The sequence below is a fragment of the Mesocricetus auratus genome, unplaced genomic scaffold (assembly GCF_017639785.1).
Source record: "Mesocricetus auratus isolate SY011 unplaced genomic scaffold, BCM_Maur_2.0 Super-Scaffold_100014, whole genome shotgun sequence".
NCBI classification, from domain to species: Eukaryota; Metazoa; Chordata; class Mammalia; order Rodentia; family Cricetidae; genus Mesocricetus; species Mesocricetus auratus.
The window spans coordinates 51203101-51469537 of NW_024429197.1; the positions used below are offsets into that span (position 1 = coordinate 51203101).

The 266437-nt window shown below is 43.1% G+C and overlaps 1 protein-coding gene and 3 long non-coding RNA genes across 7 annotated transcripts; 2 read left to right on the forward strand and 2 right to left on the reverse strand.

Moving 5' to 3' along the window:
* The first annotated feature begins 2923 nt into the window (after positions 1–2923).
* On the forward strand, positions 2924–243171 carry Slc24a2 (solute carrier family 24 member 2). 3 transcript variants are annotated; one of them, XM_040757185.1, is made up of 11 exons: positions 2924–3129; positions 5514–6599; positions 142689–142727; positions 145249–145357; positions 181965–182015; positions 199924–200022; positions 203808–203926; positions 218485–218628; positions 227483–227572; positions 230490–230656; positions 234618–243171. In XM_040757185.1, the coding sequence occupies exons 2-11, from the start codon at positions 5667–5669 to the stop codon at positions 234865–234867; spliced, it is 2001 nt and encodes a 666-aa protein (XP_040613119.1). In that variant the 5' UTR covers positions 2924–3129; positions 5514–5666; the 3' UTR covers positions 234868–243171. The 3 variants fall into 3 exon arrangements, with proteins under 3 accessions (XP_040613119.1, XP_040613120.1, XP_040613121.1); XM_040757186.1 differs by having other exon boundaries at positions 5519–6599; XM_040757187.1 differs by lacking the exon at positions 181965–182015.
* Positions 180142–184089, reverse strand: LOC106021485. The gene is made up of 2 exons (XR_005881371.1): positions 183978–184089; positions 180142–180412 (listed from the first exon to the last, which is right to left on the reverse strand). It is a non-coding gene; the product is annotated as an uncharacterized LOC106021485 (long non-coding RNA).
* Positions 209678–212410, reverse strand: LOC110341679. 2 transcript variants are annotated; one of them, XR_005881370.1, is made up of 4 exons: positions 212298–212410; positions 212132–212217; positions 211520–211689; positions 209678–209965 (listed from the first exon to the last, which is right to left on the reverse strand). It is a non-coding gene; the product is annotated as an uncharacterized LOC110341679 (long non-coding RNA). The 2 variants fall into 2 exon arrangements; XR_002383647.2 differs by lacking the exon at positions 212298–212410 and having other exon boundaries at positions 212132–212243.
* Positions 243172–251251: 8080 nt separating the features above from the next.
* On the forward strand, positions 251252–259730 carry LOC110341678. The gene is made up of 3 exons (XR_002383646.2): positions 251252–251547; positions 254983–255112; positions 255719–259730. It is a non-coding gene; the product is annotated as an uncharacterized LOC110341678 (long non-coding RNA).
* Positions 259731–266437: the final 6707 nt, after the last annotated feature.

The window sequence follows — 266437 nt, forward strand, 5'->3', positions numbered from 1 at the left end:
GCCAATGGATCAGGTAGAATTTAGTTAGGCGGGAATTCCAAACAAAGAGGCAGGGAGAAGGAAGACGGGGGAGGATGCCATGTAGCTGCCAGCAGTCAAGATACTAGGACATCAGCACTGGTAAGTCAAGGCCACGTGGTGACACACAGATTAATAGAAATGGGTTATTAATTAAGAGACAGCTAGCCAGTAAGAAGCCTAAGCCATTGGCTAAATGATTAACAGATGTTAAGACTCAGAGTGGTAATTTTATTAGGCAGCTGTAGGGACCCAGTGTGCAGAGAGAAACTGGCACAGTGGAGCAGAGATAGATGGAAAAACGCCTCCCTCTACAAGTGACGGCTTACAGTTTCAGAGCTTTAGTCCATTATCATCATGGTGGAGAGAACAGTGGCGGGCAGACGGATATGGTGCTGGAGAAGGAGCTCCTACAGGTTGATATGCAGGAAACAGGAAGTAGACTGAGTGTCATGTCACACTGAGTGAAGCTAGAGCAAAAGAAACATGAAAGCCTACCCCCGCAGTAACAAACTTCCTTCAGCAAAGCCATGCCTACTTCAACAAGGCCATATCTCCTAAAGGTGTCACTCCCTCTGGGGGCCATTTTATTTCAAATTACCACAAGCACTAAAGTCCAACTTGGTGAACCAGTAAGGTTTATTGGAGATACTTACATGAATATGGATGGTGGGTTAATTGCAGGAATAGAAATAACTTAAACACAGCTACATCACCAAAATCCCACACTTTTCCAGGGTGACAGTTCACAAAAGCTCAATACCTGGACCATACTCCACAGCTCAATAAATTGGAGGATGTGTGTCACTCATTCCATCCAAGCTTCTTTTGGGCAACTTGCCTGCTCTTTGTGTTTTCAAGGCACTTCAACAGATATCTGGTTTTTCCAGGTGATTGGTCTGGTCTAGGCCTCTTTCTAGGCAGCTAAGCTTGTCTGGGAGACTTTGTTGGACCTTGTCTTATCTGTGAGTTTTCCCTTAGTTGGTCTGAGAATACCCCTCAGTACTTAGTAGTCTTTACTGCTTATGTACTCTTCAGGGTAGGGTAGTGAATTTGGTCTGTTTCAGGGGCTTCCTGAAGTTATCTTAGATTGTTTATTTCCGGCCTTATGGCCCTTAGCTGCTTCTCTGTAGGATGGAGTGTTCCACTTCCCCTTAGAACACCAGTTGTTTCACTTTCCTCTAAACTTCCTGTCTTAAACTATCCTGTTGTTTTGCCTCCTTCTTTTACATTCCATGTTTTAAATTTCCAACTAACATGAAAGATTTGAATGTCAGAGGAAACTGCTACACAGCTAGTGTCTTCTTCCTAGTGTCTGCTGCCTGGGGAGAAGGGGGATTGCTCAGTCAAAAAAGGAAAAAACAAGGCCAGGGAAAGCTGAAAGGGTTCCATTTGTACAGAAAAGTAGAATAAATGCATGATTGTTTTCTTCTTCCTAAAGTGTTTTTGCAGTATGAATTGGTTCTGTCTCTGCTATCAACAGCTACCAATCTGTTGGGTTGTTTTGGAAACATTATGAACTTCTATTGGTGGGCATCAAGCAACTTCCCACCATGACCTCCTGATGTTGAAGCTGACTCATGATCAATATGAGCCTGTCTGGGTCATTTCTGGAGTATTGGTTAACTCCTTCCTTCTCCTAAGTGTTTGTGAATAAAATGAAGTGTCTGAGATTTGCTTCATGGTGAAGGCACTAGGAAAGGGGGCAGGTATAAATAAAACACAACTGTCCAGGTAGTCAATAATTTTGCAAGGCAATGATGGCCCCAGAAAGACTTTTTGTATTCTTTTCTTACATCTGTGCATGTTTGAAATCTCCCAGAACAAAAAGTAAAAGTTTGTTTTTTTTTTTGTTTTTCTGGGGTTTTTTTGTTTTGTTTTGTTTTTCGAGACAGGGTTTCTCTGTATTGTTTTGGAGCCTGTCCTAGAACTAGCTCTTATAGACCACGCTGGCCTCGAACTCACAGAAATCCGCCTGCCTCTGCCTCCCTAGTGCGGGGATTAAAGGCATGCGCCACCAACACCCGGCTTGTTTGTTTTCTTTTTAGTTCAGTCCATGACTTTCAAAACAAAAATTTTAACTTCTCGGTAAGACAATAGTCTTGATCATCTGGTTCGGCTGCAAAACGAGGGACTCTAGGTTCCCGAGGCTTCCCTTGACTTGGCAAGACAACCATGGACGTCTGGGTAAACCTCTGATGGGTTGCAGAGACAGAAAGATGGAGATCAAGAAGGATACCCAGTGTATAGAAAACCTCCAAGGTTTTCCCAGGATCCCCATCCATCATGTTAAAAAATGTTTCCCTCCACAACTAGTTTGTTCCACCTCCTACTCATTGGCCCAGACTCTTGACTTGATCTCCAGTGAGCTGGACTCAGTTTCTCCTGGTTAAGAGGATCTTTGCAAACAAGGCAGGAAGAAGCACTGAGTTGGAAATCCGAGGCAAAGCATGAGTCTTGTCAGGTACAAAGTGACCCAGTGTCTTGGGTAGTGTCATCATAAAGGTAACAAAAGGTTAGCTTGCCAGACAAAAGACCCTTTAGTGTCTCATCCCTGTAAACCTGAGGCTTCAATTCCCCCCCCCCCCCGGGGCCAAGAACGTGCCTTAGGCCTGTACCTTTCTAATGACCATCTTTCCCACCTTTGTATAGTAAAGAGAGATCACTATCCCAGCAGATGATTGGAGAGGAGGTGGCCACCATAGCGACCCCAAACTTGACAGCACTTTCGAGCTTTGGGAACCGGGTGTTGCAGGGACCTGTACGATTTCTCCTTTGTGCCCTTGCCTGCTTGCACACCGTGACCCGGTCCCCACTGCAGAGAAATCTGACAAGCGGCAACGGCGGGCGTGGCCCGCGCAGGAGGCGCGCAGGGCGGGAGGGCGCGGAGCTGCGGCTACTCCCGCGCCGCGGAGAGGGAGGGGCCCAACGCAGTCCGCCTGTCCGCCTGCCCAGCTCACCACCGCTCGCCGCTGCCCAGTGTCCTCGCGAGCCCAGCTCCGACCGGCGAAGGCGACGGCCAGCACGAGCCCGGGCCCGGGCGCTGGAGGCAGAGGCCGGCGGAGGCGCAGCCTGAGCGACCCGGCGTGTGAGCCCTGCTCACCGGTGCGGGTAAGTGTGGGTCTCCGGCTCTGCAGCCACCTAGCTGCTGGTCCCCAGGCGGGTCGTGCGCATCGCGCTGCTGCGCCGCAGCCTCACAGGTGGCCCCGCAGCGGCTGTGGCGCCCCAGGCCCAGCTCCTAGTTAGCCAACTCTCTCCGCTCGGGAGCGCGGGTTGTCAGCCCCTGCGTGGCCCACCCCGCCTGGTCTCGGATCCAGAGCACCGGCTAGAGCCGGACTTGGAGGAGATGCGCAAAGGCGCTCCCCCACCACTAGCTATCCCGGAAGGAGCAGTGGAGCAAGCATCACAGAGGCATCACAGCTCCAGGCTCGCAGATGTGGTCCGGCTACCCTTTCGTTTTATTTTCTTATTGACCCTGCATGGAAAAAGTTTAAGATCATTCAAGGCAAAGTTGGGGCGCAGCTGGGGGCACATCCCAGAGAGCGAGGCAGTGGGTTTTCAGAGCTCACCCTGGAGCTGATCTTGTGCCCCAGGAGTCAAACCCTGCCGCTAGCCCTGACCCTGCACTGTGACAGTCCCTAGAGTTGCTTAATCACGGGTGCTAAGCATAGACATCTGCAGCCTGCATGGCATCCGATGGGCTTGGGTTATCTGAAGAGCAGTGACAACTCAGCCTGCACTGACTGCTAGTCTTTCTCTGCTCCAGCTAATCCCAGTGTGTGAGTGGCGTGTGTTTAATTAGCTTATTTTACACCTGAAGTGATCTCGGCGAATGCTCCTAAAATGAAATCATTGGCAACGAAAAACAAAACAAAAACAGGGAAATTAAAGGTTTGTTTAGAGAGAGAATCTTGACTGTAGGGGCAGTCGTGTGGGGTACTTTACCCATCTCTTCTGTGGAATAGCGAATCAAAACTGTGCTTTGCATGTCTGGCATAAAGGATAGGTGTTGGAGCTACTGGGGGAAGATTTGACGGACAGAGGTGTTGCTGCAACTTGCATGTTGTTTACGATATACACACTTGGTCTCTCCAAACAGCCTCCTGGTCATTGCGCTGAGCTTTGGTTAAGCTATTGAAAATAAGACCAAAATGTTTGGGTTGTTGCTGTTCTGAAGCTCCAGCTGAAAACAGTGTTTAGATGTTTTGAGAAAACAGCCTTTTCTGTCCCCGGGGTATTCTTTGTAAGCTTAAATATTTAAAGAGCAGGTTTTCTGTATCTGATAAGAGACACCTTCATGAAAAATAACATCTTGGGATTATTACGTGAACCGGAAAGCAGTATTACCTCCTCCCCAAACCACCCTGTCCAAATGATAGGTTCAATCAGAAAATGCACCGAATTACATAATTGCTCTAGAAGAAAGCATAATGGATAATGGTCAGTTGTCAAGAACTTAGTTCTGAAAGAAGTGGGACCATTTTAGGACTGAAAAATGTTACATGGCTTCAAATGGATAAATTGACTTTCACCAATAAAATTTTTATACTTACACACATCTCAGCTGTCTAAACCTAACATCAGATTTGTTGAAATATTTACTTGGTTTTATACATATGTGATTATGAGTTCATTCTAGATACCACCACTTCTTCCAAGTGCTACTTATGTTTTAACTCATTCTAAAGCAATATGTGAGGGTGTAGTTCAGTGGCAGAGTTATTGTCTGGAGCATTTGAGACTCTGAATGTAATCCTTAGCCCCTCCCCCCAGTACACAGAGAGAGAGAGAGAGAGAGAGAGAGAGAGAGAGAGAGAGAGAGAGAGAGAGAGAGAGAGAGAGAGAGAGAGAGAATTGCAATAAAAGCAATTCTAATTGGCAAGGAATTTAATTGTCTATAACTGTTCCCCCTTCTTCCCTCTCTCTCTCTCTCTCTCTCTCTCTCTCTCTCTCTCTCTCTCTGTCTCTCTCTCTCTCTCTCTCCCTCCCTCCCTCCCCTCTCTCTGTCTCGTGTGTGTGTGTGTGTGTGTGTGTGTGTGTGTGTGTGTGTGTGTGTGTGTACCCAGGGATCAAATTCATGGCCCCACACATGCTAAGTAAGTTCTTCACCCTAGCTCTGTTGCCCAGTTTTAAAATAAGGAAACCCAGGGCTGGAGGGATGGCTTAGAAGTTAAGAGCACTTCTTAACTTGCAAAGAACCCAAGTTTGGTTCCCAAAACCCGTGTTGGATGGATCCCAACTGCCTGTACCTCCAACTCCAGGAAATTCTAAGGCCTCTTCTGGACCCCTAAAGACACATGCATTCACATGCGGACATACTCACACAGAGACATAATTAAAATTAAAAGAAATCTTTAGAAAATAAAATAGGGAAACTGAAGCACAGAGAAGTTAAGTAACATGCTATATATAGGACAAGACTTATCTGCAAAGTTATTTTATGAAAAGATAAGATTTTGGTGACCTACTTACCTTCCTTGTTGTTTTTATTTAAGCATAGTTGGTGAAATCTTCCTGTGAAGAATAAGGATCCCTAATTGTAAGAAGGGCCCCACAAGCACCATTAACTAGAAAGCAAGGAGCAGTATGACAGAACCATCTAGCCAAGTCTGAAGTGTGAAGACGACCATATCACCAGAAGACCCAGGATGGATCTGCACCAAAGTACCACAGTCCGGCTCCTGGAGAAACGGTGGTCCGGTGAGTCACCATCTGGCTGCAGGAGACATTGTAACGCCAGGAAAAAACTGAAGCTAATTCGAGTCATTGGCCTTGTCATGGGCCTGGTAGCTATGAGCACTGTCTCTTTTTCAATCAGTGCCTTTACTGAGACAGACACTCAGAGCAACACAGGAGAAGCCAGTGAGGTGAGTGGCCCCAGAGTAGCACAGGGCCATCGTCAAAGAACTCTCTTAGATTTGAATGACAGGGTTCAAGATAACACTCCACAGCCACCGGCTTCTCAGGAGGACAAAGCTGAGAACAGCACCGATCATGCCCAGGGAGACTACCCAAAGGACATCTTTTCCCTGGAGGAGCGCAGGAAAGGCGCCGTCATCCTCCATGTCTGTGGGATGGTCTACATGTTCGTCGCCTTAGCCATCGTCTGTGATGAGTTCTTTGTTCCTTCCTTGACTGTCATCACTGAAAAACTGGGTATCTCCGATGACGTGGCTGGAGCCACCTTCATGGCTGCAGGCGGGTCAGCCCCAGAGCTTTTCACATCTCTGATAGGGGTCTTCATTGCTCACAGCAATGTTGGCATAGGCACCATCGTAGGCTCGGCAGTGTTCAATATCCTCTTTGTTATTGGCATGTGTGCTCTGTTTTCTAGAGAAATCTTAAATCTGACATGGTGGCCACTCTTTCGGGATGTGTCCTTCTACATCATTGATTTGATCATGTTGATCATATTTTTCCTGGATAACGTTATCATGTGGTGGGAAAGCTTACTCCTCTTAACAGCCTATTTTGTCTATGTGGTTTTCATGAAGTTCAACGTCCAAGTGGAAAGATGGGTGAAGCAAATGATAAGTCGCAATAAAGTTGTCAAGGTGACAGCCCCAGAAGCCCAGGCAAAGGTTGGTGGAAGTAATCTTTACTTAACTGTTTTCCTAGCCATCATTCTGATAGCAGATAGTTTGGCAATTGGCAGCTTGGTTTTGTTTTTGTGTATTTTTTTAAACTATAATGATCTTTGGCCTATAGTGGTAACAGATTGCATTTTTGTGAGAGCCAATGAAAACGACAGTAGAAAATAGAAATTTGGGGGACATTATTTGACAAGTCTACCAAGTTTCCAAGCTACTACAGAGTTAAAAAGAACAATGTAAATGCAGGTTACATAAGTACCCCAGGGCAGACTCAGTGTTGACATGTTTTTAGGAAAACTGACCCAGTGATTTTTGTGAGCAATTTAGTTCTTCTGGGCATATTCTTAGTAAGTGACGGGTTTTGTTTTTTAGATGAACATATGATGGACGCCAAGAACCATCTCTTTAAAGATGCTTAGGGGAGAAGTTAGTTTTATAAGACCTATACCCTCCAGCAGCATCTTGGGCTTAACAGCAACTTGGCTTCATCACAGTGGCTGCAACTATTGGTCCTTTCTCTTTAAGTCACTTTTATTTCATGGTGATAAGCAAGCACTCTGAGGCTGAGTGACACTGCAGACCTGTGCCTACTTTTCATGAGCTAGGTGGTCTTACTTGAAACAGATCAGCATCCTCTGTGAAGGAAATCACTGGCACCCGCCTCTGTACTGCAGTAGCCCATTTTACACACCATAATACACATGACCCCATGTACTTTCACAGGAGAATTTGAGGTAGTATCGCCTAATTAGGAAGCAGGTTTGTAAAAAGCTTAAAACAAATTGACCTGACAAAATATAACTTTGAAAGGAAAACAATAAGATGAACAGCACCAAAGAATTTTTATGTAGTTTCATAACTACACAGCATTCTGATTTATATCCTAGCTATAAAAATGTCATCTTTGAATGTGGTTTTAAACAGAAAATCCAGGTTCACAACAGAGACTTTTCATGTTTGCATATGGGAAAATTTTCACACGCATAAAAATGTTTGAGTAGCAGTAGGAGATTTGATCATAAAGAAAAATGATACTATTTAGTTAAATTTGCATAATTCCTTTATAGATTAGGTTTATGGTCATAATTTTGTAATAATCACAGAATAAAAGCACAGTGGGAAAGAAAATAACTAGCAATACCAACATAGACAATAGACAGAGTATACATTAAAACAAAGAGAAATGTCTTAATCATTTTCATCATGCCCATGTGAACGATGTGTGAATGGGATTACTGGCCACACCATATGTGTTAGTCAGAGGACAACTTCTCGCACTTTGTGGACTCAGGGAATCAAACTCTGGTCACCAGATTTTTGCTACAAGCGCCTTACCCTGTTGAGATTTCTCTCTGGCCCAAGACATGTTTACATAGTATATAATATATGTATATATAGTATAAACATATTTCTCCTAACATTTATTTCCGTGTGTGCTCATTGAGAACTTTAGTTTATAAAGTTGTTTAGCACAGTATATAGCAAGCATGCATTCACTTGTGACAGCTGAGGACATGTCCTTCATGGCATTTGGCAAGGACATGTTTTTATGCTCTGTGCTCTACCTTAATAGCAAAAAGGCTGTCCCGCAACTCCTCCTCAAGCGTGTTTGAGTGATTTGCTTAGTAGTTAGTGGTCTACTTCAAACAGAGTACTGGACAGTTCTCAAGAACAGTCATATTTTTGAGAAGCAAGGAAGTTCTCTGGCACCATAGAAATACCCCAGGCACATCAACAGTAAAATATCTTTTGAGAAACTATGCCTCAGGATTTTTTAATGCTCTATTGGACCTTTTGTACTTAGACACATGCTTGGTTGAAAATTGCGTTGGCCACTTTTGAAAATGTTGTTGGAACTCAGAGTTTGTATTCTAATTTCAGTCAGCATAAGAATGCAACTGGCTTCATGCACGTGGGAATTAACTTTTTAAACACAAGCCACAGAGTACACTCAGGCAATTATAACCTGTTCACTAAAGTAGACCTGGTAGAGTTTTTATCTGCTTAATTAGATGATTGTCATGTCATGTCTCTCATCATTTGTAAGTCAGCAATTCAAGCTGACATTCCTTACTGGATGTTTTTTTGTATCCATAATTTTATTCTTAAGTCTGTTTTCTTTTTAATTTGGAAATTCTGAGTGTAGCTTAATTTTATTATAAAGATAGTGGTTAGAATCTTAAATATTTCCACGTGTTGATTCTCTTATTGGCCTTTCACACTACGCTATTGCTCTGTTCAATCATCATCATTTTTTTTGGCATTTGATAACTAATTGGAGTAGATAGGGCTTCTCTCAACAGAGCTATGTCTTGCTTGAGCACAGTCATACATTTTCAAGTGGGATGGTTCATAAGAAGCTGATTTCCTTCAAGAAACTGTACCTTGTCAATTTCTCTTTGGAACCACTGCTGGAACTTTGAAATAATTGCAGCCCTATCACCTTCCAGGTTTCAGAATCCTATGGAGCTCGCTCCCCAGCTCTGAGCACAGATGTCTCAAGAGGGCTGGTTTGAGGATAGTTGTTTGCCTTCTGTTGTGCTGAGCTCACTTTGGCCAGAATAGCTCATTTATCTGACAGGAGTCAGCGCTCTGTTGTCATCTGGACCCTTAGAAAGTCCCAGTGTAGCTCACCTCCTTGAGAAGTGCACTATATAGGTATCATAGAGAGCAAATGCAACATTTTTTGTAAGCTCGATTTGTTGCTTTGTTTTTGCATTTACGGGACAAGAGAGTTTGAGAGAAATGGGGAAAACACATTTTTAGATAACCTCACACAGCTAATCAACTCTTCTGGGCTCAACACAGTGAAATAGCTTTCAAATGACTCACTTCAATAAGGGAGCTCGAAATCGTAATTTGGTTCCATGATGGATGATCTGATCTGTGCCAGGAAGCAATCGGCTGTGAACATGGAGAAATTGGGAATTCTTTTCATAAAGTGTTGCTGCCCCGTGTGTGCCTTTCAGGTTTTGGGCTTGTTTGTTTGTTTTTGAAGTTCCTTTGGTGATACCACTACCCTCTTTAAAAAGTTGCATAGTGTCATGACATGATATAGAGGCCAGACAGGAAAGGTTTTGCTGTTGTTATGTTTAAGTAGTTCTTTGGGGATTTAATAGAGTATATTTTGATCATATTTATCCCTCCCCAACTTTTCTCAGATGTGACCCCTCTTCATTACCTACCCAACTTTGTGTCCTTATTTTTAATCCTTAAGGACCAATTTGTGCTGCCCAATATTCTTGGATGTGTGGTCTTCCACTGAAAGGGATATAGTACGTACATTCCCTTTAGGGCTGGGCATTCTTCAGTCGCTTACTCTCTGCTCCACAGCCAGCTGTGGGCCTCTGTGTTAGTCACCATCTGCTGCAAATTGAAGCTTCTCAGGTGGGAACTGAGAGATCATTGATCTATATGTATAATAATGAGTCATTAAGGGCTGGTTTAATACTCTGCCCATTTAGCAAAATAATAAGTACTCTGGGGCCTTTCACTTATCTAGGAATAGGTTCTTGACTGGATATTGGTGCCAGGTATAGGTTTCATCTTGGGGAGGGAGAATAAAATCCAATTTAAAGGGGGGTTGGTTACTCCCATGATATTGGTGCCATTATTATACCAGTACATATGTCTTGCCAGTTCGCTCATTATTGTAGCCTCATAGCTGAGAATAGTTACTGGTTAGTTTTCTCCTCTGGTAGCAGGTCTGGTGCTTTTCAGCACTATGAAAACTAGCTTGTAGAGATAAATAAAGCCTTCAGGTCAGTAGCAGTTTGATTTCTCTGTGTTCTGTGACTCAATTAGATGGCATCTTCAGAAATAGGATCGTATGGTCAAGCTGTGGTGGATAACCAAGAGCATAAGAAATAGCATGTAGTTTGGGCGGTTTATGAGACATCTCTGGCCAATGACTCCAAAACAAATAATCCTGGTACTGGGCTTTCTATTTGATAGCCTGTGGTATCTAGTGGAGGTATTGTTGCCCTGCTATGGGGTAACTCCATCTTATCTCTCAATGTTTGTGTATTTATAATAGGTACCTTCTTCTGCAGTAGGTTTCTGTGTGTCTTTTTAAGGGTCTTCAGTGTTGCTTATCCATCTCTACACTTCCTCCTCTACCCTGTTCACTGACCCCATGCCCCAGTTTAACCCTTCCTGCTCCTTTACTCCCCTCTAACCCTTTATACCACTGCATTCTATCTCCCCTCCCATGAAACCTATCCTACAAGTACCCTGAGTAGTTTCCTGACTTCCCTGAATATCAGGAAAGTATTTCATACCCTTCTATGTAACAAGCATCAAGTATAGTCCTTGGCAGATGTGGCAAATGTGGCTTGGTCAGTGTACATTGGTTTCATTCTTTTACTGTTCCATTCTTAAATGAAAAGTGAATCAGAATGAGTGATTCCAGGTTGGATTTATAAAAGCATTCCTTGAAGGTCGAATTTACTTTAGTGGCTCACTGGGTTAAGCAGCAGGTTGCTGCGTCTCTGGGTGGAATGTATTTGCCATGTTATAACACACATAAATCTTGTTGGTGTACACTGAATATCTGTGCTTCACATGTTATCACAAACTCCAGTGAAACCTCTTTTTTTGTCTTGAAACTTTGCTGCCTAGAATTTTGCTTGAAATCAGGAGAGCATTTAGAAGAGGCTCAGAAATGCCTGTACTAAGTGTGCCTTCTATTTAAGCCATTTTTGGTTATAATGATAGAGACCCTGGCCCCTTCCTATCTGGTCAGTAATTTGAACGGTGCAGAGCTGTCTCCTTTCAGGACATGCAGACTTTTGGGGGAGCATCTGGCTTGGCTCCTAAGATCTGGTTTTGATGTGTCACTGTACTAGGCTGTCACTGGCCCAGAAAGCAGCCGTCCATGGTATTTAACTTCTTAGACTTGGCACGCTAATCTGACAGCAAGTCAGCTGAGTTCTAATCAAGGGAGTGATACAAATAAGGCCGCTGAGAGCAGCTGGGCTCTAGTCATCCGGGCACACCTTGCTTTATCCAATGTGAGTGCTGCTGGAAGTTGACAACAGCTTTTGCAGTTTAAGCTGTTATATTCCTGAGAAAATTAGAATTAAAACACTATAAATATCCCTTACATAGTATTTCTTTCATTAAATCATAAATAATTTTATAAACACCAGTGTGTAACCCAAAGCTTGCTTAAGACTCAGAATGTGTTAGAAAACTTAAGCCCTTCCAGCCCTGGCATATAAATTAGTAAAGCTGATGTACAAACTTCAAGTAAGTCAAGATCATTATTATATAAATAAAAGGATTTTAACTTTCCTCTGTCCTCTCCCTGGCTCCCTCCCTTCCTATCTTCCTGGTCTGGTTGTGTTGCTCAGCTGAACTGGCAACCTCAATCCTGGTCAGTTGCTGGGGTGCTGGGTTATAGGTGTGCACTAACAAGCTAGGCAGGGTATATTTCTAAACAGATGCGAAAACTGCTCATCGTTTTTTTAACAGAAAGAAAATGTAGGGTCACAAATCTTTAACCAACTAGAATTGTTTGAGTGTTGTGTATTCGTTTACATAGGGATGAAACATGCTGTTTTCCTTGCTTTGTTTTCTACTATTAACCAGTCAGTAACTAGTAGTGATTCACACATCCGAGGCCTTTGGGGGACCCCCAAAGCCAAAAATATTGTAATCTGGTTTCAACCCTGAGTCCACTGGCAATGCAGAAGAGCAATTCTCTTGCCCCTCTCTTCCACCCCTCCGCCCTCCCTCCTTCCTCCTTCCTGCCCCTCTCCTGTTCCTTTTTGGTGGAACCATTCGGGTACAAGTCTGCATTTTAACTTTCACAAAACCACTACAAGTTTGGAGGTGAAGAGACAACTCAAAAGTTTAGAGCTCTTGCGGCGTAAGCCCAGGAGTTCAGATCACAGCACCCAAGTAAGAAGCTCAGTGTCCAGCACACATCTTCAGCCCCAGCCCCCAGCAGACAGGGCAGGAGGATTGGGGGGGTAGGGGATGGGTGGGTTTGCAAACACCTTCAGCCTCAGCCCCCAGTAGGTGGGAGTGGTGGGGATTACAGGGTTTTTCTGACTTCCAGCCTAGTGGGTAAAATGCAACCGGGGATCAAGAAGAGACCCTCAAAAGGAATAGGTAGGGAGTGATAGAGTTGCTCTCCTCTGGCTTCTGTGTGTGTGTGTGTGTGTGTGTGTGTGTGTGTGTGTGTGTGTGTGTGTGTGTGTGTGTGTGTGTATAGGCACACACACACACATGCACTTATACACACAGACACACACACACACACAAGAACTAAATAAATTTCTTTTGAAGAAGAATGGGCTTGTTATATTCATTTCTTTCCTAGAGGCATTTGGCAGGTTTAATTTTCCCAATCTTTGATTTCCCATCTTCTTTCGTTTGAAATATGTCTATCATATGCAGAATGCAATTACATTATTTTACAAGCCGACAGCCATTTTCTTTGTACTGGAGGCTCAGTTTGTTTGACTGTGAGTCCTAGATCCTGGACTCTTTCTGTTATGCTCTTATACTTTCTGTTGTCTAATCTTGCATTTTTTCATATCTTTTTCTTGCCCATTTTTTCTAAGTTTGTTTTTCCATATACTATTTCTGAATTTATTCAACATGCTTCTATATTTGTTGTTATTGTCTTGTTTTGAGGAATTTGTTTGTTTGGGGAAGTTATCCAGGATTTGGGGGTAAAATATATTTAGAAGAGATTTTTCTGAATATTTAATCTGCTATATTGTCAGAAGTGCATTTCATCCTGTGGGTTTGCTAAAAGATAGTGCATGTAGCAAGTAATAGTGACACAAAACATTAATGTACCCCCAGAGTGTTTAATGCAGCTTGACTGTGAAAGAAAGGACCCTCATCCACAGGCATCCTACCAACAGCAATTTTTTTAGTCAAATCCATTTTAAGAGGCAATTCTAATAGGAACTCATATGTGACACGTTAAATATTAGACTTGCCTTTTTAAATTGTAGTTTTACAAGAAACTAAAATAACATTTATTTTACAAGGCTATAAAATATGAAAACACTAAAAATGGAAAATCTAGTCTCTTCATTGTACCATCCAAACATAACTTTTGCTTCTAGGCCTCCAGACTTCTCATACATATGTATTTGCACATGTACAGATTTGTATATGTGTATACCTACATATTTGCACAAATAGAAAAGATATTAGGCATGCACTATTTAAAAATTATATTGACTATAGATGATTTAACATGGTGTTAAAAGGTCTTAGCCTATTGAGAGTTTGTCCTCCTCCTGTAATATGTTAGACACTGTTTAGTTTTATTATCTTGTGTTATTTATTGCTATAAAAAAGGCTACAACAGATTACATATGGGTTTCTGTACAAGCAGTACCTCAACGTAGAAGAGTCTTGTGGCTTTTTAAAGTTTCTACTGCATTGTTTCCTCTTCAGTTTTGAATATTAAAAGTTCCAATGGTTTCCAATTCCACAGGTGAAATCAAGAATTTTGATTAGTTTTCATTTTCATTTCTCTGATTAATTGGGAGGTTCTGCTTTGAAACATATGTTTATAACAAATTGCGGTTCTCCTGTGTAGATTGCCAGTTTCCTATGTCTTTTGTGTCATCTTTAAAGTTCACTCTGATGACTAACATGGAGATTTCTTACAAATATATGCTGAGAATCCCAACTTTAGCTTTCTCATCTTTCCCATTTCCATACCTAAATACCATCAGGAAGTGTTTGCTTTTGTTGAATGGGTGGTTTATTCTGAAGAGGAAGTGTTGAGATGGAGATTCTAGGTCTGCCATGTATTCCCTGGCCATGAGACGTTGGGGAATTTTCTACCAGTCAAGATTTCTGTTTCTCTATAGAGAAACAGATCTGTGACTTGGATGGTCTAATATATTAAGAAGATCTAGTATGTTTGAGATAACCTAGTATATCAGTGTTTTAGCATATTACTTCTGTACTTAGAAGCTCTAATACACTGTTGCGTATGCTAACTGGGCCAACTAGCAATTTCATGTTTACACTAACAGAAGACTGGGTATTAACCATATCCATACCACCTAGCTCTGCTCACTAACTACATGTGATGTTTCACTTCAATGTTTTAATCAACTTAATTAAGCTGTGATTTAACTTGAGCATGCATTGGGAGATAGCTCTTCTGGACAGATGGGGAACAGTGGGCATGCCAGAAAGTCATTTAAAGTTTACTGCAGGACACTAGGCTTCCTTGGCACTCTCAGCTTCTGGCAGTGAACACCTTTGCTGGCAGCTGCATCTGCCTCCCTCTGCTGCTGGAGACTGCTGAGCCCTGCTGGCCTTCTAGAGTCAAGGGCAGAGAGGATCTGAAACTAGGCAGCACTTCCCAGCAGGTGCTCGCCCATCTCAACATTCTGAAATAGGCATCATTTCCATCTGCAGATCCAAGGGATCTGGAAATCTAGATGATTTTCAGTTTAGATTTAAACTGAATTTGAACTTGTGTTCGTCTGTCTCCAAAGTGCATCCTGATTCTTAGACCTTAGTGTTTCTGGGGACAATTAGGAACAAAGATGAATCACACCTCCAAATTAGAGTCACTTTTCTTATTAGACTCTATTAAGTCAGCACCTTTCAAATATTTTTTACCATGATTCATGTTTTTAAAAAATAGTTTGTTTTTGAGGTCCTGGGACTGGAACTCAGGGACTTTCACATGCTAAACCACTGAGATATATCCTCAGCCCTTAAGAATACAGCTCAGTATAAAGTCCATAGTGACACAGAGTCAGGTTTAACAACTCAGTATATATGCATGTGCACATATACACAGGTGTACGCACATTTACATATAAAATAAACCAAATGAGGAAAGGCACATACTTAGCTCTCACTTTCACACTGCTTGCATCTTCCATTCACTAAAAAGATCATCTTCCACCTTTTGACTTATGAGTTGTGACTTGAGCTTTTACGTGTGTTAGAAAGTTTCTTTGGCATATTCTCTTCTCCTCAGCAGGACTGTGTTAGTTGTGTAGTGCTCAAGGACATCTGCCTGACCAAAGGGACAAATAAGGGCAGATCTGGAAGTCACCTCACTGATCTAGTTCTGTGGCTTCGCAGGGAATGGGTGATTCACTCACTCATTCTCTCTCTCTCTCTCTCTCTCTCTCTCTCTCTCTCTCTCTCTCTCTCTCTCTCTCTCTGTGTGTGTGTGTGTGTGTGTGTGTGTGTGTGTGTGTGTGCACGCATGTATAGATCAGAGGACAACTTGTAAGAGTCACTTCTCTCCCAGTACGTGGGTCCCAGAGCTGATAGAATGCAGCTCACCAAGCTTGGGAGCAAGCACCTTTACCTTAGATGGAGTCATCTTGCCAGCTCTTTGCTCTTTGGGCTAGTGGATCCCTTGCACCTTGCCACTAATTTCCCTTATTGTGACTTTAGTTTCAGAGCCACAATTCCAAAGAGATCATTAAGTACAAGTAAAACCATGCTGATTTTAACAATAGGGACTCCTAAAACTGTTGAGACGTGTCCATGTGTAGTGTTCTTCCCTCGCATCCATGCAGACTGCATCCAGTGGGGTAACTGGTGATCTAACTGATGTTGACATGTGTAGAGCCCTAAGAAAGCAGTGTTCAGCAAACTGTGTGCTCTTTTGTGGCTCTGACATGGTTAGGAGGGTGGTGGTTAGTTTTGTTTGTCAACTTGACACAAGATAGAGTCATCTGGGAAGAGGGAACATCAATTGAGAAAATGCCTATATCGGATTGGCACATAGACCAGTCTGTGGGACATTTTCCTGGTTAGTTATTGATGGAGCGGGGTGCAGTCCACTAGGGGTGGTGCCATCCCTGGACGGGTGGGCCTGGGCTGTATAAGAAGGCAAGCTCAGCAAGTCATAGGGAGCAGGTCAGAAAGCAGCATTCCTGCATGGTCGCTGCATCAGTCCTTCCTCTGGGTCCCGTTTGATTTCCCGCCCTCACTTCCTTTCCTGATGGACTGACTGTCCGCCGTAAGGTAAAAAACACAATTTTCCTCCCCAGCTTGCTTTTGCTCATGATGTTCCATGGGAGGAAGTGGACTAGGACAAAGGGTGATGGTTTTATCCTGAGCTTACCTCAACTCATGCTTTCATGCATCCGTCAGGAGGTGGAAAAGAAACACGAGTGCCGTAAGGGGGTTATGCAGTCAGGAGAGCTGAGGCTGTGATTCTGTTAGGTTGGCTTCCTTTCTGTGAAGTATTCTGTGTGTGAACCAAGTAATGCAGACATGGTTTTTATAAAGGTAAAATCGGTGGTTTGGGAGGAGTCTGGGCATCAGGCCACATCTAATGCCATGTTCACAGCGTTATCGGACGCACTCAGAACCATGTGTTGGCAGGGAGCAAGCCTAGAGTGACAGAGTGCCTTTTAGCCCACACCCTGGCTGTGTAAGACTGTACCAGCCACTTTGCACCAAGGCTCCATTCTCTGGAAATGAAAGGCTGGGTTATCTCTGATGTCCCCAGCAGCTCACATAACTGTGCTTCTCTGTTAATGGGAAATTATAAGGACAGTCACATAAAATGGCCTAGTATTTGCATAGAAACTGCATAAGTTGCTGCTATATTCCCAATTGTCTCTCAGTTACATCTACCTAATACAAGTTGTTGTATAAGTGGTTGTTGGACTGTACGGTTTAGAAAATAATGACAAGAAAAATATGTGTCCAATACAGACACAGTTTATTTTCCAAGTATTTTTAATCTACTGTTGGTTGAATTCATGGATGAAGACTTGTTTATAATCATGGATTGACCAGCAGCAGAGATGGGCAGGTAGGGAAGCCCTGAATTTACCTCCCTTGGAGCAGTTTTTCCATTGAGAAACCTGATTAAGGTGGATTAATTCCTATGGAATGAGTATAAAGGGCTTCTTTACCTTTCCACAAGACGTTGGAAAGGGCCAGGTGAGCCTGTGATGCTCTGGAATGTTCTCTGTTTGTATTTGGTGGAACTGGGCATGAGCACTGCAGGGAGAAAAAAGTGTTTCATCTGGGTGTGCTGTCACCTGTAACCCCAACATTCTGGGGTGCTGAGGCAGTAAAATACAGAGTTACAGGCCAACCTGGACTGCAGAGAGAGTTGTAGGCTAGCCTGAGCTTCCCAGTGAGAACCTGTTTCATGAGAGAGGGGGCGAAAGAGAAAGGGAGGGAGGGAGAGAGAGAGAGAGAGAGAGAGAGAGAGAGAGAGAGAGAGAACAAATGAACAAGATTTCTATTTCAGTAGGCCTAGAATCAGCACTGAACACAATATTTTCCTGAAATCCATCACTTTATTTTCTGAGTATGACGATTTAGAACCAGTACATTTAGGACTAAGATGGCAGTGTGATCATGGATGTCCTGTTTAAACCTCTTGGGGTTATGTTTGCTTATCCACATGTTTAAAACATGGGACAGTTTGCTTCACAGAGGAGCTGAAACTGAATGAGACTGAATAGAGTAGGTATTTAGCTGAGCCCAGTTGCAGGCCCTGCCACTAATAAGCCACATGTGCTAGGCGTTGGTGGTGCACACCTTTAATCCCAGCACTCGGGAGGCTGAGGCAGGAGGATCTCTGTGAGTTCAAGGCCAGATTGTTCTACAAGAGCTAGTTCCAGGACAGCCTCCAAAGCCACAGAGAAACCCTGTCTCAACCGCCCCCCCAAAAAGCAAGCCACATGGGACTCCAGGTGTCTCTCTCTGAGTCCGTGTGCCATCCTCCTCTCCCAAAGTTCTCTCTTGCTTGCATTGCTTGCCCCCTGCTATTTCAGGCCTTTGTTTGACACCCGGGGCTTCCTCTCTGTGTCTCCTTTGCAGCCATATAAATATGCATTTGCCCAACAAATCCTTAACAGTCATATCTTCGTGTCTGGACATAATCCTGCCCTCCCTTTATGTTTGCAGAGGATAAAGGAAGTGTGTCTCCTTATCTACAAAACCGAGCCTCTGTCAACCATGAAATTATCCCAAGCTCTCCTATGTCTGCCCCTGAAATTGTATTTACTTTTGCTTGTATACAGCATCAATATTTAATCCTAGTGTCTCCTTTGTTCATCTCCTTGGGCTTGTTCCTGTGTTGGTTTCTGGAATCTATCTGTTTTTTGCCTTAGATTAGGCCTTCCCTTATTAACTATTGAGTTGCATTTGCAGAGTTGATGCCTGGCCCAGGGCCATGGAAGTTTATATTGGTAGTAATGAAAACTTGTTCATAATGAACATTCTTGTCCTGATAAGTCCTAAAATGCAGTGGTCCACATGCTAAGGCTGGCCTGGTAAGTGACAGTTTTCCCAAGTAGGAAACAGAATTCATTAGAAGTAATTTATTCCCCCATCAGAGTCCAGATATGAAGACAGGCCCCTTTATATGAAGAAGGAGCCTCAGTTCTCCAAGCTGCATTGTTCCAGCTATGGCCCAAAGTATTTTGTTGTGTTTCTCTGTTGACTTTTAAGTAACAGCTCCTTTAAAATAAAATTAACTTGCCACAATATACACCCTGAGCGTGCACTGTAGAGGTTTTTAGGATGTTTTGATTTGTAACATCATCACTTCTAATTTCAGAACATTTTAAGTACCCCAGAAAGAAGCCCTTAAGACAATAGTATTACTTTATAATCAATGGCTCCTTATCCCCCCAGTAACTACAATCTATTTTGCCTGTAAAGACTTGTCCATGTTGGACATTTCACATAAATGGAAGCATGTAATATGTAGCTTGTGTGTTTGGTTTCTTTCACATAGAATAATGTTTTCACAGGACTATATCTTTAATGGCAAAATTATATCCCATTACATGAATTTAACATATCTTGTATATTCAACAGTTTGTGGGCATTTGGGTTGTTTCTCCTTTTAGGTTATTAGAAATAATGCAGCAATGAACATTTGTTCACAGGCTTTGTGGAAAGATGCTATGGATATTCTATGGAATTGCTGGCCAGCTGCTACCATGATCTGTCTAACATTTTGAGGAACTGCCAGACTTCGTTCTCTTTTGCATTCTTACCAGCGGTGCATGAGGATCCTAATTTCTCTTTATCATCTCCTCCTGCTATATGTCAAGCTTGCAGCAGTCAAGCTGACCCTGACCCCCCATGCTGTGTTTACAGATGGAAGCCACCACATCCCACTCCAGTTTCTCTGTATCATTTTTTTAAAATCCTTCTTGTCATGCCAGTGCTCATAAGCGTGAAGTTGTACCCCTGGGTGATTCTACCTGCATTTTCTTGATGGATGATGATGTTAAGCTTTTTTAAGATAGAGATTTGAGACCTTTTAAATATCTTCTTTGAGGAAATGTCTGTAAATGTCTCATGTTTCTTTTTAAATTGGGTTATTTGCTTTAGTGGTTTTGGCTACTAGATATAGATATAGATATCCTAATCAGATAAATCGCTGACAAATATTTTCTACAATTGTATGGGTTTATGTGCTTTATAAAGTCTACTGCTAGCCTGGGATCCCCTGAAGATATAACATGTGCCATACTGTTCTTGAGGCAAGCTTGTATGGAAAGCAGTTGGGATCCTCAGGTCAACCCTGAAGCTGTTATCCTGCCTGGGAACTTTGAAAAAAGTCGGTCATTGGGAGAAGACTGATTCCCTTGAATCTGAAGTCTTCATCAGATACAGAACTTGTTTGGGGTCCCTACTTCCTGACTATGGAGAGCCTGGGGGGGTGTCCATGAACGTGAGGCCCGCATGATTAGCATCTGGCGGATTAATCACTCATCACACTGCTTTGCTTCCAGAGTATCCTCTGTCTCATCTAAGAGAGATGTTCCTAGCCTCCAGGCCCCTTCTTTTCTTCTTCCAGTGATACACCCAGGCCATAATTCTCTTCACTACCTAACACGGGCATTTTGTTTGTTGGCTGGTTTTAAAGTGTATGGATGTTTTGCCTGAATGTGTGTCTATGTACCACATGTATGCTTGCTGCCTGTGGAGACCAGAAGAAAGCGCTGGATCTCCTGGAACTAGGGTTACAGACCATGGTGGGTGATGTGGGTGCTGAGAGCTGAACTCTGATCCCCTGTTAGGAGCAGCAAGTGCTCTTAACTGCTGAGCCATTTCTCCAGGCCCTGTGGTGTGAGCTTTTGCCTCATCTGCTGTCTGGCATTAGCCCTTAGGTTTATTCGTTTTAGCTGTGGACCAATCAGACCTACCCACCTGCTTCCCCCAGTATATACAGCCCTGCCCATTCCAGGCCCTAGCAACCTTTTCATCTTCCTGAACACAGCTTTGACACTAATGGTACTTTATACAGTAAATAATAATACCGGAAATGATCTATTTTGGCATTGTCCAGCATGCCCGGTAACTCCACCAACCTGACAGCTTAGCCATGTGACTATGCTTTTAATGCACAATTGGTTCAAAGCTCTAGTGGTTTCCTAGGGGCCCAGGAAACATCTTCTCCCTGGAGTCTTGCTTGCATCAGCTACATAGTAACTGGTGGCCTGGTAGATGGAGTTCTGTAGCCTTGAGCAAGAAGCTGACTTATTTAAATGGCATTCGGATGAGCCAGGCTGCTCTTTTTACACTGACTACAAAGGACCATTACAAATCTACTATTTTTGCTGCCTTTTATTTTAAGTTCAGTTATACAGACAGCCATAAATAGCTCTGACCTTGAAAGTCTAAGTGAAGGTGAGATGTGGTAACTGGCTTAGGAAACATATGTTTTGATGTATTAATGCTCTGCAAGTCACAGACCCTTAACAGAAATAAACAGAACAGGACCAGATAGTGTTGTGCTGTAGGGGGAAGAATTTAAAAGCTGGAGGAAAGAGCAGCGCATACTTCACTGGCAGAGAACCACAAACCAGGATAACATTTCACCCAGTATCTCTGGGTGACTCTGAGAGGCTAGCCCCAAGTGTGTGGGATTTCCAGTGATGCTCATTGTGTGATTATATTAGACCAGTGCCTCTGTCACATGCCACAACCAGGAAATACTCCCTTCCTCTACGCAGTCCCACTGTGGGCTTTGGTTCTTTATTTTCAGTAAAACAGTACCAAGAGTGCCAAACCACCATTTCAGTTCAGCTTCTTACAAATGTGGATTACAAGATGAATCTTTTGTAGTTGAATAGCTTGTTTAAAAAATATTGTCATCATGGAGCCTCTTATTAAGATGCTCAAAGTCCTCGAGTTGGGTTATAGAAATTCTAAGAGCTATTTTTGTCATCCTTAAAAAAATACTAAGTATTTGCAATGCCCCCTGAATGGATCTCTGTTTAATCTGCTCAGTCGTGGGAAACAAATGTGGGTCTGAGCATCTTCCTGACACACTGAGTGGTCAGTGGTAAATTTCAGTTCCTGTGCCCTATTCCCTATTTCTAAATGCAGTGATGCTCTTGCTATCTCAAGGCTCCAACACTGCATGAATTACATATGCATTTATCTGTCCCCAGCTTTCTACATCAAACAAATGGGAGCAGATGGCCTTCCTCTTGCTTTGCAGGATAGTGTGAATATTAATGAGGTAATGGGATGCTTCACGATCTGAGCTCATGTCAAAATGAAACTGTAGTCAGGAAGAGACAGTAAGGGGTGCTAAGTGGGTCTGCTAGGAAGCAAGTCTAGGATAGTTGCATGAACATTTTAGTATTGAGTCCAAATGGCCTTTTAGGAAGGCTTGTTCTAGTATGACTGTCTTTGTTAAATGCTCAATAGCAATCTCAAGATGCTAATGTATGTGTACATTATTTTAATCCCAGAAACTTAAGTTCATCCTTGGGGTCCTTATTCTAATGTTCAGCACATAAACAAGGCATAAAGCCATGACCAGATCAGTTCTCCATGATTCACATAGCAACTTCTTGAGGCCTCTCCTTACAATATGTTTGCTTTTGCCATATTCAGAATTCAAACGAGTTAGCCTGCTTTGTTCCCCATCACATAAAGAAATAGAAGTAGGAAATGTTCCCTGTAAGTCTTGGTGGAGAGGATGTTGAGCCCATGTGCACAGTGGCAACCAGGTCGACTACTGGTCTCTTCAGAGTCTTTAAATAGATTTTAAAAGATTTCTAGCCTGTACAGTTCAACTTAGAGAAGATTGTACACAAGTAAGTACAAACAGATACATATATCTGGATAGGCAGTAGGCATCTTTGCCAAGAGCAAAAGGTACCTTCTCTAGGTGGCCAGATACAGTGTGCACCAAGGTTCACAGCCTAGAGTATATCACACAACTTTCACTCCATCCTTAGTTATGCCTTCTGGGCAGTGAACTGGTGATTACAGCAATAAAACATCCCTGGCAACAGAATCACAGGAACTTTAGAAACATACAAGAATCCATCTGGGGCCAGAAGGTGTAGAGTCAAATTACCATACTTTACCTTCTCATGATACCTGTGAACACGACAGTGGTGTACAGTGATCAATGTTAAACATTGAGAATGTTCATGCTCATTCTGGCTTTCTTAGAAGGAGTAGGGCTGTTGAGATAGGCTGTGCAGTCAAGGGTGAGAACATAGTGTCACATGGGTAGCCACTTGGTGCCATCATCCACATAAGTGGCCATGGCCTGGCCAGGAGGATAGGAAGCAAACCGGTAGAAAGAGGTGTTCAGATTTGAGACATATATTGGAGGTAGAACTAATACCATATTCTGATGGGTTCACTGCAAATTAAGAGAGAGGAAGGAGATAAAGGATGATAAAGTTTTTTTTGTTCCTGTGATAGGAAGAATTGCCTTAGTTGAGATAAATATCACCAGAGAAGCAGGTGTCCAATGTATGTTACAAATTTAATTTTAGATTGAAGTTGTGCATCTACATGGCTAAATTAAATATCTAAGGGAATGCAAAGTAGGCATTTGGATATGAATCTGAAATTTAGATTATAAATACAATTTCAGAAAGTTAAATAAACGTAGAGATCACAGATAGTCCATAATGTTGTGAAACATTGTATTCACTGTCTTGAATAAAATAATTCAAGAAGGATTATAGATAGGGTTTGAAGAATGGGGCATGAGGTCGTCACAGCACTGAGGAAAGAAAAGGAGGACCCATCAAAGGAACCTGGAAACAGCAGTAAATGGAAGGAAAGCAACCTGGGAAATGAGGAAGCTGATGAAGAAAGTATCTCAAGAAGGGGGTGATTGTATGATGAGGTGGAGGATAAGGACAGGGGTTTGAACATTGGAGTTAGCAGCGTGACAGGCAATAGTGCCTTGATAGAAGCAATTTTGATAAAGTGATGTAGTGAAAGTTGGAAATCACGTTTAAGAAATGAAGGAATAGACTAGAGAGATGACTCAGTGTTAAAAGCATTTACTGGTCTTTGTAGGGGAAACTGTGTTCAGTTCCCAGCATGCATGTGGGGCAGCTCACAAGTGCCTGTCACTGCAGCTCCGGGGGATCCAGTATCTTCTTCTGGACTCTGCAAGCACATATATTCATGTGTGTATACCCATACACATATATTTATAGTTTAAAATACATCTTAAAAGGAAATGAGGGAATAAAAATTGGCAGTGTTTACAGTGGGGAACAAACAAGTAGAAACTAGAGGAAGATGTAAGTTTGGGAAGTTTTGCTGTTGATGATTTGCTTATTATTTTATGTTGTGACAGGGACTTAAGTTTGTAGTACCAACTAGCCTGGAATTCACCATAGCCCTCTTAGCCTTCTGAATGTTGGGATTACAGGTATGAACCACCACACATAGCTTATATTTTAAGTAGAAAAATAATAGCACATTTGGATGGGAGTGACACGTCACAGGGAAGATTCGGTGACGTGTTGAAAGAGAAGATTGCTGGCTCAGTGTGCTTGAATAAATGGGGAGGGGAGCAGATCCTAAACAGGAGGGCTGGGCTGATGAGCATCACACATGGAGAAAGGAAGGCTGGTACCCCAGCAGTGCTTGCTTTACGCGATGGACGTCTTGATGGGTTTACGGGAGTTATCTTTTTTTGCTTCTGTTTAATCAGTAAAATAGCAGGCAACATATTTCCAAAATTTGATTGAAAATAATAGAAATCATCTGTCATTCAAACCAACACTGACCAGAATAAAGTTCCATGGTTCCGATTGAATTATAAAAAGTCTGTTTTGCTTGTGAAGCCAAGTTTTAAAAAAATGTTCAATTATCGTGTTGAAACAAAGGCCACAGGCTATATGGAAGGGCATTTGTAGGCAAGTTGATGGGGCTCCAGAGTAGTTTTCTCAACCCCCACTCCACCCCAGGGATCTCAGGGATTATAGTAAAAACACGGAAGATAGTGAAGTATGCACTTCTTTGAGGCAAAAGTCTGTTTTGTTCACACATGTCCATCTGTAGCAAACCCTAGGTGCTCAGTAAAAATTATCGAATAATTGACAAGCATCAAAGCAAAATCCAACCAGACTGTGCTCTATTTAAAAGGGGCTGAAAAAATCTCTTCCATTCTCAGTATTCCGTCCTGTAATAAAAGGGTCCATCTGGCTGCAACAATGGCATTTTCCTTCCATCATTCTTTGTCCCATGGAATGACTAAGGAATATTGCTTATAGTTCTGCTTATGGGATCATTTCAGAGGTGGAAACCCTTGGCAACTGAAAACCTGGAGGTTCTCCATCAGGAATGTGAACCTTCTCTTTGATGTCGTCTGGTCCAATCTCATTATTAAATGTTGACAGTGATCACAATGTTTAGTGGCTAATGCATCAAGCACTTCTTGTTGGCAGTTCTAACACTGGAGACCAGAAAGTCTCCTGGCATTCCAGTTATGCCGACCAGTCACCATACCGCAGGGACAGTAAGAATCAGAAGTAAGACGGAGGCATTAAGTTTTATATTCCTGGTCTGATTACCAGTTTGCTGTTGTTTTTTGTTTGCTTTTCTTTGTAAGTGACAGAATTGCAGAGTAAGCCAGCTGTACTTTGTTTCCTTTTGCTTGGCAAGAGTATCTTCACATAGATCAATAGGCAGCATACTGATAGTTATGCCATCCCCACATGAAACAGGACTGCAAAGCAAGCACTTTTGTGGGTCATTGCAAATGCCCCAGGAAAGGTGCATTGCAGGTTGGGGTGAGCTGGTGAGCCAAGGAGGACAAATGACTTTTGTTATTCTCAGAAGAAAAATATGGTAGGCTTTACTTCCAGCTTCCGGGAGCTACTGACAGACATAAGCGAGAAATAGGAAGTAACATAACTGTCTTAATTCAAGTACTGGTTTTTATCACAGCTTAAAATAGCTTGCCTCCATTTTTAAGGGCAAGAAAATCTGACAAGTCCCTGTCCTCTTGGGTCCTCACTTGTATAACTCAACCTCATTGAACTCCATTCCCTTGAGACCTTCCGGTTCTATAACCTAACAAGAAAAACACCATCTAGTGCTCCTTGACAGCATGAGGAATTTATTTTCTGAGTCACATTGTATTCTAACTCCTGATTTATTCTTTTGCACTGAAGACCCAATAGAAACAAATAAGGAGGGAAGGGCAGGATTGCGTATGGGACAGTCCCAGTTTAAAGGGCAGCACGTCGTGCTCACCCCACGAATAGGTCACTTAAGGTTATTCCAGAGGAAGTCTGAGATCCTTCTTTGCATAAAGAAGCAAAAACAGTGGGTTTGGGTAACTGGAGTTACAGGGTCTATTCTCCACCAGTGTGGTATAGACCATTGGCCAGACTTCATGGCTATTGGTAAATCACAAATGATTTACTTCAATATTCCACAAAGTTCCTGTTCCACATTATAGTTACCCTAACATGGGCTCAGGGATGCAGTCTCTTCACTTCTGTTCTTGTGCCTTGAACTTTGTCAAGATTTTTGCTGGGCTGTCCGTGGCTTTAAAAGTCTAGAAAATCTCATTTAGCTTACTGGGTTTATTTTTATGTTTCTTAGTTTCAGTTCTTGGGATGGCCTTTTCCTCGAGCTAGTTTTTCAATTGTTGCAGTCATATTTCTACTTTCTGTTTGCTAGAAAAGGAAAATGTAGCCTCATGGAAATTTAAGTTTACTTAAAGGAAGAAAGGGAAGAAGAGAAGGCAAAATACACTGTTTTAAATGTTTCCCTTCTTTTTGCAAGTGATATATGGATGAATGAACACCCTAAATTATCAGTATTTATTTTCACTCAGTTATATGTTGTGCTGCTATGCTTGGTTTCATTGGCAACTGAAATTTATCATCCTGTGTATGAAAATACATGACATAGACAGTAGTAGGGGCTCAGCATACTGAAATAAATAGACATGTTCCTGCTTTCCAGGGTGGTGTACCCTATTATTCAGCAACTCAGTTGTTTAGATAGGGAATTGGATGGCTCTAGAATCTTTAGGCAGGTATTTGCATTTTTAGGAAGCTATAGTGGAAGGCCACGGCACAGATTCTGTGTCCTGGGTTTAGACATTTCTGGTACTGTCTTTCTTATCTCCCAGGGTCTTCGTTAAATTGGAGCAATTGTAAGAAGAAATACAGAAATGCTATGCTTTTCTGAGAAAACAGACTCAAGTCAAAGTTTTAAGGCTCTAGTTTAAAATTAAAGCAGATAAAACAGTTTTTTTCAGTTCCAGAATAATCTTGACATCTTAAATAATCATTAATGCCTCCCAGTTGTCAGATAATACTGTTATTGCCCCAGGAGAGAATCCTGGCTTGCCATGTAGGGCCTGGACTTCTGACCCATGGCATCTCTGACACTAAGTAGGTGATGATGTAAGCTTCTAAGTTTGCCGTGATTTTTTTCCAGTTTAAAGTACAGGATGCCGTTATGAAAAAGCTATTCAGTGTTAGACTATAAACAGTTAAGCTTTGAGCATGCTCAGAGATCACTGTAGAATGATTCACCCCTACTTAGAGTCCCCTTGGAATTGTTTTCTTATTATGTTTGTTTGTCTAGCTTTTTAAAACAACTCTGAAGGACACATCCATGTTTTGATGGATTCCCTCATCAAATATTTATTATATATCAACTATGTGTGTGCCTGGCACTCAGCTGCGTATGTTGGAGGTACAATCAGACTAGAAATGATCATTGTACTTCAGGAACTCACAGTTATGAAACAGATTATGGTTTTTGAATGCTCAGGTTTCAAGGTTATCACAGGCACTGGGGACAGGGACCATGTAGCTTGGTAAGTATGCCATGCTCAAGAATCTAGTGTGCAGCCCAGTACTGTAAGCCTGATTGTGCAAGTCGCTGCAAACATATAAACTTGCATTGACATGCTCATTATAACTGCTCTTTATAGTACACAAATCCAATTAGAGCCCCTAAAACAATCATAGCTACATCTCCAATACTGAGTGAACTCTGTTTTATTGGCCTGTAGGCAAGTACATGGAAAGCAAATTATAATAATCACGGTGACCTATTAATTTACAATGAGAAATTGAGCTGTCAAGTTGACTGGTCTATCCAACACATTCATTCATAGATAACCAAATGGGGAGCCAGATGATTCCATCACGATGTCTTCAAATGTGTTACTTTGCTAAAATACCTTGACAGACTCACCCGCAGCAGGGGTGACCTTGTTGAGGAAAATGGAGCAGTTTCTCAGCCAAGGTTTCCTCTATCCTTGAGTGGCCTAGGGCACACCTGGCCAGCTCCACCTCTTGCAGCATTCTGTATCGTTCACGTGTTTCGCACTCTGTTTTTATAGTGCAGCACAACAAAACTATGCTTTGTTGAATTATATTCATTTTTACTTCTCCTTCAAAGTTTTGCCTGCATCTCTTTTGTTGAGGTTTGTGATATCCCTGTACCCTTTATTGACACTTAATAGGCATCCTCTAGGTTTGTAGTCAAGAGGATTAATCAATGCAGTGTGATAAATATAATTCTATCAGAACTCAGTACAAGAAGAAACTGACATCCATTCAATATTGTGGACCAAGTATTACAGTAAGGATTCTACATATATGATCTCACATAATCCTATAATAACCATATTATGTAGTAACTGGGGATTAAGGCCCTTGCCTAGGGTTATAAAGCAAGCAAGAGGCAGGACTATGATTTAAACCCACGCCATCTGAGCTCAGAGCTTATGTTCTTAACTGCCGACTCCGCTGCCTTCCTCGAGTCTTTTGGTCCTTATATATCCACACTGAAGGATGGCGAGATGATTTGTATCATTCTGCACTTAATCAAAGAAGATGCAAAACGCTCTGTTATTTTAAAGAGAGTAATGCTTAATGAAGGATCCGAGTGCTTTCAAATGCAATGGGAAGGCTGGAGTGGCAGGCTGCAGCTCTGACAAAAATTCCCAGACTGTTCTCTAAGACTGGCCTCCCAGAACAGCTGCTGTGTCTGCCGCAGTCAGGAAGGTAAGGCATCAGGAAACTGGAACAGAGGAATCTGGGGAGACTCGTTTTCTCTCCCATCCAGTCTGTCTAGGTGATGTGGGATGCCCATCTGGTCCTTGTGTGCATGCTCTCACTACTGCATACCTTTGGTGAGGCAGTGGTTTTGATGCAATAATTTACTCTAAAGAGGTGGCTTCAGTAAGCAAACGCTGGCAGAAAGGATGAGAAATTCTAAACTCCAAGGAAGTACTGAAAGATGCTGATGCATCAGAAGTTGAGATGCCACTGTAACAGCACCTAATTACTACCCTGACAAGCCAAAGGTGAGCCGGCCCCACATCGTAGAAATACGGTGTTTTAGAGTAAACACTGTCCTGTGCCATTTCGAAGGCCAGGTACTACTATTTAGAAACTGTTTATGTGAGCGATGGTAATCATTTAAGAGTTTCTTCTCCCTTCGTTCTTAGATCTCCTCTCCTGCCCTTAGGACTCCCTAGCATAGGAGCCAAATCTATTTTTAAAAGACTTATTGATTGTTGACATAGATAAAATCCAGGGTTCTAAAATACTGGGACTCAGGAATCTGAGAAACTGGAGGCACTGTCCTTGCGGGCAAAGTTGGGAGTGTTGAAGGAATGATTCAGCTGTTGTCCCTGTCCTCTGTTGGTGCAGAGGATCCCTTGGTGGTCTGAGGGTTTCAAAAGGTGCCCTCAGTGTCTTCATACAAGGCTTTTGTTTGCCAGCCCACAGCTTGAAGAAAACGCAGGAGGTGAAGGTGAATGTAAGTCTAAATTCTGCTGACATCTGAGAGAACAGGAACCTCCTTTAAACGATGCATCTTAAAGATTCTGGCGATTCCATCTCTCTTGCATCTGCCATTGTCCTCATTTTGTCTTCTAATCCCCAGAGAGAATCTCAAGCATCAAGCACTCTCAGCACATACTCAGAGACTCTGAGTTCAAATTATCCTAGCTCAAAATCCAGCCTGACCACTAGTTATTTATCTAACTTTAGGGAAAATCATCCAGTTTCTTCCACTTCAGTGTCCTAATCTGCAATGTGTGGTAATAGTTCTTACTGCCTAGAGTCACTGGGAGAGTAACTGAACTGACTACACACATATACAAATACCCTTGATTTTAGTGAGGGCTTATTGCAGTGATAACCAAAAGAAAGAATTTATTTTATTTTATCTTAAACTTGTACATCACAATCCATGGGCAAGGGAAGTTAGGGCAGGAACTGATGCAAAGGCCTGGAAGAGGGCTGTTTGATGGTTTGTTCTCCAGGGTTTGCTCAGTCTTAGAGCAGTCAGGACTATCAGCCCACGGATGGAACCACCGGCAGTGGGCTGGGTCCTTCCACACCGATGACTAATTAAGAAAATGCACTACAGGTTTGCCCACAGGCCATTCTGGTGGGGATATTTTCTCAGTTGAAGTTCCCTCTTCCCAAATATTCTAGCCTGTGTCAAGTTAACATAACACTAATCAGAACACCCTTTATAAGTGATAACTATGGTCGAAGTGAGTTTTTCATTTCTTTCTCCTCATAACATGTGGTGGAAGTGTTTATTGAGAGTATTTGTATGTGGATAAAGTTAGAGTTAGTGAGGTTATAAAGCTATCCCATGGAGACACTGCTTATAAAGGAGCTGAGCCAGGGGCTGAGTCCCAGGATTGATTGACTACGTATCCTATGACAAATGACATTTTGCTTCCTATGGCAGTTCTGTTGACAGTGTACATTTGAAAGAAACAGCAAATTCTTGGCACAGCCATTCGGAAATCCTTGCCTTTTCTCATTGGGATCCTACTGTAATCCATCAACTTCTGGGTCAGAATTGATCTTGCCATTGCTTCATGAGCCTCATCATTCTCCCGCATTGGATTCTTTTGGTACTTACTGGTTCATCTTTCCTAGGTCTTTCATATATGACAAGGAAAGCCAGCCCTCTTACCATGGTCTCTCCATTCTGAATCAAGTCTTTCTGCCTAGTTTCCAGTTCTTTTCTCTTTCCTCCCTGACAGGCAGCCCACTCTGCTGCCGTATAACCAGATACCTGTCACACTCTCATCAAATGAACATTTTTTAAGGTCTGATTCTACCAATTGACAACCTTTGACTACATGGAAAGTGGTTCTCATCTGTGGGCGAATCAGCTCTTTGCAAAGCAGCAGCTGGTATACAGAGAGGAGCAGGGCCTGACCTGTCTATAGAGATTAGGTGGGAATACATTGCATGGGCTCTGAAATGTTGGATACACCCTGAGCCTGACTCTGTCTCCCAGATTGGAAAGGAGCCATCTCCACCTTCCCACTTACCTTCAATTCCCAGGGTGCATTGACTAGGGAAAGAAGCATGGCCCCTTCTGCAGCATTCAGGAAGGGCTTGGAGTGATGTGTCAGGTGGAACTGACATCACATCCATCTTCAAGGTCCATGTGCTGATGGTACTGATGGGACCATGAATATAGAGCTTGAGTTTCCCCCACCCCATAAAAAAATGTTCTTCAGCTCTTGTTCTGTTTTCTTAGTACTAAGATTTGCAAGAAGCACGTGAATCCCTGGTTCTCATCTCTAGCAGTACATGAAAACCACCTGCATGTTTCCATAAGATTGTCCAGGTCCCAGCCCTCAGGTTCTTGGTAGTAGTTCCCAAGTAAGATTGAGCATCAACGTTTATAAAAATATTCACCATTGAAACTGAATGTAAACCTCCAGGTTCCTACTGAAATACTTTGACCAGCCCTCTTCAGCTTTGCTTATATTTTTTGCCCTGTCAAATAGAGATAATGAAACTGTTGTTGTCAGCACTAGAAATTTAAAATAGAAGTGGGTCTAGAAAATAGCCCAGCACAGGAACGCTTACCAGCATTTGCTAAAGTGTTATCTACTGCTGTAATTACTGTGGTCAATGCTTGTGAGGAGTCCCAGGGGCTGAAAGGTGAGAAAAGAATGGTCCTTGCACTCGAGCTCATAATACTAAGTGGAATATAAACTCAGCATGAGGTGGCAAGCCCCGTTGTTGCAGAGGCCCATGCTGTGTACTGTGGAATAGGAAACAGGCAAGAACTTGTATATCAAAGAAGGAAACACACCTCCAGGATGCATGGCTAACACCCACACAAGGTCTGGGTCTTCCAAAGACAGCATAGGTGGAGGTTATCAGGTAATGGAGCAATTTATGCAAAGCTTTCTTGGCATCAAAGCATCAGATGATGGCTGATCATTTTGACATGATCTGTTGTTAGGAAACGTGATGGTCAAAGACATAAAGACCAAAGCTGAAGCTTGGAGGACTTGTGCATTTGCCTGGAGGCAATTTAGGTTGTTTTCTCTAGGCGAACCACTTTAGTTTAGTTAATAAGTGAAGCCTTCTCACACTTGCATTTCAGAAGGATAGCTCACCTAGCAAGGAGAGTCAATTTAGAAAAGAAAATGGCTGTGCAGGAACAGCTTAGTCCAGACCCCCTTGCTGTTAAGGTGATTCAGTGGTTAACATCTTAAGCTGAAAGACAGCAGCCTTATGAGGAACGGCATCTGGTTGTCTGCTGTGTAAAATGGTGTCTGGGATGACTATGGCCTTTTGTCCAGGATTGTTGGAGTCTTTCTATGGCATCTGTAGTTGAACAGGATCATAGGAGAACAAGGGTGTTGGAAAAAAAAGAGTAAATTAAGCAATGAACTCTGTTGAATTTGGAGATGTGATTGAATGTACAAGAAAGTATTTAAGTAAAGGTGTTCTTTAGATGGCTAGAACGGACACAGAAATCACTGTTTCCTTAGATCTCTCCAGTCTCCTCAATGAAAATTCATAAATTCTGGAATCCAGTGAAACATCACGCTCCAACTAGCCTCAAAAGCTATTAGTTAGAATTGTTAATGTCTGTGTCATTCCTTGGTGACATTGCTCTTATTAAACGTTGGTCTACTTGGCAGCACCCAGTGGTCATGGATAACTAGAATTCTCTTGCCTTGCCTTGAGTTCCTAAGGGGTCTGGAAACTACATACATAAGTCATTCTCCAAATTGGCATATTCCACTGAACTTTCTCAAGAACAGTGATCCCAGGTTGGAAAATTGGGTTATGGTTCCATTAGCATACTTGCCCAAGTGTAAAGTGTACACTGGGAAAGAAGACTAATGTTACCGGCTCCCCCAAATGGTCATACGCATACTGCTGCCGTGTGGCCTATAAGTCTATAGGGCCTGTCCTAATAGGTTGTTAGAAAAAAATACAGGAAGCTCAAGAAAGTTTGGATTTCCACAAATACTGGATAATTTGTTCATATATGTAATATTCAATGTCCTGGGGCAAACAATACATAATAAAAATGGCCTGTTGTTTTTCTACCATGCAAATTCACTTGAGAACCTTGGGTTTTTATTTGCTAGTTCTGGCTAACCCTAGACCTAATCTATGCTGTGTGTTCCCATTCCTTGCTGTTTGGAGACAGAGTCTCACAGTGCCACACCAGCTGACCTTCAACTTATCATGTAGCTGCCCAAGCTAGATGAAGACCTGCGGCAGTCCTCCTGTATAAGTGCATAAGCCTCCCAGGTGCTAGGATCACAAGCATGTGCCAACATGCCCAACTTCTTGTTCCATTCTTGGAAAGCCTGTGTTATCTCCTAATGAGAAAAGAATGACTCCCTTTGACTTTAGCACAGGGAGAGCAGCTGAATGTGTGCTTCTCCACCTCTGTCTTATCCACAAGCAGTAGACCCCACTTTGGTGATCTCTTTAGTGCACACGTCATCTTTTAAAAAGATGAATCTGTGTCAGTCGGTCTTCCGTGTATGATGACAAATACCAGAGACAGGGGAGCCAAAGGAGGAAAGGTTGACTTGGAGTTTGGTTTCAGTGGTTCCAGCCCACAGTCATTTGACTTCAGTTGCCTTTGGGCCTGTGGCAGCACAGTCCATCATGGCAGGAGCACATGGGGGAGGCCACCTCCCTCACAGAAACCATGAAGCAAACTGAGAGACAAGAAGGGGTCAAGGTCCCAGTTCCCCCTTTGGAAGTGTTCCCCCAGTGGCCCAATATCCCTCTGCTAAGAAAACCTGTGTTTTGTCCTGTTTTTGTTTGTTTTTGGATAGGATTTCACTATAAAAGTCTTTGCTGGATTGGAACTCACTATGTAGACCATGTTAGTCTCCAACTCACAGAGAGGCACCTACCTAAAGGCTCCACCAGATCCCAATGGTACTACAGGCTTGGAACTGAGTCTTTTAATACATGGGCATTTGGTCGGCACGTCCACACCATAGCAGGATATCAAAAGTGATACAAAACACAGCCAGCACCCGATTTGAGTTGGTTTATTATCATTCACACAGGGAAAGAGGCCTAAAGAAATGTGCTTTTTGTGTCTTTTGGAAACAAATAGTGAATCTGACTGCAGATGAAACCCTTCCTCACCTAAGCAACTGGAGCTGAGAGTGAGAGAGAGGTGAGCTGTGTCAATAGTTGGAACACACACATTGATTTTGCTGATTCATGGAAATCTTAGGGGCATATTGATGGTGTCTGGAAATAGCCCTGGGAGCTGATTGTGCTGATCAAATGTGTCTCCACCCTTAATCCAAGATCCTCAGAGAGACAGATGCTGCAGAGTTGGTAAGGGTTCTTGTTTCTTACTTGTACAGTGCTGTTTCCTCCTGTGTTCTCCCCATTTGGAAAGGAAGAAGCATGCTGGGTGGTCCTCTATTGAGGTTGAACTAGTCCCCTTCCCTTCTTCACCTGGAGATTTCCTCCTTCTGGTCAACCCAGCAGTATCAGGAAGCTGGGGAGTTCTTGAGCTATATTATAAAACAAAGGAACAACAAAAAAGTAATCAGGCCTGGTTTGCCTAGATGAAAAGACTGCCAAATCCTGCCAAAAGTTGATTATCAGGTTAAACTGGGAAGACCCTAATTCTGTCTCTACCTATCCACATCTGGCACCTGTATGGCACCTATTTCTGCTTCCTATGACTACACAGAATCTTAGTTAATCATTCTTAATTACTGTGAGGAGACACCATGACCAAAGCGACTTTCAAAAGAAAGTATTTAATTGGAGCTTGCTTACAGTTTGAGAGGATAAGTCCATGATCATCAGGGCAGGAAGCATGGCAGCAGGCAGGCGGGTATGATGCTACAGCAGTAACTGAGAGCTCACATCTAATCCACAAAAGGAGAGAGAGAGAGAGAGAGAGAGAGAGAGAGAGAGAGAGAGAGAGAGAGAGAGAGAGAGAGAGAGAGAGAAACTTACTTGGCCTGGCAAAGCCCACTTACTTGGCCTGGCAAAGCCCACCCCTAGTGACACACTTCCTCCAAAAAGGTCACGCCTCCTAATCCTTCCCAAAAAGTTCCACTAACTGGGAACTAAGTATTGAACAATACAAGCTTCTGGGAGCCATTCTCATTCAAACCGCCACAGGTATCTCAATGGTTTTTAGCATGCCTTACTTGACAATATCAATGGGGTAAAAGTTTTAAAACTGTGTGGTAAATGTTCAGAGACTCTTTGGTCATTTTGCTAAGCTTTTGTTTTTAATTCCAGCCTGATGGTAAAGAGAAAAACATGACTTCTGTGGTGCTTGCATGTTCAGGTAGGACCCAGACAAAAGATCCACTCTCCTGCAAAAAAAAATTCTCTCTACTCCAGCTGGACCGAGTGTGCACTATTTCCAATGCAAATAGTTCTGGGGATTTATTTTTAGTAAATAGCCCATCAGATAGCCTCTGCAGCAGACATGACATTCACTGTCATATGTCTCTCCTGTGAGCTTGTAGCCTTTGGAAAATCATAAAACAGAGGAATCTGCATAGGGAAAGAGGTTGCAGGTGGCAAGTGTCAGCAGTCAGAGACTCATGAGAAAAGCTGTGCTTGGGGCATCCTGCTGTGGCACCTCTTATCAGCCCTGTGATCTCAGACAGTTAAACTCCGTGTGCCTCGGTTTAGTCATCTATAAGATGAATGTGATGAAGGAGCCCGCCTCATAGTGTTATGTGCATCAAATGGTTTGATATAGAGCAGTTCTCATGAATTCTGACACAATGCCTCTGTGTGAGGTGTGTGTGTGTGTGTGTGTGTGTGCATTTGTATCAGCACCATCCATGTGTAACATCAGTCCATGATGCTATCTTTATGCTTCGCCTGTTTTTTGTCACACGAAGAAGGTAGAAATATTGACATTTACTAAAGACAGAATTAAACTGAATTTTCAGATAAGGTAAGAATTGGCTTTAGCTAATCTCTAGAAAGGCAGAGTGCTGTGTCAGATAAGAACATTCTGTAATTAACTTCTCCCAAATGCTTATTACCTGCTGAACACTATGCTAAACATTTTACTCTTGTAGGTAGGGTTATTTTCCTTGTTTTTACATAGGAGGAATTTGAGATTTAGAGAAGCTAAATGTGTATGTAAGAACATGCACAATGGAATAAAGGAGCAAACGGGGTAAATTGTATATGGATATTATGTAACTATTGATTGAGACAAATTGTACATGTGTACCCATATATGTATATAATGAAAAGAAAGTAATGCTATAAACAGTGCACTAGGTAGAGGCTTGTGACGTGGTTTAGTGAATGAGTGCTTTCTGTGCAAGCAAGACAACTTAAGTTTGAATGCCCAACATCAGTATAAAACCACGCATAACCGGCTAGGCATGATCATGCCTCAAATGCTAGCTTTGAGAGAAAGATACAGGAAAATCCATGGCTAGCCATCCTAGCCATTGCAAGCCTCAGAGTCAATGAGAGACCCTGTTTCAACAAGTAGATGGAGAAGCAAAGCCTGGTGACTCTGGCCTGTAATCCCAGCACTCAGGAGGCAGAGACAGTCAAATATCTGTGAGTTTGAGATCAGTCTGGTCTACATGGTGAATTCCAAGACATGCAGATCTACAAAGTGAGACCCTGCCTCAAAAAACAAACAAGCAAAAGTAGATGGATGGAGAGTGATAGAGGAAAACACCTAATCCTCTCTCTCCTCCATATATGTACAGATGGGTTCATATTCCCATACACCCACCCACAGACACACAGACACACACACACACACATACACACACGGAGACATGCGTGAGGGTGATAAATATCAAACTCAGGGTACTAATGAAGAGAGATGATTGAAGATTGATTTAGGGAGGAACACAGAGGTTCTTCAACCTTATCTGTGAAATTTTATTCCTTGTAAATAACTGAATATGAAGTAATACTAAAATTTAAAACAATAATTCAATGATTAAATGTTAAAATATTTTGTTATTTTATGAAGTGTTCATTTCTTAGTTACTTGGAAAGGCTCAACATACATTACTGACACACAAAAGACATTCACATTCAACAGTTCTTGTTAATTAATAGGAACCAAAAAAAAACTGGGCCATGAAGTAATATTGTTGATTTCAGTATTAGAATTACATTACAGGAAAAGATAAAGGAAGTTACCTCAACTGCTCACATGGAACTGAGAATGCCTTGGGAAACAGCCTTGTTCACAGTCAGGCAAACCAGCCAGATGAAAAGGACAGCTGAAATGAAGACCTGCAAATGAGCTCCATAAATCAGAAATAGCACCGCCTTGGTCTTCCATGGGTTCTCAGGAGCACTTCAGCCTCGGCTTCAGAATATGAACTTCAGGAAAAACAGGAAGTTAGAGAAATGCCAGAATCCACGATAAACAATTCTCTGGATCAATAGCTAAAAATCAAAAGCTTCCTGTTGCCTATCCTTGAGTACTGTTTTCTTTTATTTTAAAAGCAATATCAATTCTGCTTGACACAGTACAGTAATGGTAATGGAGGATTATTATTGAAGTCTATTACAGTTAGTCACACTGAGTCTATGCATGTTATTTACAGTTAGAATTGCCTCAGCTGCCCCCAGTTGTAAAAGGTGTACTAAATATTTTCATATAAGGATTATCAATTTCCTCTGTTATAGCACTGGAAAAGTCAGCTGGTTTATTTTATTTATATGTGCATCTATTTTAAAGTTCCTCAGAAGTCTGGTGAACAAAGACACATGCAATTTATTCCTCACAGGTGACCTCATGAAGGTTGGGATCACCACAGGTTGAGAACCAAGGAACCCTGTATCTCCTTGGCCTTGTAAAAGGCCATCCCTTGTAAAAGGGATGGTAGTTAAACACTGTGCACTCCTGTGTTCAAAAGGAAAAAGGCTAGAAGGAAAGCATATTATGGACAGTAGGAATGTGGCCTTGTGGTTGATTTCTTCTCTAGTGTTTTCTGTATTTTCTAGATTTCCTGCACCAAATATATCCGATTATTACAAGTGTGCTTTTTATTTTATTAATTTTAAGAGTTTCATATTCATTCTCCTTCCCCCACTCTTCCCAGGTCCACCCTTCCCCACACACCCAATTTCATGTCCAATAAAATAAAAAATAAAAGCCAATTTGTACTGACCAAATATCCTTGGATATGTAAAACACAAGAGGATGGTCAACTTGTCAGAGGCTACACCCTTAGAGAGAACCATCTCTCTCTCCACATAGCTAACAATGGCCAATCGCTCCCTGGCTGGGGGTGAGACTCAGTGCCCAACTTCATGATGGATTTACTCTGGCTTGGACAAATACAGGTCTTGCATATGCAGTCACAACTGCTGTGAGTCCTTGTGTGAGCCACCCTGCTGTGTCCAGAAGACACTTTCCTTGTAGTCATTCACCACCTCAGGCTTCTATACTCCCATACATACTCCTGAAATGACTCTTAAGAATTGGGAGCAAGGGGTTCATTATAAATGTTTGATTTGGCGCTGAGCATTCCCAAGTCTCATTCTCTGTGTCTTGACCGGTGTGTGGGTCTCTGTGTTAAGCACTATCAGCTGAAAATAAAAGCTTTTCAGATGAAAGCTGAGAGATACTTTGCCCTATGGGTATAACAGTAAGTCATTAGGAGTCCAATACTAACCTGGAAGCTTCATCCCTACTGGCTAGCTTGTGTAGTGCTGGAAGGAACTCTGCACACAGCTAGAGGAGAAAAGTAACCATCAATCATACCCAGTTGTGAATCCTCTGAACTCCAATACTGACTGGTTTGGCAAAACATGCCCACTTATGCAATCGTGGCATGAACATCATGATAGTAACCAACCACTTTTTTAAAACTGAATTTAAGTCCCATAAGATGGAACTCATACAAGGCACCGTTATCTGGCCAAGAACACATGGCTGGATAAGCCCTAGGCCCTAGAGGAGAACCTCCTATCATTATTCTGCTAAATGGGTACAAGTGTTTTTAAAATACTATTGCTAAAATACTGAAGAAAAGAAAAGGCTATTATTTGTGTCAGGAAACCAGACTGATACTAACTCTGACACATCTCTTACTACTGATTTTCACATTTCTAAGATTGTTAGAATGAGGAAAATGATCTGACTTACTTTCCTAACAGGCAAGGTTCTTATATGTAAAAGTTAGCCGATAAAATATGAAAATCGAAAAATTAAAAAAGTGTTTCATCTACAAAAAGCCTTTCCCTAGGAAGTAGAAGAGGGGATTGAGGTTGAGCAGCAAGATCCAAGGGATAGATTAACTTTCCTTCCTATTTATCTTTAGGCAGGTACAGAGGGCAGCAAAGCTCAGACTTATGGTCATCAGAAATACTGGGAGAGCTTGTCAGTGCGCGGTCAACCCCCAGAGTTAGACTTAATAGATCTTGGAAAGGGCATGAGACTATGAGTTTCTAACAAGTTTCAAGCTTGTATACAAGAACCATTGTTTGAAAGATGTATAAAAGTGTATGCATAGGTATTCCAAAACGTTGTGTCTTTAGCCCCTTACTGATGAATGACCTTGGAAAGTACATGTCCAGTGACTGGAAGATGTGTTAAAATTGGCTGAGGAGAGAACTCTAGCTGTGGGGAAGATGTCAACAGTCCCAGGCTGGATGCTTGGCAAATGTGAGTAAAATCACATGGCACTTCAGTGGGAAGCTGAGATAAGTGAATTTTTAGGCAAAAGATGAAATGCTTGATGGGAGCCCATGAGGTATTCATTTCACCCACGCACCTTATTGCTCAAACTTGCCAACACTAAAAGATTATCAGTTTTCATATGGAAATCCAGGTTTCTTTTTGGTTTGGGGAAATCTATCATGGCAACTTGAAATCTGAATGCCCATGTGACAGAAAGTTGGCAGAGAAAAGACTGCCTGTTCCCATTACCTAGAGCATTTATTCTTGGGCTAACCAGCCCCACCTGGTCCTTCCGTCCTAGACATTCCAACAGATCTGTCTGTCTGAGTGTCTTCACAAAATCCAGCACTGTTTGGGGATCTACAAGAACTGAAGGTGCTGGAGAGCTGTAGCCACATCATGAGACAGGCAGGAAGAGCAGGAAGAGAGGGACTCAGAAACACAAGTGAAAGAGTTGACTTGGGGCAGAAGCAAGAACAGTTATTTCCACCATGTGCCAAGGAAGTAAAAAGACAGACGTAAAGGATAGACTGTCTTGGACTAAGATGGTAACTTCCAGTTTCTCAGTAACACAAGTTCTTGTGGCTTTGGTCCTAGGAAATAGACAGGGAATTTGGTCTGAATGCTGAAGAATGTATTGAGAAATTAACAGGTGTATTTAAACATCACAAATCAGGTCTGTCAGCCCATCTGCAGTAAGAGTATGAGATTCTCTGCACCGGCAGCCACATGCATAGGTGGAAGCTGTAAACTGAGACTGGGAACTCCCCAAATCAAGATATCCATACGTGTGTGCCGTTGGTCCATCCACCTTGGTACTATAAAGAATTCCATCCAAATGTCTATGCTTTTTTGAATCAGGAAAGTAATGTGTTTTGGGGTAAACAGACCGTGAACAGACTATATAATTTTAACGATTGAGATCGATTCTCTCTCTCTCTCTCTCTCTCTCTCTCTCTCTCTCTCTCTCTCTCTCTCTCTCTCTCTCTCTCTCTCTCTCTCTCTCTCTCTCTCTCTCTCTCTCTGTGTGTGTGTGTGTGTGTGTGTGTTTGTGTGTGTGTGTGTGTCTGTGTATGTATGTGTGTGTGGCCAAGGCTGTTGTCTCTGTTGCTTTTCTACCGTACTCACTTAGGTAGGATTTCAAATCCAAACTCCATGACATGCTAGTGTTTCCGTGCATCTTGCCCTGGGATCCCGTCTCCACCTTCTGGGGCTGGAAATGCAGATGGATTACTCTGCCCACCTGGAGCTTACATGATCTAAGCTCAGGCCCTCACTCTTGGATGGCAAAGCTTCACCACCGAACAGCTCCCCAGCCCCATATTGGTGGATTCTTTAAAAGAGGGCCACCGTTAAACAGTTTCCCTAACAGATAGTTTAGCAAAATCGTGATGGATGTGGGATCCCTCTGTCTTTTTTATTGCAACATCAGTTTCAGATAACTTTATCTACACAGCTCTGCTGAGCCCCCATGGCTAACACACTTTGTCTTCTGTCCTGTGACGATAGCAAAGCTTGAGAAATGCCACTGAAGGAAGGAAAACATTTCATTCTTCATAGTTAAACTTGCAGCGCAGTGAAAGATGATTGTTTTAAAAAATTCAAGAAATTAGGCCTGCAGTGTTTTAAATAGTTTCCCTAAAAAGCAGCCTACTAAAATCCTGTATAATTTATCAGGTGAATTACAAATGAGAGTGTGATCAAGCTTGCTTTGAACAGAAGTGATGAGCGGATTGACCTCGTGATAGATTTGAACAGAGCGGATTGACCTCGTGATATAACCTCCACAGTAATTGTCCAGCTCAACCCTAACTGCTTCCTCGGCAGATTCTTTCAGTGCTGATCCTGCATGTGGAATGTGATTTTTGTAGGTTATTACTTTGTGAAAGTACAGAATACGGACAAAGGATTTTTTTTTAGAAAAAAAAAGGGGGTAGCAGTAATGCCTGCTTATTCTGTAGGAGTGCGGTGAGAATTCACCAGGACCACACTAGTGAATCTACTCTTTGGAGATGCATTTCGGTATGCAGATACCATCTGTTGTTAAATAGCGTCGGGAGTGGGTGCCTATCCAATTCTGCTCAGAAAGTTTTTTTTCTGAACAACTGAAAATGTGTCTATCTATGACCTGATGAAAGCAAAACAAACAAAACAAAATGAGGTCTTCCCCCAGGTTCCTAGCTGAGGACTGTGCATTAGGTGAAGAAGACTCCATGAGAATCCCTCATTCAAGGACCTCATTTCCCGTCTTGAAGCCCACAGAAAAGATGGAACGCTGAAGACAGACTGTCAATATGAAAGAGCTGAGCTGCCAATCTCTTGTCTTTCATTCCCAGTTAGTCTAATCCAGGTGAATTCATTATCATTTATTGAATTTTTCCCCGAGGATAATACCTGTCCGTCTTTGCACAACGATCTGTGACTGAATTCCCAGCATGGAGTTTTTTGCTTTGGGCAGTATTCAGTCATTCACTGTGCAACTTTCTGCTCGCCCACTTATAAATTCGACAGCTCCCTGATAAAGTCCATATACCAAATGGTACCTGAACTTTAATGGAAATTGATTCAAGGTGGAAGAAAATCTCTAAATCTCAAGCAATACCCAATCATTTTCACTGACAGTGGCAAGCTTTATGACCAGTGTAAACATGCGAGAGATAATGTGGTTTATAGCTCCTGTTATCCCATTTTACATACTAAGCTAACAACACTATTGTTTAATGGCTTGGTTTCCAGTAGTCATGTTTTAAAATGCTAATTGAGATAACTGAATTTTCAAACAGATAAAATTGTTCCATGTACCTAGAAGGTAACAGGGGTGCAGTTGACTTTTTTATTCAATCGTATGCCCAATGTAAGAAGATAATCGATAATTACCTTGAGAGCAGCAAGCAAGAGCAGAGTGAAACTCTGGAAGCTCTGTCGGTCTAGATCCAATTAAGAGGCAGAAATCATGCCTGCTGTTTAAGCAAAGCAGGCTTCCCATAAAGAATGGTTAACTAGGTAGAGCGCTGTGAATTATCTCAAGTGAAAGGTACGAGTGAGATAAAATGGCAGGAATGGACTGCCACTCTAGGGACTGAGGAAACAAAAGGAAAATACTGAAATTATTACAACTGAAAGACCCAGAGGAGGTAGTGGCTCAGCCTGTGTTTGGAGCACAAAGCGACAAAACCCCTGAGAGTTAGAAACTCTGCACTGGATCCCTGCTGTCACGGGGGTGACACACAAAGGATCAGGAAACAGGAAGTAAAAAGCCCAGAACAAACAGCATCTTCCTGCATCCTCTTAGAGGAGTCGCTCCCCCTTTAGCATCCTGTATTTAGAAGGACAAGAGGGCCAGGTGGGAAAAGTAAAGGAAATTTGCAGAGCCCCCTCTCCCTTGTCACAAATCAAGAATGCAGGGCAGGTTGAGGGGAGAGAGGTACTTATGGGCACAGCAGGGAAGCCTTGAGGCAGCCAGTGACCTGGGAGCTCCCACCAGGGAAGGCTGAGGCATAGTCTACCTGTCAGGAAAAACCTATACAATGCAGCATCTCCTTAATTCTTGCCCTTTGTGACAGTTTTAACAGTGTTTATTTGCTTTCAAATACAGCCAGTAAAACGGGTTTGAAAGAGGGCTGTAAAATCCATGTACAGCTTTGTAGGACTCAACAAATTAGCTGCTGCTGCTGTCCCTTTTGTAATGGAAAGTTTCAAATGTATAGAAAACAGATAAAGGAACACTCTGAACCCCCATGTCCAGCTGTAACAGTCACCACACCACTTCCATGCCCCTCCCAGCTTCCTACTGAACTGTCTTACATAAACAGTCCATTGTGTTTAACTCCCACTTCATGAATTTTCACAAAGCTGCTCAGGTTAATCTCACTTTGATAGAAATATAAAGTATTGCAAATACTCAGAGCCTCCTTTAGAAAGCTCTCTGGGGTCCCCCTGTTTTCCAGAGAAGAGGCCCCTTTTGCCAATTTTGAAATTTGTGTGTACACAACACGTGCTTTTTAAAAGTCCTTCATATGTTATTTTTTGTGATTTTTTATTTAGATTAGAAACAACTTTATTTTACATATCAGTCCCAGTTCCCTCTTCCTCCCATCCTCCCATGGCTCCCCACCAACCCCCCACCCTATCCCCTCTCTGCTCCCCAAGGAGGGTGAGGCCTTCCATGGGGGGGATCATCAAAGTCTGTTACATCATTTGGGACAGGGCCTAGGCCCTCCCCCATGTACTAGGCTGAAAAAGTATCCCTCTATGTGGAATGGACTCCCAAAGTCCATTCAAACACTAGGGATAAATACTGATCCACTACCAGAGGCCCCATAGACTATCCAGACCTCCTAACTGACACCCACGCTCAGGGGGCCTGGTTTGGTCCTATGCTGGTTTCACAGCTGTCAGTCTGGGGACCATAAGCTCCCCCTTGTTCAGGTCAGCTGTTTTTGTGGGTTTCTCCAGCCTGGCCTTGACCCTTTTGCTCATCACACCTCTCTCTCTGCAATTGGATTCCAGGAGTTCATTCACTGCTTAACTGTGGGTGTCTGTTTCTGCTTCCATCAGCTCCTGGATGAAGGATCTAGGATGGCATATGAGGTCACCAGTCTCATTACAGAGGAAGGGCATTTAAGGTAGCCCCTCCACTACTGCTTAGATTCTTAGTTGGGGTCATCCTTGTGGATCTCTGGACATTTCCCTAGTGCCAGATTTCTCTTTAAACCTATAATAATTAGGATATCTCTTTTCTCGCTCCCTTCTATTCTCCCTGCCCCCCAATTCAATCTTCCTGCTCCCACCTGTCCTCCTCCCCCTTCCTCTTCTCCCCTTCTCTTTCTCCTAACTCCCTCTCCCCTTCCCCCCACCATGCTCCCAATTTGCTCAGGGCTTCTTGTCCCTTTCCCCTTCTTCGGGAGACCATGTATTTTTCTCTTAGGGTCTTCCTTGTTTCCTAGTTTCTCTGGTGGTATGGATTGTAGGTTGGTACTCCTTTGCTCTATGTCTAAAATCCATACATGAGTGAGTACATACCATGTTTGTCTTTTTGTGACTGGGTTACCTCACTCAGGATGGTTTCTTCTAGTTCCATCTATTTGCCTACACATTTCAAGATTCCATTGGTTTTTTTTTCCACTGAGTAGTACTCCATTGTGTAAATGTACCACATTTTCTTTATCCTTTCTTCAGTCGAGGGGCGTCTAGGTTGCTTCCAGGCTCTGGCTATTACAAATAATGCTGCTATGAACATGGATGAACAGATGTCCTTGTTGTATGAATGTGCACCCTTTGGGTATGTGCCTAAGAGTGGAATTGCTGGATCTTGAGGTTAAACTGGTTCCCATTTTCCTGAGAAACCGCCATACTGATTTGCAAAATGACTGTGCGAGTTTGCACTCCTACCAGCAGTAGAGGAGTGTTCCCCTTTCTCCACATCTTCTCCAGCATGAACCGTCATGGGTGTTTCTGATTATAGCCAATCTGACAGGAGCAAGATGGTATCTCAGAGTTGCTTTGATTTGCATTTCCTGGTTTTTATTCTTGATTGTTCTGCTTTATTGTTTTTCATTGTACGTGGCACCGGATTACATGAGTACATTTTCCTGCAAGGATGCAATATTCTTACAGCAAATCCCTCCTCCGCGCCCTGCTCCCCCCTTCCCTGCTCCCTTTCCCAGTAGTTCCATTTGTTCCCCGTGACATTTTCTCCCATGACACTTTTACCTCCGCTTTCACCTATCTATACGCATATGGTTTTTAATGTATCTGTATAAGGTTTAGGACCCACCATGAGAGAATATCACAGTTTCTGTCTTCCTCAGACTGAGTTAACTTGTTTACTATGACTCTCCCCAGTTCTACAGATTTTTCTGAAAGTAACATAACTTTGATTTTTTTGTGTGACTAAAAAAAAAATCCATCGTGTCTATCACATTTTCCTCGTGCATCCCTCTGTTGATGATTCTGAGCTAGCTATTGTGGACAGTACTGGAATAAACATTGATGTGCAAGGATCTCTGCAATGTTGGAATCCCTCTTGCCCTTTGAGGAGCATGATATCCACCCTGTAGTTGTTTAGTTTACATTCCCACCAGCAGTGTTTAAGGGTATTTCTGTCTGCATACTCACAAGTATTTGTTGTTTTCTTAATGACCACCGTTCTGACTGGGGTGGAATAGAATCCCAATGTAGTTTTAATTTGCATTTCCATGATGGCTAGTGAGGTTGAACATTTTTTTTCATGTTTATTGACCACTTGAAGATTTTATCTTTTTAGAACTTTCTGCTGTTTTCATTATTTGTTGGCTGGATGTTTGATTTCTCGTTATGTAATATTTTTAGTCTTTTATGTATTCTAAATGTTGGTCTTCTGTCAGATATATGTGTGGCTGGCAAGCTGCCCATTCCATTGGCTATCTCTTCACTCATTTCTTGTATTGTGCAGCAGCTTTTTAACTTTTTAAGATACCTCTCTGTTCGGGCAGACCCTCTGGACACAGTCGCATTTTCTCACAGAGGCTGTGAAGAACTGACAGGCCACACACAGCCAAGCCTTTTTCTCCTACAGCTCTTCAAGAGTCAAGTTCTTTCCTGTCCCCCAATCTGAGAATTGACCTTCCTAGTACCAAAGCCCCAAACAGAAAAACACTACAGACAGGACAAGCAACCATTGTCGCATTGCATACTAACTAGATCTACCCCCTTGTCCAGGAATGCCCTTGAGGCTATAAGAAGATAGAATATCTCTGTCTAATTTAGGTGCTGTCAGCTGACCAAGGACCCCTTTCCTCTACCAAAACACACATCCTCCTCCCAAGGCTGGCTGAGGCTTTCCTTCCAACTCCTCCTTGTCAGTTCTAGTAAATCTGACAGAGGGTTCAGCTTTGTCCCTCTTTTGAATCTCATCTTTTGAGCTGGAGAACCTCACACATTTGTCGGCTGTTGCTATTATTTCTTGACTTCCTTGAGTTTTAGTCAAAAAGTCCTTACCTATATTGATATCTTGAAGTATTTTCCCTATTTTTTCCTGTAACAGATTCAGAGTCTTGGGTCTTACATTAAAGTCTTTGATCCATTTTGAGTTAGTTTTCACACGGGGTGAGAGAGGGGAGTCTAGTTTCATTTCTTCTGCATGTTCTTATCTAAATTCAACTTCAACATTATTGCTGAGGTCTACTCATGTTTCATTTCTCTTCATTTGTCCTATAGTAGTGAATCATAGGGATATCCCTGTTTCTCCACTCTTTGTTCCTTTGATACCTAACTGTGTTGTTTCCAGCCTTTGGCTATTAGAAACAATACAACTATAAACATTCTGAACACAAAATGTCCTCTAGGATACATCTGTCTACATTTCTGTCAAGAATGTGTCAAAAATAGGTTCTAGGGTATGGACAAGTTAAACTTCAATAAATACTGTCTAACAGTTTCTGAAAGTAGTTAAATCAGTTTATCTTTCATTAACTCTACTTGCTTCATATGTCAATATTTGATGTTGTCTATACTTTAAATTCTAACTGTTCTATGAGCTATATCATATTTCATTCTCACTTTAATTTGCATTTACTTAATGAATACATTTTCTGATGCTTAACTTGGTAACTGGATATATTTTGTAAAGTGTTCAAATCAAGTAATATTTTCTTTCTGATATGTGTTTGCATATTCAGAATGCAATTTCTTTTTTGGTTGGACAAGAACTCTGCAGGTATTTTCTTCCACTGTAACTTACCCTTTCATTCTTGATGGTACTTTTTATAATAAAATCCTTAATATATCAGACTTCTTTGTAGTTAGTTCTTACTGACTGTTATTTGGAGTGAGACTCTTGCCTCTCTGATTTGTGTCTGTTGTCTACCAGCAACTGAACTTTGTGAAGTGAGATAGATTGACCTACCATCATGTAGTGGGAAAACTAGCATTTTTCCCGCTATGAATTTCCCTTCAGTCATAAATTGACAGTGTGGACAGGACTGTCTGTGGTTTCCCTAGCTATATATCCTTGTGTGGATACTAGACTATTTTAATTGTAATAGGAATGGGGATATCCGGTAGGGTAAATCCTTTTTTAAGAAATGTTTTACTATTTGCATTTTATGTATGTAAATGTTTTGCCTGAATGTATGTGTTTGTACTACATGCAAGCAATGTCCTTGGAGTCCAGAAGGCATCGGATCTTACTCCTGCCCCGTTATCTCTCCACCCCCAGTGCACATTCATAAACTTTTTCCTTCCAGAACATGTTTTGCCCTTCTAAATTTTTACATATATTTTAAGTTAGTTTAATTCTCAGATTATCTGACAGAGTTTTAATTAGGATTAGATTCAGCCTACAGCTTGTAGAAATGACTTCTTTACAACATAGACTGATTCTGTTCATAACAATCCTATGCCGTTTCATTGAATCGAACAGCTTTATTTTCTCTAATAAGACAAATACTCTCTGAATAAGCCATGTGAATTATTATGCTTACTTCTAAACAAACATTTCTTAATGTTGTGAATAGAATCATTTATTTTTATGCTTTGTTAGTATATGACAATTGATTTGCTCATTCATGTAGTAGCTTATTTGGAGATAAGCGTGTTTTTTTTTCCTCTGTACATGTAATCATATTGCTGCCAATTTTGACAGTGTCTTCATTTGTGTCTTTCCAGCTCATGCCTGCCACTCCTTTTTCTTGCTTTATTGCATTGGTGAAAATCGCTATTGCTTTTAGACCATCACAAGTGCACACTGGATGCGGACACTCTCACTTGAGGTCTGTTGCTCTAAGTGTGCATGTTTACCCTGACATCAGCAAACTCCGAAAAAGTTCTCCACATACCTCATCCTACATCTCTGGAACAAAAGCATTGGCAACTTGATTCTGTGATGGTCTGTGAATCGTGTTCATGTTGATAGTGGTAACAAACACAAGTGAAGGATTGGAATGACTGAAGCATTTAAGTGGATGACAAATTATCATGATATGTCTCTTCTCAAAATAGCATAAGTATATAGATTGTGTCCGTTGTGTTTGTTACAATGTATGACAGCTTTATTTTTGCCTTCCTAATCCTTATTTCTTACTATTCTTTTTAATGTTTTATTGGGCTGATTAGAACCAATTGTTTCCCAAATGATCAGAGGTTCTATTTGCTTTCTTTTTTTTTTTTTTTTTTTTTTTTGGTTTTTCGAGACAGGGTTTCTCTGTGGCTTTGGAGGCTGTCCTGGAACTAGCTCTTGTAGACCAGGCTGGCCTCGAACTCACAGAGATCTGCCTGCCTCTGCCTCCCAAGTGCTGGGATTAAAGGCGTGCGCCACCAACGCCCGGCTCTATTTGCTTTCTTAACCTTTTAAATACTTTTAATTCTTGGAACCAGAAAATTATTCCTTTCTAAAGCATTCCTTTCTAAATTTCTAAATAGTTTGTAGTGACTGTACGTGACAGCTGAAGAACATTTTTCACAATGAAGCAATTTATATTATTTCTAATTTCGCACGTATTTACTAGCTCTACATGCAATGAGTCATGTTATAATTGAAAAAGTTTAATTTTTACAAAACTGTCAAGTAAAATATTCAAAAATCAAATTTAAATTGACAAATTCACCTAAGAATTTTTTATTTGAAACTAGCTGATTTGTATTGTTCTTTTTATTTTAGTTGTAGTAATGAAACTCTTTGAAGAAAAATTACATTTTTAAACGATCAAAAATAGTTTTTATATCTTCTAATGAAATATATCAAAACTTATTCATCTCGAGTACATTACTCTTATCCTTTAAATCATTAATATCAAAAAGTATCAACTAAAAGAATGTCTCTTTAATAAGTGATGGCAAGTTTACTAATAAAGGACATTAAAATTATAAAATTCATATCTAATCCTCAATGGCTTATTCTTGTTTTAATTATATAAGTTCCTCAAACATGCCCAGTCAAACAACAGGATATCTAGATATGTAGCATAATATAAATGTAATCATCTTTGATAATCCGCTGTCTTTGATATTTTTAGTCGTGTGTTAATGACGTTTTGTATTTTATTCACCCAGATCTATTCATCAATGTAGGAAGGAAGAGAGTATCTTGACAGAGTCTTAGGTTGATTTATTTTGTTAACATATTTAGGTATGTAGAACACAGAACTCCATTTGTCTTCCTGTTCTCACAAATGAGCCTTGGTGAATCTGACAAAGACCTTGGTGCAAAGTTGCAAAGAAGAAAAGGCATTGGGCATCCTTGTTCATCATAGGATTCAGATAAATGTTCAGTCAGTTCAGCTCTGGCTTTTTTTATGCTTTTCCTGTCACCTTCTAGAAGGCCTCACTAAGTCTGTAGATGACCTTATTTCTCCATTTAGTTGTTTATTTCTGTATATATGTTGTCAAATGCATTAGTTGGGAATTGTGTTATCACACTAGGCTAACCCTGGCATTGTTATGCAATGGCCCTCCTGATGATAATAATTACTCTAACTTTAAAGTCTACTGTGTTCATTTTTAATATTGCTAATCTGAGCTTCTTTTCATTGTTTATTTTTGATACTGTGTTATAATTATGTTTCTCCCTTCCCCCTCCAGCATAATCTCCCCACTTGCCTTCATGTCATATATAACCTGTTGAGTTCGTATAATATTTCTTGTATGTATGTTTTTAAGGGTTGACCGCTGAGTGCTGGACAACAGTTGGTGTGCTCTCCTTTGCGGGGGAAACCACCTCTCAGCCCCCAGCTTTACCCAGTTGCCAGTAGTTCTTCGTGTAGGGTTGAGGCCTCCTGGGATTTTCTCTGTCCGATTTGGCATGTTTGTTGGTGTCCTCCTTGTTCAGCTCACATTTAGGCTGTCACAATGTTGAGGTTTTACTGATGCTATTAGAGACACAATCAGCAAACTCCCTGATCCCCTGGCTCTTACCATCTTTCCACACTGTCTTCTGCAATGTTCCCTGAGCTTTAGATGTGGGAGTGTTTTGTAGATGTATCCATTGGGACTGAGCTCGACAACTCTGCATTTTGATTGTGGTTTTCCTTGATGAGAGGTGAAGACTACACTTATCTAAGGTTATAACGAAAATGTTCATACATTACTATTAGGGATTATCCCTGGTTTAGTCAATTAGTGGGTGTACCTTCTCCTCCAATATCCATGATTTCACTAGTACTGACTAGCTAGCTAGGTTTCCTGTATCAGGCATGGTATTTCTCTTTTTAAGTAGGACTTAAATCCAATTAGAGATCTATTGGCTACCACCAAGTTATGTGTGCCACCACTGAACCTGTAGGGTTTGTGTGTCATGCTATGCTGATCATTGATGTGGTTCATAATGATCAAGGCTATTTTTGTCTTTAATGCTTATATGGAATTTTCTGCTGTTTACTCTCCACTTTTTCATATTTAAAAATGTCGCCTGTAAGCTGTTTTCAACCTGTTGCTTAAAATCTTTTTCTTTAAGCAAAACATTTAGTCTACTCCAATCTGATGTAATTATAGGTACATTTGGGGTTTAAATCCATTATCTGATTTTCTGTCTCTGTTCTCTTTCTCGTGCTTGCTATTTTTTTTGCATTGACCAAATGTTATATTTTGTTTCTTTATACTAAAACTGTGGAAAAGGGTTGGGGGTGATTGCTCCGTGGTTTAAGTGCTTGTCACATATATGACAATCTATGTTCAAATCCTTATGTAAAATTCAAGCACAGTGATGAACACCTGTAATCTCAGTGCTCCTAAAGCAAAATGGGAGTCAGACACCTGATCCAACCACCCTGGCATACATACTGCAGTGGTAACCATGAAACAAGATGGAGGTGAGGACCAGTATCTAAGACCCTCCTACTTCTGCACTTGGCAGTGGTTCATGCTACGGTAATGTTTCTGTCCCGGCAGGTCCCACCGCACTTCTCTGCCCTAAAGAAGCACACAAACGCTATATTAGTTATGAAACTGTTGGCTGGTGACTATCGCTTCTTATTGGCTAGGTCTGTTTTAATTATTGACCAGTAACTACTAATCTATGTATTTCCATGTGGTCTTGGCTTACTGGGAATGCCAGACCTGCACCTCCTTTGCCTGCAACATCATGACTGCTCAGCGTCTTTTGCAGAGAAGAGAGCTGTATCCTCTTTGTCCCTGCTTATATCCTGATTCTGCCCAGCTATGTCACTTCCTGCCTGTCTGTACAGACCTTTATTGTTAGCTAGTGGCATTTTCTGGGAAGACATGACAACTCCTCTTTGCCTACACTTTCCAGAATCCTCCTTGTCTCCTTGTCTTCTGGTCCTGTCTATCATCCTGCCTGACCAATCATCAACCAATAAGACAAACATATACACAAGAACATTCCCCAGAAGGTTCACTCACACATAAACACACACATGAAATACATAATACAATTCAGTTTAATAGATAAATTGTTACCACTTTCTTGGTAGCAAGTAATAAAAACTCTAGACTATTCTGATCCCATATAGTTCTTCTATTTTTCATAATACTATTGTGATATTTCAATTCTATGGCACCCTGGGATAGCTTAAACTATTCTGTCAAAATTAACCCAAGATATATAAGATATTTAAGGATAGAAGGGAAAAGGAGTGATGGTTTAAAACACTGCTCACTGTGAACTTAAATGTACTCATACTGGCCAAGGAATCCATCAAATAGCACTTTTAAGTATTTTTAAAGCCTTTAATTCAAATGTAGGGTATTTCTATTTTAATCAATTTGAACAAGAGAAGATGCAACAAACCTAGGATCAATACACACCTGTGTATTTGTATGGGGAAACTCTCAGGCATTAGATTCCACAATTAATATGTGAGTTTGGTATTTTGTCATGTTGTCGCTAAATAGATCAGCTGTGTTCTATGAAGCAGCATCCTGGGTGTTAGAAGGCAGTTGTTTTACCTTTTGATTTATAAACAGCAAAGCTCATTTCTGGTGTAAATCTTTACTATTTTAGCCTAAGTCCCAAGTCAAACAAATAAAAACAGTTTTTGGTTCTGAATGCCCTTCATCCCTTCAGTGAACACACTCAGCGAAGATGGAGTTCACTGGATGCATAAAACTCTAAGCATCTTCTAATATCTGGAGCTTCCTAACCCTAAATTTTCCAGCTGAACTTCTTGTGCAAACAAGGTAAAAATATATTAACAACCTTTTACATTTTTGAACACGGTCTTTGAAAATTGAGCCTACCTGTTTGACCTATTTTCCTCTACAGTGGAGAATCTTCTGCAACTACATGTGTGGCAACTTAGATATTTTCACTGTAATAAAGCATAAGAAAAATAAGTAAATAAATAAATAAGTTATACTTCCTGGGCTGGAGCCCTGAGAGATGCCAATGTGTTGTATTCACCCACAACAAGCTTATCCCCCTTAATGCCTATTTGCCTGGATTTATGAGATACTATTCTGCTGGATTCGGCATTTCTGAAATGATTCAGGCTGGGAGTGAGTCCATTTAATTTTTCTGTCTCTAATTCATGAGAAATGTCAGTCACACAAAGCAACTCAAGAGAGACCATCTGCTTTTCTAAAAACCTTAAATACACAAAGAACAGAATGATGTACTCACCAAGGTCTGGGCCGGAATGGCTGTCCCTAGTATGGGTGTAGCCTCCACACACATGCCCTCACCCTGATAGCAGTAGGGTCGTGCTGAGTCTCAGCTACCTCACCTGCTTCCCAGAGCTGGCTAGACCTTCTGGGCGAGCCGCCCCTCTCCCCGTGGTGAGAGTATGCCATGAACACTGCAAACAGCCACTTCACCCATAGAGAGATGGTAATTGTCTCCATTTATGATTTATGCTTTTTAATAGTAGTAATTAGTCATACTTTTAAATAAGGGTATTTTTCCAGAAAAAAAATTTGCCTCTTAGCCGGGCGGTGGTGGCGCATGCCTTTAATCCCAGCACTCGGGAGGCAGAGGCAGGCGGATCTCTGTGAGTTCGAGGCTGGGCTGGACCGATAGCCTCCAAAACAATACAGAGAAACCCTGTCTCGAAAAAACAAACAAACAAAAAATTGCCTCTTTTTAAGGTATGTGTATTGTTTCTAAAATTATTCTCTCTAGCAAAGGATTTGCAACAAAGTTACTTGAATGCCTTTTAAAAATTGGAGCATGAGTGTGACATGTAGAATCCAGTCAGTAGATACAAGTGCCCACTCATGCTAGCGTTTGCTCTGCTTACGCCGGCTCCCCCAGGAAGACATGCAAGGTACAAACCACCTCCGTCTTGGAGCTTCCACACTTTAGAGAAGATAGACAATGCAAACTAAGTAAGTAAACCATAAAGTATAGAGAACGTCTTACAGCGGGAGATAAAGACAAAGAATTTGAGAATCGCGGCCAGGCTCTCCTGTGAAATGACTGTGCCTAATACCACACGTAGGGAAGTTGTTCTTCACCATGAAGATAATGATAATGCCGGCACCTCCTTTGCATTTTATTTTGTGAGGGCAACAAAACGTCCCTCCATAAAAGTTCCCATTCATTGCTTCTGTCCACATAGGAATGTCTTAATTTTTATGGCAACTTAAAAAGTAGAGACGACAGCATTTAAAGCTGAGCAGCTCTTCCTGACGAAAACACAGAGGTGCTGAGGCCTCTGGATACACAAAATAACTCTTTCTACTTGCCTCATACTCAGTCTTAGCTCCTTCACTCTTGACCAAGTTCCATCCCAAAATATTTAGGAGGCTCGGTGAAATAGAAAAGAGCAATAACTCTGGCACTGACTGCAGGGAAGCTTGGAGCTGCATGATGATCTGCCATGCACCAAGCAATAAACAAAAGTCTACCAGGCACCAAGCCTTCCTTCTTACAAGAAAAGGAGACAGAATGTGCCCAAGTGCATTTATTAGAACTTCAAAGCTAGTCCAGAAACGTTCCTTGTCTTTTCCTTTTATATAAGAAAATATATATCACATTGACTTGCCTTGAGGTAAACAGATCAATTCTACAGGGTGCAAAATAATTCTGTAGAACAGTTGGCAAACTGAAGATGAATTCGGCTATGTTAAGCATATGTGAAGAAGGAGTCCTGCGATGATTTGAAGTGAGTCATCTGCACGACAAGCAGAAGATGTTTAATGCCAAACGGGTGTGTCAGCCAGCCTCGTATCCACTTCCTGCTCAGTCTGGAGACAGTCACTCAGGTCTCCAGGCACAAGCACCTCTGTCCTTTCTCTGGTTTCAGGAGGGGTTCTAGGGCTTCTTACTGCTGTTTGGAGACACATGCCAGTTTAATTTGAGTTTTGTAAATACAAAACAAGAGGGACAACAAAATCAGTATTCATTAGACTAACACTAACTCTTCTAAACCATGAGGAAGATAGCACATTGGTTTCAGGACTAGATTTTGCCATCGTTTATTTGGTTACATTCTTGAAGTTCCAGTATTTCTCTGGCAATTAAAATATTTCATTGAGAGGAAGTATGAGCCTGTGTAACTTTTTGGTTGACTTCTGTCATGAGATGGGTGATTACAGCAAGAAGCATTTGGGGGTGCTATAGAGCTCAAAGCAGAAATTTTGATGAAGACACGTGGTTCTTGGTTTGGGTTTGTTTTTGTTGTTCCTTGGCGAGGTTGTTTTCCTTGGAGTTATGCTTGAATCAAAAGTCCAGCAATCACCACATTCACAAGCCCACCTAGTAAAGAAGCAGATGTCGCTCATGTGGTACCAACTCTGTGAAGCTGAGGGAGCAGGGTTGCCATGGGTGTAAAGGTGATAGGCTGGCCTACGTGATGAGACCAGGATCTTACAAAGGGGGAAGGGATCAGGGGAGGGTGAGGAGGACAGCAGTAACTTGTGCACTAGGAGCATAAGGGCTTTCTTTTTTCTTTTTTGGGGTTTGTGTTTTGTTGGTTTGGCTTGCCCCATGCTATCCAAATCTGTACATAAAGGGCCAGGAAACAGGGATAGGTAGACTTTTCTTTCAAGTCTTACCTTACACTAGAAGCATCTTCAGCTTGAGCTATGTGTCTGGCTAAGGAGGACTAGGTGCTGTGACGGGCTGTCCATGTGTGCATTCTAGTTCCTCTGGTTCAGGTAAGAAGCGTTTAAAAGTGTGGAGGGCACAAGGAGTCTATCCCCTTCAAACACTCACCCCAGAAATACTGCGGTTATGGCTCCTTCTTTATATTGTTAATGCATCAGTCTTTATTCATATGCCATCTCCTCATGCTTGTTGGCATTTCCTTTAAAACAGAAGAAAATACTGTGCACATAAAAAAGTGCCCTGAATAAAATGAAATAAAATGTTATGGTGTGTGTAAATGAAACTGTGGAAACGGCTTATTTGTAGACAGTTTACCTCCAAATCTGAGAATTTTATCAAAACATGGAACAGAGATTGTACACATTCCATCCTAAGCCAAAATACAGTAAAAATAAAATGTCGAGCCAAACTCTTTTACCTAAACTCTTCACTCATTCTGAAGGAGGCGTGTGCAGATTAACATGGGCTCTTTTAACTGTGTGCCATGGTTGTTGGGGGGCGGGAGGCTGAGTGGACAACACCTGACTGAGTTATATGTAATTAAACTGTGCAGTGTAAAATTAACTACTTATCAGATGTTTAGTCACACGGGGGTTTCTCAACCTAGGTGTCATTTCTTTGTCATGAGGCACTGTCACAAGCACCCTGAGGCATTCAACAGCATTCCCATCCTCACACTCATCCTCCAATTGGAATAGCCAAAAATATCCCCAGACATTGCACAATGCCCCTGTGGGGAGGAGGGAGCAAAATTACCCCACTGGGATATAACATAGTGGATAGACATAACTGCAGTGTAAGACAGAGGTGTTGGGTATAGACCAGGACTGAAGGGTGTTGAGGGTGGAGGACTGCCCACAGGGAATGGCATGTTGGAGAGACAAGAGAAAGGGAAAAAGGTAGGCTAGGCAGGTCCTTGAAGTTGTTAAAAGATGTTAAATCAAACTGGCTTGCTGACTGGTCTTGTTAGTGTTGCATGATCTAGCTGGTTTGGGGTTCTAAAGTATGCCCTCTTAATTTCAAAGATGCTTAAATTTCTAAATATACAAAAAAATTAGAATGTGTTCACAAGTGAGAAAGTGGAAAAAACTTAATTCATTTTTATTTCCCAATTTAAATGAAGACTGAATGATTTCTGAACTTAATAATGAGCAAAGTAAAGGCATATAGAAGTAATTAGATTGGGTGTGAGTGCCGTGTCCCCCATTTATAGATGCCATAGGGACATTTACTGAAAGGAGAAAGACATATATGTCAATGATGTTACCATGTGAAAGTACTTTTTCCTCATCCTTCCATCCCCCACAGAAAGAAAAAAATAACCAAGCGCCAACCACACTGTTTAAACATTTTATACTGTTCCCCAACTCATCTTTTGGGGAGCAAATTTGTGCAAGTTGTTTTTCAAATGCTCTATTGAATCTTCCCTTTAATCTTAACTTTGAAGTCATCCTTTCTCAAAGGAAGTGACTTGATAAATTTTATCATGTTGGAAAATCAAGACATTATCACATGTTGCTGTGTGGGAGTGCCATTCTCTTCCTTCCAGTGCCACCCCCAGAATCTGATCGGGCAACTCAAAGCTATGCACTTAACCACATTTGAAGTTGGTTCTGATCCTGTGGTCACCAAATGTTGTGACTCTGGATCATTCCTAGAAGTCTTCTAAGAAGGCTTCCCTTTAGTTCCCCTTCAGTGAGTTTTCATTCTCTTTAAGGGTTACAAATTGTGTGTGTACCAATATGGCTGCTTGGAAATTAAAATAGAGGAATGCAGCAGATACTAAACTTAACTATAGATGAACCGCAAATCAGATTACATCATGAGCTAGGTTGCATTCCAGACATCTAAATATCAAATGCTTTCAAGTAAAAAAAAAAATCAGTAATGATCTGAGTGGGGAAAATGCTGATATCACTAAAGATATCTGCCAGGGCTAGTGTCTAGTACACTATTAATCAGTACTTGTTGAATTAAGTAAGCAATGTATGCCATTTCTCTCCTAGCAACAATAGATGGAAGGCTTTTCAAAATTAACTTTGCCATGTGTTTTATTTTCTTTCTTTGGCTGTGACTCTGAACTTCTATTATTAATTATTCACAGAAATTCCCTTCCACTTAAGCTTCAGTGAGAGTCCCATGAATAGGACAATAAAAAGCCTGTCTCTCTAATCCATCTTTAGAGGGAAATAGGATAATATTTCTCCGGGGTCCCTGGTGGTATTGCAGCAGATCCTAAAGGCGTATGGCAAAAACGTCTTATTTCAGAGAGACTATGTTGAAGTCACTTTGAGTTGGTGAAAGAAGAAGCTATTTGTGACAGAGGATGAGGGAAAAGCCTGGATTGTAAATTAAGTGAAAGGTGATAGAATATTTAGAATAAAAACACCTACATTAAATGTTATTTTTAAAATGAGGAAAGTATACCAGATGTTCCGTGGGCTTGCTCTTTTGGATGCATCTTATTTTTCTTTGTTTTTGAGTAGAAATATGAAATAAAACTCCTTCACAACTGTGCAACAGAAATAGAGCAAACACAATGCTAGATAAAGCATTACTGAAAATAATTGTCACAAACTATTTGCAGCTTCATTGTGAATTAGATTGTAGGAATGTACATGATAAAAGTGGCATCTGCCATTTAAAAAGCAATATAATTGATTTAAAAATGAATCCGTGTGCACTGCTTAGATTGACAGGTGTTTAAATTTTGATGATAATTTTACCACTACCACCCCCAAGCCCTGGTATTTTATGTGCTTTTTGCTTTGGGATTTTCCTTGAGTTAAAAATTGAGCAATCTTATTGCACTGCAGAAAAGGTTTTATTACTTTTTGAGGTGACCTTCCAGATTCTATTAGGACAGGAAACTAACCCTTAACAACATCACTTAAAACCTGTCTTCCCATCCTGCCTTCACCTGATTCTAGCACCTCCAAATGTTCTAGAAACTCTATCTTTGACATTTCTCATCTCCTTGATTTTCCCAGCCAGAGTCAGTAATAAGAATGTGTGAAGGATCTTTGGAAGTCATTCTCTCCACGATTCTGCCTGCGTCTGTGATTCTGAAACTCACACTATATTGTCATGAAGGCTTTTTAAAGATGAGTGCTAGAGCCTAGAAGATGCAACTGAAATATCCTTATTTCTTTGATAATTTAACAGACAGCACAGTTCACATTTCTGTACTTGATGGCCACCTGGTCACAGTGGCTTCTTCCTTATGAAACACTCCATGATTCCTTTTGTGCCTATCTTGATTTGTCATTCGGTTTTAGATGCTGCTTGAGAACTGCAAACGAAATATTAATCGCCTGTTTTCACCTTTTCTGTTACAGAGGCAATGGTGCCAAAGAAAGCAAAATGTTTCTATAGCAAGTCACAATACATATTTTTATTTTAAAGAGATCCCAAAATATGTATTGAACCCAGTATTCACAGCTAAGTTAACTCCTGTGAAGATTTATATTTTATATTATTTCAATAGCCCTGAATCTGAGACATTATAAACATCAGTGTCTGAGTTCATCTGCTCCAGGATTACTTAATCCACAGGTTTGTGCCTCATACTACGTGTGAAATGACCTAAAACCACTCTCCACAATTTCCATTTGGCTTAAGCACAACTGTAAAAGTAACAAGCACACAAAGCACAAGAACAGTTGATGGTTTCTATAATGCTTTCTCCTCTCGAGAAAGACTGTAGCCATTGAGGTGTGAAGAATTCGAAAAGATGTTATGGGACATTATCTTATATTAGAAGATGAAGAATGAAGGGGGCCCTGGAGTGAGGTTGAAGAGCAAAGCCTATTTGTCTGAAGAAGAGGAGGAAGAGAGGGAGAGAAGGAGGGAGGGAGGAAGGAAATGTCAGTAATTCGGTAATTATTTCAACCAAACAGTTCTGTGAAGATGGTGATCAATGTTTTCTCTATAAATATACAGACTTAGAGTTTTATAAAAAATAAAATAAGCCCTAGAATGTAAGGTTCATCTTAGACAAAATGAAAATATCCTAAAAATGAAGATGTTACCTAGTAGAAATGATTATTTTGTGGTGGTAGAGTGCTTCATTGGGAAGTAATAGGAATACGGGGACATGAGTGTCTGACACATGGAAGTCAAATGCACATTTGTAGGCCTCTTGTTTCAGTGCTGCTTAAGATTTCTTTCCATTTATTACTTAATCTCTTTATTAACCTCTTTGATTTCATCATATTTACCATCATCTCATGAGTGAAGCTTTTAAACTTCATTTTCAAAACAGGGAGACGACATTAATGTGTGCTTATTTTATCAAGAATATTTTTGTCTCCTTGTTTTCCTTCTTTTGCTGTTGGTACTCCAATTAAGTCAAAACATTAGCTCCAAAATGAAAAACAATTCCAGATGCATACAAAAGCTCCTCTAGCCAGTGTCAACAGAGATCAGCCTTCAGAATATTTATACTATAAAGGATGCACGCCTGGGATCCAGCTGGGGTCGCCACACTGAGTCTTTATGAATATGTAGGATTGGTGTTTGTTTTCAAAATAACCCACATGAGTGTATATTTAGAGTGAAATTTTAAGAGTTGGAAATTATCTGAATTAGTTACTATTTTTAACTCTTTTTTCTTTCCTTTTCCTTTGTTTCTTTCTTTCCTTTTTTAGTTTGCATTGAAACACTTGAAATTCCCTTCGCTTTGAGACAAGTGATTTTTCTAAGATTTACAAAGGGAAATGAAATAGTTGCCATGGAATATAACAGGCAAGGAGAAAGGTCTGAAATGAGTGTTTCTTGTATACATGCCAGAGCAGAATTGTGGTAGGTGCTTGTATTGAGCACTGTGTTTGGAAAATAAAAGACAATCACACCATGATTATACTAGCAATGGGGAAATGTGTTCAGTGTTCAGAGATACAACACACACACATGCACACCAGTCCTCACACACACACGCGTGCATGCTCACACACACCACTGTGTACATACATATACATCACTTTACATACACGCACGTCTCTATAAACACATACACCACTTTACACATACTATTAGTCTACACATACACAACACTTTATACACACACACACGCCACTCTACACCCAAAAACCAAAGAGAAAACTGCTTCAGAACTACAGAGATGAAATAAGGATGAGCTCTGTTTAAGTGTTTTCTGTAGAGTCAGAAATGCGCTGTCTTAAACTATACCAAGGTAATATGATGGAGGTTTTTCTTGTTAGTTTCTCCATTTTTGTGCACAAAACATGTTCAGTGTGAAACATTCCTCCACACAAAAGCTCTGAGAAGAAGCTCCAGGTGTCAAGAATATGACTTGTAGATGGATGTGAGCCACAGCCCTCTTCCAACAGGTCTGTAGCCCAGCAGCACTCAAGGGCGAGTTAAGAGTTCATTCGGATCTCCTATCTGTTCACTGTGTAGTTCCCGCATTAGAGTTTTTAGACAAGGCTGTCTCAAGTCAGTACTTGCATCTTTACTCATTTGCTGAGATTTGGGTACCATCTTCTGTGGTTCTTTTCATAGTACCTGATACCTTGACGAGAGTAAGTCCACTCAAAAGCCTTCAAATCAGACTTTTGTTTTCCACACCCAGAGGTTTCTAAAATACAATGGAATACTCCTTGCATTTCTTGGCCACAATACTTTCTTATTAATTTATTTTTTACATCCCAATCCCGTTTCCCCCTCCCTCCTTTCCTCCTTCTCCTCCCTCCCCTGCCCTGCCTCCCTTCTGCTGCTTGGAGAGGTCCTAGCAATGTGACACTAGCAACATGGCGTTTACATGCTTTGGACTACTCCTCCACTTGTTTTCTCCCTGGCCTCACAGAGCTCCAGTGGGACCTACGAGAACTTTAGGGCTGTCTTGCATGAAGACCATGACCCAGAAATCTTGCTCGACCACACAGAACAATGCGTGCATCAGCATGTATTCTAAACAGTTTCTAAAGTATACACTAAAGAGAGCCTGCTCTAGTTTGACTTCAGTTGCTGTGGTAAAACACTCAGGCAAAATGCAGCTTATGGGAGGAAAAGGTTTAGTTGGCTTGCACTTCCAGGTCAGAGTCCATCGTTGATGGAGATCAGGGTAGAAACTCAAGCAGCATCTTGAAGCAGAAGCCACGGAGAATCACTGCTTGCTGGCTTGCTTACAGCCCCACTCTTTGAAAACTTTCTTATACACCTCAAGACTAACTGCCCAGGGAATTGCGCCACCCACAATCAACTATGTAAATCAGTTAACAATCAAGACAGTCTCCCACAGACACGTCTGCAGGCCAATCTAATTTGGGCTGCCCTCGTTTTAGATTCCCTCCTTAGGTGACTCTAGGCCAGTGGTTCTTAACCTGTAGGTTTTGACCCCTTTGGGATCAATATCAGATATCCTGCATATCAGATATTTTCATTATGATTCATAACAGTAGCAAAATTACAGTTACAAAGTAACAACGAAATAATTTTATGCTTGGGGGTCAGGACTACATGAAGAACTAACATCAAAGGGTCTTAGCATCAGGAAGGTTGAGAACTACTGCTCTAGGCTGTCGTCAGGTTGACAGCTAAAGCAGTAGGACAGAGCCCAGATAGAACCCAAAAGCATATCATCCAAATAACAAATGATAATATGTGATGAAGTCTTTGGAGACATCAAAGAGTTTATGTGAGTTTGCCTGGGTCTGAAGTCCATTTAACTTCATACCTAAAGTTGCTGAACTTTTTTTTTTTAATACTGAAGCTAGTAATGGTGGCACATACCTTTGATTCCAGAATGCAGGAAGCAGAGGAAGTTGGATTTCTGTGAATTCAAAGCCTGGTTTATATAGCAAGTAATGGTCCAATCAGTGATACATAGTGAGACCGTATCTTAAAATGCTGCAATAAAATAAGAATAAATACAAGTATTCAGGATTTTACCTTAATTGCAAAATGAAGTAAAGTCCTCAGCATTTGGTAAGATAAGGTTTGCTGAAAATTCAATTTCAAGACCAGCCTGGGCTATATAGCAAGACCCTGTCTTGGGAAGAGATCGAGGCAGAGAGACAAGAGGACAAGAGGAAATTTTCCTGGGGCGGGGGAGGGAAAGAGAAAGGGGGGGACTTTCTATAAACTCCTAAGCCTTTACAGCTTGCCCTTCTTTCTCTAGCTGCCTGGAGACCATCTTGATTCCCCTTAACGGGAATTTTAATGTGAGTCCTCAAGGAATCCAGTTTCTCTATGTCTCAGCCTCAGCTATCATTATCAACAAAGGTCTAGGAAGCAAGATGACCAATGGCAGAACAAAGTGAACTAGTAGTGAGATGACCTTAAACACATACCATGACCTGTGACAGACATATATACATAGCACAAATGACTTTAAAATATTCTAAATGACTGATTTGACAGATGTGACAGTGATGTATCATCTTAAATGTGAAATCTCCCCTTTATCATACAAACCAAAATCATTATCAAGTTCCTGGAACCTTCTTACTAGACAGCCACAAAAAAAATGTAAGAAGTAGAATTTTTACAAACCACAATGCAATAAATTAAAAGTTTGGTTAAAAAAAAAGATGGTCAAAGGCTACCCTCCTCTTACATGGGAGGCCTGTAAAGCACTCACATGTGAGCCAGTGAAGAAGCTAAGGGTACTTGCTGCCAAGACTAGTGAACTGAATTCGGTTCTCAGAACCCACCTGGTGCAGAGGAGCATTCCCAAAAGTTACCCTCTGACCTCCACACACGTGCTTCATCACATGCCTTCCACCTTTGAATAAAGTAAATAAATAAAATGTCTTAGAAAGAACCCGTAAAACAAATAGTAACAGGGAACGGTGTAGTTCAGATGTGAATTAGACTGATACTAAAGTAATAGAACAGGGTAGTTCATTGTCCTAATGGTCTTAAGAAGTTAGCTGCACTTCCTCATCCATTAATTTGGTGATAAGACTGTTGCAGTAAGCACACTGAACAATAGTGAGCCCCTCCCTCCCGAAGCACAGTGCCAGAAACCAAGGCAGAAAGTGTCTTGTGACTGTAAACAAACACAAGACCCGCAAACCATACCCCTGGATGTCCCAGCAATCAGTCGTTTCTTAGAGCTCCATGTCCGGAAGGAGGATGCATCATGAGCCTTCGCATTTGGGGTGTTATGTGAAGTGTGGGTGGAGGAGAGTTGGGTAAGATCCACTCTGCGGAGGACTTGATTGCTTTCTGCCAATATTCAGTTTAACGGCTTATTGCAGATGGGTCTTTGCTTCTCATATAGCTTGAAATATGTCAAGGGAAATGTGTCCCACTTTCTCAGACCAGCTCTAAAATTTCAAAAGGCAAAAAGCCAGTATAAATTCGGAAAGAGTCATGGGGGAAATAAGTTGACATCATACTCCAAAGTTCCCCAAGTTGAAGAGAAATGAAAATGGGTCACCTTTCATAATATTTATTTTGAAATTATAATATAAGTAGATTGTTTCCCTCTTTCCTTTCTTCCCTCCAACCCCTCCCATGAACCCCCCTTGCTCACTCTCAAGTTCTTGGCCTCTTTTTCTTTGGTGTACAGATAGAAAGGCATTCTCCCAGTGGATACTGCAGATCCAAGTTGTTTAGACACTACTTTTCAGTGTGGTCTTGCAGTGTCCTTAATATAATGTCAAACCTGGTTGACAAGGGTCACAGGTGCCTATCCAAGTGACACAGTGGTGCTATAACCATGTGAGATACCCCCAGATCTGTTCAACTGATACCCAATTCACACTGACCTTTACATTTGATCTTACAACACACATGCATTTTCTTCTTGCAACTAAATTTTGACAGAACTTTGATTTAGTTAAAATCATTGAAAAACTAAGCCTTTGATGACTCTTGTGTGGAAAGACTTAGTATGGTGTGTTCACTGCAAGAGGTTTCAGAGTTCTTAGTCATAAAAAAAGAGAGAAAGAAGGTCTCCCGAGCAATTAAGAAAATAATAAAAGGAAGTCCTGAATCTCATGCAAGATGCCGAGCTATTCATCACAGCCATATTGCTGAACAGTTGAGAGTTCAAATGGAGAGTTTGTGCTTATTCATTTTTCTAGAATCCTAAAAACATAATCATACAAATAGGCTTCTTAAAATTGCTACAATATCCTTACTGATCTCCAAAGCAAACATTTTGACAGCAGCCTTTTAGCAATAAATACATTTCTCCCTAGTTGAGTAATATGTAGGTATTTTCTGCTAGGTTCCTTCTAAATTGGAGTCCAGCTAGGCAATTTCAGTGCTGGACTTGAAGGGCAGGGTTGCCCTATCTGATCATCTTCCTGCCCACCAGTGCACCACGGAAGAGCAAAATGCAAGAGTAATTTGATGTGTCCCTAAAATGCTATACAAAATACCCAACTCACTACCCATTAAAGGTCACTTCGTAGGTATCTGGAATTCTGTTCAAAACTAGATTTGGGACTTTCAGAATAATACAGACTTGTGACAAATGTCAAGAAATGTTCATTTCCTGATGACAGTAATGTACTGGCAGTTGTAAAGGAGGAATTGAACAGAGAACTTGGGGTCACCTTGGGACTGGGTTTTCTACACCTCTTTTCATGTGTTTTTGCCTTTTAACCTACAGCTCTTCTTTGTTTCCTCCCCATATTTCCTATAACCAATCACTGCTTCTTCTTTGTCTCTGTCCAAAGCAGCAGATATGTGGGATAAACAAGCTTAGAAACCTAATTTTCAACATAAAAATTATAGTTAATGATAGTGTATTAACAATCGGCTGTGGCAAAGCATTCCTAAAACCCTAGTTCTCAGGAGACTGAAGCAGGAGTGTTGAGGTCTGAATCCATCGTAGGCTACAGTGAGACACACCATGTCTTAGTTTCTTCTCCTGTTACAGTGATAAAGTATACTCTGTCTAAAGCTATACAAGGAGAAAGTCTTCTGGCTCGGGGCACAAGGCTACCATCCATCATATCAGGGAAGTCAAGGCTGTAGGATCCTGAAATAGCTGCTCACATTGCATCCAGTCAGGAAGCAGAGAAGGATGAATGTTCACTGCTGCTTACATTGCATCAGTTGGGAAGCAGAAAGGGATAAATGTGTGCTCTGCTCACATTGCATCCATTCAGCACCCAGAGAGGGGTGAATGCATACTGCTGCTCACATTGTATTAGCCAGGAAGCAGAGAGGGATTAATGTGCACTGCTGCTCACATTGTATTAGCCAGGAAGCAGAGAGGGATGAATGCGCACTGCTGCTCACATTGTATTAGCCAGGAAGCAGAGAGGGGTGAATGCACCCTGCTGCTCATCTCCCTTTCTCCACTTATGCAGTCCAGGATCCCAGTCAAGGAAAGGAACCACCCACAGTGGGTGGACCTTCCCACATCACTAAACAAATTCAAAATAATCCCTCACAGGCATGGTTCCCCTGTGATTATAGGTTCTCTCAGGTAGACAATTAGCAATAATCATCACAGCCCATCTGCAAAAGGAGAAATAACACTAGTGGAGCCAAAGAGGTGATTCAATTGATAAGAAGACTGTTCTTGTAGAGGACCCAGGTTTAATTTCTAATATCCAAATGGTGGCTCAAAATTATCCATACATAACTCCAGTTCCAGAGAATCTTATGTCTCTGAACTCTGAGGGTACCAGGCACACTGTTTGTACACATACATGCATGCATGGTTGCAAAGCACTTGTGTACATAAAATAGATAAATCTAACACAGTTTTTAAAAAATAGTGTAGTAGTGTCTAGCTGTTCTTGCCACAAGAGGTAAAGTGAGTAATTATTCAAGATAATATATGTTAACTTGTTCCATTATCTAAAAGCATTTTAGTTGATATGTATATGCATAATAGCATCACATGATATACCTTAGGTATACACAATAAATTTATACATAAAACTTATTCAAGTAATGATGAATATTCCCTCCATTCAAACACTGAAACAAGATGAGTGATGAATCCCCAAAATAACCAGTGGTGAAACCACTGACAAGACTAAAAGGAATAAAGAAGAAGCTGATGACCCCAGAAGCCAAAGGGTCTTGTCAGCCTTTGACTAGGTGGTCAGTTTTTTAAAGAGCAGGCTGCTACTTTACCTTCATGTCTCTTGGTGTCCTGCACAAGCCCTTGAAGGAGAAAGCAAGCCTTTGGGCCACTTAGGATCCCAAATTCTGAAACTCACACCCACCTTTGGTTGTGCTCATAGAACACTTTGCTGAAAGATGAGCATATGTCACTAGTACACTTATAATGTGTGTGCACACACACACCAGATTTCTATTATTGTCTTAAAAAAAGTTACCAAAGCACTTCCATCCTCTTACATTTGGAAAATGTGAGTATGGAATTACTTAATGTTAAAAAGTTATATTTAATGTGTGTGGAAGACCTCATTCCCTGGGGATTCTCAGGAGCTGAGCTTCAATAAAACATCTTTTAATAGCTGACTAGACCCAAGTCTTAAAGGGATGGCTACTCTGTAAGATCTGCCAGGATTTCTTATCAGGGATGGGCATTTAAGGTAGTCTCTTCACTATTGCTTAGTTTGCCAGTTGGTGTCATCCTTGTAGGTCTCTGGAAATCTCAGTAGTGCCAGATATCTCCTTAAACCTATAATGACTACCTCTATTACGGTATCTCTCCTCCAGCTCTCCGACTGATGGCTAGGAGGCTAACATGGAACTGATCCAAACCCCCAAATGTGGGTGTCAGTAAGGAGACCTGGACAATCTATGGGGCCTTGGGCAGTAGATCAGTATTTATCCCTGGCATACGAATGGATTTTGGGTGCCCCTCCCACAATGAGGGATGCTCTCTCAGCCTGGACTCTTGGGGGAGGGCCTAGGCCCTGCCCTGAATAAAATGACAGACTCTGGCTATTGCCCATGGAAGGCCTCACCCTCCCTGAGGAATGAAGTGGAGTCTGGGTGGGGGAAGGCTTGAGAGCCTGGTGGGGGGGCAGGGGAAGGAGGGGAGGGAGAGATAGCTGGGATTGACATGTGAAGCAAGCTTGTTGCTAATTTAAATTTAAATAATGTATAAAGTCCCAGCCCCCTCCTCCAAAAAGATCTGCCTGGAGACAGAGAGAGAGAGCTGCCCTTGGCTTCTCCAAAATGTGAAATTTACTTAGCACCTATATTTCTCTTCAATACTTGGAAGTTCCTTCCAGAAGAAAGTCAGTGTCTTAGAATTGGGTCCAGTGTGCCTGCAGGAATTCAGGAAGAGAGCAGTGAGTCTTTGTGGAGGACCTCGCTCTTGCTCTTAGTAAAGACCTTGGAACATGATTGAATATACCTCGCCCAGAGTCAGCCCAATTGTTATTGACCTGCTGTGATTGTATGATGATGCAACTTAAAACTAGAAACACACTTCCAAATTAGTAATGAGTAAAAGCGACCAACCCTTAATCAGATACTTCCCTAACTGTCAACATGAGTTTCACTCTGAGACTAGCAGACATCCGTGGACAATGACCACTGCCATGTTTAACCGGTTACGTTGAAGCCTTTTTTTTTCCATTGTGGCAAGTCCTCATTTCCCCCAAGAGAACTTGCCATCCCTCTTTGGAGTCTCCAAACAGTACTGGTACCTCATTCCTTCCTTTTCTCTCCAAAACATCTCTCAGTTCTCTGAGCACTAGGTATTAGGGGTACGGTAGCAATTAAAACAAGTGGCTACCCAGCAGAGTATTATGGAACATTAGGTTGTGATAAATAGTAGGAAGAAACTAAGATAGAAGGTGGGGCAGATGGAGTGAGGGCTTCTGTTTCAGTCCGTGTTTTGACTAAGTTTCCCTAGAGGTGAAATCTGAGTGCAGACCTAAATTAAGTGACAGAGTGAACCAGGCAGATATCTAGGGCAGTGATCCTTAACCAGGGGTAACTGCCTCTCAAGGGACATTTGGCATCTGGAATGTTTTAATTGTGACAGCCAAGGATGGGGTTCCTACTGACCTTTGCTGTACAGGGTGGGGCCAGAAATGATTTTAAACATCTTTGTGTGTGTGTGTGTATGTGTGTGTGTGTGTTTGTAAGGTGCATATGTCACACTGCAGAGAGTTCAGAGGGTAACTTTGGGTTTCTGTCCTCATCTTTCATTTAGTATGAGGCAGTCTCTTTGCTGATTTTCCACTGTGTATGCCAGATTGAGTGGCCCACAGGCTTCCAGGGACTCTGGTTTCCATTTCCCATCTTTCTGTAGGAATGACTGATACTTGTACTGTAAGCTTGGCTTTTACATGGATGGGTGTCAGGGATTCCAACTCAGGTCCTTATACTTGCACAGCAAGTGTTCTTACTGACAGAGCCATCTCTCCACCCACCTTAAACATATTAGCATGCACAAGACAGGCTTTGGTGACAAAGAATCATCCAGCCTAAAATGCCAGGGACTGGAAAAGAACATTTTAGGCTAAGAAGACAGTAAATACAGGACCATGTCCCAAGACAGGAACTTGCTTGAATGTTCAGGAAGGCCTAGAAGGCTTATGTGAAGACTTATATACGACAGAAAACGTATTTGAAAGACAGTTCAGGGCCAAATCCTATGGTAATACACAAGGCCTCTGTCACTTCCTTCTCCAGTTCTGCTTCTCATTTGGGATCTTCACACACCTCTCCTAGGAGACCATGCTGGTTTTGTTAATAGATGTTCTAGGTAGCCGACTTCGAGATTTTTATACGGAAACAGGGGTTTCACATACTCACCTACAGAAAGAGTGAGTTCATGTTCCTCTTGCCCATTGGGGGATCTTAGAGTTGACTCTCTGAAAATCATTCCACTCAAACAGTGGGATAGCATTCACTGCTAAGGTAGTTACTCCTCTTGTGAATTTTTGAATTTAAGTTATCGGAGTCAAATAAGACACAAAATTCATTCCTCTCCGTCCTGGGAGTCCTAGTGTTAAGCCTTGATCCTGACCTTCATCTCCTGGGTCATTCATTCCCTGTAGATCCATTTAGTTTTCTTCTGGCTGCCCCTTGGGCTTTTCACACTGAGATTCCCTGTGGCTTCTGGAAAGGGGGGGCACACTAGGACTGTTCAGGACACAAAGCAGCTTGCTATACTTTCTTCTGGCCTCTGTAGATGGAGTATGGGTGACTGCTGGGATGTACTTGCTTAGCTAGTACATTGCTCTCAATTTTTAAACAGAATGTTCAAAACGTAACAATACTGAAAGGAAAGACAGGTCCACAGGGGATGCTGACGTCCCTCTGGGTGGGCACTTGGGCTCAGAGCTTCTGGGTGTCCTCTGCGTCACTTCTCATCCTGTGTTATTTTCCGCCTGCCCACATCACAGCCTCCTGCTTTCCTGCCCACATAACAAATCTTGTTCTGATCTCTGGGTATTACTCACTTTCTCTGTTTTCTCACTTTGTTTAATGGACATGGAGTCCTCAGAATTGCAGATACAGATTTCATATTTTCACTTTGAGGCATCACGCTTGTGCTGTGCATACAGTGGCTCTGATCTGAAGACACAGCAAGGTTAAGTTAGAGGTCAGCTTCCTCGGTCAGCGCTATTTAAGCCTTCTCTCAGTTTTCCACTCTTGGTAGTAGTTGGCCTCTAAATGTTTTTTGATGATGACTTTCATTCTTAGAACACCTTAAACGTCACTGAGGATCCCAAAGAGCTTTTGTTGGTGGGATTTTATCTTTCTGCATTTCCCATGCTCCAAATTAAAACTCAGTACATTTGGAGCCTAGCACAGAGCATCGGCCATCAAGAACCATGACGTAATCACGTGTTTCACAGCCTCTCAAAAGCTCTGAGTGTTCCTGAAGAAATAAAAACATACAGAAAAAAATGTAGTGGTCCCTTGGTATCTGGGAGAGATTTGATGATGCCAGGAGTCCCAAGAAAACATAAATCTTGAAATATGCAAGTCTCTTACATATCATGATGTTTGCATATAATGTACACAGCTCCCCCATATACTCTAAATCCTCTCTGCATTACTTATAATACTCAACACAATGTAAATTATACATTTGCCATATTGTTTTAAGAAATGAAAACAGGACTAGAGAGATGACTCAGCAGTTAGGGCACTGACTGTTCTTCCAGAGGACCTGGGTTCAATTCCCAACACCCACATGGCATCTTATAACTGTCTGTAACTACAATTCCAGGAGACCTGAGACCTTCAAACCAAATGCACATAAAATTAAGTTCAGTAAATTATTTAAAATACATGAAAAAAGAATTTTAAAAAAAGAAAAAAATCTGCACATTTTATCAAAATACATTTTTTCACTAAATAGTTTGCCTATTTGGTTGATGCTACAAAGGGCCAAATGTAGCATCTTAATCTTATAAACATAGTTTAATGGAAAAAAATTCCCAGATCTTACTTTGAGAAATGCTAAGAAGAGACAGGTGTTTTTAAATACAGCTAAGTTAATCTTACCCTTGGCCTGGAGTGGCTAAGAGATCTATCTCCAGAGAATGGGATGGAAGATCCCAAAGAGCTTTTATTTATAGTATTTATTTTTTTGTTATTTTTAACTAACACTCATCCAGTCACACACTCTTCGAGTCAAATGCTGGTCTCAGTCCGTTTGCAGTTGTCCATCTCCAGTGACCTACTTCAGGATGGAATCAGCTTTCCCTGCATCTTGCAGGAGCCTCCTAGCCAGTGGCCATCTGCAGTCCACAGCCTCCAATCCACAACCCCCCAGCTTGACTCCTTCCTAAGCAACCTTCCTAAGCCCTCAAGCTGCTCATGTTTACCTTGACCTTTCCCACTGCTCTTTGGATAAAGTTTATAGTTTACCCATGTGGCTCACAAGGTTCATGTATGGCCAAGCTCTGTTCACACCTCCATTGCTGTTTCCTTCTCTCCACTGCCTAGACCCTCTACCTCAAGCTCATCTCCTACCCAGCTTTGTGTGCTCTCTCTCTCTCTCTCTCTCTCTCTCTCTCTCTCTCTCTCTCTCTCTCTCTCTCTCTCTCTCTCTTCTCTCTCTCTCTTTCTCTCTCTCTCTCTCTCAACAAAACAACATCAAACTAACAAACCAAAGAGAGACAGAGAGAGAGAGAGAGAGAGAGAGAGAGAGAGAGAGAGAGAGAGAGAGAAATAAAAAACAAAACAAAAAAAACCATGGAGTTTGTTTTGTGTTGACTGACTGTCTTGAGCTTGAGGTCTCAGGTCTCCTGAAACTGTAGTTACAGACAGTTATAAGATGCCATGTGGATGTTGAGAATTGAACCCAGGTCTTCTGGAAGAACAGTCAGTGCCCTAACTGCTGAGTCATCTCTCTAGTCCTGTTTTCATTTCTTAAAACAATATGGCAAATGTATAATTTACATTGTGTTGGGTATTATAAGTAATGCAGAGAGGATTTAAAGTATATGGGGGAGCTCTGAGCCCATCTCCCCTTCAGAATGAGGGCCTCTTTCTAGAAATCTTCTAGAAAAAAAAACAGAGATTTGCAGTGGGGAGAAGGAAATTTTGCAGAACTTTACTGCTCCCTGATGACCCAGCACCCAAAACTGCCAGCAGATGTTATCAACCTATAGCCACATGTTCCTTCCAACCTTTATGGTGAATATGGTTGTTTTAAGGTTGTTGGCTTTTTTTAGCAAATGATTACAACACATTATTCTGAGTCGGAGTTTGTAAAATATATAACTTAAGATTAAGGCCGTGCATTTAGCTTGGGTTATAAAAGCTAGTTGCATGGGAAATTCAAGACTTGGTAAAGTTGGTGACATTGCTCTCTTGTGGGCCAATTAAACCTAAATAGACTAAGTATGCAGTAGGGCAGCAGGTTAAGGACATTAAGTGACCTCAAAGCATTTTATTAACTTGGCTGCAAAAATCCAGGAAAAGTTAAGTATCTGGGGATTCAAGAGACATTTTTATGAAAATATATCACTGCAGTCACCCTGGTAAGACCTGGCCTTTATATCACTTGTACCATTCAGGGTGCTTCAAAATATCCCAGATAAGGGAATATGGCTGATAGTTATGTCCTCTGCGTGAATAGATGGTACAGAGTTGTTAAAGAGTAAATTAATGACTGGATCTGCCAACTTTTAAATCTCCTTTATGTTCTATGTTAATTATTTTACTTAATACTCTTGATTAAAGTACACCCCCCCACACACACATATATGAAAGAGTATGGAATGTTTGCTTCCATTGCCTAAACACTCCAACAGCTAGGAAATATGGAAGCTGGGATTTCCAGTCTCTTTCCTGTTATTGTGAGCTGACATGGGGAGTCACCAGAGTGAGGGTGAACTGCCAGAAACGTGTAGGATAGATTTTCCAAGTGAGCATGCAGGTGAAGAGTTGTTCCAAAAGCAGCTGGGGCCTCTTTCAACCTGAGTGACACTGCTGAGATTGTCCCAGCCAGAGCTTAAAATAAAGCCACTGAAAATAATTGTTCAGAAAAGAGATCTGGTTCATCATAAAAGTATTGTCTCAGCTGGAAGTCTTGAAAATGTCTATTCCTATATCTTTGTGGCCTTGTTGAAAGAGAAAAAGAAAGGTCGGCTGATGGATACACATGCACAGATCACACACACACACACATACACACACACACACACACACACTTCTCACAAGGACTTTAGGGTCATGAAAGTCACACTGACTTACTTACTTCTCACTTAGGTAAAATTCTTGTCTTTGTCTTGTTCAACAGTTCCTTAGTTTCTTATTTCCAAATGACTTGTTGGCTCATGTTTATTTTTTCCAGAAAGAATTAAATGGAATTCTGAAGACAGAAGAGGAATTTAGAATATAGGTTCATTACCTTTATTTTAAAGGATTTATTTTTTCTTATTATTTTTTACACACACACACACTCACACACACACACTCACACACACACTCACACACACACACACACACACACACACACACTCACAGTATGCAGTGCCTGTGAAGGCTGGAAAAGGACTTGGCTCTTTTGATAGCTGTGAGCTACTTTATGGGTACTAGAAACTGAACCTGAGTTCATTCCAAGCATTCTTAACCTCCAAACCATCTCTCTAAGACCCACTTTTTTTTTTTTTTTTGGTTTTTCGAGACACAGTTTCTCTGTATTGTTTTGGAGGCTGTCCTGGAACTCACTCTGTAGATCAGAGCTGGCCTCGAACTCACAGAGATCCACCTGCCTCTGCCTCCCGAGTGCTGGGATTAAAGGTGCACCACCAACGCCCGGCTCACTTTTATTTTTTTAAGGCAAGTTACTAATAGAAAGTACAAATCAGCAAAAAAAAAAAATGTGTACATCATTTCTTATAGTTCACCATTATTTGGGTCTAAATTCTCATGTCTGTCTTTTGTTTCGTCTCTGTGTGATCTCAATTCATACATTTTTGTTTTTGTTTGTTTGTTTGTTTTACGAGACAGGGTTTCTCAATTCATACATTTTTAAACCTTTCTTTCTTCTTGTGAATGCAGCCTCTTTCTTGCCATTACTGATGTCTTTCTGTGCCTCAATCCCCTACTTCAGACTTCAATGCTGTGAGTCACTAGGGCACTGTAGAGGCTGTGTCTCAGAGCCCCTCAGACCTCCTGCCCTGGAAACTGCATTTTAACAAGCTCCAGCTTAGAGCACAGTATGGTTCAAGGACCATATTTCAGCAACAGAGGCTGACATGTTTTATGAACACAGCACAGAATCTCAGTGTCAACACAGTTAAGTTGCCAGACATTCGAGTGATTTATGATATCCCAGTAAAGATGAAGGACTTCCTTTAAATATAAGTGCACACACCCCAGCATTCTCCTAGAGCACAAACACTGTAAACCAGATGCTATACGTGTTTAAAGGAAATAATTCATTTTTAAAGACACAAGAGGAGTAGCTAATTCCACTGAGAAGCACATAGGTCTGCCTGTCAAAGTGGCCTTGACACTTTCTAATAATTCTTCCCCAATCTGCCTTGAACCAAGGCCAGAGTGTCTTTAATTTTTTTTGCTAAATGTCAGCAGGATGTTACTTGGAATGCCTTTCCCTCTGTCTGTTCTTCAGGTTATCTGATTCCATTCATCTTCATCATGCAGTTGTAATCTCACTTCCATACCAGCAAAGTTGTTCAACCCACACTGCGGTGAGCTCACTGGCCAAGGACTCACCATTATTCTCTGAGTCAATTATCTCACAGCACACCTACATACTTCCTCCTAAGGCCATTTAGACACGTCACTTTGTGCTTCTCACCTCTTTGACCTGATTATAAGAGACTGAGGAGGATCTTCAGCGTTTGGTTCAGGTCCCCTGGCATGCTCCTTCCTCCAGGCAAGGAAATGGGTGCCAGGGAAGAGCTTATGGTTTGAGTCCCTGTGATAAGGTTCACCACCTCATAATTATGGAGCAATTCATTTGAGCTCCCAGAGCCATGGCCTCGTCATCTATAGAATAGCAACAATATCTTCAAGGCTTACTTCACTTGTTGATTAAGTTTTCATGCAAATTGGGATTACAGTCTGTTTTAACATGTCCCTCACCTACATGTTTTACTAAAGCATTCATACTATAGCTTATCTTTAAATTCTCACTGATATATGTGTGTCTTCTCCCTCTCCACAGGCACCTACCTAATCAATGAAGAGATGCCTTAGACTTTCTTCATTCTATTTGTTTACATCCTAAAAGTTTATATATATATATATATATTAAAATAGATAAGAAAAATGTGTCTGTGTATGTTTCACAATATTATGCTTTTGGTTGTGAGCCTACCCTTTAATGGCTGAGCTATCCCTCTAGTCCATATTTTGCTTTTAATATAGCATTTTGATCACTGAGAGTTTCATGCAATGTATTCTAATCATAGTCACTCCCCACTCCTTCCCCTGATTCCTTCTAGGTCCATATCACACATGCTCACATAACATGTTGTTAAATGTTATATGTATAATTTGTGGAATAACTAAATCAGTGTGTTTATTTACTTTCTACTTATGGCAAAAAAGTTATATAGTGATATAAAGTTTACTTTTTTAAAGATTGTTTTTATTTGTGTGTGTGTGTGTGTGTGTGTATGTGTACAAATGCCTGCACGGGTGCCAGTGGAGAACAGAAGAGGCATGAAATCCCTTGGGGCTGGAGTTACAAATGTTTGCCAGCCTCTTGATGTGGATGGATAGGAGGCATCAAAACTCTGGTCCTCTGGGAGAGCCATAGATAGTAAATGCTTTGAACCACTGTGCCATCTCCCCAGCCCCAAAGTTTACTTTTTAAATAAACTTATTTAGGTAACACAAATAAAACTAAAGCAGAAGTCTTTGTAAATTATAAAAAATATAGCAACCCCTCATGCTAATGTTAAAATGACTGAAGTTTGAGACGTATACCTATAGGCAAAGCAACTTGCAGACATCGGTTGTTATCTTAGCTGTTATGATGTAAACTACAGAGATAGTCCCACACAGACATGTCCACAGTGGAATCTAATCTAGGCAAACCCTCAAGGCTCCCTTCCCAAGCAATTCTAGATTGTGTCAAGTTGACAATTAAAACCATCACATTACCCATTGTTTACCTTTCAGAATTATCCAAAAAGCAGAGACAAATTCACCAGTTTCTGATGAAGAGATTAGATATAAATGTAGAAAATGGGTTCATTAAAGTAACTAGGGTAGATAGCTCAACATACACTGGTGCCAATCGAGGGAAAGTGAATAGAATGCTTGGCAACAAGATAGTTTTTCTCATTTTCTAGAACAACCAAGCTTTAAGGAACACCAAACCTTCACTAGGAAAAGTTTGACTCAAATCTGCATTCATTAGAAAAACAAGCTCACTAGGCTATGAGTCACCATGATTACTACCATTAAATTAGAAATCAAAGCAAATTCATGTAGAGCTTTTCTTTTAACCTTACAAAGTCTCTCAAAGAAAACAGTTTTTATGAAGAATAAAATGAAATGTTGGGGGAAAGAATGGGTGCAATGGGAGTGGGAATAGAATACAAAAAGTTAAGAGGGGTGAATTAGATCAAAATGCATTATATGTGTATGGAACTATCAAATAATAAGTCAAAGGACAAAAAATGAAGTAATAGAGATTATGGAATTAGTCTAATGTCATATGGCTATTTATAGGTGGAATAAGAAATAAGAGATGCTTACTCTCGTAACCAGACAATTTGTCATTGGTTTCTATCCAGCATAGGTTTCTGAAATATTTTTCTTTCTTTGCTTATCTGAGGCTATTAGATGATTTGACCCAAGGGTTCCAGATCTGAGTTGTATAAAAGTGGGATTAAATTATATGAATTAGATTAAGTTGGGAGAATGAAATGAATTAAATGGGACTGAAACGGTGTCTGGTGTTGTCTGAAGAGTGTACAAGGGAATGAGACTTCACCGTGAAGGCTGATGAGAGAGCATCTAGTAAACTAAACCAAAGTGTGGACAGCTCGTTTTCAGGAGACTTGGAGCTTCCCCATCCTTTCTTCTTGTGATCAGAACTAAAGCAAGAGAATGTGAGGATAAGAATTTAAGCAACTCCGTTTAAACCCTGCTGCTGCCATTGTCTGTGTTATATAATTCCTCTGGTTTCTAGTTCAACTACAGATTGAGAATAGATTGAAGTGTTTGCTTCAGGTGGTGGTGATGGGATTTAATGTGTAAACACAGAGTACATTTCCAAGACATCTCTGTCTACAAGATAGAAAGTACACACTGTGAGATGATGATTTTAAGAAGGAAAGTGTGAACTAGTATTTTAGACATTTCAGGCTCCTCTGGACTTCCAGGCCCGCCCCTGAGGTGGAAATGATTCTCTTTCTTTGAACGATGGCAGTGCCTTTTGGATCTTTTGTTTACTCATTAACCAATATTCTCCAGCATGACTCGGAACTGTGCCTTCGAGGAGGTACTCTACACTACTCACTACCGTTTCTACTCTGCTGACCTAACGTTTCAACCACTAACTTGGAAGTTGGTATCATCTTGTCTAAGTCAAATTGCCATCTGGCTTCCCACTGTTTTCTTCTGCCATAATGATCCAGGCCACATTCCTTGATTCACCCCTCTAGCTCCCTCGGATTTTCTTCCCATCATGTCCTTACTAAGGGCTGTCCAGGAGCAGAACCCCAAGACAAGGCTTCCAGTATAAGGGGCTTACTCAACAGCTCTAAAAAACACCAACAATGAAAGTGGGGAAATAAGGAAGGGTGAGGAAGCAGGCCACTGAAGTACATTGTAGAGCCACTGAAGGCGATGAGACCTTATTTCCCAGGTAAAGGTGATGGTCCCTGTCCGTGGTCTAATCCCAAAACTTGGAAATACGTTGCCTTATATGATGGACTTCACATGTACTAAGTTAGGGTCTTGAATTGAGGCTAGAGAGATGGCTGAAGAGGTTAAGAGCCCTGGCTGCTCTTCCAGGGATCAAGAGTTCAATTCACAGCAACCACATGGTGGCTCACAACCATCTACAATGAAATCTGGTGTCCTCTTTGGCATGCAAGCAAGCAGACAGACAAAACACTCTATACAAAAGAAATAAATCAATCCATCTTTATTTTAAAAAGGATATCTTAAATTATCCAGGTAGACCCAAAAAATTCAAGGTCTTTTTAAGAGAGAGGCATCAGGTCAGAGTCGCAGGGAAAGTTGAAGTTATTACCCTGCTACTTTTGAAGATGAAGGCAGGGCCAAGGAATCGGAAAGGAAGGAAGGGTGGTGATGTATACCTGTAACCCCCCAAATTTGGGAGGTTGAGGCAACTAGATTCATAGTTCCAGGGTAGCCTTGGCTACAAAGAGAGTTCAAGGCCAAATTGGGTTACATGATATCCTGTCTCAAAAAGAAAAAGAAATAAAACACAAATCCAAGGGATACAAACAGCATCCAGATGCCACCAGGGAGGCAAGAGCCCCCCAAAGTGGATCAGTTTCACCAACACCTTAATATTAATCCAACAAGAACCACTTCAAAATGTCTGATCTTCAAAGCTCTTAAATAATACAGTTATGGTCGGGCGGTGGTGGCGCACGCCTTTAATCCCAGCACTTGGGAGGCAGAGGCAGGCGGATCTCTGTGAGTTCGAGGCCAGGCTGGACCGACAGCCTCGAAAACAATACAGAGAAACCCTGTCTCGAAAAACCAAAAAAAAATAATAATAATAATACAGTTATGTTTCTTTCATCGTTGAGGGTATTTGGTCATATTTTTAGAGCAACAGTAAGAAATACTGCCAGAGCTCTTTGCTTCAAAGGCAAGCGTTTATGGATTGACTTCTGTCAATCATTGGCCAAGGGCTGCTGGGTGTGCAAAGTTAAGTCCTTGTCACTTCACTGGCAGTTACAAGTCAGAGCACACCAAAGGACCAGGGAGTGGACCAGGCACCATCTGCTGCAATGGACCCTTCATTGGCCTCTTCCTTTCCAATGTGTCTTCCCAGTGGATGCTTACAGACCATGCATCCCAGTCAGTCCTCCGGTACCTGTCAAGCTTACCTTACCACAACAGGGAGATCCTCCAATAGGCTGATCTATTTCTCAGAATTCTCCCAGTGCTCCTGTGGTAAAGACCCTTACAAAAGGAAGCCCCAGTGTCAGTGGGCCCAGACCTCCTGACAATTCAGTCTTGGTCTTTAAGTTTCTATGTTTGGTTGTGCAGAAGGGGAAGTCAGTGTGCTTGGGTGTCTGTTTGTGTGCAAAGTTCCAAGCTTAGTGTGCAAAACTTGATAAGCCTGAACTGTTGATCTCTACGGTCTGCTTCCTGAGAATAGCAGCAGCACCGTGGGCAAGTGAGAAAATACATATGAAAAAGGAGAAGGTTAATTAAAGGAAAATGTTTAAGACGTGTGGCTGTCAATTGGCACTAAAGAACCCAAACCTGTGTATGGCACGAATATACTCAGATAAGCCCAGCCTCTTGGGATCTTAATGACCCATCCACCCACCACAGCAAGCACACGCACCCGTCCTCCTCAGCCATTCCTAATGCTCAGTGCTTCCAGTACCAGAAGCTTTGTGACGAAGGATTCAGATTCAAATGACCCCTTGAAATCTGACTGAACCCTTAACATGAATCTTCTCAAACCGAGACAACTCTGTATGTGCTGTCTGTCTAAACCATACAAGGGTAGTGGGATTATAAAGAGGGTCTGTACATTCTTAACATGTCAAAAATCGAAATAAATACGATTCAAAATTCCCACAGGTGGTGCTGAAGCTGGAACACTTCTATCCTTACTTCAGAGTAAGGGGGGTGGGCGTGAGAAGCAGCACCTGGGAAAGGAAGGACACTGATGTTTTCACTGCATGGAATGTTTGGTTAGGCAGTGACAGTAGCATGAGACCCCCCCAATAAGCAACCTTATTATCACTCCAACAGTTATGAGTGGAGCTTCTCAGGTAATGTAACTTGTCTGACCACATAAAACTAGGAAGTGAGTGACTGAGTGCTTGACCATTTTTCTTAGGCTATTTTCATTTCATCTGTGAGGAGCTATCAGTGGCCACATTTTGAAGGTACAATTACATAGGCTCAGCCAGGAAACAGCAAGTTCTGGCTATGGACTCGGGTCTCATGACCTTTCTTGTCCATTGTGTTCAAATCAGAAGTGTTGAGTCATTTGGTGGGCTGAAGCCAGTGGGTGGACAGCAATTCGTTTCAGAGCATCGTCCTGGTCAGGAACAGTTCACTAGCATAGTTATTAGGTTAAAGGAGTCTCTGTGTAGAAAATTTGGAGACTGAGATGGAGAGATGACTCCGCCAGTAAAGCTCTTGCCTCACAAGCCAGAGGATCTGAGTTCAGATCACAGAGCCCACAGAAAAAGCCAGAAATGTGGTCAGGCCTGTAATATCAGGATGATGAGGAGGAAGACGGAAATAACAGATCCCCAGAAGCCTACCCAAAATGCTGGCCTACTTGCCAAAGTTCCAGGCTGTGTGCAGACCCTATCTCAAACAAACAAACAAAAATGGAAATCACATGAAAACTGACACCAGAAGTTGTCCTTTGAACTCTGTGCACACACACACACACACACACACATACACACACGCGCGTGCACACAGAGAGAGAGAGAGAGAGAGAGAGACAGACAGACAGACAGACAGACAGATTAGGAACTCTAGAAATTGGAACAATGAAGATCAAGTATATCTACAAATAATCTCAGGCATGCATTTACTACGTTGCCTTCTGGTGCTTGTCACACACACTCCTATGCACATTGCATTTTTATAAAAGAAGGCATCGTGCCATGCATATAGTGGTTTTATAATATTGTTGGGTGTGGTGAGGGTTCTTTTGCAGGTGTTTTAGCAGACTGTTTCACGTACCATGATGCTTTGGGAATGAAGCCTTAGTTTGTGGCACCATTTGCTTGCTGTGACCATAGGTATCTCCATTAAAGCCATTGCATGTGACGTTCCAGTTTTACATCTAAATCTGAACCTTAGATCTCCAAAAGCAGTAGATGATGGGACCAGTTTCCCCATATTGAATGTTGTTTTAAAGGCTTTGTAAGATTGATAGGTGAACACAAATTCTCCTACAAATGTGCTTTTCTTTCCATACTTCAGCTTAGCAGTTTCTCCTTATTTACTTTACCAGGTGTTCTGGTCTCCACATAGTGCCTAGCTTGTTTGTGTAACGCTGCAGTCCTCAGAGACACCACAGTTGGTAGTAAGATGATTAAGCATTACAGAAATCCCCAGAGCTCCCCAGCTCAGCCACCACCAACACCAGAGCACAAATACCTCCTGGAACAAACTGGGTCTTATTCTCCATTCTAGTGCCCATCTTGGCTTCAGGTCAGATAGCTGGCAGACTCCCAACACAGGTCTTGAAAATAGTATGATAATCTGCATGTTCTTCCTCAAGTCTTCTAAACTGCTCTGTGACTTCAACAATCCAGCCACCTCTCTGACCTCAGGATCTTCTACATGAGTAGAAACTCGATGCCAGTGAAACTGGATAAGTTCCATGCACATCTACCTTGCATGTGTGTATTACCTGGGCAGTAATTGTTTTCCTTCATGCAGATTCCCATGTCTCATGAATCTAGCATCCATTCCCGCCTCTAGGCTTGGTGTGCTATAGGTCCAGCACATTTCCTTTTCTTTCTTCTTCTCTGGAGTCTCATGGCTGACTGGAAGTCCGGGGAAGTGAGGGGAGGAAGTAAGGGTTGGTGTCATCACCAATGATTACAGGATGAGTACATGACCTTAGAAAGCTGAAGCAACTCTCAAAAGAACTCATTCCAGAATCTCAGTTTCCATTTAATTTTTGTAAACATCTGTATTAGCATTTTTACCTTATAAGCACTTATATGAAAAACCCTTATTTATTTCAATAAAATGTATTTCAGTAACGAGCATGGAAATGCAATAAGCATTTTAGTTAAAAGAAAACATTTCGACCAATTTTGTTTTGCTTTATTACTTGTTATGTTCTTAATATTTATTTACAGATTTCGGAAGTATAATGCTTCGCTCTGAGAGGATTCATGCCATACTGGGACAATTATGTTAGACATCAACTTTTTCCTGATGAAATTTGCAGCCCTATCTTTAAAAAAATTGTGAAATTATTTCTGTTCCCACAGTGTGTCTCTCTGAATGAGGACTTGAGACTGTCAATTTGGGGCCCTTTTGAATAAAATAATGAGAAAGTGTGCATATTTCAACTAGTAACGTATATTTTTTAATATCACTACTTGGGAAAACAATACAGCATTTGCAACCAAATGAATAAAATGATAATTTTAGATAAACTGATATGACAAGACTAAGATATTTACCCACCTAGCTCTCAACTTTGTTTTTATCATTTAAATCGTAAGTGACAATTTTTATACTTTTCTCAAGTCCCGACTGAATTCTGTAGTGCCAAAGAAAAGGTATTTATTAAATGCTTACGGAAGTTGTTATAATTTCTAAAGCACTGATATAGCCACTTGTCTCCAGGCTGAGTTCATCCAAATCACTAATAAGCATGTTTGTCTTGATTTACCTCATTTATAGAAAATACCATAACTGCTAAATGTCTCAAAAAAAGTAATGTTCATCTTTTATAGCAATGGAAAATTTATCTCAACTCATAGTTGGTGTAAGAATATAACTGGACATGTCACACTTCTTAGCGTGTAGCTGTGTAACTTTCAAAGGCACAGGGCCAAATTAGTTCATATACTTAGCTATGGAAAAGAAATTTCACTTCTGAAATTATGCCACTGAGATTAAATTTAACTTTGCATTTGAAATTAAATTAGACATTTTAAAGGAAAACATTGAATTCCATTTATAATTTGTTTTTATATATTCACATACACACACATTGCTTTTTTCTTTATTTTTATTTTATATGTATGGGTGTTATGCCTACATCTACGTAGTGCCCATGGAGGCCAGGGAGGGCATCAGATCCTCTATGTCTGGAGTTACAGATGGTTTTGAGCTACCCTGTGGGTGTTGGGAATCAAATCCAGCTTCTCTGGAAGAGGAGCCAGAGCTCTTACCTACTGCACCTTCTCTCCCGTCGAATATGTTATATTTTGAGGCATTTAATGAGTACTATACATGTTGGGTTTGGGTTTTTTTGTAACTATTACATTTTTTAAGTTATATTCCTATTTCTTTAACGAGATCACAGCATTTACTGGATACAATATTCTCTTTTATCTTCTGAAGATACTATTTAATGTAATCTAAAGCATACTAAAAATACTAAAAATATATAACAAGCACTAGGAAGCTGAAAATGCATGAAAAGAATAAAATATGACAAGTTGAAGGTCTCTGCATCCCTCCCAGTCATGTTGGCTGCTCTGCCTCCCAGGGGAGCTTTCCTCCTGAGTCTGATAGAGCAAGAAGGATCTGGTGTGTAGATAAGGAACGACTCCTTAAAGGATATAAAGTTTCTACCCCCTCTTTAGCTTTAAATCAATGATATATATTCCTGAGTGAAGGATTCTGAATTTTTAATTGGCATATAATTGTCCATATTAATAAGGTACAGTGTGACATTTCAGTACATTACCATTATCGTATTTGTGAAGCTTATATGTATTTAAATACTTCTGTATCATTCCCTTTGAGTGACTGGTGGTATTCATTATGTGACTAGACTACAATTAATCTATCCATCCTTTATTTGGTAAACCATTACATTGATTTTAGGTATTTGTGTCTGATCAGTAATGCTAAGAATAATAATCTGGGCATTGTCCAGTGACAAGTGAGAGTTTTTCTGAGATAAGTCCCTGAAAGGAGAATGTCTGGAATGCTCTTTGTTCCAGTTCTAGCTTGCTGAGTGTGGCCAAATTATATTTTGGGTTGATTCTACCTATCATAATTTCTCTTTGTATGTGTTTTTTATGATCTCTAGTGCCTCTTATTTTTTAAATTCCATTGTTTTTATTGTTATATTGGTGTTTGTCTCTTTTTTACTCTGACCTGCATTATGAGGGCTTTATTTAAATGTCTGCTGAAAGGCTAGCCTTCTATAATTGAGCATTTTGAAAGGATGTATGAGTGTCAGGGGCATGAACAAATTAGCTATAGGCTTCACTCTATGACAGTTGGTCTCTGGGGTGGTGTAATTCTGTTGGGAAAGCCAAGCTGTGCTCTGAAGAACTGAGCAACTTCCCTGGGTCTCCACCCATTGGATTCAATAGCATCCCTCCAGTTGTGGCAATCAAAATGTTCCTAAATGGGCTCTTACGTATTCCCCAACTTGCACTCAGGAATGGCCACTCTTGAATAAATACCTGGAGGAATAAATAACCACTTACATTCCCCCAAAAAAGTCCTTCAAAGTACTTTTCTCTGGTTTCACTTGCTTTCCTTAGGTAAGCTCCTACATCTTTTCCTTAATGGAGGAAAGGCAGCTTGATGAGGACCAGGTGGGGCGTTCTCCTAGTCCTTCCATTCTCTTTCAGCACTCCACACGCTACTGAACTGTTTCTGGCATCCTTGACCCCAAGGCCTCCAACATCATACACCCTCAGCCGTTGATAGGGTGTCCTCATCAACTGCATATAGATCCCTATATCTAACCAACACTGGCATGACCTTTATAGTGTATCTCTACACATGTCTGAATTCTTTCATCATACATGCCTAAAAATGGCATTTGTATACATGCTAGGCTGTAAAGGTAGCCAAGCATGTAACTGGAAGCTTTTCTGTTCCACCCAGTCCTGCAGCCATTTCTAAATAATCACTCAGAGACTTAATAGTAATCATAAATATTTGGCCGATGGCTTGGGATTATTACTAGCTAGCTCTTGCATTTAAATGAATGAATTTCTATTAATCTGTGTATCACCATGTGGCCCCTGACTTTCCAGTGGTGCTCTGGCTTGTTGTTCCTTGGACAGCTGCTGGCTTCTCTCAGCCTCCACAGTTCTTCTCCTGTATCTCTACTTGGGTTTCTCACCTGGCTCTATCCTGCCTTGCCATGGGCCAAAGCAGCTTTATTTATCAATCTGTGACAGCAACCATGTTCACAGTATACAGAAAGACATCCCACACCACCAGCAGGTAAAGGCTCTTGCTGCCAAGCCTGACCATCTGAATTAGACCCCCAGAACCCACATGGGAAAATGCAAGACCAGATTCAACAAATCGTGTGCCACATGCAATAAATAAATAATGAAAAATATTGAAAAAATTGTAATACTCAGTTTCCATCCCTTTCTCAATATGTACATTCCAAGCTTTGCTCTGTGAAGGGCACAGCCACCTGCCCAAAGTTCTTTCCTTTGGTCAGCCTTTATCTTAAGGAACACTTTACCATGTTAGTTTACTGTGTGTCTCTCTCTTCCTCAGTAGAATAAGCTGTCAGTCCTTTAAAGAACAGGTGTTAGAAAATGGATTTCCCCAAAACAAATGCAGTAGATATTAAAGTGAAAAATACATCCCCAGTTAGAGAAGAACCTGCTCTGTTCTCAGTGGAATCTGCAAAACTTCAATGTAGACCTTCTGGCCCTACAAGGTTTTTTGTTTGTTTTGGAGGGTTTATTTGTTTGTTTAGAGCAACCTGATTAACCATATTTAAATGGAAATTATAATTCACCAAGTTTGTTTTTCCTTACTGGTAAGATTTTAAAAATTCCAGATTTGAAAATGGCTTGATACATATTCATCTTTGTGTTTGTTTGTTTGTTTGTTTGTTTGTTTGTTGAGACTGGGTTTCTCTGTGTAGCTCTGGCTGTCCTGGAACTCTCTATGTAGACCAGGCTACCCTGGAACTCACAGAGATCTGCCTGCCTCTGCCTCCCAAGTTCTGGGATTAAAGGTGTATGCCACCACCACCCGGCTCATATTTATCTTTTAAGAAAGATTGTCATTGACCATTTTTTAAACCTCCAACCAAGCTGGGTTTTTTTAGATACTAACCTTAGGTGAAAAAATAACCCAAACTTAATTTAATTCTAGTTGACGAATGATACCATGAGAGAGGTGGGGAGATGACGGAGAGGGGAAGTTGACCTTAAAAAGAGAAAGAGCAGCGAGGAAAACACCTCTCTGAGAAGCCAGTCCCCTTTCCCAGTGCTCCTTTATGTGTTTGAGAGGAAACCAAGAAACAAAACTGACCTTTCAGGAGGGACAGAAGGACGACTTCGGTTCCTCCCTGCCTTGCCAATGTCCTGTTCTTATTTTGTCCTCCAAATGCACTTGACTGTAGAGAACACTGTGTTTTTAAGCCTGCGATGTTTCAAGGGTAAGAGTCTGACAACACAAAGCCAGTGTTTCTTTGTCTGTGGCTTTAGGCAGAGCCAGCAACAGCCAGAGAAGAAATAAATATGTTCTGTAGTGGTGAACAACAACGAAACATAGTGATCGCTACCCACTGCATATCTACTATGAGGCAGATAAAGGTCCCAGTCATACACAGGTCCACAGATCCAGTCACACAGAGGCCAGCACCTTCATGGATATCACCCCATTTTATTCTCATTAATACCCTAAAACTTGATAGTGTCCCCACATTTACAGACATTTTTTTCTGAATAAACGCCCTCACAAAAACTCAAGGCCATAGTGATTAACTCATTCTCTGTTTATCAGTTATTTCAGTTTTGACATATTAAATGAATAAACACTAAGAGGTCCTCCAAGAATTTTGAGGCACTGTTCCAAGGGGAAGAGGTGTAGATACTGGGTAGAAGGAAGTGTCAGAGCAGTGGAGGGAGGACCTTTCACATATGCACGGCCAGAAATGCAAGCCTTTGTCTATATGAAGATTATATTAGCTATGCCACATTTGTAAGCCCCCCTCCATCATTCCAACTGACCTGTGGTGCTTATCCACCCCAAACTAGGATGAGCATGGAGTCATATGTCACACTGCACTTCCTTCTAATAGAATTGATAATCTCAGCATTGTTCTGGTGCATTGCAAGGAGAGTCCACTACCCTGGTTTGGGACTCTTTGACTTGCTCCTCTTATCAGAGTTGTGTCAGTCACATTAAGACTAAACTAAATAAACTAAAAGACTTACCTTTTGGGAGGAAAAACACCACGGCAGGAGATGCTCTCTTCATTCTCTCATCTTCTTTGGCATATCCTGGTCTAAGTACTACATAAAGAGCACTGGCTTCGGGGCCAGGATGCTGGTCCCCTTGTGACTTAGTCTACTTGATTTAGGCTTCTCTGGGCCAACTACATCATAAGGAGATAATGATTTTTTGTGAACAATTAATAAAATAGCTGGTATTGACAAGGTATGTTAGTTCTTTTTCTCTTAATAGAGTGCCTCCTGTTAAGAAATTTTAGTTTTGATGAACATTCCGAAAACTTTGAATGGGATGTATTCCTCTGGCTTAGAGAGAGATAGAAAAATGAGAAAGCCAGAGTAGTGAGATCATAAAAGATCTGTAGATGTATCTCTTCTATATTTATGAAAGGGAGGCGCTTCTCCAGGAACACATCCTGGTCTGTGTCCTTGAAATGAGAATGAAAATGAAGCGCATTGTAAGATTTTTCTTGGCTTAATTGAAATCCAACTTTTTTACAGAAGTCCTCAGAGCCTCTTCATAGCACCCACTCGCTACTTAGATTCACTTTTTTGGGTTAAGACAAGGTTCTGCTATGTAGCCAAGGCTGGTTTCAACCTTGTAATATTCCTGCTTCAACCCCCTGAGTGCTGGGATAATAGATGTATACTATTGTAACTAGTACTTTAATATTTCTTTCAAGTATTGCTTTCAAATATGTATTCACAAAGGTCCAATGAGCCTACCCAGCAGTCTGTTGGCAGCATTTTCATGTGCTTCTCATTTCTGCTTTTGCCACAGTACAGTGAGAGAGATGTCATTCCCTTGTTTTGCAACCGAGGAATCAGAGATTCCAAAGAGGTTTTCTGATTTTACCTAAAACCACACAGTCAGTAATCTGTGAAGCCAGGATTACTCAGTCCCACACCTGCTTACTCACCTGAACCAGGGGCTTCTGCACAGAATATTAGTAGTGTGCTTCAAACTGAAAAGGGCTTTTTTTCATTCCACACATTTAATAGCACCTTTCTTTATCAGGACTTCTACAAGCTGAACAAATTGATTTGCAAGTTATTTTTAGAAATCATTTCACCCATCACTGAAAGCAGCCTCTTTCAATAACATACAAAAATATTTCCTGACAGTCTAATGAAATGGAAAAGGCGGAGAGAAACTACGGGGAACTACAGATTGTTTGTGTATAAACAGTAGAAGTCAAACAAGTGGTCAGAGGTTGGCTCCCCACTGGCCTGCCTTGGCTGAATTCATATTTATGTAGTCTGAGCTTTGTTAGATATTGCCTGGGTCCTCTAGGGAGATAACACCCAGTTGAAACATTTATTACTTAAGCTGTAGGGCCCCAATCAACTCTTTATTGCCAATCAAAATAGCCAAAAGTACTAAGTGATAGAACAATGAACCAGACTTGGTGAGAAGAATGCAAGGCAGAGATCAGGTGCCATGCCAAAGCAAAACCCCAAACAGGAACACAAATGGAAGATCCATGTTGCAGAGTTTTCTTGTCCTCCTGGGTCTCGCCACCCTTCTCAGTTCCAAATAAACACACAGCTGCCATATTAATTATGAAACTGTTGGCCAGTGATTAGGTCTCCTTGTTGGCTAGCTCTGTCTAAACTATTAACCAATTTCTATTCATCTGTGTATTGTCATGTGTTCTTGACTTACTGGAGAATGCCTGACTCGACCTCTCTTCCTGGGCTCACATGGTGACCCCGTCTGCCTTCTCTCCCCAGAATTCTCCTCATCTCCTAGCTCTGCCTATATTTCCTGCCTGGCCAATAGACCAACCAGTGTTTTATTCATCAACCAGTAAGAGAAACATATACACAGAAGGACATCCCCATCAGATCCAAAACTTAGAAGCTCAGAAACAAGTTAAGAAACATGACCTAAGCTGGGCAGTGGTGGTGCTCACCTTTATCCCAGCACTCGGGAGGCAGAGGCATGCAAATCCCTGTGAGTCTGAGGTCAGCCTGCTCTGCAGACTGAGTTCAAGGACAGCAAGAGTTACACAGAGAGAAACCTTGTCTGGAAAAACAAGACAAAAGAAGAAGAGGAAGGGGAGGAAGAAGAACAGGAGAAAAGAAAGGAAAAGATGACGTGGGACACACCAGATGTAAAGAATGCGGGCCAGATGTGGTTGTGCCTGTTGCTCAAAGCATGTGGCCACCCAAGTGAGCCAAAAGATTTATATTTCCATTTCTCCCTCACTATTTCACCTCCAAGTGGGTGGCATACGTTCTTAGAATATTTCAAAATTCCTTATGTAGTTCAGGTCAATGCTTGCAAGAACAAATAGCATGCCATTTCATATATTCTGTCCCAAAGCACAGTGAATCTGCTTCACCAACCGCTTTCTAGAATATTAACCCTCCAAGGTAGAAAGACTGTATTGTAAGACTTGGCTTTCTTAAATGGCTTCCTCTGGTCAGACCAAGTACCATTCACTTGTCTCAAGTCTTGTCAGTTCCAGACAGTCAACCCTCAACATGCTTTAAGATACGGCTTTGCATCCATGCCATTCCTCTTAAACCTGTGCCAGGACGATCTTCCTTGCCCTTTGCTCCGGGGCCTGTCTTCAAATGTCTCCATATTTCTTAGTACCACACTTGTAATTGATCCTGTTCACCTGAGTGTCTCTCCTGCCAAACCCTGATCTCCCTTCCTGGGGGCCTTTGCCTATACTGTTTCAATGAAGCACGTAGGTACATGTTTGCCATATGTGGTGAGTACTCGGTAATTAATTCACTGCCCTTTAAAAAGGCTTGATAGTGTATCTTACTCTCTACTCTCTTTAGTAAATGCCTGGTACCACGTCTTATATCAGCATAATGCTAGAAAGGAGTTTTGGATTGAATTTTCATTATGGATTCATAGCCTTCCTGCAATCTTAATGAGTTTTTGGGTTTTGTTGTTGTTGTGTGCTGTCATTTGCTGTTGTGGGTATTTTCCAGTAAGTAAACCTTTTGGGAACATCTGCTTTTAGCTTTGTTTTGATTTTTAGTCTAACTCACTCCAAGACAGACAATATCTAAAGTAAGAGAAGGAAGCAGTGACTTTTCTGGGGTTTCCCTGTGACCTACCTTCAAAACTTTGCCACATCTTCAGACACCTGCTTAGAATCGTATGAATTAGTTCTGACAGTCACGTTCTGAGGTCACCTACAAGTGTGTATTTGATCCCTTTTTGAGAGGATGCTTCCTCCAATGTACTCTGTGCTTAGGGAGAACTAGCCCTCCCTACTATATGTGTCTCCTTCCGAGGAAATTGTTGTGTCAGCACAACAGCGTGATTATTTCTACTATGGCGTGGAAATGGCAATTTCTTTGTTGCTTTCTCTGTACCATGGATACGGAGGCTGAGACTGAAAACTTCTAGTTTTCTGGTGAAGGTGTTCCTTTTTACCATTTTAAGGAAAACTTTCAAGGGGACAAAGACAGCAGCAAGGGAGATGGCTATTGCTGTGCAGAGCTGGCATCTTTATTCACACACAGTGTGACTTCTGGTGCTGCGCCCAGACAGACTTCCAGAATGCTGAAAATCTTGTGCCATCTTATCTCCAGTCCACAGGCTACTGCTCTCAGTACCAGGGGGAGCATTAGACATGATTGCACGTGTGTGGTTTTAGACATTGAGAAACCAGTCCTGGTCAGGGGAGACCTCTAGATGTTCATCACTGAAGGACTGAAGGCAGCATTGTTATAATTAGACCCTTACCTCTGGTAAAGCACATCCCTGATGCCAGATAATGAGTTTCAGAGGCCCCTAGCTAAGTCCCAAGTCCAATTAACCTGTGGCAGAGAGGGGCACAGGAAATGCCAACAGCGAAATCAAGCTGGTAGATCTGGGCAGAAGCAATGAAGATAAATCACCCTCCTGGAACTGGACCAGTGTTTCTTTCCTTTATACAAAGAAGCTGTTTGTATAAACTCATGCTGCCCTCTCCTTTCTCAAGCGTCCAGCAAATGTCCAGTTTTCTGGATAAAGATTGACACGACAAGTCTCTAGAAAATAAAATCAAACAATCTCCCCCACTCAGTGATGGGGAGATCCTTGTTACATGTCTGAAATGTTCATGGTTAGTGAGAAAACAAAAGAACAACCAAAGCTACAGTACCAGTGAGCTCTGCTTTGTGCACGACTTCATTGTATTTTGTTTGTGCTGCCCAGAGAGTGCCTCCAGAGCAGTTTGGACCAGGGAAAATGAGAAAGGATGACACCAACATCCCAGAGAGACCGGGTTCTGCAGGAGCACAGGTGACTGGCTCTCCTAAGTCAAGCTGGAGGTGGCAGCTGACAAAAAAAGACAGTAACCTTTCCCTTAGAGAGATCACATTCTGGAAAAGCAACTCAAAAAGTAAAGTGAACAAGTTGAACAACTGTTTAAAGATGAGGCAGGTTACAGAGAAGCATAAGGCAGAGAAGTTGCGTGGGAAACCATGAGGAATGGGAGGCTGGTCATGAAAAGCCATCCCGGAAAAAAAAATAAATTCTCTGTGTTTTACAAATAGGCAACTATGGTGAAAAGACCTGGATATCAGGGAGGGAAACATGTGAGGTCTGTGCGGATACCTTAGTAAAAAGTATCTTAGAGCAGAATATCAAAGTCAAGATCCGGAGGTATCACCGGACAACTGTTGAACATGGCAGGTGACACAACAAAAAGACCCATAGTGCTTATTAAATAGAAACGAAGTATAGCGTGTGATTGATTGGTAAAAGAGAAGAAGGCAAAAGGTAAGTGCTAGATTTGCCTGTACACTCCACAGATCTGAAGTGCTGATGTCTGCATCCTAATACCAGTGGGGTGCACACTTCAATTTTGAGGTCCTCCTACCAGTGAGGCAGCAGAAGAATGAGGGACAATGGCTATCACAGGGCAAGCTATGTGAACTCTAGCCTTGGATAGTGGAGCAAAAAAAATATGAAATTTAAAATCAGAGTAACATGGGTATGGCTCAGTCCCTGTAGGCTGTTATTGTTGAGTGCCTACTATGTGCTAGGCTTACTACCTACATACAACCTCTCATCTAATTCAGACTCCTATCATTAGCCTGGGTTGGTCTGAGGAAGACATTCAGAGACAAGACATCTCTCTAAGGTCACAAATCTTCTATGACTAGAAATGAGCATTGTCTTCTTAAAGCCCATGTCCTTACTATGGCACTCTTGTGACCAGTGACCTGCTTCTGTTACTCTTCATTGTTTAATGTGTTTGTCTGCATTCATAATACATATGCTCAAGCATATGTCCATGAGCATATATAAAAACACATAAAAATGTGATCTTTTAAGAACTGAGGAGGCAACAGTGAATTAAAGGTAGTGTCCACATCCAATGAGCTTCCAGTGTGCCAAAGAGATAGAGGTGTAGACTAGAACTTTAAATTAAAAAATTCTGCATGAAACATATAAGCATGTATTTATGTACAAAAATATGTATGCCTTGATACAAAAACTATTTAAATTAGAATAAGTAAATTAATAATGTATAATAATATATAAAGTGCAATGTATGTTACATACTAAATGTATTTCTATGCCCTTAGAATACAATAAAAAGGTTTTTTTGAGACAGAGTCTGACTATGGCTAGCCTAGAATTTGCTAAATAGATCAGGCTGTCCTTGAACTCACAAATATCCACCTGCCTGTGTATCCTAAGTCCTGAGATTAAAGGCATGCAGCAACATGCCAAGCTACTATTTGAATTGCCAAAGTACATGAAGATTTTAATCACTTTAATTTAGATTTTTCTGATTTAAAACATTTTAGTATTGATAATGCTTACAAAAAAGTCTCCTGGTTTGATAAATCAACTGTTAAAAAAATAGAATTATTTATTTTCAAAGTCAAACTGGTTCTTCTTACTAGGTAATTTAATAGTAGCCAAAATTTTATCTGTCTTCTGTGATTTTTAGTTTTTATGGGAATGCAAGGTAGTAAAAATTCATGAGTTGAGAGTTAATTTATCTTGTTGTATTTGCTTTTTCTTCATCATAATCTTAGCTGACCTTTAGTAAGAACTCTTTTTAAAAATATGTCCCACCCTTTGAGATAAACATATAAAGATGAGTGGCTTCATTAAAAACATACAGAGATAAACATATAGAAAGGGGTGCCTTCACTGTGCATAAAAATAGAAGATCCCAATAGACAGCAGTGCGTGTTCTGTTGGTGCAACTGGATAAACAGACAAACAGCCAGCAAAAGTGGCTATAATTATATCACCCAGAGACAGTGACTGTTGATTTAAACTGTACAGACTTGCAGATTTTTTTAAAGCATCTAATTTTTAGATGCTATTTTCACATTTAACAAATCATTACATACTCAGTCTGTAAGTACCACTGTTTGGAAAAGGCTTCGTTTTTATTAGTAGTAGTATCCTTGTCCACAAACCAGCAAATAACCTTCAGTGAGCATAGCGCTAACTCCATGTTCATCTAATGGCTTCAGGCCAATTAGCTGGAGATGTTGGAACTCGTGGCTGAACTAACAGCTTTTACCGGAGAAGTCAGAAATATTCTTTGGAAAGCCACAAGTCTCCCCCTTGCTGCCTGGGTAGTGAAGTGAAGACGGCTCACAGAGAACAGTTACCCCAGATCTCCCTCCTCCTCTCCTCAGCCCGTGTTTATGGGTCTGGGTTTGAAGCAACCTCAAATCAGAAGCCGTTTCTACATCCAAGGAACTTCCAATGCAGCCAGAGAGGCAGATGTGTAAACCAGCGTATTAAAAGTGCATCATGAAATAAGTAAGATGGAAAAAAGGTCAAGACTCAGGGGACGCTGAGAGGCGAGTGGGAGAGGAAGGCTTCCTGGAGGATCAGCCATCAGAACTGACAGCAAGTTTAAACCCTGGGTCAGCAACGTGCAGAAAAACATTTGGGCGGGGGAGAGGGAGAAAAAAAGGGAGATGGAGAGGGAGAGGGAGAGGGAGAGAAGGAGGGAGGGGGGTGAGAGAGAGAGAGAGAGAGAGAGAGAGAGAGAGAGAGAGAGAGAGAGAGAGAGAGAGAGAGAGAGAGAGAGAGAGAGAGAGAGAGAGAGAACAATAAGATGCAGAGCTTCGAGAATGCAGGAAGAGTTTAACAGGGACCAGCTAAACCTGGGGCTCCACCGTGGGAGACCATTCTCATGAGTTCTGGGGCCACCCCGGTTCAGAAAGCCTTGGTCTACAGTGGAGACTCGCGTGCACGAACAGCAAGGCCTGCAGCAAGAAGGCCGCTGGAGGCCATGGCGGGCATCCCCGGGCACTCGGTGCAGAGACAAGCACGGAGGAAGTGCAAAGGACGGTGGGAGCAGAGTGCTATGGCAGCTATCAACTCAGGCTGTGACAATGACCTTGTTCGAGACACCAGGCTGCTGGGTCCGTGGTGAGGGAGCTCATTAGTTTTTTGTCAGCTTGACCCAAACAAGGGTCACCTGGGAAAAGACACCCTCAGTGGAGAAAATGTCCCCATAAGATTGGCCTATAGGCAAGCCTGTAGGGCATTGTCTTGACTAGTGATTGATGTAGGAGGGCCCAGCCCATTGTGGGTGGAGCCACCCACAATGAGAGGAACAAACCAATGAGCGGCAGCCCTCCACGGCCTCTGCCCTCCACGGTCTCTGCTTCAGTTCCTGCCTCCAGGTTCCTGCCCTGGGCTCCTGCCTTGGCTTCCCCTGGTGATGGACCATAACCTAAAATCCTAATAAGTCCTTTCCTCCTCAGATTGCTTTTGATCATGTTGGTTTTTGGTTTTTGTTTTGTTTTGTTTTTAACCACAGTAATACAAAGCAGACTCAGACAGTGGGGTCATTAACGAAGACGAGAAATGTGGGGGACACAGCAGATCTTAGTCAGACAGAGTGAATAAGGAACAGGCCATTCACTTCTGAATAATTTATTTTTAAAAATCTCTAAGGGGGAAAACACAGGTTGGAGCGGAAAAGCTTCAACAAGATCTCTATCACTGAGTTAGCAATTTTCTCCTTTCACTATAAGGCTTAACTCAAGAGTTTATTTTCATTTCATAGAATAAACCACATAAGTAGTGTTTTTAAAGGAGAAGGAAGTCAAATTTCTCATCACGGTGGCATGCAGACTCGCCGGTACCTCAGCTGAAAGAAACAGACCCAGTTATATTAACTAAAAAGTGCCTGATCTTTAGCACTGTGTGCTAAGTGTTTTACCTTCAATATTTCAAGAAAAGAGTGAGAATTATTGCTTGTGTAGTTCTGAGAGTGTGCACAAAGTTAGCATCTGCCATGGTGGACACTGTGTTTTGGAAGTGGTAAAATACCCAAGAAGAAGGAAGGGAGGGAGGGAGGGAGGGAGGGAGGGAGGGAGGGAGGGAGGGAGGGAGGGAGGGAGGGAAAGAGAACAGAGTCCCTCTTAGGGAGTGTTCACTCTTTGAAGCCCTAAAAAGTACCACACACTGTCACCTTGGGAAAAGGACAAAATGTCCAGCAGCAAGCAGAACCTGATGGTCTCTGCCACCCTGGGTTGGGGGAGGGGGGGCGTCTGTTAGGAGAGAGAGGGTGTTGTTTCATTACTGGTACATGCTGTTCTCATTAATCTTTGCAAATAAGGAAACTTTGGATCCTCTGTACTCCCCAGCTTTCGCTCGTCTGCATCTTAATCAAAATTGCAAAGCTACACGAAATATGACAGGTGATGTGTGGTTCCTTGTCAGCTAGACAACACTTTTTATTTCCTGCAGTATGCTTTCACTCGTCCTTACCAACAATATGCCAGGCAATTTCTCCCGTGATTTTCTTAAATCCACTTCAGAGAATTAACAAGGACCTAGATATCTGGTGATTAACAAGACACATCATTGGAAGGTACGAGGCAGAAGGGCTGAAGAGAGGGCAGTTAAGAACACTGGTTGCTCTTCCAAAGGGCTCAGGTTAGACTCCACCATCCCCATGGTAGCTCACTCCATTCCCTGGGACCCCAATTCCTCTTCCATCCTCTGTATGCACGAGGAATACATGTGCTACACAGAGAAATGTGCAGGCAAAACAGTCGTACATATGAAATGAAAGGGTCCCAGGGAAAAAAATATGTTAGTTATAACATGATTTCTAAAATCTTAAAACCTTTGGGATGTTTTCTTACCATGAGCTTTTCACATAATGTAAGTCCACACTACACGTGTAAAGGTTCGTGTTAGCTCCACTTTAACAGGTGAAGCTCTGTGAGTTCAGAGATCTGCCCAGCTAGAGAGCTGCCACACCCCAGACCATAACTCCTTTCCCTGACTCCAGAGCTTGCCCTCTTGCAGAACTCTGTAGGTAGCCCCTTTCAGCTAATGTCTGTCTAGCCTGTGGTGCTGAGATCCACCGCCACAAAGTGTTCCTGTCTCGCACTGTGACTAAATACCATTTGCCCTAGCCAGAAACCTGACCCTCGTAGACAGCACCCCCTCACTCACAGCCCTCGTCCGCTGTGAGCAGTTCTCAGCTCCACCTTCCCAGCACCTCCAAAGTCATGCATTGCTTCCCAACCTCCATTGCCTCCTGGTGAGTATGGGCCACCCAAGCTACTCCTCGGACACCTAAGCTACTCCTGCTACACACTGTCCCCTGTATCTATCTTTCCTCCTTCTCCTCTTCCTCTTCCTCTTCCTCATCATTGTCATTGTCACCATGGGAAATCAAACCCAGAGGCTTGTACATTCTAGGCAAGGCCATGTTCCCCCTCAGGCCTTCGGGAGATGTCTTCTTTGCTTTCTCCCAGCTTCTAGCTGCTGGCAGTCCGTAGCATCCTTTAGCTTTGCAGCTAAGCAGTTCTGATCTGCCTCTGTCATCCTGTGGCCTTCTTTCGTGCGTGTGTCTTCTGTGCTTAAACCTTTCTATTCTTTAGGGAACTTGTAATCAAATGTAGGGGCCACCCAGATGCAGGATGACCTCATCTTTTCTTGACTCCATCTGCGAGGGCCCTGCATCAAATAAGGTAACATCCACCAAGAGTTAGGCCTTCAGTGCATCGTGGATAGAGGGGGCAATTCTACCCATGCACTGGGTTTGCCCCCATGATTCCAAACGCCTTTGAAACTTGGTTTCATGTTTCACAGAAGATACTCTGATGCCCATGTTCAGGGCTACTGTGAAAGGTAGTTGAGTCGATTCCTGTAATGTGTTTGTCACAGCTGTGTATCTCAAAGATCTGGTAAATAGCAATTTTGATTTATTGCCAAAAAACAAAACAAACAAGCAAAAAATCCTTTGTCTGTAAGCTTACCTTTTATCTAAGAAAGCCTGCATCAAACCCCTTGTGAAACAAAGCCAGGCGCCTCTAGTTTTTCATTGTTTTCCATATGCTGAGCCTCCTTATAAACCACTACAAGACACAGACATAAACCTGAACTTGGAAGTAGATTTACCCACATCAGGGAACAGCGGCCACTCACCTCTATGTGTGTTTGCCAGAGCATGAAGAATGGAGACAGAAGAGGCATGGGGTTGTAGCTTGTGCTTCTTCATGCTCTAGATAGTCAACACCTACAAGCACACTTTATTTGCAGCAATCCAAGGCTACTGGTTCAGAGCTTTGCTGGAATTGAGGCCTGTACACAAACAGCATCATCAGAAACAGACCTGAACTCAATCCTCCTATGGCCCTCACTAGCTATACCACCTTGAACAAATCACTTAGCCTATATGAGCCCTTTTCTTTGGCACTATTAGTAAAGGTAATAATATCTCCTCTTCAGAGTGGGCATGGAGCTTAATGAGATGTCACAGGTATAGATCATTTTTCCTTCTTTCATCCAAAGAGTGGTATACATTGACTACCTAGCAATTCACTTACTTGGCAGATGATGGGTGTAGAATTCATTTTAAGTCAGAAGCTTTTTCATTCACTAATGTAAAGATCAATCCATAGTTTATCTCTAGTATATACTATTTCCTGTTCCTGTATTATTTTTGCAGTATGGCACTTATTACTTATTAGTGATCAATGACCACTAAGATGTAAACTGCACATACATACACACACTTGCACAAAACCACTCAACCATCAATGAATGAGATAAATGAGCACATTAATTATGAGAGTATATCATAAATTTAATAAGAATGTTCAGAAAATGGGCGTTAAATCAAATTGAGAGGTGGCAGAGGACAGAATGGTATTTGAGAACAGGTGATCTTTTTAAAAAAAATGTAGAAAGAGCATCCTGGTTGGAAGTAACACCATGTCCAGAGACAGGAGACTGGGGTGGTACTCTAGGCTCAGAGGCAACAAGTATCATGTATACTATGGGAGAATAAAAGTATACCCTGAGTCTCTGTTAAAGTTTTCAAATTCCACGCCTTGGAGTGTGACTGGAACAGGGCATGAGGATGGTTGCATCCCACAGCAGAGATGAGAATAATTAGAGAAGACAGGTTGGGAAGCAGCAATCTTTGAGTCCAACTTTGTGTCAGCTGCTATTCCTGCCTTCTAAATACGTGTACTCTAATACTGCAGTGTCTAATATAAGGGCCTACTGGGCAGTGTCTTAGGGTTTTTATTTCATTGAAACAGACACCATGACCATTGCAACTCTTTTTTTTAATCATTTTTTATTTTAATTTTAAATAGCTTGTTTTACATGTCAATCCCAGTTCCCTCTCCCTCCCCTCCTCCCTCACTCCCCTTCCCCCCCCACCCTCCCACCCTATTGCCAAATCCTTCCACATAGGGGATATCTAGAGTCTGTCACTTCACTCTGGGTAGGGTCCAGGCACTCCCCTATGAGTCCAGGCTGAGAGAGCATCCCTCTTTGTGCTATAGGCACACGAAGACTGTTTGTATTCCAGGGATAGACACTGCTCCACAACTCAGGGCCCCATAGGTTGCCCAGGCCTTCTCGATGACACTCACATTTGGGGGGTCCAGATCAGTCCCATGCTGGCCTCCCCACTGTCGGTCTGGGGTCCAAGAGCTCTCCCCTGTTCAGATCAGCTGTCTCTGCTGGTTTTGCCAGCCCAATCTTTGCCAATTTGCTCATCACTCCTCTCTCTCTGTCACTGGGTTCCGTGGGTTCTGTTCAGTGATTAATTGTGTGTTTGCCTCTGCTTCCATCAGTCACAGGATGAAGGCTCCAGGATGGTTATAGACATCAAGTTCATTATCAGGAATGGGCATTCGAGGTGGTCTCTCCACTATTGCTTAGCTTGGACCATGGCAACTCTTACAAAGGAAAACATTTAACTGGGGCTGGCTTACAGTTAAGAGGTTTAGTCCATTATCATCGTGGTGGGAAGCATGGCAGCACACAGGTAGACATGGTGCTGGAGAGGAACTGAGAGTTCTACATCCAGATCCACAGGCAGCAGGAAGTGGCTGTCACACTGGACATGGCTTGAGCATCTGATACCTCAAAGCCTGTCCTCAGTGATCACGTCCTCCAACAAGGCCACACCTCCTAATAGTGCTACTCCCTATGGGCCTATGGGAGCCATTTTCTTTCAAACCACCTCATCCAGCTCATCCAAATGGAGATAGACTTTGATAAAATGTACTTTGTCATCTAAGGAGCTGGTATTACAAAGTATCTCACCTGTTGTTACTAACTTACATACGGATTAGATCCTAAAATTGCAATAATGTACATATATTTTATCAAGTAAAATGTAAGGTGAAAACTAGATTTGCCTTTTTCTTGTCACTTTCTAAAATAAACATGGACAGTGACACATATGGCCCAGATTGCATTTCTATTGGGTATTGTTGGTATGGTAAGAGGCGTTAGCCTGAAATGACTAGGACCAATGGACATGGAGTTTGAACAGTGCGGTGAATAATGTGGAGGGGAAAGGGGAAAAGGAAGGAATTTCAGGGGACACAGAATGGTAAGCATCAGCCCTAGCATGGGACTGTCAAGGTCTAGTTAGGAATCACACATGGACCATCTGGAGAAGTAGGTGAAAACCCTCAGCAGTGTTTTGATAGAACACACTCTCAGGAATCCATGTCAGATATAATGATAAGCTTCAAATCAGCAGACGACAGTAATGTCTGTCACTGACAAAAACAATGGATGATTGCAAAGAGAGGCTCTAACCTTTCAGTGTTGTTGACTTTGTAGTCAAGGAGTCCCTTACAGAAAATCAAAATGAGATGTCATGAGGGCTAAGACATACACCTCTAATCTACTCTTCAGCTGAATTGATCCAATATGGATTTTTTAAAATCTTGCTTTTAAAGTAGTTAATTTTATAATTAATTCTGCCTTTTAAAGATTGATAATGTAAGATTTTCCCAGTACTGTGTCTGTCGCATTGTAGAACAAGTTTATATGGAACTGTCCATGGTATTTATACAGTTGTCTAAATGGTTGTTAGGAGGACATGTCAGCTGAATAAGAAATATGCAAAATACGCCAATATGAAATATGTGATTTTGATTAGTTGAATTGTGTTCATATGAAAGGTCAATTCTAAGCCCCAGAAACGGCAGGGTTTCTAGGATACTTCTTTCATCTAGCAAACCCACAAAATACATAGATAGGGGAGGGGTGGTGCATCCGGTTGTCCCGGGAGTCCAGTGCAACTTTTCCTTTGAGAAGGGAAAGGCAGAGCCTCCGAATCAGGAAATGACTCTCCCAGAGCTTCCATACTTTTTCCTTTTGAAATTCTTCCTCATTTTACGTACCAACCACAGCTCCCTCTCCTCTCCTCTTTCTGCTCCCACCACCACCACCCCCCACTCTCTATCCAATACTCAGAGAGGGTAAGGCCTCCCATGGGGAGTAAACTAAGCCTGGCATATTCAGTTGAGGCCTGACCAACTACTCTCCCACCCTCTTGCATCAGGGCTGAGCAAGGCATCCATCCCATAGTAGGGAATGTCTCCCAGAACGCCCTAGTCTGTGGTGCCTAGTCGGGTGTGTTCACTGCTCTCCAGGGGAAAGTGGAAAATCAGAGTCTGTCTCCCCGTCCCTGGCAGCTCACACACTTGGCCTGAGGAATGCTGGTAACGCCACTGTCTCTACTGCCCTCCTTTTTCACCTTCACTCCTGGCCACATGTTTTATAATTTTTCCCAACTCTCAAATAGGCTACAACATCTTTATTTCAAGGAGAGGTTTGTATGTCTTCGTTGGTGCCCTCACCTCACCTGTGGTGATTATCAAAAGAAAAGATAAAATTTGAGAATAGATCTAAACATCCCCTTGCAAAGAACCTCCTTCCCCACCCTGGTACCTACTTGTTTGAATGAGTCACTCCTACTAAAAATAGTAGCACCCTTAAGAAGAAATGGTAGAGCCCTAATTACTGAGACAGTAGCTTCCTTCGCCTGCTCACCTGGACAGGAGCTAGGGTGCTGAAGACAGAGACCAGAGAAGGTCCCAGGAGGATAACAGCCAGGGGATGCCTTGTGGCACAGGAAACCTTTAGCTCTACCCCTTTCATCTGTCTGCTCTTTGTTCCTTTTCCATCTGAAGGAACTGGTGCTTACAGAGTAGCCTATTTGCATTTAAAAGGGGTTTAGTTCCCTCACTATCCCCTTAGAAATGAGGGCAGTTCCTGAAGTCCAAAGCCTTGATGGTCACAAAGGTGGAGACCTGACCCCTACCTTGAGTTCTGCCTACTTCCATGGGAAGCACATTGGAAAACCCTGAACCTCCAGGGACCCTGACTCCCGCTTGTACCTTTCTGCATGTGCGCATGCTTCTTCAGAGATCAGCTTCCTCTACACACTTCGTCAAAGCTTCGCCAGCTAGCACAGGAGGCAGGACTCCAACACTGGACATTAGTGCCAGGACAAACGGCACTAGAGAGTTACTCATAATTAGTGGTGTCATATGGAAGATACAGGCTTGATGTATCAACACCTAAATTCCGTTCCCGACTGTTTTCACTTAGGCGAGTTGGGGGTGGGGGACAGTGGAAAGCAAGTAGCACGCTCAAAAGAACTTAATTAACGAGAACTTGTAGTTGGGTAATTGCTGAGCATTCTGCTGGAAGCACTGGCTTTGTATGCTGTAGCGAAGGACACAGATGGAATGACTTACAACAGAAGTCCGTTGCCTCGGAGCTCTAGAGAGTAGTGAAATCCAGATGCTGGAAGGGACCTGCTCCCACCTGAGACCCAGAGGAGAGTCCTCGCCTGCCGCCTCTTAGTTGCCACTGATGGCCGGAAGTCCTTGGTGTTCCTTGGCAAGCCTGGGATCTCTGCCTCAGCTGCTCTCCCTGTCCTGTCTGCCTTCATGCTTCTGTTCCCTTTCTTACTCTTTTATTTTTGATTGGCACATGCTGGAACTTTATGGGTTACAATATCATGTTTCAATATGTAGACATTTTATAATGATAAAATCAGAGTAACTAACGTAGCTTAAGCATTTATAACGTCTTTATTATGAGAACCTAATAGCCCTTTCTTCCAGCTGTTTTGACATATACAGTGAACTGATGTTAGCTACAGTTACTCTAGTGTGGAAAAGAACACCAGAGATAGTTCTAACTGCAGTGTTGTACATATTAAAAGGCTCTTCCCATTGCTTCCTCCCTGCTTATACTGTCTTCTTATATATACATATATATGTATGTATATATGTGTATATACATATATACACATGTATATATGTGTGTGTATGTACTATCTTCTTAATAGGACAATTGTATTAGACACCATCCTCCCTCCTCTCTTTATGTCCCCAATAACTCTGTTTTCAAATATAAGCACTCTGAAGCACCATGCGTTAGAATTTCAGAATGTCTCTTTGGAACCCATACAGATCCATAGTACTCTGGGGTCCTTCCACTAACTGAATTGGGACACAAGAGACAAAGATTTATTGGACAGGAGTTGAGGTCATGAGGAGAGAAAAACAGTCGTTGGCTGTCCATGGCCACAAGGGAGGGGAAATGGGAAAATACATGTTTTGACCTCTCTTTTCCCGGTTGGATCTCCTGATGCCTACACTAGTGCCTCACTCTGACTGAACCAACAGAAAAGCCAAGGTCAGGAGCCCAGTGATGCAGTGACTAAAGATTATACTCCTGGGTTATATGACAGAGTGATGGAGGAACTGTGGGAATTGGGAGGTGAAGAGAAAATGAGTAACACAGCCTGCTAACTCTTGCAAGCTTCCATTCCCCTGGCAGTACATTGGGGATACTATTAGTGGCTACTTCATAGGGTTATTAACTTGCCACCCAGCATGTCATAGTGAGTGTTATTGTTTTATTGTGAGTTCTTCAAATCACTCCGTTATGATTTGATGTTGAGATGTGACACAAATGTGTACACTCGGCTCAGCTGTGCACTCTATTTTTCTGAGTCATCAACTCAAATGTTTGAACCAGTGCTGGCATTTCAGCACTAGTTCAGGAGCTTGAACTAGCACTGTCAGAGGTCGGGTTGATTTCCATAATAAAGGTAAGAGGGGGCTGGAAAGGTGGCTCAGAAGTTAAGCGCACACACTGCCTGTAACTTAGCTCCAGAGAACGTGACACCCACCCTCTTCTGGCACACACAGGCATATATTAACACATAGACAGACACACAAGTGGACAACAAAGAAATTTAAATCAAAGGTAGGAGCAATTCAGTTCCTGGTGTGTAATATTTCAGAGGATGACATGGCTGTGACCCTCTGGAACTCGGAGTGTGGGGTAGCCCATCACTGACAAAGGGCCCTGACATGGCAGGGCTTGGGCACATGGAGACTGGAGGGGAGGGAGTCAACAGACTATGGGAAGTCAAGAGTGGGGCTACACAAAGACTAGACAGGGAACCATGAGTGAACAGAGATAGATGGAAGACAACAGAGGCTTACTAGAAAAAAGAGGCTGAATCTCCACCTAAAGCTTAATTAAAATTTAATGTAGAAAAAGTACACTGCTCCCCAGGTCAAAATAATATGTCTGTCATTCTCTAATTTTAAACAGACTCTTCTCTCATGGTGACCCCACTTAACCACTCACAGCTATTTACAGATGCATCTGAGGTTGAACTAAAATCACAGCCTAGAATTGAGAGCAATGTTCTTTAGACTCCAGAGGTGGGCAGAATCCTAGAACCACTGGGTAACAGCCAATCACATGTCAAAGACAAGTACTCCCTAAGTCCACGTGGACAGTCACCCCAGCAGAAGGGAGTCTATAGGAAGAAGAGGTTCTGCAGAACGCCATGGCAAACCCTGAGAGTATGGGGGAGATCCATGGCAGGTAAGGAACTGCAGTGAAGGCAGATGTGGAGTAGTCAGGAGTAGTGAGCAGGGACGCCAAAACAAGCTTGTTCAGTGTCTCTGCTGCAAATGGGCAGGGTAAGGTGAGTGGCACAGCCACGCACCGGGCTGCGAAAGAGGCAGCCGGTCTGGAAGAAAGTGTGGACACACATAAGAAATGGAGGAGTGACTGGCTCCCATGTGGACTCTGAAGGCAGGGCATACAAGATAGATGATTTCCATATAGAAAAAAAGGGAACCTACAAAAGGGAGTGGGGTAAGGAAAAACAGTTCAAGAAAACTCTCTAGGACCAAAAAATAATAAGGCGTATTACAGTGCCCTATGTGGGCACTGAAGAGATGGCTCAGAGCTTAAGGGCTCTTGTTTCTCTTCCGAAGGACCTGGGTTCTGTTCCCAGCACCCACATGTCAGTTCACAACCGTCTGTAACTCCAGTTCTGGGAAACTGAATATACCCTCTGCTGACCTTCAGGAGCACACATGGTCCCTATACTTTTATATACACAAAACCCTCATATACATTAAAATAAATTAATCTTTAAAAAATTGCAAAATAAAGTGTTCTGCCTTGTTTAATAGTGATTTATTTAAGTGGACTGGGTGTTTCCTATGTCAGAGACAAGAGACAAGGGTTTCCTTGAGTTTTTTTTTATCTTCAGTTCATAATAGAATTCTTTAATTTTCAAATATTTTATTTTATGTGCCTGTGTGTTTTGTCTGCATGTGTGCCTGTGCACGACTTACGTGTTTGGTGCTTGGTGGGGCAGAGGAGGATGTTGGACCCCCTAGAACTGGAGTTACAGATGGTTGTGAGCCACCATGTGGATGCTGACAATCAAACCTGGGTCCCCTGGAAGAGCAATCGGTGCTCTTAACTACAAAACCATCTCTCCAGCCAAAATGGGGCGTTCCCAACTCGCATATGACATTGTCAAAAGATGTTGCTAAGCTAAGAAATATTATATATAAGAAAAAATAAAAAGTAAAATTAACTCAGTGCTTAGCCATGGGAGTCTGCCTCTGCTTCCATCAATGACAGAGATGGAGGGCTGATGACCAAAGGGGTTAAGACTGAGCTGGTATAACCCACAGAAACAGCTGACGTAACAAGGGTTAGCTCTTGAATCCCAGATTGATGCCTGGGAACCCAGCATGGGACTGATCAAGACCCCCTAAATGTGGGTGTCAGTGAGGAGGCCTAGGTAATCTATTGAGCCTTGGGTAGTAGATCAGTATTTATCCAGGGTATACAAATGGACTTTGGGCTCCCATCCAACAATGAGAGATGCACTCTCATCCTGGACTCTTGGGGGAGGGTATAGGCCCTGCCCTGGATGAAATGACAGACTATGGACACCCCCATGGAGGGCCTCACCCTCCGTGGGGAAATGAGGGGATATTGGGGGGTTGATGGGAGGGCATGGGAAGAGGATAGGGAAAGGGAGAGGGACCTAGAATTGACATGTGAAGCAACCTTGTTTCTAATTTAAATTTAAAAATAAAATAATAAAAAATAACAAAAAAGTAAAATTAATAGAGAAAAGTAAATATTTAATTAAACAAAAAAATCACAGTTGAGTGGGAATGGAGACTTGTAGAAAAATGAGGCATTAGAAGACAATATGAAAGAAGACAGGGCCAGTGTTTTGAGTGCTGGAGAAAATATAGGTTATGGCTGCCAGAAGTGGGGAGCAAAAATCATATAGCAATCCTGACTTCCCAGGTATGCCTCTAGTGTTTCTACCTTGATTTTTTTCTGCTTGCTGTAGTCTTGACAACCACGAAGACTTTGTATTCTGTTCATTGTAGTAACCAACATAACAGTTTGACTTAGATGGAAGCTCTCACTATGGAAATTATCTGTCCCCCAGCTACAGAGAGAAGCACAATCCAGTGTGCAGCATAGAGGCCTCCAGTGCAAGCACCTGCACACACAGTTCTGAAAGGGCTGCTTATCATAAAAACCCAGCCAGGGTGAACAATTCCAGCTCTTCCCGGGCAGTTAGACCTTGTAGACGCTGGTGATCATTTTTTCACAATCAAGGACTGCACCTTCAGATTGGAATGTCAAAGATTTTTTTTCCTAGCTGCGGTGCTTTCCTGTCATATGCCTCCCGCTGAGCTCAGCCACTTATGAACTCAGGAATGCTCTCCTTGCAGCATGTCGGGCAGGCTCCACCCACCAGTTGTAAATGGCAGGGGAGCTGAAACCCATTTGCCACCAGCCTTCAAAAGGTTTCCTTATGTGCCTTCTCTGAGCAAGTTTATGTGACTGCAGCTCATTCTGCTAGGAAGAAACCCTTCATTTCTGGTGGAAAATCACCGATACCTTATTTATCCAGCCCCCAAGACGAAGAATTAGAAATGAGTGAATTTTCCAGAAAACCGAGACCTGTTCACCTCGGGGCCACTTCTAACGGAAACTGTTTTGGAAAGTATTCATTACACTTCTCTGCATACGAAAAGGAGTGTATTGAACATAATTTTACATTTGTGCAACTTTTCCTTCCTCTCAGTTTTTTTAACATCTGTGAAGATATTTCGTAATTATATGTCAGTGTACCAGGAGACATCCACCTCTCTTTAAACCATCTCCTGCGTTGTTAAATATATATAGAGACCAGTGGGCAGATTCCACAGCCTTATCATCGTTAATTTTCTTTCTGGGGCTGCTAGGCAGAATGAAGTTCAGCAAAGACCCCAGAACACTGAGACTGTTCAGTCACCTTATTTCCCACTGTATCAAAGTGACAAGTGAAGTATATTTTTTCTCCAACAGTGGTAGATACTTCTTTTACATATTTCTGAATTCCCAGTTATTTTACAAAGCATGGGACTTTTAAGTTGTAATTTCAAGGTTGATGGAATGTTTAGGTATTACTTAAAAGTTTTGTTTGCATTTTTGCTTTTGAACCATCATTCTAACTAAGTTAAAGTCAGCATGCCCCAGCACTCGGGAGGCAGAGGCAGGCGGATCTCTGTGAGTTCGAGGCCAGCCTGGTCTACAGAGTGAGTTCCAGGACAGCCTCCAAAGAAATACAGAGAAACCCTGTCTCGAAAAACCAAAAATAAATAAATAAATAAATAAATAAATAAAGTCAGCATGCAACTGAAGATGAAAGCTTCTGTCCCACCAGCCACTCCCAAGCAACAATACAGAGGCGTAATATTAATCATAAATGCTTATCCAATAGCTCAGGCTTGTTACTAGCTAACTCTTACACTTTAAATTAACCCATATTTCTTATCTATGCTTTGCCACATGGCTTGGTGCCTTTTCAGAGTAAGGCATGCCCATCTTGCTTGTCTTTTCTTCTACTTGAGACTCTCTCTGACTCTACCCTTCTTCTTCCCAGCATTCTTCCTTTGGTTCTTCTGCCTAATCTTATCCCGTCCAGCTATTAGCCAATCACCTTCTTTATTAAACCAATCACAGCGACATATATTCACACAGTACCCATAATGGGAGTGGCTTCTCTAAATGGGAGCCTGGGGAATGAAGGAATGAGCCCATGTGTGCATGCTGCAGACATTGCCCATAAGATTCCTTTCACTAACTCTTCAGTGAACAGTACCTGTGCAGTTCAGGAGTGAATGGAGACAGTCAGCAATCAAAGAAGGCAGCTGAGAAGTGAAAAGGCAGAACTAGGGTGATAAAGTAGTTTGGGATTATAGGCACATCCAAAGGGTATCCATACCTCCCAAAGCATCACCAAAGCATATGGTTTTCAACCCTACTGGACAGATATTGTCAGGACAATAGCTTATACCACATTTTGTCATGACCCCCCCTTTTTTACCTGAAATAAAAGCTACAGATAAGATGTCTAAGGAAAGGAAGATGGATGGTAACCTGTACATTCCTCATATGGCCACTGAGTGGGCAGAAATTTATCCGAGTGAGAAGGGCAGGTTCTCCAGGTGGTTGCCATCTATTACATGGCAAACAGTTCTGTGATTTAGGAGCCCTCATCTTCCTGGGAGCACACAGGCAGAAGAAGCACACAGAAGAACAAGTCATCAGGACAGATGTCAAGAATGCACCAATTTAATGGCAAGACAAGAATAGACATGTGAACACTTAGAAGCAGCAGAATGGATACATCTCAAAAAATGTGAAATAGCCAAGCATCAAAGATTGCATTCTGGTGAGGCATCATGACACAACACTAGAATCTTAGCATTCAGAGGCAGAGAGAGAAGATTTCCAAGTTCAAGGCCAACCTTGGCTACATAGGTAGTAGACCTGTCAAAAAACTAAGGGCTGGGAATATGCCGTAGTGATAGAGTACTTGCCTAGCATGTGCAACCTGGGCTTGATCTTAGCACTTAAAGAGAGGGGAGCAAGGAGGGAAAGAGGAAAGAAAAGAATATACATTCTGTGTGAGTCCACTTAAGTGAATGTCTATAAAAATCAAAACTATGATGACAAATGGCAGATCAGTAGTCTCTTGAGACAAGGGGAGGCGATGACTACAAAGGGGCCTAAGGAAATGTCTTGAAACAGTAGAAATGTTTTATATCATGAGAGTAGTGTTGACATTTGTTGAATCATACATTTAGTATAGATGAGTTGAACTGCATGTAAATTACATCTAATATGCATTGATTTCTAAAATTTCAGCTGTGCAGGCTTCATACAAAGGTGGAATCCCCTACAAAATACCTCCACATCAGGGCTGCAACTCAGGTGACCAGCAGATGAGAGTGGGTACACATAGATGCAATGCCTGCTGTTGGCCTTGGAGAGGTTTACTCCATGCATATTGCATAGCTACCATGTGCCAGACACTATGCTAAGCCACAGGTGTGCAGTGATTGTAGATAAATAATAAAAAGGTTGGGACTCAGAATAAAATGAAACTCAGCTACCTGGTTCCACTGCATGGTCATTTGGGTACCTTACAGAGACCAACTTTCCAGAAAGGGCAATGCTTCAGAGTAGAGATTATTGTCATGGTTTAAGTCTGAAATGATGCCCTCTACAAGCTAGGACTTAAGCACTTGTTCCCCCAGCTAGTGGTGATAATTTGGGTGCTATGGAGGCAACCTTTTGACTTTATGACAAAACATGACAATCTACAAAAAAAAGTCTTGCTTGAGAACCTCAACAACTGTGTTTAAAAAAAACCTTTTTTAAGCAAATCAAGATTCCTTGTTGGGCTACATTCATTGCTATCTGTGGCTGTATGTGATCCCCAGGCCACATATTGGATATGCCCACATGGGGTCTACCTGCAGCAGTAGCTCACTGAAGCTGGGCCTTTCATGGTTCTACATGTTCCTAGTTCAGACTGTGGTCTCTGCTCCCTGATCTATGTCATGTGAGCAATGCCACATGCTCCCACTGTCACAGACAGAGACACTTTGTTTTGCTTTCTCCAACATGATGAACTGTGACCCTCTGAAATGTGAGCCAAAACCTTTCCTCCCTAAAGGTGCTTGTGTCACAGCAAGGTAAAAGGCTAACTAATATAACTACCAATCTGTGTTAGTACATCCTGAGGAAGAGAGAAACCTGAGGACAAGTGAGGGTTTCCCCACAGCAGATTGTGTGTTCCTTAATTCCTAATGTCAGTTCTTCCAAGGAGCCCCATTGACTGGATGTGCCCTGGGGTTAGAGAGTAGCTATTGAGTTAGACTCCCCCTGCTAGTCTAAAGCATCATCCCACTAACCAGACAGCCTTTGGAGAGTCAGTAGAGTCAGTAAATTTCTCTCCATATCTCATTTAGGTCTATAAAATAATAATAACATAGCTCTGACATCAGGGAGACACAGGAATACAACTAGGTAATAGGAGGTTCTTGAAACAGTGGGTACTGCTGTACATTGTACACACTTGCCTCATATAACCAGATACTATCATAGCTAACATGCTAGTAGAATGTGATCACTTTACTGGGAGTCTTTATTTTGCATTATACTATAAAGACAAATGATCAGTTTGAGATCTGTGATACCTGTCAAGTTCCCATCTGAGCCTGATTCTGGAGCAGTACTAATTTTCCCATTTTCAAATTTTAGGTAGCAACACATTATTTACCTCTGAGGCATATAGATATTCTACCAATGAAAACTGGCTGCTTAACTGTGAGGTTTCTACAAATGCAAATGACAGCAACAGCTCTCTACTTCAGGGACATTTGAAGCCCAATAGCAGCATTCCGACGACCTCTGGGTACTGGCACACACAGGAGACTAGAAGCTGATTTGTAAGATATCTGTGAATTAGTTTTTATTTTAGTTGTGAGTCATGGTTATTTGTGTGTTTTGATCTGTGAGATTATGTGTGTTGTGTTGCATTTTCTCTGAAAGTGGCCAGATTGTTTGTATGAAAGTGGTCTACTCAAGGACATTGCTATGTCTAATGAGGCCAAGGTCACAGCTTCAATTCCCATTTGGCCAGTTAGTTTTGCTCATAGCCACAGGCTAGGCTGTTCCCTAATTATTAAATCCAAGCTGTCTCAGCAGAGTGGGAGGATGGTAGGAAAGCAAATTATCAAGGCTGATACACAACCACAGGCCAGGGCCTACTTCGGACCACAGACCTAGAGAAGTGACGGCTAGACCACTCACTGGTGTGTTTGGCTTTGAGCTCCTGTGAGCACTTCTTAAACCATCCTGGGGTGAGTCCTGCAGAAATACACTTCAAGTTCTCTATGTCTGACTGACTAAATCGTTTCATCATTCCTTCCCTTTATGGCTAGCACATACTCCTGTAATTCAGTTAGTAATAATTCCTTTTTGTCTTCAGAAGGTATTTTAACATTTTGTACATTTTTTTCAGCTCTTGAGCCTGTTACCAAAGACTCTAACAAAAGCTAGCACTGACTGTCTCTCCTTCTGTCAGCAGTCATTAGTTGCATTTAGCTCTCCATCTAGGATGAAACGTTGTGAGATTTTCCGCCATCCGCGTTGGCATGTCAACTGGTATTGTCATTGCTTCGGTCTTGCTTAAGCAGCCATGTTACTGAGATTTCATGGGCTCAGCTTCCCTGTCATACACAGAAGACACAGTCTGATAGCAGACATCCTGGTCCTCTGGATCTTGCAGTTTTTCCACCCACTCTTCCAGAATGTTCCCTAAGCCCTTGGTATAGCACTTGTGTCATAGATGTATCACTTGGGCTAGGCAACCTAGAGTCAGTTGTTTTCTGCATGTTGACCCCGTGGTTTTCTGTAATGCTGTCTATTGCAGAAAGAAATTTCTTTGATCAGGCTTGAGAGCAACATTTATCTGTGGACATAAGGAAAGGTACTTAGAATGCAGAGCCCCCAGATTGGTTATCCAATACCAAATAGTCAGCTCTAAACACATATACACATGAACAGCTCTAACTGGCCTCAAGAAGTTGTATTTACGTATATTTATGTAATGATAGTAATTCAAGAATAAGAGGTAATAAATTTGAGAAGGACAAGATGAGTGGAGACAGAGGAAGAGTTGGAGTGAGGAGATGGAAGAGGAAATTTGATTCAAATATGGGATTCATATGAAACTCTCAAAAAATTTTAATTAAACAAGTATTTATGTAAGTTTTAGAGTAAAACATCAAGTTTAATAATAAACATTTCAAAAGGTCTAACACTGGCTATTGAGTATTTACCACATACCGAGACTATTTCAAATTAGCATGTGAAATAAAACAGTTTTCTTTCTTCCCTCTGAAACCAAGCTTTAGAACAGTTGAGTAGTCAGATGTTCCAAGTGAGTCAGGATCCAGCCCATGCCTGCAGGTAATGCTCCTTACCCATAATGCTTTGAAACTTACTTGCAACAGTGGCATGCTGAACATAGTAGCTAGCAACTGAGGCCTACTATAGATTCAACCCTTGAATCTGTACCTACTGGAAGAGATTGTCCTATATCATGTCACTCTTATCAGAGGTGTGCCCAAGATGGCCCCCTGGCAAACTGCTCACTGGACTAGGCCTTTCAGTGCCAGGAATTAAATCATAGTCCCAGATGCTTTCATATTTCTCTGTTGAATATCAGACCACTGGGAATAAGGAGATAATGCTTGGACCTAAGAAACACATGTGAATGAACATACTGAAGCTCTTGATCCAGTTTACACTCTCTAAACATCTGTGTGTACTAGACCTTATTCTTCAGAAATCGTCTTCAAATGCCAAAAGAAAGCCCACATTGAAGTTGACACCTGGTACTCTCACCAGCCCTCATCTCCTCCACTTATTGTACACACGTGGCTCGCTTATCTTCCCAATCCATTTTTGTTGATGCTTATCCCATCTGAAGAATAACCATATTATCTGGGGAAAGAATAAAGAAAAACGCAATATTTCTCGTTGTTTATTATAAACGTACAAAAACCTACCCTAGACTCCCATCTAAGAAGCAGTTTTGTATTGTCTTGCTATTAGGCATTCAGCCTTAGCTCCAAACCTCTGAATGCTTGCACTCTTTTTTTTTTTTACATTTTTTATTTATTTTAGAAGGACTCTTATTTACATATCCATCCCCCCATTCCCTCACCCTCCCATTCTCCCATGCTTCCCACTGATCCCCCAACCCAATCCCACCCACTCCCCAGGGATGGTGAGGCCCTCCACAGGGAATCATCAAAGTCCTTCATATCATTTGGGGGAGGGCCCAGGTCCCACTTCCCGTGTCTGGGCTGCAATAGTATCCCTCCATAGCAATGGGCTCCCAAAGTCCATTTGTGATCTAGGGATAAACACTGGGTCCACTATTAGAGATCCCATAGACTGCCTTGGCCTCCTAGCTGGTACCCACATCCAGAGGGCTTGGTTCAGTCAATGCTGGTTCCCCAGCTTGACAACTAGAGTCTCCATGCTCTCATTAAGTCAGGTCAACTATTTCTGTGGGTTTCTCCAGCACCATCTTGGTCCCTTTACTCATCCCTCCTTCCTCTCCTCCCTCTCTGGATTCTGGGAGTATGACTCAGTGTTTAGCTATGGGTGTCTGTTTCTGCTTCAATCAGCTACTGGGTGAAGGCTCTAGGAATGGTAACCAAGGTAGTCATCAAACTCATTATAGGGAAAGGGCATCAAAGGCAGCCTCTCCACCACTGCTTAGTTGGGGTCATCCCTGTGGATCCCCTAACATTTCCCCTGTTCCAGACCTCTCTCCAAACCTGTACTGGCTCCCTCTATCAAGGCATATCCTTTCTTGCCCTCCTCTATTCCTCCCGTCTCAGTCCTCCTGTTCTTCTCCCCCCTCCCAATCTTCCCCTCTCCCCCCTCCCCCATGCTCCCAATTTGCTCAGGGGTTCTTGTCCCCCTTCTTTGAGGGACCATGTGTTGTTCTCTTGGGGTCCTCCTTGTTTCCTAGCTTCTCTGGGAGTGTGGATTGTAGATTGGTAATCCTTTTCTCTAGTCTAAAATCCATATATGAGTGAGTATATACCATGTTTGTCTTTTTGTGACTGGGATACCTTGCTCAGGATGGTTTCTTCTAGTTCCATCCATTTGTCTGCGAATTTCAAGATTCCATTGTTTTTTTTTCCCTCTGAGTAGTACTTCATTGTGTAAATGTACCACATTTTCTCTATCCATTCTTTAGTTGCAGGGCATCTAGGTTGCTTCCGGGTTCTAGATATTACAAACAACGCTGCTGTGAACATAATTGAACATATGTCCTTGTTGTATGAATGTGCATTCTTTGGGTATATGCCCAGGAGAGAAATTGCTGGATCTTGAGGTAGACTGATTCCCATTTTCCTGAGGAACTACCCTACTGATTTCCAAAGTGGTTGTACAAGTCTGCACTCCCATCCGCAATGGAGGAGTGTTCCTCTTTCTCCACATCCTCTCCAGCATAGACTGTCATTGGTGTTTTTGATTTTAGCCATTCTGGCCCATGTAAAGTGGTATCTCAGAGTTGTTTGGAGTTTAATTTCCCTGATGGCTAATGATGTTGAGCACTTTCTTAAGTGCCTTTCAGCCATTTTAGTTTCCTCTATCAAGAATCCTCTATTTAGTTCTGCACCCCACTTTTTTTTGTTTTACAAGTCAGGGTTTCTCTGTATTGTTTTGAAGGCTGTCGGTCCAGCTTGGCCTCAAACTCACAGAGATCCGCCTGCCTCTGCCTCCCGTGTGCTGGGATTAAAGGCGTGTGCCACCACCGCCAGGCTGCACCCCACTTTTTAATTGGATTGTTTGGTGTTTTGATGACTAGCTTCTTGACATCATCTACCACACAACCCTGATGCTTCTCTAGTTTTCCAATTGTGATGCCCAAACCCTTGAATTTGAACTTCCTGAAACAATGCTCACATCTTTCAAAGAATCAATTTTTCGTTTTTAATGAATAGTGGTAAAATTTACTGAGCTGCATTATTTTGAAGCACCTCTAGGCTCAGACAATTTGAGTGAAATCAACTTTATTAAAAAAAATTTAGTCGCATCCTCCCCTATTTCTAGCATTCCCAATCTGTCAGTACATGTGGGTGACATCTCGTCTGTAACATGGAATACTGATCAACACTTTTTATAGAAGTTTCAGAAACATGAAGCTCAGTAGCCAGCCCGAAGCCCCAAGTCTTAAAAGATGTCCTCTAGTTAGCTGCCTCTCCGTGTTAGTGACATGTTTGCCTTGGCTTTTCTCTGCCCGGTAGAGTTAAGTGATGCTTTCTCTAGTCCAGTTAGAACTGGTCAGCCCCGTGACTTGTTTCCTTCTTGTCTCCTTAGGTGACCTAGCTCAACTTCCATGCTTCCAAGCCTCCTGTTGTATTGTGCGAGTTCTGAGTTTAACTCACTTGATTCCATTCCTTGCTTTCGTTTTGTGTTCCCCATTGTCTTCATTCATGGCATACAAGTTCTTTAGGTGTATAGATGTTGTCTTTTTTATATAGGATTATTTTGCTTTTAATGTCTTCATCCCATCTTGTGCTGCTCCTGTGAATTCATTTCATATAGCTTATTTGAAATGTTTTGTCCTAATTTGGCAGTTCTTTCAGAACAAAGACATGCAGCAGTACCAATCAGATGGTCTTAGGACAGAGTGTTTTACCTTGATGCACCTGTGCTCTCCATCAGCAAGATGAAGTCCATAATAGCTAAGTTAGTGGGTTGTTGTGGCTGTCATAGAAACTAATGGCTGCCCATGCCTAATACAGGTTAGTGCCATTTTATTCATGAGAACTAGTGAGTGCTGTCTGGGCTACTTGGCTTTTCATCTCCTCTTTGTCCGCCTTTATTGCCTTCCACTACCACTGTGAAGAGAGAAAAGGGAGTTCCAGCTCTGGGCTCATCATCCTCTATGAATGTGCACTTTGGAGTTGTCTGAGACAACTTAACTCAGGCACCTGTCATCTTGTGTATTGCAGACCTCACTCAGCTCCTTGTGAATCAAGTGTTTCCATGTCTATGACAGGAGCTAATGATTCTCATAGACAACCTATGTTCACCTGAAAGTGATGAGTCAACGCTAGAGACAGCGCCCAGGTGATTAATTTGGTAATCACCCTATCCTGCTGGGAATCAATCTTATTTCCTCTTTGTTCTTATTCCAGTGTCTTAGTTTGCTTTTTATTGCTGTGATCAAACACCGAGACCAAAAGCACCTTGGGGAGGAAAGCACGGGCCTATTTGGTTTACACATAGTGAACACAGTCTATCATTGAGGGAAGCCAAGGCAAGATCCTGGAGGCAGGAGCTAAAGCGGAGACCATGGAAGAACACAACTTACTGATTTGTTCCTCATGGTTCCCTCAGTTCGCCTTTATTTTTTAACATAATCCAGGACCACCCATTCAGGTATAGCACTGCCCTCACATATAAACCATTGCTCTAGAAAAATGCCCCACAGACTTGCCTATGGGTCACTCCAATGGAGGCGTTTTCTTAGTTTGAAGTTCCCCTCTTCCCAGGTAAGTCTAGTATGTGTCAGGTTGACTAGGTAGGTAGGTAGGTAGGTAGGTAGGTAGGTAGGTAGGTAGGTAGACAGACAGACAATAGATAGATAGGTAGATGGTAGACAGCTAGATGATAGATATAGATAGATAGATAGATAGATAGATAGATAGATAGATACCTGTGTTACCATACTGTTCAATTAACCTTCATGCTAATAACTGTGGAGGGAGGGAAAAAATGAAGAAGTAGCATGTTTCTGTCTTGTTCCCATCTGATTAAGAACACTATTCCTGCGCTCCCTGCCCCATGGTTTTCTGGAGCCAACTCTGCTAACTGGGGCAGAGCTTGCTGCTCCACCCTCTCTCTCAGGGACATCTGTCACATGAAGACACAGTCATGAACACCCACAACTTCCTCATCTTTCCCAGCATTCTTTCTCCAATTTTAAAGACAGATTTATGGCCCTGTCCTCTTTGACTGAATTTTCCAATAAAAGAAATTTAGAAAGCCTAATGCAAAACATCTGTAAGTTCTCCAGGATGACTTAGGAGGCCTGCGGACTGACTCAGTGAGAAGGCGGGTACCTGCCAAGCCTGAAGACCTGAGATTGGTCCCTGAACATTGTTGAAGGAGAGAATGAACTAGAAGTGTGCCCCATGGCACATGAGTGAATATGTGTGTGCACATACATAAACACAAAATATTTGTAATGTAATTTTATGAAATATTCATTTTCTGTAGGCAAGACTTGGATCCCTGATCCTTGCTCCTTAACAATGAAGAATTCATAGCATCATGAGAATGCAAAATAAAAATCAATTGCTAATGAAGCCAGGTTACAAACACTGCTGAAGCACTAGGGGGACTCTTCATGTTACCATGGAAAGGGAAATTAATTTTAGGTGGGAAAATCTTAGAAGACTCGTATTGAAAGATGTCAGAGTTAAAGAAAGTTGACATTCAGGGAGGTGGCCAAGGAAAATACTCCAGATAAAGGACCAGCTAAAGATGTAACAGCATCTTCCTTCAAAATGTGTGTGTGTGTGTGTGTGTGTGTGTGTGTGTGTGTGTGTGTTTGAGCATGAGAGAAGAAATTGGTAGAGAATACTCACCCAAAACAATTGGTTAAAGCTCCATTTTTAAGGCCACAGAACCGTATTTTCATTGTAAACCTGTGGGAAGCTAAGTTTGTGATGGAAGACAAAAATCGTGTTTCCCTCTTGTTCCCATTTGATTATGCACACTGTTAAAATGGGGAGTGTCTGGTGTCATCTGTGCCTGTCACCCCCCTCTCCAATTTGAGGCCCTGTACACAGATCTGCACCAGTCTGTCCCTCACAGTGGTGACCTTCCTTCAAAGACTATCCTGGCCTGACACCAGTGATGTTTAAATCCAGCATCCAGAACTTGAGAGGAAATTGTCTGAAGATAAAAGGGGAAAATGTACCCATCCCCAGATGGTACCCCCTGCTCTACCCAACCCCTGCTCGCTGCCCAGAAGGATGCAGGTTTGTGATCATCTGTGACAAGGCCAATTTCAAAGAATAGAAGTAGCATGCTGGGTGAAAGCACACATCTTCAAAACTGCAATTCTGCAAGGAGATTCCCAGGGCAGGCAAGAAACCCAACTGGTTTTTCACTTGGTGAAGAAACGAACAGGTAGACAGGTAGATTGTAGGCACTAACGTAAATTTGGAACGCTCACACACATACACACACAGACATACACACAGAGACACACACAGACATACACAGAGACACACACATACACACACAGAGACACACACACAGACATACACACAGAGACACACACAGACATACACACAGACACACACACACATACACACACACATATACACACAGACACACACACGCTTGGTGTGGTGCATTTCCACTACTGCTTCCAGTTGCCTAGAGTTGCCTAGAGATACACACCCCCAGCCACCCCAGATCTTGTTCTTTCCCTCTGTCTCCCAGTCTATCCGACTGTCTATCTCTATATCTCTCTCACTTGTCCTCACTCTGAGGCAGCCTTTTGCTCTCTTACTTTTGTCACCCACTGCCATGCTCAACTCTACCCAACCTAGGGACCATTGTACTTAACCTTCTCACCTTTTTTTCTGAGCTCCACTCCTTCATACCTCCTTGGCACCACATTTTTAAGCACATTTATTATTTACTATCATGTTGGAAAACATACTATGTTTATTATATATGGAAAATTAATATAAAAACATCACCATTTTTCTCATACAACTATATGCCTACACTTACCTATAAGAATATTGCAGCCCTGACGTATGAATAACAACAATTCAGCATAGTGAATGAGAGCAGAGATGTTAAGAAAAAAATGTGTCATATAGCATATGCTATTCCCAGTGTGATGGAAGACCATTGTAGGGCCTTTTGCAGATGAATGTAAATATAATTGTGTTATTATCCCTTAAAAGTGACCTCCAGGAGTAGCATTTATAGTGCACCAAGGTGTCTGAAAGGCTCGCTGATCTAACTCTGTATACTGTTCGTACAGTATATAGCTTGAAAACTCATTATATCTCTCTAGATGATCTCTTCAGGGATCATCTAGAGAAATTTATATAATAAAAGAATGGGTGTTTTCTCACCTGCAAGTACTGCATGCTCCTCAATCTCCTTGTTTAGTTTCATGCTTGCCCAGAATTTGTTCTGAAATTTTTCATTGTGGTTAGTGTAGAGAAAACGTCCTTGTTTAGGTAAATATGCTTTTAGGCTTGAGAGCTCACAGAATGAGAAGACCAATGTAGTCACAGACTTGGGAAAGCACCCGAGCATACAGAGACTGTCAACAGTGACAAACATTCTATGTAGACAACCAGATACTCACTAGCATTCAGTAACTAAAGCACAAAAACCCGTGCTTTAAAAAAACATAAACAGGAGTGAGCTCTCTACATTTCGGTCATATTATTTCACATGAAAACTTGTATAAGCTGGAGTCAAGTGAGAAAGAAAAACATAACCAAAGTTAAAAAGCTAATGTAGAGGGTGCATTGCTGATTGTTCAAGGACACAGACCTGAGGCACACCCACTTTCTCTCAGCTCTGCTTTTCCAATTCTTACATCCATTAAGTAACAGATCCATTCATTCCCTTCCTCGGTTTCCCCCATCTCCTCTCACAGGCTTGTTGGAAGGATACAGTAGGTGAACCTAGATAAAATGCAAGCCTCCTACACCTTCACACATCACACACACCCACACACACACACACCCACACACACACACCCACACACACACACACACACCACACACACACACACACCACACACACCACACACACCACACACACACACACCCACACACACACACACACATCACACACACACACACCACACACACACACACACCACACACACACACACACCACACACACACACATCACACACACACACCACACCCCCCCCCACACACACACACCACACACACACACACACACACACACCACACACACCACACACACCCCACACACACACACACACACACACCACACACACACACACACACATCACACACACACACACACACACATCACACAAATGATGATGATGCTGGTGAATAAAAATTTAGCTAGAGAAATTTCAAAAAATAATGTATATGAAAACCATGACATTTCCATGTGAAGGAGGATTACATATAATACTTTTATACTTTAAAGTCCCCTGAATTAGTAAAATGCTAATTGTAAGTAAGTAAAGAGTATTTTTATGATCTTTAAAACAGCTAATATGTAATGAAAAGTTCTTCTTAATAGGGTTGTGGCAGCTTACACTTGATATGCAAATGGCACGCTAATCAGTCACTACTAAATCAGATTCTCTGATTTTTTTTTTACAAGTGGGCAGATGACTGTTGAATTTATTTAAACCTGTAACATAAAGAACAGATGCCATCTCTTGAAGCAGGATCTTGCAGTCACAAGATTAATGTCGGCAGTCAAGATGAGCTCTCTTTGTCCTGTGGAAGCAGGGCTAGTTTGCCATAATTGCTGTTAGGAGGGCTCTGTGACTGGACTTAGCTCCTAGAGATACGTACTATTGGAAAACTGGCCCTGTGGTTTCAGTACACGTTCATCTGGCCTCAGCCATGGACATAGAGTGTACCAGCACGCCCCACTCAGGCCCTTGCCAGAGAGTGATGAGACATAGCCACTGAAATCATTCAGCTCTCTCCAAGACCCATGAGCCCTGTCTGCTTGAATGTTCCCTCCTCTGGTCTCAGGTCCAGCTATATCCATGCAAATGACAGGACAGGAAATGTGTGCAGTAGGACAAAAGCTGGGATATCTTCTAGTGCTTGTGCTACCTGGGGAAGGCCTCGTGCATAACCCAGTGCTCATCCCAGGGCTGTTTTGAACTTGCCAAAGGCATGTAAGTGCCCCTACCCACTCATCTGGAAATTGAACATTTCTGTTTGTACTCCCTTTCCTTCCTCCCCAACCCCTGCCTCTTTATCAGGGGAGACCCCACCCTAAATATGCAAGAACTAGATACTTTTTAGGCCTAGTTTTGATTATCTTATTTCAGGAAAAATATGGAGACATGTTTTAAGAGAATCTGTGGCATTTGCTGATAAAAACAGATGTTGGAGAAAGAGGGGAAATAAGAGTTAAGTGATTTTTTTCCTTCTTAAACAGCCAAATAGGATTAGTGCTACTTTCCTCCCTTAGAAGGGATATGGGAGATTAATAGATTTGGACTTAGGGAGTCAAAAGTCAAAACTTCCCAGTGAACATGCAATTGTTTTTATCATTTCAACACGCAAATTACCTTAATTGCTTAAAATTCAGGGGTCTGACTGGATGGCTCAGTGATTAAGGACCTAGGTTTAATTATTGGCATTGGGTGGCTTACAAATACCTATAGAACAACATCTTCTGGGTCCCTCTAATACCTCCATGCTTTGATGCACATATGTACACTCAGACACACACACATACAGATAAAATTAAATGTCTTTGAAAGATGTTTAAGAAACATAAAGTAAACCAAAGATATGAAATGTTTTTATAACATGCAAATTAGTGATGGGATGAGCCCCACCAGCCCAAAGACTCTTATCTCTAACATCCAGGGAAGTTAATGTCAGCCTCTGGGTTTACTCTGCTCAATAGACACTAAATGGACACAGCAGGTGGACAATTAGAGCTACATATTTGTAATGCACAGCATCATGACTAGAGGTGTCTTTTAAGAGAACTGAAGGTCACAGGATTATTAAGAATAGACCAAAGTAGACTATCTGTGACTTACAAAAAGTCGGTAAGGCATGGGGATGCTTTGATAGTTTGAATGTAATGGGCCCTTAGAATCTCATAGGAGGTGGCACTATTAGGAAGCGTGACTTTGTTGAAGTAGGTATGGCCTTGTTGGAGGAAGTGTGTCACTGTGGGGCTGGGCTTTGAAGTCTCATATGTACTCCAGCCATGCCCATTGTGACACTCACTTCATTTCCTGTTGCCTGTGGCTCAAAGATACATAATTCTCAGCTCCTTCTCCAGCACCATGTCTGTCTGCATGCCACTATGTCCTACCATGATGATAATAGATTGAACCTCTGAGCTGTAAGTCACCCAATTAAATGTTTTCTTTTATAAATGTAGCCGTGGTCATGGTGTCTCTTCACATCAGTACAAACCCTTACTAAGGCAGAAGTTGCTACCAGGGACTTGGATATTGCTGTAATAGGTTAGGCCATGTTTTTGGTTGGCATAATACGGACTTGGGGAGTTTGGGTTAGAAAGCAGTGGAACACTAAGCGTTGCTTAATTGGCCATACTAGTAGGAGCATAGAAGATAGTGTGTGAGGACCTGGCTCAAAAGGTTTCAGAGAAGAATATTAATATGTGGCCTAGAGATTGTTCTTGTGATATTTTGGCAGAGGGAATCTCAAAACAGCCTTGTATAGACTCTGTTGTGTGGTTATTACTGGTCACTCTTATAGAGATTTATAATGAAAAGGAGCAAACTGAGCAAGGAAAAATACAAAATGTCCAACTTGAAGAAAATTCTGTAGCTCCTTCCTTCTATCCTTAGCTTCAGAACCACATGGCTGAAGCTGCCAAGTTCTGCTGCTTACAGGGGCTGCAGCATGGCCCTCTTGTTTAATTACATCTTCATCAGCTTTCTGTTTTCCTTCACATCCTAAGCACGGCTGTCCTTGAACTTGCTCTGTAGACCAGGCTGACCTCAAACACAGAGATCTGCCTGCCTCTGCCTCCTGCGTGCTGGGATTAAAGGTGTGCACCATCACACCTGGCTCTAAATTTTTTCTCTAATTCCTCCTCACAAGTTGGAAACTTAGCTGGATGGGATCTTGCTCTGGTGTCACCACTCTGTTCCATTTCTTAATCTGTTTATCTCCTTGAACACAGGAATTAACTTTGTCCCACTAACTGCTGCATTCCTTCTCTTCAAATTTTATATTCTTTTGGCCTTTTCATTATAAATCTTCGTTAGTCTTCCGCCAGATTTGGCTCTGGTTTCAAGGTCGTTGGTGACTTGGGCCACAGAAGAATCACTAATCTTATGTGCTACCCTCATCACTAGCATTCCTGATCATCACTATTGTATTGATCAGTCTAATGTGTAATGGAGCTTGAAATATACCTTTGATTCAGTGTAATATTTTGAAAACATGAATTGACAAATTATAGCCTACAGACTAGCCTTGTGCTTTTATAAAGCTTTATTGGAACCAGGGCCAGAATTCAGGTTAAGAAGTGAGGAAGGATCATGCAAGTACAAAGGCAGAGGCTCTCTTTATTAAAAACCTTGACATTTTGACATCATTTTTTCTTACATTGATTCTGGGATTTTTAGATATTATATCATTTTAATAGATAATATCATTTATCTCTGTATTGTGAGATTGTTTTAGTTCTTTGCTTCATTTGATTTTGCTGTTTTGTTGTGGGGGTTGGTTGGTAGGTAGGTAGGTTGGTTGGTTGGTTGGTTGTTTTTGTCTTGGTGTTTGTTTGTTTGTTGTTGTTGTTGTTGTTGTTATTTTAGTGTCCTTTTACATCTATGTATGAAGTCAGTGAGGTGTTCACCTGATCCGTGTGTTTTCATCAGGACCTATCTGTACTTCCCAGTGACTATGTGTTCCTTTTGTAATCAAAAAATATAAAGTCTAGTTAGTGCTTTTCAAAAAATATTTTGGCCGCTAAAATAAATCCAAGGATAGAAAGAGGTTTTGCCCAGCAGTACAAAAAGAAACACACTGAACTTGCACAGCAGACCAGGGGAAAACATATAGTCTTCCCCCTGGATCTGCTCTTGCCTTGCTGAGCCTCCTCAGAGAGGCCGGTGGATTAGGAACAGCAGGAGAGCCGTTTTCAGACGAAGCTGATGATGCCTTCATGGAGCAGTTCCAGGCAGATTAAAGTTGCAGAAGACATCCTGCTTTTTGACAGCTTAAATATGTTAGGATCATAATTTTATCTTGTGACTTCTTCAACAAGAAGAACATTTTTTTCTTTTCTCAGAAAATCTTTTCTCCTGTTTTCACATCTTTTGGATTTTTTTATTTTTTTATTTTATTTTTATTTTAGTTCACGGCATGATCGGAGTGAGGGATGTTTATTTGAGTAAGGGCCCCTTACCAAGGAGCATGACTCTGCCTCCACCAGCAGCCGTGAACTGCCTCTAGCTGCTCAGGGAGGAGTAGAACTTGACGAGTCCCTCTCCTGTCCATTTGGGCATGTTAATGGATCTTGCCTTGTTCAGGACTTCTGCAGGTAGCCACCCACTGCTGTTACGTGTTCATGAGTGCAGAAGTCAGCATTCCACCGCGTCTCTTCCCATGCTCTGGCTCTTGCATTCTTCCTGCCCTCTCTTCTGTGACGTTCTCTAAAGCTTGGAGGAGATTGTATACATGTGTCACTAGGGCTGGGAACTCAATGGTTGCTTACTCTGAGCACTTTTGACCCATTATGAGCCTCTGCATTACACATTGCAAACAGAATCAAGACGTTTTTCTATTGACCAAATGACCACCCGAAAGAAACAGGCATGCTAAATTTCCTCTCATCTAATAAATTCATTGCTGTGCTGGATCATGAAGGGTCTTATAAGCCAATTAAAAATCATACTTTTAATACAGTTTGGGGTTTGATTTACAGAACAAATACTTGTGTTTTCCAATTTATCAAGAGCTGTTTCCCCTCTCTTGGTCTTTGCTCTCTCTTCTGCAGTCTGTGTCTTGTGTTTCAAAGACGGTGTGCTCCTGTTGTGAATTACATGTGGATGAATGTATTCAGACAAGCCTACAAACTGTATTCACTCTCATCACAGCTAAGCTCATTCTAGATGGTAATGAAGGTCTTATGTGAATTTTTGCACTATTGTCTATCCGTGCTGCCTTATTTGAGAGCTGGGAATTACTATTACAAAATGCTATCAGTGTCAATAATCTATTACTAATATGACCTAGACATCCAATATAAGGCTATCCATCAGAAGACACCTGGATGTCTCCAGGTATATACATGCCTCCAAAGTACTTGTCTCGTTTCCTTGTTAATTCTATCATCTGTCTGGACAATGACTGGAATTTCAAGGAACATCTGGAAGGGTAGTGTGGACATGTTCATATGAAATCTGGGTAGAGCTTTGAAGGATATCTTCATTTATACAAGACCTTTTGAGGCTTATGCTAACAAATGGCATATGCCACTTTCTCTTGGACCCTGTTGGCCCAATAAGTCACAAGATCTTGTAGGAAGGATGGCATGAATTGCAATACCCTCTGAGGTTGGGGTGTGTGGGCTGGAAGGAACCTTTGCAAAGGAATGTGGGCATGGGAAGGAGAGTAATTGCAGCCCTTCCACAAAGTATCACAGCCAATAAAGTTGGAGACCCACTAAGTTAGCTAAAATAAAGTGGCACTTTTTAATGAGGGCAGCGTGGGAAGAGAAGGAATTAAGAACCCTGCAAAAGAATCTTTGTGTTGGTTATAAAAACCATTTGCAGATGCAAAATGGCCATCGGTGGAAGGAAAACAGAAATTGGAGCAGTTGTATCCCTGTCTGTCTAGGATAACGCCTGACTTGCCCTTTCTCTGTAACTTTATGAAACTGAAATTCTTAGCTAAAGCTTTGGAGAGATTCATTTAGATGTAGGCATTCCAACCTGGACACCAGCCATCATTGAGTCTGGAAACCAAGTTGCCCAATCAGAGATTCTTATCATTTTATGCCTCAAAAGCGTTTACTGAGTGCCTGTAGGGAGAGGATTTCATATGTCATCTTATTTAATTTGATAATTAAGCAATCCTCTGAGACAGCTTTCATCCATATTCTACATGTGTAATTTCTAAGGCTTACATCCCACTAGTCTCCAGTGGAGGTCACAGACCGAAGAATTGGCAGGAGGACTCTTTGAATCATTTGTGTTATTCTCCAATGTCATCCTCAGCTTTACCCTTCTGAATTGCAGTATTTTGGTGTTCGTTTTGTGAATATATATTGTGTGTGTCATAGGACTCTTTAGTCCTATGTGTGTGCATACACATGGAGTTCAAAGGTAAATGCTAGGTATTTTTCCTCGGTGGTTCTCCACCATTATTTTTGAGATAGGGTCCCTCACTGGACCTGAAGCTTATCAGTTGAACCAAACTGTTTGGTCCATGAATCTCAGGAATCCATCTGTCTCAGCCTCAACTCCCCTTGCCCCATCCCAGCAGTGTTGGGCTTATAGACACATACCTCCATGCCTGACTTTTCATATCAGTTCTGGGGATATGAACTCGGGTCTTCATGTTCTGTGGTAGGCACTTTACCAACTGAATCATCTCCCCAGACTTACCATGTTTCTTTTTTATACTTAATATTTCAAAGTTAGAAATACTATTATCAGGTCAGGCGTGGTGGCACATGCCTTTAACCCTAGCCTTTAGGAGACTAGTCAGGCAAATTTCTGTGAGTTCAAGGCCACCCAGGGCTACATAGTGAGAACCTGCTCACCCATCCACCTGCCCCTAAAAGAAAAAAAAATACAATTATCAAAATCAAACCCATTGAGAAATAATTTTTCCATTACCAGAAAATGAATAAAACCAAGATTCCCTTAGATCTTCCAGTATATTAAATGATTATTTGTGAATCTCCAATTCAGTAAGCAGAAGAGCTAAAAAGCATTAAAAAGTACTAAGATTATTCTAGCAAATTAATAGCTACCGATAGTAACAAACTCACTTTGCTAGAATTTGATTTCCCGTAAAGACTCCATAAGAATGTACTGGATTGAAGGGGATTCCCTTGGAGAGAAGAAAGTTTCCTTCATGCAGTTAAGTGCCCTCCAGTGATCTGAGACTTTGTGCCTTCCTGGAGGGTTAACTGTTTAGTAAGCCCGCCTGTCTCATGGTATCAAACCTGCAGGGACAGAGAGCCCCAACTTCTTAGTCCCATAGCTGCATGCGGACCCTAGCTTTACCAGGGACTACATCGGTGGCCTTCGGCTCATTCCTCTCCTTCTCCAACAGTAAAATGGGATTAATAATGCTCACAGAGCTGTAAATATTAAATGAGTTCATTAAATTGAGTGGTTCAAATGCTCAGTGCTAAGGATCTATCTCTCGCCGTCCATTTTTCTACAAAAGCTAGCACAAAGCCCAAGAAGCCGACCGTCCCACAATGCAGGCTGATTCCACTTGGTCAGGTCTCCAGCTGGCCTCTCCAGCCGACTGTCTAAACACCAGAGGCGTGTGTGGTGGGCAATTATACTCATCAGGTACGCGGTGACCACCCCCATCTGCTGAGTCACTGGCTGACCTCACCCAGTCCAGTTGCTTCATCATTTTGAGCTTCGCTTCTGAAAAAGAGGTTCAAATGAGACAACTAATTCCTCTAAAGCCGGGAAGCGACTGTGGAAGGAACCCTAACATGATGCTCGGTGTTTCTCCGAACCCTTGTTTTATTCCCTTTTGTGCTGATACTCAGTACCGGTTTTCAAATGTCTACACAAGTGAAAAGGAAGGCCTACATTATTTTCTGTTTTTGCTTTTGTTTGGTGGGGGGCTTTGGGGATCTACATCCCCCTTGGGTGTCGTTGAAGCTGAGTCCAGTCACAGACATAAACTGCCCTCAAGGCCACCAGCGCCTGCCGAGGCAGCATTTAGAACAAGCAGTCAGCAAGAGGAGGCTAATGCCCAGAGCAGACCGTGGGCACCCTGCCCAGCCTGTGCCCACTGAATAGAGTCAGACCATCTGCAGTGACATCCCAGCTTTTTCCTGAAGAGTGTGAACTAATTGAGAACTTGACAGTGTGTGTAAAATGTTCCATGCTGCCTTCTGCTCTCCCTCACCTCGGCCAGATCCCGTTCCCGCGGTGTGGGCTGTTGACTGAATGGGCTGGAAGGGTTGTTTCATGACTCCATCTCTCTGCCAGTGAGCAACAATGCCCCGTGGCCTTTGGAAGTGTATCTTCCTGCTCCCTAATGACACATAATTTGAGAACCTCAAATGCGTGACCCTTTGCCTTTTCAGGGTTCAGGACACTTTATAGAATCTGATGGGAGTTTTGCACACTAGTTCTTCTGTCCCCTGAAAATTCACATGTTCTCAAAACCTAGCTGGTCTCGGACTTCCACAGTCCTCCTCTTCCCAAATTTAGAATTCAGAGCAGTTGCTTCTTTCTATTCCTGCTGGTAGAGCCAAGCCACCGCAAGGGGTTGTATAATTCCAGACCCCTGCCTCTCCCTGTATCAAAGTAACTCCTTTCCCATTCAGAAAGAAGAGAGAGAGAGGGGGGGGAGAGAGAGAGACAGAGAGAGAGAGAGTGTGTACAGGCAGTAAATAATGTTTATATTTACAAATTTGTGGACAGTATTTTCCAGCGATGAGTAAACACCAGTGGTCAGAAAACTGTACTTAGTCCTGCAGAAAAAACCATTAAGATGTGTTAGTGCATCATGCCCCCCCATTACCATGCATGCATACAAAACACACACACAGTGGCTGTGGCTGTGGCTGCACAGGGGTATGTTTGCACACTCCACACGAACTTGTAAAATGTTCTGGGCTAAAGATACTGTGATGTCTGTAGCTCACTTTAAATTATTCAGGACAATAATAACCTATGTTAACAAAAAAAGTACATAAAATAGCAGTGATTTTGCCTACGTGGCAGCAATACGACTCTTCTGAACTTTTTCATGGGTTGACGTTTCTCATTATGAAAACTTTAAAAACAAACGAAGGCACATAATTTTGAGAGACATGTCAGCACAGGCAGTCTTTGATTTGGGATCTTCTTTAATCAGCCCCACAGCTCTAGTATGTCCTCCCCTGCCTATTGGAGTTCTGTCCAGAGACATCCAGGGTTGCTGCCATTGACTAAACAGTAAGTGTGTGTTGCTGATGCTCCCTATGTGAGATGCTGTCTGAGCAGTAAGCATGTGAATGCTCTCCTCCACCTTAAGAAACTGTCACCAGCAAACCAAGGCTTGAGGCCAGCAGTCATTAGGACACTCGGCGTCATTTCCCCCCAACCTTGCAGTGGCTTTTTAACCCCAGAACTGAAAATAGAGCTTTGGTCATGAAGATGCTGCTGATGTAATACTGGTCACTTCTTGGCTGCTTGTGAGAGTAATGCAGTTAGGCCTTCCAGAGCACATCTCTCCATTTCTGTTATTGCCGAGCTACATCTGTTTTCAATTGCACACAATTTCCGTTGCTCTATTGACAGATAACAGATAAGATAGGCCCTGGGAGACCGCAGCCACTGCTTGGAACCAGATTCATTTTTATTTTATTTTGAGACTAAACTTTAGCCAACATTTAAAGCAAATATGAAATGCTATCCTAGTATCAAACCTCAGTTTCATCTCTGGATTTCCTTTCCTACTTCATAAGACTAGATGAATCTCATCTTGTAAGATTAGAAGGATTTGTGACATTGAAAATAATAAAGCTTATTTTTAAAACCCTGAAACTTTTGTTCAAAGCAAAGCTAATGACTAAAGCACTAGGTTTCCTTAAATATCCCTATGAAGATCAAAATACATTCCACTATGCTGCCCGGAAGGTAATTAGGAGTGTGTTTTATGACTCCTTGAGGAATGCAAAGAGAGTGATGGACCTGGGGAGTCTGGGCATTAAGAATGTATGCCATTGTGCTTCCCCGGTGTACAGGAGGCTTACATCCAGCCCTCTACATTCAAATCAAGCACGGCAGGGACATGGGGGGAGAGAAGCATATGATTTCAATTTAGACTTTCTGCTTGTCCAATTCCAGCCCCCACCCCCATCCCCCGTACAACCTTTATAATCTGAAGGTAAGTTTGTTAAGCATACTCACCCTTCCTCTCTAAAATGTGTAACAGCTTTGTAGATAGAGGCACTTGTATGCAGGCCTGATGACCTGAGTTGGATCACCAGATCCCACAAGGTAACAAGAGAGAACCAACTCCCAAGAGTCGTCCTCTGACCTCCATACACACCCCATGATATACATATGCCTGCACTTCCACACCCAAAAAATTCAGCATGCATAATAACAATTGAGCATCCATCACCAAAAAAATAGATCATCCAGAAATCACATGCTATGACATAGAAGGAAAAATGGATGTCATCAAAACTGAATTTTTTGTCACAAGGAAAACTTTGTTTAGAGTCTAATAGGGCAAATTATAGAGTAAGAGAAATGTTTTTTGAACAAGACATCTGACAAAAAGTGTATATAGAGTATATATCGAATTTGCAAAATATATAGAGAAAAAACTAACAATCCAGTTAGAAAGTAGGCAAATGTGCACAAACAGTTCTCTGACACATAACACATGAGAGGACGTTCACCATCAAAACCATCCAAGAAAGCCAAAGTGAGGGTGTCACTACAAACAGCAGTCACCGCACCAGCTTGAGCATCTAAAATAAGAAATAGCAATAATATACAATGCCAGTCAGGATGAAGAAAACCCTGATCAGTCACATTGCTGGTGAGAGTATAAAATGGTGCAGGTAGCTACTACAGAAAATAGTACAATGATCCTTTTAAAACTAAAAATGGTCTTATCATATGACCCAGAAATTATAAGCTTAGCATTAATAACAGATAATTTATGTTTGCTTGAAATATGGGCAGGATCCCAGGGATGAATTGAGAAAATAGACCAAGGATCCTATTGTATGGTAGTCAAATTTCTCTGCTGGCTATGACCCAGATGTCAAATACCAGATCCAAATACATCAAACTTTTTTTCCTCATGGTTTTTCAACCTACTTAAGCCTCATCCTTTCTTGCAAAATTCTGGGCCCACCTCTTGTGACCAGCAACAAAAGATCAGTTTGCCAGGCCTATGTGTGATGTTATCATGATGGCAGACAAAATATGGAATATAATAAACATGTATAAGAGATAAGACAACCTTGCTTAGGAAACCCTACAATTCCAATAGAGCATAGAAAATGGCACAATTAGGAGCCAGGCAGTGGTGGCACACTCCTTTAATCCCAGCACCCAGGAGGCAGAGGCACGGGGTTCTCTGTGAATTTGAGACCAACCTGATCTACAAGAGCTAGTTCCAGGACATCCTCCAAAGCCACAGAGAAACCCTGTCTCAAAAAAAAAAAAAAAGAAAGAAAGAAAGAAAGAAAGAAAGAAAGAAAGAAAGAAAGAAAGAAAGAAAATGGCACACTTATGCAATTAAGAATTAATTTTTAAATTAATTTTTATTAGTTAGTTTTGCTGTTGTTGCTGCTCTGACCAAATGTCTGACAGAAAAAGCAATTTAAGGGAGGAAGGGTTTACTGGAGCTCGCTGTTTGGAGGTACAGCCCACTGTGGAGGAAAGAGCTTGGAAGCAGAATTGTGAAGCAGCTGGTCACATTGCACCCAGTCAAGAAGCAGAATGAGAGGAGAGCTGGCACTCAGTGGCTTCCTCTTTACTCCCTCTTATCTGGTCCAGGCCCCCAGCCATGGCATGTTGCCACCCAGATCCAGGGTAGACCTTCCCTCCTTAGTTACACCTCTCTGGAAGCACCCTCCAGATGTGGCCAGGGGTGTATCTCCTAAGTGAGTCCAAATCCAGTCAGTCTTCACAGTGTCATGAAATGCTCATCCTGACTAAAGGTCAAGGAAGGAAGGCTTAAGACAGTGCCTTTCCAAAGACTGAGAAGATGGCAGCCGAGTCAGAGCAAGCATCCCTGTGATGAGGGAAGAGGCCCAAGAGGCACAGGACCATCAGAAGTATCCAAGGCACAAAGGGAGTGACACAGATCAACAACCGAAAGCCATTTCCCTTCAGCACCATTATAGATGATGAGCATATGGCTGGGTGGTTTATCTTTTATTAAGTGTGCATTTATTGAGCCTCTAGCATCCCTACAGTGCATACTAAGAAAGTAAACTAAAAATGGTGTGTGCTGTCAAAAGGATGATCGTGATGGAAAAGAGAGACGAGACAGACAATACAGAACAGACCAGAGAGGAGATGGAAGGCCCTGTGGGAAGGGCATGCAGAGTCAGGCACACGGCTGCGTCCCCACTTTCATTCGCAGCTGTGGTGTGAATGGCTTTAGTTGCCTCTTGGCCTCAACCAGGAGCAGATTAAAAGGTGCCCCTAATTTTCAGTATCAGTACATTTTCAACAGAAAAGGCTTGATGCTTGGTATTTGTGTCTTTCATTGTTTTCTCTGAAATGCGTTTACATTAACACTTATGTTATTAGGTATTCAAATTGTGCTGCATTGTATCAGTTTGATTCCTGGGAATTCCTCAAGTCCAGGGTGTCTGTATTTTTCTGCACTTCTGGAATTGTGTCAGGGTGCTGCAGGAATCAGGGGTGGGCGAGCATTTCCAGGATAGAAAGTTCAAGGTGTAAAGGATAAATACATTGCATTACTAAGGCTAGATTTTTACATCACAGAGACCATATGAAAAGTCTTTTAATGCATACAATGACTAAATTGCATTGTTTCCCCTGTAGACTTTTGTTCCCACACTTCAGTCTGTGAAGCTTCTAAAAATAGATTAGCAAGGAACTTTGTGGTATGAGAACCTGAGTCACACTTGAACTCTTATCAGTTTCCCTTGTATTGGTGCTTTAGGTATCTGGTTCCTCTCAGTCCTTGAATTTTTCTGTACGTTTAGTTTATGGCTCTGTAGACACAGTCATGTTCTTCATATTTTAATTGTCTTTACCAAAATCTCTCCAAATGAGAGAACATATTAAGTCCAGTACTACAATCAGCATATGATTGTAGATATGATGGTGAGATCCTAGGTAACCTGCTTGGTATATCTATAAATATATTTCATTTTAAATGATGCAACTACTACCTGATTCCTTTTTAATTTTATAATAGCATGTAATTATAAGTGTGAGGTCCACAAGGACAAAGACTCTTGTCAGTTTTGGTCACACCTAAATTCCTAGAACCTAGAAGACAGCCTGACATACTACTAAGAGTGCAAGGTGTTGTTAAATAAATGGATAGGTGTCTTTATTCACATCTTACTAGTCAGAGTCTACATCGATGCTTCAAACATTAAGACTGCTTGTTCATTTTCTGAGCTTATTTCCAAGATGAAGAAAGATCATCTGTCTTTCAAGGGCAAGAAAATTAGACCCCCATGTGCTTCTAAATAAACAGCATGCAGAGCAGGATCTGCTCCTGGCCACAAGGTGAGCAAGGCCACCAGACCACCCTCCTCCTACCTATTGCCCAGATATTGAGTTCTGAAACAAGTCAGCTTGATGTATGAAGAAACTCATTGGCACTTGTTACATTGTGAAGGCCATAAAAAGTGCCTCCGTGACCCACAAGAGACAGAAATGATATTTTTAAAACACTCTGGCAGTTTGGGTGAGACTAAATTATAATTCTGAAAGGGACAAATGACAAGAAAATTAATTCCCATACTTTCTCTACTCTCAAGTACTCGCTCACAGTTCCCAACAAAACAAATGTGTACCTAATCAATACAAATAGAATCTGTCATCTTAAATTCCGAACAATTACTGTCCTTGTCTGGTTTTCATTAGAAGTCCAAATTCATAAACAGTCTTAATATTTCTACTGCATTTGGGGTTCGGCTGCTTACTACTTTCTTCCCATGGGTTACTATAAGGAGAATTCCACTTTCTTATTTTTCAACACTAGAATGCTCCAGATCCCAGCTATCTGAGTTCAGACCCCAGGTCTGCCATACACTAGCCATGTGACCTTGGATAAACCACCCAACCTCAATCAGTCTCAAGACCTTTACATAGTAAAGGAGATAGAAGTGATTATAACACTTATTAAAGATTTGGTGAGGTATTCCACATAGATTTGGCATGTATTGCCTTACCATAAATAATACCCATCTTTACTAAATGGTACCTGATTTGCATAAAACCCAACTCTAGCATTTAGTGGATCTTAAAAAGAAATCAGGGCTGGGGAGATAGTTCAGTCAGTGAAGGAACTGCTTGCTGCACAAACATAAGGACCTGAGTTTGAGTTTGGATCCCCGGTATCCATGTAAAAAAAATGATTATGGTAGCTTGTCTACCGAGATTGCAGAGGTGGAAACAAAAGGAGCCCTGATGCTCACTGGCCAGCTGGTCTGTAGTCTGCCTGATGATCTCCACCCTCAGTGAGATATCCTGACTCAACAACTGAGATGGGAAGACAGCAGGTGTCTTGTGTGAACTTCTAGTCATACAATCACATGCATGTACCATCTGTAGACATCTGTACACAAACACGTCACATGCATTACACACACACACACAATCTTCGACACTCTTTTTTGTTTTGTTTTGATTTTTTGAGACAGGGTTTCTCTGTATTGTTTTGGAGGCTGTCCTGGAACTTGCTCTGTAGACCAGGCTGGTCTCAAACTCACAGAGATGCGCCTGCCTCTGCCTCCCCAGTGCTGGGATTAAAGGTGTGTGCCACCACCGCCCGGCCTGACACTCTTTCCTAAAAAGAAGGAAGGCAGGGGTCCGGCTCAGCGGTAGAGTATTTGTCAACCATGTGTGAGGCCTTGAGTTTCACCACCAGTGCTGCAAATGGATGAACAAATAAAGTGATGGAGACAATATATGAATGTGTTCTGAGTTCCTAACCAATCAATGGCAATGTACATGTCTTATACCAACACTAACAGACTGTGTTTAGTTGGCATATCAAAATTGTTCATTAGCAATTATGAGAGTTGCGAGAACAATACAATGAAGTCAGTTAGCAGCATCTGGATTTTTAAGGGGAGTCAAAAGATAGTAATGGTAGATGGACTCTTAATTCCTAAATTAAATGACTTGGTGCTGGTGCTGCATATCCTGAGAACAGAAACAGCCTGAGGCCCTCCCTGCCTCTCACTCTCTGTTTGTAAAACACAGATTACTGTCTTCTGTGTACCTACTTAATAAGAAAGATTAAGTAGTCATTGAAGAAGTAGACCTAAATAATCACCATGACTATTAATTTAACTGACGTCACAAGCAGCTGGGGAGCTTCACTTGCTGACACAGAAGCACACAGCTCCTGCTCCACCTGAGTGAGCCACTCAGGCATGCCACCTGGTTGTATTTTAATTCGCCACAGTCAGGGATCGTGGAAAGCACAGAGGTGAATTCTGTCCACAAAGATCTTACAACTTCCAGTGTTTGGGAGGCTCTGTAGAGGAGCTGAATACAGATGCACCCAATATAGCTTGTCAGTTCTGCAAGAGGTACTAAGAAGTCCTATTAAAAGCTCAGAGCTGATGTGCCAATGGAGTGTGCAAGATGACTATTTTGTAAGCAAGAAGAAAATATTAGGATGATTTCTATTTATTTTTATCTTTCAAGAGAGGGAGTCACACAGATGGTGGTTCATCGGGTAAAAATGCTTACACCAAGCTTCATCACTTGAGTTCAGTTCCCAGTGTTGAAGTCTAAGAACAGACTCTCACAAGTTGTCTTCATACCTCCACATGAGCTGTGACATGTGCACACATACAACAATAATTATTATTAAGAGTAAAAGCAGCCTATGTTTACTTAATAGTTGATAGTAACTGATAGATGATAGATAATGGTATACAATAGGATAGAAAAAGGATGTATGGATGGATGGACGATAGAAAGAAAGGATAGGTGACAGGTAGACTGAGGTGTGGATGTTCAAGAGTCAATGACCATAAATTGTTCAGAATGCTTGTGATAACAGTATATAATCAATAGTTAGCAACATTGTTCATACATAATTATATAAGTTTGTCAATAATAGTCCAGGTCTCTCTGTATCCTGATGTTACTCTAGTGTTTGCCTTACTGATCATTCCCAAATTACATTTCCTAACAATCTTTTTTTTTTTTAGATAAGCTGCAGGTGTTTATTTTTATCATGGCTCCTCTCAATCCGTCTAGCATATCAGAAACCAAGTGTAGTGAGAGGTTAGGTGCACGTAAAAAGAAACCGGTTGTAACTAAGAAAGATAACCCCCCGGTAAATCTAAGGATAAGGGGGAGCCCTTACAGTCCCCAAGAGGGACATTAGAAGATAAACAAAAAAGGGGAGAAGGCTTATACCCTTTGCAGGAACTGGAAGCTTTAAATCTTAGTAGGGGAGAGAACACAGAAGGGGACGATCTAGATCCAGAGGAGGAATATGATTTGGAAGAAGAAGCGGCCAGGTATGAGGAAGAGAGATATCATCCTGATGATTACCTACCACAAAATAATAAAAGGCAAACAAAGAAACGTGGTATTGGAGCGAGCACACCACACACTTAAGTCTTACCTATTAAAACAAAAAGGGGGCTGGAGAGATGGCTCAGAGGTTAAGAGCACCGGCTGCTCTTTCAGAGGACCTGAGTTCAATTCCCAGCAACCACATGGTGGCTCACAACCATCTGTAATGAGATCTGGTGCCCTCTTCTGGTGTGCAGGAGCTGTTCAGTCGGCAGCCTATTGCTTAAGCATAGTCACCCAGATATCGGTTGACGTCCCTTGCTCGAGTGCAGCCAGTGCTTGTGCTATGACCACTTTATCTCTTTTGTTTTGGGTTCTGAGCTTGCAGACCAGCCAGAGAATAAACACTATTCCGCAGCATAGGACTGCTCCAAACAATCCCACCCCCACCCATTCTTTGAAATATGAAACAGCTGAAGAAATCCACGAAGACAATCCCTCCATGAAGGACAGGTCAAGGCGGGTAGAATTAATCTGAACAATGGCGACCCTCAATTCGCGAACCATCTGCTCAAATTCATAGGTCCAATTCATTGCAATTAGTGCCATCGATGTCAAGTTGTTCCTCTTTGTCACGGGAATGTCTCGCCATCCTTTTGCTCCATAACGGTTCTGGTGAGTCGTTCTGGGACCCAAAAGGGATTTTCTTCATTCTCTCCGAGCGTAGTTACCTGCAGTTCTGAGTTCTCCTTGAGTCCAAGGGGTCTCCGATGGTGCTGACGATGATAAGGTCTCGAGTTTCCCGGGTTTCGGCACCAGATGTCCCGCGCTACCGTCTCGCCAGCAAGAACGACGTGGCACACTTAGGATCCTTCTGCAGAACAGCTTTAATGTGTCTTGAGAGGGAGAGCATAAGCTTACAAAGCGGAAACCCATTTCCTAACAATCTTAATAGAGTACAAGCCATTCCTCCTCTCACCTTCTAGTATGACAATCTGCCCTCTTGCATGGTAAGCTTTTCAAGTAAGGACTTTACTTCCCCCCTTAGTCAAATCATGACTTTTGAGAGATAGCCAGCATGCCCCATGCTTGCCTGTACCAGACACACTCACGAATCATCTGTATACAGACTGGCTTCTTGAATGTGGAAACCTCTAACTCAGAATGCAACCAGAAAAGGAAAGCACTCCAAATGAGCCTGAATTCAGGATGGGCCTGCAGCTTTCTGGTCCCATACTCCCTTTTCCACCTGTGTGAACAGCATCCTACAAGGGAAAGAATCATGGAACACTCAGGTTTTGAGATTCTCTGGGTTCAAGTCTGCATTCTATCTTCTCTCAGCCTTCCACCTTCTGTGAGAGCCTTGGGCACAGGAGATCTGAGCTGCTAACTTCACTTATCCATGCTGTGTCTTCCAGAAGATACAGGGACTAGGTCAGGAGATAAGTCAAGAAAATAGAATCTGTTGTGTCGTCTCTTTCCACAGATAATAAGCTAGGGCTGCCTAAATGTACCTGCCTAGATTCCAACTTAATTCACCTCCCTCCACACTCATCAATGAACTTGCCTACTTCCCATAGAAGCCACTCTACTTCCAAGTCTAATTTGTGGCCTTGAACTACTTTAAGCTGTTATCCCTTGTCTTGTTGAAATTCTTCAAATACATATGTCACCTAATTTTCACAACAGCACTATATGTCAGATATTCTTATCCCCATACCACAGATGAAGGAGCTAAAGAATGGAGTAATGAGATCACTTCCTCAAGGCCATATAGCTGAGAAGAGACAGAACAAAAAATACAAACACCAACACTGGCCCTGAATTCCATGAATATACTATTCATTCTTCCCACAAGTTGCCTGGGTCCTGCCACTGTCTCAGCCCCCAAATAACACATGAGACACTGTATTAACTGTGAAGCTGTTGGCCATTTGCTATGGTTTCTTAATGGCTAGCTCTGACTTAATTATTAACCCATAATTACTAATATATTTTTGTGAAGTCTTATCTTACCCAGGACTCAGCCTCATGTGTCCTTTCTTCCCAGAATCACATGGCAACTCTCCACTCTTGACTACATTTCCCAGAATCCTCCTTAACTCCTAGCCCCACCTATCTTGCTTCCCTATTGGCCAACAGTGCTTTATTTATCAACCAGTCAAACAACATATACACAGAAGGACTTCCCCCATCACATGTGATACCTCTTCTCAGCTCATTTGATTTCTTCTCTTGTACAATTATCTAAAAAATAAAATTATATTCTCTATCTCCAGGCAATATATTGTCCACCCTCTCCATTCAGGGTTTATCTATTTTCAGAACTCTATCTGCTGCCCCAAATATTTCATGATACTGGAGATGGCCTATTCAAATAAATGATCAAATGGCTTTGCTTCTAGAATGTTAGCTTCTATGATAACATTTCTTACTTGGGACATTTCTAGCCTTTCTCCCATCTGATGTCTCTGCAAAACAGAACTGTGATAGGGATATTCTGTCATCCAGGGCTACCAGCTTCAGCCAGGATTTTCTTTTAATTCTTACTTTCCTGAAGGATTGTCAGACAGTATGACATGAGTACATGGTCCAAAGTCATCTGAATTTTTGTCTATTTTTTCTTTTGCTAAGCAATTTCTTAACTTCCCCTCAGTTGGTGTCTTGAGGAATATGCTGGTACTTGGTAGAAGGAGGAGCCAGGAGATGTGTTTCCATCTAAGAGGTTGTAGAACTTCTTTCCTTCCTTTTTAGTTTGATGTTTTGTGCCTGTTACCTCCTCTTCCAAGTAGGCTTTGAGGTATATCTACCTTTATCTGGGAAAGATAATTTAAATGTGTTTTATTATAGAAAAGTACATTGATAGAAAAGGGATACACCATTTTTAATGACTGCCATTCAACCAAGTCACCTCTCACTCAACCTTCTCAATCCTGGGATGTTAAAATTAGGCCAGTTAGATATTAGATTCACATTTTAGTTACTAGAGCTTGGGTCACATTTTTTACCATGTATATACCTTTAAGTTTGTCTACATGTGCTTTATTTATACTGCTGCCTGGTCTTTGGAATGCTTTCATGGGGCTTGGTAGAAGGTTTGAAAGAGAAGTTAATGGTTGCTGCTGCAGCCTTCAGAATGCTGCTGTCTCTCCTCTGTCCTATACCCAGTCTCTGGCTCAGGAAACCATCTCTCATTTTCCATACTTGTCTGTTGGCATATGAAGTCTTCACAGTGACCCATGTGGTTATAGAATTTGCAGGTAATTATGAGTCAGAGTAAACCACAGTCATTGCTCACTGTGTGATCCAGAGCAGCTAGCTGGACTATGCAATATTTGCCTCATTTTCCCGAGCCAGGAAAAGAACAGAGGGATGGTAAAGCTGTGTACAGAGTTAGATCAAAACTACACCATACAGTGAAACCATTGCCCAGCAAGTGACTTCCCAGGATCAAATGGGGATAAAAGACAATTTAAAGACTTGTGGGGGATTTCTCTCTATAATTCTCCCAAATATGTCATAGGTTTTATCATCTGATGACAGAATACTTTAAAAACAGTTATAAGTAGCTAACAAAATTCCCATGTACAAGTAGCATTTTCTCTAAGAAAGACAGCAGATACTACATGATCCCTGTTGCTCAAGTCCAATGCAGTCACCACACGACTAACCTGGAGTAATGATGGAAGGGCCCATTTACATTGAATTCAAAATTGAATTGCAGAATTCTTTCTAACACCCTGGCCTGGTTGGATCCAGACCACAGGAATGGGACTTTCAAGTTAGTGTAGTCAGAATCGATAGCATTGATATATTATCAAGAGATAATGGACTGTGTTAAAATTTAGATTATTTTTAAAGCACACTGTAATAACACCAAGATTGAAGTCTTATTAGTATTACTTAACATGCAAGACAATAAATTTCTCAGGTGTTTGACACCCTGAAAATAAATCCATGACATCAATGTCAACCCATTGGCTATACACATGGCTTACAAGCATACACAGTTTCCTTGTCACTTGTTCACTTTCAGAGTCACTAAAGCCCCTTCACCACTGACTTCCAAACTCAGTTAGTAACACACTGTCAGGACTGCACCTCAGAGAGGTGAGCACTAGGCATCACCACGGGGTGGGAAGTGATCTTTGTCAAGTTACACTTCTCAACAGACTACAAAAAAAAAGTGGCTGGTCAGTCCAAATGGACTCACCTGCCATGTCTGTGTCACCTGCCTTTACGTGCTATAACCTGATGCATATTCATGTCTGCAAATCATACTTGAAAGGAAACTAATGACATCAACTTCTGTTGACGTTAAACACCAGGACATCTTGTAAAGACTCCAGATGTTTCTCGGTACCCTGTTCTCTGCAGAATGTGTGTGCCGGGCGTGTTCCTTCAGCTTGTTTACTATATGATCCTTCTAGCTTGTAAGAGAAGAAGTCAGTGGGATAAATATTTTGTTCTTTCATTCAGACCAAAATGTAGCTTGAGTTTTTTTTTATTCCTCTAATACTTTCGTTACATGCATTTTTAAAAATCAAACCCTCGGTTGAGGATAGTTGCTCTTTTCTGAAGCCCGCCTTTGTTCTTCCTAGGTTTCATTCTTCTTTTATTTTCTGTGGTATCACTGGGAAATCAATCTGGCTCATAGTTATTTGCTTCCCGTTTAGCCACAAGGTATAAATTTGCTAACTGAAAAGGCGTGCTCTGGCAGCTAGTCTCCGTGTACATCCAAAGGCTAAGCTAGCTGTACTGGAAAATTTCCCTGGAGGGTTACACTGTAGAATGCAGAGCCATTTGTTGAGCTGTCTGATGTGGAAGAACAAAGCACCTGCCTTAGAGAAATGGGCTCACAGGGTGCCTTTCAGAGCAGAGAGAGAAATCAAAGGATAACTTCCGGTCCACATCCATTTCCAAGCTTGTTCTTGGCAACTAGGGCTTCAGAGATAGTTTCTTGCAGTATTTTTCAAGAAGTCACTAAGAGATAGATAACCCCCAAAGAAGAGCTTATAGCAAACACACGGGCTGTGCTGGGAAATTACTACCAACCCAGAACTTGTCTGTTTGTCTGTCTGTGTCTGACACACACAAGTTCTACATGGGTCTCCGCCAATGTTTGGAGACAGAAGAGAACATACACTGCATCGATTTCAGAGTCCAAAAAGGCATTTCAACAAAATTAAAGATCATTAAATATTTGATTGAATGGATGTGAAATATTTAATATCAACTTTATTAAGTAACAAATTTATTAGTCTTAAAAGTTATATTGCACAGAGCTGGAGAGATGGCTCAGCTGTTAAGAGTGCTGGTCGTTCTTCCAGAGGACCCCCATTCAGACCCCAGCACCCACATTGTGACTCACAATTGTCTATAACTCCAGGCCCAGGGGACCCCACGCCCATGTCTGAGGGCACCAGGCATGCACAGGATACACATACATTGCATATGAAGCACCCATACGCATAAAATAAATATATTTTTAAGATAAAAAATTATCCTGTTATATCACACATGACAACAAATTGTGGATTCAGTTTTCTTACTTTCCAGGATTTTGAGCATGCCAGTCATAAGTGGCACATAGCCAGTCATTTCTATTTCAAAGGATTCTCTCCATCTTTCCCACAGGGGAACACATTGCATGTGGAATAGGGAAGCTATCATTCTTTACATGATGTGTGCGGTGGGACCTACAACTGGCGAGCATGCCACTGGTGAAGATGTTTTAGACCACACTGCACCTCCTCTTCACACATACAATTCTCGCCACAGATTCATCTCTGTTCAGGCTCCATCAGGAGGACCAGAGGTTATCCAGAGGAGGAAGGTTGAGGTCCTGGTTTGTTCTTGCTGTAACCACCCATGGTCAGAGTAAAATGACAGTGGAGCATGTGGCACTTACAAAGCACCTGTACATCCCTAGAAAGGCCCCAGAATAGCCCCCACTCTATGTAAGAAGGAAGTCCTCTTTGAGATGGTGAAGCAAAGCCATCCAGTTGGGTCATACCAATGGAAGCCCCCACTCTATGTAAGAAGGAAGTCCTCTTTGAGATGGGGAAGCAAAGCCATCCAGGTGGGTCACACCAATGGAATCCTGGCGTCCTTTTGTCTTGTGTTCTTTCCAGGTGGATGACCTGACCTTCATTTGCCCTCTGTTCTATTGAATATTTCTCCCACCTGTTGTAGAATAGGACCTGTAAGATGGTGGGGACAGGGAAAGGCATGGGTTGTCTGGGTTCCATTTGGTAATCCTGGTCTTTAATCTGGTGGCCTAACTTCTTCAGGTATTATTTTATTACCATATGTGGGGCAATAGATATAAACTCCCTCCAAAACATGAAAAGCGACATTTCCTTGTAATCCCATCACCAAACAATAACCATTCATGACACTAATCCTTGCAGAACCTTTTCCTTTACATACAGTAAGATATTACTGGCTTATCTTTGTTAAAGCAAGACCATATATGGTTGTAAAAATATTTTTCACTCAATGTATTCCGATTTCAGTACATGGGTATTCATCTCATGTATTTTGATGGTTTCATAGTATTCCTCTATGTAGCTGTGCCATAGTTGATTTCACTGCCTTTTATTACTAAACGTTAGAGTTGGAAATTCAAGTTTGACTTTTCAAGAGAATGGATCACGTATCTAAAAATAAAAACAAAAATTAACTTAGCACCCCTACTTTGACTTAACTCATACCAGAAGTAGAAACAACCATCTCTATATTGGTGTCTGTTATTAAATGTAAAGCCTGTGCAGGATTTGTTATTTACTTCTTTGTGTTTTGTTTTTGCCCTTTCCTTATGCAGTCATCTACAGCTGGGGACAAGGAAGAGCCGGCCTTACCGGTAGGGAGCAGTAGCCCTGCCAATTCCTGTGCCTGTGGAGAGTGTGTGGCAGGGGTGGAAAGGGAGCTCCATGCTTGCAAACCTTCCTCTCCCTTGGAATACTTGTGGTTTGACCTACTGGAGGGAGGAGGGTATATATTTCTGTTCTACAATCAGTAACAATTGAACTCCGGCATTCACTCATAAATTATTTCTGGTCTTATGTTTCAAAACCTTGAACTCTTTCTTCCACTGGACATGAACTTTTATAAGTGTTGAAGGGGTGAGAAATGTCTAAATTACATTCCAAGGGATGCTGGCTGATATGTGGGGACAGTGTGGGATCTAATGCTTGAGAAATGTTTTCTCTGTGTGTCTGCATGCACACCCCCTTTGAAATGCTGCATGAGATATAAAGATTCAGTATATCAAACACTGCCTGAAAGAATGTTTAGTGTCTTCCATAGACATAATTCATGTCTAAAGAAGATACACACAATGGAGTTCTTGTGGTCTCCCAGAGTACCAACCATAGCAGCAGTGGTTATTGTGACAAATTACTAACAACAACCACATTTTCAGTTGCTCTCCAATTAACACATGACATTTCATATTGTGCTGCATGGCAAGGAAATAACCTTGTGAGTTTTTTGTGTTCAACAAGCAGTTATTACATTTCCACTGGATTTCAGTCTGCTACCTTTGCCCCTAGAATAATTTGAACCTTGCTGATCTGAATCCCCTATAACTAAATGCCACAGTGCATTTGAAAATGTTACAGGCTTTTAAGGATGAAAGGAATAGCCATGAAAATGTTTGTGACCCTGTAATCGTACCTTCCATTAACACTCAAAGCAAAGGGGTGACATTCACTGAGCGCCCAGAGGATACACTAGACTCAGGAGCAAGGTACAGCTCAAACTCCAAGCTTCCTTTGAAGTGCTCAAAATGTCGTTCATCACTCAGACACCAGTATTCTCCTTCATTCACCTGCAAACTCTGACAGGTTGGGAATGAAGCTTTACTAAAATATGAATTATAATAAAATCATTACTGATTTCTCCCTGTATTACATTCTGAGGTTTTACCCATACTTCAATCTTGCAATAGGTTCTAGGTTTACCACAAAATTTTTGAACCATGAAACTTAGTAAGTATTGTATGGAATAAGAGACATAAGACCAGTAACTTGGAACCATATTTATTTTGTGTTACACAGGGTTGACATCTGATGTAAGTATTCTAAAGATGAGTTATTCTGAGGATGAATTATACTAGTAGACATCACCCTGTCTAAATGTGTTAAATTATAGAGTCTCATGGAATATCTGTGATGGAGAATTTTGGAATACTTAGTGAAAATGGGGTTTTAATTTTGCCAGACCACAGAAAATTTTCTTGTCAAGTTTTTGGACCAACAGTTCAATTTTTTAAAAAGATCTAAATCAGGCATGGTGGCATATGCCTTTAATTCCAACACTCAGGAGGAAGAGGCAGGCAGATTTGAGTTCAAGGTTAACCTGGTCTACATAGGGAATTCTAGGACAGCCGGGGCTACACAGAGAAACTCTGTCATGAAAAAATAAAACAAACTAAAAAAGAAATTAATCTGCTTATAGCAGGTCTCCTCCTCAAATCTGTCTCTAAGTTCCCTGATGCCCACCACCACACAGTCAATCACAGAGAAGAATGTGTTGTCTAGTCAGGATTAAAAAGCTGTCCAAATAAAGGGGGTTAGGGTGACTTTGGTCTGATTTAAGACTGTTTGCTTTTGAAGACAAAAGTAAGAGTTTGTTGGCAACCCCACCTCCTCAAGTTCTCTAGGGTCCTCAAATCTCAGTTCCAGCTGTTGGAGTAAAAGATCACAACCCGAAGAACTCGGTGCCAAGGAAGCTTCCTGGAAGCCAGGAAGGGTCTGTATGAAGTCAGTACAGGAAACTCCCCTTCAGGTTCTCACTTAACATGGACCACAGAACTTTCTGGATCAAAAGGTAGAGATAGGAACTCCAGAAGACATGTAAGATGATATGGATGTAGGCATGGCTGTTGCCATAGGCACAGATACAAACAAAGATCTTTCTGATAGGATACACAATCCAAAAATGCTAAAGACTGTCTGCTAGGTCATGAAGAGTCTTTAAGAAAAGTCAGCCTGGAATTCTCAATCCAACACTCTCTCTCTCTGTTTGTGCGACCCAGAACCTCACTTCACTTGTCAGAGACTTCAATTTAATACTAACAATATCGATCCCATGAGGCTTATTCTGAGAACTTAATGAGTGAATGGTGTGAAGCATGCCAACCATTGCCTGCCGTGTACTAACCTCTTTTGTTAAAAGAGCGCAGGGGGTGGGCAAAATGGATTCATGTAGTAGAAAAGCCATGTCCTTGGGACGTTTGAAAGGTACTTTGAAATCCTTTGGTTCAACTCCATGTAATGAGTAATGGAAATGAATGGCCATGGGCTGGGTGCGACTGCTCTCTGTGGTGCACTTGACATTCATTTCTGAGAACTAACCGCGTCTTTGGTTTCTCTGCTCAGGCCAAGCCGCGTCTCCAGCGCGGTGGAAGTTCTGCCTCCCTCCACAACAGTCTCATGAGGAATAGCATCTTCCAGCTCATGATTCACACCCTTGACCCCCTCGCCGAAGGTAACCATCAGGCTTTGGCTTGGGATCGTTGCTTTGGGAAGAGGAAGATGACAAATACTTTGCTTTAAAAAAAAAAAAAGAAGCATATGTATGGTGAGGTTTCATGCACCTGTCAAACTCCTCTTGGTTAACATCGTTAGTTGAAACCTTGACTCTGCCAAGCGCTTCATTCTGCCAGTTCCTGACAGTGTGGTTTTATGGCAGGGGTGGAATATGAGTTCCATGTACTGATTCTGTCTTTTGATGCCTCTGGCATAAACACAGTTTGTTATGAGGCAGGAACAGAAGGGTCTCCCTCCCGTCCAGTATTTCCCTTTATCACTTTCAAAACAAAATTGTTTGTGAAGATAAATTGTGTACCTTAAAAAGAATAGGAAAAAGAACACTATTCCTGGGGAGGACTATGAATGATTTAGGGGAAGGTGTTCTCTGAAGACCAGTGATATGCATGGTACTATTTTTTTGGCAGGTGGATAGGGGTAACATCTCATCATTCAAAGAGACTAGTGTAACTCCTTGGGACCAGTCATTGGAGACCTCCCAGGGCAATTGTAAGAACTATCACAAGGAGTTCAGTATTATGTCTTTCCAGTTTTACTTAGTCACAAAAGCCAAATCTACCTTTTTTTCTTCCATGACATAGGTATCCTAAACATGATTCTTGTAGTAGGTAGAATCTGCTATAAATAAATAAGTGGTCAGAGCTCTGACATGAGCATGGGACCCTAACCCTGAACTTTATCACCCTTCCCAAGGAAACAAATAGAAACTGTGGGACAAGTAGACTAAGAAGTAGGCACGTGTCACTGAACAGATAGGGGAGATCTGATGGTCAGTCATGTTTCATATATTATATGTCTTACTGAAAATCAACTTCTGCCAAGGTCTTTCCAAACTAGAGGTACTCAAGACTTACATGGTATAAAGGGCATCTGGGGATCCAAAGACCAGCTCCCCAGACCCTGTCTATCCCATTGGACATAAGCCTCTCCTTAGAATAATAAGTGAAGACCACAGGTCACATCCCACTTCAAAACACAGAGCATTTAAGTTACAAAGCACCCATCCTACCCCTAGAGCAAACTTGTTATGATGCTTCCCAAGAAACCATGCTTCTCACTCCTTGTTTTAACTGAAGGAAGTGACCACTGTTGGAACAGCTGAGGTATCATCACTCTGTTCACCCAATGGTCCATTTGATAGGGGGATTAGACACAACCGCCATCCTTCTTTTCTTTCATCCCCAACAAAAGGAGGGAAGGAATCATTTTCACTTACTCCTACCCCCTGCCACTATACAATCATGTGACTTTGGGTAAGTTAGGGTCTCCGTCTAGAATCTGGCTTCTTCATCTATCATAGCACTTTTCTTTATTGGACTCTTTACAGTTGACAGCATCTTCATGCTCGTGAGTTTATGATCCACCACAACACTGTATTATTCTCCTTCCATGGAGGACTGTATGACCAACAGCGATTCCAGATGAGCCTACTGCTCACCCTTTGCCATCATGTTCTTTTGGCCATCTTCTTGCTTCCTCTGCAGGCTTAGGGCTCATCCTTTTGCATAGCTTCCCCCTGTTGCCCACACAGTAGCCCAGGTCATCAGTAAAAGCCACCCGGGATATGGAACCACCTACTTAACAACCTTCAGTGGCTTTCTAGGGTTCTTAGGAAAACTGTGAAACCCTCACCACGGTCGCCAGGATACCTTTCTCATTGCAAACTTGGTTGGACTTGTTTTGCTTAGGAATGGGGGTTCCCATATTCAGATAGTTGCTCCCACCAGTCTTAGCATCTTAGCTGTTTCTACCACCAGAACATTCTTCCTTCCCTCCACCCTTCTCCCACCTTCCCTTGCTGTCCCCCTCCCCCCCTCAGCCCTCTGACCCTCCAGCACAACCCAGGGCCTCGAACCCTCACCTGTGCATCTTCCCCTTCCGCTCTCCTTACAGCACCCATTGCACTCCCTGTGGTTGTTTCCTAATGCCCAGGTTCTGGAGAGCATGGGTGCTGTGTCATTCAGCAGTTGTCCCCAAAGCCTAGCAGAGCACCCAGCGCATCATTGCTACTGAGGCCAAGTTCTAAAGCCTCCTGAAAGCCAGTTCAGGCTTGAGGCTGTCAAGGAATTGATCTGGGAGTATTATGGGACACCATCTCCTCTACTCCTGTTTCTCTAGAGAATCAACTGAGAAAAGAACGGTTGTTTCTGTGCTGGTTCTGTCATGGCAGCTGCTGAGGCGTTTGATTTCTGAAAATGCAATATTATATGGTAAAGAGGAAAGGCCCCAGGTCCAGATATTGTGACTCTGGATCCCACGTCTGCATTTACTAGTTATGTGACCTTGAACAAGCTACCTGTCCCTATCTCAGTTTCTTCACCCATAAAATCAGGATGATCACGATGTCTGCACTGTAAAGCTGCATAAGGATTGAAGGCATGAGTACACAGAGAACACTGCCAGTGTGCTAACCGGGTTTGCGGTTGTTCACATACACACATACACACACGTTACTGCGATGAGCTTGTACAGTAGTATAGTGTGGGGCGGGGTCGAGCTTTGAGGTGTTCAAAGGGATGTCGTAAAAACAAGCTTTCCTCCTCTACCAGTTTTCTCCGGTTCCCCAATTCTCCCTCAAAGAAATCATTATTATCAAGTTCTTGGGGCTCCTTTCTATCTTAAGTAAGTGTGTGTGTGTGTGTGTGTGTGTATGTGTGTGTGTTGTGTGTCTATGTGTGTTGTGTATGTGTATGTTGTGTGTCTGTGTGTTGTGTGTTTTGTGTGTATACTATCTGTGTGTTGTGTGTCTATGCTGTGTGTGCTGCATGCTGTGTCTCTGTGTTGTGTGTGGTGTGCATGTATCTATGTGTGTGTTTATGTGTGTCTGTGTGTTGTGTATATGTGTGTGTGTGCTGTGTGTGTCTTTATCCCTAGGTCTGAACAGTCTAAGTGTCTCTTTAGTTGGGAGGATTCCGTTTCTGAAAGGGCTTGTTTTTGTTTTTCTGCTTGAAGGGGAGGTTGTGTTTTGTTTCTGTGAGATAAGGAAAAGTGGATCTGGGTTGTCTCGGAGTTGGGCCATCAGTGATTTTCCAAAACACCTGGTCCTTGTGGAGGTAAGCTGCAATTAAGCTGTTTGCTCCTGCTGCTGTAGCAAGAGGCCTTTCTGAATCTGGGCACCGGCTTTCAAGGTGAAACCTCTCCCTGAAAGACAAGGGCTTCAGAGGCATGAATCTGAGAGATAATCAGTTCTGCACTTGAGTGACTGAAAATATACTGAAAGCACTTTGACGATTTAAAATTGTCCCATAGCACAAAGCCGAGAAAACAGCTTGCTCTGATACCCCCCAAAAAATATTCACAATCACTTTCCATTTCAAGAGCAGCCAAAAACTTAACCCACTGCTTCCCCAGAAATAGTCACCTCTCTTAGTATAGGTTTCATCACTTGAATTCACATGTCCTTGTGCCAAGCTACAACCTTTGAAGAATATGAAGCACGCCAGCTCTGTCTGCAGGCTGACCCCATAAACACTGCAACAGCTTCCATGTGCAGACAGTTCTCGGTGCTCCTGGCACTCACCAGGCTGAGAGGCACACTGGCACCAGTGGTGTACAGCCAGTGTTCACAAACGGGGGGCTCAGTTTCATTGAAAACATTTAAAACAGATGGCCTGTAGGAACATATTTCCTGGAGTCTCATCGGTGCCACACAGGTAGTTGACTGAGCCATAGCTAACATCCTCCATCAGCAGCTGGCTTAGCCTCTGGACCTGAGTCCCACAATCCAGCAGTGTGTACCCACTTTCCATTGGTAAATCACAAAGCACTCAAGACCCAGAGCTTGACTTTATGATGGGAATTTGTTTTGCAATCATCTGGGTGATTCTCCCAGTCCATATAGTGTCGATGGAGGTTATTTAGTGATACCTATCTGGTCAACAAATAGATTGAAAGATCCAAGAGGGCCTCCCTCACATGTAATCTTTTAAAGGAAGATCTCTGACTCTCCATGTTGTCTTTGGTCCTGTGCCCAAAGCCAGATGTCCCACTTAATGGCTAAGGGTTCCAGGAGTAGACCTTCTAGGAAGTCCCAGAACCTCACTTCCCCTACATCCCTCCATCCGACAACGCAAAAGCTGCTCCAGACCATAAAGAAGGTTGTGTGGCTTTGCTTCTCAGGAGAGCAATACCAGAAGGCTTGGAACCATCTTGTAATTTAACACAGACCGTTTTACTCACCTGTTTGTGATTGTTTGGTGGGCCAGAAGCAATCCACATTTGGTGGAGTGACAACCCATAGTCAGTCCACCAAACGAAACTGACCTGCGTCTTTTCAGGCACACAAAACTATGAGCATGGATTGTTCATGAATACAAGGTCTCAGACTCAGCCTAAGGCTCTTAAGATAGTTGAAATAGATCAAGACAGAGCGTTGCTGCTAGTTTCAGGCCGATCTAGGCTACGAAGAAAGACCCAGTATCAGAAACCAAAAAGAGGACAGAAGTAAGAGAGAAAAAAAATGACTGAAATACAGTCCTGGGGAACCAGAATTTGAGATTATACCATGCCTGTCTGAACTGATCCTACTAATAAACTCGCTGTTCTGTATTGATTTTAACATTTTTCTAAATAAGAGCCACCTTTATTAACCTAACATACGAGGTGCTGGGTGGGGTACTTTGAAGCATGAGGCACCCTGTGCTTTGGATGTATGTGAAAAGAAGCACACATATTTGCAGGGTGCTTACTGCAGACCAGGCAGTCTGCTATGAGCTCCGTGTGAAGCAGTGTCACTCTCTCCTGGACCTACTCCATCATGCAGAGGACATGGAGTAAGAGAAAGGGAAAACACCCATATCCCAGCACTACATTTCTGAGAAAGCCCATGACCTAGTGACTACATTGGAGAACAAAACAGGTGGGATGACATCATAGTTTGTCCATGTACACCTGGGTTGTGTGTCATCCAAGAATCACACTGCCTGGGTTCAAATCCTACCTGAGGCCCTAAGCAAGCCACTTGACACCATCGGGCCTCCATTCTCCTCCTCATTAGAATAGATTGTATATGCCACTACAAGCATCCTTGTGTGATTACGGTTAGGCAGCCTCTTCAGGCCTCAGTTTCCCCGGATGTACAAGGAGATGGTCACTGGTGAGAGAGTCACTGGTAAGAATCCCCATGCAGTAACCCCTCAGGAGCACACAGAGGGTACCCTGTGCCCACTAGAAACTGTGACTTGTTAAAGAGTCAAGTGTCATGCTATGTAATAGACTCCAGTCAGTTTAAGTTCTGAAAGATTTCATTACTCTTATTTAACCAGAGTCCAGTAGTAAAAATACGGCCCTGCTTATAGGGACCCTGTCACATCACATTCTTCTTCTTTCCCTCTAAAAAAGTGCTCCCCAAATGGCATAGAACTCACAGTCTTCATCTTCCTGCCGGCCTCAGCCTCAGGAGTTTATCTCTTCTTCATTCTTCCATCTATAGTTGTGCCCCTCATCTTCATCTCTGTAGGATGGCAGCTGTGTCCCCTCAGCAAACTCCCCACCATCGTTTCTGTATTCTAGCAGGAAAGATGGGAGGTACCATTTTTAACCAGCAAATCATTAGGATTCCTACAAGTTGAGTTCCATGTACCTCATTAGAGCCAGAACAGGGCTATGTGACTGCATCAATGTCCAAAGGAACTCTTTGCTTCCCAACAAAAGTAGGGTGTGCTTTGCAAGGACAAGAGATGTGTGGGAGTCAGGAAAATGGCACTGGTGTCTACCACTTCTTCTTGCTACTGTCATTGTTGCTTAGCATGACATGAAGTGCCTGCTTTTCCAGGAGGAGGAAAAGGAAAACTCTCTTCTCCTTTGGTTTTTGGAAAACGACCAAGTATGCTTACAATAAAAATATTCATGACTAACTTTCTATAGGAAAAAGCATTGAGAGGAAATGGTGCATTTTTCCTGCTCCCCGCCTTGTAAGCTCTGCTGGTCTCATGGCTCCTTAGTATGTGCCATGGAAATGAGAATTGCGGATTGCCTTGAGCCACTCCTGTAAGCTTCTGAAACCCAGACTCACTGCTCTAGGTAGGAACACCTGTCAGAGAGGTGACCCTCTGTCCCCTAAAGAGGAAGGAATACTGTAGTGTTTGTTATTGATCAGTCACACTCACCACAGGAAAAATTACTGATAAAGCTCCAAGGATAGCATAATGGAAAGAAAAGTTAAAACAGGGTGACTTTGATGTTCATAACAATTGTATATATTCCAAACGTAAAATATCAGCATGAAATATATGGCAATGTTTTAAAAATTACTCCCTGGACCAAGCAAGTGGCAAAGTTATTTTAAAAATAGTGATAAAGAGTACTAACTATCTAGAAGTTACTTGGCTGAAGGAAATGTAATTATTGGCAATAGCAGCCTCCACTCTTTGAGTGCTTGTATGTAACCTCATGTGAACACCATCACCTCCATTTCCTGGATGTTTACTGAAGCCAAGAGCATTTTGATGGCCTGACCAGGCAGATATTAGTCTAGACCCATACTGGACAGTTTCCAAAGTCCTTACCCTAGGGACCTATTGCTAGCTGAGCGGGAGTACCAAACGCATAAGATTGTGTACACTACTCAAGGAGATGCAAGTTGATTCTTGGTCTTTATGGGAAATTGTGAGTATTGAATCATCAGAGAACAATTCTAGCACAGGGTTTTGTAGCAAAGTAGATTGACTCTAGACCCAGGCCCTGTGGGCTCCACACCTACCTCATTCTGTCCTTCACCAGCTGTGTGAGAGTCCTCGTCTATAAAATAAGGATACTACTACCTATCTCATTGGCTTCACTGGACTGCTTTAAGAATATGCATTGCTGTCTTAGTTAGGATTTCTATCGCTTGGAAGAGACACGATGACCATGGCAACTCTTATAAAGGAAAACATTTAGTTGAGGTGGCAGCTTACAGTTTCAGAGATTTAGTCCTTATGGTATCATCATGGCAGGGAACATGGTGGCATGCAGGCAGACATGGTGCTGTAAAGTGGAACCCTCAGTTGAGAAAATGACTCCATCAAATTAGCCTGTAGGCAAGTCCATGGGGGCATTTCCTTGACAATTGCTGTAGGAGGGCCTAGCCCACTATGGGTGGTGCTAACCCTAGATGTGTGGTCCTGGGTGGTATCAGAAAGAAGGCTGAGCAAGCCATGGGGATTAAGCAACATGGTCTCCATGGTCTTCCATAGTCTCTGCTTCAGTTCCTGCCTCCAGGTTCCTGTCCTGGCTCCCTTCAGTGATGGACTATGATCAGGATGTGTAAGCCAAATAAACCCTTTCTTCCGCAAGTTGCTTTTGGCCGTGGTCTTTATCACAGCCACAGAAAAGTAATGGAGTCATGGCCTGTCTCAGAGCCCCTCACCAACAAAGCGATGCAGAGTCCACTGTGACTTCCATAACTAGCCCTCCTCCTGGTCCTCTCTTCACTGCTGTTTCTGCTACTCCTCTTTCCCTGTCCCCCTTCATCTTCTTTGGTCATTGCCTGTCCCTATCTCTCTTCTTTCATTGTTTTTTCCCTTTGTTATACTTCTCTGACTACCTAGAAGCTCCTACAAACTCCAAGCAAACTTCCGTCATAAGCCCTTTGCACACATTCCCTCTTGCCCTAGACATCAGCATGTCTCCTGTCCTCTTTTCCATCAAGTCAGCTTCCAAGCTTCCAAATGGTGCCTGATCAGAGAGTTTTAATTAACCCTGAAAACTGTGTCCAAATAAAAAAACAATGGTAATAAATCAGAGAGTTCCCAGGTTTTTTTTTTTTTGCTCTGCTCTGTAGTTTTCCATAACACTTACCACGTTAATTTGTTGTTTCCCTCCTCTGTCTCCCCTTATATGTCCAATAGGACAGGATTTAAGGCAGGTTGTGTTCTAGTAGACCCATGTGGTGTGTGTCTGTGTGTGTGTGTGTGTGTGTGTGTGTGCTGAATAGAATGAATACTGGCTTTATAATTTTTTTCTTCTGAACGACTGTGTATACAGCTGTGCTCTGGTGAAGGGCTCTTTTGTTGTGATCAACAAAGTCCTATTCATTGTTCACCTTACAGTAGTGAGAAGCAATCTCCTGTGCTTTGACTCCCATTGTGTCCACAGCCTTTAGCATGGCACCTTCTTGGAGCAGATGCTTGTGCACCCCTGGCTGGATGGTTAGACGACCCCACCCCTCAATCGCAGCTACAGGGAGAAACAGGCTCACTCTGCTTCTCACTTCCTCACGAGTCCCAGGCCTCTTCCAAATACTTGCTTCCTTCATTTTCTTTCCTTTTTCCCCTAAATATTAGTCCTTCCATTCATTTCATTCCATGGACCTAGTCTTACAGATCAAAACAATTACCACCGCTGCAAGTGTCTAAGAAACAGGTTGTTGGAGACAGTCACTCATAGTGCATACCCTTCTCACAGGGCAAACGCCCTGAGCTCTATAATCTGGCACCCAGAGCATGGCTTGAGGTTAACTCCTCTTCCATTGAGTTGAACTCTTTTCTAAGTCTAGTACTTTCTCCGTCCTGTGGAGATTAAAAATTGGGCTTGCATTTTTTTTCATTTTTTGTTAGTAGTAGTATCAGTATGTGAGAAGGTTTAGAACAGCAGCAGATCCCAATGGAGTCCCTCTATGGACTTCATGAGGCTGCTCTTCACGACAAAACCTTCAGAATGCTGTAAGAGATGTCGTCAAGTGACTCCACTTCCCGTAGGATACATTCTTTGTTTCCCCTGTGCTAAGCCCACTTCCCCAGCAGAGCCCACCGCCATTCCACCTCCTGCAGATTGGCCACACCGTGCCTTTTACATGGACCTTATGTGCCCTCATCTCTTTGCCTCTCTGACTGCTGCATATCAGCCTGAGGGTTCAGGCGATGGGGGTAAGTAGGGGCATCAGTAACCTAAATTGCAGTGTGTCTTGATATCAAAGCTTCACAAATGAAAAGTGAACATATATTTTTTCACCATCTTCCTTACACGATAGATCATAGATTTCGCCTTTCATAATCAGAAGAGTTCTTTTGTTCAAAGAAATTCCCGAATGGAAGGGTCAATAAGCCTTTAAATGGGTGTAACTCCAAGCACTTACATCAGCTTCTCACTGCCCCTGGTTCAGTAGCCTCCCTGTGGCACAGCGGTGAGAGTCAACGGACAGACTCAACAAAGACACGCAATACCAACAAAGCCACAAAGGACAAAGAATAAACATGAAATAAATATTTAAAGAGTCTGTTGCCAAAATAATTGACACTATCAACCTTCCTGACGAACATAAAACCAAAATAAAAGGCAATGTGTAGGAAGTTGTCCATTCTTTCCTAATTAAACTCTAAAGGCAGCACAATCCTAATTGAAATCCCGAAAAGATAGTGCCTGAGACTTCCTAATTTGATTTGTAAATGTATGTAAACTAAATAGGGAGAGCTAGAGATATTTTTTGGCAACAAAGAGGGAGAAAGGGAGGCATGTGGATCACAGCTGAAGAATCCCTCAGGAAGCACCTGTGTTAGATGCTACAGTTGAAGTCTGAGGAAAGAGAAAACTTGGTTCAGGTGGTGAAGACATGTCTGGGTGGCCCTTGAGGGGCTTCTGGAACCCGTGTGAGCTCTGCTATCCCACAGTCTGTGACCTGTTCTTGGTGAAGGACAGGGAGGGGCTCCTCCCTGAGTATTAAAGAGAACAGCCCCCCTGCATGCACTTATGTGGGGGTCTCATCAGGTGTCCTTGTGACTATGTGCGCCATAAGCCTTGAGGCTTGCGTAGCATAAACCTCTGACACAAGTGAGTGTAGCTTGCCCGGTCCTGAAAAATCCATATTGCTGTCTGAAGCCTGAAGAAGGGCCATCAGGAAGCGTTCTTGGAGACCACGAGTTGTGAGAGCAGATTGCAGAAGTGGAGGGAATGTGACTATCTGAGGAGCAGGTTGGTTCAGGGAGACTAAAAATGTGGACTGTAGGCCCAACAGAAATGAGGGCTCCTTTGAGAGGATGTCCCTGATTGCTGACGAGACTTATAGGACTGGCAGTCTCTCCCATCAAAGGGTGTGTGTGTGTGTGTGTGTGTGTGTGTGTGTGTGAGAGAGAGAGAGAGTGCATGTCTTTGTGTGAGCCTCTGTGTATATGTGCATTGTGTGTCTGTGTCTCTCAGTGAGTGTATACCTTTGTATGCGTGCATGTACCTGTGTATGTGTATATATGTGCCTTGTGCATCTGTGTGTCTCTGTGTGTGAACATGTGCTCTGTGTGTGTGTGTGTGTGTGTGTGTGTAGAAGTCAGAGGTTGATGTTGGCTGTCTTCTTCTATTTTTTTTTAGATGGGGCCCTACTGAACATGGAGCTCACCAGTTGTCTAGAGTGAGTGACCAATGAGCGCCATACTCTTCCTGTCTCTGCCCCTCCTCAGGTGCAGTGATTGGGGGATGAATTGCCATTCCCAGCTTGTGTGGGTGCTAGAGTTCTAAACTCAGGTCTTATGCTTAGAGAGCATGCCCTTAACCCATTGAGCAATCTCCTGGCCTGGGGAGAGTAGACTTTTTGAGTTTCTACTCCATATCACACAGCTGATGGTCATCTGTGGGTGTCTCTCAGCAATGATTCTAAGAATGTAGAAGTGTTTTGCCTCTGAGGAAACATATTCAAAAACATTATGAGTACTAACAGCCAGCCAGACCTGAAGTTTGGCTTCAGAGCTGAGACATTTGCACCCACACAGGGCTGTTGTCCACAGTCACACACGCCCATCATCTCTGCACTGAGCCATCTGTCTCTCTATTCCATAGCCTTCCAATTCTCTAACATATGCGAATGTCGATGAGGAGCTGACATGAAGATTCAACTTCCACTCTCTTGCTGGGTTTTCTTTTTTCTTACCAGACTCTGGAGCTTGTTATTTATTCTTCCCAGCTTCTGGTTTTTAAAGGAAAGAGCTACAAAATAAATTTTTACAAATTTTCATTTGATCCCCAAAGCAAGTCATTTCATGCCTGTTGCGTTCAAACCATGGCAGTGTCCCTGGGAGCAGTAGTGTGACCTTACTCTCCCATGCTCTACCTCAGTGTAAATTAGCAAGAAAAATGTTTGCACTCAGCCTCAGCCAGGGAAGTGACTAGGCAACAGGAGGGAAAAGCTGCCTCAGGAGAAAATGGAACAATAGGTCACAGTTTAATATGGTGACAGTAGTAAAAAACAAAAACAAAACCAAAAACTCCAGATAGAGGTGAGCAGACTATTGACAGGACAAGTTGGTTAAGCTCTCTTTTTAGGGAATAACAAAGCTTACTTCTGTGTTTGAAAATCAAAGATGATTAAAATGGAATCACTCCTTGTGTGGTGCACATTATAAGTTAATATCAATTAGGGCATAAGGGAATGTGGGTGGTTTTACTGAAGTAAATGCTTTTGAGTATGGGAATGGCTTCTCTCTCTCCCCTCATCCCTTCCCAGGCCAACAATTTGTTTTGATGACATTTGAAGTTCAATGTAGCATGAAGGAGATAGACTATAAAGCACAAGATTGCATAGCACATCACTTGCTTCTTTGGAACTTATGCTCCAGCAGCCCCTCTTTCAGAAGGAGGACTCAGAGTCCCAAAGACAAAAAGCAGTTTCCAGATAGTCCTTGGACACAGGAGTGGAGGCAATCCTGAAGGTGAAAAGGCATTTTCAAAATGCATATTCATACTTGAACATCACCTATAACATAGGCTGTTTATTGGTCTCCTTCCAAAGGAAAGGAATTTGAGCTGAGTGTTCAGTAGTGAGGTGGTCCTTCCTTCTTGTCACAGCCATCTGGGAGGTGCTCGACACCGTCCTGTTGGTGCTGATCCAACTGAGAACACACAACCTCATGTGGCTCTCAGGCCCATGTCTCTCCTGACCTTACATGACCAAGTCTGCCAGATCTGCTTCTTCATAGCAGCCATCAAAAGCATCCCTTCACCCACACCACACTGCCCTTCACAGGTTGCCATGCTCAAACGAGACTATATTATATGCTCATGTGCACACACATGATTTTCAAAAGAGCCAAACAGCATTGTTGCTTGTTTATGTAAAGCTCTCAGGTCTACGTCAGACTGATGGGGCAGGGGAGATTCATACATTCACCCATCGATTCACAAAAGCTGGCATGAGTAGCAACACCATTCAGAACATTTTCTTTTAGGAACTCTCATCATAAGCAAGTTTCTGGGGAGCCATAGCCCAATGCTTGTACCAGACTGCTGTGGACAGCTAGCTCAACGCCGTGGTCGAACCTGACCTTTGTTAACAGAGTTGCAGTATCCACACAGCTATTTCCATTTGATTTCCAGGGTGGCAGTTCTCAGGCCCAAACAACTAGTAGTGGAAAGAGCTTTGCTTTAACGTCAAAGCCTTTTGGCCATGAACAGGAGTTAAGTTCAAAAGTGAGTGGCACTCATGTCAGAAAACTTTTGAGAAGAAAATTCTCCCCTGTGAGAGAGACGCTTGGCAGCGCTCAGCAGGCACGGAGGCAGGAGCAGGAAGCTGAGAGATCACGTCTTCAAATGCAGACAAGAAGCAAAGAGTGCCAGCTAGAGATGGAGTAGGGCTATAAACACTCAGTGCTCACCCTGGGTGATGTACTTTCTCCAGCAACACTCCACCTTCCAGGAACTGGAAAGGTGTCTTAAGACATGCTCCTCTGGAGGGTCTGGGTTTGGTTTTCAGCACCCACTTGGTGGCTCACAACCATCCTGTTCCAGAGGATCTGACGCCCTCCTCTGACTTCCGTGGGCATTGTACACACATGCTACACATGTACACACTCAGGCAAAACATTCACACACGTAAATATTCAAAAAAAAGACACTGCCTTCCAAATTTTCTACAACTTCCCCCCAAATATTGCCACCCACAGAGGAACAAGTGTTCAAGTAGGAGAGACATCCACATTCAAACCCCCAAAGCCAACTTCTCGAGAGGTTAGGCCCACCAACAACTCAGGAAGAGCGTGGGTGCAAATTACAAGACAGAAGAGTTCTGAGGGTGTAGCTATCACGGGCACCTGACAAGAGTGCTTCTAGGTTCAGTCCCAAATGCTACAAAGCATATCCTCAGATTTTTCTGTATTTTCCCTTGTAAAGGAACCTGCTTGGCCAGGGATGACAGCATAGCTGATTTTCTGCCATTCACCTTCTAGATGGACAGAAGTCGTCCTGGAGCAACACAGTTGGAGCTTCTGTGTCTACAAATTTCTCCTGTCTTTTGTACAGAGAGGAAATTGTGTGGTATAGTACCTACCTTGTATTCTTTGAAAGGTCCGAATTTCACCTGGAGTGTGCATCTTTAGTATGGCCAGCAGACAGGAAAAACAACAACAACAACAAAAACTCTTTCCAACACAGTGCTAAAAACCTAGAAAAGCAGTTGCTGCACTGATTTTAAAGCCTGCTGATGCATCCTTAGGCTACCTTTAGGATCCACTGATCTTAGACGATTACTGCATTCCTGCCTCCTGCTTTGTCATATTTGCTATTTAACTTCAGGCATATAATAGGTTACCTGTGAAACATAGCTCAATCCTCTCCCTTCGTTCCATCCATCTGTATGCTCCCTATCACACAGAACAGTATTTAAATAAGGAGCCATGGTAAATGAATGAACTTATACTAGGAACAGTTGATAAAATTTTAGAAATTCATGTTAGCCTTCTTCCAACTTTAAATCAGTCTTCTAAGTTTGTCTTAATGTGAGCTGCTTGTTTCTGCTGTGGTCAAGAACTAAGTAGTTAAATAGCAGCCAGGACAATATTATCATATAGAATATCTAATTATAAGGAGGTTGTTTCTCTTAGTTACTTCTACATCAAGTGGCATTAGTTGCCGTTCTGTTATGTCTTTTACCCCTGGAATCTGTTCTCGGATTCTCTCTCATACTTACATTCTGACTTACTCTTTGCCTTTATTTTCTCTTGAATGATGAGATTTTGTTTGTTTGCTGACGTCTCTCCCAACTTCTATCACCTACCTCAGAATACTTTCCCTATAGACGCTTCATGCATTGGAGGGGAGAAGCCTGTCTATGCTAATCCAATATCTGCATATACTTTATCTCTGATTCTCTGTGTGGTACAAGCCACTGGGTCCAGCCAAGCCCCGGGAAGAAGTTCAGCAGCATGCCCAAGAAGTCCTCCAGCCGGGCTGAAGCATCTCCTGTTCTCAGCAGTGTTTTCCCTCCCATCTCCTAGGTGTTGTCTGTGTGCTGAGGTCTCACCCCTCTTATGACTCCTCCCACTATGGAAGCAGTGAACATCATCCTAAAAGTAATGCCACGTTTTTTCCTTTACATACTTCCTCCCCAAAGACACTGAAGGGAGTTGAACCTGCAGAATTAGGGAAGTAAACTGAAAAGAATGTAGACAGCAGTACCAAAGACAGAGCTGAAAGGAAACAATCAGAACACTTGAAATGGGGATTTGTTGATCACCTACAGGAACTCTGCTAGAGGCTGAATTTAAAAAATGAGTGCAGTGATTTCCTTGCCCTAAAGCAAACAGGTTAGGGTAGATTTGACAAGCACAACAGCAAAAGCGAGTACCTAACATAGACAAGCAGGAAGGCAGTGGCTTATGGTAGGGTTGGAGGCACTCAGAGAGTGATGCCTAGAGAAAGGAGCCTCAAAGCATGGTTTTGGAGGGAGAAGCAACTTGGGAGGTGCGATAAAGTTCCTACACAGAAAGATAGTATTGTAGGGTTAAGAAATACTGGGTTTCATTTTGTCTTTTGAAAAGATTACCCTGCTTTTTAAAAAAAATCAAATAAACTACTGCGGTTTGACAAGTGGTAAGAAAAATCAGGAAAACAGAATTCAGATAAGACCATTGCAGCAATACACAAAAACCTCAGGGAAAGGAGGTGGGGCACAGAAGACCGAGCAGAGGAGACACAGAACTGGGGGAGAGCAGAGGAGACACAGAACTGGGGGAGTTCGTCCCCTGGGATCCATCGCTAGGACTCCTCACCAGCCGCTGGGCAGCCCAGCATTGCCTTAGCTGCCCTCCCCAGCCATAGATCGTGGGCAAAGTTGTGTGTTTATAAAACATACTGGCCTGCCATTGGCAATCTCAGAAGACTTTCTTAAAAATCAGGAGAACTGAATAGTTTACCAGTTTTAAGAGCAACAAATCTGGAGCCATCACCACAGTATTTGGTGAAATTGAACCACAGAGGGCTTTTGCTTGATTAGGTAAACACAGCCATTTAGTTTACAGAGATGTAAAAATGTAGTCAAGATGTTTGTAGATATTACCAGTGAAGAGCTCAACTTTCCAACCCTCTTTACAGGCCCCTAAAAATCATTAAGATCATGTTTTAGAAATGTGCTATTAGAAGATCCAAACAAGTTGTTAAACCCAATAAATAACTGTAATCCTCAACACCACCCTATGGGATGGCTATGATTGTTCCCACTGACAGAATGATGGAAATGGAGTCTCTAGGAGATTAGATACTCACACATACACACACACACACACACGCACACACGCACGCATGCACGCACACACACATATGCGCACACACATACACACGTGCATACACTTACACATATGCACGTACACACATAAACACACACACATACACACACATACATACACACATATGCGCACACACATACACACGTGCATACACTTACACACATATGCATGTACACACACAAACACACACATGCACACACACATACATACACACATATACGCACACACACATATGCGCACGTGCACACACACGTATGTACACACACATATACACATATACACACACATGAGCACACACACACATGCACACACGCACATATTTCTCCTGGTCAGGAAGAGCAGACTCTGTTGTGCAGTTAAGATCTTTAGGGCTGCAAGCTGTACACATAGCTATCATATTATATTATCAACTGTTTTTCACCTTGACTTTGGAAAAAAGGAACAAATCACACTCTAGCAAAATGTCAGGATGTCAAACTATCTGAAGATTGCTATTGAGGTTTGAAATGGCACAGTTAAAAGGATGTTCATAAGAGAACAGTGTCTTTGGAATCACAGTGTTAGGCTAGGTATTTTTGCTTAGGATGTTCATTGTTTTCCTTTCTGGAAAAAAGAAATCCTTCACAGAAAAAGGCTCATTCTACTCTGCTCCTTCCCCCCTCCCCAGTCCATCTCAAAAAGAAAGCAGAACAGCACATCCAGATGAGCATGTGAAATATGGTGAAATATGGTCTGAGTCAGCTCCTTACAGGACAGAGCTCGGCAAGCACTGTGACATTGCTAAGCAACACCACAGAGGAGCTGGCTGCAAATTAGGGGACAAATTTATAAGAAGACAGAGTATCTGGGGACTCACATGGACATTTTATTATGAGCCATCTGGATGATCTACAGTAATAACCACATATTATTGTTCACTGTTCGAGGCTGATAATTCCCACATAATTATACTACCGCCTCCCTCTGTGATCCTAACGGACCTTTCACAATCTTCTGCTGCGCTTTGCCTAATCCAGGTACTGTTCCGCAGAATGACAGGGGACAGTTAGAGCTAATCAGCAATTCCCATCCCTCCCAAAAGAAATTCAAAACACAGTACGAAGAGTCACTCTCTACTCTCCACCTGCACACCGGCAGAGCCCAGGAATGTCCACACTAGAGGGAACTGGCCACAGGGCCATCACTGCTCAGGCTTCCCAGTGTGGGCTCCACTACAGTTTCCCAGGGGAAGCCGTCCTAAGATTCAGTCCCGTTCTCAGCCGGCTGTGGTACTAAGAAGCAAACCTTGAGCTGATGAGGAAAAGTGTCTGGCAAGCATCCCCCCGACCCAGGGCCAGCCTCCTGAATGCTTCATTCATTCAACTAATATTTGTTAGAAAATTGAACTAAGCGATCTGATTTTAAAGCAAGAGCTACAAAATTGATGGGCCAAATATAGCTGGGATTTATTAGATTTTTTTTAATTTGGTATTTGAAAACCTTGAGAGTTCACATAGGAATCCTGGTATCTAGATCTAGAAAAGGCCTGTGAATGCTGTGTTTACAATATCCGTTTACATATGTACATAAACCAGGAAACAAATGAGTAAGGAGGGAAAAATGTTGGCAATTTGCAGGGAAGTTGAGACAGGAGGGTAAGAATTTCACAAAGGGTGGATTCAGAGAGCATGAAAATCAGTAGTACCTCTCTAGGAGCTCAAAGGTGAGTAAGTGTGTGGGGGTGTGTATGTGTCTGTGTGGGTATCTGTGTGAGTGTCTGTGTGTGTGTGTCTGTGTGTGTCTGTGTCTGTGTGGGTGTCTGTGTGTGGGTGTGTGTGTATGTGTGTGGGGGGTGTCTGTGTGTGTGTGTCTGTGTGTGTCTGTGTCTGTGTGTGTGTGTCTGTGTGGGTGTCTGTGTGTGGGTGTGTCTGTATGTGTGTGGGGGGTGTCTGTGTGTGGGTATCTGTGTGGGTGTCTGTGTGTGGGTGTGTCTGTATATGTGTATATGTCTGTGTGTGTCTGTGTGTGTCTGTGTGTGTGTGTCTGTGGGGGGGTCTGTGGGGGTATCTGTGGGGGGGTGTCTGTGTCTGTGTGGGTATTTGTGTGGGTGTCTGTGTTTGGGTGTGTCTGTATGTATCTGTGTGTGTGTGTGTCTGTGTGTGTGTGTGTGTGTGTCCAGTTCATAATCCTATTTGGAACTCACTAGCTGGTGTAGGATTACTGTCCCAGTTCATTTTGTGCTGCTCTGGCAGAATACCTAAGACTGGGTAATTTACATAGCACAGAACTGTGTTGTTCTGTTGCTCGTGGTTCTGTGATCTAGTGTCCAGTGAGGGCTGGCTCTCTGCTTTCAAGATGGCACCTTGAGCACATGTCCTCTGAAGGCACTGAATGCTGCTTGCAGAAGCAAGGAGAGAACCACTCCCATAATCTTTTTAATAGTGGCATCGACGAATGCCAGAAGAATCAATTCTCATGACCCAAACCCGTCACATGACCCAACTCCCAATTTCACTGCATCAGAAATAAGTTACAATTCACGAATTCAGGAGGACCCACAAAAACCCTACCAGTGCCCCCAAGGTCAGCTCTTTATTTCCGTTTGCCAAGTTCTTGCCTTGCTTTGAAAACCTGAAGAGAGGTTTTTAAGCTCATAGAACAAAAAGAAGTAAGTTTTAGCATAGGTTTGGAAGATTTGGATAAAGAAAGAACTCCACAGGGCAAAATCTTATCTCTGTTAACACCTCACGTATGACATATGTGTGCCACATGTTGAGTTCAGCTCTCCCCAGGCAACTGTGTGCGGGGATGCGTTGAAGAGCCACGTATGGAAGTTCATCTCGAATGTCAGCCACCCACAGAATGCCAAGCAGAGCTGCCGTATGAGTCAGCACTCTAGGAGCTTTGAATCTGAAGGTTAAAATATTCCTCCCCTTCTCACTGGAGTAGGAAGTGGGATTTGTGGTTGTTTCCTCATTTAACCTTCATCTCTTAAGTGGTTTGGGTTTTCTTTTCTAATAAAAAAAATGCTTCTTTTGCTCTGGAAGAGGGAAGATTTGATACATAAGAATAATGACCAAAGAAAACCTTTTAAGAAAAAGCCATTAATTTTGGTAGTCCATACAAATTTGTGTGTGTGTGTGTGTGTGTGTGTGTGCATGTGTGGAAAAATTCATGCAAAAGTTTAAAATTGGGCTTAATTAGAAAATACCTTTCAGCTATGAACTTATGTTTAGTATGAAGAAAAGTTTTCAAATGAGGAGTCACAAGAGAAAAAAAAAAGAGTAGTAACCAATTTATTCCAAGCACCTCACAAAACAGTAAGATCTACAAACACTGCGAGTGCAATATGTGATGGGAAATTACAAATCATCAACCCTAGTCCTGTCGTTTAGAAACATTCATGCTGACTGTTGGGAGCACGCCCTTAATCTCAGCACTTGGGTAGGGGGGCGTAGGAGGAGGAAGAGCAGGAGTTCCAGGCTGAGCTCAGCTAAGTCTCAAGTTTGAGACCAGCTTGGGTCACATGAGTCACTGTCTCAAAACCCAAAGTAAGAACAGGTAAATAAAATCTTCAAAGCAAGCATTTACTCCACAGTTAAAGGAAGAAAGGACATCCTCAGATTTATAGAATACCTTCTTTCTGAGGCTAAATTAACGCATTGCAGACATGCTTCTGGAAGCTTTCCAAGGCACCTTTTACTAGGTTCTGTGTATGAGACGAAGTATAGGTAGTTTTTTTTTTCATTTGCACATCTCAAAGCACTTTGTGAATATCTGCCCGTGGAGACAGTCTTTAGATAGGACTTTACTACTTCCCACTAAGCTAAATTTTACATGTTGTTGCATTCAGCAGACAGGGGAAGGAGACTGACTGCTAAAGATGTTTGGAACACCCCAGCCCAAAGTGCTTTATTGATCATCTCATGGATCCTATAGAAATGTCCCTGATTGCCTCTCCCTGTGCCCCACATGGCATTCTACAGAAAGAAAAAGGCCCAGGAGGATTACCCAGTTCGTGACAATTGAGCCCATCTTTTAACTGCCCAGCAGTCCTCTTAATCTGTATAGCAATATTGTAGTGGCCACAGTCGAAAAACTTGGGCATCAGCGTTGACTTTCTTGATTTTACTAAGTCCAGAAAAACTCCACACACAAAGCATTCTGAATGTCACTGTCTCTGGGGAGCTGTGCATTTGAAAACTTTTATTTAGGACATGTGAGGAGAGCAGAGCATGTGGTGTGAGAACTGGGTTTTCTGTTTTAGACAGATTTTTTTTTGGTTTTTCGAGACAGGGTTTCTCTGTGGCTTTGGAGGCTGTCTCCCAACATAAGACCAGTTAGACAGAGACCAGCTCACTGGCCAGCATAGGTCCTTCTATTGACCTTCCATTTCTTACATTTGAATTTTAAATCTTCAAACATGAGAAGTCCTTTTTCTGCTGCCCCCATCTCTAGGGTTTAGTGGCAGCTGTGGGTTGAAGAATGTCAAAGGCCTCAAAAAAAAAAAAGCTGAGGAAAGAGAAATCTTTACCATGTACTTCCTGAGAAAGGCCAAAGTCAGGAACCCCAAATACTAATTCTTATTCACATCATTTTTTTAAAGAGACAGGATAAAGCATAAACTTCATTCAATCAAAACAATGCCCACTACTGTCTGTGCTCCAGGTAAAATGGCCTTCTAAAGGTTTCTTGTTTTGTTTTTGTTTGGGTTTTTTCTTTGTTTCTCGAGAGATAGGGCTTTCACTGTGTAGCTCTAGGTGTTCTGCAACTTAGTCGTAGACCAGGATGGCCTCGAACTCACAGAGATCCACCTACTTCTGCCTCCCTGAGTGCTGGGATTAAAGGTGTGTGCCACACTACCTGGCTTCTAAAGGTTTTTAAATGTCACATCTCACAAAACAAAAATAAGACAGTGAAACTTTCTTTACACTTCTCCTTGAAATTTTGTATACAGATGTCATCACAGATTTGTTTTTTATTTTCAAAAAATTATTTTTCAAGCTGGGTGTTGGCAGCACACGCCTTTAATCCCAGCACTGGAGAGGCAGAGGCAGGCGGATCTCTGTGAGTTTGAGGTCTACAAAGCAAGTTCCAGGACAGCCTCCAAAACAATACAGAGAAACCCTGTCATTGACCCTCCTTGTTCATATGATCCCTCCTCCCTCTCTTCAACTAAACTCCAGAAGCTTAGCCCAGTGATTGGCTGTGGGTTACTGCATCTGTTTTCATCAGTTACTGGATGTAGGTTCTATGATGGCAATTACGGTAGTCACTAATCTGGTTAACAGAGACAACCTCTCCATTGTTGCTAGGAATCTTAGCTGGGGTCATCCTTGTGAATTTCTCTAGCACCAGGTTTCCCCCTAGCCCCATAATGACCCCTCTATCAAGATATCTCTTTCATTGCTCTCCCCTTCCTTCCCTCCCCCAATTCGGTCTTCTTGATCCCTCATGTTCCCATCCCCCATCCCCTCCCCTCTACCCCCTTCCCAGTTTACCCAGGAGATTTAACTATTTTCCCTTCCTGGGGACCTCCATGTGTGTCCCTCTAAGGGTTCCCCTTTTTACCTAGCTTCTCTGGGGCTGTGGATTGTAGCCTGGTTATCCTTTGCTTTACATCTAATACCTGCTTATGAGTGAATACATACCATGTTTGTCTTTCTGAGTACCTCACTAAGAATGTTTTTTCTGGTTCAATCCATTTGCCTGCAAAACAAGATGCCATTACTTTTTTCCTGCTGAGTAATACTTCATTGTGTAAATATACCATGTTTTCTTTATCCATTCTTCAGTTGATGGGCATCTAAGTTGTTTCCAGGTTCTGGCTATTACAAATAGTGCTATTGTGAACATAATTGAGCAAATGACCTTGTGGTATGATTGTACACCCTTTTGGTATATGCCCAAGAGTGGTATTGTTGGGTCTTGAAGTAGGCTGATTCCCAATTTTCTGAGAAACTGTCATACTGATTTCCAAAGTGACTGTACAAGTTTGTACTCCCACCAGCAGTGCAGAAGTGTTCCCATTTCTCCACACCTCTCCAGCATAAGCTGTCCTCGGTGTTTATGATCTTAGCCATTCTGACAGGTATAAGATGGTATCTTAAAGTTGTTTTGATTTGCATTTCCCTGATGACTAAGAATGTTGAGCAATTCCTTAACTGTTTTATGGCCATTTTGAGTTCCTTCTGTTGAGAATTCTCTGTTTAGATGAGTATCTCATTTTTAATTGGATTATTTGGTATTTTGGTGTCTAATTTCTTGAGTTCTTTGGAGATTTGGAGATCAGCCCTATGTCAGATGTGGGGTTAGTGAAGATCTTTTCCCATGCTAAAGGGAGACATTTTGTGTTGTTGACTGTGTTCTTTGCTTTACAGAAGCTTTTCAGTTTCTGGAGGTCCCATATATTGATTGTAGCTCTCAAAGTTTGTGCTACTAGTGTTATATTTAAGAAGTGGTCTCCTGTGCCAATACATTCAAGACTATTTCCCACTTTTTCTTCTGTGAACATCAGTGTACCTGGATTTGTGTTGAGGTCTTTGATCCACTTGGACTTGAGTTTTGTGCATGGGGATAGAGACAGATCTATTTGCATTCTTTTACATGTTGATTTCCAGTTATGTCAGCACCACTAGTTAAGCATGCTTTCTTTTTTCCATTGTACAATTTTGGCTTCTTTGTCAAAACTCTGGTGTTCATAGGTATGCGAATTAGTATCAGAGTCTTCAATGTGATTCCATTGATCCACATGTCTGTTTTTATGCCAATACCAAGGCATAAAACTGTAGCTCTATAGAAGAGCTTGAAGTCAGGGATGGTGATTCCTCCAGATTTACAGGATTGTTTTGGCTATCCTGGGTTTTTTTTTCCTTCTCCATATAAAGTTAAGTATTGTTGTTTCAAGGTCTGTGAAGAATTGTGTTGGGATTTTGATGGATATTGCTTTGAATCTATTGATTGTTTTTGGTAAGATTACCATTTTTACAATGTTGATCCTCCCTATCCAAAAGCATAGAAGATCTTTCTATTTTCTGATATCTTCTTCAATTTCTTTCTTCAAAGACTTAAAGTTCTTGTCATACATGTATTTCACTTGTTTGCTTAGAGTTACCCCAAGATATTTTATGTTATTTGTGGCTATTATAAAGGGTGATGTTTCTCTGATTTCCTTCTTAGCCCATTTATCATTTGTATATAGGAGGGCTAGTTAATTTTATATCCTGCCACATTACTGAAGGTATGTATCATCATATCATCAGCAAATAGTGAAAGTTTGACTTCTTTCCTTTCAATTGTATCCTCTTGATCTCCTTTTGTTGTCTTATTGCTGTAGTTATAACTTCAAGTACTATATTGAATAGATATGGAGAAAGTGGACAGCCTTGTCTTGTTCCTGTTTTTAGTGGGATCACTTTAAGTTTCTCTTCATTTAGTTTGATGTTGGCTGTTGGCTTGCTGTATATTGCTTTTATTATGTTTAGGTATGTTCCTTGTATCCCTGATCCCTCCAAGATCTTAATCATGAGGGGGTGTTGGATTTTGTCGAAGGCTTTCTCAGTATATAATGAAATATCATGGTTTTTTTCTTTCAGTTTATTTGTATAGTGGATTACATTGACAGATTATCGTAGGTTGAACCATTCCTGCATCTCTGGGATGAAGCCTACTTGATCATGGTGGATGATTGTTTTGATGTATTCTTGGATTCCATTCGCCAGTATTTTATTGAGTGGGTTTTTTTGTTGTTTTGTTTTTTTTTGTCAAAGAGGGAGATTGGTCTGTAATTCTTTTTCTTAGTTTCGTTTTTGTGTGGTTTGGGTATCAGGGTAACTGTAGCATCATAAAAAAAGTTTGGCAATGTTCCTTCCATTGTGTGAAACAATTTGGGGAGTACTGGTGGTAGCTTTCTTTGAAATTCTGGTAGAATTTTGTACTGAAACTGAACTGTCTGGCCCTAGCCTTTTTTTACTTTTGATGACTACTTTTATTTCCTTGGGATTCTAGGCCTATTTAAATTGTTTATCTGGTCTTGATTTAATTTTGGTATGTTGTACCTAGCCAGGAAATTGTCCATTTCTTTACATTTTTCCAATTTTGTAGAGTACATGTTTTTGAAGTATGACCTGATGATTCTCTAGATTTCCTCAATGTCTGTTGTTGTGTCCCCTTTTCATTTCTAATTTTGTTAATATGGATATTCCTGCTTTTTGGTTAGTTTGGATAAGGGTTTGTATATCTTGTTGATTTTTCTGGAAGAACCAACTCTTTGTTTCATTGATTCTTTGTATTGTTCTCCTTCTTTCTATTTTATTGATTTCAGCCCTCAGTGTGCTAATTTCCTTTCCTCTATTCCTCCTGGGTAAGTTTGCTTCTTTTTGTTCTAGAGCTTTCAGGTGTGCTGTTAAGTTAATAGTGTGAGATTTCTCCACATTCTTTATGTAAGCACCTAGTGCTATGAACTTTCTCTTAGCACTGTTTTCATAGTGTCCTGTAAGTATGGGTATGCTGTGTTTTCATTTTTGTTGAATTCTAGGAAGTCTTTAATGTCTTTCTTTATTTCTTCCTTGACCCAATGGTGATTCAGTTGCACATTGTTCAGTTTCCATGAGTTTATGGGCTTTCTGCAATTAATATTGTTGTTGAATTCTAACTTTAAGCTGTGATGATCCAATAAGATACAGGGGGTTATTCCAATTTTTTGTTTCCATTGAGGTTTGTTTTGTTACCAAGTATGTGGTCAGTTTTAGCGAAGGTTTCATGAGGTTCTGAGAAGAAGGTATATTCTTTTGTGTTTGGGTGGAATGTCCTATAGATGTCTGTTAAGTTCATTTGAGTAATAATTATCTGTTCATTCCCTTATTTCTCTGTTATCAGACCTGTCCAGTGGTGAGAGTGGGGTGTTGAAGTTCCCACTGTTAGTATTTGGAGTTTGATGTGTGTTTTAAGCTTTAATAATGTTTCTTTTTAAAATGTGGTTGCCCTTGTATTTGGGGCATAAATGTTTAGAATTGAGACTTAATCTTGATGGATTTTCCCTGTGATGAATATGAAATTCTTTCTTCATCTCTTTTGATTTATTTTATTTTGAAGCCTATTTCATTATATATTAGGATAGTTACACGTGCTTGTTTCTTAGGTCCATTCGATTGGAAAATCTTTTCCCAGCCCTTTACTCTAAGGTAATATCTGCCTTGGAGATGGCAGTGTGTTTCTTGTATGCAGCAGAAGGATGCGTCCTGCTTTTGTTTCCATTATGTTAGCCTGTCTTTTTACAGATGAATTGAAACAATTGATATTAAGAGCTGTTAATGACCAATGATTGTTAATTCCTGTTATATTTGGTTTTGTTGGTAGTGGTGGTAGTACTTGTGTGTTTCCCTTCTTTGGGTTTTGCTGGTGTGAGATTATCTATTGCCTATGGTTTCACTACCTTCATCCCTGCCCCGCCCTCCCCCCACGTCCCCCTGCATTCTGTTAGTCTGTGTCTTTTTAATAGGCAAATTAAGGCCATTGATATTAAGAGATATTAATGAACATTGATTGTTGATTCTTGTTAGTTTTGTATTTGGTGGTGGTGGTGGTATTGTGTGTGTGTGTTTCTCTTTTTTTGCTTTTGGTAATGCGGAATTATCTATCGCCTATGTTTTTGTGAGTGTAGCTAACTTCCTTGGGTTGGAGTTTTCCTTCTAGTACTTTGTGCAGAGTTGGATTTGTGGATAGGTATTGCTTAAATCTGGTTTTGTCATGGAATATCTTGTTTTCTCTGTCTATGGTGATTGACAGTTTTGCTGGCTATAGTAGGCTGGGCTGGCATTTGTGGTCTCTTTGTGTCTGCAGAATGCCTATCCGGGACCTTCTGACTTTCATTGTTTCCAAGTCAGGTGTAATTCTGATAGGTCTGCCTTTATATGTTACTTGGTCTTTTTCCTTTGCAGCTCTTAGTATTCTTTCTTTATTCTGAATGTTTAGTGTTTTAATTGTTATATGTCAAGGGGACTTCTTTTTTTCTGGGTTTTTTTTTCTCTCTACTTTTTTTTTTTCATTTAAGTTATAAACAAGCTTGTTTCACATGTCAATCACAGCTCCCTCTCCCTCCTCTCCTCCCCTGCCATCACCACCAGGCCCTCCACTCAGATATCTGAGTGTTCAATTTGATTCCATTGGTCTATCAGTCTATTTTTGTGCCAATACCAAGCAGTTTTCAGGACTATAGCTCTGTCATACAGCTTGAAGTCAGGGATGATGATGCCTCCAGAATTTGCCTTGTTGAACAGGGTTGTTTTGGCTATCCTAGGGATTTCTTTTTTGTCCTGTTTATTTGGTGTTCTGTAAGTTTTTTATCTTCATAGGCATATCCTTCTTCATATTGAGAAAGTTTCCTTCTATACTTTTTTTAATCAATAATGATTTTTTTTATTCTTTTTTTTAAATTTAGATAAGAAACAAGGTTGCTTCACAAGTCAGTTCCAGGTCCCTCTCCTTTTCCCTCCCCTCCTCCCGTGCCCTCCCCCCATCCCCCCCCCGTTATCCCCTCATTCCCCCAGGGAGGGTGAGGCCCTCCATGGGGGTGTCCATAGTCTGTCATTTCATATAGGGCAGGGCCTAGACCCTTCCCCAAGAGTTCAGGGTGAGAGTGCACCTCACATTGTTCTATGGGAGTCCAAAGCCCGTGTGTATACTTGGTATGGGTACTGATCTGCTGCCCAAGGCTCAATAGATTACCTAGGCCTCCTCACTGACACCCAGATTCAGGGGGTCTTGATCAGTCCCATGCTGGATTCCCAGGCTGATGCCTGGGATTCAAGAGTTAACCTTTGTCTGGTCAGCTGTTTCTGGGGGTTAAACCAGCCCAGTCTTAATCCCTTTGATCATCAGTCCTCCCTCTCTGATACTGGCTTTCTTGAGTTCAGCTCAGTACTTAACCAGCCACTAAATGTAGTTTCTGTTTCCCAGACTCTCTGGCCATAGGATTGTAGGCTGGTACTCCCTAGATCTATGTCTAAAATCCATATATGAGAGAGTACATGCCATGTTTCTCTTTTTGTGACTGAGTTACCTCACTCAGGATGGTTTCTTCTAGTGTCATCCATTTGCCTGCGAATCTCATGATTCCATTATTTTTTTCTGCTGAATAGTACTCCATTGTGTAGATGTACCACATTTTCTCTATCCACTCTTCGGGTGAGGGACATCTAGGTTGCTTCCAAGTTCTGGCTATTACAAATAAAGCTGCTATGAACATAGTGGAACAGACATCTTTGTTGTATGAATGGGCATCTTTTGGATATATGCCTAAGAGTGGAGTCGCTGGGTCTTGTGGTAGGTTTATTCCCATTTTTCTGAGGAATCTCCATACTGCTTTCCAAAGTGGCTGAACCAGTTGGCACTCCCACCAGCAATGGATGAGTGTCCCCCTTTCACCACATCCTCTCCAGCATAAATTGTCATTGGTGTTTTTGATTTTAGCCATTCTGACAGGAGTGAGATGGTATCTCAGAGTTGTTTTGATTTGCATTTCCCGGATGGCTAAGGATGTTGAGCACTTTCTCAAGTGCCTCTCAGCCATTTTAGACTCCTCTATTGAAAACTCTCTATTTAGTTCTGCAGCCCACTTTTTAATTGGGTCCTTTGCTGTTTTGGAGACTTGCTTCTTGAGTTCTTTGTAAATTTTGGAGATCAACCCTCTGTCAGATGTGGGATTAGTGAATATTTTTTCCCATTCTGTGGGCTGCCTTTTTGTCTTGCTGACTGTGTCCTTTGCCTTACAGAAGCTTCTCAGTTTCAGTAGGTCCCATTTATTAATTGTTGATCTCACTGTCTGTGCTACTGGTGTTATGTTCAGGAAGCTGTCTCCTGTACCAATTCGTTCAAGGGTACCACCCACTTTCTCTTCTATGAGGTTCAGTGTGGCTGGATTTATGTTGAGGTCTTTGATCCATTTGGACTTAAGTTTTGTGCATGGCGATAAACATGGATCGATCCGCATTCTTCTACATGCCAGTCTCCAATTATGCCAGCACCATTTGTTGAAGATGCTTTCTTTATTCCATTGTATATTTTTAGCTTCTTTGTCAAAGATCAGATGTTCGATACGTGTGTGGGTTAATACCCAGATTTTCAATTCGATTCCATTGGTCTACCTGTCTATTTTTGTGCCAATACCAAGCTGTTTTCAGGACTATAGCTCTATAATAGAGCTTGAGGTCAGGGATGGTGATGCCTCCGGACGTTGCCTTGTTGAACAGGGTTGTTTTGGCTATCCTGGGTCTTTTGTTTTTCCATACAAAATTGATTATTGTTCTTTCAAGGTCTGTGAAGAATTGTGCTGGGATTTTAATGGGGATAGCATTGAATCTGTAGATTGCTTTTGGCAGGATTGCCATTTTTACTACATTGATCCTACCTATCCAAGAGCATGGGAGATCTTTCCATTTTCTGAGGGCTTCTTTAATTTCTTTCTTTAGAGATTCAAAGTTCTTACGATACAGGTCTTTCACTTGTTTGGTTAGCGTTACCCCAAGGTATTTTATGTTGTTTGTGGCAATTGTAAAGGGTGATGTTTCTCTGATTTCTCTTTCAGTCCTTTTATCATCTGTATATAATAGGGCTACTGACTTTCTTGAGTTGATCTTGTAGCCTGCCACTTTGCTGAAGGTGTTAATCAGTTGTAAGAGTTCCCTGGTAGAGTTCTTTGGGTCATTGATGTAAACTATCATATCGTCTGCAAACAGTGAAAGTTTGACCTCTTCCTTCCCAATTTGTATCCCCTTGATCCCCCTTTGTTGTCGTATGGCAATAGCTAGAACTTCAAGTACCATGTTGAAAAGGTATGGAGAGAGTGGACAGCCTTGTTTTGTTCCTGATTTTAGAGGAATTGCGTTGAGTTTCTGTCAATTTAGTTTGATGTTGGCTGTTGGTTTACTGTATATGGCTTTTATTATGTTTAAGTATGTCCCTGTTATCCCAGATCTCTCCAAGACCTTTATCATGAAGGGGTGTTGGATTTTGTCAAAGGCTTTTTCAGCATCTAGTGAGATGATCATGTGATTTTTGTTTTTCAGCTTGTTTATATGGTGGATTACGTTGATGGATTTTCGTATGTTGAACCATCCCTGCATCCCTGGGATGAAACCTACTTGATCGTGGTGAATGATTGTTTTGATGTGTTCTTGGATCCGATTTGCCAGTATTTTATTGAGTATTTTTGCATCAATGTTCATGAGGGATATTGGTCTGAAGTTCTCTTTCTTGGTTGTATCTTTGTGTGGCTTGGGGATCAAGGTTATTGAAGCCTCATAGAAAGAGTTTGGCAAAGACCCTTCTGCTTCTATTGTGTGGAACACTTTGAGAAGAATTGGTATAAGCTGTTCTTTGAATTTGTGGTAGAATTCTGCACTGAGGCCATCTGGACCTGGACTTTTTTTGGTTGGGAGACTTTTGATGACAGCTTCTATTTCCATAGGGGTTATAGGTCTATTTAAATTGCTTATCTGTTCTTGATTTAGTTTTGGCAAATGATAGCTGTCCAGGAAGTCATCCATTTCCTTTAAATTTTCGAATTTTGTGGAGTACAGGTTTTCAAAGTATGACCTAATGATTCTCTGGATTTCCTCAGAGTCTATTGTTATGTCCCCCTTTTCATTTCTGATTTTGTTAATTTGCGTGTTCACTCTCTGCTGTTTGGTAAGTTTGGACAAAGGTTTGTCTATCTTGTTGATTTTCTCAAAGAACCAACTCTTCGTTGCATTGATTCTTTGTATTGTTTTCCTGGTTTCTACTTTGTTGATTTCAGCCCTCAATTTGATTATTTCCTGGCGTCTACTCCTCCTGGGGGAGTTTGCTTCTTTGTGTTCTAGAGCTTTTAGCTGTGATGTTAATTCTCTGGTATAACTGTTTTCCTGTTTCTTCATGTGAGCACTTAGTGCTATGAACTTCCCCCGTAGCACTGCTTTCAAGGTGTCCCATAGGTTTGGGTATGTTGTGTCTTCATTCTCATTGAATTCGAGGAAGTCTTTAATTTCTTTTTTATTTCCTCTTTGACCCAGGGATGGTGCAGTTGAGCATTATTCAATTTCCATGAGTTTGTAGGTTTTCTGCAATTTGTGTTGTTGTTGAATTCTAATTTTAAGGCATGGTGGTCTGATAAGATGCATGGAGTTATTCCAATTTTTTGTAGCTGCTGAGGTTTGATATGTTGCCAAGTATGTGGTTGATTTTTGAGAAGGTTCCATGTGGTGGTGAGAAGAAGGTATATTCTTTTTTATGTGGATGAAATGTTCTATAGATATCTGTTAATCCCAGTTGGGTCATTACTTCTATTAGACCCTTTGCTTCTTTGTTGAGTTTCTGTCTGGTATTCTTGTCTAGTGGTGAGAGTGGTGTGTTGAAATCTCCCACTATAACTGTGTGGAGCTTTAGATGAGATTTAAGTTCTAATAATGTTTCTTTAACGAATGTGGATGCCTTTGTATTGGGGGCATAGATGTTCAGGATAGACACTTCATCTTGGTGGGTTTCACCTGTGATGAGTATGTAATGACCTCCTTTATCTCTTTTGATTGATTTTATTTTAAAGTCTAGTTTGTTAGATATTAGGATTGCTACCCCTGCTTGTTTCTTGGGTCCATTTGATTGAAAAATTTTTCCCAACCTTTAACTCTCAGGTAATGTCTGTCTTTGAGGGTGAGGTGTGTTTCTTGTATGCAGCAGAAGGAAGGGTTCTGTCTTCGAATCCATTCTGCTAGTCTGTGTCTTTTTATGGGTGAGTTAAGGCCATTAATATTGAGGGATATTAATGACCATTGATTGCTCATCCTTCTTCGATTTGCGATGGTTGTTGTTGGTGGAATTATGGGTGGAATTTCACCACTTTGTTCTTTTGGCTGTTGGTAGAGAGGGATTCTCTAATGCTTATGTTTTTCTGGTTGTAGTTAGCTTCCTTGGGTTGGAGTTTTCCTTCCAAAATTTTCTGTAGGGCTGGGTTAGTGGACACATATTGCTTGAATCTAGTTTTGTCATGGAATATCTTGTTTTCTCCGTCTATAGTGATTGAGAGCTTTGCCGGGTATAGTAGTCTGGGCTGGCACCCATGGTCTCTTAGTGTAGGTAGAATATCTATCCCGGACCTTCTGGCTTTCAGAGTTTCCATGGAGAAATCAGGTGTAATTCTGATAGATCTGCCTTTATATGTTACTTGACCTTTTTCCTTAGCTGCTCTTAATATTCTTTCTTTATTCTGTATGTTTGGGGTCTTGATTATTATGTGGCGAGGGGATTTTTTTGTGGTCCACTCTATTTGGTGTTCTGTAGGCTTCTTGTACCTTCATTGGCATGTCTTTCTTAAGGTTGGGAAAGTTTTCTTCTATGATTTTGTTGAATATGCCTTCTGCCCCTTTGAGGTGGATTTCTTCTCCTTCTTCTATACCTATTATTCTTAGGTTTGGTCTTTTCATGGTGTCCCATAATTCCTGGATGTTTTGTGTTAAGGATTTGTTGGATTTAAGGTTTTCTTTGGTTGATAAATCCATTTCTCCTAGTGTATCTTCAACACTTGAGATTCTCTCTTCCATCTCTTCTATTCTGTTGGTAATGCTTGTATTGGTAGTGCCTGACTGTTTGTCCAGCTTTTCTATTTTCTGCCTTTCTTCAGATTGTGTTTTTTTAATGTCTCTATTTCAGTTTTCAACCCTTGCAGCATTTGCATTGCTTCTTGCAATTTTCTGTTTATCTGTTCGTCCGTTTGTTGCCTTTTATGAACCTTTTGGTTTGTTCTTTCTTCCATTTCTTGCATTTTTTGGTTTGCTTTATGTTCCATTTCTTGGATTTTGTGCTTTGTTTCTTCTTCCATTTCCTGCCTTTTTTGGTTTGTTTCTTCTTCCATTTTTTTCATTTTTTGCTTTGTTTTTTCTACCATTTCTTGCATTTTTTGCTTTGTTTCTTCTTCCATTTCCTGCCTTTTTTGGTATGTTTCTTCTTCTAATTCTTGCATTTTTGCTTTGTTTTTTCTTCCATTTCTTGCATTTTTTGCTTCATTTCTTCTTCCATTTCGTGCCTTTTTTGGTTTGTTTTTTCTTCCAATTCTTGCATTTTTTGGTTTGTTTTTTCTTCCATTTCTTGCATTTTTTGGTTTGTTTTTTCTTCCATTTCTTTGAGGGATTTTCCAATATCCTCTTTTAGGGCCTCTATCATTTTCATGAAAGTGCTTTTAAGGTCGTTCTCTTCTGCTTCCTTCGCATTGGAATGTTGGGGTCTTGCTGGTGTGGAGTCTCTAGAATCTGGCGGTGTCATATTTGTTTTTCTGTTGCTGACTGTGTTTTTGTATTGTCTCTTTCCCATCTCTTCTTCTAGTGGGTGCAGAAAGAGCCCCTTACTGGTCTGGGGACCAGAGTTCCCTTTTGATGGGTGCTAGCAAGTCCAATAATCTGTTGGTTCTTCTATACCTTGTCCAAATGGTGGTCTGTGGGTGGAGAAGAACAGGAATCTGGGGCGCTTAGCCTCCTACCTGGTCCCCTGGACCCTATGCTGGGTCCTGTTGTACCTGATCCGGAACAGCTACTCCCCTGGTCTCCCTGGCTCCTCTATTTTCCTGGTCTCGTTGGTGGGAGAGAAGATCTGGAGTCTGGGTTGCTTGGCTCCTGCCGGGATTGGGAGCTCTGTGTAGTTCCCAGGCGATCTGCAGGCACTGGAACACAGGCCGGGTAGCCGGCCTGTTTACCTGATGCTGCCAGAGGGACAGCTACTTCCCTGTACTCCCAGCCTCCTCTCGTTTCCTGGACTCGTTGGTTGGAGAGAAGACCTGGAGTCTGGGGTGCTTGGCTCCCGCCGGGATTGGGAGCTCTGTGCAGTTCCCAGGCGATCTGCAGGCTCTGGAACACAGGCCGGGAAGCCAGCCTGTTTACCTGATGCTGCCGGAGGGACAGCTACTTCCCTGTACTCCCAGCCTCCTCTAGTTTCCTGGTCTCGTTGGTGGAAGAGAAGATCTGGAGTCTGGGGTGCTTGGCTCCTGCCGGGATTGGGAGCTCTGTGCAGTTCCCAGGCGATCTGCAGGCTCTGGAACACAGGCCGGGAAGCCAGCCTGTTTACCTGATGCTGCCGGAGGGACAGCTACTCCCTTCTATACTTTTGTTGAATATATTTTCTGTGCCTTTGAGTTGGATTTCTTCTCCTTCTTCTATCCCTATTGTTCTTACGTTTGGTCTTTTCATGGTGTCCCAGGTTTCCTGGATGTTTTGTGTTAAGAACTTGTTGGATTTAACATTTTGACTGATGAATCTATGTCCTCTATTGTATCTTCACTGCCTGAGATTCTCTCTTCCATCTCTTGCATTCTCTTTGGTTTGCTTGCATCTGTAGTTCCTATTCAATTACCCAGATTTTCCATTTTCAAAATTCCCTCTGTTTGTGTTTTCTCTATTGCCTCTATTTCAATTTTCAAGTCTTGAACTTGTTTGATCATTTTGTCTTGGTTTTCTTGGCTTTTGTTAAGGGATTTATTGATTTCTTCAAAATTTTTATTTCCTCCATTTCTCAAAGGGAATTTTTCAGTTCTTCTTTAAGGGCCTCTATCATCTGCATAAAGTTATTTTAAGGTCATTTCCTTCTGCTTCATCTGGGTTGGGCTGTTCAGGTCTTGCTGATGTAGGACCACTAGTTTCTGGTGGTGCCATATTGCTCTTTGTATTGTTGAGAATATTCTTACACTGCTGTCTACCATGTCTTCCTCCAGCTGTCACAGATGGGACCTGTAACTCTGGTGGTCACTCTTCCTCCAGGTGTAGTTGGGGGTCTCTTCATCCAGGTGCAGTTGGGGCCTGTGTCTCTGATGGTCATTGTCCCTCCAGTTGCAGGCAGAGCTTGCAGGTGGGGTGGTTGCTGATGAGGCTGCAGAAGATGGTTGGCAGGAGAGGATGCTGCTGCCTGGTTGCTCTCTATGTACAGATTTTTAAGTTTAGAAGCAAGACCCCTTCTCTGATTTTGTTCATTGTGAAGTATGGACAAGAAACCAGAGGCCAGCCCCTTAAAGTCAGGTAGAAAGATTGCTGGCAAGCATGGATCAAGGTGGACAGAAAGACAATGAAGCATTCAGTTCCTTGGGTTTGTATGGCAGTGTACTAGAAGTCATCCATAGTCAGATATAGGCTCACCCCAAACATGGTCTTCTTGGAGAAACCTTTCAAAGAAAAGGCACCAGGTAACTCCCAGAATGGAAACTTGGGTGGCATACCACTCTTCCAGTCCTGGCTTCCTCTTGCTCAGTTGCTACAGTGAACACTGCTAGATGGAACCAGACATTAACCCTCTAAGCTTTCGTGGCCTCTCCTCTCCTTTCCTCAAGAAACTCAGTTGATTCTTAGTTCAAAGTAGTTGAAGTTAGCAGGGCAGTGGTCACACATTCCTTTAATACCAGAACTCAGAAGACAAGAGGCAGGTAGATCTCTGAATTTGAGGCCAGCCTGGTCTACAGTGCAAGTTCCAGGACAGCCAGAGTTACACAGAGAAACCCTGTATCAAAAAAAAAGCAAAGCAAAAAAAATGTACAGATACATAGATAGATGCAAGTTGAATGAAGGTGGCCTGAGAAGATGTCAATAGGTTGTGGGGATGGGTGATTTGGAGATCAAGTTCTTGCACAGGTGAGTTTTCATTATGTCTTCTGGGCCCTTACAGCCAGGCAATGCCTGGCCACAGACGGTCAACAAACGGTGGCTGAGACCACTTTCTGTGGGGATCTCTGGGCTATGGGCCAGGAGCCAGGTGTGTGAGGAGCTCTGGCTTCTGCGCGCACACTGTATTTGTCCTGCTGGCATGTTGCATCCCTCATCCTGCACCACCCATGGCCCCAGGATCAGGGAACAGGGCTATCTGGCTTACGGAGATGCTGCCCTGCTTCCCTCGGGATGTGGCTGCTGAGTTCTCCATCTCACCATCCCGTGGCAGCCAGTCATGAAGACTGTGTTTCCATTGGTTGATTTCACCCTCCATCCTTTCCCACAAATATGACCCACCTCTGCTTGAGTGGATACTATCCCTTTCGGTTTCCTCCTTCCTACTGCTTGAATAGCCATGTAATGTGTTGCTATGCAGCTTTTCACTGCCTTCATCCCCCCCCATTGTTCGCCTTGTTTTTTTCCATGAAGTGTGCCCTGTTCTTGTCCCTCTGTCCCATTCATCATCCAAGGAAGCAGCTCAGAAACAATCTAGGTATTGCCATGGTGCAAGAATGTGTGAGACTTTTTATATGTGAACAGTTCCTATTCTGTGTCAACATAGAATGACAATTAAGCAATGTAAATGTATTTATTATACATGGTTGCACTAAAGTTGAAATTCAAAACAATATCATCTGCCATGAACAGATGTTTCAAGATTAGGATCAATACATGAAAACAGGTGGCTGCCTACAGAAAGGTTTGCAGTGGTGTGACATCACTGTGCAGAACATGGTTGACAGCCAGCTTTGCAAACGTGGGGTCACCCACATCCTGTTTTCTAAACAGATCATAGCGGATTCCAGCTGTTTATTCCTCTGCTTTACCTGGCAGAAGGAAGGGCACCTACAAGAAAAAAACAAAAAACTATTAGTTGGCTGATAGAATTTATCAATTTACTGCAAGATTACACAGACACACATGCCTATTTTGAAATGCTACTATGAACATATGATTAATATTTATGAAATATGTAGATCGCTTAAAAATTCTCTCTTTTGTAAACACACACACACCAGCTGTTCTCAAAATTACAGAAAAAAATATTTCACTAATAGCAATCCCTAGAAGTCACCAAAAATAATTCTTATTTACATAAAACTCAACTCGTTGAAGCATCCGCTTCTTTTGCAATGATTCTAACTAAGGGCAGACTAGGTAAGACTCATAAGAACATAAAGATGGGGAGGTTTTTCTCCCTAAGGGTATAATTTTACACTGGTGTATCAAAATAGCTTTAGATAAAATTAGACATGTGGGGAGGAATATATAGAAAGAGAATGTATGGTATAAATATCCATCGCAGGGATGTTTGTCATCTGCCTTAAGCAGGCTCCTGCCTCTCACACAGACTCATGGATTGCTGGTTGATTCGCATGTGGGTTTTCAGCATCTATCCAAGGCGATGGACCATGGACATATTCTGTGGAGTGTCTCTGGAGTCTAATTAATTTCTTGAAGATTATTAGTAGAATGTTATTATGACCAAGAAAAACGTTTTTAATCTGCTTATAACAGTGTTCAAAATAATCTGGGATTTTGAAAAGAGCAAAAATCAAAGTTTTTGTTTAGAAAGTAGAAAAAAAAGAGAAATGAATATATCCCTATCCCCTCCCCCTCTCCTCCTCCCCCAGTTGCCATGCCACCAGCTGATTCTAAGTGGTCTCCAGTACAGACAGGTTCCCGGGGTCATCTACACTCAGAAGCCTGAAGGCTGGTCCCCCACTCCGGCTCTGTGCACCACAGCAGGCCTCCGAGCTGTGCTGCTCCCTCCCCCGTCTCAGCCAGGTCTGCTGCCCTGGGAAGATGCCTCACTGTGCCCTTGGTACCACTGGCAGCTCATCCAGCATCAAGTGACACTTGGTGCTTCATCTAAACTATGAGATCTTCAGTGATAGGAGGGCTAAAATCAGGTTATTCATTGCCTCTCTCCAGGTAGCCTCCATATTCTCTAAGACATGGTTCTGGTGGGGGCAGGAAGAGCCATGTAACGACCTGGTGGCCACTGAGGACGGCAAGTGTCTACAAAGTTCTCTGGGTCTAGATGGCTGTCCTTGCTCAGTCCTTTCCTCCTAGAGTGTCACCTGTATGAAAGTAAGGCGAGGCAGGGCCTGGGCTGAAGCACCTTTGCCAAGCATTCTGGTTTTTTGCATGTGGAAGGAACACATCCTATTCTGTAACGTAGGGCCCAGCCCACCCTCCGTTGAATAATATATTTTCAGTGATTCTGAAAATGGGCGGTGAAGCCGTCTGCCACACGTTTGCACATCTTCATGTAGTTACGATTGCCGAGTTTGACAGTGTAACTCTGAATCTGATTAATTAAGAATGTGTAAAAACAAAGTTCTTGCATTATAGCTCGTGCCTTATCTTTGTGTCTTTTACTGTGATGTTGTAGAACTTGGATCATATGGAAAACTAAAATATTATGACACAATGACTGAAGAAGGTAAGAATGATTTCAGAATTGTATGCCGTTGGCTTTTTCTTTTCCTTCTTTCATTTACGGTGTCTGTTGCTTGCCCATTTTCTAACCTCTTTATTTTCTTCTTTGCATGACCTCAGTAACATTGTGTGATTTGAATTTTTTGTTTTTGTTTTTGGGTTGTTTGTTTTTGTTTTTGTTTTTTGAGTTCTGCATTTTTGTCTAGTTTTTGCCATTGTGTTTAGTTGGAATTAGAGACGTGCAATACCATGGGTAATTATGTTATTCCATTCAAACGATCAAACCATCCCAATTATATAACACACACAGAGAAATGGTGTCGGCAATGCAAGCACGAATGCACTCACAGGAACATGCAGAAACTCGTCCTCCCAGCACTCTCCTGAGATGCCCTGCATTTCAGAGGGGATTAAGCTCTGGTGGATTTATGGTTTGTGCAAAGCAATGAAACACCTACAGTATCACACACACCTTAAGCCAGCCTGAAACCAAGTTCTCAAGCAGAGGGCTCTAGGCTTGTGTCCTTGCCCCTCCTCCCCCCGCCAACTCTGACAAGAGCCTTAACCTGATAGGCCAGAGTATTCCAGGCATTCCAGGCCTCTGAGTGGTTTATATGAGACTCCCACCCTGTGAGGTCAGGTGAGTCATTTGAACAGTTTCCTAAGTAGAGATTTATTTTAAAATGAACTTCCTAATGAATCCCAGTCCCTGTCTCAGAGGATAACTTTGTTCCAGGGAGAATCACTTTTCATAATTATTTAATTCTGGAGCAGAATCAAAAAACAACAATTTGAATTTTTTGATTCTTGTAAAGGGGGTTGTCTTCTCATCCTAACTGCTGTTCTGCCCCGCCCATATCTCCACATCTTGAGGAATATACAATGTTTATTTTAAAAATAGTTTTTACATGATTCTTTCTCTGATACTAACGTGCAGTCAGAAGGTACCCTAGGATGCCCTTCAACACAATAAATTCCCAAATGTGTTGCATATCTTGCATTCAGCTTCCAGTATTTCTTAGCTGCCTTAGTTTGCCAAAGATCTCCTAGCTGCTCTGCATGCCCAAAGCAGACCACCTGACAGTTCTGGGTAAGAGGAAGTCCCTCCTCAGCCCCTTCCAACTCTGGCTTCTCTGCATACCCAGACCCTTCTCCATCGCTCTCCTGGGTTTCTGGCTAACCACTGGAATGTACTTACTTCTTCTGGCCACTAAGGAGATCTCAGCACAGTTCTGCCAACAGCCAGAGAAATGCAGATTCTTGAGCAGTAAGAGGCCAAGAACAGAAGGTTGCCTATATAAGTGCCCTTCCACCGGGGGACAGAAAGAGCTCTCTGCACATTAGAGGAAGCCCCTAGCCTGGCTGTTAGTCCTGGCCTGGAGGGTGGGAGGGGGTATTAACTTCTACCAGCCTGTCGCTAATCTCTACTGTCTCCTTTACATCCTGCCCATGGCCTACCAGCCTCAACTCCCATTTGTCCCTTTAATCTCTGTTTCTCTGTCTCTTTCCTGCCTCTTTGTATAACCATCTGAGCAACTGCTGCTCTGCAGAATCCCCTTCCTCTTTCTCTGCTACCCCAGAGTGAGATCGCATGGAAATACAGTAGTGGTCCTCGAAGTCTGATAATATTACTTGCTGATGGTTGGGATTTGGAAGAAGAAGAAGATAGAAGTCAAACTGTTGTCTGGACTAAGAACCAAGGGTAGTCCTTAGGAAGCTTGACCACGTGTTTTTGGTGGCCTCATGGATCACCTCTAACATTATCTCTGACTTTTGCTCCCCTCGTGTATTTCCTAGTGTCTTACTCTTGGCTAACCATTCATCCTCATTATAAGAAAATAAGAACTAAGGCAGTATTCCATGAAATAGTGTCCTGTAGTGTTACTAGGTATACTTGAACAAGAAGGGAAAGGAGGGAAGGAGCCATATTTGAAGCACTAAGGGACTTTGACTTAGATTTCTTTACCAGGTGACTCTTGGTCCTTGGCTGTGCTTCAAGACACCACAGTCTCCAAGGAATCACACAGGGGGCTCAGGTGTGCAGGATTCTCAGGCTGCTTTGGTCAGAGAAACCTTTCTTAAGTGGATCTTCTTAAGGGACCATCCTGGAAATGTGCCCTGAGGTTAACCCTTCATCTGCAATAAAAACCTCTGAGACAGTAAAGTCTTCCAAACACACAGCAATCTCTCTAAGGTATCCAACATAAAGCATATTGTCGAACAGAGGCCACACTATTTGGCAGGACAAGCCAAATTTGGCTTAAACCTCATTCTTGGATTCCATTAAAGGGACTCAAAGTCAAATTAGATCACTCAGAGATGACAATAGACATATTCTCTCACTTAAAAATAATAATCATAACTGTGATTTACAACTCTCCATGCTGTTCAGTTTAAAGGAATGTCATAAAGATGGAGGTGTTTGGGGCAATAACTATGGATTCACCACCTTTGGGAAATATTCCACTCCATTTCCGCAGCTTAACAGTTTTAGCACTGTGGCTAGCCCTCCAGTAAGGCTTTATTATGTTAGCTCATGTGATGAGTCATTATTTACAACTATTTACAGGGATTCTCTGGACATGATGTAAGGTCAGCTGCTCGCAGCAAATCCTTTTTATCCCCCTTGAATAGATCAAATGGAAAGCTGCATTATACATGCCATCTCATCTCCAGAGAAGAATGGAGTGGGGATTTTTACATACACAGAACTGTCCTAGCCGGCACATTATTTCTGAGCACCTACTTGTGCTAGGCATCCCACTGGGTACTAGGAGGAAACAAGATTGAAACTTATAGATGAAGGGAAACAATAACAGAGAATGACTGAGGCACCAGGAAGAAAACGGTAAACACCAGAGAAGTTCAGAAGACAATGTAGAGAAAAATATCTTCCAGGAAAGAGGAGAGATTTTTATGAAAAAGGTGGTCTTTGAATGATCCCTAGAAGGTCAATAGATATGGGATAAACTGGAGAAGGAAGATAGTAAGGACCAGCTGACTGGCCAAGAGAAAGAGGAAGCAGGGAGGCCACTCCAGCCCTGAATCACTTCACCTGCTGGGTGCAGGCCCGCGGGCTGTGCAAACTTTGTATTGTCTCCCCAGAACCATGACCACATGGGTAAGCAGTAATGACAGTAGGGGAAAAGGTTCATTGAAGTACCTTAGTACTTGAGGAAACTGAGTTCTGAGGAGCAAAGTGATTCATCTGGGAATACAGAGAGAGGAAGTGGTAGTGTGGGGCCTGAACTCACTACAAGTCACACCAAAGTCCTGCCTTGTGAGATGCTCTGGGAGCACGGACATTCAGCCTGCCTTGTGCGGGTGGCTCTGGGAGCACTGACATTCAGCCTGCCTTGTGCAGGTGCTCTGGGAGCACTGGCATTCATCCCTGCCTTGTGCAGGTGCTCTCGAGCACTGACATTCAGCCTGCCTTGTGCAGGTGCTCTGGGAGCACGGACATTCATCCCTGCCTTGTGCAGGTGCTCTGGGAGCACGGACATTCAGCCTGCCTTGTGTGGGTGGCTCTGGGAGCACTGACTTTCAGCCCTGCCTTGTGCAGGTGCTCTGGGAGCACTGACATTCAGCCTGCCTTGTGTGGGTGGCTCTGGGAGCACTGACTTTCAGCCCTGCCTTGTGCAGGTGCTCTGGGAGCACTGACATTCAAGTTGGCTACAGTGCATGGAGTGGCAGTCTTAGTGTCTGCCACTGTTTCTTTTTGTTTCTGTAACGAAGTGCCCTAACAGATGCAACAGCCCAAGATCTCCATTCGTCAACATGAGGATGGACATGGCGCTAGGTGCTAGGGCAGGATCAGGACCTGTGGCTGTCAAAGACAGTCTTTTTGAGAACTTATGCCTGGTGGGAGACATGAGAGATAAAGACTGTAAGACATTAATCCTGGAGCACTCAGCAGGGTCCATCTCTCTGCCTTGGGAACCTGGAGCAGGCAGAGTCCCTAAAGCCCCAGCCCTGCCCCAATCAGACATTGCCTCCAAAGCTTCACTCCTGTGCCCAAAGATGATAAGCTGTCTAGCCAGAGTGTCCCCTTAATAAAAGCTGCATAGGAGGCATTTTATAAGCCTGAGAGGTTAGTGAGCTTCCCTTTTCCCAGGGACTCTATTTGCTTCTGGAACAAGACATTCATGGAAACTCTTCTGAATGACCCTAATTGTTGTATTTCCAAGACCTCAGCTACAGACAGACAGACAGACGGACAGACGGACAGACAGACAGAGAGGGAGAGGGGGAGAGGTAGAGAGAGACAATTTGTCTCCTCGGAAAGTAATACTGAGTGTTCATGGAAGAGCAACTTCAGATCTTTAAAGTGAGTAATCCATAGTTCATTTCTTATTTGCATACACACAAGTTTCATAGCATCTCACATTAGAGAATTCTCAATACATTGATCATGGCTTGGGGTGGTGGATGAATCCTAGGGGTGTGGCTTCAGGTGTTCAGACACTACCCAAAGGCCACTGGTGGAACAAGATGTGGATACAGACTTCTTCCCTCAACATTGCTCTAAATGCAAGTGTATAAACTATTTCAAGGATGGTGAGATGACTTAGTAAGTAAGGTACTTGGTACCAAGTCTGATGTCTCCAGTTCTGTCCCCAGGACCCACACGATGGAAAGAAAGAATCAATTCCCACAAACCGTCCTCTAGTCTTTAGATACACACCATGGCACAAACCCCACTTTGCACCCCCCGAAAAATAAATGTACAAAAGAAAACGTTAGCTCAACATTTTTTTCAGCTAAACCCAATGTCTCAAGCATACTAGGCAATTATTCTATCCCAGACTGACCTACTTTCCCAAGCCCCAGTTTATACAATGGATTTAAAGCAAAGGCAATATACGAAAGTAATCATTTTTGCTCTTTGGAAATCAGAATTTTATAGAGACAGGTAGGAAGCGGGACAGTTACCTTGACATCATTGAAAGCAGTGATACGTGGCAAAAATTGCTTGCATCGTATTGTCCTGAATCCACTGCCACTTAACAAAACCATTTGCAGAAGAGAAGGTTTCACCACTGTTTAAAAGAATCAATCATTGTTCATTTGTCTAAGTTAAAGTAAGGTAGAAAAAGTTGTGATAATGAAAACAAAACTTGTGAAGACCTTTCCCTGATGGAATTAAGCCTGTTTCATGGCAACCAACAGCTCCTTTACCTACCCTGGGAACTACTAATGTCTTCCATGAATCATGGGTGCTAAACTACATATGTGGCTAAATTTTTTAAAAAGTAAAAAAAGAACATTGTTTCAAAGAAACAAAAGCACCAACCACTCTCTTAGTACTTCTGCCATCCAATGTTCTTAGCTTCTGTGAGCTAACACACTTCTCTTTCAGAGACAGTTGGATTTTGAAATACTGTTCAGGAATGTTCTTCTTTGCCCAAGATATACCCTCTAGAACCATAGAGATAAAACAAGTCCTTGGGTCATCTGTTGCCTTTCCTATGCATTTTAATCGTTGCTTTAATCACTGACTGTGCTATATACACTCATATTATCAGACAGGGTTGGTTCAACAAATAAATAGCAAAAAAATAAATTAACGATGTCTTAACCAGGTGGAAGTTCATTTATCTCTTAAGGGTAGAACCAGGAATATGAGATATCCCTGCAATGATTCAATTCCGAGTCTCTTTCTACCCACACTGCTGCTCTTCAATACCCTAAGGTACTGTAAGGGTTCCTCACGGTCCAAGATGTCTGCTGCCAAAGCCCCAACATCACAGCCATAGTCCCAAAAGGTGTAAAGGTCAAAATCATTCCATATCCCCATTCCCTCTCAGATAGTCACAGTCCACCCCTTCAGATATCCACATCCCCACAGCCCTCAGGTAGCCACGCCATCCCCCTCAGATACTTTCTTTTTATTTCATGGAACCTTCTCTGAAAGTCTTTTCAATAAAACTTTAAGATTTTTGTTCTCCTCCACTGGTCTCCCCGCCATCACTTATTTCTATGAACCTAGCATTGCACAGACAAGCCTTGCCACATGGCTAGTTTCAAAACAGACTGGAAATGCAGATTTTCTTTAAACCTTGATAAAAATACTGCCCTTAAGAATGAAGTCATTAGGAAGTGAAAACAGAAGAGACATTGACGGGCGACTTGAAATCTCATGATTCCACTTTCGGATACCGATGTGTGGATGAGGACAGCTGAGATAGAGGCAAGCTTTATGTGAGAAACCAGGAGCTCGTAGCAGCTTTGCGAGTCCCATGAGACAACCAAGCAGTGACACTGAGGAGGGTTTTATAAAAGGCTGAGCTTGGGAGAGCTGTCAGACGGAGTATAGATGTAAATTTGCAAGTCATACTTACATTCTTTAAAGTTACACAATTGGATATCAATATGTGACTTGAGGATGGGAAAAGATTGCCACAGACTGAGCTTTGGTGACTCCAAAGTTGTGAATCACAGAGACAGAGAAGGCCCAAGTAGGAAGGCTACCAGATGAGGAAGTTGTCCCAAAAAGCCAGGGAAGGTAACATTCCAAAGGGGGCAGTTAAGAGACAGAGTAACAATGAGTGGACCCGTGAGAACAGGGCATTACTCTGGTGGGAGGCCAGTTTGGGAGGTGGTGAGGTGTCAGTAGGCCAGCTTTAAGGTGGTGGAGGGGTAAGTGGCTGACAGGAAACATGTCTTGACACATGTAGATCGGCAGTTAGGAGCTAAGGGTGACTCTCCTGTGTGAAAAGGTTTAAAATCTTCGAGGAAACTAAAAGGAGGACTAGATAGTGTTTTGGGGTGTAGAGGTGGTGGGAATTGCTGGCTGAGAAGATGTTCCAACAGCAAGGAGAGAGTAGGGAGGTTGTTTCAAAGGCTATGATGAAAGGGAGACTTCTGTACATAGCGTTTGAGTTAGAAGAAAGAAAACAAAATTTGCAGAGGAGAAGTCAAGGACGGTGGAAGTTTACTGCCTTCAGCACTGGGAGGTTATGTCAGGTTAGGAACATTCAAAGCCATCTGGAGATGTGGTCCAGATGCTGAGATGATGCAGACACTCTACTGAGATGACAGGATGTTGCTTAGCATCCTTAGCAGAGTGTCCTGACTTAGAAAGACACAAATCCCCTACTCTGGAGAGGAGTGTTCAGATGAAGGACACCCAATACCCCTCACTCATATTTATGACTGTCCTCTAGAAAGGATGGCATCACCCAGTGGCTTACCATCTACTCCAACCTCTGAACACATGGCCTTGTAGCTGGTCAAGCTGGGGAGTAGTTAAGTTCTTCCTGGATCACACTCCTAAGGTAAAAATCTTAAGTGTTGTTTGGTCCAGTTCACAAGAAGTAAAATAGCTACTAGACCTTTGAAAGAATAGAGGTGTTATATTCCCTTTTTATTACTAATCCAAACCTTTATCAAAGTGGAAACTTTTCATCACAAGTTAATTTTAAATTCATTAAAACTATGTTTTATAAAGACATTACATCCACACAAAAGTCAAAAAGAGATACTCCATAAGGAAGATCATGAAGTGTCCTTCCTACCCTTTAACCTCCTAATCCCTTAGAGAAATAAGGAATCACTTCTTTAGCATAATCCTACACGTTGAGTACATTTTTCTAACTTGGTTTTTTACTTACTGATTACACCTTGGACACCTGTCTATATTGACATACCCCATTCTTTTTTTAGTAGCTACATAGTATTTTGCTACATGATTGTTTCACTATGGATTCAGTCAGCCTCCTGCCGATGAACATTTGAAATATTTTCATTTTGCTTTATTCATTCAGTTATTGTTACCATGCTGGGTGGTCCTTTTCTGGACCCATATTTTAAATGCTACAATGTAGATTCATAAACATAGTACAAATATTTGAAAACAGAAATGCCAGATCAAAGAGCATGCACACATATCTCACGTTCTGAAAGACACTGCCCCAAGGTACCCTCCAGGATGCTGCACCAATTTATGCTCCCATTTGTAGTGACTGGGAGAGCCTCAAAGGCAATATTTAAATAAGTCCATTGAAGAAGAATGTTTCCTGACTCCATTGCAAAGCAGATGGACTTTGTAATAGCTACCTTCTCACTACTTGCTTTAGAAACATGGGTTTTTGGCAGAGTAGAGTTAAAGCCGGGGTGCTGCTATGGGTGAAGTGGTTGTCCCCTCAAAGTTAAGTGACAAGGCTGTTCCTCCTACCCAGAACATCCAATTTTCTCATCCAGGCTTCTGACACCTCATAGATAGTCTGCAAAGGACACTGTGGGCTACCTCTCTACCTTCCAGTGAGGGAGGCTGGTCCCCACTGTACACAAGCACCATTGCCCTATCTTCCAGTGACCAAGGCAGGAGCCCATGCACAGACACCATTTCCAGTATTGTGTTATGTGTTACTCATTTCAGTTCATGGTTAACTCCATCTAGTCCGACCTTCCATGGCCAGGGAATCTGGGGTTACTTGAACATATGCTTTCTGGAAGGCTGGGCTTCATCCAGAAAACAAGTGTCTGAACTCACTATGACTTCTTCAGGGATGTATTCTGGCAAGTGTCTCCCTGGAACTAGGTCTTATAAAGACAAATAGCAATCATGCATAACTAAGCTAAGCAGCTAGTACCGGGCACTGGATCTGTCAGAGAGACCAGCCCCAGCCCTGTGGGCAAAGCTGCCGTTCTCCTGAAGTCTGGAACCAGGGAGTTCTTCCTGTGAGAATACATCTGCTGTTCAAACGTATCGCATCTTATTTTCCTGATCTAAACTGTCAGCAGTAAAAGCAGAAAGATCAGACTTGGCAAGCCCAGGCGGATTTTGCCACACCGCATATGTAGAAGGTGTTAAATGGCAGCAGAAGGCAAACTGCGGGTGTCTCACCCTGTCTGTTTCTGACGTCCCTGGAGCCCGCGATGCTAGGGTGTCTTGCCGTCATCAGTCAAACCGGTATACTGCTATTCTAAATTAATTATTCCCCCCGTGGAGCTCTGTCTCTTTCTCTCTGGAAAGACCGAAAGAAGGGCTGGGGAGATGGCTCAGCAGTTAAGAGCTGCTCTTCTAAGAGGGCCTGTGTTCAATTCCCATGTCTATAACTCTAGTCCCCAGGGACCCAACACCTTCTGGCTTTAATAGGTACCAGACACACACAAGGTGTACAGACAGACATGCGGGCAGAACACCTGTGCTCGTAAACAAATAAATGAGAAGAAGGGAGAGAGGGAAGGAAAGGAAAGGAAAGGAAAGGAAAGGAAAGGAAAGGAAAGGAAAGGAAAGGAAAGGAAAAGAAAAGAAAGGAAGGAGTGAAGGGAGGAGGGAAAGAAGTAAAGGAAGGAAGGAAGGAAGGAAGGGAGGGAGGGAGGGAGGGAGGGAGGGAGGGAGGGAGGGAGGGAGGAAGGAAGGAAGGAAGGAAGGAAGGAAGGGAGGGAGGGAGGGAGGGAGGGAGGGAGGGAGGGAGGGAGGGAGGGAGGGAGGGAAGGAGGGAGGGAGGGAGGAAGGAAGGAAGGAAGGAAGGAAGGAAGGAAGGAAGGAAGGAAGGAAGGAAGGGATGAAGGAAGGGTAGGTGGGTGGGTGGGTTCCCAAAGGAAGCCGGTATGTCCACTTAAGTATGGTGAATTTCTCTAAGAACTACTGTAAGATGAACTGGATTGTCTTGTTTTAATCATGGGCCTCTGCACCTTGAGTTAAGGAGTTCTGGCCTGTGCTGGAGTTTCCGCTGCAAACCGAGAAGATGTGCAGGTACCAGACTGCAGTAGAAGGGGTTGGAGAATGGAGGGGGACAGAAAAAGTAGGAACTCGAGTGAGTGCCAATCCTTATACACAGGAAACCCAGGTGGCAACAGATGACATTTAAAAAGGCACAAAATAGTCACTGCTACAGATTAAGTTTCAACAAATCTAATGACTTTTACTTTATATCAAGGAAAATCATTGGGTGAAATGCTGCCTCATCCGCAGAAAGGGTTTTTTGTTAGTCTGTGAGTTTTAAACCAGTTTGCAGAGACATACTCCAGATCCGAGCCTTAATAAGCTGCCTGAGACAAGACCTGGCCACCTGTTAGGAAATACTTGGCTTAACTGTTGTCGAGTCCCTGGGTGTGCAGCCCGCTTTGTCAATAGTGACATTCATCTCTTAGCTCTCTCCAAGGACCCAGGTGATGGAAACCGAGACAGAAACCCAGATCCTCTTTGCCTGAGCTACATCTCCATCTGATGGCTGGAAAGGGTCACGGAATAAGGTTCCAGAAGCAGAGCAAGCTCCCCGATGGACTAGCAAGCATCAACTCCCCCATCTCAGTAGGGGCCCTAGCTCTCGTGAAACACTGCAGTAAAAACCTGCTCCAAGGCTATTAGTTTGTAAACTTCAAATATCCCTGAGTTTCAATAGCTATCGCTTCCAAAGATGGCAACATGATCTGTTAGTGCTGCTGAACTTTGGAAAGCCGAGGCTTCTGCCATGTGCCTCTGGGCTTTCCCTCTTTCTTGCCCGCTCCCCAAAAGTAGACCGAGGACTGAGTTTGAAACAACAATTCAAGCTCCTCCTCACCAACCCACTAGCACCCCTTTCTCTGTTGTTTATAGTAATGGCACCCTATCCACAAACCCCCAGAGAGCGAGCCTTGCACTGGGGAACAGATACACTGTCCTGTGCTGGATGTCCACGTGCTACCTAGGGAGAGGATCAGAAAAATATTTGGAAGTGTCTCTGATGAACTCTGTGACAGGGCAGATAGCAGTGAAAGAGATCCCTGAAAGCTACGATGCCTAAGATGGAATCTGGCAGAATAAGAAAAACCACTTAGTGCGGAGCGCTGGGAGCCAGAGCACTGTGAAAACCGGACTCCAGTGAAGATGCCAGAGCCAACGGCAGCCCAGGAGGCTTAGCATTCAAAGGGAGAGTCAAAAGGTGTTGACACTGATGGGGTGTTAGCCCTGGGGCCTCTGGGAAGAGGGACCAGAAGGATTCTGAGGATCACTGACATTTGAAGAGGTCCCTTAGGGGTTGGGAAAATTAAAGGTGATTTTGAGGATGGGGTAAGGGAAGCCAAATGCCACAGAGAAAGAGGGTCATATGGAGGAAAAAAACAAGCAAGGCTGTGTTCCCTGGAGGGATGCTGGCAGACAGCAGGTGAACAAAGGAAGCTAAGGACACAGGCCCCAGCATAGCCAGCTCTTACAAGTGAGGTGCCTGCAAGGGGACTGACTGCCAGAGGCCAGTGCCAGCAGGGAGTGAGGGCCCGAGAGGGACTGTATCGTGACCTTGAACTTGAGAGAAGAGGAAGATACTGAAGATGATACAGTGTCTGTTAGAGCAAGTCTGTAAACTGGCAACATTAAAACACAAATGTCAGTATTAAATACCAACATTTGTAAAACGCTGGCAATATTTCAATGTGTTTACAACCAACATTTGTAAAACGCTGGCAATATTTCAATGTGTTTACAAAAGTGTGCTCATGTTTCCCAGGATGAGGTAACCAGCTCAGGGATCTAATATGATAAATTCACATTGGACAGATGTGTTTTCTCATTCATTACAGATCTACTCATATGATCATACCAATAAATGTAATGACAATTGAATTATGTTGAACACTTCTACTATGGAGTTCATTCAGTATTGACTAAAGACAGTTTACAGTGTAGTTTAAATTCATTAATGTCAATGCAGTGTAACAGATTGTTCGCATGATGATTCTCAGAATGAGGGAAATAATTCAGGTGCTGTATTTCAAAAACAGATTTAGGGATGAATAAAATTCTAAGTTTGTTTAAGATAAAATTATTAGTCTTTAAATGTTAAAACGTATCTAACATTTTTCTTTAAAGAGTACAAATCGAGCCAGTGCCTTTTAAGAAATTACTGTTTCTCACAGATTGTAGAACGATCCATTCGTCCATCCTAGCTGTTAAGGTAGCCTCTGTGCCAAGGGACCTTTTCATTTTTATTCCCTGAGCTTCCACGCATCCCCTGCTGACTGTCAAGAAGGCCTCCACTGTTAGAGCAGGAACCTGAAGTCCTTGTGACTAATCCAGGATGAATGTTCCAGGGGTACCAGATGAGCCCACCAGAGGCTACCGACTACATAGATTTGCAAGGCTAACTTGAGAGGAAGCTTCTCGGGACTGCCGATTTTGTACAGGGAGGGTTTCTTTGCAATATGCACCTGGTGAACCTGGAATTGATGCTTTTAACCTCTGTTGAGGGACAGAGGATGTCTGGGAGAAGGCCCCTTCTCAGTGAAGTCTGCCCTCTAGTGGTGGAAATTGGTATGTGTCTAGAAAGCTGACACAAGGCCATGCTTCTGAACAAGTGGAGGTGGGTACCCACAGGGAAACCTTCCGGTTAGTCCCTCATAAGTGAGGAGCCACTTAGGCAGGGCCCAGACTTTTCTCCCTGGGTCTTCACAACACCCCCCAAACCTTCTCTTCTGTCCCAAAGACTCTTTGGGGGGCTGGCCCTGGAAATTCAGAGAACGGGAAAACAAATGGATGAGCCCTGCCCTTCACTGGACTGAGTACTCACTGTACCCCAGTTATTTCCTAGCTGTCACTAGAAAGTTCTCGGCTTGGGACGTCTCTCTGTTCCAGCACAGCTGTAACCTTGGGAGGTTCCGAGAGGCCAGAGGCTAGGTTATGATCAATAGGAAGGAAGTCTAAGTCTAGCCTTATCTACTTGCCTGGAGACCATAAGCACAAGGCTTATTGAGTTCTTCTGAGTGCTGAGAATTCAGCAAGAGGGAACAATGGTAAAAGGTTCCGCCCACACCCAGCTTTTCCGCCCATAGAAAACAATATGTGAACATCAGTAATAACAATAATGGGAATAGCTGCTTCTGAGGAAGTAAGCTGGGATAAGAAATGCTAGGGAAGGTTTGCTCGGGTGGCCAGGGTGAGACAATGACGTTTGGACAGAAACAAGAAGAAGATGAAGCGGTGAGCCTCTGGTTTGGGAGAGGGGAGGGGCAGGGAGGGGTTGCACAGGAGCGGGTCAGCTAGTGTCATGACCCAAAGGTAAAGAATGCCCAGTGTTCTCAAGAAACAGGGAAGGGGCTAGCCTGGACAGAGCAGAGCAATAAGGGAATGGGGGCAAGGGGCTAGCCTGGGTGGAGCAGAACAAGAAGGGTGTGGGGACAAGGGGCTAGCCTGGGTGGAGCAGAGCAAGAAGAGTGTTGGGACAAGGGGCTAGCCTGGGTGGAGCAGAGCAAGGGCAGTGTGGGGACCAGGTCTAGGTGGTCAGGGATCAGAGAGCATCCTGCAGGCAACTGTAAGGACCTGAACACTCACTCTGACCTTGAGATCCACTGCAGACCTTTCAACCAAGAAAGGGCTACTATGACCCAATGTATCTATCCCTGGGGGTGCTGGAATGATGGAGAGTGAGGGGAGGAGGGACACACCAGCTGGCTGAATTGGTACTTGGTGAGACTCAGGAAGTGAGGGCTGGAGGGAGAAGTGGGCTGAATAATGTGAAAACAGAAAAACCCCAATTGGCTGTAAGAGAGAGAGGCTCTTGGGACAGCCGGTGGCACCACGGCAGCTCTGTCAAAGTCTTGTCAGAATGAGTAGGGCCTGTCTGCCCGATTCCAGACGGAGTTTTCACAAGGAGAGACAAAGAAGCCGTAGATGGGCGTGAGGGAACAGGAGCTCGGTTGCCCTTTTACCTTCGAAGCTACCTGCCAAGCCCCGAACTTCAAAGAAAGAGACAGGAAAGGCAGACTTGGAAACACAGAAATAGACTTGAAAAGACTTGTTGTCAAGTTTTCTCTCCCCCTACTCCCCTCTCTCATTTTTTTCCTCTAAGTGACTGGCTCCCCTTACATCTGTCTCTCTGTGCCTTCCCTCCCCATCCCCACCCCACCCCCCTCACCCCGCCCCCCACCCCGTATAGCTGAGGCTCAGACTGCGGTCTGGGTCTGATCGCAAACCCACAGGGTCCCCTTTGACACTTGCCTATTACAGGCTTGGTGGGACTTCCAATGGGTTGTTTTAACTAATTAACGGCAGGACAGAAGCCAAGTCTGCTCCCCTCGAGTGAACAGACCTCTGGGTGGTTTCCCAGCGGGACATGGGGCTTCAGTTTTAGCTTGAAGAGAGCCAGCCAAGGATCTGGGTGGCTGTGTTTCTCGATCTGTTCTCATTCCCCAGCAGCCCTCAGCTCCCATCTCTCTTTTCCATCCAAGCTCCCTGACCACCCCCTCACACACCCTCCTGTGAGGACACTCAGCTGGTACTCTTGCACATCTCAGATCAAACCAAACCATACTAAAATTGTGTACCAGGTTTGACGTAGGTGCCTCACGATGCCATCCCAGTTTGCTATTTCCGAGGCTTCTAAGTATACAAATATCTGTAGCTATATAAAAAGACAACACCTTCAGGGTTTGCACCACAGCGGGGGCTATTTTTAAGGCTGCTTTGAATTGGGCTAAAAAAAATTCACTCCGTGGCTCACCTTGAAAATATTCAAAGGTGTCTCGATTCTTTCTTGCCAGACACAAAGCCTCAGTTTCTCATGCCTATCCCTCTGTGCCCCAACCTAAATGTGGGCCTAACACTTAAGGTGATTTTTAGAGGATTCCCTGAAACTCCAGCACCAATCCAAGGCACTGAACCAAGCATACCTTACCTTAGCGGGCTCTGTGCGTGCTAAAGGTGGGCCTTGCTAGAAAACACTAAGCTTCTAGAGGAAATCGTTTAAAGGGTACCATCAGCAGCATTCCGAATGAGAATAGTCAGCAGGTCAGAACAGTGGGAATAAAGCATGGTCAGGGGGCCAGTATGAAGGAAAGAAACTGAAGAGTCCCGTGCCAGCCTGGGCAGTTCTGTTGGGCTGTGTGTGCAACTAAGCCCCAAGAGAAAAAGGCAACAGAGCAGGCCCTTCTTTTAATAGCACAGAAAACCAGGAGACCCACTGCAGCCGGGGAAATAGTGGCACGTAAGCGACACGCGTGATTAAGACACTCGACACGCGTGATTAAGACACCCCAGCCCCACCATCCTTTCCCCTCTCTGCCAAAGCTGTTGCCGAATCTGAGAAAAATCACACCGGGTATGGCCAACTCAGTGTTGAAAGATCTTCCACGGCAAAGCAAGAGGTTACGACTGGACATGTCTGTGGGTCCATTTTTTAAATCATGTCTGTCTGGCACATACGTAAGCCGCGGAAGGAACTTGCGAGCACGGGAATCCATGAGAGCCGCTCTTCGGTGCCTCTTCTCAGCTGTGGTTCCTAACTTGAGGGGATCATTTGGGCTAGGTTAGCCCTCACAGGCTTGCTTTTGCCACACCCCTCTCTGCTCTCTCACTGTGCTACGCGCAGTTTTAAAGCAAGTTTGATCTGTTTTTCATTCCATAGACCTACACAGTGATCTAAGGTCAAAGGTGGACCCCACACATACCATAGCAGAGAGATTTTTGTCGGCAGAAACGCCAATGAAGTGGCAGAGCCCCCTTTGGCCTCCCCTGGGCACAAAACACAGGATCAGGGACCTTCTTGAGCTCTTCTCTCATGCAGAGGAACCCCTTGAGGCTTAAGGTTGCAGGGTCCTAAAGGACACCTTCCCCATCTGCTTAGGGTTCAGAGAAGGCTCCAGCCAGCAGCCAGGAAGGAAAGTGGTGGGCAGCCAGGACATGCCCGGCAGCCGCGTGTGGGCCACCACCAGGCAGTCACACCCCTACCTCTCTCCTTCATATTCTTCTTTTTTCTTTTCCTTTCCATGCTCTCTTTTACTGCCCCCCTCTCTCCTAGTCCCCACAGTGTCTTTCCTTCCCCCCTTCTTGCCGTGGAGGTTAAATAGAAACAAGTTCCCCACCTTCCAGAATGAGCACCCGCCCAGCGCCTCATTCTTCCCAGTCCTCGTGGTCTGAGTCAGTGGCACTGATTTATTCTGGCTCCATCCCTCATCATCTGGTCCTTTTGCTTGGGACCAAGGGGAAGCAGAGCATCGTGACAGTGGAAGCCTGTGGCCAAGGCTGCTCACTTCATAGCGCCAGGAAACAAAGAGAAGTAAGAGGCAAAAGCTAGGATCTAGCTGTTCCCTGGAAAAGCGTGTCTTCCTCCAGCGACATCTTGCCAGCCCCAGTGCCGCCGCCACCCTCACTGATCCACAGATGAGTAAGCCAGAGTCCTCACAACCTGTTCTCTCTGAAAATGTGCTCAAAGACACAGTGGGTGACGGGGAGACCAGTCACCTCCACACCGCTTACCCAGTCAAACTCACCATCAAACTTAGCTATCCCCCAGCCCAAGCCACATTCTAACCTGTTTCTCATTGTCCCCCTGATGCCTTTGAGAGCACAGTTGTGCAGCACACTCATTGCCTAGACGGATGCCTTTGTATAGGAAAGGCAGATACGGGCTGGCAAGACGGCTTCGCGGGTGAAGGTGCAGACCACCAAGCCTGACAACCTGACTACCATCTCCGGGACCCACATGGTAGAAAGAGAGAACTAATTCCCATGAGTTGTCCTCTGATCCCCACATGTATGCCTTAGCATGCATATGCCCTCTCCAATTTAAAAAAAATGTTTTAAAAATGCAATGGGTTGGGCTGCTTTTCCAGAGGACCTGGGTTCAAATCCAGCACCCACGTGGCAGTTCACAACTGTCTGTAATCCCAGTTCCAAGGGACCCAACACCCTCATACAGACAAACCAATGTACATGAAATAAAAATAAATAAATCATTTTTTTAAAAATGCAGCGGGTTGAAACTATAAATTTAAATTTGTGAGTTTATAATGTTGCTCAAAACACACTTTTTGAAAAAGGGAGATTTAGGTTAGTAGCTGATGAAGCTGTGAGCAAAAGCGACCCCATCCTGTTTCACCTTCACCTAGGCACTTGTGTGTCCTATCACTCTGAGCCTGTCATAGAAGTTGTCATTGGAACCTGCCACGATTCCAGTCCACGGCAAAGGGAGAGGCCTGGGTGCTCGCCTGCCATGCCCGCCCTCTCCAAGAGAAATATTTTCATTTGGTTTGCTTCTCACTTGAAGAGTAGAATAAGACCCCCAATAATATGCTGCTAGGTAACACAGCCGACAAAAGAAAAGTCTAGTAGAAAATTGTGGGGCTGAGGATATTTTTGAGGAACTCATCATGCTGGAATCTAGGCAGTAATCAGTCAGTTTAAAACGAGACTCTTTTGTACCTTGAATGTTGCCAGGGAAGAAAATCAAAGGTTAAAAGAGAGGTGTGCTTAGGGCTACACTTTGCATGCCTATTCTGTGTGCTTACCGCATGCATTTACCCGTTAATTACATGAAGGAGGAATGAGGCGCTACACTGTGGCACAGCTGTTTACAGTGATTGCTTTGAGCATGGTATGTTTCTTTCCAGCGTCTTTCCCAAAGTGTCTCATCACCAACATGCTCAGTTGATCATTCTTTGCCCTAAATCCCCAAATGGAATCAGTCGCCACCTTGATGCTTTAATTGCAGCTGACTCGGCTTATCTGGAGAGCTCTGGTGTCTGTCCCTGACTCCCTTGGAAGCTGCAATAATGACAAATGCTTGAAAACCAAAGTCAAGTCAAAAGATTGCTGGGCTTGGCTTTCCTCCCCAACCATTGTCCAAAGCAAATCTGGGATGAGCATCTAATTCCAAAGCAACTGTGGATCTTCAGCCTCGTTGGGGATCTCAGCAGTGGGGGGGTGGGTGAGAGGGGGCATGCTTGGTGTGTTCATGCATCTATGAGCACCTGGGAGGGGAGGAAGAGGTCTAAGTCACGCCTCTCCCCTACGGTTCAGCAGCTTGCAGCTCTCTGAGAACTGGGCTGAAGTGTCCACCCAGGTAAGAAAGCGCCCTCCATACAGGTTGAAAGACATTTGGGTGGGATGGGGGGGGTCACCGCTGTAGTGAAAGCTTAGTGGAGAGGTCACAGCCCTGCTCTGGCAATCCTCCCCCCCCACTCCATCTCTCTCCTGACACTTTCTCTTGCTTCAGGGAGATTCAGAGAAAAAGCTTCAATTCTCCACAAGATTGCCAAGAAGAAATGCCAGGTGGATGAGAACGAGAGGCAGAACGGGGCTGCCAATCATGTGGGTGAGTGAGAGGTATCCGTCCCTTGTCCTTCCATGGTGGGTAAGCAGGGGGTGGGGCTACAGAAATCTCCGTGGGTAAGCTGGCAGGGGCGACACAGAAAGGCAGAACGCAGTGTGAGCGCCCCCGACCCAGTGTCAGTGCAGGCCCTTACTAAACAATGAAATAAGCCCCTCTCCTGCACCTGGGACAGGGCAGGAATGGGCATGTATGTCACCAATAACACTAAGAGAAGTCCATGGGCAACAGTAATTCTAACCAAATCTCCAGGCATTCTGATCAAGAGGTGGCAGGCACTTGGTTTCAGAAAGCAACAAAAAAGAGAAACACACCCAAGTCATTAATGTTAAGCCAGCGGTGGGGGGGGGGGGCTGCTTCTGTACCCTTAACTGGTGACTAAACTGTATTTCTATGATACGCTCGCTGCATCCCCACCACCAAACTACCGCTCACTCACCCCAACGGGGTCCTTTTGAGACAGTGCCATTTTATCTTGCTCAAAAATTCAACAGTCTGGGGGCCTGGGGAAATGAAGCAGCAGATAACAGTGCTTGCTGCCCAAGTGTGTGGACCTAAATTCTCAGCACTCACATAAATGCTCGATGGGAGTGGTGGCCCCACCTGTAAACCCAGCGTTTAGGAGCCAGAAGATCCCCAGGACAAGATAGATAGCTATACTAGACAAATTAGCAAACTCTGGGTTCCCCCAAGAAACCCTGCCTCAGTAAATAAAGTGGATATCAACCTCTGGCCTCCATACACATGTGCACAGGTGTACAGCCCCCCACACACACACACACACATGCGGGAACACATGTACACGTGTCCTCACACCACACACATATACACAAGTTAAAAAAAATAAAGTTAGGCAAAATCAGCTTAGGTCTGTCTTGGCTGACTTTTCTAGAACTCCTGTGTGACCAGATTGTGACATTCAGGCATCTTATTTTAACTTGGGGCATCATGTTCCCTTTCTCCTGTCTGAAACTATAATATAGCTCTCAATTCTAAATTCAGACTAAATTTAGCCTAATCTGGATCCATGCTGTAAATGAAGCTATTGCCCAAGTGACTAAAATTATCTACAGACAAATCTCAACAGTTTTGCCCTCAAAATACTCCGTAGACAACTTCCTGCCTCTCTTACCATCCTGAATTCTAGCCCAGGCAAAATTTTCAGCCAGAGAACAGATAGGAGTCAACTGAATGTCTATGGAGAAAGTGGACCCAGATCTGTTCAAATGTTGACTAGGATTGGGATATGAATTGCAGGTTTTTGCCTGATCCTCTCTGCACCCCTGAACCTGGACACATTTTTTATATGGAGCAGAGTGTTGATTTTGTGTTGTAAGGTCATCGGGGAACGTTATTGCCTGATTTTAATCTGCATGTGCACTCTGGGTTCAAGTACAAAGGCTACTTTTTCTGTTCCACTTGTTGGTTTTTCTTTTGTGGGATGAAGCAGCTTGGAACAGAAGATTTATGTGTCTGGGTTCATTCCCAGACCTCCTCTTGCAGACCGGTGACTGGAGGCTTAGATTTAATCACCCATGACATATAACTCCAAGGAACCCCACTGCTGATGGGGCCAGGCAAGGATGTGGTAACCAAACAGGGTGTGTATGGAAATCTATGCTTTCCAAAGGAACCCCGGGATTTATTTTCATATTTTCTGTAACAAAATGAAAACTGTGGTTTAAAAGCACACTCATGTCAGAGGCTATGACTATGACATAAGTTCTTATTTGTCTGTGTGTATCCTGGAACATCTAAAACCCCTTTGAATCCTATGATTATGGGCTCGAGTCTGGCCTTAGCAATCTGCTACTGAGTGTCTATGAGGTCTTTCGTGTCCCCCACGAAACTAATATGCTTTAGTATAAATAACTGAATGAAACATACTGAGATAACTCAGCATGGCTTCAGGCAACGGAGCATCCCACACTACCGACACTATGAATCATGGGTGGATCAGGGAAACCCAAATCCCTACACTTTCCTTACCACCGTCTACGCCTCAGGACACCACAATTGAATTCATGATCATTCCCCTAGTATTTCCAGTATTTGACTTCTTCAAGACAAACATTTTCATGGAGTTCTTTTTGTTGGGGGCAGATAATAGTATCTCACTACATAACCCAGGCTGGTCTTGAACTCTTAAACTTGTGGCTATCCTCCTACATCTACCTACCAAGTGCTGAGATTTTGGGCATGTACCACTATGTTCAGCCCCACATAACTGTCTATTTTCTTATGCACTAATGACAGAAATACTTGGTTCTTCTGAAATTTCTGGGGGGGGGAACCTTCTGTTCTTCTATGAGCATCCTGTGATTGCTCACATCTGGCACAGATGAGCAGACTGCCGTCCTGACTCCTGACTCAGCACCATCGCCTCCTGGCCCTGAGCAGAGTTGGTGCCGTGCCTTCCTTTTTCTTTACTTAAAAGATGTGTATTCATTCTTACGTGTCTACATGCGCCCCACATAGACACAGGTGCCCAAGGAGGCCAGAGTGGAGTGTTGGACCACTTAGAACTGTGGCTAATGGCTGCTGTGGTCCACAACGTAGTTGCAGGGAACTGAGCTCAGTTCTCTGGGAGAGTAAGAAGTGCTCTTTGACTGCTGAGCCGTCTCCCCAGCCTCAATGGAAGACTCTCTCCTCCACTCACACTTAAGTTCCAGTTTAACCTAACGGGGCCTGAACACTGGTCACCTGGAGGTGCTTCTCTTAGCCCTAGGAAAAAAGGCAATTGCAGTGAGAATGAGATCCCTCGTGCCTGGCTCACTGGCTCTGCCCAGGGTCTGTCCTGAGTGCTTTACACGCACTTTCCTGCCTCTCTGCAGCAGAGGCAGTGGTAGCAACAGTAGCAATAATGGTAGCAGAGGCACTGTTAGCAGCCACAGAGGCTGAGGCAGATGCTGAGAGTCACAAATCATAAGCTGTAGAGGAAGAGTGGAAAAGCAGACCCATTTGGTTCCTAGTGTTACAGAGTCCCGGGCCTAACCGGCCTGTGAGACTCTTCTGCTGTCTCAGCAAAACATGACTACGCTTGCTGATCTGTAGGCTCTCTCTCTCTCTCTCTCTCTCTCTCTCTCTCTCTCTCTCTCTCTCTCTCTCTCTCTCTCTCTCCCTCCCTCCCTCCCTCCCTCCCTCCCTTCCTCCCCCCTCTCTGTCTAAGAAGTGTTACAGACTTAGGCCTTGTTCCTTGTCTCAGCTCCCCCTTGCTTCCCTTGGAACAGGACGCCCAGTGCAGAATGTGCTATGAGTGTTCTCGGGATTGTAAAAAGAGACAGGTGGCCAAGTCCCCCTTCCCCGTGCCTCCCTCCTCCCCTCCTGGCACTGGCAGTTTTGTAGCATGAACACTGAAAGCATTATAGAGCCGAAAGCAGTACCTGCCTGGTCATCAGCCACAGTGAACCATTCACTTCATGGAGGAGGTGTCCGGGCCCGGAGGAAAAGGGCCTGACAAAGACGGCAGGCCTAGCACCCCGTGTGGGGTGGGGGTGTGCTGCTGCAGCTATCTAAGTGTCAGATACGTGACTGTGTCCTTGCATGACGCATGGCAGCCGAGAGGGTCTCCAGTGACGCCATGTGTGGTGGAAACCAGAACACGAGGCAGCTCAGGGCGAATGGTGAAAACCCTTTACCAGTGCCCAACACCAGCTCAGGTCTCAGATGCCTTCTCCTCACCTGGTCAGCGATTTAGAACACACTTTCCAACATGGCCCCTTTCCCCCGTTGATTCTGACTGTTCTCTTTGCTCTTAAATTATGCCACAGAAAAAATCGAACTCCCCAACAGCACGAGCACAGAGGTCGAAATGACACCATCGAGTGAAGCCTCGGAACCTATGCAGAATGGGAACCTCTCCCACAGCATCGAAGCTACAGATGCCCCGGTACGGTGCCTGAGCATGACAGTACAGGTTCCCTGGTGACCCAGCTCCCGGCTGTGTAGACACCAAGGAGGAACTGATTCGTGTGTGTGTGTGTGTGTGTGTGTGTGTGTGTGTGTGTGTGTGTGTCTTTCCCAGGGCCTCGCGTGAGGGGAACTCTGTGTCCATTGAATGAACATGCAAACTGTCTAAGCCATTGTTTTCTCAGGGCAAGGAGAAGGGCAGCTGTATCAGCATCTGGGGATGAAAAGGCATAGGCTAAAGCTTTATGGCTATGTCTTTAAAGCCAGTGCTACATATCAGAAAACTCAGAGTCATCACAGCTCCATGAGATTCTCAGTGGTTGAAATTAATACTCTTCAGCCACGCCCACTGTTCAATCACAACCAATGAACTGTGCCTCCTGGAAATATAATTAATAATACCTAGCATTTGTCAAACACCTACGGCATGCCCATATGTGGTGCTGGATTCTTTAAGAATGCCTATCCTCACGCATCCTAGCTAAAGGTACAGGCATTGGTGCCTGCACCATGCAGCTGAGGAAGCAAGCTGGGTGAGGTGAAGTGATTAACTGGGTTACCTAGTTGTGAAGAGTGAGCCGAGACTCCATCTCAGGCATGTCTCCGTGCAATGCCTGGGCCCCTTCTGCCATGGGCACTGCCTGTGGGCAGAGCCATGTGGTGCTTACTAGATATCTGGGTCTTGTCCTGATCAAATAAATCAGGACCTAACAGCATGGGGCCCCAGCTTTGCGTCTACCCAAGTACCCTCCATCAAAGCTGCACAGACTGAAAGGTGCTTCCAACTTCTCACAGCAGATGGGGAAAGACCGGCCATGATAAATGTAGATTCCGACTTTTGAGTGCCGGACTGAGTGAGGCCCAGGGTGTGGCCTCCCGGTGATGACAGTGCTTCTGGCCAAAGGACCACCCTTTGGATAGCATCACCCTAAAGTTTGCAAGGCAGTCCTGTCCCAGAATGTTCTCACTGAGCTGTTGTACAGTACCCACAAAGAGAACGGAACCTCCAGCCAGTGTAGTCTGGTACTGCCCTCTGGGGAAATCATGTTACTCTTTACCTGTTGTCCCGATCTCTAAGAACAATTTAGAGGGAGAGTGTCTCCATTTACCTGAAGAGAGCTCAGCTGTCTGTCCTTGTGTCCTCTGCCTTCTCGCCCTCCTGCCCAGAGCCCTGGGCTGCCACCATGTCAGCTCAGCAGTGATCTGGCAGAGCGGCTTATGTCCACACGGATAAGCAGCGTGTGGTGGCAGAGGGCAAGCCCCAAGGACATCTGGCCGCCCTTGGGGCTGGCACAGTCACGGGTGTGCAGAGGGACACCTCATCACCATGCCACTCCATCTGCGTCCCTTCAAGGGAGGACCTCGCTGCAGGGGAGCAAAAGGCTTGCTGACCTCTGTCCACAGAGCTGCCCCAGGTCTCAGTGCAGGGAGATGCAGAGATGAGTTTGCTTGCCCTAGCTTGACTGGAGAGCAGTCGAGCTATCAAAAAGTCATCACCACAGCTGACTACAGTGTGGCCTGCTGATGCATTCCAGAGCCACAGGGCAAGTGGCCAGCCTGACTGGGCACTCACTCCCTCCTCCTCCTGAAAATCCAGATCCTGAAAACACTACCTCATTGGTGCTACTGTGAGTGCTAAGGGAGTCTTTGGCACAGAGCCACATGCTATCCAATTACATCATATGCTCAAACTGGCTGCTTAAACAGCATCCGCCCCTTCCTTTAAGGATTCCTTACAGGTAAAAATGGAAAGGGGTTATCTGTGTATACGCAGGATATAAACAAGTCAGCCAACAAACATGTGGTGGTTAATAATGGCCCAGAGTGATCATGGAGGTCTCTGTGCACAGTGCTCTGGGAGCCTGCCCCCCCCCAAAAAAGAAGAAGAAATTGGTTTCATTTTCATCTAGGGAAGATATGAAAATTGTAGAACACATGCCATTTTAGCTGGGCATTGATGGATGGTTGGAATTTGTCACTCCAAGAAGAAAGAAATGGAATGACAACCTGTGCAGGTGTCCAACTTGTGTTTAATGATTGCTGAACAGCCAAGCTGAGAAAAACCGCACACGCCAGGAAGTGTAAATTGGCTTGAGGTTGTTACCTATCCATCAGATCAGAAGGCAGTCACTGTACATCTGCATCAGACAGTGTTCTGGCACAGCTGATGGCCACAGGGACACAAGAGGATGAGGGCACAGGGGAGTGCAGAGCCCCCGGGAAGCCTCACTGAGGAGGTGTCCTTCGAGCTGAGTGTGTGCCTGTGGAAGGAGCCTGTCAAAGGTACCGCACTAGGAGGCAAAAACAAACTCGGTTTGTTTGGAGACAGCATTCCTGCGACTGCACAGGGAGCCAAAAGAAGGAGACAACAGCGGGATGGCTAGCCTTTAGGTGATGGAATGTTGATTCTTTTGGACATCCCAGATATGACTGGCACTACCAGGAGCCCCCGAGGCTGCATCCAGACTGTATTTAAAGCTATAGTGAGACAGAGAGGTCCCTGAGGGTTTGATGGAGGGGAAAAGTTGATGGCACTTGGACAAGTGCAGTAGGCCCAGAGGAGGAGATAAATATACGTCATGAACCATGCTGTGCCGTCTGTACAGCTCTTGAGAGTGCAGAACCTTGACGGATTTAAGAAGCAATGACAGCTTTTGGATGTTTTGCAGGAAGACAGTTCATCTCCTTCAAGAAAGGGAGAGGGACCTGGAACTGACTTGTGAAGCAACCTTGATTCTTATCTAAATTTAAACTGGAAAATAAAATTAAAAAGAAAAGAAAAGAAATGACCAGGTGCCTGGAGATGTAGGTTGGTGGTAGATCACTTACCTAGCATGCATAAGGTCCAGGCTCCACCTCTGGTACCACAAAAAGAAGGGGGACAGCGTAATAGAAAAAGACCAGACTTAGAAATGTGATTCAAGAATTTAGAGGTTTAGGGATCAGTGTGTTGGGGTCCATGGGCCAATTTGGCTTGTTGCCTGTGTCTATATGACCCAAGGGGCGAGAATGGTTTGTACATTTTCAAATTGTTTTTGTGAAAAAAGGAAGCAGGAGCATATGGAACAGGGACCATATGGACCCCAAAGCCTGAAATATTTACTGTCTAGCCCTTTGTGGAGCACGGGGGAGGGGAACTGCTTGTGCCCAATATAGACCATCTGTAGTCTTTAAAAAGGAAGTTCTCCTATTCCGGTTTGGAACGATCCTCTGTGTGTGTTGTTAAGTGAAAAAGCACTGTGCCAGAGTGTGTCCTGGATTGTGAGATACAATGGTACCCTGACTGATGCTGACTGGGGAGGGGGGGCTGATCAGCATGCAGGCCTTTTCTTGGGATGCTGCTGGAGAGATCAGCTGTGTCAGTCACCCTCCAGAGACTTTGTGTGCTCCCTTCTGCGGGTTTTGCATTTTGAACCCAAGTAATTGAGTTGCCTGGTGAGGAAAAAAAAAATAGAGCAATAACAATAGAAATGATAATGAGTTAAATTGGGAACGGGGATGTAGCTCAGTAGGTAGAGTGCTTGTCCAGCATCTACAAAACCTTGCCTTTCACCCCAACACCACAAAACTGGGGTACCTGCAATCCCAGCATTTGGGAGGTGCAGGCAGGAGGAACAGAAGTTCAAAGGCATCCTCCAGTACATGATGGTGGTGATGGGTTAAATTAAAACAGTGCTCCTTAGTCATTCAGGGATAGACTATGGTGGCAAACCCCTGGAGTTCAAATCCCAGCCCTTTTCCTTACAATTATGTGCCCAGAGCAAGGTACTAACCTCTCTGTTCTCCACATTCCTTCTCTGTGAAACCGTAATTTAAAAAAAAATTCTTATCTCATAGTGTCAGTGTGAGGCTCAGTCGCTCTTTGAACAGTTCTTAACATATAGTAGCACATTACTCGGGGTTAGTGAAGTTGGTAATACCTCAAAAAAATCTTTTCTTGTTGACTATTAAATAGCAGAGAGACGACAAGGTTTTCAGCTAAGTATTGATTGTAAGGTGAAACATGGCTGGATCTCACAGTTATTTCAGAGCCAGAATTGAGACACTATGACAGAAACTAGCCATAACAAGTAAACAGGAAAATGGGGAGTGGGGGGTTTGTGGAGAAAGCTGAGGCTGCCTGACTGGAAAGACTGGGCGGTGGGTTGGTTTGGGGTTACAACTCCAGGGTAAGAAAAAGACAAGGTTTGCAATCAGGACCCTGTGGCCTCCTGGTACAGATTTGCAGACATGATTTGTTGCCTCTGTTTTGCTAGTTTTGTGTCTTTCTAAATTGTATTTTTATCAAGTTCCATGACAAGTGGGGTGTGCACCCTGACTTTATTCATGGAAATTCTTAGCCTATGCTACTCACTCATTGCTGCTATTCTCCTGAGAGTTCAGCCTGTCTCCTTAATCAACCTGCTCTATTAAAAAAAATCCCCATTTACAAATGAGTTGATCTCACCTTGACCCCTTGGCTCAGAGGTCTCTCCAGCACAGACAATCCACGGCCCATGGCCGGGAAGAGCATATGAAAAAATGCCCTCATGGAGGACACAGCCCTGTGCAGCAGAGGACTTGCTACATGCTAGCCCGTGCAACTCCAGAGGAGCATAGCCTTTTCCACACGGCAGTGCTATTCTCTTCTCTCCACCTGCCTCCCAGTGCTGCACAGAGAAGTGGACTAGAGCTGCCACAGGCTTGCATCCAACCCAAATTTTCAGTATGGGTACTCTCCCTAGACATAGACAGACACTAACGTTTTCTTCCATTAATTTTGACAGTCTGTGGAAAGCTTACCTCGTGCATGTGAGAGGCTCTAGATAGGATCCCCAGAACTGGGGAGTTATCAGGACCACCTAACTGCATTTTAATTTTGTCACTCTAGACAACACCCGGGTGATGGCCCTTGGTCACATGCCCCTTGGCGCTGCCTCCTTGCTGCAGCTGTGTGCTCACTGTTTTGATGCAACTAAACCCTGCAGGTACACTCAGCAGAGTTCAGGATCTAGCTAAAGAGCTCCCTGGTTTAAATGTGCCAGCTTCTTTTCTTCTTTCAAGACAGGGTCTCACTCTATATCCCTAGCTTGCCTGGAACTCACTATGTAGACCAGGCTGGCATCGAACACACAGAGATCTACCTGTCTCTGCCTCCCCAGTGCTGGGATTAAAAGTATGAGTGACCTTTTTTTTCTGTGCTCAGCTCTGATTTGATTTCGCTTGAAGATTTGATTCATCCTTAAGAATGTCTTAATTGTCCTTTTTTAAGTTGTGGCCCATGTATATCCATGGGTAAGGAAATTCGTGTAAGAATATTGCATCTTTGAATAGAAGGATGGATGGATATGGGTGGGTGGGTATGGGTGGGTGGGTATGGGTGGGTGGGTATGGATGGATGGATAGATAATATGCAGAATGAAAAACAGACACACAGTCTGTAAAATGCAGCCTCTTATTTCCTCACCTTATAATTTGAGCATCTCCATAGTGTATTAAAGCTGTCTTTTTTTTCCATTTTATAGCAGCCCTGATGTATTTCTCCATAGGGCTACTTTCTCTAAACCCAATAGAGTTTTCAAGACCTGCTTTCTGCAAGCCCCATTGGGTGACTAAGTAAAAGATGAAGAGAGGAAATGTGATAGGGGTGACTGTATGTTTAAATTTTTCCTTTAAAAAAAACTAAATGCTTAAAAATATCTCCTGACTCTTAAATTTAGGTTTCCAAGGGTGCTTTAGAAAAACAATACCATTTTCAAAGTTTGTCATTTATTGCAGATTGGTGCTGCTGTGATCTGAGGGCTTCCTGGAAAGACTTGATAATGCAAGCAGCTCAGACGGTCAGGCATGATAGGAATTTCCAAAATTACCTGTGCACCAGGTCCATGGTACCTGGAATCCATGTTTTCCATTTCTTCTAAAACTTATTACCCTTAACGCAGCAAAAGACATCTCTTTCCACAGTGGTGAGGTCCAGCACAGGAACCCCACACTCTCCTGTTAATCAGTGGGGATGCACGTGGACAGAGTAGGTCAACCCCTGTGAAGTTTAGAACCAACATCACTTTTCCCTATTAGTGAAACTGCCCATCTCTTGAAACATCCATGGACCACAGTGAGAGGATTCTAACAACCTTGACAAGTATCTCCATATCTGACACAGCCAGGCCATAGGGCAGTCGTGGGAGAAAGTTGCCAGATGTCACTGGGAAGGCAATGGAATAGCAAATGATTCCCTGGCCCACCTTGCTGCATGACTTTCTTAGAAAAGAACCCATTTGTGTCAGAGAAAACCCAACAGTAATCATAAGGCAGGCAGAGCTTGAGGCCTTTTGCTGACGAGGCCATTTCCTGGGCATATAATAGTTTTCTGTCAGTTTATATTTTTAATAAAAAAAATTGAGATCTGCTCCCTACATCTGTTGACCTGGATAATATTTACCAAGTGCTTAAGATTCGCTCAGAGGCCTCTTAACATATTTTAAGCATGAAATAGATACAAATTTAAGACTTCTTAAATTTGAATATTAACAGAGAACTGTACCTTATTCGCTGAGAACCCTGATGCTAAGTATTTACTTTCTGAGGAATTTTTTAACTATCTGTTCATCTTTCCCATGGTACATCAGTGACTGACTATCAATAAAAGGATGGAAAGCCTCATTACCACTCTGGAAAAAGAATCAGCATTAATACACTGTTTCTATGGCGCATTCTAACCCACTTGATAATAACAGTTTACGATTATTGTCATGACTCTCCAACTAGCTTCTGTGTGGACAAATCTTTTATGAGTGTGTCAGCAATATTTACAAATCCCTGGAAACACACCAAAACCAGTTTACAGCAATGCAGAAAGAAATCTATCTCTACCATAGCTTGCACCTCGGAATTCCTTGGGCAAATGCACATCGAAGGAGAGCATCGGCATGTCAATGAGACCCTCGTGTGCTGTTCTGCCTGCTTGGAAATGGCCCCTGTCACTCACAATGGCTCTGTCACTCACAACAATGTGTGTTGAAACCTCGGTTTTGGTTCAGCATCTGGTACAAGATGACGTTTTGGGGTTGCCACTGCTCAGTGGGGCCTCATTTTGTGTTTCATGTATGGTGCTGGAATTTTTTTCTTCTCTATGTAAAGCAGACCTTATGATGTCATTATGAGGGGAGGGAATCCCTCCCTACCACCTGCAGCAAATGTGTCTGCCTTTTAAGGAAATCTGTTTTCTAGTTAAAGATTAGCTCTGCCAGTTCAGAATGCCCACACAGAAGGCCAGGCGGACATGTCAGATGGCCCACCCCTTCTAAAGTGGGATGCCATTTGACTCCATCTCCTTTCAGCTTGCTTTGTGTATAAGAGACAAGGGGTAGGGATCTAGAGGTTAAGGACAGACAACAGAGACTGAGGGACATGTGGTAGAAACTATGAATGCAAGGTCAGTGAGAACCTCGGAACACAAAAGTAGGTTGTCCTAAGACTCCAAAAATGAGTTTTTAAAGGACAGTTGAAAAGCAGTTTAAATTAATCAAACACAGTTTCTTTAAAACCAAAGCACATACTCAGCAATGACATTTTAGGAAGAATAGATACTCACATGGTCATCATATCATTCAGCTCAGGCCAATCATAAAAAACATCATGGATGGGGTGACTTAGACAATACAACCCTGTTTTCCTCATGGTTCTGAGGGTTAGAAGTTTCTGGCTTCTGGTCAAGGCTCTCTTCCCGGCTTCTTATTGAGTCTTTCTTCGATGCATGCACACCTGCAGGGACAGGGGAGACACAGAAATAGAAGCCAAGGCATAAGGGACACTCCAGGGCATGAACACGCACTCCAGGGTCTCTTTTTACCGGGTAACTAATCTTTTTGGGTCAGGGCACCATCCTCACAACCTCATTTGACCTTAATTACTTCCTCGAAGTTCCCATCTCCAAATATGGCTCCCTAGCTAGGGAGGCCTTGACATACTTCAGTGTTTTGTGTTCAGCAGGACTTGGTCCTCCCCTCCGGGTAACTGAAGTTTCTCTACGTGACTGTGGTTTTCCTCCACCTGCTCTAAATCTTTTTCTTCTTCAAGACTTCCCTGGTTTTGCTTCCTTTTCATGGAGGAAAGGCAAATGAAAAATGTGTCCTTTAAAGGGGTAGAGCCCTTCAGAGAACCGTCCCAGAACTCTGAGGCGGCTTTGAGCGTAAACTCAGCGTACCATGTTTGACAAGTCCAAGAGTGGCAGCTTTGAGATCCCAGAAGTTCAGATTCCATGGGTACCCGAAGATTTTAAGTCTGTGAAATCTAATGAACCATAAGCCAGTAGCTATTGTGGAAGTGGGTGTCTTAATTAGGGTTGTTATGGCTGTGGTGAAACACCATACCAAAAGCAACTTGGAGAGGAAAGGGTTCGTTTCTCTCACAGTTCCCATACAATAGTCCATCATCAAAAGCAGAGAGGTCAGGAGCTCACACAGGGCAGGAACCTGGAGGCAGGGGCTGATGTAGAGGTCATCAAGGGGTGTTGTTTAATGGCTTGCTTCCCATGGTTTGCTCAGCCTGCTCTCTTATAGAACCCAGAACCACCATCCCAGAGATGACTCCACAATGGGCTGGGCCCTCCCCCGTTGATCGTTAATTAAGAAAATGCCCTACAGGCGGATCTTATAGAGGCATCTTCTCAATTCAGGTTCCCTCCTTTCAGATAATGCTGGCTTGTGTCAAGTTGACATAAAAGTAGCCAGGACAGTGGGTCAGTCCTGTTCATAACCCATGTTCTATTTCTGCAGTTGCTGGACAAGGAAATCTGTTAGCATGTTAACCTCTACAAATTAGCCAGTACATTTTGTAGAGAATGGAGTCAGTCTGTTTGCACCATTTCCTCTGCCAAACACAGGTGGACTGGTGTTTGCATAACCATGGACATCTGTGCAAGTCTCTCAAGGCATCCTACTAGTCATTTGGTTGTTGACCATAGAGTTATTAGCTGTTTTAAAGAGTCACGGTGCATGTGAGGTAATTTTGCCTTTGAGAATCCCGGCACTGGTATTGTTTTTAAGACTGCACAGAGCTCAGAGTCAAGGTGTCACAATATTGTGAGTCTTACCATCTGTTTAGAAGCTCAGTTTCCGACAGAAAGTCAGCTCAAAGCTACCTAGTGAATGAAATAGTGGTTCTCCTCAGGGCTGTGGAATTTCCCCTCTTTGTTTACTGAGCCTTCTATTTATTCATTTTAACTAAGAGAGAAAAAATTAGATTGTTGGTATCACTGCAGTCAAAATGCTCAATAAATGTTGGATGAGTGAACAGATGGGGGAAAAACCATTGCAGTTTCCACATTCATATCAAATATTTGAATTGTAGGGCTTTATTGTTGGAAATGATAATCCACCTAATCAAATTTCTTTCTCCTAGAAGAAATTATTTTCCCAACTATTTATTTTTAAGAGTGATTGCAACCATGTTCTGAATGTTTTCTGTGTGCCAAGCACTGTTCTAAGTACCTTGCAAGAATCATTTCAGGCAGTTCCTCTGTAGCACCAGTGTTGTAAAGGAACCTTCTAGAACAGAATTCATATTTTAAACAGCTTTCTGTCTGACTTCCTATTTCATAGGAACCATATGAAGAGTGGGTCTGTGTTTATTGTGCCTTCCTGCAGCTGTCCCAGCATTAGATAAGGTGCCATCAGGATGTCCTCTGGGAGCATCTTACAGGCTCACTGCCCAGACCTGCACACCTTGTCACCAGTTCCCATGGAGACCTACTTTGAGAGATGATGCATGTTACCAACGAGCTTCTATTTAATGCTTCAAGACTGAAAGGGGAGGGAGGTAGTCTAGGGATAAAGACGGTGCTGGGTTGTTGGGTTTTTTGTTTTATTTTTTTGTTTGTTTGTGCACAGTCTTCCCTGGAGGCATCATGACCTTCAAACCCTGAATGACAGAGTCTGAGACTCACCCAGCTGCCCTTTCAGCTCCTGCTGACATTGTCCCAGGAAGGTTTATTATTGTAAAGGGTTTCATTCATTTCCCACAATGTTCCCTAGATATCCATTTTAAAGTAACCAAAATGAGATTATCCACAGTTAGAGGAGTCTGGGGTAGCATCAAGCAATGAGGCCCACATCACATAAAATCTCCTTACTGAGCTTGGCTGCCATCTACCCCTTCAGCAACCTGAGGAAAACCACAGGTGCAGAAGAGCTGAGCTTGAGGGCCAATAGTCACTGGTATCTGTAGCACCTGCATTTCATTTTTTCAATATTTTGAAATTAAAACTTATTTCCACCATTTCTCCCTCCCTTTTCTTCCTTCAACATTTCACATGTTCCCCGAAAATACATGACCTCTTTTTCTTTGTTGGTGCATGTATGAGTGTGTGCACACACACACACATAAACACGAGTTGCTCAGTCCATTAAGTGTTACTTGTGCAATTGTGATTTCAGGGATGACCGTTTGATATTGGAAAACAATCAGGGGACTCACCCCTGGAGAAGACTACTACCCCTGCTCTCAGCTTTTCTTAATTGCCTGCACATCTTTGTTTTTGGGTGGAGCCCCATGAGATTCCCTTTTGTGTTAGCAAGTAGCCAGCAGTTAGTGCTTTGGGTTTTGCCTGTCCTTTTAAATGCAATACAGTCTGGGCGAAGGAACCCTAGATTTTTTTCATGATTACCTTCATACCTAAAGGCCCTCGGAAATCTTCAGATGATGGGAGATGCTGCCTGAGAAATCTGGAAACTGGAGTTTGCAAGTCCTGACCCTGATGCCTGCTCTCCCCATCCCACTAGATCTGAGGACCAGTGCAGCATCCATCACTTGGGAAACTAGCGAGAGGGGTTAGTGTGTGTGTGTGTGTGTGTGTGTGTGTGTGTGTGTGTGTGTGTGTGTGTGTGTGTGTGTGTGGTCAGAATTTCTCTTTACAACCCAGGCTGTCCTGCTGCTCACTATATAGCCCAGGCTGGCCTTAAAAACTGGGCTCCTCCTGCCTCTGTCTTCTGGAGTACTAGGAGTAAGGTATTTTCCTCTAAGGTTTGTTTGTTTGTTTGTTTGTTTGTTTTAAATATCAAAGATTACAAGGTCCTAAAGATCTAGTCACTCGCATAGTTTTGTGTAACCATAGGGCTTGTACAAGACCCCAGAAAGTAGCAAACCATGCTAAGCCTTTATATCAAAAATCACTTGGAATCTTTCTGGCTTACACAGCTGTAGCCTGCTCTTCTTCCCTTGTTTCCTACGGAGACTTTTCAGTCACTTTAGGAAGCAAGCGTGGGTCATCACAAGGTCAAAAGTGGCATGCCACAGCTCTAGGAAAAGTTGAAAACTCATTGCCCTGACCTCAATGGCCTCTTGCTTGGGGCCAAGCCTAATGCAAGCATTGTATCTGCTGTTGGAACAGCATGTTCTTCCGCGGTGTCTCTAGCCAGCTTGCAAGCTGTTGCCCATTGAGCCAAAATGAGATCTCCTTGGCAAGAGAACAGAAACAATTCCTTCTGAGGTGTTCTGCCTGAGGCACCTCATATCCATCCCAGGGTTCTAGACCCCTCCACTTCCCTGCAGCAGGAACTGGTCCTCTCGAAGAGTGAAGTTTTCTGTTGGCATAGCTGAAAGCACAGCCTCTTCTCCTAGACTACTCCTGCCCTAGCAACAGCCTCCTTAGACCCCACCCTTGGACCCTATACAGCACAGCTAATTGTTTGCACTGGACACTAGTGTGTTTAGAGCTTGGGCATCCAAATAGACAATTAGTTTTTGCTATTTGCTAGCGGCGCTGCCTGCCTGGTGACTTTGGCAGATGGAGAGAAGAGCTAATCCGTAGGTTACGAGCAGAAGGGTTATTGATGAAATGTCACCATCTGTTGGTGTCGTTAAAATGATATGAGTCATAAAGAGTTGCTTTTGTCTTTTCTCAAAAAAGGGTACCTTGGAGTTTAGAGAGAAGTCGCTAAATTGCAGATGGTGGTAGGAGACAGAGTGGGGGAGGGGAGGCTACTCAGGCAGAAAGAGGAGCTTGGCGAATTCATCTGATGGGCTTACTGGTCTTCAGGGAAGCCAGTCCTACTGGATTAAACCCCCTACTTGGTGTGAGACTGGTACTGGTGCTGATTGCTTGGATACCTACCAGGCGTGGAAGGAAAAGTCATTCATTTGGTTATATGAGTAAGACCTCATTGGAAGAAAGAATACTATGTCCCAACCTTCTTAGTCTTCATTGCCCCATGATGCACAGATTATCATTCTTGTATTCAGATGGCACCCTAGGTGTGTGAGCTCTCAGGGGATGGTTTTCACTGTGGGCTACCTCTCCTCCAAGGATGATGTGACTAGGATCAGGGACAGAGCCCCCAGGAAAGAATAAAGATAACGGTGTATAGAACAGCTTCTATGGCACATTAGCAAAGGGGTTTGAGTGGGGTGATATGTGCGCTTGATGAGGGCTCAGTGTAACCAAAATACATGGCCAACTTCTTTACCTATTCCCCATAATTCTCTTGCATTTCTACTTTGAGGATTCTTACCCACTGCCACAAACATTATTTCCAGTCTTTTTCAATCCCTTAGATTTTTATTGATTTTTTTTGCTTTGTTTTGTTTTGTATTCTGGAGAATGTTGAAGGGTAGATGATTTTGTAAACCATTACAGACCTTTCGTCCATCCCTATTGAGTTACAGTAAAAAAAAAAAAAAACAACTAACAGTAGTATTACTGTGAATCTATATGTGCCCAGCTGCGACCTCTAGTTCAATATTTCCTCCCTTAAGACCTGTAGCCCACAGCCTACAATCCCATGGCCAGAGAGTCTGGGAAACAGAAACTTCATTCAGTGGCTGATGGAAGAAGAGGCACACTCCCTCGGTTAAGTACTGAGCTGAACTCAAGAAAGCCAGTAACAGAGATGGAGGACTGACCACCAAAGGGATTAAGACTGGGCTGGTTTAACCCCCAGAAACAGCTGACCTGACAAAGGTTAACTCTTGAATCCCAGGCATTAGCCTGGGAAGCCAGCATGGGACTGATCAAGACCCCCTGAATCTGGGTGTCAATGAGGAGGCCTAGGTAATCTATTGAGCCTTGGGCAGCAGATCAGTACCCATCCTGAGTATACACACGGACTTTGGACTCCCATCCAACAATGTGAGGTGCACTCTCACCCTGAACTCTTGGGGAAGGGTCTAGGCCCTGCCCTATATGAAATGACAGACTATGGACACCCCCATGGAGGGCCTCACCCTCCCTGGGGGAATGAGGGGATAACAGGGGGGGGGGTTGGGGGGAGGGCACGGGAGGAGGGGAGGGAAAGGGAGAGGGACCTGGAACTGACTTGTGAAGCAACCTTGTTTCTTATCTAAATTTAAACCGAAAAATAAATTTAAAAAAAAAACCTGTAGCCCAAACCTTTCCCACCTGCCCCTGCTTAGGGACACAGTCATTGGAGAGTTGTTGCTGCTACTTAGAGGTGTCCATGGGAGTGATGCTGCAAGCCTGTATCTGTGGTATCTAAAGGAAACGACACAGCCAAGGCGCCTGTTGATATTTTTAGATTTGGCCTCTGTGCTGATGTTACTGCTTCATTTCTAAACAAGCAGGGTGGGCAGTGATGGGTGGTGTCAGCAGTGCTATGGGGGTGACTCTACGCCCCATCTCATGGACCAATGCGTATCCTGCTGGGAACTTCCACAGTTTGTCTCATCTTCCTCTGGGGCTTGAGAGCTGCTGACTGCAACAGAGGCCACCAAAATGCAGGCAGTGGGCTGCCAGATGAGAGGCCTCTGAGATGCCTGGCAGGGTGGGTGCTATACTAGCCTTTGGCCCTGCTCCTCTGAGCCCTGAGGTGTGTGCTTGTGTACTGTGCCTTTAGTGAAAAATGAAATGGTTTAGATTTCACCCAGTTGATTAAGCAAGTTAGGAAACAGCCATGCAAACATTTCGGAGTTTATTCCTGGGTGAGTAGAGCTAGGACATCCCTGGATTATCACTAAACTGTTTCTGTAGTGAGCTTTGTGCCTGGTGAATAGTAGTTGCAGGGAAGGAGAGGAGAGAGTGGGGGAGGAAAAGAGGAAGAGAGGGGTTTTAATTTTTTCCCCTGTGTTCTTCCTCCCAAGGAGTCAAGGAGTTCAAATCACTTAACACAGCCCTAGGGAAAAGGAGATGAGATCACAGATCAACATGTCAGTAGATATTGTTAATCATAAAATGTTCATGAAGGAAGATTTCTAAAAGGATAAGATGAATTATATCAAAGTACATTATGTGTATTATGGAAATATAATGAAACTCGTCACTCTGTACAGTTGACTAAAAAGCACAGTTGGATCAAAAAGAAATGTCATGAGTAGTAACTACAGTCAGTGTTAAATAATCAGTTGATAAACACGAGAAGCCATAAGATACCCAAAGAATGAAAAGAAAGTTCTACAATTCTCTGGTGGGGTGGTGAACTGTTTGTTCTAGAAAAAGAATGTGGTGAAAGCAGCTGGGGTGGCTTGGGAAAACCCCAGTGAGGCCCAGGATGGCCCCCACTTGCTCTGCAGCCTTGCTGTCTGTGAACCTGTCCTCTCGTTCTGCAGCCAGCCACAGAGACTGCTGAGGAGGAGGATGACCAACCCCTCAGCCTGTCCTGGCCGTCCAGCGCCCGCAAGCAGGTCACGTTCCTGATCGTTCTTCCCATCGTGTTCCCTCTCTGGATCACCTTACCTGATGTCCGCAAACCTGTGAGTGAACCTCTGTTGAAACAGCTCCCTAGTTAAAAAAAAAAAGGAAAAAGAAAAAGTATGGCAGCTACCACTGTCTATTTCTAGTTGTGTTCCGTTAGAAATTGAGGTGACGCCAGTGTGTCTCTTCTCATACGTGCCTGAAACTTTAATCACAATGATTGTGCAGTGATGAGCAATCCTGAACCGCCCAAGAGGTTAGGGGTGTAAAACAACCACCATTTTATTCTGCTGACAAATCCTGTGGGATGGGAATTGAAGTGGGGTGCACTGGGGATGGTTTATCTCTACTCGACCAAGCCTAGGACTCCAGCTGGGAAGACTTCCAACTGAGAACTGCATTCATCTTCTTTGCAGTTCTTTTGGCACCTGGTGCAACCACCACCACCTGGAAGCAATATTTAAGTTTCTCAAGTCAAGTTACAGCTCCAGAGCATCTATCTACGCTTCAGGAATGGCTGGGTTCCTGGAAGCCATAGCAAAGCCGCTGATATGTTTGACCCCGCCCCCTTTGGGTGGCTCACACTGCACTAATAGTTATGCGATGTGTTCATTATCCATTCTGATGGTTTATACTGATGGTCAGCTTGGCAGAATCTAAACTAACCAGAGATTATAGGTTAACTGAAGAGGAAGGGCATGCCCTTAAATGTGGGTGGTACCAACCCATGGGCTGGGATGGACAGACTGAATAAAACAGAAAAGAGCAGCTGAGTGTCCCACTCAATTCCCTGTGCTTCCTGACTGGGCGCAATGGGACCAGCTGCCTGGTACTACTACCCTATGCTCCAACTGTGAGTCAAAAGAAGCCCCTTCCTTCCTTAAGTTGCTTTTGTCTTCTTTTGTTACAACAAGAAAAGTAGCTAATATGCCAATCATCCCCCTGTTTCTATGCTGTTTGGCCCAGTGTTTACTTTTACCCCACAAGGGAACATCTGAAAACCAAATCTTGTTTTCTGAATCTCTACAGAAGGGATGTGATATGGTCCAGAGTGGCAGAGCTGACTGGCTAACGGGAGCTTATTGTTGCTTTGCCCCATGCTCTTGGGCAGAACATCATGGGAGCAGAAGTATGGGGCTAGGCTGCTCTCCACGTCTAGTGGGCAGGAGGCAAAGAGGAAACGCTGGTGCTCCAAAGGCCTCCTTCCCCCTCTTATTCCATCTGTATCCATGGTAGATCTGCCCACTTCAATTAACCCTCTCGGTAGACACCTTCACAGACATATCCAGGGGTGTGCCTGCAAATCCTCTAGGTGATTCTAAGTCCATCCAAATTCACAATGAGTATTAACTACCACACCTCACAACTAGATCATGACAAGTCTGACTGTGTGTGGCACTATTCTCAGTGACACCATTGACTCATTCTTCACCCCGCAGCCTACCCTTGAGGGCCAGGCCCTAACACCTGGGCCAGCGGAGCTTTCTCTGTTAGTCACATTTCTAATTGCTGTGACAAGATACCTGAACGGAAGTAGTTTGAGGGAAGAAAGATTGATTTTTGGCTCATGGTTTTAAAAAGAGAGATTCCATCAGAACTGGGAAGGCATGACTGATTGGCATAAGGCAGCTGGTCACATGACATCCAAAGTCAGGAGCAGATTGAGGTGAATACTGGTGCCACACTCATTTTCTTCTGTCGACCCAGTTTGGGGTCCCAGCCCATTGGATTCTGTCACCCACAGTCAGGATGAGTCTCCCCTCCTCAGTTACACCTCTTTGGAAGTCCCCTCAAACACAAACCCAGAGGTAACACTCCTGTGTGATTCCAAATCCATCAAGACAGTGGATATTAGCCATCAGCTTCCTTGCTTCCCTAAGCACCAGTTATAATATGAAATGTATTATTTTCTATCTTTTTGAATGGGTTTTCTGTATACTATTCTAAGCAATGAGACTACCAAGGGAATATTTGGCTATCTTTAGTTTTCTTCAGCAAATATTCAGCACTAAGGACAACATGGGCCCTTAAACTGTTTAATAACACAAAATTCATAGTCTCTATCTTTAAGTTTAATACCTAAACAAGGCATACTTACTGTGCTGCATAGTTTATGTCAGCCTGACACAAGCTAAAGAAAGTCCTCTGAGAGGAGGGAACCTTGGCTAAGAAAATGCTTTCCCTTAGATGGGGCTGTAGGCAAACCTGAAGGGCATTTAGTGATTGGTGGGGGAAGGTCCAGTCCATAGTGGATGGTGCCACCCCTGGGCTGGTAGTCCTGGGTTCTATAAGAAAGCAGGCTGAGCAAGCTGTGAGGAATAAGCCAATAAATAGCACCCCTCCATGGCCTCTGCATCACTGCATCAGCCCCCCCCCCGTCCTGACTTCCTTTGATGATGAGCAGCGATGGAAGTGTGAGCTGAATTAACCCTTTCCTCCCCAAGTTGCTTTTGGTCATGGTGTTTCGTCACAGCAATAGTAACCCTGACCAAGACACTTACCTATAACTGAAAGCAAGACTTCACAGAAGCAGCTAAGGGAGACTAGCCTGAGGCTCCTGATTCCAGATCATTTTCATTCCACTACCCCTGACTCTGGTAGTTTTCTCTCCCTGTCCTACCTAGTAAGCTGAGAAACTTTGGGAAATACACTTCTCTGAACTCCATTTTTATCCACTGTTGATAAAGATTTCTAAGATCTCTAGATCCCTTACCAGCCATGGCATTCTGTGATTGAGGAGCAGTATAAATAAAGAGACCCTCCTCAATGCGATATTGCAAGTCAAAGGTGACTGCATACCCCAGCTTGTCTATGCTAGTCTCAGTTTACTCTGAGAGCATACTGGTTGAAAGATAAACTTGTGGCCCTCTCTGCACATACAAGAGGCCAAAGGAAATAAACCATGCCAATAGGTACAGGAGCCATTAAGATATTTCCTGATCATATCTATTCGAGGAGAGTTTTATTAGATTGTTTCTTATGTCAGTTTTCCTTTTGCTCTGTAACACACCATCTCAAACTCAACTTAAGACAAGCTAATTTCATCCCAGGATTCTGAGGATTGGCACTTTGTGCTAGATTCAGCCCGACAGTTCTCCTGGGAGCAGGTTGTCATAGAGCATCTCAGCTGAAACAGTCTCTGTGTGTGCAACATGGTCTCTTATCTTTAAGCAGTCTAATCCGAACTTAGTCACGGGATAGCAAAAGACCAAGAGCTACAAGAATGAAAACTACAAAATGCTCTTGAGATCTAGTTTGGAATTTGTACTCCATCATGGCCAGTGCATTCTATTGATTGAAGTCAGTCATAAAGCCAGCCAACACCTGAGGGTGGAGAAATGGAGCTCACCTATGGATGGAAGAGGCAGAGTAATGTACTGTGTTTTAAGTCCTGTCTGCAAAGGCCACTGGAGGTACTATCAAGGGAGAGGGAAAAGAATAGGAAAATTGGCAAACAGACATTTGCTCCTCCTTAGGGCACACCAGCTGTCTCTACAGTAGTTTTTAAAATTCGTTACGGAGATGAACATCCCAAACCTTACCAGTAATTACAAGGAATGCATGATTGTATAGTTCTAATTTCAGAATAAATATTACTCCCACTTGTTTTTATTCCTTCCTACCTCATTTCTATGCAAATTTTATGGTGATGTTTATTGGATCACACATACTTCCAGCTCAGATATTAAATAGGAGCTTCACACTTATAGTTTTCTTAAATTAACAACTTTATTTGAAAACAGAAAGGGCTAAGGTGTAAGTAAATCTTGATGCAAAACATACCTTTGATGAAAACTGAAAATAAGAAACAGTAAGACACTCAGTGTTATTTTCTCTCGTGGCCTAACATGGATGTTCATACAAAGGAGGAGTGTCTCTCTTGAGATAGGAAAATATGATCCATTAGAACTGGGAAGGAACCAGAACACCCAGCTAATATTTTGCAGTTTTGATCATTTATTCATTCACAAAGTTTCTATTGATTTTCTAGCAGGAGCCACTCGTGATGTAGCAAGAATAAAGTGGCTGAGACCCAGGAAGGTTTAGTGGTTTGTTCACTCACAGCTAGCTACTAAGAGGAAAGCCAAGCCTCCTCCATACCAAACATCCACAATCACTTTGCCTCCCCAGGTATCAGCCTGGCCATCTCTTAAAAACTGCAATGAGGACAACAATGCACAGTGACAACAGTGACTGCTACCAGAGCACTTGTTATAGCTTGGGTGCTTTGCTAGACTTTCTGTGTACAGGACTCTTCAGAGCATTTAGATTTGTATTGCCCCTCCTCTCCGTTTTACAGATAAAGAAACCAACACTCAAAGAGGTTAAATAGTGAAAATCACTGATCACTTGGGGGCTGAGATTTCAACCCCCATTATCGTAACCCAGTGGCCATACTTTGAGTCTTATTAGGGTTGTTGTGGAAAACTCCTTAAAGTGTGAATACTTCAAGGGACGGAAAGATAGCTCAGCAGGTAAAGGCAATTGCTAACAAGACTTACAATCTAAATTTGATTCCCAGGACCCACATAGTGGAAGGAGATAACAGACTCCCACAAGTTCTTTTCAGACCTTCATATGTGTATGCATAAACATGCACCTACCCATGTGTGTGTGTGTGCACACACACACAATGAATGAGTGAATGAACAGATAGCTAAATACATAAGTATAAAATACTTCAAACCAGCTTTAATGGTAAGTTCCTGTGATCACAGCTACATAGAAGACCAAGGCAGGAGAAGTATAAATTTGAAACCAGCCTGGGATACATAACAAGACTCCCATCCCTTCCACCAAAAGTGTATTCTTCAGACCATTTCACAAAGTAGATGCTCAATGACTATTAAATTTAGAACAGCAAGGACATAGCCAGTTTGCTCAGCCAGCTATTGTTCAGTGACGTTTTTCCAAGCCAGTATCATGCTGCTCTACTAAAAGCTTCTAATGGGAACATTATCTGCCAATTAGCTACCTAACCATTACATTAGAAACAAAATGGACAGCACATGGTCACAATTTGCTCATTTGCTGATTGGTATGAGGCCCGATCCTACCAGATGTCAGGATGAGCCACCATTACTGACCATCACCTGATGTGTTAGACCTTGACTTCCAGGGTTGTTTTCTCTCTTCCAATGAGGACTGATAACCTAATACCTGTACAGATGCTCCCGGGCAGTGGTGTCCAGAATGAAACCATGGAGTCCAAATGAGGAGAATGGTCTAGAGAGAAATGAGAGAAGTGATTTCCTGGGTTGTGAGACTAGGCATGGTAAGGCAGTGTGACAGAGAAACAATTAGCCAAACTGCTGGTGCATGAAGGGTTGCAACTTCCAAAGCAAGAATAATAAGGGAGGCTGGGGAGGCAGATGGCCATACAGCTGAAGCACTGGCCTCTGTTTCCTGATGCTTTTTTTATTTTCTGACCTTGTGAATAGAGCCTGGCATGGTGGTGGTGGTGCTCACTCTGCCTGTGGCCAGATGTATTCTGACCATTTTGGACCCTGTTTTCTTCCAGGAAGCATTGGTAAAATATACGTGTTAGGCACAAGTGCTGTATAGTCAGCAGACCTGAATTTTATCTCTAGTTGAAGAGTAGGATATAGAGTAGACATCCAGTCTTTACCTGTTCCTTGTAGATGATGAACTGCTTGAAATTCACTAAGAATATTTGTTTTTAGTGTCTTTTTTTTTCAGTTTAAATTTAGATAAGAAACAAGGTTGCTTCACAAGTCAGTTCCAGGTCCCTCTCCATTTCCCTCCCCTCCTCCCGTGCCCTCCCCCTAACCCCCCCCCATTATCCCCTCATTCCCCCAGGGAGGGTGAGGCCCTCCATGGGGGTGTCCATAGTCTGTCATTTCATATAGGGCAGGGCCTAGACCCTTCCCCAAGAGTTCAGGGTGAGAATACACCTCACATTGTTGGATGGGAGTCCAAAGTCCGTGTGTATACTCAGGATGGGTACTGATCTGCTGCCCAAGGCTCAATAGATTACCTAGGCCTCCTCACTGACACTCACATTCAGGGGGTCTTGATCAGTCCCATGCTGGATTCCCAGGCTGATGCCTGGGATTCAAGAGTTAACCTTTGTCAGGTCAGCTGTTTCTGGGGGTTAAACCAGCCCAGGCTTAATCCCTTTGGTCATTAGTCCTCCATCTCTGTTACTGGCTTTCTTGAGTTCAGCTCAGTACTTAACCGAGGGAGTCTGCCTCTTCTTCGATCAGCCACTGAATGAAGTTTCTGTTTCCCAGACTCTGGCCATGGGATTGTAGGCTGGCACTCCCCAGATCTATGTCTAAAATCCATATATGAGAGAGTACATGCCATGTTTCTCTTCTTGTGACTGGGTTACCTCACTCAGGATAGTTTCTTCTAGTGTCATCCATTTGCCTGCGAATCTCAGGATTCCATTGTTTTTTTTCTGCTGAATAGTACTCCATTGTGTAAATGTACCACATTTTCTCTATCCACTCTTCGGTTGAGGGACATCTAGGTTGCTTCCTTTTAGTGTCTTTTGAATAAGCTCTAATTCAACATTTGACTTTTTGATGCCTATTAATTATTAATTGGTATCTTCAGAATCATAAGTATCAAATATTGAATTGGACAGGTTTTCACTAATGGAGAGATTTGCATTTGGTTCTTTACATCCTTAGTCTCACCCCTTTGTCCATTTGGCTGAGAATGTTCTATAGTTCAGTGATATAAGGAAATCTTAATATTTCAATTTTGACTGATGATGTCTTCTCAATGAACAGACATGCAAGGGGAAATTTAAAAATATATTAAATGAAAAACAAACAGTAAGAATATATTTAGTAAGCAAATGAACCTGGAAGTAGAACAGCCTTCGAAGACTCTCCAGGACACGAGATGTGGATGTTCCACCATAAAGTAGACAGCAGCTCTCTGTGCTTCTCATGCCACACTGAGAACCCGAGTCTAGTTGATGCTGGAGTCCAGGGTTGCCTTGTGTGGCAGGAGTTGCCCCTCTCTTCCTGTGACAGAGCATGACCCTGGGAGACTGAAACCTGCATCCCACTAGAATCCTGAGACAGTGGCTCACAATCAGAAGGAAAAGGCTGGGAGGTCCAGCCAGTTCAGCCCCTGCCTGGGCAAGTCTGGTGTCTTCTCCAGCTGGGGGAATCTTAGCTCAAGAACCCAATCCCCAGCCTTCAAGAAATCTGCTTTGAGAAGTGGAGGTATAGACTCCACTCTGAAAAAAAAACAAAAGTGTTTTCCCCATCACTCACTGAAGTGTTCAGGTCTCCAGGGCAGACCAGAGTCCTTATGCAAAATACTTTTCTTCTAAGAAAGAGAAGGAGCAGGCCACTCTCTCGATCATCACGTCAAATGCACAGTTGTGTGGAACCTGGGACTAAACCACTCATAGACAACCTGCTTCTGGGTGGGAGTTTCATATGTAGCAAACCAGCTCCCTCGATGCAATCTTATTGAAAGTCAGCCCTTGACACAGGGTTTTTAAAAAAGAAGGAAGGAAGGAAGGAAAGAAAGAAACAAAGGAAGGAAGAAAGAGAGAGAGAAAGAAAGAAAAAGAAGGAGCATAGGGAAGTAATTAAAGGTGAGATGTGGCCTGCTCACTGTGACACGATGCCCTCTCCCAATTGACCTTTTTGGTCTTACAGTCACCCCAGAGAATGCCTCCCCTCGAAGCAACCATCATTTCATGGGAGAAAAGATTCTTGTAGAACCTGAGGGATGAGTGAATGATAACAAAAAGACTTACTCAAAGCCTGGAATTTACAAGGAGATTGCAAACCTAGTCTGGAACCATAGAGCATGTCTTCATTGTGCTTCAGATTTAAAAGATTACCACACACGAGTTTATTTTTTTTCTTCCAATGAGTCTTCAAATGCCATGGCTGAATGGACTCTCTGTGACTGCCCCAGACCAGCTCTTCAGACAGCTGCGACACCACTATCCACATCAACTCCTAGAGTTGGTGTTCTAAGGGAACTTTGAGTGTGCTCACACTGTCCAAGCCCAATATGCCATGAAGTCCAGTGCTGTAAGCAGAATGGGACTTGTAATATAGATAGGAGTGGCACACTGGAGGGAACACATTCCCAAGAATGTCTGACCTGCCCTTCCCTAGTAGGGATCACCCTTATTGGACATCTCCACCTCTGTCTACTCCAGCTGATGGGTATGGTTAGTGTCCTAGAGACTAACCATCACCAGCCATCTGTGGTGGTGGCTTTCCTGGTAATTCATGGGACTCTAAGATGAATTAATCCATTCCCAACCTTCCTAATCCTTCCAGTCTTTTGTTTCATGTAATCAATCACATAAGAGTTTTGACATGTAGGTTATCATAGCACATGGTTTGCCAGTAGTGGATTCTGATGTCCTGATTCTGGTGAACTTGGAAGCAAACTAAAGAATAGGGAAAAGATAACAGAAGGAATGACAGAGGAATCCAGATCTTATGAAGGGTGGAAACTAGGGCATTGGACATCTAGCTACAGACATAAACAGACCCTCTCTCAAGACGTGACTTCCGGATCCCAACACAGTGGCACTTGTCACAACAACTGGGAGGCTGGAGCAGAAAGATGGGATTTGAAGACAACCTGAGCTACATAATGAGTTCTGGGCCATCTAGGCTATCCTGGGCTATAAGACCCTGTCTCAAAGAGAGAAGTGGGGAAAGGGGGAAGGAAGAGGGATGGAGGAAGTGAGAGAAAGGTGGATTCCTTTCCCAGTTCTACAACCATTCAGCTCCCACCAATTTCAATTTCCAAGAATGAATTTTCCTCTCCCGGTTAGATTAGGGGTAATCCAGAAATGTGAGAGAAGTCAGGGCAATGGCAAAGGTGGCTTTAACCTTGGGCTGTCACTCCACCACAGGGGCACTACTGACTCTCTTCCCTCTGGTTGTCTTCCAGGCTTCCCGCAAGTTCTTCCCTATCACGTTCTTTGGCTCCATCACCTGGATTGCAGCTTTCTCTTACCTGATGGTGTGGTGGGCACACCAGGTAAGACTGCCAGCGCCGCCCGTCCTCCTGGTTTTTCTCTAGCCTTGGTTGTCGAGTGGTCAATCAATGGGTTTGCCTTTTGAAACTATCATATACTGAGTGTGGTATAGCCTGGATTTTCCTATTCCCCCATCTTGGTGGTCAGAAATCAAATCAGCAGGTCCTGTTCTCAAAGATGAGAGTGGAAACCATTATTTGTTGAGTGCTATGAGGTAGAAACGATCATTATCTACAACATGGAGATAAAGAAAATGAGTTTACAGCTGATAAGAAAAATGGCAAAGCATGCAGGCTTAGTGGCATATGTGTGGAATCCTAGCACTTGGGAGGTAGAAGCAAGAGAATCAGGAACTCAAAGCTAGCTTCTTCAGAGACTTGGAAAGTATCCTAGGCTGTAGAAGACTAACCCATGTTCAAAACCACATAGCCATGCTTCTCTTCAATTTTGGACTTGTCTGTCAGGAGTGGCATTCAAACTCCAAATGTCAATGGTGTAGTTTTAAATGGTCACTGTGATAGCATTCCCTCTAAGAATTTCAATTATTAAGAATATATTAAATCAATTGCAGCTTACTTAGGGTGAAAATCATTTAGTCAGCACGAAAGAGACCATTTTGCTCAAACAAGACACTCCTGTTGCCCAAGGAAGTCACCAGTGTGAGTGGATCCACTCATTTGTGCAGCAAGTAGGCGCTTAGAGCCTACAGTAGGGGGCTTTTTAACCTGTTTCCTCTCATGACTCTTCTTGCCTAAAGAATTTTTTACACAACCCCAAAGGTATGTCCTATAAGACAAATACACAAGTCAAACATTTGCTCATGATAAATCGTAAATTTATCTTAGAACAATTCTTTGGTGTCTGTATAACTTAACCATTTTTAAAGATGAAAGCCCATTTGCATACTACTCAGAGGGACTTGCTTGTTTGTTGTTGCATGAAGAATTAAATCTTAGAAGTGTATGTGATGCTGCAGGACAGAGCACATCCTCAGTGTCTTCCAGAGTTGATCATTATTTTTAGAATTGCCTGAGAGCACTGCATATTGCAAATACACAGTACAGTATGGCACAGGTATGTTTAGGACTACTTCAGAAACGGTTAGAAACCCAGCCCTAATCCCAAAATAGATAGAATTTATTTAATCTTTTTCCATTTATTTTATATATTTTGGCATACACATGCCACAGCATACACGTGGGTGTCAGAGGACAACTTCCATAGTCATTTCTCTCTTTCCAGTAGGGAGGCCCACCCCCTCACATAACTATTTTTTAAGAAGGTCAAATCAGCAATTCAAGCAGAAATTTTTTAAGCAGAAATTTCTATAACCTAATATTCTAACATGATATAATCCACATTATGGATGCTGCTTGCATGTAGATTTCTTCTCTTTCATTTCCTAAGTTTTTATTACATTTACTAGTATGTATGGGATGGAGAGATGACAGCCTCTCTTCTTCCACCATGGAGTCCTGGGGATAGAACTCAGATCACAGCCTTGGTGGCCAGTATCTTTGCCTACCATGGGACTTCTAGTTGGGGGCAGGCAGTGAATCTGTGTGCCTGGAAGACTGAGTTGGCTCAATAAACTTGGGAGCCAACTGTCAAGATAAAAACCTCCTTTTAAGTTACCAGGAACCATGATATTATATACTTATAAATCAAAAAAAGAAATTTAGAAATGAGTATTCTATTCCCTAAAATCCTTTATTCCTGTGTGTAATTTTACCCATTAATTTATTCAGAAAAACTCTGGATGTCATAAAGTAGACTATTGGAAAACACTGTCTAAAATTTTTGAGAACAGTAATTTACCAACTCCAGAAAATGTATAAGGTTTTTAAAAATCCCCACAAAATAAGGTGCTCAAGAAACAAAGGAAATGTGTGTGGCAGATTACAGTCACTATCATAGAAACAGGAGTCAGAAACACCAAAGCAAGAGAATCCCAAGTTCAAAGCTAGCCTAAGCTGCATAGTGAGATGCTATCTCAAAGAAACCATGGTTGGATGTGTGGCTTAGTGGTAAAGTGCTCGCCTAACATGTACAATGCCCTGAGTTTGGTCCCCAGGATGGACGGATGGATGGATGGATGGATGGATGGATGGATGGATGGATGGATGGATGGATGGATCTTCTACCTGAGGCTAGACCAACTGTCCAAAGCAAAGCCCGTAATGAAGTAGAATACTGCACCTCTCATTTTCTAATAATGATGTAGTACTTACAAGAGCTTTCCTGAAAACTATTATTTATCCCACAACCTTCTTGTAAACTATTATTATCCCTATTTGATGGCTAAGAAAACAAGAATCAAGACACTGTATAGAGAACAATTATCAATTGGTCAAGTCCTTAAGGCAGCCCTGGGACCAAGGCCCTCTGATTTCCTTGCTGTTAGTTCTATATAGCTGTTTAGTTGATTTAGTTTTATATTTCTAAGCCTGAGTTCACCCAATGCCAGGTTCCTTGTGAAAACATTAGAGGCTATAAGTGTTTAAATGTGATAGAAATAATTGGAGATATTAAGAAAAAAATGGCACACTATCTTAACACTCAACAGTAGATTGAAGAGCCTTGGGAATTGATAGCACTGTCAGGTGCTAGCCTTAGGTTCAAAGCCCAAGCTTTTCAAATGAATTTTGCAGCTTCTCTGACACTCTTAGAAGACATGGTGTGGTGGCTGCAGTCAGGGTCCCTCCAGCTCTTTACTACTTGAAATAGTCTGTTTAACCATCATGTGCACGTCAATGACTCCCTGGGATGGGTTATTAAAGCCCACAAACTCCTCTATCAGTGACTGTGGCTTGTTCTTTTTTATTATATCAGAGAGGGGACTCATTAGAAAGAGGTCACCTAGTGATGTTGGGTCCTGTGGCTTCCACCCCTCAAATGTTTCCTTGCTGTGGTACTCAGGTTGGAGAAACAATCGGCATTAGTGAAGAGATCATGGGTCTGACCATCTTGGCTGCTGGTACCTCTATCCCTGATCTTATCACCAGTGTCATAGTGGCAAGAAAAGGACTGGGGGACATGGCTGTGTCCAGCTCTGTTGGAAGCAACATCTTTGACATCACTGTGGGGTAAGTATGGTGTTCTATAAGCATGTGCACCAGCTCTAACTCTGTCTTTATCTTCCTAGAAACTGTAGAAACATGAGCTGGTTCTCTGAACTCAAAACTTGCCCAAGTGCCAACCAAAATTTACTCCTGGGAGCACCATTCCATTTTACCAGCTGTTTTTTTTTTGTTGTTGTTGTTGTTGTTTTTAGGGACTTAATAAAATGAAGTCATCCCTAAGCCAACAGAAACTCATACTTACAGACAGAATGTTCTAGAAAGTGATAATTTCACTTACATAACTGCACTCACCATGAGTTAGGAATATGCACTGCCTGGGTAGGACTGGAGTATTCTGGCAATTTCACAGTGTTTTTTTCTACTCTCTAATTACCCTCCTGGCCATATAAGATTGGATTCAAAGGCAGCTTGGGACACATCCAGACTCAGCAATGACATCCTGTCTCCTTGCTTGGAAAATGCTGGCAACCCAGGTTTTGTGAAATGCAAGAGATCTTTTTCCCTGGGCTGAACAAACTGGAGTCCTCAGTAGGAATAATCTGTAATGAGCCAGATTGACAGGGACTCTTACCAAGTCCCCCAACCAACCCACCCCCTCCCACTCCCCAAGGACAGTGAGGCCTTCCATAGGGGATCATCAAAGTCTGTCATATCATTTGGGGGAGGGCTTATGCCCTCCTCCATGTATCTGGGCTGAAATAGTATAACAGGGACTCTTTTCTCTCTCCCATTTCATCTAACTTGTCAAAAGTAGAGGACAAATGACCCTAAATGTCATCGCCTGAGAAACTTAAGTCACAGAGTCTCTATGCCCCCAGGATAATAGGTCTCTTGAACCTGGAATTGGGATGTTCATTAAAATGAACACCACTTTCTCATTGAACATTTTTGAATGTTCAGTCTTGTTTCCTTTTCATTAAGCCATTGTACATATGTTTGCTATTGTTCATACAGTGCTTACAGTTAGCCACTTAAGACACACAATAGTCGTGTGGATCATGTGTTATCAACTTTATGCCTAAATATGGAAACTGGAGGGCAGCAGTAAATATAGCTGGGGTTAGAGCACAGTTCCTGAGGACAAGTACTCTACCAGAGAGTAAAACCTGACTGAGTTTTCACCGTCTGACTGTGCTGTCAATCACCACAGTGCCCTCTCCTGGGCTGTGGGCCTCCACAGTCTGACTGTGCTGTCAATCATCACAGTACCCTCTCCTGGGCTGTGGGCCTCCACCTTCTGACTGTTCTGTCAGTCGCCACAGTGCCCTCTCCTGGGGCCTTTGCTTGCAGGCCCAGCAAGGAACCTCTTCATCTGTGTCCAGGAAACTGACTTCTCTGTCCAGAGTCCGTTCAAATCCAGGAGCCCCTTCTCTTACAGACTGTCTGTATTGTATCTCACTATGATTATTTCCTCCTGCCAGTCTGGGAGCCCTTCAGGCATCCCCTACTGAATTCACCATAGCCTAACCCATTGGCGAATCATGGTAGTGTCTAACAAGAGCTGCCAGAATGGACAGATAAAGGGGTGTGTTTTAACAGAAGTTATTCTGGGATAAACCGTATTTGTCATCCCTCACCTGAGTGGGTAAAGTGTGTGGTGGGGAGGGGGAGTGTGAGGGGGTGAATTTCCTGTAGTGTAAGAGGGAAAAAGTCTATAATTCTAAGTATTCAGATAGACATACTTGCCATGTTTCCAAAGGTACATACTCTGACAGATTACAACATGCTCTTTGTTCCTTGTTACTAAATTATATATAAATAATAACAAAGGAGAGTTTCTCATAATCTTCCCTAGTCCTCCTACCAAAAGCCCTTCATTTTTGTGTCCTGCAAAGATTTGATTAATTTTTTCTTAGAGAATATTTAGTTTTGTTCACTTGGCGGGCACTTATCTTTTCCAACTTAAAGCCTCATGGGCCTGGCATGATATGGCTTCCCCTAGTAAGCTGGCAAGCCTCATGCACTGTTCTGCTCAGTGTTTTTATAACCCTTGAAACTAACACTCTGACTTCCGGTGTTTCATCCTGTTGTGTTCCAGGCTAACCAGTGTCTTTCAGTTGATTTTTTTTTCTTTTGCCTTAGCCGTTATAGGAATTTTGTGAATATCTTTATGTAGAAAATTCTCTTTTAATTATTTTATTAGAATAAACCCCTTAAAGCAGCATTAACAGACTACATATTTTGAATATTTTAGTGGGTATTGATATATTTTATATATTTATTTTCCAAAAAGTCTTTCCCAAATTTTGTTCAGTTTTGTTTTTATTATCAGTATGCTGAGTGTGTTGTTATATAGTGAGTGTAAAGTTTCTTTATTGTCCTGCCAGCATTTTCTTTTGCACGTATAAGTAGTACATAAGGGTTTTAAAAGATAAATATAGAAATCAATGGTCATCTACCACCCATTCAAAATATATACATTTTACATGGTTGAAATTACATTGCTAATTTAATGTGTGCCATTCATTTTTTAAATTCAAATTAATAGCTGGGTGCTGGTGGAGCACGCCCTTAATTCCAGCCCTCGGGAGTCAGAGGCAGGCAGATCTCTGTGAGTTTGAGACCAGCCTGGTCTACAGAGAGAGTTCCAGGACAGCCTCCAAAGCTACAGAGAAACCTTGTCTCAAACAAACCAATATATATATATTGCTCAGATCTCTGCCCCCCAGTCAGTTGTATATGTGCATGTGTGTGACTGAGGGTGAGCTATCTGACCCCATGACAAATATCTAAGCTCTGTCTCCATAAAGGAGAAACAGTTTGTTTCGGCTCGTGGCTTCAGAAGGGCTAGCCTGTGGCCTCTTGTCCGTCTTTCTTTGTACTTTGGGCAGCTGCTGTGTCGTGGTGGGAGTGCATGACAGAGAAGACGTGATCACCTCATTGTGGCTAGGTAGCAAAGAAAACAACAGAAAAGGGCCAGGGTCCCAAAATCGCATTCAAGAGCATGACCCCTGTGACCTAGCTTCTTTCCTTCCTACCTCCTAAAGGTTCCATTACCTTCCAAGAGCCTCAGGCTGGAGACAGAACCTTTAACAGATGGCCTTTAGGGAATGTTCAAGATCCAACTATAGTAGAGAGATAAAGTATTTTGGTTCCCCCCCCCCACCCCCAGCCCAGCAAGATCCACTAAAGTAAGCATCTTCCATCCAGGCTCTAGTGAGCAAAACACCCGTACTGGCCATCACAGGCCAGTCTCTTGAGCTTTGCCCAAGCCAGCAAAGACCCTGGAGGTCTGCATGTTCTAGGCCTGGAAATACAAAAAAAAATAAAGTACATAGTGTGGGCTCCAGTTTCACCCACATTTTCTTTCAGAACCTATTGGCTGTTTTTAAAATCATGCTTATGTCCTCTTAGCTTTTCCATTAGGAAAAGCTACACATGTCAATTCCAGGTCCCTCTCCGTTTCCCTCCTCTCCTCTTGTGCCCTCCCACCCACCCCCCAAGACCCTTTTTAATAAACGATTGTCACCATCTTTCCTAGAATAAACTTCAGACTGCCACATTGTACCTTGGTCCCCACCACCACCATGCAACCTCACTTCATTTTAGGTTCTCGGGAGAGTCTCCATTCTGGAGCTCTGATTGTCTTTTCCCCATCTTCACACTCATTCCTATACTCGTTCTCTGACGCTCTCTCCTCCCTTCACCCATGCAAATTGTGGTTCGTCTTTTCAAGACATCCCCCCTAGGAAGAAAGCAAAAACTAATCCGGGTCAAATTCCAAGGTCACCTGTAGCAGTCGCATCTTTGATGTAGCCCACTGGAGAACAAATGAGTCAGGAAACAGTTCAAGACTCCAAAGGTCCCCCTGACTTCTTTACATAGTTTTCTGAGCCAGTCATTTTGTCCCAGTGACGCTGAAGTATCACCCTCCTCAAGACATAGACTGCCATCTTCTAGTGCCTCCTCACTACGCCTGACTACTCTCTCTCCCCCCTTTCCTGTCTGCTTTTCTTCCTCTCAGGCTGCCGCTGCCCTGGCTCCTCTACACCATCATCCACAGATTCAAGCCAGTGACTGTCAGTAGCAACGGCCTCTTCTGCGCCATTGTCCTCCTCTTCATCATGCTGCTGTTTGTCATTCTCTCCATTGCCCTCTGCAAATGGCGGATGAACAAAATACTGGGTTTCATCATGTTTGGCCTCTACTTCGTGTTCCTGGTGGTCAGCGTCCTCCTGGAAGACAGAGTTCTTGAGTGCCCTGTCTCCATCTAGTGGAAAAGCCATATCTTAAACCAACAGTATGGATGGTCCCTCCTGGCTCTGGGCTCAACACTCCTTGCAGTCTTGAGAAGAGGCAGCCTGTGCGCAGCCTTGGGACGCAAGCATCCCTCCTTGGAGGGTTGGAGGAAGGATGGATTCTCATGGGGTCATTCACTTCCCAGGCACCTCACCCCTGCCTGTTGAAATGATTCCATGAAAGAGACAAAAAGAACCATCTCTCCATCACCACTGATAGGTACTCCTCGCTGGTCGGAGGTACGTTCATTGTGATGACACAGAGGAGGACAGAGGCTATACATGCATATAAATATAAATACTATAAATACATACACATGAGCATACAAATCCTGCCTGTATCTGTACTATACCTCTCCTCCTATACCTATAGATTAATTCATAACTGTACACAAACAGAAAGAAAAATTATATATATAAAAGCATATATATATTTAAGTGCAACTGCATCTTTTCAGGGATAGTTCTAGCATATTTATAGTACCTATTTGAAGAGGGGCATCAACCTTTAACCTTCAGTTTGTGCTCAGGCACAAAAGGTGGATTAACAGAATCAGTAGGCAAAGCGCTCTTTGCTGTGGTCTCCAGCCTGCTTGGATATACTGAGTTTAGTGAAATAGTTTGCAGAGAGGAGAGCTCAGTAGAAGAAGTCTGTAGGAGCCCCACTTAGAACTTCTAAAATACTCTCACAAGCCAAACAGAACCCATCTGCTCATCCCCACTGAGATGCTCTGACTGAGACCCCTGGGATTCCTTAGGACAGAGGTAAAACTCAGACTGGGTGGAAACAAAGGGGGACTGATGAAGGTTAGGTTGTTTTGTTTTGCTTTTTCTTGTATTGCCCCCGCATGCAAGTAGATGATATGAATGAAATACCAAATTAGTGCTTTCCTAAGACAGCAAAATTATATAAACTGAGTCCATCTTGTTCCAATGCATGGCCCATTATCATCAAAAGAACAAGGGCAATCTTAGCCATGATTGTCATGTGACATGCTTTCATGCCAAGGGCTCATACACAGTCCAAAGTCCTGCCAAGAGAGCTGAGACGTGTCCTGAGAAACCCCGTCCAGCAGAGGTGCTCAGTGGGAGTTGCCACTGATGGGAAAATAAAGGGCACAGCTCCTTGGAGCGTTTCTCGGTGTGATCACAAAGGGCTGCAGTGTCTAAAAATCATTCCCAGTAGAGCTAAACTAACGGCTGACCGTACTTAATTGAAACAGTTCAGGTTTGTGTGAAGACACATTTGCCTATTTTGTGTGTCCCCCAGAACAGTTTCCAAGTCCTGTATATGTCATGAATTTGGTGTTTACCCATGCAGCATCTGTGTCCCTCTCCGCATCATAACCCCATCTGGAACTCTAGTGTTCCAAGTGTACTGGAGACTGTATTCCATGGTTTCTTTACACTGCCTTGAAGCAGTTGCTCTCAAATTACAGTTTGCTGAGTTTGCTCATCTTCATATGGGATCATCTCATTCACTGAGTGCTCCCAAGCTCATCTGACATCTTGTGTGATTTCTCCAGTTTATTTCAGTAGAAAATGAGACGGGTTGGCAGCAGCAGGACAAATTAAACTGAAAAAAAAAAACATGCAGAGTTTTACATTTCACTAAACCATGCTTTCTCCTTAAAAATCCATTGAAAAGGTGAATGGAGAGTGGCCACATGTAAATCAGCACCCGTCATACATGCAGAATGTCACCATGCATTCAAGTTCTGTCATTGTGCCTTGTCTGGCTGTGTTGTGAATACCACTTAACACAGGGAGGCAGGAGGCAGAACACCAGGCAGCCAGTGCACCAGATCACGTTTAGCAATCCATCCACAAAACCTCCATTCATTTACAGAGCATGGCAACAGCAGGCAGAGCCAAAACCACTGTACTCATAAACAAAAGATACTTCAAAGCAGAGGCCCCCTGAGTACACAAGAAATCAGAAGGTCTGCCAACTAAGAAATTGGCTTTCAAGTCTATCCAACAATGCAAAGTTGGATTTTTGGTTTGGGTTTGGTTTTTTGTGTGTGTGTGGCTGGGGTGTTGTTTGTTTGTTTTTTCTCTGTACTGACTGTCCTGGAACTCACTCCGTAGGCCAGGCTGACTGCAAACTCACAGAGATCTACCTGTCTCTGCCTCCTGAATGCTGGCAGTTTTCAATGGTCAGAGAGAAACCCACATCCCATTCATCAAGGGTTAGACCTTGTTTGAAGCTTGTTTGTGCTGCTACCTTAGAAAGACAAAGGAAAAGTGAGTTTTCAATTTTAAAATCTCAGATTGTTGTCCTGGCTGCATGATGATTGATGGATTAGTTCTGATTTCTGGTTGGTTTATTGCTTAAAATGGATGATTTTTTAAACCAACTACAAATAGGCTGTAAAATAAGAAAGATCACAGAGTGTCTGGTCCCACCATTGCTATACCCACACTGGTTGCCCTTATGTCCTCACCAAGAAGCCAGGAAGCTGGGAGCTGGGAGTTCTGCTTCATCGGGAGTGTTATGGTCTTTAATGAAAAGTTGCTTTGAGAAGACAACATTCCCAAAACCAGTCCCCACCTTCATAGTGCTCAAGCACCGTCTACTGCTGGTTCTTGCTGCCTTTGTTGAGTATGTGGGTATGTGACCACACTGACCTGGAAGCATTCACATCACTGTAAAACTGCTTTCTCCATGCTAGTTTCAGACCATCTCCAATTTCTTTCTTGCATGTTGTTGTATGTAAGTGTACCAGATATGCAGACATACAATATCAATTACATCATCACCCTTTTGGCCCAATCACATTTGGAATTCTAAAACAAAGGGCATCAAATTTGACAGCCAAGGGAAAGAAAAGTTATGCCCACCAACTAAAGTGAATATTTATGAACTAAAGATTTCTTATTCTATGCCCATACACAAACATTCAAATGCCATTCAAACATTCCAACCTCTAGAATATAGGAAATGACCAGCTGTTTCCTAATGCTTATAGAGAGGCAAATATGCAAAAGAGGGATGGGAGAACATTTTAGACTGCCATCTCTTTGCTTCTCTGGACCAAAGTATAAAATAATACCAGAATTTCAAGCCAAATTTTATCATTCATCCTGAAATAAAGGAATTATACCCAAATGTGTTTGTTTACTCACAGAAAATCAAGCTAGTCTTGCTTGATGTCACCTCTCCTATAGCCCTGGGTAAGGCTGGAATAGGAGAGAAACTGGGTCCAGCCTAAGGATTCTAAAATAGAAACCCCTGGATTTGCATTGGCATATCCACCTGCCCTCTGGACCAAGCCAGTCCCTGATGAGATGGAGCGTGAGATTAAATGGTGTTATTCAACATCCCAGGAACTAAACATGCTAGGCAGTGTCAGCAGAACTGAACACATGTTCAAAGAGTCAGGGATAGGGTTGCTGATCGGCTCAGCAGATGATGCAGAATGTTGACATCTCACTTCAGAGCGCTATGAAAGCGGCAAGGACCGTTTCATATTCAAGGAAAATGCTTTGCAAGGCATCTGAGGGGTGTCACCTGACAGCAGCCATTAGAATTTATTTCCTAGGGAAGACATGAGTGGAGAGGTTTGGAGGCCTTTCAGCAAAACACCACTGCCTCGATGATTAGATTCCTGGTAACATTAGTATACATCTGCTCCTGGCCAGAGAGAAATGGCCGCCTGACTTCCTACCACCACCCCAATTCCTGCATCTTGTAAATACCTCTCTGACCTAAGGTGGAGGAAGACGGAGCCTATATGAGGTTGTCCACACCCAGACCACCTCAACAGAAAGCTGATCACAGAAGAGACAACTGTCATGCAATTTGAAGTATTGAGAGAATTGCATTGAAGTTATTTGATAGGGTCTGATGCTTGCCTAAATATAAGAATTTCAGAGCATTTCAATGGGCTCTCTCTCTCTCTCTCTCTCTCTCTCTCTCTCTCTCTCTCTCTCTCTCTCTCTCTCTCTCTCTCTCTCTCTCTCCTTCCTTGTACCCAGAAAGATTGTGACTCCAGTAAGTAGCATGTTACAGATCTGGAAAAAAAAAGTGTGCTATAAAAGCTGACTCCTATTCACACATATTCACCTGGCTTAATAACCTTTGAAGTTATGGTCCTCAATCCCCATGCCTCTCTCACAACATTTTCTTCAATTAACAGGCAAGGCCTTCCCACTAAGAGAGTGGGGGGGGGGTCTAAAAATCAAAAGGGGGGAAGGAGAAAATAATTTACATGTAATAGAATTTCTAAAAGAGCAATTGAAATATATGTATCTGTGATGTTTAAAGTGGTTACAAATAGCAGAAATCTTTAAACGGTTACTAGAGCCTACACATGTCCTAGGTTTATTTGAAAATCACACGTTAAGAAGGCCTCAGGAAAGAGGGTTCCCGTGCCTTGTCCCAGTGTCTGTCTGAGTTTAGTTTCCTGCCTCTGGATCTTTGTGGCCCTTTTTAATCTCGCAGCCTCATATTCTTTGAAATACATAACTAACAAGAAAAGCAATAAAGGAAATACAGCCAGCTCAGATCCAATACTTATTATTGCACCTTTGAAGTATTTCTTTCCTGTCACTGGGCACTTTGGGTCTGCATAGGCTGTGGTGCCTCAGCGACAGGAAGACATGGACTTCTATGGCTTGCAGATGTGCTCGTGTTTACCACATCTGGAAGTGGCTTGCTTTCCATGTAGGCCTCCCAGATAGCACGCATCCGCACGCCTTTCTTACACACAGACAATCAGCCTCGCTCCAAACTACCTAGATGTCACCAAAGTCTTTAATCTTGCTAATGAGTTTTCTCAAGAAAGAGTGGGAGGGAGGGCCGCACAAAGGACAGATGAGTGCAAGACCTAGCCAGTTTTTGGGAGACAAGACTGGTCCTAAAAGTTTAGACAGATGGGCTCAAATCAGTGTACAGTGAGGGACTGAACAGAAAAGCGTGTTGCCTAAGCCAAGGCACTTTTCCTAAAACATTGATGGGCTAGATCGGAAAACTAATAAATACGTAAGGACAGAAATGTGACATGGGCTTGTGTGGGCTCCCACCAAGGACTGATTCCAGTAGGGGAATCTGTCTGCTGGTCACTATAGTACAAAGGACCACCAATATTAAACCATGGGCTATCAGCAAAGAGATCCTAGTATACCCAAGGTCAGTGTTTAACACTGACAGAGAAGTCCCCACCCAGCTTCACCCAAAGACAGTCCCACTGATGACCTCACCTGTTTTCCTTCATGGCAGAAGACAACTGCATCTGAACACTTTCCGATCTTTTATCCATGACATGACTGAAAGTTGCTACTGGGGGACCTTCTACTTACTTTCATCAAACGTGTTTTGTTTGCTTAGGTGATTTCTTCCTCCTCCCCCTCCTTTTTCTCCTCTTCCCTTTCTTCCTGCTGCCGTCACTGTTCCTCCTCAATGTAAATATTCAGGACTTCTAGACCTCCACCCCCAACAACACTTTTCTGTGTGTGACTACTCCTTGGAGGAGACCATTCTAATTGCTGTTGAATGGTGGGCCGAATCTATTACCACAGAGAGCACAATGGTACAAACACCTTCCAAGGACCAGGAAGTAGACTGGAACATGGTACCAATGGGAATTGGTTGTCTGGTGTCAAGATGAACACTGGGCACAGCATTATCATAGAGTGCTTGGTGAGGTTAAGATCACAGCTCTTTTTGCAACTTGCATCTTCATTCCATAGCCACAGAGGAAATAAGAAGGGAGCCATGTTAGATCATTCCAAGACTCTGGGTTTGTGCTTGTCTGCACTGATTACCCAGAGAAAGTAACGTTTTCCTTTCAAATGGGAAATCAGAGAAAGGGTTGGAGTGCCTCTCGTTGAGTCCCTCAGTGCATTTACTTCCCATGTAGTACGTTGATAGAAACAGTTAGGACACGTCCTGACCTAGGAAACTGGTTAACAAAGGATGGGAATTTCCTCTTGGGTTGCAGTTTCTTCACAATGGATATATATGTAACCAAGGCCTCGAGTGCTTTTACAGATCTGTAAAACACTCAACTATCCAAAAGGAAATACTAATTTTCTTAAATCATGTTACACCCACACAAGCAAGAGAAAAGTGAAATAAGTCCGAATCCCAGAATAAAACCATTTGCAGAATGAAACTGCATGTGTGAATTATTGCAGAGAATTCCTTGCCAGTTAATTCAGTACATCTCCAGTTCTTACCATCAGGAAAAACTGAAGGACAATGGATGCCTTTTGGGTTTTTTTAATTTTTAATATTGCACTTTATAGTATTTCATAAGAGACGATTGTCTTAATTAAAGCCATAAAATACCAATAATGCATATATTCAGGGCTTCTGAATATAGTCAATAAACAGTCCATGAGTCATTCTGTGTCGTTTGTTGTAAAAATGATTATCTGTTCCGTTTTTTATTAGTTACAACTACTCTTCTAGATAGTCATAATCTACTAATAAATTTTTAGGTGTATATTTTAATCAAACTGTTTGAAAATCAAAGAAATTCTTTGTTTCACAGAAGCATTTTCTTCTTTCTCAAAGTAGCTTGCCGCATGGTTTCTTTAAGCAGCGAGTTATACTACCACACTGGAAATAGTTCTTTTTCAAAAATCCTAGATTATTTTCTTCTGGAGTCCATTTGCTATGTAAAGCACGATTCATCCACATGGAAATTGAAATGGATAATTGGCAAACATGTCTGGAAAAATTAGGATGTGTTTGTGTCTGTATATAAACATACGTTGGGTCTAAGAAGTTCCCTTATAAAAAATGGCAAACAGATATACAACCTGTTGATAAACCTAAATTTGTCTGTGTCCCTAGGAGAACAAGTGAAGACAACAGACTCCATAGTGCAGTGGTAATTTATTTCCTATTCTGTTAAAAAAACAGTTTCTGACCAGGATGGGAAGTTATTCACACACATAAATGTCCCCACAACTAAAATCTTCAATATTTCACTTTGCAATATAATTTGAGTGAAAGCTAATATAGTGACTAAAAGGCACAAAATAGCCTAGAACAATCCACCACAACTAGGTATCTAAATCTTCTGCGTAAGCCCAAGTATTAAATTGAACAACTTCATTAATCTTAGGCTTTCACAGACAGTTGTCCCTAAGAAAATAGTGTGTGAATACAGAGGCACTGATGTTCCTCTATCACAGGCTGTTTAGGGGCCAAAGATTCTCAAAGAGTCAGGCTGTCCATCAAGAATAGTTTCTGTTGCATTCTGCACAGAATCCATTGTGATCCCTGTACCTAACCGTGTTCTTCTCAAGTCTCCACAAGCTTCCATTTCACAATGCAAACACAGAGAGGTGCATGAAAAAAAAAATGTGAGTTGCAAGCCAGGCATGATGTCACACCTGCAATCCCAGAACTGAGGAGGTAGGGACTGGAAACTCCTGGCCTACTTTGGCTACACGAGATCCTGTCTCGAAAGCAGTAAAAAAAAAAAAAAAAAAAAGTAAGAGTAACAAGCAACAAGCACTACCCTCCTGGTTTGATGAAGCCACTGCTAGTGCAAAAAAAATTTTATGCATTTATTATTTGCATATTTTTAAAACAGAAAATACTATTAATGCTGATTCTAACACAGATATGTGGCCTAAAAGACACAGCCTGTCTTTTAAACGGGTTATGTTAAAAATATCAAAACGTACTCAAAATCTTCTGTTTTGAGATGCTCAGTTATTGCCAACCACACCTTTTTCTTGCACTAGAACAGAACCTATGACCCAGATTTGGTCAGGATATTTCACCCAATAAATATATATAATAACTATGCCAATCAAAAGAACAAAAGCAGTTTCTTAGAATTTTTAATGAATACATTTTGGAAGGATCAAACATATCCGAATGCCATTTTTGTGAAGGATCTTTTTAGAGGAGGTCAGGGTCTCACACTGTCATTGTTCTCCTGGATGCTAAAGAAACATCTTAGCCCCTATCTTCACCCCCAAGACTCCTTTGGATGCACTTTACAGCCGTCTTTCTCATTCTGTGTGTTTGTCGTGAGCAGTTTTCGCTGGCTGGCTTAGATATATAGCGACCCTGTGTCATTTACTCTGTGACTCTGTCTGTACATAACTGGAATTGGGATTGCACCTGTACATAGGCCGTGTGGAGCAGTGTGCTTCAGTCACTCGCTCTCTCTCTGATAAAGGGCATTCCTCCATGTTTCACTGTCTGCATCCTTGTGCTTCTACTACTGATAACCAACCTGCTGAGTACACTTTATGTAACTAAGTCTCCTCGGTGTGAAAATAATAACAATAAAACAATTGACTCCAAAAGTGAGTGTGTCTTTTTGCAGGGAGGTGTTGATCCTTACCTGCATCAAGTCTTGGCACTCGGCATCTCATGAAATAAACACTCCTTGATGGCTGTTTCATTGTAGGGTCTCAGAGCCCACCTGGGGTGTGCAGAATTACTGCTGGTTGCATCTTTCATTTCTTGAATATTTGCTGTTCTCATCTGAGCTTTTACATATCCGAGGTCATTTTGTTCACTAAGAAATCTACTCCTAGAAAACTAGGTTCTAATTAAATATATTGGAAGAGAAAATTCCAAAGACCACAGTTACCTGTCTCTGATGTCAATATGAAAGTCTTGTTATTTTTTTTAAAGTGCTATAAATCATGACATGATGGCATTCACCTGTGATCCCAACACTTGGAAACTGGAGGCAGTAGGATCAGGATGTCTAGGTAATCCTCGGCTACATGGTGAGTTCAAAGCCAGTACAGACCCTGTCTCAAAAAGATTGAAAGCTGAGCGGTGGTGGTGCATACCTTTAATTCCAGCACTTGGGAAGCAGAGGCAGGCAGATCTCTGTGAGTTCGAGACCAGCCTGGTCTACAAGAACTAGTTCCAGGACAGCCTCCAAACCCACACAGGGAAACCCTGTCTTGGAAAAATTTTTTGAAAAAAAGGTCTGTGGGTGACTGGAGAGGTGGCTCAGTGATTAAGAGCAGTGGCTGTTCTTCCAGAGATCCTGAGTTCAATTCTCAGCACCCACATGGCAGCTCACAACTTTCTGTAACTCTGGTTCCAGGGGATACAGCACCCTCACACAGACATGCAATGCATGTAGGGAAAACATCAACATCTCATTATAAATATATATAGTCATATTTTTATTTGAATATGATTAAGTGACTTATAATTTTAAATGAGTAATTTATGAATTTAGTTATTCAACTCCCTCCAGTATTTGATATACACACCAGTTTCTCTCAGACGCCTGAAAAACCTGGTAGATTTACAAACCAAAATAGCAAAATCTCCTATGTCATAAGCAATTCTTATGACAAATCAAATTTAAGTTATACTAAACTGGGCTATCACAAGCATTTTAATACTATTGACAGTATAAGACAGCTCTATCTTTAAAAGTCATGAGACTAGGCCTAATTACACATTTCATACTATAATCAGATTATCCAGTATGTCAAGTTTCTTTTAAACACTGAAGTAAAAATATACTTAAAATACTCCAATGATTATAAAACTGATTCCTAAACCATACCAGTGTGGATTTTGTGAATTGGGTTTATTTTGTCATCTCCACATTCCTGTAGCATCTTCCCAGGTCTGCCACCTTGGGTAACTGAGTCACATCCGTCAGTTTCCATTGAGAGAATCAGTCCCTGACATAACACAAAAGTCCCAGAGTCCCAAATGCTACCAGGACAGATCTGCTGGAACCACAGTCCATGGTACTTCACTCGACTCTGAGCCCAGTCCCACTTATTGCCCATGGTGCCCTTCCCTACTGGCCCACACTTTCAGCATCAACTCGATTTTGCAGTCTGCTAGGCACTGTTCCTGTCAACATTACTGGGTTTTCTATTAAAATCCCTTGCCCACTCATTTGGTTCCATGAATTCAGCAGTCCTATCTCTGTGTGCAGCAGATATATAAATAGATAGATAGATAGATAGATAGATAGATAGATAGACAGACAGACAGACAGACAGACAGACAGACAGGCAGACAGACATTAGATAGATTATGATAAATAGATGACAACATGATTATAAAACCATTTCCTAAACCACAGTGTGATGCACATACATGTATGTATGTATGTATGTATCACATAGAATTATAGTCAATTAATGTCTTTATTACTTCATTGGACTCTTTATTCTTTTCCTGACTTTTTATGCTGACCACAGTTCCAAACTTTACTACTGACAATTTAGTGTCTCCACTATACTACAGACCTAGGACAGATGTACATCAGCAGGCTGGCAAAGACAGAGGCTAAGGAATCTGAGACCTAACCTTAAGCCCATGTTTATATAGAACCATATAAAAATAGCACTCTGTCAAAGTAGTTATAAAACGGATTACACCACCGTATACTTGGAGTTGCCTGGACATTTTGTGTTAGTCATTTTGTACTGACTCCTAGCCCTCCACCCCATGTCCAATGTCAGCTATGTTTTATCTGACTTAGACCAGATATCCATATCAATGCCAAGTTGTCTAAACATAAACTGAGCCTTATAGCCTTCTGTTCCTAACACCTCCATCTCATGATTTTCAATATTGGCCTATTGACATTTGAGGCTAGCAAACGACGTGATAAGTGCTGTACATTATGGAATGTTTTACCCTATAGGTACCAGTTTCATGCCCACATCTTTAATCCCAGGACTCAGGAGGCAGAAGCAGGCAGATCTCTCTGAGTTCTAGGCCAGATTGGTCTACAAAACTACACAGAGAAACCCTGTCTCAAAAAACCAAAAATAAAAATCAGACATTGCCAAATTTCTCCTACAAATAGCAGGGGGGAATAGAACCCAGTTGAGAACCACTACTATTCTACTTGTAATAATTCAGTCCACTACCTCAAGATGTCTGCTGTTTACTTCTGTAGCCCCTGTCAAGCATTGTGTAACTGAGAAACAACTTCCACTCACATCCACAAAACTCCACACCTTGCCAAAATTAGAAGAATGCAATACTCAAGCAGGAAGCTGAGTGTAGTGGTTCATGACTATAAGTCTAGTGTTTAAGAGGCTGAGGCAGAGGATTGTCATGAGTTCAAAGCCAGCCTGAGATACATACTGAATACCAGGCCAGCCTGGGCTACAGAATAAAAACCTGCTTCAAAAGAACAGCAACAAAAATCAAGCAAGAAAAACTATTTGGCATTATTTCCTCAAATGATCTCTCGTGTGAACAGAAGACTGCTGAAATTCAAGCTTTGAGGTGGCTCCTTCCTTGTCCCATTGCAAATGACCAGGCTTAGACAATTTTGGTTGGGAACTGTGTTGAGTATCTGGGTTTCTCCCTGGACAGAGCCTTCATACTCTCTGAAGAAATTTCTACAAGCTGAAAATGGAAGGACAACACATCCCCAAAGGTGTATTCTGAGGTGAGATAATTTAATGTCCTGGTAGCTGGGTTCCATACTGGAGTGAGATTGAAGATCTGTAACTTTTATCACAGCTAATAAACATATCCACACTTAAGGGAAGCTTGCTACTACATTCCTCTCATCTCCTTGCCTCCAAAAATGAATCCCACTTCTCAGAAACGGGGCCTTTCACTCTGTGTTCAACCCAAGAGTGTTTAGAAGCTCTGGATTTTGATTCTGGTGCTATTGTCCATCTTTGTTTAAGAAGAATGCCACTTATACTACTTTCTCAATGTGGACTTCTGGGTAATAGCCATGAAGCTAACTGAATCTTTCATTAATTCTTTATGAAGTACAGTTACTATTTCTCACTGTCTTTGTTTTTACTTTATTGGTATCCTCATGAGGGATTTTAAAGTAAATTTTAGAAACACTAAAAATAAGATAGAAACTCAGTACATTGCCTAATCTTGGGGCTTATATCCACCTCAACGTTTTTTTGTCACCTAGAATTTAACTACTTGAAACCTATATTTCTTTTTTGTTTGGTTGGTTGGTTTTTTGTTTTTGTCTTTTTGAGACAGTGTTTCTTTGTATTGCTTTGGAGCCTGTCCTGGAACTCACTCTGTATACCAGGCTGGCCTCAAACTCACTGAGATCTGACTACCTTTACCTCCCGAGTGGGATTAAAGGCTTGCGCCACCAACGCCCAGCTTGAACCTTGCATTTCTACAAAGCCCAGGTCTAAATTTCAGCCCCCTCAAAAAAAACCTCCTACGACTCTATACTTTACCATAATTATTTTAGCAACCTCCAGTTTTATCTTTTTAAAGATTTACTTATTTATTACATATACGGTGTTCTGTTTGCATGTATTCCTGCAATTCAGGCCAGAAGAAGGCACCAGAACTCATTATAGATGGCTGTGAACCACTATGTAGTTTCTAGGAATTGAACTCATTACCTCTGGAAGAGTAGCCAGTGCTCTTAACTTCTGAGCCATTTCTCCAGCCCCCAATTTTATTTTTATGCTAATAATTTCTACAAATTCCATGTTTCAGCACTGTGTACAAAATGTCCTCAGTGCTAAAATAATGGATTTTAAAAATGAAAATTGGGTTTAAATATTATTTATTAGTAGAACTTGAGAAAAATGAATACTTGAGATAATAAACTTAGATGGTAGGTCAAAACCTGTCACTAACGGCAAGAGTTAGAAAATCAAGGGGATACAAACTGGAAGGAAGAAGCTGAAGTATTGCTATTTGCAGATGATATGGTGGTATACATAACTGACCCAAAAAACTCTACCAGCAAAGTGGCCAGATACAAGATTAACTCAAAAAAAATCAGTAGCCTTCCTATACACAAATGACAAACAGGCTGAGAAACAAACCAGGGAAACAACACCCTTCACAATAGCCACAAATAATATAAAATATCTTGGGGTAACTCTAACCAAGCAAGTGAAAGACCTGTATGACAAGAACTTTAGTCTTTGAAGAAAAAAATTAGAGAGGATATCAGAAGATGGAAAGATTTCCCATGCTTACGAATCAGTAGGATTAACATAATAAAAATGTCCATCTTACCAAGGACAGTCTATAGATTCAGCACAGTCCCTATTGGAGTTCCAGAATGATTCTTTACATATTTTGAAAGAACAATACTCAGCTTCATGTTGAAAAACAAAAAGCCCAGGATACTTAAAACAATTCTATATAATTAAAGAACTTCCAGGCAGGAGGTGAGTGGCCTGCTTGCCATCCAGGGACAGGGTGCTCTGCAGGCCCAGGCTTCTGCTAAGGGCCATGTCTGGGCCTGTGGTCCTACTGCAAGTTGACATCCATGACCCATATTGGCACCAAAGGCCACAAGGATGCCCAGGGTCTGGGCCACCACCTGTGGCCATTTTGGTGTCTGAAGCCCAAGCCACCCCAGGACCACACTGATTTAATGGCCTATCCTGCCACTGGGGGACATGATGAAGCCTGGGCCTGAGCTGCTGCTAACTAAAGGCCGTGTCTGGGTCTGTTGTCCTACAGCGTTCATGGTCTATGTTGATGTCATGGCCCAACTTGCCACCAAAGATCACATGGATGCTCAGGTTCTAGGCTACAACATGACTCCTGTTACCACCAAGGGCCATGCAGATTCCCAGGATCTAGCCAGCCACCTGAGACCATGTTGGTGTCTGAGTGCCATGATGCCACTTGGGCAATACTGATCTGCGTGGCTTGTGCTGCCACTGGGACCATGGTGATGTCCGGGCTTGAGCTGGGTCCATGTACCTGCTGCAGTTGGGGTCTCTGTTGATGTCCATTGCCTGTTTTACCACAGGGTTTCATAGGAACCATGCATGTTGAAATCTGAGAACTGTGCTGAGCCAGCCCCACCCTTCACCGGCCCTGGATAGCTGTCCCTGTCCCTCACTGTACAATTTGCAGAAGGAGAGCTGGCCCCACACTCAAGAGAGATGGTCCTACTCCTCGCCTTGGGCATGAGACAGCTGGCCCCAATGACGTGGGCCTAAGAGAGCTGGGCCTGAGGGAACAGTCCTGGTGGCCCAGACGGACCATCTCAGCTACCATCCAGACCCACATCCTGGGCCTTGGGTTGGCCTGCTCTAACATCCACTCCATCTGTGACCTGCTGGAGCACATGAAGGGACTGGCCCTGCAGAATGATAGCCTTGGATCTCCATGACGTGGGACAATAGCAGGACACCCAAGAGGACTTTTGGTGAGGGTCCAGTGATGGTGGTGTGCCAGAAGCCTTGAACCAGACCAATGACTCATTGCAATGAACATTTGCTGGTGGGACTGACTGAACAAAAGGCTATAACATGTGACACACGCTGCGCCTCCTGATGCCGCTAGGGGGGATGAAGAAGTATTGGAAACATGGAGGCGTGAGGGTGTTTTTGTTGTTGTTGTTGTTGTTTGCTTCGTTTTGTTTTGTTTTTGTTTTTTATTAATTTTGGGGGGTTTCTTTTAGGGGAAAGACACTACGGTGGTGGGGAACAGGTATGGAGGGATGGGGAGATGAGTGTGGTTGGGGGGCATGATGTGAAATTCCCAAAGAATCAATAAAGGATTATGTTATTAAAAACTGGGAAAGTAGCTCACAGTAATGAAGACCACATTATCTTAGTTGAAATTCTGCTTCCAGCAATTTGCTAATAATGGTGACCATTGCCAGATTATAGCTATTGTAAATATATCACACATGTCATACCTATAAAATCAAAATGACAACCTTTTAGAGGTCATCTTGATAGCTTCCACAAACTGGTTGACAAAACTTGACCAATGAAAGAAAGCTACCCTAATGTGACTATTTTAAAATCATTTTGGATTTGGGTAAGGTAAACAATCCAAAAATGTGATTACTATAATCTAAGACAAGGTCCAATTCAAATGTAAAAATATAACTCATCGACTGTAAAAAAAAAAAAACCACCACTGCCTACTAAATTACCATTCTTCAATACTATAATTCAATAAGAAATGGGTTCTTGTTTTAACTTTGTGTGGCTCTAAATTTAAAAGGATCAGGACCCAGAGACTGTGTAACCTAGAGACCCAGGTTAAAACCAAACACAACCAGCAAAAAAAAAAAAAGTCAATGAAATAATTCCTAATGATATTCTGCTATACTTCTAGACCAGGGCCTAGCATAATAGTCATCAGATAGGCTTCATCCAGCAACTAGTACAGGGACCCACAGGCAAACATTAGGCAGAGCTCAGGGAATCCTGCGGAAGAGGGGGAGGAAGGATCATAGGAGCCAGAGGGGTCAAGGACACTACAAGAACACATCCCACAGAATCAACTAACCAGGCCTCCTGGGGCTCACAAAGACTGGAGCGACAGTAAGGGAGCCTGCATGGGCCTGACCTAGGCCCTCTGCATATATGTCGTGGTCCTGTAGCTGGGTCTTCCCGTGGGACACCTAACAGTGGGAGCAGGGCCTGTCTCTGGCTCTTTTGGTGGCACTCGGGACCCCTTCCCTCCTACTGTGCTGCCTCATCCAGGCTTAGCATGAGGGATGTACCTAGTCGTATTGCAACTTGGCATGCCATGTTTGCTTGATATCCCTGGGAGTCCTGCCTTCTTCTGAAGGGAAGCAGAGGAGCAGTGGATCCGGTGGGTGGGGGCAAGAGAAGGGAGGGGAAATGGTGGTGGGGATAAGTGATAGAGAGGGAAGAACACATTGGAGGGAGGGAGGCAGCGTGAGGGAGGGACTGTGAAAAGAAGCCTGCTCATTTAAAAGACTTAAAGTCTTTGGTTAGCTCATAGCCAGACAGTAAATTATAATATTCTAATTAGTTGAGAATTACACATGAAATAGTAAAGGCTTTTGCTGAAAATTTAGTACTAGAATTTCCAGTAAACAACAATAACCACAGAAAAAATTTTTTAAAAACTATTAGATATGCCCAGGCATATCACAAAACTATTGGGGTGTGTGCATACAGCTCTGTCAGCCTCCCATAGCAATGACCCAGGCACTGTGGCTGACTCAGGTCGGGAAAACTTGGGAACATTTACTTGGCTGTCTCTGTTTCTTCCTAGAGGTTCACCCAAACATGCTACCCATTGCCATTGTAATTACAGTGGTCCTTGGGGGAGGAAAAATTACTGCTGACCACAAGGAAAATGATGAAAATGATATTCATTCCCCTTGACCTGGCATGGCCTTGAGAAGATCCTCCAGGCGGAGGGAGAAACCTATCTGTCCCCAGCATCCTCAAAATCCCTCCTCCATCTCTGGGTCATTGCTGAAACTTCATTCTGGTATCTTGTCTCTGTAGCTCAACAAGTTCCAACCAAGAGGCTGCACCCATTTGCAAATCAGAGGCACCTGGAAGCTTGTAAACTATTCCTGTAAATCCTTGCGGGGCCCATTTCCCCGGCTCAGGTGAGAGCTACAGACTGCCTCTGTTCAGGGAAAAGGTCAGAACAAGTGTTGGTTATTAAGAAAAAGGTTAATCTTGTCAGCCAAGGGTCCTTATTACCATGGGAATTACAGCTGGCTCTAGGATGCGGGTCCCTTGATAGTGCACAGAGTCCTATGTTACATGCTTTCAGCCAGCCACAAATGTGCCGGCCGGCCAGGTAGGGCTCAGGCCTAGAGTGAGGGTTCGCGGGCCCAGAGTGCAGAAGAGAATAACTCCCATCCCTGTTCCCCAAGTCTGCACAGTCTACAGAAGCAAACGGGTGTCAAATACAGGTCTTGAGCTACAGTGAGCAGCCAGACGGCCTGAGCGCAGAATCCCAGCTCTGCCACTTACACGGTGAGTGTTCGGAACATCTCTGTGCCTCACTTTCCCTGTGTAGAACCTCTAACTGTTGGACTTCATCAAATCAGCTGGTGTTTCTTGAAAGCCTCCTAGAATGCTTCCGGGTGTGGACTGCCTAGGAACAATTGTTATAAACAGAAACCCCTGTACCATTGGCTCTCACAGGAAGGTCTCACTTTATCGTGGGGGGGGGCAGAGAATGTTCCAGAGAAGGATGGCCTCTGGGATGCACTGGAAAAATGAGAGATCTGAGAAAAGGAGGTATTTATTCCTAGCAATAGTTGGGGAAAGGTATTATTCCAGGGAACACAGCTCAGTGGGGTGAGGAGGGGAGACTTCTGGGAAAGAGAGAGAGAGGCAAAGAAAGGGTGGGCAGAAAGGCATCAGACAGGGAAACAGTCTGGATGCTCTCCTGTCACCCAAAGTTCTCCCAGCAGGGGACATGGCGAAAAGAAATGACTAGGGTTGACTTCAAAATAACTTAGGGGTACCAGAAGAGCAGTCTTCTGTTGACTGAGCATTGCTGAGGAGGGTGATGATTGCTCAGGAGTTCACTGTGGTATACTGTCTGTGTTGGACAGAAACTTTCCATTATACACAAATATCTTTAGAAGAATAGCCCAGAGAAAACCATCCATCTTTTTTCTATGTGTATGGGGGGAACATGTGTGTGGGTGCCCACGGGGACCCGAATGAGCATTGGATGCCCTGAGCTAGAGTTACAGGTAGTTAGTTATGAGTCACCCAACATGGTAAGAACTAACCTCTGGTGTCCTGCAAAAGCAGCGAGCTCTCTGAAGCCCTGAGCTCTCTCAGCCCTCGTCACGCTTCTTTGTACTTGAGCTTGGAAAGAGAGGATTTTCATAGGAGAGGAGGAGGCAGGAGACACCTGGGGAGAGAAGTCACAGATGCCGAGCACAGAGAGAGAGAGAGAGACAGAGACAGAGACAGAGACAGAGACAGAGAGACAGAGTCAGAGAGAGAGAGACAGACAGAGACAGAAACAGAGACAGACAGAGAGAGAGAGAGACACAGAGAGAGAGAGACAGAGACAGAGAGAGAGACAGACAGAGACAGAGACAGACAGAGAGAGAGACAGACAGACAGACAGAGACAGAGACAGACAGAGAGACAGAGACAGAGACAGAGACAGACAGAGAGAGACAGACAGAGACAGAGAGAGAGAGAGACAGAGACAGAGAGAGACAGAGAGAGAGAGAGAGAGAGAGAGAGAGAGAGAGAGAGAGAGAGAGAGAGAGAGAGAGAGAGAGAGAGAGAGAGAGAGAGAGAGAGACATCCCTGGCAGCAGCCAGCGACCTTCCACACTGCCGGTTCCTGCTCCCCTGTCTGAGCCTGGTGACTGACTCTGGTTTCATAAGCAGTTCTTCACGATAAGGTAGTCAGTGTCCTTTCTGTCACCCAGGATTGGACGATAACTTTGAAGGAACATTGCTAACTGATTTCTCCCCACCAAGAAGGTGCAAGTGATCACATGACTTCCGGCGGGAGCCTGCTTGGCGTCCTGAGTGAGGAGGGGTTTTTCTAGGGTTTTAAGTGGTCTGTGTGGGATCTTGGTTTTAGCATATGTCATATCCCCTTGAGAAAGGGTTCACCCCAGGACCCCAGTCACGGGCAAGTGTAGAGTCACCCACAGGAGCGTCCCAAATAAGTCAGACCCTGCGACCACTGAGAGAGAAGCCCAGCCCCTGTGAAGCCCGGGAAGGAGGCAGGGCGATGTGTCCAGAGTCCCTGATGGAAAGTTTGAGAATAAGAAGTGGAATGTAATTGCACACCATGTAAGAACCACTGTCCCTGGGAAGACCGCTCAGTCTGGACCAAGAAACATCTCCTCAGCAGAGCCATGACTTCTGCAAGCGCACAGCCCCGTGGCCAAGCCTGAGGGTGTTTCGGGAGAGTAATAGGGAGAGAGGACAGTTCGTTCTAAAGCAACATTAAACCAAAAGATTCGGGAAGGACGGTTGTTGAGCCGCCCAGCCGAGCCATCTCCCTGCTCTGAACTTCTGTCTCCCTCTCGCACTTTACCTGGCTTTGCCTGTTGCCATGGGAGCAGGGAGACTATAATCCGCTCCAACGACTGCTTTGACATCTGTCATAGTTTAGCAGGAACTAGACTGACTGACTCAGGTTCTTTCTGGGAAGAGGCATTCAGGGACAAGAACACACGGAGGAGACATGTGAGCAAAGTCTGAGGAGTGGGCAGCTGGCATGGGCCTCCCAGACAGCGAGCCCCCGCAGGGGCAGAGCCGTGCCAGAGGCCGCCTGTGTAGACAGTAGGAGGACCTCCAGCCAATCCTGCTGCTGTTTCCCGGGCCACCTCCTGTCCATCAGTTGCTGGGACAACAGAGTCACTTCGAAAATATCTCTCCTCTGTGTGACTGCCAAATGCAGGGCAAGGTGAGGCGAGGGAACAGAGAGATAGCAGGCTGCCTGCCTACCCACGCAGTTAAATTACCAAAAAGTTCTTGGTGATGCTGCCCTCTACTGGCATGACAGTATATTAGGAAGCTGGTCCCCAAGGCCAGCAGCTTCCAGGAGAGGATGCGCCAGACCGCAGACTTTCTTTCCAGGTAATAACAGAGAACAGAAACAGAGGACAGCCAGCTGTCATCAGAATATAACCAGAAAAATCAGAGATAAAGTCATTAGCGATAAGTATGATTTCATGTGGGTTCTCAAGGGGTCTAACAAAAAACGGCAGGGCTGTCCTGCCTGGGGGCTTTGGAAATGTGTGCAAACTGGCTGAGGAGTTGGCTCAGAGGGTGAAGGTGTTTGCTGTCGAGTCTGAGGTCCTGAGTTTGATCCCTCAGGGTCCCACAGGGTGGGAAGACAGAACTGACTCCTACAAGTTGTCCTCTGACTTTTACATCCATGTAGTGGCAACATGCTCCACACACATACACGTATGTACACAAGATAAATCACACACACACACACACACACACACACACACACACACACACACACACACACACACACGGAAAACTTTTTGAAGTAGCTATGTGGCTCTGAGACAGGCCAATGAACTAAGTGACCTGCACAAAAATGAAGCCTGGTGTCCTGAGTACTAGGCGATCCCAATGAAAAACACCCACAAGGCCTTTCTTGGTGGGGAGAAATCAGTTAGCAACGTCCCTTCAAAGTTATCGTCCAATCCTGGGTGACAGAAAGGACACTGACTACCTTAGCTTGAAGAACTGCTTATGAAACTAGAGTCAGTCACCAGGCTCAGACAGGGGAGCAGGAACGGGCAGTGTGGGAGGTCGCTGGCTGCTGCCAGGGATGTCTCTCTCTCTCTCTCTCCCTCTCTCCCTCTCTCCCTCTCTCTCTCTCTCTCTCTCTCTCTCTCTCTCTCTCTCTCTCTCTCTCTCTCTCATGTGTGTGCTCGGCATCTGTGACTTCTCTCCCCAGGTGTCTCCTGCCTCCTCCTCTCCAATGAAAATCCTCTCCTTCCAAGCTCAAGTACAAAGAAGCGTGACGTGGGCCTAGAGATGCCGGCTCAGGGCTTCAGAGAGCTCGCTGCTTTTGCAGGACACCAGAGGTTAGTTCTTACCATGTTGGGTGACTCAAAACTACCTGTAACTCTAGCTCAGGGGATCCATGCCCCACCATGTCACCTTTTCTCATATGTCCACCATCCCACTACACCTGTTTGAGAGAAGGAAGGTGATATATAACATGCATGCGTGAGCTGTTCACGTGGACTGCCATTCCCAAGGACAGGCTTTAGCTGGGGTAAGCCCCCTACATGGCTGATTCACTAACCGTGGACAGATCATTACAGAGAGTCAAACTATCCTGGGCTATTTTTAGGCTCCTAAAGACGTTTTTTGCTCACCTCTTCGTATGACCTAACGTCCAGTGACCTCTAGGAAAACCTTTTTAGAATATGTAAACAGATCTACAGCTTCCACCAAAAGCTAAGAACGTCAGCAGAGAGCTGAGATTTTTTTCCAGTTTGCTGTAACCCTCCAGCATGATATTTGGAAAAAAACTGAATTTCTAACTTTCTTTGTTGTTACTATTAATTTTTTTTCCTGAAGTGATTACCACACTGGAATATGGTGTTTGAAGTAACAAATCTGTGTGTTCTTGCATCATGGTCACTCATATTAGCTCCAAAATAAACTCTCTTGTTCCTTCTAAGGTGAGAACTATTCTTACATCAACACTACTAAGAGCCAACACATACAAAAGATAAAAATACCTACTCGGTACTTCGGGGAGTCCGTATTCATCTACCCAGCAATCATCCCCCTGAAACCAAGCTGCCCCGTGTAAGTAACCAACAGTGATAGTGACACACCAGGCTCTGGACCATCTCACCTCATCCTCACACTGCTCTGGGAGGCAGACAAATCACTCACTAGGGCAGTCAAGTGACATTTGTCGTCATTTAGCTATCTAGAAGGGAAATGAGATTTGGATCAAGTTCCATTGGACTCAGAAGACCAAGTTCTCACAAATCCCGCCAAGCCACCGTCAGTAATATCTAAAGGAACTTTCCACAATGGTGGAAATAGCCCCTTATCTGTTGCTCCTAGGCACACGGGGGTTCTTGGACCCTCAAAATGGTGCAGAAGATGCAGTTGGGGACTAAGCCTTCCTTTGTGTTAACTAATTTAAATTTAAACAACCACATGGGGTTAGTAGCTATTCTGTGACCCAGTGGAGGGTGACATAGTTTTGTATAAAAAACACCCTAAGAGTGGAACTTTAACACCCTCGAAGGAGAAGCCAACCGCACACACAAGAGCTACCAGCACATCAGACCATTTACCGATTGTTTCTTGATCTGTCTCATTTCTCCTGAGGCTAAAGGAACAGAATCAAACAGAACCACCACAGACTTGACAGATAACAATGAGCTTACCAGGGATAACAGCCATCCAGCTTCACCACTTCTACAGATGAGGACAGAGGACAGCAGTGTCGTCTGGTCAGTGTAACTGACACTTGTCACTCAGCCTCTGGTGCCCACTTAATGGGAAATCCGGGGTGTGTGCGTGTGAGATCTCAGAACAAGGGAAAGAGCTCCAATTAAAGGGACAATGGAACACAGCACGCTCTTATCAGGAGACAAGTCCCCTTGTGCATTCTGCTTCATGTTTGCCTTTTAATTGCCTCTAACTCAGAGCCAGAGATGTGGGCAGCAGACCCAGGCCTCACCACAGGCCCAGAAATGACAGAGCAGGGCAGCAATGGACTCCGACAGAACCAGCAAATTCATCGAAGCTAGATGGGGGAGCCACATCAGAGTGCTCTACAAAGCCAGCAGGACGCTGCCAGAGAAGGTAATGAATATGAGAGTGGGAACGATGGCAAGCCTCACCAAAGAGAAGAGAGAGGGATCCCGAAAGGTGGGTATTGGAGCCCACGCTAAATAAACAACATGAGAGATAGAAGAGCGCCAGAGGGAAGAGCGACTAAAACAACTAACGTGTCACAAATGGGCTGGGAGATGGCTCAGTGGTTAGGACACATTCTCCTCTTGCAGAAGACATCAGCAGACCCTGAGAAGACGAAACTGCTCCAAGTCATTACGCTGTGGGTCCAGCTTTCTAATGCCCATATCCACATCAGTCATTCAGTAGGTAGGAGTGAGGCCTGAGACTCTGAATTTCTGACAAGGGAATGTCAGCGGATCACACTGACTGACCAGGCCTTTGCTCTCTCTGCTAGACATAAGCTAGTGCAGTTGGTTGAGGGGCTGAACCAGATGCTTCATATACGTAAGTTTGGCTTCCACGAGTAGAATTTCTCCAAGCAGAACTCACAACCATAGCTGGTGATCTTGGGTCATTGTCACACTCACACACCCACTCATACATTTGAGAACACACACACACACACACACACACACACACTGCTGCAGCTTGAATTCTGATTGCTCCCTTACAGCTCGTGTGCTGAAGACCTAGTTCCCAGCGCAGCACTGTTCCGAGGTGGAGTTTCGGATGGGCCAGATCAGGAGGTCTCTGACTTTACTGGGGAACTGGGCACTGGTAGTCTTATAATTGATGGCATTACAGGAGGGTAGCAGAAATGTCAGCAGGTGGCAATTGTAAGAAATAGGCCACTGGGGACTGGGCTTGGAAGAATATATCTTCCATTCGTCCCCCTTTTTTCTCTCTGTCCCCATCCCTCTCCCCCATCTCTGGCCACCGTGAGTGAGCGGTTTTGCATCACAATGATCCGTCTGCCTCACTGCAGTCCGGAAGCAATAGGACCAAATGTCCATGCACTGATCCCTCTGAGCCAAAACAAACCGTTTCCTCGGGTACTTCGTCACAGCAGTGGAAAACTGACGCAAAACACGTAGACAACGGGAAAGGGGAGATTCCCATGCTCTCCAGCATCTGGCACGGCACACAGGGTAGGGCAGCCCTGAGCCCTGACGCCGTGCTCACCCCACACCTTGAGTCTTAATCACTGCACGTGCATTTGATAATTGCTTTCTCACTGTTTCTGTGTCTCTGCAACCCCTCCCAAGTCACCGTGCTGCTTAGGCTGGCTTCAAACTCACAGTGATCCCCCTGCTTCAGAAGTGCTGGGGTTCCAGGCAGAAGCCAACAGAACAGCTAGAATTGCTTCCAGACAAAGTAAGTCACTCAGAAACAAGATTGCAAACATGTCTCCTCTCTCACGCTGACTGTGTGCCCCAAAGTGGCTGCCCACACGGACTGCATGAGGACTCTGAAACCGAGTTTGGCTCTGAAAGAATGATTATAGTAGATTAATGTCCACAGTGGTGAACAGGTGGAGGAAGTGACATCATGGCCAGCAGGGGGCAGCCTGGGCAAGCAGGAAGGTCTCACAAGCTGGCTTCTGTGGCCTCCGATCCCAGAGCAAGAGGCCAGATAATTCCTAAATACAGTTCAGAGTGCATGCAGCATGAAGTCCTCCACCACACACGCACACGCACGCGCACACGCGCACACACACACACACACACACACACACACACACGCATACCAGAGGAAGCCCTTGGCACTGTTTCATCCTGCCTATAGGCTGTTTCCTGAAGAATCAGGTCCCAGGTCCCCTGCCTCCAGGGCAGTGTCAGAAAGGTACACTAAGTCAAAAGAGAGCACCAACCCCGATGCCCCACAGCAATGAATGAATAAAAACGTGGTATAGGTATACCGTGGAATAGTACATGGCCAGGAAAAAGAATGGAATCATATCATTCGCCATGACATGGATGCAACTGGAGAGCATTATGTTGCGTGAGATGAGGCAAACACAGGAAGTACCACATGCTCTCAAACATGTATAAAAATGAAAAGTAGAGCCTGAGACAAGGAAGGGAGGGGGAACAGAAGGAAATTGAGAGGGACTTGTAGGGACAGGAAGGTAGCTGGGGTAAGTGGAAACAGGAGAGAGGCCGGGTAGGAGGGCAGATGGGCGTGTTCAGAAACACCCGAATGGACCCCACTCATCTGGCAGTTCATGACACACGCACACACAGAGGACCTTGGCTGGACTGAGTGCCGAGCCCCTAGTTTTCAGGGGAAAGTCGCACTAGGAAGGAAAGCATTGAAAGATGTGGGTCGGAGTCACGTCTCCCCGACTTTAGAAAAGACACCACCTCACCGCCTTTCCCTTTAAAAGCGAAGGGATTTGGCCGCTTTTGGTGCTTTCATCCCATGCATCGTAAGAAGATGGCTTCTGTTTCCAGCTGAAGAGAGAGACACGCGGGCGGTCTTTCCCCCGAGGTGAAGAAACGGCCTATGGAAGGACTTGTTACAGCTCGCCGCATTGGAGGTGTCTGTCTGTCCATGACCACTTGCTGCCATCATTGCGGGCCTGTGCTGTGGGGCGGGAAGAAGTGTGGGACGTGACGGAGAACGCCTAGCAGAGATGCTGAGAAGCAGGAAAACCAGAGAAGGCGGCTGAGGACAGGATGGGCTTCTGGACGTCACCCCTCCAGAAACCTGCTTCCTCCCACCTCCTCCAAGCCCTTGCAGCTAGGAAGCCAACAGATGAAGCCATCAGTGACATTAGTGCCCTCCTGACCAGTCGCCTCTAAACAAAGCCTTCAATTCACACACTTGCTTAGGGGACTGTGTTGTTTGCTTTCTGTTGTTGGGTTACAAACACTGACCAACAAGACCATGCTGGGAAAACACACGGAAACAGCTGACCTGAGCAAGGGGGAGCTCACGGACCCCAGTTTGACAGCTGGAGAGCCAACATAGGACCAAACCAGGCCTGAAAGTGGGTGTCAGTTAGGAGGCCTGGGCAGTCTATCGGGCTCTGGCAGTGGAATCAGTATTTATTCCTAGTGCACGAAAGGACTTTGGGAGACCATTCCCGATAGAGGAATACTTTCTCAGTAGATACACAGGGGAGGGGGTAGGCCTTAGCCCAAATGATGTGACAGACTTTGATGATCCCCCATGGAAGGCCTCACCCTCTCTGGGGAGTGGATGGGGGGGTGTGTGATGGGGGGTTGGTGGGGAGCATGGGAGGATGAGAGGGAGAGGGAACTGGGATTAACATGTAAAATAATATTGTTCTAATTTAAATAAAAATCTATATATAAAAAAATACTGACCAAAAGTAACTTGAAAAAGGAAAGTGTTTATTTCAATTTAGGGGGATACAAGGCGGGAAACCAGGAAAGGGGCTCCAAACAGGAAGCATCAGGCAGGCCCCTAAACAGACCATGGATGCTTCGAGCATCCCAGGCTCAAATTCAGCTGGCTTTCTATTACTATCCAGGACCACCCGTCCAGGTACGGGACCACCCACAGTGGGCTGGGTCCTCCCACATCAGTCACGAATCAAGAAAGGACTCCACGAACTTGTCCGTGGGCCAATCTGATGAAGGCAATTCTCAACTGAGGTTCCCTCTTCCCAGGTCTCTAGTTTGTATCAAGTTGACAAAAGTCAACCATCCCAGAGGTATCTCACATCCACACCCTAAGAGCCTGTATTAGCAAACTGCAGGTACAACTGGAAACTATTACAGTATAGATATGTTATCATGAAATGCCTGGAGAAACGACCAACAGCTTCGTGGTACTGATAGTCCATGCATCGCTCCTATTCTTATAGATTAGAATATTAAATGCACAGTGTCATCATTGTAGAAGAGGCTTTATTACTAGATTTACTAGAGTTCCATGATGTAAAGTGTCAGATGTTATTGAGTTAGAGACAGAAGGATGGAGAGAAGGAGAGAAAATGAGGGGGAAGGAGGGAGGAGGAGGAGAAGGAGGGAGGGAGGGAAGAAGACGACGAAGGGAGGGAACATGGAAAGGTACTTCTTAATACCTGACGCAGTTCTGTGTCTTTTTTACCAGCCATGAGCTCCAAGCATCAAGAAACTGAAGCATTTGTGATCACCATCACTGTTGCCCTACTTATTTAGAATACCTTAGCGATGCGTTTCAGCAGGCAATCAGCTGGCCATGACAACGCCTGCCTGTAATCCTAGGGGAAAAGATGGTTGCCAGTTAAGGTTAGCATGTGTTACCGTAGAGTGAAAAATTGCCTAAAAATACATCAACTTTTTTGAGATAGGGTGAAAAGGGTGATCACCCCTCCCCCGGAAACTGGGATGACCTTCTACGTGCTTGACCATAGGCTGCCTACAATGGCATCTTGTTATACCCTGTCAGTGCAGAATCCAGGAAAGCTGTTTCCACTTCTCTTAGAGTAAGCTGACTACACATAAATGAGCCAGGATAGCCCCCTAGAGAGGAGAGGATGTGGGTCACAACTGGCCACAGGTCCCAACGAGGCTCAGTCAAGACCAGAAAAGAGACACAGCCCGAATACCGACCCAGACCACTGCTCACTAAAGAGTTTCCTTTTTAAGCCACCAGCTTTCAGGTATATGTTGTGCAGAAAGAGCTAACACAGGCAGAGGTCATATTTTACTTATCCTTATATCTCAATACTCAGGCAAGGTACATGGTACAGTATGAGACTTGGTAAATAAATATTGAATAAGTAAATCTGAAAATGAGCCCATTCACATAACTGCCCAACGGTTTGCCTTTAAGTTAGTGCCATTCAATGTATGTGGCTGTGGGTTTGAAAGAAGATGGCCCTCAAAGGGAGCAGCACCATTAGGAGGTGTGGCTTTGTTGGAGGAAGTGCGTCACTGTGGGGGCGGACTTTGAGGCCCTACTGCTTTGGATAGGCCAAAAGTTTGCTCCCTGTGAGGGAACACGGTGTTCCATGGATCCTGGAACAACAGAAACAGATATGCAAGAGAAATGGGAAGAAGCCTGCCTGGGCCTGAGCACTTTTCATCAGAGTGAGGCGTGCAGAGCAGACCACTGAGCCACCCTCTCCTGCAGGACGCTGCCTTGAGGAACCATCATTTGCAACCTGCAAGGCACTCAAGGAGTCCTAAGAGCCACTGTGGTTCATGTGTTACAGAGGAACAGGCAACGCCCATCAATGCTGAGCATCCATCTGGTCTTCAAGTCCCGACTCGGGAACTCCATCTTGTGAGGCTTTCCAGATGAGAAGAAATGTGAGAGAGGCTAACAAAGGAGAGCATGCAAGGGCGGGCACAGAGACCAGGGAGGGCTGGGGTGACGCCACGGCGTACCAGGCGCCTGAAGCTTACCGGCAATGGTGCTTGCAAGCGGTTGGCGTGAAGAATGAGAAGGCCAGATTGCCCCCCCACCCACACCTCTGTGTGTGTGTGTGTGTGTGTGTGTGTGTGTGTGTGTGTGTGTGTGTTGTGTACTCACACACGTGCACCTATGTGTGTTTGTGTAGGTACGCATGCACGTGGGCCGAAGGACAACCAGCCTGGGGTGGTGTTCCTCAGAACCCATTCCCACCTTGGGTTTGGGAAGGATTTTTATGATTTTTTTTGAGACAGTGTCTCTCATTGGCCTGGATCTCAGTAAGTGGGCTAGCCTAGCTGGCAGTGAGCCCTCGGGATCTGTCTGTCTCCCCTCTGGGATTAACAAGTTGATGCTACCACACTGGTTTTTCACATGGATTCTGGGCATAAGCTCAGATCCTCGTGTGGCATGGGGTTCTAGTCGCATTTCTATGGCTCTAATGAAACACTCTGACCAAAGCAGTTTAGAGGAAGAAAGGGCTTATTTCATCTAAAGTTTAATCCATCATTGTGGAAAGTCAGGGCAGGGACTCAAAGTAGGAACTTGTAGGCAGATGTGTTGGTATTCCGCACAGCACTATCTGTGACCCAGGGACTCACTCACAGCCAAGGAATAAGAGCAGAAACCGCAGAGTAGTGATGCTTGCTTGTACCAGGCTTTGTCTCTGGGGCCACCAGCCAACTCCCAAATCATGATACACAAACTTATTAGTTTTGGATGCTCTGCCTAGCTTAGGCACATTATTGATAGTCTAGCTCTTTTAACTTAAACTAGCCTGTTTCTCTTCATCTACCTTTTGACTCCGGGCTTTCTACCTTTTCTTACTTTCTTGCTCTCTCTGGCTGGCTGACCGACGGATCCCTGGCTTCTGGCCATGGGTGTCTCCTTCATCCTCTCTTCCTCCTCCTTCTCTCATTCCTTCTCCCCTGACCCCTCGACTAGATTTCTCCTCCTATTTATTCTCTGTCCACCAGCCCTAACTAACCATTCTCTGCCTAGCTATTGGCCATTCCGCTCTATACTAGACCAATCAGGTACCTTAGGCAGGCAAAGTAAAAAAAAAAATGCAATGCATCTTTTCATAATTAAACACACATCCTTACATTGTTAAAACAACTGCAGCATAAACAAAAGTAACACACCTTTACACAATTAAAGCCATATTCTGCAGCATAAACAAATGTAACACATCTTTGCCCTGTTAAAAATCACATTCCACAACACTTGCTGGCTCACTCCAGCTTGTACTCTGCTAGTTTTCTTATATAGCTCTAAACCACTTGCCCAGGGAATGGTGCCACCCACGGTGGACTGAACCTTCCTACATCAACAATCAAGATAGTTCCAATTCCCGTAAGTCAATTTGATCTGGCCAAGCTCTCTATTGAGATTCTCAGGTGACTCTAGGTTGTGTCAAGTTGACAGCTAACGCTAACTGGGACACATGTCAAGTACTTTAATAACTGAGCTGTATCTCTCCGGTCTTCAAATTCCCTCTTGAAAGTAGTAAGAACCTTTTATTCTGAATTGGAAAAGGACACTTTGGCACAGAGCCTGGCACATGGGGAAGGCTCACATACAGTTGGATGAATACATTCAAAAGGAAATAAATTGGGCTCTTTTGTGTTTGTTTGGTTTTTCGAGACAGGGTTTCTCTGTATTGTTTTGGAGCCTGTCCTGGAACTCACTCTGTAGACTAGACTGGCCTTGAACTCACAGAGATCCACCTGCCTCTGCCTCCCAAGTGCTGGGATTGAAGGCGTGCGCCACCAACGCCCGGCCCTAAATTGGGCTCTTAATAGTCTAATAATGGTGGGAGATTCTTGATCAACTTTCAGCTATATTCCTAAAAGCAGCTGTTGCACACTAAATGATTATTAGAAGTACTGTCTCACTGTCTCATATCAGGCTGAATGAACACTGTAAACATAGGAAAATTAAAAATTGAAGGCTGGCTCCCACATCCAGAAATTGTAATTTAGTCTGGGTGCTTCCTGGCACGGCAATTTCTAAAAAGAACTCCTCCAGTCATTTAAATGAACAGACAGTCAAGTTTAAGACCCACTGCTCAAACTGTTTACTCCCAGGGCATCCACATGAGGCTGCACTATAACCCCAGCTGTGCAGAAACAGAGACTCTCCACGGAGAGAATGCCTTGCCCGGAACCACATAGTTTACTAAGCAGCAAATTTAGGACGCAAAGCTGGAGTGGATGCTAGACATACAAGAACGTTTCTGGCAACCCCCTGCCTCTCCTGGCTCCTGTTCTCCAAGATCCTCCAATACTTACAACAAAAATAACTCTTCTAGATTAATTTTGGAACCTGGGGTGACCTGTATCCCTGTGAAAGACAAAGCCTTCGGAATACTTACACATGCAGGGAGAGTGTATGAGTCAAGCTCCCTTGGAGCAGCAGAGTTAGGCGGGTTTAACACACACCGTGTGTGTAGACCCTGACAGCTGAGCTGCTGTGGTCCAGACAAAGGCAGAGATGCCAGGATTCGGCTGAAGAAGGGTAGAAGAGTGGATGCTGAGGAGCCTTTCCCGTCCCGTCAATACAAGCAGCGTGCTGCTCTTTTGGTAATTCTTTGTTTCCTTCCAAAGGACAAAGCACATTTTACACTCAGACACATCTGTCTGCAGCTGCAGTGGTGGCTTCAGAAGCACAGGGAGGGGACAGGAAAGATAGGGGTTATTTTCATGATCCCCCCTCAAATGTGTTGAGCTAATAAAGCCAGGAACTAGACAGCTAAATGGCAGTGATGTGTCGCTGCAGGTGAGCATAGGAATAGATTCTGTGTCCAGTCACCACCATGCTCTCATTGTCCCAAGGACAGCAGAATGGGGGAAGGGAAGCACCTGAGACCTAACTGTGCCCAATAACCCTCCCTGCAGATTAATCCTATACTCGTGGATTCTCTGTTTGGCTTTAAGTAACACAATACAACTTCATCAAGAATCAGAAAGAAAAAACTCATTAAAGACAGGAAAAATAAAATAAGTTAGCACAAGAGACCCTGTTTCACAAGACCCAAAAGAGTTTCAGGAAGGACCGGGAAGGTTGTCAAGGCTGTCTACCATGTCGGACACAGACTCTCCCTACACCCATCTGTAGACTGAGGGACATGGCTACTATAAGGCAGGCACAAACACTTCCCTCAGTTCCAGATTCCTGGGACAAGGGGCTGGCAGGCTCCACTTGAGTCATCGTAATTCTTGGCCTCTTTAGCTGGAGTCAGGGAGATGTGTGGTGAACCGGATACCAACAATTATAAAAGAGAAGAGTCACTTTAAACTACAGGTAACAACACCTGTGAGCAGGTGACAAAACAATGTCTTGCCTACACCCCTCCATGTGTGCCTCTCCATCCCTCCATATCGCACAGCTGTCACAGACGAGGAACCTCCCCATCAACCACCACCCCAGAAGTCATTCTGTCCACTTTGTCAGAGGCAGCTGGGCATGGACCAGAGACATAACTCCATGCTGCAGTCGGCAGCTATCTGAAGTCTCTACTCAGGTGACTCTTGGACCCTTAACTTCATCACAGGAAAAAAATCTTTAGGACTATGTGGTAGCTTGCATGAGAATGGCCCCCATAGGTTCATGTATTTGATGGTTTTGTTCCCAGGTGATGGACTGTTTGGGAAGGATCGGAAGGTGTGGCCTTATTGGAGGAAGTGTATCACTGAGGTTAGGCTTTGAGGTTTGAAAAACCCATTCCAGGCCCAGTCCCCCTGTCTGCCTCCTGCCTTAGGAACAGGATATAAGAGCTCAGCTCCTGGTCCAGCACCGTTCCTGCCTGCCTGCTGCCGTACTTCCTGCTGTGATGATCGTGGACTAACCCTCTGAAACTGTAAGCAAGGCCCCAATTAAATGTTTTTCGGGTAAGTTGCCATGGTCGTGGTCTCTCCACAGGAATAGAACAATGACTTAAGCCAGACAAGTTTGCATGGAGCAGAGTTGGGGTATATTAGAAAGAGTTAAGCATAAGTATCAGGGAAAGAGAGAGGTGCTTACAAAAAGAATAGTATATACCCAAGGGTAGGGTGGGCTGCTCAGAGATACTTGTGCTCAAGAGAGTAGCCATATGTCCAATTGGCAGCTTCTGAGGTCACATTGTTCAAGGGGGTTTTAAGGGTACACCTCCATCTCCTTTTTGTATTTGTGGTGGGTGTGTGTGTGTGTGTGTGTGTGTGTGTGTGTGTGTGTGTGTGTGTGTGTGATTATGCCTACAGAGGCCAGCAGAGAGTCTCAGATCCCCT

Bases quoted from the DNA above. Each gene is read 5' to 3' on its own strand.
- Slc24a2 (XM_040757185.1), top strand. From the start codon at position 5,667: ATGGATCTGCACCAAAGTACCACAGTCCGGCTCCTGGAGAAACGGTGG. The intron at 6,600-142,688 runs GTTGGTGGAAGT...TTCCTTATGCAG, and splicing joins CCCCAGAAGCCCAGGCAAAG to TCATCTACAGCTGGGGACAA. The intron at 230,657-234,617 runs GTAAGTATGGTG...TCTTCCTCTCAG, and splicing joins ATCTTTGACATCACTGTGGG to GCTGCCGCTGCCCTGGCTCC.